This window comes from Cheilinus undulatus, linkage group 17 (genome assembly GCF_018320785.1).
Source record: "Cheilinus undulatus linkage group 17, ASM1832078v1, whole genome shotgun sequence".
Lineage (NCBI taxonomy): Eukaryota > Metazoa > Chordata > Actinopteri > Labriformes > Labridae > Cheilinus > Cheilinus undulatus.
The window spans coordinates 29,622,587-29,910,944 of record NC_054881.1 but is presented as its reverse complement, the minus strand read 5'-3'; the positions used below and the strand labels follow the sequence as shown (position 1 = coordinate 29,910,944).

The following is a 288,358-nucleotide window of genomic DNA, read 5'->3' as shown; positions in this document are numbered from 1 at the left end:
AATCGGATTTTAGTCTGGTTTTTGACTTGGCCATTCCAAAACCTTCTTATTATTTAAGCCATTCAGTGGTGGACTTCCTGGTGTGTTTCAGATCATTATCCTGCTGCAAAACACAAGGATGCTTGAGCTTGAGCCCATGAACTGATGGCGGGAAAATTTTCCTCAAGATTTTCTGGTAGAAATCAGAATTCACAGTTAACAGGAAGTCGTTCAGGTCCTGTAGCAGCAAAAAAGCCCCAGACCATCACACTACCATGTTGTTGTTGGTTTGATGCTCTTTAATGAAATGCTGTGTTTGTTTTACACAGATGTAATGTGTCACACACCTTCCAAAAAGTTTGAATTTTGTCTCCTCAGTCCAAGGAATATTTTCCTAAAAGTCTTAGGGATCATCAAGATGGTTTTTTTTTTGTAAAATGTGAGACGAGCCTGACTAACTGAGCCAATTGAGGCCTGTAGGTCTTTTGACATTGTTCTGGGTTCTCTTGTGAAATCCTGGATGAGTTTTTGATGCATTCTTTGAATAATTTTGGTTGGCTGGCCACTCATGGGAAGGTTTACCACTTTCCCAAGCTTTCTCCATTTGTGGATAATGGCTCTAACCATGGTTCGTTGGAGTCCCAAAGCCTTTGAAATGGCTTTGTAACCCTTTCCATAATGATAGATGTTTTTTTTCGCTACTTGAATTTCTTTCTATCACGGCATGATGTATTGCTTTCTGAGATCTTTTAGCCTACTTCACTTTGTCAGACAGGTTCTATTTATTATTTCTTGATTCAACAGGTCTAGCAGTAATCAGGCTTGGGTGTGGATGGTGAAATTAAACCGAACTTTCCAACAAATATGGTTAATCACAGTTGAGTTATGATTTGACAAGAGGGGACAATTAAATTTTGTTCCCCTTAATAAATGAGGTCTTTGAAAAACTGCATTTTGAATTTACTTAGATGGACAGGCTGATTGTCTGTCGAGGGAGCAGTGGTTGCTAATCTGTTAGCTTTTTCAAGTGTTCAAAGTTCAATCATCCATTCACAAACAGGGAAGCTGCAAAGAGGTTATTTACTGCTCCATATAAAAGGCAGTGGCATTATCAAATTTCAGATGCTGTCTGTGAAGCATGACTGCATCTTCACTTCTTCCCTTATGACCTAGGCAGACAGTATCTTCTCTGCAGGGGAGGCCAAAGGAGAGCTGTTATCAATAGAGGAACAGTTGGACATTGCAATGATAATCATATTGCCAATCTGAGGTGAGAGGTAATTTGGAAGGTTTGAGATAATGCAAAGTGTGGGCAGCCTCCAGCTACATAGTCATGGTCTTTGAACCTTTCCAACCATTTAGGCTTAGGAAATGATGAAATCGTTGTGATTTATCTCTTAAAGAAAGGATATCTCCACCAGATGAAAGAGAGGTTGCTACCTGGAGCGCCTTGGTAATCCCAACGGACTGGACAGAGCAGTTTAATTGAACATTTCAGACAATTCAGTCCAATTTCTGAGTTCTCACACTTGTAACTAACTTCAGTTCTTTGTACCACAGATTGAAACCTTGTACTCATTCAGTCTTTCAGCTTCTAAAATCCTCAGTGCAAGTGTAGCTATTTTCTTGCGATATGTTTCTATTTAAGTATTTATGCCTGAGATTGCTCTGTTTTAACAAAACCTTGGAGAACACAGCACAAGTTTGACTTTCCTTTTGTCTCTAATGCCTTGTTGGATTTTTTTGTCCCGGTTCTTGTTTGACTGAAACGCTTTATTTTAAGCACAGCGTGCTACTGACAAGCTGTCAAACTAAAACGGTGTGTTAAAATCTCTACAATTTTGGCCTATTTCATTGCTTCAGTCACAATTTTTGGGTTGTTTTAATAAAAGCAAAGAACAATTTATTATCCTGAGTTGAAAATAGATGTTTAAATTTATGGACTTGGTAGATGATTTTCTATATGTTTTACTATCTTCATTAAAAGGCATGCTGCTCATAAAAAATATTAAATTTTTCAATCCACTGCAGAACTACTAAAAGCACCACTACTTCGCCTTTTGTGCAGATGATATGGCAAAGTCATTTCAGTGTGTGCACATCTCCTTGCGGGCTTAATGAAGATCTCCCTGCCTCTTTAAATCCGTCTTCCAGGGGTCCACTCTCCCCTCTGTCTCATAATTAAGTCAGTATATGAGCCGTAAAGGCTGAACTCTCCTGAAATAAACCCTGAGATTTTTTTTTCACCATCTGCTCTTCTCCTTTCCTCTCCTCTCCTTCTCTACCGCAGCCTCCCACCATCACAGCTCTGGCCACCTCTGCTTAGATTCCCTCCCACATGTTTACAGGAGGGAGAACAGCATTCGCACTCAGGAAAATTTGTTGTTGTGCAGTGTGTACGTCTGGGGGCAGAGGGACTTTTTCTCAGTCTCATCTGTCAGGGTCGTTGTGTTTCTTTTTGTCATCATTAAAACCACATCCCTCCTAAAACACTTTCTCCCTCAGTCTTCAACATCTTTATCTGTTTCAATCACTTCAAAGCTCCACAGGACAGACAGAGAAAGCTGACAAAATGGGCTGTCCACTTAATAGTCAGTGTTCATTAATTAATCATATTGTTCATTTCTATCTACTGAGTGCATGCAAGTGAAGTAGAGACACTGTCAGGAGGATTAGGCAGACTTTTTATTAAATACTTAGACTTAAATATCTTTATACAGTAGCTGTCTTTATTCTTTTACCAGAGGGCAGATTCAAAACTTCTATTCAAATAAACTGTCAAAGAAATAATACTTCTCTTATAAATTGCAAATTGAGTCTTGACAACCACATACACATGCAGTAAATACTCATACTCTACTACAAGCACTCAACTAGTTTTACAGCATTGTGTGGCTAAGGCCAAAAGCTGGTTTACTTGACTGGTTTATGCTCAAAATTTCTCTCGGTGGCCTCAGTTAACGGTTTTGGCAAGAGTTTAATTAAAGTGCATTTGCAATAATGAGTGCCTTTAATGTCAGTGATGAGGGTAGATAACAGTAGTCCGTCTGTGTAAAAATGTATTTTAAAGTTTATTTGGGAGTAAAATGAGTCTTGGGTAGGCTAAGTCTTTTTGAATTACTTTCAAAAATGGTAGTCTTCCTCATACACAATTCCAGTGTTTCTGAATTCAGCTTGATCCGAGAATTCCTCAATGTATGTTTATTTTTTCTTTAATTTGATGCCTCAAGCATACTGGAACAAGCCTGAAACTTATATTTTAAAACTAAAATTGAGCTGTTGGTTATCAAAATCCAATAGCTTTGTGGAAGGAACAAAAGCAACCACTAAAACAAAACAACCTTAACAGTACTTTTTGTGCCTGTTTCAGGATTTACTTTTAATGGTCACATATTTTACCCTTTTAAGACAAGTTTATATCGGTCTCAGAGGTCCCAAAAACGTACCAGTGAAGTTTGTTGCTGATGAAACACTCCAGTATAGGATTTTTTCTGTCACAAAACTCTGTTTCAGCCCTGCTCAGAACAAGCTGTTTCTGTGTCTGTGGCTTTAAATGTTACTGACCTGTCTGACTCCGCCCCTCTCAGGAAATGGATGCGGCTTAATGGATGTGGTTCTCCTGATCCTCCTCTCAGCTGATCAGGAGGGGAGGGCAGACCTTTCTTCCAAGAGGGGAGCCAAACCTGGGGGCGGTGCTAACTCCCCACATGGCATCATGAGAGGAAAGTCTAAGAACGGCCTGTTTCAGCACACATTTTCTGAAAAGTGGAGGGGTGTTTCTGATTCTTTTGGGGCTTGTGGACAGGCCAGGGGCACATATTTTTGTAAGAAAGCCTGAAAAGGGATTTTTGCATAATATATCCTTTTTAATCACATGACATATTTAAGTAAAAAATGCAATCCTCATCATTTAAAGTATTCTTTACTTTTACAATCTACCACCCACTTTTACAATAAAAATGCAACATTTTAAATTATCAAACGACAACACCTTAAGAATATAATTTTGGATACAAACAAAAGATTTGATAATCTTTGTCACATAATTGCGCTACACTGTTAATGTCGCTGACTAAAATATAACTACCAATATTGTTTTATTACCTAATTTCCTTAAAGAAGGCACAACAAAGACTAGCTAGAGATAGATCTGTGATGATAAAAACTCAAACAAAAAGTAAGTCTAGTTTTAATTCAGGTAACTAAAATGAGACTTACATGTTCATGCTGGGCTGTTAGACATTTAAAATCTGTGATATTTCTCCACTGTGCATTTAATCCTCATAGTGATGAATGAGGGGCATTTAAGGTATGTCAGTGTTTGCGTTCATATATTTTAAACACTTTTCACAAGAGAATCATAGGCTGCTGCCAGTGTCAGTGTGTGAACTGAAAGCAGACAAACCAGGCACTATATACTTATATACAGTGCCTATTAAAAGTATTCACCCCTATGTATGACCCTTTTACTGATTTAATAAATCAATCATTGTCAATGGCTTTTTTGACAAAGAAAAAATACAAAAAAAAAAAAAAAAACCTTCTTTAAATCAAAGTGAAAGAAGATTTTCACAAAGTAATGCCAAGTAAATGAAAATGTGCAATGTGAAATAAGTGGTTGCATAAATATTCACCCCCTTTTAGTAGATTGACCCTTGGCTGCAATCACAGCTCTAAATCTGTGTAGATAGGTCTCAGTCAGGCTTGCACGTCTGTAAACTGCGATTTGACTCCAGTCTTCTTTGAGAAAATACTCAAGCTCTGTCAGGCCGCACAGGGATTAAGCATTAACAGCCCTTTTCCAGTCAAGGCACAAATTCCCTTTTGAAGTCGAGGTTTCAACTCAGCAACTCCAGAACATTCACCTTGTTGTCTTTAAACTATTTCTGCGTAGCTTTCACTCTATGTTTCAGGTCATTGTCTTGCTGGAAAATAAATCTCTCAATCCATAGTCCTCTTGCAGGCTAAATAAGATTGTCCTCCAGGATTTTACTATATTTTGCCACATTCATTTGTCCCTCTACCTTTACAAGCCTTCCAGGGCTGAGAAACATCCACACAGCATGATGCTGCCACCTCTGTGCTCCACAGTGGGGATGGTGTGTTTGAGCTGATGGGCAGTGTGTCACACATGGGTTTTGGTGCACTCTAGTTGTTCATTTTTTTTTAAAGGGTAAAATATCCAAGGGGGTGAATGCTTTCTATGCCCCTCCTATAGCTGAAAGTTCTCAAAATATTAGATTAACTTTGAAACTATCATTTTAAATTGGGCAAGTTGCATGCTGTGGCCTTAAACAAGGGTTGGAAATAGGATTAAATACAACTCCTTAGTGTACACCCCTTGTCTTGCTATGAAGCAGCAGTGGAAGGGGGATGACTGAATCTCAGGAGGTGATTAATATTGGAGGAGACTGGAGTGAGAATCTGTCTGTGAGCTGAGAAGAAAAATGGTGTGTGAATGTGTGACTCCGTGTGTGGTGCCTACAGTCCGTGATGGAGTCATGACACACTGCCTTATTTACTGTAAAAATGAATCTAGTTTTGTAATTTTGACCAATCTTAAGAGATTTGATCCTAACATGTGAGTCATTCTAAAAGAATACAACCTTCCACTGACACCACCTCTACCTCTCAGTTTTCTGGTCAATCTGTGAGAGCGACTGGTTAAAGATGAGTCCAGAGTCATCGGTCTCATATGATTGTCATTTATCATGAGCAACTGTGTGCCCACATGTTGACGATGGCCTCCAGCAGTTTTCTCACCGACAGCATGCCGTTCACACCAGCTTCTTCTATCTGTTGTTTACCAACACAGGAGCGTCAGTCCTACTAACTGAAAAAGAACTACTTAATTTCAGAGAGAGCAAATTGAGTTCACAAGCTGTCCCTCATAAGTATGTGTGACACATACCCTGATAACTGTGCAACAAAGACAGCAAAATTGTTATATTTTTTCATGAATGAATTTCAACAGAAAGCCACTAAATTGCAATCATACTGAAGTGAAAAATGCCAGTTTTTCAATGATTCTCTGACTCATACCTGGTTTAATATATCCAGTCTAGACAGAAGTGTGAACATAATTTTGATCAGGTATTCATTCAAACACAAAAGATTAAAAAGAGCATGTCCATCCTGCTTTAGAGGAGCACTGGCCGTTTTAATCGTGTTGAATCTTTAGTGTCGTGGTTCATGAAACCTCAGCGACATGCAATCCTCCCTCGGGTGCAGCTTTCAGTGAAGCATCTCACGTCAGTTGTGCCCAGGTGAAATATATCAATATCTGCGGCCTGATAGCCGTTTAAGCCAGTTCGATCTCTCAGCGTCAGAGAGCCAATCCCTCACCTTTATTCATCTGGCTGGCCTTCGTCTGCTCCTGTCTGACCCGGGCCATTAATTACCCTGCAGCTTGATCCAAACACTGGAGACAACACGGAGCAAGCATGCCACAATAATAAAAACTGATGAGGACTCTCTGGCTGTGCTTCTACGCTGGGTTCTCTCAGGCTATAAGCTGTCATGGATTTTATTTTTTGTCATACATCTGAGGTGAAGCCTCCCTAACATCCCTGCGCTGCTCAGCCCTGGCTTGTGTATGTTTTGTCAGGAGCAATAGGTTCATACTTCCTTGACGATGTTGCAGTGGATGAACCGTGGCATATTGTTTGTGAATGAAACACAAACAATGACAAAGCCTTTATCTCTCTTGCTGGAGGAATCCCAAGTAAAGGCTGTGTTCTTTCTGTCAGATGTATGTTGCTCAGGGTGGAAATACTAACATATAAAGTCATATTACACAAGCAAAGCTTACAGTAGGTACAAGCTGGAAGTAGCACTGTTGAGACCTACTTCTGTGAGGCAAAAGTTAGTGACAACAGACTAATAGAGCAGTCCTTGCTTTGTGTTTACTTGTTTGATTAAATAATTACATTTATTTTGTAATAATGATCCTGAAAGACATGATTTTTCTTATGCTAAGGGAATCTGAAAGGTGCTCTGATGATAGTCCACTTGTTCCATGATTTGGGGGTTTGAAAATATGATCATTCTAGTTTAAAGAGTCGATATTAACACCCTTGTGACATTCCCCCTCTTCTCCTCACTATGAATGTGGGGGTGCAAAGTGATTTCCCCCTGTGCCATCTTTGGAGGTAGCAACTGAGAGGTGTAACAGTGGTGAACATAAAATCAGCTGACCCAGTGGGGGAGTGCTGTGCACTCATTCTTTTCCACGAAACTGAAACGCAGTGAGAATTGACAGACTGGGTACCTTATATCTCACCATTGCGGTATCAGTATGGATGTCTTAAGGTGTAATGGTGGTAGACATGCACTGTGAAAACACCTTCTGTCTATAAAATCTAAAACCCACAGGAACTGTGTGCTACAATCTTTCAGTGCAATGGTTTTGTCCTGCCTGATGGGTGTGCCCTAGTGTACTCCTGAAACACTGAACAACCTAGAGATGCTCAGTCAAGAGTTTACAAGATCATGTGATCTAGAGAACATCATTCAACCAGCATGTGTCTTTGCCTGTCTGAGGTTTATGTTTTTTTTTTTTTGTTTTTTTTTTTTCTGAAAATTACTGAATTTTACTGCTAATTATCAACATAATGATACAGGGGGCCCAACCATAGGCACTCTTAGTCTTTTTCTCCATTATGCTGTATTCAGGCAGCTCACATAGGGAAAACAAGATGGCAGTTAGCATTCAAGCTAGTGGCAATAAACGATTGAAAATAGATTGAAAAAAAATGATAAGACGTTGCATATATAAGATCACCCAAGTTCAGAAGCTCATAAGAAAGCTTCTGTAAGAAACCTAAAGGCATGTATAGCATCGATGGGAGAGAACACAGCAGGCTTCAAGATGAAAAAGGAAGAGGCTACGATTTATAGTTCAAAAGGTCTATAACTTAAAAAAACTGCATCACTTATTTTTGTGTACAACAGCCACTGGAAGTGTTTTTAACAAATACATACAGGTAATAATAAATAGCATGCTGCCTCCAAACTTTGCTGCCACAGTGGGGTTTTTGTCTGGTTCATTTTTCTTCTTCTTCACTGCTTTAAAAATGGTAGCTCGTGCATGCAGAGTTTTCAAACAGCAATTTGATTTTGAGCAAGAATTGTTTTCTTCTTTATAATGATAATATTTAGAATTGCTAAACGAAGCAAAATAAAATTAAACAAAGCGGTATTGGATCGATGCATAAATGCTCATTCTTGATACCAATACCCACAATTTAAGTCGTATCAGATGGATTTCTAATACTGGTATCTGAATCAGAACAACTGTATTTGCTGTCTTTGCTTCCCATTTTAACGCAGTGTTAAGGTAGTCATGGGTTATATGATTGGCTGTCTGTAAATGGTGTTTTAATTTTTTAAATTGAAAACCAACTATCTCAAGCAGAGCAGGACTCAGTGGCGCTTCTGGCTTCTGCAGTCATTGAGCTCTGGAGCTAATTGTGGCCTGTGCAGACAGAACCTGTGGAAATTGCAGGTAGTACTCCATAGTTATGGACCTTCTTTAGACCTGTGTCCTGCAACAATCTTGTCTCTGAGCTCTGCAGGTAGATCCTTTGACCTCATGGCTCTGACATGCATTGTCAGCTGTGAGGCCTTTTACACATGGCCTTGAGCTTGTATAGCACTTTTCTAGTTGTCTGACTACTCAAAGTGCTTCTAAGCCACAGGTCACACCTACCCATTCATACCCCCTTTCACTCCAGGTTGCTATGGAGAATTACCATCAATATCAGCTAATCCCATTCTTATGCATCCATACCCATTTACGTGCCACTGACAAAGCAGTGGGAGCAAATTGGGGTTAAGTGCCCAAGGACACTGTAGGAGCTGGGGATCAAACCCACAACCATCTGATTGTGGGACTGTCTCTACCTTCTGAGCAACATTGGAGAGGTGTGCCTTTCTAAATCATGTCTGATCAATTGAATGTACCACAGGGGGACTCCAGTCAAGGTGTAGAAACATCTCAGTTAATATTGAAAAATGGAGGCACCTGAACTACATTTCAAGTGTTGTTGTAACAGGTTTAAATACTCATGTCAATGTTATATTTCTGTTTTTTTGTTTGTTTGTTTGTTTGTTTTTTTTAAATTATTATTATTTTTAATAAATTTGCACACATTTTTAAAATTCAATTTTTTACTTTGTCATGATGGGATAGTTACTGTAGATAAATTAGATTTTTTTCATCAGCATTTCTGCAACGTGAAAAAGAGTGAAGGGGTCTGAATACTTTCTGAATGCTCTGTACTTCAGAGCATTGTATCTCTCAGGTATGCAGAGCAAATTGGGAAATGGCTCATTACTCATATAAAATATATATATATATATATATATCTTTATGGCCTTGATAGTAACAATGTTCAGTTTTAATTTAGTAGTGCACTAATTTTTTAATGATCTGATTCTGACCAAATGTGTACTCTCTGGGTCAAAATGCCATTTTGTACACGTATTATGTGACATAGAGCCTGTTTAATCTAGTTATGTAAGGATTTGCTGAGTAACTGAAGGGACTGATATGGATAAATGAGAGAGCTAGAGATCAGTATCATTTCCAGCTCTGCAATTATTCCTTAAAGAAAAGCTCTGAATAATTGATCTTAACTGGGAATAGTTAGAGATATGAATAAAGCTTAGTGATGGCAGGAATGTTGAATTAAAGTTTGGGATCAGGCCTGTTAATTTTGAGTTTCCATAGATTATCATATAGTTTTATACACAGTATGTAGAATAAATAGACACTACTAAGATGGATGAGTTTTTTAACAGCCGGCAGGCTTTATGCTCTACTAAGTTTGTGCTGTAAAAATCCCCATAGTAAATTCCAGTAAACCATAATATGTACATTTCAGAGACCTAACTCCACGATGAAAGTCCCAGGTAAGGGTTTTTGTTATGTTGATGTGTACTGAAGAAATTATGAGTGCTGATCTACTAGGCATTTCTTGTTTGAATCTTTTCTTTTTTTACGCATAGACTTTTAATTTCTAACTTCTGTGATGCCTTTCTCATGCATGACTCAGAGACCTTTACATCATGGTTAAAAATCAGGTAGATTAAGGGTAAATTGTTATTTAATGGCAGATAATTCACATATTAATGATTAAAACACACATGTACAACAAGAACAGCTGATTAAAAAAGCTGAACCTAACTGAAATCTAATAGGTTATAGTGTGTCTATTTCTATCGCATACTGTGGATGTAAACCCACTTTTAAGTTATCAAGTTGGCACCCTTCTGGATAAAAATTGTAGGTGGCATGCATCTGGATGATTTATTTGCATAAAATGATATTTTATGCAACCATTAGAGGTTGTTGAGGAAACAGGCATAAACATGTGCATGAAATGTTCAGCTAATTAGTTCATGTCGTAGGTGAGACTACTTGAGCACAAATGCAGAGACAAACACACTGCTTTCCAGGTGAAGCAGCAAACTGAATAATTTACTATACATAGCATATTTTCACCTTTAAAAAGTTTTAGTTGTTAGATCGGTTAAAAAAGTGCACACTGCTAACTGTGTTTCATATTTAAAAATATCTGCAATCACTGAAGCAAAGATCAATGAAATGTGGAGCCTTTCACTTACTTAGCATTCTGTCAAAGAGCTCCAACATGACAGGATTTGATTTACAGTTCTGCAGAAAATACTGAAGGGAGGGAGCGCTGACAGCTCCCCCATAAATATGGATAGTGCTCTCAAACTGTAATCAAAGGTTTCACAAATCATTGATTTTTATTTTGCTGCTGTCAATGCATCCTGTACGGGGAATGTATATTTGCAGGACCTTTCATGGAGCTGAAGTCTACATGTTTCAAACAGGGCCCAGCTGAAATCTGCTCTGCTTTCTTGTCTGAGAAAAGAGAGGTTTTTCAGTTGCAAACAATACTGTAAATAGGCCAAGCAACAAAGTCTACCCTCTCTCCTCGTGAGCACATTCCTGGGTGTCTGAACTAGTTTAACCCTCCCATGAGTCAAGACTTTAGTTCAATGCTTTTCCTTCTCACGGAATAAGCTGTTATATCATCACCCAAACACACAGTTAAAGGCAAAGCATGGGCACAGATCCATATATATAAGCATTTTTCAGATACCAATGCATATTTGCACACATCCAAATTCACATTTACACCTTTTCACTAAGGTGAGGAAGCAGCCACCTGCTTTCTCCACCTCCTGCTTCCCAGTAGATCTCAGGTAGCAGCCAGCTCGGCGGTCCACAGCAGATGGAAGCTAAGGATTCTGCTGGCTCATTCTGACTGGGTTTGTGAAAGAACGATGGATCAGGAGCAAAATTATGGAGATATCTATGCAAGAGCAGTCAAAGAACTAGTTTATCTTCTTTTTCTTAATTTAAAAAGAGCTGATAATTTAAAGGATGTAGCCCTGAGCCAAGCATATCATAATCATATTTGGAACCAAAGCCATTCCACTCTGAATTACTTCCAGGCATCAGGAACTGAGCTTCTAAACAGCCTTCAGGAGGGTTGTTATCAGATTGTCGAACTTTTTAAACTTAAGTGAAACTTATTTTTCTGCCACTACAAAGAACAAAATATGGTTTTTGCTTCTTTAATTTTAAAAACTTGCCGTTCAGCAACCAACCCTTGAGTCCTGGAAGCTAGTTTTTGAGAAAGGTAATAAAAGCACCATGGCACAAAAGCAGTGTCAGCTAGTGACAAAGCAGCCGGCAGCTTCCTTTTTAAATCAAAAGCAGTAAACACGACAGAGAATGCACAAACTCTGGTATGATCCTTGAACATGGTTATAAAAGATGCATGAGTAAAGAGGAGAAAACAATAATTCACCTGACTGCAACCTCAGAGTTGTGCAGCACTTAAATGATGAGGGTTCTGAGCAGACATTGTGTTAAATATCTGCATGATAAGTGGATAGCTTTGTGCATAATAGCTAAAAGTGTTTGCAACTGTTTGATAAAAGTGTTCTTATCAAGCAAAGGTTAACCTCAAGTGTTTTTAAGTGGGGGCACATGGTCAATGGAAATTTAGAAATTAAACACAAGGATGTTTTTACACAAGTAAAATCAACATGGCTCCCTGAGTGCTTCATCAGGCCAAAGGCTACCGCTTAAAAAAACATTCTGAATATATGAATGGTAAACATTGCATATGCTTTCACCCCTGGCTTCTTCGATAACAAAGTATATGCCGGCATTTTCTGAAATAAACAAAGAGATGATGTAGGTGAAAAAAAAAGTTATTTAAATGTGTTTGCTTTTCACAAATGTGTGTGTAAATGCACAGTGTGGTATGGAAAAAAGAGCCAAATCCCCACTCGGGATGAAGAACTCAGAATGATCCATCTGCAGCCCTGGAGCAGCAGAAGCCACTGGCATGACAAAATCTTCAGGCATGCCCGAAGTGGCTCTGGTGTAATGAAAGTGACAATCTTTTAAAATTTATTGTAACAAAATGACACAAAAAGAAAATAAGGCTCAACTTCTTTTTACACCCTGAAAGTAATGACAAAAACTGCAAAAATACTGCAAAATGTCTTATATTTTCTACCTTTGTTATACTTATAATGCTTTCATTTATCGAGAGCCCCTATTTTTTGTCTTTGCATCCGTGAACTTTGGTATACTTTGCAAAATCAACATGTGTTGTGAATGCGATACTTCTTGAATGTGAACAACATGCATACTGAATATCCAAAATCCACATTTCAAATTAACTAAGTTGGAACAAACATATTTGATAACCTACTGACTCCACCAAAGCACAGAGGACCCTTCATATGCCTTCAGCAGTGGATGGAATTTCTCTGTAATTTTGTGAAGCAAAAGGTTCACATCCCTCAACTGCCTGACAGGACTTCTTTCTCTATGCGTTGCTGATGTCTGTGCAGCACCTCTGCTCCTAACCTGATCGGGAAGATGAGACACTCGACATCTTCTAGGTTTGAAAGGAGTGAGCACCTCAAATGAGTTGGCATGTGTTTTAACACTTGGCAAATTTAATGCCATAATAGGAAATATAGAAATCACATTCACTGTATCTTTTTTGCGTATAATTATAAACGAAGGGAATCCATCAAAACATCATGATATAAATTGCCAAGTATTTTAACAATTAGTGTTCAGCAAAAAGACATGAATTACTGATGATGAATTATATGCTAAGTCACTTTAAACAAATTAAATTAAATATTTATCCTTTCAAATCAATTATCTGCTATTTATCTCTCTTTTACACCATTTTTTTTACACATTCTATGTTTTAAATCATAAAACATATGAAGCTTCACAGATACATTTCTGGCAGAATAAATCAAAACCACATCTTAATTGCACTCTGACCCATTCAAATGGACTAATCACACTAAAACAAAAAGCATTCATGTAACAAAAGTAGGTGAAATATCCGTTAAGGCTTCATGGCACTGTCTGTGATGCTATACTGACCAGAATTGGCAATTAGCTTTGCGGTTAGCATTTCTTAACTTCCACATAAAGTGAGAAAGCATATAAACTATATTGCCAAAACTACTCTCTCACCCATCCAAATAATTGAAATCAGGTGTTCCAATCACTTCCATGTCCACAGGTGTATAAAATCAAGCACCTAGGCATGCAGACTGTTTCTACAAATATTTGTGAAAGAACGGGTCGCTCTCAGGAGCTCAGTGAATTCCAGCATGGTACTTTGACAGGATGCCACCTGTTCAGCAAGTCCAGTTGAGAAATTTCCTCCCTCCTAAATATTCCACAGTCAACTGACAGTGGTATTACAACAAAGTAGAAGCGATTGGGAACGACACTCAGCCTTGAAGTGGTAGACCATGTAAAATGACGGAGCGGAGGCTGAGGTGCATAGTGCGCAGAGATCGCAAACTTTCTGCAGTCAATCGCTACAGACCTCCAAACTTCATGTGGCCTTCAGATTAGCTCAAGAACAGTGTAATCAGTGTGATCAAACATATCAATGGATGGCCACATACCTTTGCTCAATCATTTATGTTGATAGACAAAGACTTAGGCTAATTGACTGCATCACCTTCATTGAAAGGTTCATATGTGTTATGTGGCTCTTCAAAGATTTTCTGGAAGGGGGTACAGGCAAAAATGGCTCTTTCAACCAAAAGTGTTCCTGACCCCTGCTATAGGCTATGTAATCTGTAAACCGCGGTTAGCATTCAGCCACCTCTTGTATCGTATATATGACAACAAAAATAAGATAAAAGCCATATTTCATGAAATAAATATCACTATTTATCTTGTACATGGTCAAATAAACCTGAGGTAAAACTTACTGGATGCTCTAATTTTTGGAAAATCTTTAAATAACCATGAAACTGTACCTACAGCAAATGCACACAATGAGTTGGATCACCTTGAATAACTTGCATGGGAATAATAAATGATGCTGTTTTTGAATACATCTCTGCTTAAAAAGTTGCTCATTTCTAAATTTCTGCAAGTCACTTAATTAAGCAGGGGTTATGGATGAAGTGTGGTCCTGCAGGTAAGGAGCGTTTGGACGGATAATGTTTTTGGACAGTGCATTTCCATCTCAAAAAGAAAAGTGCTGCCTCATGAGTCTAAGATAACTTTACTACGGTGCTGTGCATAAAAATTTTTGCTCCCCTCTTAGAGACTTCTGAGCATACAACATCTTCACTTCTTTGCTGAGCCATGATATGATTTTGAGGGGACAATAAATTCCTAGAGAAACCAAAAAGCTTTTCACCAGAACTTTATGAAAACATTTTCCCCATCAGAATAATGTTCGCTTTTAATGGCATCTACTTCACTTAATTTTCAATACCAGGAATTGGGCTGCTTGTAAATATTTATGGTACATACCAATACTCATCAGTGTGTATTTTATCACAACAGTGGACAATAATGTAATTCAACAGCACAAAGGGAAATCTATTTCAGACTTTGGCTTCAGGAAATATCTGAAGAACCAAATCGCTCATTTGTTTACAAGAAAAACACTGAATACCAACAAACAAAAAGATGTTTGCTTGTGCAGAGGATTGTTGATTGAATCCACCTTTCCTCCTTTATCTCCAAATGTTTCCAGATGTAAACAGTAAGTGACTAGAGATTTGAAAAATGGCTCAGTGATGCAACATAGGAGAATGTAATTCAGACCCTAAGTACATCTGATGACCTTTTGATAGTCTTGAAGTCTTTTTCCTGTTATCTAAAGGACCCTGGAAAGACTCATCACCCAATAATTATTTTCTGTCTGCTTTAGAATCCAAAGGTGTGATTATATTCTTCTCAGTCAGCCAGATTACAGCCTTGAATGCTGTTGGGAGACATCTTTAAGTCTCTCAGAGAGGACTGAGATCATGCCACGGCACACAAAAGGCCACTCTCTTCACACATCTGTGGAACATCAGGAGGACCGTGAACATGTCTCTTGTTTTTGTTGCCTGTCTCAGAGAACCAATTATTATTAACATGATATTTCTCTTTGAAACAAACTTGATATCAACTAAGGGAAATATCTGATGCATCAAGTTCATGAAACTTTACACATTTCGGAAACTCTTGTTTTTTGCAGTTTGAACATTAAATAATTAGTAGTGTCATGTTAAAATCACTTGGATTATAGAAATCATATTTAGTTTATCCAAAGTTATGCATGATCATGTTCCATCTTCTTTTCTATTTGGTTACATTTGTCACAAACTGGCTCACAGAAGATGACAAAAAAGGGGAGTCATACATAAAGTATCAAAGAAAGTTAGTCATAATTTTGCATGTCAGCTAGATCAGTCATGAATGCAATTACATGGATGCAGTGCAAACAAAACCAAACCAGCAGGTGGAGGCCTGGGAGGGAGAGAAGTTAGAGTGGAAGCTACCTAAAGAAGCTGGGACCTGGTAAAAGGTGCAAAGTTTGGGAATGTTAGCAGCATCTAACAGTAAGATTCTAGATTGTAATGCTCACTTCTGATGGTAACAGTGACATCCACTGGAATTTTAAAAAATGGTTTCTGTTATTTGGTTCCTTCTGTGGTACCGTAAAAACATGCCAAGTGCAATTTTATGAATTTAGACTATCCATCCATTTTCTATACCGCTTAACCCACTGGGGGTCGCGGAGGGGCTGGAGTCTATCCCAGCTGTCATTGGGCGAGAGGTGGGGTACACCCTGGACTGGTCGCCAGTCAACCGCAGGGCTGACATACAGACAACCAGGAACACTCATATTCACACCTACAGCCAATTTAGAGAGATCAGTTAACCTAATGAGCATGTTTTTGGTGGTGGTAGGAAGCCAGAGTACCCCGAGAGAACCCACGCATGCCCGGGGAGAACATGCAAACTCCACACAGAAAGGCCCTGACCGGGGAGAGAACCAGGAATCTTCTTGCTGTGAGGCAACGGTGCTAACAGCTGTGCCGCAGTGCAGCAAAAAAGGTGGAGACAGCGTGCATGCTGTCCCATGGTCCCTGTTGACATTCGTGTTGTTGTTTGAATCCTTGTGTGTGATCCTTGCTATTGCCATTAGATTTTGGCGCTCAAGCACCAGTGTGTTTATACAACACAGCATGTCTTGGCCCCAACCTGACCTCGAACCCGCAACCTTTGGGTTCGAAGGTGAGCACTTAAGCGATCTGCCACTGAAGTGGTGACTTTAGGCTGTTTAACACTAATTCGATTTAGCCTAATTATAAATGTTATGTTTGATTTTTTTCCCAGTTTATTCCGCGTAATGCTACTGGGCTATTACACTCTGCACCTTTAACTCAGGTGTACATAGTTACTGCTCAATTTACCGATGTCCTTCCTGACTTTGTCTACTGGTTGCTTAACAAGGAAACCAAACCAACCAAACCTAGACATGCACAGAGGGCAGGCTGCACACATTTGAGTCATGGATGATTTCTGTTTGATCTGATTAGAACACTCATTTCATTGATGCAATATCATGATTTAATCATTGGAATTAATCAGTAAAGAATAATTGTTCTGAAAATGACTTCACAACAAGCAAGCATGCTCCAGCCTTTATTTTCCAATCTAATATGATGCCATTGCTTGCTTAAGATTATCAATAGATGTGATCTATTTAAAAGACATATATATTGTGAATTGTGGTATCGCTGCCATTTTGAATATAAATGTTGTTCTGTCTTCAACACATGTGCTGTATATATCTTGACAGACAGCTGAAGTCTTTCCTAACTTCAAGACTCTGAAGACCTTGCCAGCTTGTCCACAGGTTTATTGGAGATGTAGAAAAGTATGAAAGTAAAACATACAAAAAGCACAAATCAGTTGTATGCTCCCTTTAATGTGTACTGTGTAACCCTTTGATCTTACTGTATTTGTTCTTATCATTGTGTACCCTTGATAGCTAAAAAACGTTGAGCTACAGAGAGGAAAGCATCTTAAACAAACATGACATCAAACTCACCAAATAAAACATTCCTCCTGCAAATACACATCTGAGGATAAAGAGTACGATCAAACAGATTATACTTACCCACCATGCTATCAAAGGCTTAAGACAAATGGCAGTGACATCAAAATACAAAAAGACTCCCACCTCCTTCCTCTGCTTTTGCAGCTCCAAGATTCGCTGTATGGCTTGACGATGTTGCATTGAGGCAAGGTCGGATTATACAACTTTAGACAGATGTGGCCCTATTACATTTGTTGCAGATCATCATTAACATTACTCAGGTAGTATGAACATCAAGAAGAAATGCTCTTGGAGTGTGAAATATTCAATGATGCATTCAAAAATGTCCTTCGAGCACAGTTTGACAGGACTTGCATGTCAGACTTTTTCTTGCATCTTCTTGTCTGTTTGACACCCTAACCTGACATCAACAACGTGTATCCTAAAGCTTAATAAGATAGCCTTTACTCTGGAGAACCTTCTGTTTACATACAGCAAAACTAGCATTGACACCAGTAGCAAGGCTAACTGGGCTAAACTGAATGGCATGTTATCACACTTTATACCTCATGTTGTATTTAATCGATGACCAGTCCATATTGTCCTCTTCTTGATAGGTAGCGACAAGTCAACATTGCTTCTTCTTTGGTATTTTCTTCTTCTGCTGCTATAATTGACACTGTTTGATCTGATAATCTATGAACTTGCATGACAGTCATGATGACACAATAGGATGATTTGTCAGGATCACATTTGTGCATGTGTTACATAGTTTGGCATGTTACCATCGTAAAAGACAAACATTTGTTATCAGAACAAACATGATGTTAGTCTGAGTACTAAAATATGTGAAGCATCTGGAATTACAAGTTCAGAGTGTATGAGTCTTTTTTATTCTAAAGAAATATTCATGAGTATAACTTTTCATTCTTCTTCTCTCATTGTCATTTTATTAGTGAGAACTTGGGCTATCACAGTTACACATTACTTGAATTTCATCTGAAATTACTCTACTTGTCTTCTCATCCTGTTCCACCTCCTCATAGTCTGCCACCTCTCGCACAAACACTTCCTCCTCAGACCCTGAGATAAGAATAGATAAAATAAAGTTAGATTGTACACCACTGGTGGAAATTTACCTTGGGCACTACAGATACATAGAGCAACATTGAAACAACCAGGCAGTCAATATGACAAACCAAGCATGTTCAAATAGTTGAGATAATTGACAGGTGATTGTTTTCATTCATCTTTGATATCAATTTTTGATGCACTCTGTATTGGTTTATATTTGTTTCATCACATCATTGTAGCAGCGAGTTTCAGTATTGTTTTGGGTAAACTGTGACAACCTGTTGCTGTTTTTAACTTATGCTTTCTATGACAACGATTATGCATCATAGGTGCATCGCAGGAATGAGCAGGAATTTGTTAAGGTTTTTCTGAAACGGGGATCGACACAGTTATTTGGTTTAAGCCACTAGCAATTTGGTTCATAGAATGACTAGGACTTGGTGTTCTGACAGCTGTGAAAAACTGTGATGAACCATGATTTCAACTTTTTAAAAAACAAGCTAACAAGCTCAAGACACCATCCTTAAGTCACTACCAGAGCACTTCTTCTTTCTGATACAGAAATAGTTGGTAACACATTATTTAGGTGGGCCCAAATACCTTGAAATTTTATAGTAATAAGTGGTAACTACCAAGGGTGGAAAGTAACAGTTACTCAAATAACTGTAACTGAGTAGTTCTTCTGTTTTACTTGTACTTTTTTTTTTTAATACATTTTGAAATCACTACTTTGACTTCGACTTATGTAAGTTTTAACCAGAGTGTGTACTTTTACTTGAGGACAATACTCTTGTACTTTTCCACCTCTGTTGACTACACAGTAACACATTGAGAGAGAAAGATTCCACTTCACATCCCAAAAACTGGAGTGGCGATATATCAGCGTTAAACACTTTAATGGAAATTTTTCTGCCACAGTGACATCATTTGACATCATTGATCCACTAATGTTAGTTCAACTATGAGTCAACAGATAAAGATCCAGCCACTGTGATTTCAAATCGGGGTTGATGTGTGAGCGAAGTTCCCCATCATGCTCCTGGGCAGAGTGTTTCAATGCTTTTTAGATGTGTTTAGTTTGGATGTTGCCTGTTGTACCGTGATCCCTGCTGGGGTTCTTCTGCCCATGTGTTTGGTGGATGGCTGTTCTTTTTGATGTAAGACACATTTGCACCATGAGTGAAGTTATCCAGTGAGTTAGAGTTCCCGGCTATGACTTTAGGTGTTCCTTAAGGACACATTATGCATTGACTTGCTATGAGGTTCTCTTCTTTGTTCTTGCCAGAGAACAAGACTTTTAAGAGTTACTGCAGAATTACTATCATATTGTAAAATATTCAACACTTTTTAAAGTATAGTTTAACTATGTGTATTGTGGACTGATATATTTTAAAGTGTTACAATAAAGATTGATTTTGGGTCTTTTTATCTTAATTGGAGGGATAGGACAGTGGACAGAGCTGGAAACATGGATAAAAGAGTATGGAATGACATGCAGTGAGGAACCACAGGCCGGATTCAAACCCTGGAAACCCATGTACATGGGGTGCGACCTAACTAAATTCTGACCAAAGTAACTGTACTTTTACTTGAGCACAAGGGTCACCTCTTTTACACCTTTTTCACATCTGTAATAAGTTGCCATGTTAACAAGTAATTACTTGGAAAAACAGTAACATTAATGAAGTATTTACCTAGTAATAATGTATTAATTATCAAGTAACTCTTTGTAATGTTGTGGCAGTTGTAATTGTGGTAATTAGTGTGGTATTTTACCCTAACTCCCAAACCCTAACCCCTCCCTAATCCTGACTAATTTTTTTTTTTTTTTTTTTGGGGGGGGGGCTTACTTTAATTAGGTGGGCCAAAATAATAAAAAAAAAAAAATAAAAAAAAAAATAAACAAACAAACAAACAAAAAAATTATAAAGAAACTTATACTGATGATTAGCATCTTTCAAGTCTAAGAAATATTTCGGTAAAACACCATCTTATTGCCAGAAAATTGCTATAGTATTATAAGGGTTAGGGTTCTAGGGCTAGGGTAAGGGTAAAATGCCACTGAATTACCAGAGAACTGACCCAATATTACAAGGAATTGCTTGATCATTAATATATTATTAACTAGGTAAATACTTCCTTAATATTACTGAGTTATTATTTGGTAAAATATCAACTTATTACCAGGTAATTTCCATCTTACTCTTGAGAATAAGATAATTACCAATTACTATTTTAAAATTGTTCATAGGTATTGCCTCAAGGAGATTCCAAAACAGCCTTTCTTTACAAATTTATGGAACCGTGTCTGACTAGTCTAGGAGAATGCCAGGTTTCCCATCTATAGGATAAGTGTGGAAGTACCTTTCACTGTTCTCACACCTCATCAACTGGATTAACTTTTTTGTGTTAGATTGCTTCTTTTCTTGCCTGTGAGTTGTGTAAGGTCTCACAAAAATATCACTTGAAAAATTATTTAAAACATATAAATAATTAATAAATCTATTTACCCCGTCACTAAAACAGAACTTTCTAGAAAGGACATACGCCCTGATTGTTTACTAGCTATTTTTCTCCCATCTCTGGACCTGAGCTCCTCCCTCCTGTAGAAAAATGGGCTGTGTAACAAGCGCTGGCATGGATGAAAAATGTAGTCACAGGTTTGAGGCAGGACCCGCGTCACTCTTTACATTAAAAAACAACTCAGCGCCAAGAGCTGACAGGGTTGAGCTGGGTTGTGTTGCTCAGGCGAAAGGATGAGTGGTTTCGCTGTAGACAGAGAGGGTGTCAGGCGAGCACAGACAGGTCATTTCCCATCCACGTAGGGGGCCAAAGCTGCAGATTCAGCAGTCCTGGATTCAGATGATGATGACAACTATGGATGCACTCGGTTGGTTCCTCCACAAGGCCATTCCTCCTCATCAGCCTCTCAGAGGGAGAGTTCAGCCGAGTCAGCAAAACACAGATAAAAATGTCGCTGTGTGGCCTATGTGCTCCTTCGTTCTTCTCTGTGGAGAAAAAGGAGTGTGTATATTTGAGAAAAACAGAGAGTGCAAAAGGATAAAATATACAGGAAGACAGAACAGAAAGGTTTGCTGAGAGTGCATGCGCACTCTGTCTTTTTCTCTCATAGCTTCTGTTGCTTATCAACATGGAAGAGCACATCCCAGATTCTGGTTCCTGACATTAAATTGCCATTCCAATCTTTTTCAACAATATTTTCTACAAATGCATGCTCACAGCATGCTGCAGTAATGGAATTCAAATGACAGGGTACCTTACATTTCTGCAGATGCACCAGGGAATTCAGAGGTCTCAACATGATCAGCGCCTCATTTTGTGAGTCAATTGAATTCACTTTACAAAAAAGAAAAAAAAAAAAAAAAGAGAGAGCTCTTTGCTATGAGTTATTTTATCATGCTGTCTCTCTGTCTGTGTAGTCACAGGATGTTTTAAACTTTTGATTCAACTGAGTTCTTACTAGGTCTGAAAACATCCAACAAAGAGGGAAAAACTGTGCATTTGATCAGCAGTTTAGGATTTACCCTGCTGATCAAAGATTTTAAGCTTAACTAGAGAACTACAACTTGGCCTGCATGACTTCATACATCACCCTGTCAAAATATTTCCCCTAGTCTGGCATTTCATTCATCCTCTAAGTTTTTGGGTTATGTAACCTTCCTATATGAGTTGGTTCTTCTTAGCTGTGGCTATGGCTGGCCACACACTAGACAACCTTAAGCCTAATCTTAAGGCAGATTGTACATACATTTCTCGGTCTGCCTACGTAGACTGCCTACTAGAGAATACTCACAACAAACAATGAGAGCTTCCAGACAGAAGTCAGGAACTGAATGTACTTTTGCAGCTCACACAGCTATACCTTCATCTCAGCCAGGATTTCACCCACACAGTGCCTATAAAAAGTATTCACCCCCTTGGATGTTTTGCTAATTCAGCAGAGGCCCAGACAATAGGTGTTAGTAGTCTCACAATTAGTGAAATAAGGATCACCTGAGTGCAGTGAATGTGTCTCAAGTAGGGCTGTTAAAAAAACGTGTTAAAAAAAATTACGCAATTGAATCATATGACTAAGTTTGAACACAACATGCTCCCGTTATCCTCCAGCGCAGATGTTTACGTGCCTGAAGGTGAAAAGGTGAGAGGAGGATCAGACACAGACAGCAGTGATGAGTGAGGAGACAGACCCAGGTCTGCTTAAAGGCAATTTTATTTTTTTAAAAAATGGCAAATGTTAGTTAAGATAAAAACCAAAATTGTGGGTACATGCTGCAGTGATGAACTGTCTTTACACCGAAGCACGAGTGTGAAGTACCACGAAAGCACATCTTTGCTAATGTTAGCAAAAATGCTAACAACAACACGGGATTAAACCACAGTCATCCCACTCGCTTCAGCTGCTTCAGGACTGTTTTCTTCTTCTTCAGCTGCTCAGATAAATGCAATCCAGTGTAGAAACTTGAGGTGGAATTGGCAAAATTAAAATTAATTAAAAAACTTATGAGCTGAAGACAGAAAATATGATGCTTTCAAGTAACCTCAGTAAATCAGACGACGCTATTCTATATATTACGATATGTTCGAATGTCACATAAAAATGGGAAAATTCAGTTTTTGATGAGAAACTTCGATAAATACAGTGTGAATATGTGTTTGTATTTGAGGGATATACAATAGATGTGACGGACTGAACCACTGCTTTTTAACTCAAGCACTACTCAGCTTAAGACCACTTGTTGTTTAAATATTTGCCCTTATTTTTTCTTTCCACCAAACTATAGAAAGTATCGATAAGGACTCATATCAGCACTTAAATGTGCTGTTCATAGAATCAAAATAATAAAAATAAAACACTTGACAATAACAACCTTTAAACATCTAAAAACATAAAGATATAATTAAACTATTTAAAAAATGCTGATTAATCATGATTAATCACAGCGTAGTGATGTGATTAACTTGATTACTTTTTTAATCAAGTAAAAGCACTAACCTCAAGTGACTGTAGTAAAAAGACACCTGTGCCTGGAAGGTCCAGTCACTGGTTAATCAGTATTCCTGGCTACCAGTACACCAAGAAGACAAAAGAATACTCCAAGCAACTCAGGGTATGGATACTAAAAAACATCTCTAAGGCACTGAATATCGCCCACAGTTCAGTTAGATTTCAGTTAGATCCATCATCAAAAAATGGAAAAAATGGAAGTAATTTGACACGGCCTACATCAGGTCATCCTCACAAACTGTGTAAGATGGAGACTAGTGAAAGTGGCCCCAAGACACTACTATGAAGGAGTTGCAAGCTTTGAGATGGGAGAGACAACAACTGTTGACTTTGAGTTTTTTGCCAGCTCAACATGGGCTTTCAGGTGGATGGTTGTCCTTCTGGAACTTTGTCCGATCACCACACAGGATCCCTGGAGCTCAGACAGAGTGACCAACAAGTTCTTGGTCACCACCAAAACTAAGGTCCTTCCATCCCAAATTATCAGTTTTGCTGCACGACCAGCTCTGTCCTGGTTGTGCCAGACTTCTTCCATTTGAGAATTATGTAGGCCTGGAACCTTGAGTGTAACAGATTTTTTTTGCAGCCCTCCCCAGATCTGTGCCTTGCAACAATCCCATCTCTGAGCCCTGCAGTCAGTTCCTTTGACCTCATGGTTTGTTTTTTGCTATGATATGCAGTCAGTCTTTATTGCTTTTTTTTTTTTTTTTTTTGCCAATTTTAAGCCATTTTGAAAGCTTTTCACCATTTTTGCCACTTTTGACCTTTTTTTTTTTTTTCCGCCACTTTTCATTCTGTATTGATAACATTTTTTTTTCCCTTTTTACCATTTTTGGCCATTTGTTCCAAGTTCTTTTTTTTTTTTTTTTTCTGCCAATTCCAACCTATTTTTGCAACTTTTCACCCTTGTTATCATTTATCTTGACTTTTTGACCCATTTTCACCATTTTTTTTTTTTTTTGGCTCGGATATGTATAGTCAGCTGTGAGGCCTTCTATAATGTGTGTCTTTCCATATTTGGTCCAATCAATATAGTTTACAGCAGGTGGACTCCAATCAAGGCGTGGAAACATCTCGGCAAAGGATGGGAGAAGTGGGAGGAACCTGAGCTAAATTTAAAGTGTTTTTGCAAAGGGTCTTAATACTTATGTCAGTTAAATATTTCAGGTTTTTTTTTTATATAAGTTTTCAGAAATTTCTAAAATTGTGTTTTCACTTGGCCATGGTGGGGAGTGTAGATTAATGATTTTCTCTGACTGTGGCATCAGGCTGCAACATAACAAAAATGAAAAAAGTGAAGGGGTCTGAATCCTTTCTGAATGAGCTGTATAAGTACACATTCCCCTGTACAAGTCATTGCCTTGGTGAACAACCCAGTCCAAAGAAGTCTGGACATGTCCGTGCCTGTTTCTCATGGCTAATAATTCAGTTAATATTTGAAAACATGATCTATGGTCACCCTTTCATGATGTTCAGGTTAGGCTTTGTGTAGAAACATGTAAGCATTGCAGAAATTGCTCGCATTTTCTTGGACTGTTTTCTGCTTTTACCTTCCTCTTTTATTATCCTAATATTTTCCTCTATTTTACTGATACATAAGTGGTCTGCTTCAAGGTTTGAGCATTGATTGGTTTCTCACAGTTATGTAAGCTTTTTTGTAATTAACTTGAAAATCCCCAGCTTTAAAGTTGCACGTTGAGTCTTCTCTGTTTTTCAACTTTCCTACAAGTTCAAATCTTAACGTTTTCTTCCACTTTATAAAACTGAACCACATATAAAGAGTGAGCTTTAACAAATTTACTTTTAGTTTATTAAATATTAAGAAGCTCCTGAGATGCAACTTTCAGAAAAATGAGATAAGTTTGAGAATTGTCTGCAATTTATAATCTATTTTTTAAAATTGACTTTTTAGCTCCTGAGGGAGTTTACAGCCTTTAAGCTGTTATTGTGAGATGTGAATAGACAGGATCAATAGACACACAGAGATGTCAGGGTGAGGGGGCTGTACGTGGACCCTTCAGCTGGGTGTTCAGACTGGCTTAATTAAGTCATCAGTCCCACTGTCAAGACTTAGTCTGTACTGAGACTGGCGTCGACCCTGCAACCTGAGCTACTGCCACCTCCTCATAAATAACAGATAAGTTTTCACTGGAAGGACAACTCTGAAAAGTCAAGAGGGAAAAAAAAAAATGCAACATAAAACAATAAAAAGGAGGGGGTTTAAAATTGCTATGGCAACTCACAGCTCAAACCCTGGCATGAAAGGAACAAAAAACACAGACTCAGAAACTGTATGACACAGCCAGGGGAAGTTAGCGTCGTGAATAATCTGGAGGAGCTTGCAGTCAGACTCCCTGCCAACAATAAAGGTACATTTATGTGCTGAAAATCAGGCAGAGCTAAGAGAGGCTGAGTGCATGTGAAACTAACTTTGCTTGCTAATGGCTGAACCTGTCAATCACACATCAAACATGGTGCGCTATTATCTTATATTTGGAAAACATTCAGTTTGTGACAAAGCAACTGTCAATACCAACAAGCATCTCCTGTTATAAATACAACAGAGTACTACAAAATCTGTTGCATTTCTTGGAGCTGTTTGCTAGCACCACGATCAGGTATTTCATTAAAACCACAGTGTTGAGCTTGTTTTGGAGTAATTAGACAATACTTAAACATAACCCAGGATTTACATTCTGATATGATTAATAAAGCTTATCTTTACTTTATTACCTTTTAGAGAATTATTTCAGAAAAACAGCAAAGTCATTTCATCAGATGCTTCTCTGCAGCCTACCTCCCTGTCTTTGTTTATCAAGACAATCACTCGGTAAGTTTAGATGCGGTTAGAAAAAGCTTAGACTAAATCTAAACTTTAAAATGCATTCAAGCATAAATAATACCAAAGTGGATTTCTTGAAGCTGGACTAACATACCTGGATAACGCAGAGAGATATTCATTTATTCACTTCAATTGGACCAGACTGCACTCCTGGGCAGTCCCTGCTGGTTTTTTCTTGGAAGCTGAACACCAAGCGAGTGTTGAAGGAGGACCATTACACTCTGCCTTCAAATATAACCAAATGATAGAAATAGGCCTGTGCACAGAATTGTCTGGGCCCCTGAAAAACTCATACCCTAGATGTGATTTATTGATAATGTCAGTGCATATATGTTAATTCAGTAGCATTGGTGCTAACAGACATCAATCATTTATTCGTGCTATTTTTAAACCTTTTTCCCCTACTTTTCCATCCTTTTGCCACTTCTTTTTGCCACTATTTAACCCCTTGTTGCCATTTTTCACTCATTTTTGACAAGTTTTGCCACTTTTTTGCTCATTGTTGCCCATTTGTGCCACTTTTCACCCCTTTTTGATAACTTTTAACCCAGTCTTGTCACTCCTCGCCCATTTTTGCCAGTTGTCACCCTTTTTTGCCCCTGCTGGCCATTTACTGCAACTTCTTTTTGCCAAGTTTAACTCATTTCTTTGCCACTCTTCTCCCCCTCTCACCACAGTTTTGACAATTTTACCACTTTTTTTGCCACTTTTGTCAGTTTTTTTCCCCACTTTTCATCCTTTTTGTAGCTCCTTGAAACTCACTTTTCCAGCCTTTTTTTTTTTTTTGCCATATTTGGCCTTTTATAGTTTTTTTTTTTTTTGTTTTGTTTTTTTTAGCAAATTCCAAGCCATTTTGACTTTCCAACCTTTCTGCCACTTTTCTGCCATTTTTTACCTACTCTTGATACATTTTTTTTTACCATTTGTGCCACTGTTTACCTTTTTTTTTTCAACTTTTTCACCTTTTTTGGGCTGCTTTTAAGACACTTTAGCTGCTTTTTATCCTTTATTTGCCAATTTCTGCCTTTTAATGCCATGTTTGCCCATTTATTGTAATTTCTTGAAGGCAATTTCAAGCCACTTTGGCCACTTTTTGCCCTTTTTGGCACCTTTTTGCTACTTTTCGACCAATTTCGCCACTCATTACCTTTTTGCTACTTTTAACTCTTTTTTTGCTGCTTCTCACTCTTTTTGCTAATTTTCTGTTTTGATTTTTGCTCGTTTCAATAAAATTTTGCAACTTTATTCACATTTTGACCCTTTTTCCACTTTTCTCCCGTTTTTGCCACATTAAACTCTTTTTTGCTGCTTTGTCTAGTTTTTTGCCAGGTTTGGTACTTTAATGAAAATATTTTTGCCAATTTTCAATCCATTTTAACCACTTTTCACCATTTTTGTCAGTTTTGGAAATTTTTTGCTACCTTCACCCTTTTTTGGTGCCAATTTTTTCCCTTTTTGCAACTTTTGGCCATTTGTTGCAACGTTCTTTTTTGCCAATTCCAGCCTATTTTTGCAACTTTTCACCCTTGTTGTTCCTTCTTTTAACTCCCTCGACCCATTTTCATCACTTCTGTGCTTATTTTGATCAATTTTGGCCACTTTACAACATTTCTTGCCCCCCCCCCCCATTTTGCTACTTTTGCTATTTTTTGGCCTTTTTTTTTTTTTTTTTTTTGCCCCTTTTACCATGATTTCAGTATTTTCCATTTAGGTTCTCTGTTTTTTCTACTTTATTTTCCAGCATCCTGACACTTGTGCACTTCCTGGCTTAGAAGTCTGCCATTACTTTCTCAGTTTTTTTCATAATTCATAATATACAGGTGTCATAGCCTAACTTTATAATTTACCATGGCTGTGCTGATGTCCATGGGCCCAGTATTGCTTGGACCCCAGAAATCTATCCCCTTATTTCCCCCTTATTGGTGGCCTTGGTTAAAATTTAAGCTCATCCAGTGTGCATGCATGTTGGCCTCCACCAGGGCTGCCCCTTATTACTGATTCTATTAATGATTTTCATGGACAGGGTTCTCTGTTGGGAGGAGGGCTTCCAGTTGGCTACCTCAAATTCCACCTCAGTTTTTTTTTGCAGATGATGTGGTTCTATTGGCATCTTCAGCCAGTGATCTCCAGCAGGCACTGGGGTGGTTTGAAGGTGAGTACTAGCGGCTGTGATGCAGGTCAGTACCTCAAAGTCCAAGGCCTTGGACTCCGAACAACTGTGGATTGCTATCTCCAGGTAGGAAGTGAATATTTTCCCCAAGTAAGGTAGTTCAAGCACCTCAGGGTCTTGTTCACAGGTGAGGGTAGAATGAGATTGACAAATGAATTGTTGCAGCATCAGCAGTGCTGCAGACAGTACTAGTTAGGAGTTAGGAGGGAGCTAAGCCCCAAGGCAAAGCTTTCAATTTCCAGATGATCTTCACTCCAACCCTCACCTATGGTCATGAACTCTGGGTAATAACTAAAAGAATGAGATCACGGTTACAGTTGATCAAAATAAAATTTCTCTGAAGGGTTGGTGGGCTCAGCCCTAGAGATATGAGGACGAGCTCAGACATGCAACAGGAGCTCAGGGTAGAGCCACTGCTAGTTCACATCGACAGATGTCAGTTGAAGTGGTTTGGGCGTCTGATCATAGTGCCCCCAGTCGCCTTCCTGTGGAGGTCTTTCAGGCACATTGAACTGGGAGGAGACCTTAGGGTAGACCCAGAATGTGCTGAAGGAGTTATAAAATATAGCCCATAAACACCTTGGAGTCCCTCAGGAGAAGCTGGAAAATTTAAACGCTTAATGGAGCAGAATATACTGGTTATCTCATTTCCTCCCTGTATTTTCTACTGGCTTGAGAGCAAGAATGGCACCACAAAATAGGACTCCACCAGTTAGAGGTGAATGATGTTGGCTCAGTATTGACTGAGACTGTCATGCACTCTGATGACTCATGTTAAATTGCTTTTTACTAAAAGGATTTGTAAAAGATGTGTCAGTCACAGAGCATTTTCCCTTCCTCTATTCCCGGTGGTGAGGCCTCTTTGGACAAGAACAGTCGAACCGTTATCTTTTCACTCTTGACTTATTGACAGGAAACTGGAAGAGGGCTAAATGGAGGTTAGCCAATTACAGCTATTAAGGTCAAGCACATAAATATACACTTCTCTGACATGGTGATAGGCAGTGTGAGGGCCAGGCTTTATTCCCGACAGGAATAACATTGAGATCAAAGCGACTCATACTCTTTACCGATCTTGTCTTATTTAAAAGACTGCAGCCTTCTGATGCCAGGAGACAGAGAGGAGCAGAGAAGTGGTAGAACAGTTGGCAGAACAAGAGTTAGGATGGAATAGCCAGGAGTAGGAAGCCTATCATTGCACATAGGTCCATGATGAGTCAGATTCACTGCAGGGTGCCGGAATGTTTCACATTTCCTCTGGAGCAATGTAGATTGTAAACTATGAAACTGACTTATTGATTTGGTTTTATCTAGTGTGAATTACTTTAGACATGTACTCAGAAAAAGAAATAGTAAAGTCAGTGAAACAGCAGTCATAACAAAAAAATAGGTCATGCATTGTACTTGAAAAATGTCCTAGAAGGAAATGATTTTGAATAATTTCTTTTTATTTATTGTATCTGTTGACAGGACAGTTGATAAAGTAGGAATTCAGGGAGTAGGAGTGGGAACTGGCATGCAGGAAAGAAGCTACAAGTCGAACTTGAGCGAGGCCAGTCGGGAGAATAGCGAAAACATCTTCTCCACCAAGAAAAGCTTATGGTGTAGCTCTTTGCTCTTGTTTAATAAAGAAATGTGGCACAATTCTAATCAAACGGCTGCTTTTCTACAGCTAACCCCTTCATGCCATAGCAGCTATTGTATACTAGCTTACAGTAGAACTCAACCTCCCCCATAACGACTGCAAACCCATGAAGAAGCAGGTCAGGGGAAGCATGATCACATATTTTCCAGCTCGTTTGCTCTTGTTTTCAAAGAGAAATGTAGTCAGATTCTGATAAAAATGCTGCTGTGGCTACATCCCCCATAACTCTTGCAAACTCATGCCAAAGCAGGTCGGCAGATGTGTGGAAAAAAAAAAAAAAAAAAGAAATATTGAAGAAATGTGGTGCAATTCTCATGTAACAAGCTAACTGCTACACATTTGCGGCCGCCATTGGTATCAGCTTTCAGTACAACTAAACCGCCCGTAGCTACTGCCTTGTTCTCCTCAAATGACGCTGATTGGTCCGACCGTCCGATGCCAAATCCGATGGTCCTAACCATATTCAGTGCAGTACAAATAGTGTGGATTGGAGCTTTTCAAGATGGATTTGCAAACCAATCCTCTCTGCAAGGTTACCATAGAAGGCCTCACAGTTGACAAGGCACAGATCTGGGAAATGCTAGAAATAAAATACCAAGCACCAAAAGTTTCAGGAGCACATTGGCTTACAAAATTTTCAAATGAAAATGTCGCATTGCCAGGACTCTTCCAAGAGCCGTTTGTCCAGCCAAACTGAAAAACTGGGATAGAAGGGCCTTAGTTAGAGAGGTAACAAAAAACCCAGCGGCCACTCTGACTGAGATCCTGTGTGGAGATGGAACAAAGTCTCAGATGGACAACCATCACTGCATCCTTTCTCTGATCTGTGCTTATGGCAGAGTGGCTTGACAGAAGCCTCTCCTCAGTGCAAAACACAAGATAGCCTGCTTGGAATTTGCCAGAAACTCCACATGAAAGCCAAGCAAGCTTTTTATGTGTTCTGTGCTGAGAAGAGGCTTCTGTCTCACCACTCTGCCATCATCAAAGATCAGTGATGGGCTACAGTGATGGTTGTTCCTCTGTGTTTATTTTTAATAAATTTGCAAAAAATTTTAAAATTCTGGTTTCTCTTTGTCATGAAGGGGGAATGAGTGTAGATAAAAGAGATTAAAATAGATTCTTTTGACCGTAGCATCAGGCTGCATCATAACAAAACTGAAAAAAAGTGAAAGGGGATCTGAATACTTTCTAAATGTACAACATTTAAATGTAACCTCTATTTTCTCTATTCAGGATTTCTCCAGCAACAAACACATGTAAGTCTTGTTATTTCAGATAAAGGTAAAAGGTAGACAGTCACCCTGAGGTGAATGGCCATATTCAGTAACATCTCTCACAAAAATCTCTGAAAACTTGAGGTAAAATTTGCTTTGGCATGGGGAATATATGCAGTTAGCTGAATATGTAAAGCATTATGGATATTTCTTTGTCCATTCAAAGTTCAGTGCACATTTAAAGTGGGTAAATAAAGGATTTACCATAAGTCAGAGCAGATGGTTTACCAGCCAATTCCTTCATTCAAGATAATTCATTCAAATGAATGTGTAAATATCTCCATTGTTTGTCAAAAATCTGCAGATTCAGCCTTTTCCATCTACTTGATGTTAGGCGTAGTCATCATATAGCCCGAGTTTTTTTGAGGTTCTTTAAAATGTGATTAGGAACAAGGAAGTTGATGAGCTGCGGATAAAAGTAAAGTGCTGATATGAAAAGTTCTCTCCGTCATGTTCTTTATTCTAAGAAAGATCAGAGAGTATGGTATACATAAAAGCATCAACTTTCATAGTCTCTAATCAAAGGTGTCAATGGATGACTTCTTTTTCTACACACAAAAAGTTACAGTAGTTTGAGAACAAACGTGGGAAACAAAAGAAAGGAGTTCATTGTTCCTTCTTTCCTATCTCCACGTTTCAGTGTTTTTTTTTTTGACACGATTTTCAGTTAAAAAAAGTAAATAACAAATGTCAGCTTAAACATGGGATTCAAATTCACCAGAGTTATTGCTGACAATCTAATTGAGCTAAGTTTAAAGTCCAACCAACACTACTAAATTACAAATTGACTTGGAGGAAGTTTATTGGAAGGACAGGAGAGTGGACAGAGTAAGAAACAGGGTTGAGAAGATAGGGGATGATGGGTGGTAGATGGCTGTGGGTGGGAGTCAAACCAAAGATCGCTTTCTCAAGGGTAACAGCCATGTGAAGCTCTTCTACACTAAATCACTGCCCCCTAGTAGACGTTATTGGAGATTCCCCTCCCATTGGACCCTTGGATTAAGCTTGAAATGACCTTGACCATGTGATGCCTGACTTGGATCCCTCATAGACAATGTTGTGTTTTCGTATTTACCACTGCAACATGAAGTGTATTTGCACAAGTGTACTGTGAGGCTTTCGTCTGAACCTGTGCAACACCACACTGAAACACCACAGAGAACATGCAACGGGCTATATGGCCAAACTGTACTGGGATGTGCATTTGCTCTAGCTTAGTTTGTTGAAATGCTTCGAAAGGCTATATTTCTGGCATTATCCAGCACTTTTCTACACAAATACATCTCACTGCAAAATAAGTAAATCCACATGCACCATTAGTGACAGCCACACGCAGTTTGACTGCAGTTAATGGGTTTTAAAATGTGGTATTTTTACAGCGGTCCTGAGGGCTAAAATGTAATTATTTCAACAGTGCAAAATAAATTTCAAAAACCACACAACATATTTCACAAAACACACAAAAAAACATTTCACAAAGCTAAAAACGCATTTCACAAAACACAAACACACTTCAATAAACACAATAATGTTTTACAAAATACGTGAAATGTTCATGCATGTTATGACATATTTTGGGGTTTCGTGAAATGTTTGTTGCATTTTTGAAATATTCATCCTGTTGGCTTTATGGGCTACTGTATATTTGCACATCATGGTAACATCCATAAACTTTGATTTATGAGTGATTATTTTAATAAAGCCACCTTTATGTGACCCGAAAAAGAACTCTGTTGAAACCAGTACTTTTTAGTAACATTAAAAAAATTGAACTTAATAATTTTTCACCATTTGCTACAATTTGATCTGTGCAGCCCAGCTGTTACTAGTCTGAACTTTGTTTTCCCCCATGGTGAGATGATATGTGATCAGCTCTGTTAAAATACTCTAATTTATATCTTAATATTTGTCCATGGCATGATCTATTTTTTACTCTTTGCTGGCTAAAGTTTTGGTTTCACTTTTCATCTCTGTAGTGTCGCTTGTTAACCAACTGCTGGCAGAATAAGTTGTTTCAATGTCTTCACTTTTTTGGAGCTCATTATTACAACAGCTGTGAGAGATCCAAAATACCCCTGCTTTTTAAAAATCAGAATCAAACAGAAAGCTGGTGCCAAAAAGGAAAGTTTTTGCCCACTTCTTCACATAATGTAAGAGAGACCACACTACAGGAACATTTGTCAAGGGCTGAAACTCAGTGTCATGTGGATGCAGTTTTTCCATTTTGAGTGGAGATAGCTGGGAGCTGTTGCACAGGAATGGGATGACAGTGTTTTTATCTGAATAAAATGCTCTGCTGCAATACAGACAGTAAAAGTGGTATCACATCTGTTCCTCTCCAATCAGATGCATCTCGAGAGGGAACATCACTGAGCTGCAAAACTATATGAGCATCTTAGTGCTGGAATCCTTAGTCTTCTTTTTTTATGAATCTGACCTAGCCATGTGCAGAAAGGCAAGTGTACGGTCCGTCGTTACCACAGCATACTTTAAATGACACTCCCTCCTCCTCTGCACCTGCAGTAACATTATATTTTCTGGTTGTCTGTTTACTGGTTGTCAGGCACACTGGGGGGCCCAGAAAGACATTGAGAAAAAAAAAAAAAGGTTTTCATTTCCTCGGCCACACTGTGCTGTACAGACCAGATGTTGGGATACAGCCCTGTGTGGGACTGCTAACACCTCACCTACGTTCCACCTGAATTTCTGACCATTAACACATGCTCCTGCAGTGCATGTCATCCCCTCTAGCCTGCATGTCCAACATGCACATCCAATCCCTCCTGATGTCTGACCATCGACATAAAGCATTATAAATGACATAAAAAAAATGTGCTCCAAGATATTGATCCCAAGGCCCTCTGCGCCATTTGTTCACACCCATTAGGCTCAGTACAGGGATCATTCTCACTACTTGTAATTACCCAAAAGTCAAATCTAGAATCTCCTGGACCAGTGTATATAAGACCTGCAGTGTGGCCAGACCTGACCTAGATCAGGTATGGGACAATATGGTGTTTTGGCACTTTGCTAACCTTGCAAAGCAGATGGATTTACCCGTTTCTGTGTTTCACACAGCTGAATCCATATTGCAAAGCTCCCATCTGAACCATTTGGGCCTGGTTAGAAAGTGACAGGACCAGTCAGCGTCAAGGAGCAGTACTTTCGGGCGCGGCAGAGTCGTGACGTATGCAAGCAATGAGAAGAGGCCAGTGCAATTCTGGCGGAAGACATTAGCGTGGATGCTGCTAGAGCGCCAGTTTTATCAGAACTTGACAACATTTCTTTGTTAAAAGAAGAACAAAGAACAACATTGAGTTGTTTTCTTTTTGAAAATGACAAAAGTCATGTACTGAAATCTCTACAGTGGCCATGGTTTGCGTTATGCAGCTCTCTATGGAGTTCACTCATCAGTAGCGGCTGCTAAGTTGCATGTTTTGTTGCCCTGACTGGCCATAAAGATGTGACGGACAGAACATTCGTCCAATTACCCTCTAAGTTTTTTTTTTCAAAGGCTCTGCCCTTTCCCAAACGCCATCTATGGAGGGTTTTCCAGATGGATGTGTGAAACAAATCAATCTAATGTGCCAGGTCAGCACTTTGCCACATCATTGATTATTTATCCTTGGTCTTAGTCTTTGCTTTCTGTCGTCACGTCATGCTATGCCGAACTAACCTGGCACGCCAGATGGACCGAGCAATTGCAAATGGCTTGATTACAACTAAACCCCACACATAGCTATCGCCTTGTTTGATATTGTACATTTAGAGTATATTCATGATTTCTGAAATAGACTGGTAATATCTTCCAATTTTCTATTTTAGATACAGAAGCTTTGAAGCTACATATCTCAAAACTGCCTGGATGCAAACAGAGCTGTATAATTCTAAGGGGGAAAGTTATCAAAGATTTGCAAATACTGCTTAAAGTACCACATTTGTTCTTTTACCTGTCAAGACAGTTTCACTACATATAAGCTGAAAGACACTGTTGTCATAAGAAGAAATGAAAGCAAATGACCCCCTATCTAAAGCAGATGGTCCATTTTTGGTGGATCTGTGTCACTGATAAATGTTATATTATAGGCAGATGGCAGCAGGCAAAGTTCTATCAAGCAGAAAATGATACACAGTATTTTAGATTGTGCTACAAACAGATGTTTTGCTCTGTTGTCACCAGCAATGACCTCCTCAGACACATTATCATTAGATGCCAGCTCCTCTGACTGTGGATGCCATCTTGAATTAGTGACGGCCTAGTGTGCAGAAGGCCTTCCTGTCTCCCTGTCATCTCTATGGAGACAGAGGAAGTGGATCTCGCCCACAGCTTGTGCCCACATTTCACATCTACTCAGCTTCACACCACACCATTCCTGTAGGCTGCTGCCGAGCACGATTCTGTACATGAAGCCAAGCAGACTTAATAAACATGATCAACTCTTCCATCCCTCTCCATTTAGGCCTTTAAAAGTCCTCAGATAGACTGAGTACAACAGCGGGGGCGGCAGTTTGGCTGAATATGACATTATAAATTGAGGCATAAGTGCAAGAAAGCACATTTGTAATTCAAATTTCAGTGTGTTACACCAAACATCTCTTTAAGCTGATACCTGGCATGCTGCAAACTGGGATGAGTTACAGGACACTGTAAAGCTGATTTGTTTCAGCTCTTACTATGTCCACTATGTAGCACTGCTAGCAAAAATCAATGAGGTAATGGACATGGCATAAAGCTGAATTTAAGTGCAATGGTTGTCAAGAGAGAGGGACGATTCTACAGTAATGCAAACATGGCATTTAAAGTTTATGCAAATAAATGCAAAGTAATCAAATGTAAATGCATGACAATTTAAAAAAAATACAGGAGAGAACAACACATAATCAAAGTAGGTTTTTGATTTCCATTTGATCTATTTAAATCTACACATTTCTTTCACACTATGTTGTATAGACAGGTGAAAATATGGAAAAGGTGAAAAGAAGCATTAAAAGCATGATAATAAGGTGGCCTGACGAGCTGCATTTTTCTCTGCAATCAGCAGAAAACACACAAAAAAGAATATTTTTATGACAGGACCTGTTAGATGCAAGTGAAAGGAATGGGAGATTGACTGATGAATGCAGTCAGGCTGTATTATATATTAATCATGACATTTAACTTCCCTCAGTTTTAGAAAGCTTTCTTTGCTGTCACTGTGAAGGAAGTTCTCCTCATTTCCAAAGGCGAGTTTACCCGCTTTGACATTTGAAGTCAGCTCAATAGAGAACTCCAGGTGGAAAAGACTTAATGGGGATGCAAGTGAGGGAAATATGAGCTGAGCTGGAATGGATAGTTTATTGGCTGCCATGGAGCTTGAATTTTAATAAAAGAAGTGGTATTTTTATTAGAATTTCTTTGAGCAGGTGGATTATTTGAATATTAGTGAATGTGAAAGAAACTGCAAACAGATGGGTGACCTAAGTTACGAATGAACTAGCAAAATGACAGCCAGGTACCAATCTGATCACAAATGCATCATCTACTTTTGGAGTTTTTAAATGTAGCCAGCTGTTATTCAGATTAAAAAAGCTAAAATAAAGAACTAAATTCGCATTATCCATTTTCACATCCATAGTCCTAGTTCATCAGTGTTGAATGAATTGTTGCACAGATCATTAGAATATCTTTAAAGAAAAAACACCCATTATGTCCTATTGAGGAGATTAAGGTCTGGGACAATGTAAAGTGACCATATGTTGCTTTAGGAGAATATAACCCTGACAGGTTAAGGGGAAGTTTTTACTTGTGGGCAAAATTGGGCACTTTTCTGGGGCCTCATGCCAAAAGGAGCCTTAAGTCATAGAAGATACATGGTCAAACTGTCATCTCTGACGATTTGACTAAGCCCTGAATGTAGGCCTGAATGTGAGATGTAAATATGCCGCCAAATTGTCAACTTCTCTGCCCCCTTTTTTACTTTCCTCCACTCATCTCACTCCCTCTGCTGCTCCCCTCATAAGTGACATGGCACAGAGTTCATTTCCATGCAGGGGGGAAAAAGAAAAAGATCACTCCATTCTGATTGTTCCAAAACAATGCAAAGGATAAGAAGACCCTGAAGTAACTTCTCCAAAAACATGTAGACTATCAAAGAATATTTACTACTCTCGTTATTACAGGCATATATGCTATTTGTTTTATTAGCAAGACATTATACTGTGATCATACTCAGTATGCTTTTTATGTGCTACATAAGCAGTAATGACAGAGAGACAGCCAGCCAGCCAGCGATGAAAAATGCAGAAGAGAAAATCATGAGCATGCAATTGGACATAGACAGAGAAGAGAGAGGGAGAGTGCAGCAAAGGAGAGGTAAACAGTGCCAACGCTACACTGCATTAACTGTAGGCAATCTGAAAAGTGGTAATATAAGAAGTACACTTGGCTAATTGTCCAACTCCAGTCATTAAAGGCTCAATAATAGCACTTATGCATTACAAGAACCAAGGGTTTCAAGTTATTGTCAACGTGAGCTAACGTGAGCTAAGCTAGTTGTTATGGCTCACATTAAACAGAGCATTTCTGCTAATGATGAAGTGAGACCAGGTAAATACGTATGTGGATTTGAAGGGTTTTCCCATCATGTCACATCAGGAGTCAGTATGTTAAACTTATTTAAAATAGTGCTTCTTCCATCTTTCAGTGTCTTTTCATCTCTTTTTCTCTCTCCTACAGTGAACAGATTGATATCAAACTGACCAAACTTATTTTCCATAGATTGATAGGATTATATGTTGTCCTTAATTCAGAGATGCTGCTAGTTGGCGTGCTCATAAAGGGCAATGCTACTCAGGCTCTCTGGTGGGCCCAGTCACCTGTACAGGTACTCATCCTGAAGTTGCATTCCAAGCTCTCCACAGTGTCTGGGACTTTGTATATCAGTGGCAGCCAGCAAAGTCTTGGCAGGATATCATGCTGATAGAGCCATGCTTTTATCTACATAACATAAAAGGCATTACATTTTTAGTCATACACATACATTAATCAAAAAAGTTTTTACCAGATCACTGCACTAGATAAAACTAAGCACAAAGGTAAAGTTTTAGAAACACATCCAGAGAGGGTGTCTGCACCAGTTTTAATGTGTAGTTTGTGTATTGAGGGGAGTCTCTTTGTACCTGAAAAATAGTGAGCCAGATTAACTGAAAAGAATGGTATTAAGGAAATCTAAAGACTTTTCTTAAAGTACTTTGTATGCCATGAAAGTCCTCCACATCAAAATATTCAGTTAAACTATGACACATCTCAGCTTCAAGGTCCTGTGGGAAATTTTGTTGTCAAGAGTGAAATTATGTCACAATCTAGCCTTGCATTACTCACCAAAGCACATTCGGTGTGCCCTTCAAAAAATACTTAGTGGAAATATTTCATTCCTCACAAAGCACTCCAAAAAAAAAAAAAAAAAAAAAAAAAGGGATAAACTGAAATATGTTACAGGAATGTTTTATTCTTTTTTTGCTGTAGCATCCTCACTCATAACTGCACTATGTAGATGAGGAGAACAACATACCTGCCTCAGTGACTGAGCACAACCACTTGACTTAAACAGCTGGAAACAAGGTGATGACAAATATGCTGGAAATTTGAATATGGAAATGCACCACAAACAAGTGGACCTTCCTGAAGCAAATGTTAAAAAATAGTCATGTGAATTTTGGTACTGGGTCATTCATGGACCAGGAAACACATTTTGAAGGAGTAGAGCCAGTTTAGGGGTTAAGTTGATTAAAAGACAGAACTTACAAGTAGTGATGAATAGAAAAACATTATGTAATGAACCAGCTTTTTTGAGAAGTTACTCCTGAGGCTGACTTCTTACTCTGCCAATAGTCTGCTCAATAGTTGAGTTCCTACACATTCCACCAGCATTTTTACTTGTGTGTATTTAGCAAGTGCTTGAGTAAGACATACTGAGAGAGGGAGCGGTGAAGTTGAAGAGTTGTGAAGTAACTTCACCTGTATCTAACATTGTATGGACTTCTGCTTGATGCAGCAGTCATCTTGAACATAGCCCTGGGTCTGAGTCAGGTCTAGAGTCTTTTAGGGGCCAGTCTTAAATCACATAAGTGTGTGACTTACAGTGCCTATTAATAGTATTCATCCCATTGGATGTTTTATACTTTTAATGATTTTATAAATCAATCATGGTCATTATAAAAATTACATAAAAAAAAAAAGAACTCTTTAATGTGAAAGTGAAATCAGACTTTTTACAAATTAATGCCAATTGAATAACTGTCATGTAAAATGAGAGACTGCAAAAATATTACACAAAGGTCCGGACAATTGGTGCTAGTAGTCTCACAGTAAGTGAAATTGGGATCACCTGAGTGCAGTGAATGTGTCTCAAGTGATTGGAGAATAAAGACACCTGCGTCTGTAAGGTCCAGTTATTTGTTAATCAGTATTCCTGGTTACCATTACACCATGAAGATAAAAGAACACTCCAAGCAACTCAGAGAAAAGGTTATTGAAAAGTATATGTCAGGGGGTGGATAAAATAAATTCAAAGGCACTGAACATCCCCCCAGAGTTCAGTTAAATCCATCATCAAGAAATGGAAGGCATATGACACATGTGTAAATCTGCCTAGATCAGGCTGTCCTCACAAACTGAGTGACCGTACAAGAAGGAAACTAGTGAGAGAGGCCACAAAGGCACCTACTGAAGTTACAAGCTTCAGCAGCTGAGATGGGAGAGACTCTGCCTAAATCAGCTGTTGCCTAGGTTGTTCACCAGTCAGACCTTTATGGGAGAATAGTAATTAAAAGCCACTGTTGAAAAAAACTCATATTAAATCCTGGCTAGAGTTCACCTAAATGCATGTGGGAGCCTCCTCGGTCAACAGACAGAAAGTTCTTTGGTCTGATGAGACCAAAATAGTGCTTTCAGCCATCAGACAAGACGGTATGTTTGGCACAATGTTTTGACATCAAACACAGCACATCACCACAAACACACCATCCCCACTGAGGAGCATAGTGGTGGAAGCATCATACTGTGGGGATGCTTCTCGGCTGCCAGCACTGCAAGGCTTGTAAAGGTAGAGGGTAAAATGAATGCAGCAAAATAACGGAAAATCCTGGAGGACAATCTTAGACAGTCTGCAAGAGAACTACAGCTTGGGAGAAGATTTATTTTCCAGCAGGACAATGGCCTGAAGCATACAGGGAAAGCTACACAGAAATGGTTCAAAGACAACAACATGAATGAGCCTACTCAAAGCAAGAAGACAGACTTTTTGCTGTGATTGCAGACAAAGATGCATCTACTAAACACTGACTTAGACGGGAGGAATATTTATGCAGTCACTTATTTTACATCACATATATCTTATTCAGTTGACATTACTTTGTAGCAATCTGTTTTTACTTTGACATCAAAGAGTGTTTTTTGCAGTCCTGCATTTTTGTCAAAAACAACCTAATTATATTGACAATGATTGATTTATAAAATCAATAATAGGGTATGACAATGTATGTTTAATCTCACACTGTGCATTATAAAATACAATTTTAAACCCACCACTGCTTATTATTTATCATTCTTCAGTGTTTGCATTTAGCAATATTTTTCAAAAAAGTAGGCTAATACACATCTTTTTAAAAATAATTTTGCTGTTACGATCAAATTTTGAAATAAAATCCAGAATTGTTTCAATTACAGATAAGATCTCTGGAGCATAACACAGAAGAGTGTATTACAGACGTGGCCTGTTTATTATTCATGATAAGCAGAGCAGTGAGGATGATGAGTGGTGACCTGACATCACTGTACACTGAACATGCAGAACTTTTTGGAGAGCATCAATCTGTCTGCAGACAGCTACAGTCTGCACGGCTCTGTATTTCATTGGCACACCATGTTCCACTAGAACAGATTATCAATTTAAGTTTCTGCTTCTTTTTCGTCTTTTAACTTTACATGATTGCATGCTGTGATCCATGCTGCCACTGGTCCGTCGCTGTGGGATGGAGCAGGTTGGCAGCTCCACATTTTAACAGCTTTTCTCCCTCATTATGTCAAAATCATACATTTAAAGAAACATCAATATAATATAAAGTATATAAACCACCTACAGTATAGTTAGAAGGCCCACATGTTTAAAAATTTGACCAAGGCTGGACATCTTTAATTCCCCTTGAGACCCAACCCCCTGGGCCCAATGGGTGGAGATTATATCCTGACAGGGTTACTGGTTATGGGCCACATTGGGCCAGTTTCAGGCCCTGTCCATGGAGTCACTTTGTCACCAAACAAAGTTAACAAACTGATGACTTACCTTTAAACTCACATGGATGTTTAAGTTTCACTGTGTGACCTTTCAGTATAAATATTAATCTAATTAAGCTTCAGAAATGACACAGTCTCAGTGTTGCCTTTCTGCTGCCGGTGATGCATAACTCTATAGACAATAAAACACAACCATGATTATATCATAATTACTTTAAATGTCATTGTAAATGTCAGAATAAATATCTTTTAAGTGTTTTACAACTGATTTGTCATGAAGCGCTCCTAAGGAAACATAAACAGTTAGAATAAAGCAGAATAAACTCCATATACAAAATGCTTTCGTTGATAAACTCATTTTATTAGAAATCTCATGGCCATGACAGGCAGAGGCAACTAGATCAGTTTTCTCAGCGCTCTGTCATATCTGTTTGTAATTATTCACTGTCACAACACATGCTATCTTCATTGTCATCTTCCCTGCCAGCCCGGGTGTCATCTTATCATCTGCGGCTTCTCTGAACTGTTCCCTCAGCCCAGCTTTTAGAGCGCAGCGGGGAGTGGATATCTCAGACTTGCCTTGTTAAACACAAAATAGAAGGCAGGTCACAGAAAGGCTGAGAGTCAGAGCCACTGTGTTTGTTCAACAAACACCATCAGTAAAATGAAAATCATGTTTGTGTAGAGAAAAGGCAAGACTGCATGTGTGGGGAAGGAAAAAAGAAGATTTGGTACCAGAAACCAGATAGATAGGTAGAATAGGGTAAAGGATGATGATGAAGGTACAGTGCTTGTAAAAGTTTTCACCCATTTGGATGTTTTATCCTTATACTGATTTTATAAATCAGTCATGATCAACATAATTTGGCGTTTTCTACAAAAACAAGAAAAGTCAAAGTGAAAACAGATTCATACAAAGCAATACCAATAAAACAAAAAAATATTTAAGGTGAAACAAATGACTGCATAAATATTCACCCCCTTTAAAGTGACTAACCTCATTTAACAGAGGTCCAGCCAAGACGTGCTAGTAGTCTCACAATTAGTGAAATGGGGATCACCTGAGTGCAGTGACTGTGTATCAGGTGACTTCAGTGTGAAGACACCTGTGTCTGGAAGGTCCAGTCACTGGTTAATAAGTATTCCTGGCTACCATTACACCATGAAGACAAAAGAACACTCCAGTTACCTCAGAGGAAAGGTTTTGCAAAGTATTAGTCAGGGGATAGATTAAAATGAATTCAAGGGTACTGAATATCCCCCAGAGTTCAATTAAATCCATCATCAAGAAATGGAAGGCATATGGCACATGCATGCCTAAATGTGCCTAGATCAGGACGTCCTCACAAACTGAGTGTCCGTGCAAGAAAGAGTCTTGTGAGAGAGGCCATCAAGACACCTATGACTTCTCTGATGGAGTTACAAGCTTCAGCAGCTGAGATGAGAGAGACTCTGCACTCAACAACTGTTGTCCATGTTCTTCAGCAGTCAGAGCTTTATGCAAGAATGGCAAGGAGAAAGCTACTGTTGCAGTAAACTCCAATTAAATCTGGACTAGAGTTCACCAAAAGGCATGTGGGAGACTTCATGGTCAAGTGGAATAATTTTTTTCGGTCTGATGAGACCAAAACAGTGCTTTTTGGCCATCAGGCAAGATGCGTCCCATGTTTGGCGGACATCAAACACTGCACACCACCACAAACACACCATCCTGACTGTGAATGGTGGTGGCAGCATCATGCTGTGAGGATGCTTCTCAGAAGCTGGTCATGGAAAGCTTGTAAATGTAGAAGGGTTAAACAAAGAAGCAAAACCCTATCCACACAGACTCAGTGCTGTGATTGCAGCCAAAGGTGCATCTACTAAGTACTAAGTCAAAGGGGGTGAATATTTACGCAATCACTAAGCTTATGTTACATGTTTTAATTTTATTGACATTGATTTGTAGAAACCGTTTTTCACATTGACATTAAAAAGTTTTTGTTTTTGTTTTCAAAAAAAGGCAAATTATATGGAACATGATTGGTTGATGAAAACTTTAATATGAAACCACAAAAAGTCTGTTACATTTGACTTCAACTGTTGATAAAGCAGCATCTCCTATTTCTTTGCTGATTTTCTCATTTACAGCACTTATGTTGTTTTACATGATCAGCTTATATGAGCCTTATATGAAACCCACTCTGCAGCTGCAGTTTAAGGTATAAAAATAACTATAGTGTTATAGTCAGTCTTTATGCTGAAGCCTCATTTGCTTTTATAACTAACAATGATGTATCAGTGTTACTGCCAGTGTTTGTATTAACCAGCTAAAAACTTATCACAGGCTTTTGATTAACTAATAAATGACTGTGATGGTATTGTTATAATTGTTAGTTATGAGGGTGAAAAAAATATCATCTAATGGAAAGCTACTTGTTTGGTTTAGCAGGAAACAGAAAGGGCAAAGGATGTGGTGATTACAATCCCCAACAGTAAAATTTTGCATCTAACAGGTTTCAGCTACACACCTTCTCCTTTTAATTCTCTGTCGCCGTCTGTGTTTGAGTTTGTGTGTGTGTGTGAGCACCTACACATCAATACGTGGACCAGACAGGAGTATGTCGTTATCCGTAGGGAAGCTAAGATGAGATAGCAGTAAAACATTCTGAGTGGGAGATGAATGATGCTGGCGTGCCACATCTATTCCCCTGGCTCCACTGATGACATCGGCCCCCGAGGCAAAGTCTTGACACTGGACATCTCTGAGTCATGGGGCAGAGGGCCACAAAGAGATGAGATCTCTCCATCCTCAGTGTCTCACACACTGACAACACACACTAACTCCAAGTCACACACATACTCATATCTCATGAGAGTAGGAAATATTGGGGCTAAGAAGCAAATTAGAAGTCTAATCCCTACAACTCATTGGTGTACATTGCAAATCCCTGTGTGCCATGGTTTTGATCCATCCCACAGAGTGCACCCCGTCTACTGGATCCACTTCTGAGGCAAAGTACAGTCCAGAGCTGCTAGATTTGTGATGTCACGGGATCATGTGGTTATCTAGAGAATAAGATCCAATCTACTTTTCCTTTCCAGGGTTTATTTGCTGTTCAGTCAGTGTTATGTTGAGATGGTGATAGGATATACTTTTAACAGAATATACATGCTGTTTTATTCTAAAATCGACTGGATCCTCAATGTTTGTGTAGGTTCTTATTCATCTAGGTCATGGTTATCAAAATCTTGGTCTAAAGGGACAAATGGTCTTGACTGGGGCCAGGGCCAGGAATATGGCCTCTGCTGACCATTCATACTGTATGATATAGGAGCTAAGCTAGCCTCTTGGCTCAGTACAAAACTCCTCTAGACTCGTGTTGCCCTTCATCTGGCTAGACAATCAAGGAGGGCAGCAGGACTGAGTCATTCATGTTATTGAACCCCCCCCCCCCATGCCATGTGGATCGGTTAGACTTTGGAAAAAATCAGTGTTTTGTGAAGTGTAAGGAACAAACTCAATGCATGTTAAAACTGTCTGACGATAACTGCAGTGCATAGGTCCATTTAGAGCTGTAAAGTACTTAATGTTCTCCTTTCCCATTCATTCCTTTTGGTTGTCCCTTACTTTCTGACCCCCAATGAACATTCGATCATGTGATTGCAAACAACCTAGGGGGATCTGGAGACAGGTGAAATATATGGTGCCACCTAAGTCACATGACACTACAATCTGTTGGGAATTGTGGATTGTGATAACTGAACAGTTTGTTTTTAGAAAAATGGTTAAAGTCAAACCATTCAAAATCTTGCATTGAAATTTCATTGTTAGTAAAAGTCAGAATTTATGTAAACAGACATGACACTGTTACCAGAGTACCACAACTGAGTTATCCAAATGCTTGTTTGAAATATAAGGTACATAATGCATGAGAAAACTACAATAAATTATTAGATCAGAGTTGGGCAACTAGTGTCCCAGGGGCCACATGTGGCTCTCCAGCTCATTAAATGCAACCCTGAATCTCAAATACCCTCCAAAATTATAAACCTTTAAAAAAACATTCAAAAAATGAAATGGCATGAAATTTTTCATTTGAATAAGATGTTTTAGGACTTTTTTCAATACCTTAAGGTTTATATTTGGATATAAATGAATACATACTTTTTATTTGATCTTTTATTTTTCTATTTAATTTGTTTATTTGAGTTTTGTTTGATTTATTTTATTTTTATTTCATTGAAATATTTGAAATAATTTAGTCTTAATTTCTTTATGTTCATATTTTCTATAATACGTTATATTTTCCAAAAAATCTGTAAGTGAAATAACACGTACTTACCATGTTCACTGCATTGAAAAGGTAGCTTGAAATTAATTCTGTGTTTATCTCATTCAATAAACTTTTTCTATTTGCACTCGAGTATTAAAACATAAATGTTGGTATAAAAATTGTAAGAAAAGCAACATATTCTTGCTTTCATTGAATTATCAGTAATCACATGAGCTAAACTGAGAATATCCAACAGTCTGTAACAATTTGGGCCTGTTGTATTGACGATAAAATTAATGCTGCCCAAAGTTGCCTTTCCTTGATTAGATGGTTGACATTAGAGCAGATATGTTGCCAATGAAATGCCAAAGATTTTCCATAACTCTCCATTTGAAGGTACATTTACAGTGCTTAACAAATTTATTAGACCACCCTTACCCTAACCAAAGTAAGGTTTGTGCCACAGCTGCCCTAAATTAACAGCATTGGTAATTACCAAAATCATTTTTTATGTTTCTGTAATGGTTAATACACCAATATGTAGAAGCTCTTTAACTCAAATGATATTTTTAATGATAAAATATAATTATTATTGTTACCCATGAGTTTTCAAATGTACTGATTTACAAAAAACTGAAAAAATAGTAAAGCACATTATTATTTCTTGATTAATATGTCAAATTATAGTTATTTACTTGCATTCCTGAAGAGAAAAATGAGTTTTAGTGGTTGAATGTTATGCATGATTAATTTCTGACTTCTCAGAGAAGCCCAGTGAGCCGGCTCAAATTTGGGTGAATTCAGTTTGAAATTCCTCATTCCTGTTCAAAATGGTAAAACATGGAGAGCTCAGTGAAAATGAAAGAGTCCGCATTAAAGCACTTCATGATGCTGGATGGTCTCTGAGACAAATATGACAGGTGGTAAAATAAATTTGTTAAGCACTGTATCTCAAGCACAGGACTCTACCCATCAATTCCAACAGGAATCAGGAAACCCCTACCCCTAGATGCAAACATGAAAATCTTAGGGGACGGGCTAAGTACCGGCGTCAAGGGGTTTACTGGGACTTTCGTCATACTTAAAGATCTCGTTGTTTGAATGAAGATAATTTCATTTGCCAAGTTGTGGCTGAGTAATTGCTGTGCACAGTGTAAACTGAGGTTTTTCAGAAAGGCCAATTAAGGCTTGTAAAGTTAAAACATCATGAGAGGTCTATTAAGAAACATAATGTCTGATTAGTGTTTGTTGGATAATTATCCTTCTAAATAAAGCCAACTGACTGTGTTACATGACCCCAGATAATGATGGCTAAAAAATATTAGTCATTTTGTTATAATTATTTGTTCATAAAACCTGAAAATAATTATTCAGTTAAAAAAGAGGGATATGCAAATATAAAAATACGCAAGCTCACAGACCATCACAGCTTTATATGTAGAAATACAATGTCATTGAAAAAAACTCAAATATTTCATCAAATCAGATTATTTAGTGAGTTTGAAACACAAAGAAAAGTTTTTCCCTATGACTTAACATCAACACAACCACAAGTCATAATACATTGTCATTCAGAAGAGAGTTGGGAGAAAAAAAGGTGACATGCAATGCAGCAAACAGCAGAACAGAAATGGTTAATAAAAGCGGTTACATGGCAAACCATATTTCCCAAATCCAGCTTTCCCCAGGATTTCTACACCTGTGCTTTTTTTTTATTGGATTTTGCCTCTTTTAATATTCAAAATAAACACTAATATATTCAGGCTGATACATCTTTTATTATCAAAACCAAAAATAAAACTCCCTGTCCATGCTGTTTCACAGAGAAAGACACAATATGTTTCTTGGTTTGGCTTCTGTTTGCTTTAAACATTCACAGTTCACAAAGCAAGATAGGAAAAAAAAAAAAAAAATCAAGCCTGTGTGTGAGCTGTTTCTCCATGCTTACCTCCATGTTTACCAGGATGTACCTTTTGTGATGTATGACTGTGATTTCAAAGTTGCCCGTTGTATGAAATTCAACCAGTGATTGATTTTCTCCAGCACAAGGAAGGAAGATTATTGGTTTGTTTTTCTTCTCCCTCTCTATGTTCACAGGGTTATTTTCATGTTGTAAATGGAGATATCGATTCACGCTCTTTTCTGTTTGTCTTCAGCCTGGTTCATCATCTGAGGAGAAAACATGAACAGAAAGTCGCTCAAGTTTCAATTCATATAACGGGGGAATGTGATCAAAGGCTCCAGCATGACATGAGTGTCCCCTCAGGGATGTTTGTGACATTATGATTGGATTTGAACCCCAGACTGATGATTCACTTTCCCCCCTTATTTCTCTACTGTCATCAGTGCATGCTTGTTTCATTCAGGTTCTGGTGGCTTAACTTATTTATTTTATTCATTGTTTTTAGGTTATACTTAGTACAAGATTGTTAAAAAAAAGTGCGTAGGTTGCCATCCCTTCCTGAACATGGAGAGATGAAAGACTGTTCAAAAACATAATAGTTAAAACTAATCCGATAATTTCTAGTACTCTGTCTGCTCCTCTTAACATGATGGTTCTTTTACTGGACAGGGTGATTTATTTGTGAATTCTCATATTTAGTGGTTCAGGGATGCCTGCTGAATGAAACTGAATGAAGCTGCTTAAATTTCTGTCTCTTATTGGCTTGTATCAAGCTTCCCTTTTAACGCAGCTCTCTGTGCCCTGGAACACTCCTACTTTCACTTTCTCAGAAAGTTGTGCTGTCCTTCTAATGTTTGTGTCTACCATGTGATTGGCCACTTTTGCAGTCTGACATGATCAATTTTTTTTATTAAACTTTAACAACACTCCACAGTAGCATCTAGCCTGGGGTTGCCAACCATTCCTTAAAATATGGAATCAGATCATATTTGACAGTTAAATGCGGTGTCCTGTATTTGAATAAATATGGGATGGGATTTGTTCCATATTTTCACCCCTCATGTCCTACTCTGTCACTGATTGGTTTATACTAGTTGCATTTGTCAGTTGGATTGGTCAGCTAAGAAATAGTGCCAATCAGATGTAGAGTAAAGCGGTGCTTCTCATTGCAAAATGCAGGAAGGGAGGACACCTGTCAGCTTCAAACACTCACATTTTTTTTTTTTTTTTTCAATTCATCTTTACAACGACAACAAGGCCAGAGTGGGACTCATTTTAAGCTCTGGAGTTTCATGGCTCTGACCAGCCCACTTTGGGCACCCAGTATGTGGTGAGCTAGACCAGGCCCGGGAAAGCTTGCCAGGTGCCTGTAAAAGCGCAGCTGCCTTTCCCATCCCTGCTCTCCTGAGCACGTCAAAATTAGACACACAGTCTTGCCAGCGATACCCAAAGACTCACAGAAGAGAAGTCATCACAAAGGGGTCCAGTTGGCGCCTCTGGCCATCAGCCAACGTCTAGGCCTTACAAGAGTATAGCAAGACTGTAAGACTCTGACTTTGACTGGCATGCTCAGATATTGGAACCCCCACACTGTCTTGCTCAGTGAACCTATTGCCCTATGTCCGAGTCCAAGTCTGTGGTTGATCTCAGCCTCACAGCCAGCGGATCGATGGATTTCCCTGCCAAGGGAGGTGAACTGCTCTACAACTTCCATGCTCTCACCATTGACAGACAAAGATTTGATGGCAGCATCCAAGGCATCCTCAAATACCTGGATCTTTGTTTTGGCCTGGGAGACGTGCATACCCAACGCTTCAGCCTCCTCTCTCAGCAAGTCAGGATATATACTGTACATAATAACGTTCAGCTATTAACAATTTTACAAAAGCATTAAAGGTTACATAAAGCATTCAGGCACAATAGTCAGTGGGTCTATGAAACAAAGGAGAAAAACTGAACAGAAAGTAAAACTCAAAAATTTTCATGCATTACACACGGTAAACAATAATGACTAAGACTTGTTATCCAATCTCTTTAGGACCAAGAAGTAGAAAAAAAAAACATTCTGTGACAAAAAGCTAAAATATTCACATTTTTACAAAAAAAAAAGTCCTGGCACTTTTTGGAATTAGCTTCTATGAAGTCGTTATTGAAAGCAGTTCTTGTCAGCAGTGACACAGAGGGATACATCACAGCCACTCTGTCTCTTTCTCTCCCTTATGAATCATTCAGGCTCTCTCATCCAGTTTCAAAGTGTTTGCACATGCGCTGTCATGGCGTGATGGTGGAACAGCGTGCCATTGGTTGTCACAGCCCGTTACAATCCATTGTGGGAAATTGCTATGGTGGCTAAGACTAAAGTTAGTAGCAGGGATCGATCAAAAATTGATTATAAAATGGATAAAAAGACTCCGGACAGTCATCCAAGTTCTAGGATCACTAGAAAACCTGCAAGAGCTATCCATGTAAGGCATGGATAGCATTATTGGAACCAGACTTTCAAAGAAAAAAAAAGGTAAGAGGCTACAGTTTAGGCTTCAAAAGTTATTTAGCTTTGAGACACACGTGTTTCTTCTTGTCATTTACGACAACGTTGGGCCCAGAGTTGATAAACTTAGACTGGTTTATATAATTTATGTTGTGTTACGTGTACATCGGGCTCTGCTTGCTTACCTGTGTCATCTCCAGCTGGTGCGTTTACATCGAGTTGCAAACTTTAAATAACAAAATAATTCTGCAAATTGGGCCAGCTCTGAGGCTTTAATTTTTAACTCTTACTTTTTCATCCTTTTTGCAGCCACTGTACCGCACCGTTGTGGTGAAGAAGGAGCTGAACTGAAAGGCAAAGCTTTCGATTTATCAGTCAATCCATGTCCCAACCCTCACCATGGCCATGAACTTTGGTTAATGACCAAAAGAATGAGATCATGGAAACAAGCAGTCGAAATGAGATTCCCCTGGAGGGTGGCTGGGCTCAGCCTTACGGATGAGGTTAGGATCTTGGACATCCAGATGGATCTCGAAGTAAAGCTGCAGCTCCTTCACATTGAAATGAGTCAGTTAAGGTGGCACCTGATCAGGATGCCTCCTGGGCATCTTCCTGTGGAGGTCTTCTGGGCATGTCCTACTGGGAGGAGATCCTGAGGCAGACCCAGGACTTTGCTGGATGGATTATATATTCCATCTGGCCTGGGAGTGCCACCGTGACCTGACCCTGGACAAGCGGGAGAAGATGGATGGATGGACTGATGGAAAACAACTCACACAATTATGATCCTGCCTGTGTCCATTCTAGCTAGTACAGACTTTCAATGCCCTTGCAGCCCTGAAAGCAGCCAGGCCCACCAGAGAAGTTCTCCTGGCTCTGCAGATAATCCTCTCCAGGACTGCATAGGTGTGTTGTAATAAAATAAAAACAAGCGTATTTGTAAAATTTGGGAATTATTGAATTTAGATTACTAAAAGTTGAATTTCCATGTTGAGAATTAAAGCATAAACCAGTTTTGAGAGTTTCATACAACGAAAAAAAAATCAGCATCTTAAAACATCAGGACTGATTTAATGAGAATGCTGATTTTATTTAATGCTGGACATTTTTAAATCTAAATACATGATGTTGGTTTCTAACTGCAGTGAAAATACTTCACTAAAATTAAAGTGATCAAAAGATTTCCAGTAAAGCACCATATAAGTTTTCCAGCCCCTACTGGAATGTCTCATGATACTTTTGCACAAACATTCCTCAAATACAGATTCAAACAGCAGACATGTCAAGGCCATCTAGGGACATCATGGCTTTTTTTTCTTTTTTATATGTCAGATCCTAACTCTCTAATTCCGAGAAAACACACACTAAAGTAAAACATCAATTTGATTTCAATCAGTCTGCAGGTCGTCTCTCCAAGGATGTAATACCAGCTGGACAAAGCTTGGAACTGACCCAGAAACCCAGTCTCATAAGTCGGCTGCGTGCCTTTTCACATTAGTAACCTTTTTGAAAGGTTTATCTCATTGTGCGTATGTAATCCTTTTCCCCACAGAAAGAACTTCTAAAAGGACACCACAGAGTTACACATCATCAAAAGTCATTATCCAAAGGTGATTAGTTATCTGATGTCTGGCCTATATTTTTTTTTTTTTAATTTTTTTTTTTTTCTGGAGGTTAGACTGTCCTCGTACCAAAAACCCTGTTTCATTGCCTTCTGTCCTGTTTTTATACACGGTACCATGTCTGTCAGTACTATCTGTTATTCTCTGTTCTCTTGCCCTCAGCGAGCTCATTCCACCCAGGCTGACTTTTGCCCTTTCTTTGATGCTTTCATCTCTTGCATGTCCTTTTTGTGCTTGTGCCATATCTGATCTTCTACATATGACCTCAGAATGAAAGACAAGCTGTGTGCTCGTGTTGACTTCCAAATGATGTCAGCGTAACATATCTGTGATGAATATATTTAATGGAGGCGAAGGCTTGTAATGTATTGTGACAGTCTTTTCTTGGACCACATCTTTTGATGCTTGGTAACGAATGGGATCAGGAGCTGTCCAGTTAATTTGACAGATCTTTTATAAAAGACCCTGTAAAGTGAAAATAGATCAGTATTTGTTGTATGATGGGTCACTGTGTTATGAACCCCCAGGTCAAATTTTAGACAAATAAAACATCTCTAAGTTTATAAGATTAAGCTTCAAATTCATGAAAAATGAACCAGTAAAATCTGCCTCATTTAAAGAACTGTGGGCCTGCCCGTTTTTGGGAATCTACTGAATAATGTTTTCCTTCAACTTTAGGTAAAACTGTGGCCTCAGCATCTACCAAAGATTGGATATGAATGACAAATTCATTCACTTCATCCCCAATTCACACACAAAATCAGAGACTGTTTTCAAGTCAATCTCTTTGCATTTTAATATCTTTGCAATTGCCAGCACAATAATTATTATTGTCATATTACGTTATTTCAGGTATACACCTCAGAAAAATATCAAGGTCCTGAACTCAGTGACCTCAATGGTAGGTACGGCCATAAACATAGAATACCTACTGAGATGTCAGTCGTGAAAACAAGTCAAACACTAGAAAAGCACTAGGAGAGTGCAGACCTCCACCATTAGCCCTATCTCCCAATAGTGAAGAATCCTTTCAAAAATTCCTGGGTCCATCCCCCTGTGGCCCCCACCACGGCATTCGCCGACTACTCCCTCCCAGTGGGGTGGACACGCGGTGAGGCAAAGCATTGGTTTCACTATGGGTAGACTGTCACAGCGGAATCATTGCCTGCCGATGCCAACAGATGCTCTGACAGTCTCACCCATGGTCTTGCTGGACGACTGGAAGTCGTGGCAGAGGGTGAATATTCCTCTATTCCTCCCAGCATTGTGAGTATTCTTGCTACAATTCGCTGTCTTTCTCTCTGTTATGCTCTGACTTGTCTCCTTGACCGGGTGTGCGTCTTTCAAACTCTATAAATTCCAAACCTTTGAATAGAAATACCCAAAAACTGCTGCTGGGAATTGAAGTTACTCATGTCTGCCATCTCCTGGTGTAAAGTGGTAACAAGGCAGACCTCTGCCATTAACCCTATCTCCCAATAGTACAGAATCCTTTAAAAAAATTCCTGGATCCAGACAGTCCAGATGCCATTTCTGACATTTCCTGAAAATTTCATCAAAATCTGTCCGCAACTTTTTGAGTTATGTTGCTAACAAACAAACAAACAAACAAACAAACAAACAAACAAACAAACAAACCCACCCGATCACATAACCTCCTTGGTGGAGGTAATAAGGTGCAGTGAATGAAAGTTAAAGAATAGATATCATAGAGCACAAACAAAAACACCATCCAGAAATTAAACAGCTTTACAATCTTTCAAAACAAACAAGGACCTTCTTTCTACATATATCTTTAATGTACTGTTTACATTTTCAGTTTTAACCTTGTAATATGTTTTTGTATGCATAGTGTTTCATAGCAGGGCAGAATATATTCCCATTAACAACAGCCAACAGCTGACTTCCTTCGACATGGCAAACCCTTCCATAGTAACAGTAGGCTCTTCCCATAGAAAACGTCACTGCGACCCTCAATGATCTTGACTAGTTATCATCAATTTATTAATAATTCACAAAATGAGGAAGAAAGTCTGCTTAGTGACAATGGCTTCACGGGCTACTCACAAAGACAGGTTCATTGAGTTTCGCAGCACAACTATACTCAACTTGGAAATGTCTCCAGGGGTCCCAACTTTATGTGGAGTTCCATATAATAGGGTGTGGAATATATAATGGGGCAGAAAGGCATAAATTTCCTGTCAATCAAAAAAGCAGCAAAAACATGAATGAGAGACAGGAAGAGAAGGGCAGCTGTAGCAGCTCTCTCTTTTTATTATGTTGAGTCTGTCATGCTGGTTCTGTTATGGTGATTGTCATAACTAGACATGTCCTATTACATCTATGAAATTTCCAGATTTCTATGAATTTTACATCTGTTGTAACTATTTGAGGCAATGTAAGTACTCAACGAAAAATAAGTTTTTTTTTTTGTTTTTTTTTTTTTTCTGATAATTGTACCGCATTTAGTGAATAAAAAAGGAATAATTTGCCCAAGTTAAACAGAGGTCAGAGTTTCCACTAGACTTCAAAATAACCAGCAGTCCTTAAGAATTTCGGCCAATTAGCATTTTCTTTGGATAGCCATATGGACTGGGGGCACATTTTTACTTCTGAATCTGACCCAAGACCGAGTCAGTAGAAACCAAGCATGACGGTAAACCAGAGTAATTGTCACCCTGTTATTAGAGCCTGGTCGACACATGACTAGACCATGGAAATGCATGTACTTTTGACAAACATAATGAAAACTGTGAACTTTTCCTTACACACATGCAGTCATTCAGCTGCACAATAAATGCCTACGTTAACACATAAACAACAGCAGCTTTGCATTAGCACTAATAGCTCTAAGTTAGCCCATTAGCACATTAGCTGCTACCATTGCTCAGCAGTTTACAACAACCAAATACCATCCTCCACCAAGAAAACACTATCAAATTATTAAAAAAAAAAAACAGTGCTCCATTAACTAGACACAGCATTACATTTTAAATGACAATTGAGTGTTACTGGCAACTCTCTCATATTAGTTAACATAAACTGATGATCTCAACTGTAACCACCACTAAAACAGAAAATCCAACCATCGTGGTTCATTTGGAGTGGTCCCAAATGAAGATAAGCGTCCATTGTTGATGGTTCAGTACAGTCCTCCTCTTATCGATAACTCTTCCCACACTACTCTGAGCATGAACACAAAGCTACGGGGAAGTGAGATGGTGCTCTCGCCGTTAGCCCAAATGAACTGCATCTTTCAGCATGACACGATTCTGTGATGAACACAGTTCCCCTTCGTCTGGGAATTTGTCAGTGGTAGATTCACTCATTCATGAATGTCAACTACAACTCTCTGCTCACAATGTACTTATTTGGTGATTGGTATATTTCAGCCGTTAATCTTTATATCTGCCAGAATCTGCTGTGAAACTGGCCGAAAAGCAGCAAATACCGGCTAACGGAAACTCTGAGATAGGTATTAGGCTACAGTTTTATTAAAAAAATCTTCTCACATAATCATATTTTTTTTGTTACTTGTAGTTGTTTTTTTTTTTATTTTAAGGCCAAATATTATGCAAAAGACACTTTTTTCAGGCTTTTGTAGCAAAAATATGTGCCCCTGACCTGCCTACAATCCTCCCAAGAATCAAAAACATCCCCTCTCCCTCTTGTCCACTTTTCAGAAAATGTATGCTGAAATGAGCCGTTCTCAGATTATCTCCTCATGATGTCATGTGGGGAGTTAGCCCCGCCCCTAGGATTGGTGTGTCGAGTGTTTTTGTTTTTTTTTCAGCAACAAACTTCACAGGCATGTTTTGGGGGCCTCTGAGACCAATATAAACTTGTTTTAAAGGGGTAAATTATGTGACCTTTATTAGGAGGTATTTATACCATGTTCATTTTCATGTGTCCCATACTGCAAGCAGAAGAGTGGGCAGTAAAAGGCTCATGTGCACTATTTTGGATTAACTTCACAAATCCATGTTTAACTTCCTTTTGGATAGAGTTTAGTTTATGTACGTGTCAAGAGCGTGTTAAATACAGTTACATAACGTACAGTAATGAAATTAAGCGCTTAGTTTCCTCCAGCAGCCATGCTTGTGCACTTGAATTGAAAGAGCGTGAGAAAAAAGAGAACATCTCAAAGGCACATCAGCTGTCTCTTTCAAGACGTGTTAAAAAAAGTGTTAAAAATGAGAAAGATGTCCAAAAAGCAGTGAACAATACCAGTGCTGGTATGTGTGGGGGAGAGCGGTTAGCCAAACAGACTGTAATGTCATGCTTCAGTAACGCTGCTATGGTCGGAGCAGGCAGCAGAGGGAAAAAGCAGCACTGGTGACATTATTTATTGAACCAGTGATGTCTGCAGCATTTTTTGAAATGCTCACCTCAAGAATGCATTGCACTTTGGCATGCCTCTGAACATCCCGAGCAGCTTATAGCTGTTCTTCCATCCTTGAATATGAAATAAACTCCAGGGACACTCATTTCCCTTCCTGAACCATGTAATTGCAGCATCTTAAGAATGCTGATTCCTCCAATTAGTAAAAAAAAAAAGGCCTTGACATCCACCCGTGCAACTTTTTAGTAATGTCAGAGACCTGGGGGGCTTTGAACCTTTTAACAAAACTTAAACTCCAGTTTTCTAATCATGCCCAGGTGTTTAAATCCATTTCAAGTTATCGTAAATTCCTACTGAGTACATGCCTGTATTATTGGATTTACTCAGTTAATTTGGGAACCTAAGGGAGCTATAAATACACAACTCACTGCTGTAACCCCCTTTCAGGAAATAAGATTTACTGTTGGTACCTTTTCCTTCACTGTTATTGTATATTTTACTAATGCACAGCAGAGTGTAATAGGCTTTTTGCCCAGGCTATGGCATAATCTTTATTACTGCAGCTACAGTTTGATGCAGCATGGAAACTATTAACTTTTGAACAGTGGATGAAAAGGGAAGGAATTTGCTCCTTTTATTCATCCATTTAGTCTTAAAATATGACATATGTTTGTCGAAAGAAGAAAAGTCATAACTGAGGAAAAGACTCTAGAAGCAATTTTGCCATTTGATAAAATAGAAACTATGTAGATTCAATTTTTTTTTTTTACCTGTATCTCCTTAGGGGAACCAGCTGAATGCAAACAGACCGATCTTCAGTTAGGTAGAAGTATAGATAGGCTACTAGGGTTTAAAAAGACTTCTGTAGAAGTTGAAGTATCAACTCAAGCTTTTTACTCAAGTAAAAGTATAAAAGTACTGGTTTCAAAACTACTTAAAGTATAAAAGTAATGTAAGGGGGAAAAAATGCCATTAATGACAAAAGCTTAGGCCGTGCCACAGGGGCCTATAACGCACCATCCCACCTCCCCCCCAAAAAAAACATTTTTCTAAAGGCCATAATGACTATAATATTATATTAAAACATTAATGTTAAAAAAATTGGGATGCACCTGTTTCAGCTGCATTTATTCCCATTGAAAATGAACGCATTTTAGTACAATGCAAATACAGTCAAGAATCATATATGTGTACTACCAACCTCCTCGCTGGTTCTTGGTTGGGACATTTTGCTCCAGTTCTCTTGAGTCTCTGCCATGGACATCTTCGTATTAGGTGACATATGTCTGCTATTTCCTTGCTGGAGTGTGACATGATTTGTGTCGTGTGCAGGTGCGGTGGATCGCGTACAAACCGATAAGGTGTCGGGATGGTATTAGGTTTATACTTCTCATCCAACCACAATCAAATTCATCCTATCTGAATGGTGCAATTTATCTGGATAGTTTTTTTGGGTTTTTTATTTGTTTTTTTTTTTTTTTTTTTTAAAGATGACAAGCCGGAATGAAAACAAGCTGAAATGAAATAGCAGTAACGAGGCTATTTTTAAAATGTAAGGAGTAGAAATTTCAGATAATTGTGTGAAAATGTAAGGAGTAGAAGTAAAAAGTAGGCTGAAAAATAATTACTCCAGTAAAGTATAGATACCCAAAATTTCTACTAAAGTAAAGTAACAAAGTATTTGTACTTAGTTACATAACACCTCTAGGAATAGGATACCCCTATGTAATCTAGACACTGGTGGTGGTGTTGATGAGGGATGCAGGATCAGATGGGGAGGAGATTTCTGAGAAGCTGAACTGAGACACCAAGGCGGAGGAGACGGAGATATGCTGGATGAGATAAGCAGAAGACCTTTGAGGATCTGGACTAGATGCTGATGAACTGATTAGAGGTGGCTGGGGTGGAGGAGGGTTGCAGCATCCACAATGAAATGACAGGCTGACTGTAAAAGAGAGGACAAAGGATTTAAAAAAATGATGGGTGCAAGATTTGACAAACAAGATTGTGGCAGAATCTGACTAGCTTAGTACAGTGAATGAACATAATCAGCTGATAACGAGAGTGGGAAGAGAGAAAGGAAGAAAAGATTGGGTATGAAACGGTCCTCCTGTTTGTACCACCACTGTACCAGTCCATTTACATTTTTGATTGATAAAACCCTAAGAAAAAAGGCCCACATATGAAATTATTAACAATACACATTTGTATATAGTATTTAAAGATCCTGTAAAGGGAAAATAAATCTGTGTTTAGGTCTGTAGTATGACAGGTCACTTGGTTATGAAGCCCTATTTCAAATTTCAGTCACATAAAACCCAAGTTTACAAAATTAAGCTTTAAAATCATGAAAAATGAGGCAGTGAAATCATGAAAAATGGTGTGGGCGCGTCCATTGTATGAGCTGAAGCCATGCCCACTCAGGAGAAATACAATCCTCTCAAATTAAAAAAAAAAAAAAAAAAAAGTTACAATCTGAATGGACGAAAGCACTCTCACCATTAGCCTGCCCTTTGACCTTGTGGACAGAATGCAGCTGCCTGGCTCTGTGCCAGAGAAGAGACAAAGTCAGTTTTCAGCTCAAATCTCTGTTATGATGCTTAAAATGATCCATAAGTGACTTTGGCTGATAGATTTGGCAAATTTACCTCACAATGAACAAAAGAACAGCATTTAACTGTTAACATTCAATAAAGGCAGTGACATCAGCCAAAGGACTGTACTGAGATTAACTGCTCTGTGATTTTATATTGTAGTGTTAGCGGGGCAGGATCATTCCCTACTGTGGGCTCATGAGCCCACATATTTGCCCTGCCCAAATGAAACCCAGCCAGGAAAGAGGTGAAAAACTTTTTAACAGTCTAAATCCAAAATTCAGTCACATGTAGATCTCAGTGTTTTCACATGTTTACTGCAACCATATTCCAACATATCTAGGGTGTTAAGACACACATTTTGGATTTTATTTTACAGGGTCTTAAATAGGCTAAGTGTCCCTGAGCCCAGGTTTGTTTGTACTTTACTTGCTGTTTGGGGGGATGGGGGATAATGCTTTTTTCTTCTAAAAATGCTTTTTTCTTTGAAAAAAAAGGAATCCTTGCAGACTGAAAGTTTTTACATTGGCTTAAAAGAAAAACAAGTTACCATAGATTGCGAAATAAAATAAAGTTGCTAATGGCCAATGTCAATGTAGACATATTTGATATCACAATTTCAGACTACTTCAGCTCATCTGCTAAGCTGTTGGCTTTTTTCCAATAACCTTAAATTAATGTTTATGACATTTGCATGTGTTCCAGCATAAAGTACAGTTTATTTTATTCTCTGAGTATACTTAAGTCTACATTAAAGTCTACACTTTTTCTATTTATGCTTAAGTCACATATGCAGCTAACACATGGTCCATCACAGCTGTGTTTAACTGATAAGGCACTTAAGGAACAACCCTGATGGTAGCAGTGAGACCAAAGACCAGTAAAATAGATTGACTGTATAAATCCCATGTGGAGCTTTCCATATCTTAATAGACCAGTAGGAGGGCAATGATTTACAGCACAACAAGCCAGGGTGCTAGCTTGGTGCTATGTGTGTGTGTATTTGGTGCATGTTTGTGTGTTTGGCAAGCTCAGGATTTTCCTGCACAGGACGCCACATTACTTTTCCTGAGTTAAGAAATACAGCTCCTGCACCGCACACATCTGCTCAGAGCCACAGAAGGAGTCTGTGAGAAACCAAATGAGGCTGTCTGCACCGCCACCACTCTCCACCCACTCACCATTTCCAACTTCCAACTGTCCACAAACTATTCACTTTTATACTCGAACCAAGTCCACAGCTGAGACTGAGAGGAAAGCCAAATGAAACTGACGCAGCAGTCGGTGGATCTGCTAAAGGCTGGTAATGTGATTTCAGCGAGAAAACAGAGATATTAATTTTTAAGCCATTTTGATCAAATATGTTTCATCTGCTCTCTTATGTTGCTGTCAGAAAAATGGCCTTAATCTTTTTGGCGATTAGAGGATAATCATGAGGAAATAAAAATAAAAGATAAAAATACATCTGGTGCACTTGTGTTTTACAAAGTGGATTGACAAGGTCACATCAGGTGATTAAGTGCAAAATGAGCCTATGAGTGCATGCAATCACTGGCCTCAGACTCTGTTTCTAATGCTTAAAGTAGGCCAGAGTCCAGTGTTGAGTCAACCAAGATCATACTGACCAAATTAGAGTTCAATAAGTCAGAATTCCTAGACCTTGTCTGATAATTTAACCCAACTTTAGTGTTGCTGCATTTTCTATGTACTAAAATACACATACAACACACATAACATGTCAAATCTACTCAATCACTGAAGTTCAACAGCATGCTGATAGCACCATTCAACTAAAAGCTCAGATTTGCCCAAAATGTTAATCACTTATTTGTTACAGAAAAGAAATTCTTTCAATATCTCTAATCAGATGCATATGATAAGGAGTGGCGTTCCCTCCTGGAAGGCAAAGGAAGCCAGGATTCCCCTTTTATTTTCAGACTGTGAATGTTGTTATAATACAACACATCCTTTGACACTGTAAGGGATAGTTTTTCCTGTTGGGGCTCCTATCTTGTATCGTCACTGTTGTTCATTCCACTATAAGTGAAATAGCGCCACTCTTAAAGGGACATTTTGATATTTTTGAAGTTGGGTTGTTTGAGGTACTTAGTGATAGTAGTGCCAATAGCCCCAAAAGATTTCAGTGAGTGTTGCCTCTGGACGCATTTGGGAAAGCTAGGCTGTGTAACGACACAGACAAGTTTGGCTGCTCTGCATAATTTTGTGAGTTTTAGGTAAAAGTGGGCCATGTTCTGCCCCACAAAGTAATGTTACCGTTCTTTTCCCTTGATTATAATGTAATGGCGCCATCTTATGGTACCCAGAAGCATCATTTTCTGCTCTCACATTCGTTACCTGTACTTCCTGTCTAAACCGGAAGTTGCAGGATTAAACCGTCTCGTAGTATGCGGCTGCACGGTTCAGCTTAAATTGTTTTCTGCATGCTAGAGCAATGTCTGGAGTATATACTGTGTTTACAATATGTATCTCGACTTACCTGCTATGATGTGTACATTTCAGTGAAGTTTATTTGATGCCAATTAAAGTGACATACAGCTAACAGATAGGCTAATGCTATAATATGCTAGCGCCACTTAGCTAATGGGCTAATGCTGTGTGTGATTTATATTTAGACATGCCTTATTTTATGAGGATACCCTGAGTAAAGGCATCAATCTTGTTGTGTTTTTTAGGAACTGTTTAGCTGGTTGGATAGTTAGCAATGGAAGCTAGCGAGGCCTTCAGAAACACAATAGTGACTCAAGTGCATGGTATATCAAACATTTTTGAAGAATTTCCTTTTTTCACCCAGAAAGCCACTGTGTTTGGCAATGCAAGCTTTGGCCCCAGCAGCGTGGTCCTCCAGGTATCTGAAGAGCTGTGGGCTTCATTAGAGGAAACAAGAAGTTACTAAGCAAAAACAACACTAACATAAGCAATTTTGACATGAGTGATGATGACATGCCATTTACCGTGGATACGAGGGGATACTTCTATGAGCTGGAGCACACAGGGGAAACCATGAGCCCTTGACCAAGAGAGCTACAGCAGTCATGAGTGGGACTTCATATCTTCAGGACATTTCTGACCGAGAGTAGCAGCTCACAGATGCCTGCAGCCTGCATCACTCCCCATGTAGAGTTCCCTGCCTTACTCAACACCTGTATTTTAATGACCTTCTTCAACTTTCTGAAGTTAAATTGGAGAAACTGACCTACACCAGAGGAGATGAATGGAAATTTGTCATCCAAGTAAGTTTATGGCTGTTGCTTTATTCCTCTAATCGTTGATGATTGGACAAGCTACAGTTGGCACGATGTGTTTCTTCTGAAAATACTGTGCCAGCTGTTGAAGTGAAAAAGTGTGCTGAAATAATTGGTTTGAGCCTAATTTGGTGTTTTAATCTCTGATGAAGCCTGTAGACACTACATAGCTGTTCAGACACACTGAGGAGGAGGAAGAGCAAACATGTTTTAACCCTGGTTTATATCCCACTCATTGAATCCATTCTCACCTTCAACATCTCATCCTGGTACAACTCCCTCACCATCGAACTTAAAACAAAACTCTCCCGCATAGTTAATCAGGCCAGCAAAACCATTGGTTCATCCCAATCTCCCCTTCCTGAACTATATAACTGCTCTGTGATCAGGAAAGCCACTCTGATCACAGAGGAACCCTCTCATCCCATTCACCATGCCTTCCAGTTATTGCCATCAGGCAAACGGTACAAAGTTCCCCTGCCTTTTCTGCCTTAATTCACTAAATTGCATGAAGCAGCTATATTTGTCTGTGGTGATACAGCCTAGCTTCTTCAACACATCTTGTTTGAAGGGGCAATGCTAACTGAAATCTCTGGAGGTTAATGCCTCTACTATTGCCAAGTACCTCGCACAACCCAACTTCAAAAATTCTGAAATATCCCTTTAATGTTGTGGTAAATGTGTGATGAAACTGTGGTGATCTTTTCACATCTTTTCACATCAGTTTCAAGCATGGAAATTATTTGAGTACGGCATGCCACTGATGATAAGTCCCAGAAAGGATAAGAAAGATGTGTAGGTTTGCCTTAAATTTTTATTTACTCTGTGTTTAAAGAAAATAATCGAGCTATAAAGCAATTTTCTGTGTTATTTTGTTTGGATAAGGTAAAGACAGGGAATTAAGAAATACTGAAAATATCCATGTATATAAAAGCATTAGATGAAGTGGTGTGCTTTTTTAATCTGGCTCCTGTAGGTTAGCTCCTGGTAAGCTCGCACTCATGTGGCTTTTACCCAAGAGAATGTGTTCTGATTTTGGGAGACCTTTGATCTGGGATTACACAGGGACTGCTGAGGAGAGAACTGGATTGTTTGGCCTGGGAGACCTCATAGTACAGCCTGGGGGGTCCAGGCCTCTGAATTTAGTGCTACTGCCGAATCTGCAAGAGAGACTTAAAAAAGGTTGAACTGGATGTACAAAAATGATTTTTATTTGCCTGATTTGAACTGCTTGAATCATCAGAGGCAGTCAGTCAATATTCTAAGCACTAGGTTTTGTAGAATATTTAAGTGTTTACTAAGGCAGACGTTGAAAAACGCATCTAAAGTAGAAGTGTTTTCTGCAGCTCCCACGGTTAGTTCAGACCAAACACAGAGAAAGTACTTACTTTGGTTTACTCCAGCTGAGGCTGTACTTTGGCTCACTACCCGAGTATGAAATCAACATAGATACATTACTGAGGAATAATAATAATAGCAGAATTATCAAGCAGACCATTGAAAAAGTTGGATTATAAGTTTGGCCTCTAAAAATAAATCAAATGTCACTTAAATTAGACTTTGCTTTAACTCCAGCAAATAGACAACTGTGCATCTTCAGTCTAAAATGTGCATTCAACAATGAACTTACCTGCTGTCACTGACATTTTGTGTAACTTTGAGCAATATCCAGCTGCAGTATCCAACCTGCAGCTGGATATTGCTCACCTTCCCATCTTCCTGTTCTTACAGTGATGTAAAATAAGTACATCACTGCATCTTTAAAAGTAGAAAACTCGCAGACAGTTCAGAGAACTAAGAAAGGAAAATGTAACATCCCTTTTTTACTCTTGCCCTAAGCTTTTCATCATTTATTTTTATCTGTTGCAAATTCCTTTCTTGCATGGTTAAGCTAATGTCATAACATTAAATCTAATGAAAGTCTTTTTTTTTTTTTTTTTAATTAAAATCTGTTTTTTTTTCCAAACAGTGTTTTTGCAAAGGGTCAAAATACTTCAATTAGGTCAATTATTATTCTTTTTATCCCCCCTGAGTTCAATTTCACTGGCCACACCCAGGCCTGATTACTGCCAGATTTGTTGAATCAAGAAATCACTTAAATAGAAGCTGTGAGACAAAGTGAAGTAGGCTACAAGATCTCAAAAAGAAACATATCATGCCACGATCCAGAGAAATTCAACAACAAATGAAAAAAAACAAAGTGACTGAAATCTATCAGTCTAGAAAAGGCTACAAAGCCATTTCCAAGGCTTTGAGACTCCAGCGAACCACGATCAGAGCCATCATCCACAAGTGGAGAAAACTGGGAACAGTGTGAACCTTCACAGGAGTGGTCGGCCGACCAAAATTACTCCAAGAGTGTAACGACGACTCATCCAGCAGGTCACAAAAGAACCCTGAACAACATCCAAAGACCTGCAGGCCTCACTGGCCTCAGTTAAGGTCAGAGTTCATGACTCAACCATAAGAAAGACACTGGGCAAAAACGGCATCCATGAGAGAGTTCCAGGGCCAAAACCATTGCTGACAAAAAAGAATACAAAATTAATAATAATAATAATAATAATAATGATAATAATAAATGACTATTATTATGATTATTATGATTATGATTATTGATGTGTTAAAATCTGCAGATACCCTGACATTATCACTTTTTAGTTTCCTTTAAGGGATTTTGAAAAAAGAAAGAAAAAACATTGGCTCAGCCCATTCCTACACAGCCTGGGGCTTGACAACTCACTGTATTTCAGGAGTATGTCATCTCCCCTCAAACCAAAGACATTATACGAAAAAACAGCACAATATGTGTGTCATGCAATTTGCCCGGGGTCCATAGACTTAGAGGCGAGATCCTGCTGGGATCACCTTACATCATTGCACTCACCGTCCTCTTCAGAGGAAAATCTTTCTAATGTAAATAAAGACATAGATTTTTAATCAAAAGCTCGATCTTTCTAATTTTCTTTAAATTAGCCTGAAATGGAGCTTCAGTGGATTTCCTTTTACCTAAGTGTTCCTTTCCTCTTCCTCTCCTCTTTTTTCCCCATCAAAAAGCTTTGAATCAATTTCATGCCCTACAAATGCTGTTTACCCTCTTGGGTGTGAAACATCTGCTGCTCGCTTCCACTGGCTTCTTGAGCTTTTCTTGCACTCCCTCTCCCTCTCTCTCTGGCTTTTTTTCAAAGACTTTATGGAGGCTTGTCGCGGTTAAGGCCTGGTTTGGAAATGGTCGATTACTCATAATGTGGCCTCAAGAATGCCCAGGTGCAGGTTTTTCATTACCTGTACTCACTGATGAGGGACACTGAAATTCATAAAAAGTATATTTGTGCAGTTCTTTGTCTTCACACATTACTCAGTGCTTCTTATTCTTTTACTTGGAGTTTTGACTAAAATCATGACTGAAGCCCAAAGAGCTTCACAGGCAATAAAAATTTCCCACCATCTGGACGAGTGTTATGAAAGACTTTTAAAATATAAGTTGTATTATGAACATCCAATAATAGCCACAGGAATTTCTCTCTGTCTCTCACCCTGCTTCTTTTTTCTTTTTGTTAAGATTTGCTTTTCTGGGGGCTGTCGGATTTGGAGTGATTTTAAAAAGCCTGTAATTACTGATGCACCCTGGGGTTTCAATACAGTGCAAACTAACATCTGAAAAGCAGCTGCTTATAACAGAGTGCAATCTAAAGGAGGAGATTTAGGCATCTAAGCAGATGTGTTTGATGTCCAGTAATTTACTTTGACATGGAAAGACTTGTATTATTTGTGTCCTAGCTTGAAGATTTGTTGGTACGATGTGTACATCATAAAGGAATTTAACATGAAATCCTTATCCGTTTCTTACAATCATTTTTCAGAAAGAGTCTGTTGAAGACATTTGAAGAGAGCTCATTTTCTTAGCTCAAATAACATATTAGACAGCTTCAAAATCAAGACACTTCTATTCACTTTGTTGTTTTCTCACAAATGCTGCTCTTTTCCTGTGGAAAAATGACCTTCTCCTCTCCCAGCAAGTCGCTCCTCTGAGTTTTCTATTACCTCAGCTGGAGATTACAAGGTTCCAAATCCCCCAAGATAAATATTCCCACAGTTATCACAGCTCCTCCATACAGAGACTAGGAAACTGGGTTTGTATGACAGCTATTTATCCTAAAGGTCAAAGTATAAAGTCATTTGATGTATTTGTGTTGTATTACAGTGTTAATAGAAACCCCTGCAGCTTAAAAGATGCAGATGTGATGCATTTATAGACTTCAGGTTAGGGCTGCATTAAATGTTGTACAAGTAGTACAGGATATATGGAGCCTATAAAAGTTTTCACCCCAATGGATGTTTGACCGTTTTATCGATATTATAAATCAATCATCGTAGATACAATTTGGCTTTTTTTTTTTTTTTTTACTTTTTTAAAAATTACTTTTATAGAAATAATATTTCTACAAAGTAATGTCAATTAAAAAATTGTCATGTAAAAGAAGTGACTACCTGAATATTCCCTCCTTTAAAATGACTAACCTAATTAAACAGAGGTTCAGCCAACTGGTGCTAGTAGTCTCAAAGTTAGTGAAATGGGAATTACCTGAGAGCAGTGAATGTGTCTTAAGTGATTGTAGTATAAAGGCACCTGTGTCTGGAAGGTTCAGTCACTGGTTAATCAGTATTCCTTGCTACCATTACACCATCAAGACAAATGAACACTCCATGTAAGTCACAGAAAAAAGTTACTGAAAAGTATTAGTCAGCAGATTGATACAAAAAAAGATTCCTAAACACTGAACCTCCCTTGGAGATCAGTTTAATCCATCATCAAGAAAGGGAAGGAATGTGGCACATGTGTAGATCTGCCTAGATCAGGCCATCCTCGCAAACTGAGTGACAGTTCAAGATGGAGACTATTGAGAGAGGCCACCAAGGCACCTATGACTAATCTGACGGAGTTACAAGCTTCAGCAACTGAGACTGGAGGAACTCAACAATAACTGTTGCATGGATTCTTCACAAGTCAAAGCTGTATGGGAGAGCGGCAAAAGAGAAAGCCACTGTTGATGATAACTCACTTTAAATCTGGGCAAGCGTTCACCAAACGCATGCGGGAGACTCCGTGGACAAGTGGAAGAAAGTTTTGGTCTGTTGAGATCAAATGATGCTTTTTAGCCATCAGACAAGATGCAATGTTCAGTGGAAACCAAACACTGCATATCACCACAAACACACCATCTCCACTGTAAAGCATGGTGGTTGCAGCATCATGCTGTGGGGATGCTTCTCTGGAACACTCACAGTGGACCAGTAGTAAGCAGGAATTCAAAAAGCCTCCATCTAAAGCCTGGCTAAGTGGTGAACACTCATGTGTGGTCTGTCTCCACAAAACAGTCCAGTTTGGTTCACTACAGATTTGCCATGGTTTAGCACAGTGATTCTTAACCATGGGGCTGCGGCCCATATGTGCCTGCTAGTGGGCTGCCAAAAAACATCCTTTTTTTCACCTGTGGGCCGTGAGGGCCGCGAGGAGTAAGTATTGGCCACAAGACGCTTTGTTGTAATACACCTCCCCTCCACTTGGTGGCAGTAATGCGTCAGTCAGTTGACTAATAAGCTCAAACAAGCAGAAGAAGACAGCCGTGAGTCTGGAGCAGAAGTTATGAATAAGTTTGTTAATAATGAATGAGTTGTCTATAATGAGGTATAATTTCACATATTACCTGATATGAGGCATAAGGCTGTAGAGACAGGCACGGTTTTCTGTTATTGTCTTAAATACTCATACATACATACATACATACTGGAAAGTTTGGGCCCTGAAGTCATAAAGGTTTAGAACCCCTGGTTTCGCACATAAAACTCTGATCTTACCTGTGTTTCCTGAGTTGATGTCCATCCAGCCTTGCTCATTGTGATGGGAAATCTGTATCTTTTAGAGATTATTTGGCTCAGCTCAGTAAAGCTGGTCGTTCGGCTTCAAAACAGCTCTTCATTCAGTACCAGTCTGGCTTTTAAATGTGGATAAAGAGAAAGGATGGAGGAAAGGAAACTGGTACTCAAACTGGATCTAGCTATAGTGGCTTACATTTAAGAGCCGTTTCATAGCACAGGCTCTTTTGTGAAGTGCTCATCATCACTCGCTCTGTGCAGAGATAGGAAAAAGTGAGCTCCCAGAGGAGAAAGCTCCCAAGCACAGAGAAGTGTTTCTCTTTTATACTTGGGGAGGAGGATCCTCCATCACTTCCTGACAACGAGGAGTCCTGTGAACTACGACACTTCCTGCATAACACTATCTCTTACAGTGCATTTGTGTTTTAGCCTTAGAAATATTTTACAATGGCATGTGTGATCATTTTATTTTGCAGAGAAGAGTTAAAATGTATTTTTTTGTTTATTGTGTCTTTTCTACAGAGTGCCACTGCCGTATTTATGGTGAGCATTTCTGTCAGCTATTTAGTTAAAATAGGCCAACACTACAATAGTACTGAGCTCGTACTGGAGTGTTATGGACTCTTTGTGTTACTGCTGAAAGCAGATCAAGTTTTCCTGATTGAAATTTCAGAGAGTGGTTTCTACAGTGGGACACGTGCAATATTTTTTCATGTATAGAACTTTGTTTACTTTTGGAATAACCCTCCATATTTGAAATATACATTAAAAATAACCCACAAAATCGTATTCAATTTGAAGTTGTGTGTGATTCATCCCTGGCTTTATATATATGCCTGTGGTATATACATCTAGGTTTTTACTGAAGACATATTTTGTATGCTTCAGATCTTATCTCCTAATCTTATTTAACCAGCCATCATCAGTCTGAAATGCAAGTCATTATCAGCAGGCCACTTGAGGTCAGCTGCAGAGCAAGTCAGTCCTCATTAGGCTCCGTATAAGATACTTAATTTGACAGAAAAATACAACATATAACATGGTAAGAGAAAAAACAGGGGTTGGTGTCTGTGACTAATTTCTATATTTATACACAGTTCTGAGCAGAAGCAAATGTGTGACTTTTTTAGCGGGGGGGGGGGGTGTTAATTGTTCTTATGTGCATGGCAACATTATATACAGTATGTTAACCAAACAGTAAGTAACAGTATGTTATTTAAATGTTTGCAGACTGAAAGTTGTTGTATTTGTTAGTTTGTTAGATTTATTTTGGGGCTTTTATTTCTTTATTATAGAGATGAGACAGCGGCTGGTGTTAGAAACAGTGATGAGTGAGTAGGGAATGAAAAGAAATGACCTAAAGGCCAAAAATAACACATAGCAATACTGAACAACACACATGCCCAAAGAAAAAACAGTTGTGGTAGTTTCAGTTATCCCAAAGGATTAGGCAACTTAACAATATGATTCGGATGAAAAATAGACACCAACAACCCTTCTAAATCATCCCTCAGCCCACGTATTTAATCCCAAAAGATGTATTTGATAAAAAAAAATGCTCACATAATGCTCACTGTAATCCCAGTGATCACAGCTGTAGTGTGAAATTCAGGCAATGATGCTCTTATCCAGAAGATTAAGGTCAGACTATAGGCGTTAAAATGCCTACACGCTGAAGTTGGTATTCAAAAAGTGATACATTTATCTAATGCAAATAATATTACTGAAGATAGCTGTATACATAAAATCCTTTGATAAGTGTGACTTGTGATCTCTGCACTTTTCTGATAAGAAACATTCTCCTCTGAACATTTATCTTTGTATGTCAAATGGTCGAGAAAAACATGGGTTTAATCCTGTCCCAATTTTACATTTCCAGAGCAGTATTATACCCTTATGTGTTACTGATATAAACTGGCTCATTACAGAATGCTTACTGTTATGTGCTGTGAGTGTTGTGTTGCTACATCTAAGGTGGGCTGTTTCTGTTAACCCTTGCCTGTGCCATAAACGGGTCACTACTCTTGGGAGGTGATTATTCTCCAGCCTGGTTAATGGTGCTTACTGACAGCACTTAATGAAAATTAATGACCAGCTTTAGGAAGCCATGCACACAAATAGGGCAGCAAGTGTATTTTGCTTGAAGATCTCATATTCAGGCCCTGAGCACAGCTTGAATCTAGATAGATAGATAGACAGATAAATAAAGATAGATGGGAGCACGAGGAGTTTTTGAAATCTTTGAGAGTGTTTGTACTCCTTGCCAACGTGTCCCTATGCAGAATATTGTTAAAAAATAAATCAAAATGCCCTGCTGTAATATCCCAAATTTATTTGATGAAATGAACTCCTGGATGTATTTCTGTCTAATAATAACAAATTTCAGATCCTGGCCAACCCTCTGATGAACTACCTTGGCAGTATTCTTGCTTCATCATCCTCTCATTGGTCGGCCCAGCTGGCTGCAGAGAGAAAGCATCACCAGCTAGAGGAGATCAGCCTCAGCTCTAAGCCTGTGAGAATCCCATTAATGAGTATTAATGGATGTCTTGGAATGCCGTGATCCCCACAACATGCACGAGATCTACAGCCTCTTAATCTGACTCAGGCTTAAAGATTAGGTTTTACTGGATTTACAGGTGGATACATTTTACTTACTGTGTTTGGGACATAACCTTATTACCCTCATCATGCAAAGGCAAACAGTAGATTAGACTGAGTGGGACTGAGTCTTTCACTTTCTAGAACAAGTTAAAAGAAACAATGTTTGACTTTAATGACAAGAATTAGGAGTGTTTACATCATGTGATGGCATAAACTATTCTATGGTAAATGTACTTGAGCTTGAATAGCACTTTTCTAGTCATCCCTTTCACTCCATTCACTTACGATGGCAGGGGCTACTATGGGGAATTGGCTATCGGCATTAGCTAATTCAATTCATAGGGTTCCATACTCATTTGCACACCACTGACAAAGCAGTGGGACCAGGTTGGGGTTAGATATCTAAGTGCTCAAGGACACATTAACATGTGACTGTAGGAGCTGGGGATCAAACCCACAACTTCCTGATTCCAGGGCGTCCAGCTCTACCTACTGAGCCACAGTCACCACATTTTAAAACATAAATACTGTATTTCTATGTATTAGCAAAAGTTAAGTTTGTCGTATTATCAGTTTTTCAAGACACAGAAAATTGCCCATTTTCAATACTTAATTTTATCTTGACCATATTTGTAACTGCATGGTTAAAATTCAGTTAAATTTAGAGATATAACAGTATCAAAATCTCATGGTATAAAAATACCTCGGTAACAAGTCTATGGTATGGTATTTATCATGGTATCAAAGCTGCCATCCAAAAACAATAAATAAAGACTTAGAAAAATAGTAAAATCAGCATTTATTAAACAATAAGTGCACTCTTAATATTACAAAATGGTAAAAAAAGTGTCATAGGTATTTTTTTTTAAGGTTGTAAAATATATTCCTATACTTTGGCTCCAGTGTTTACTAACCAATCCAACTTTAAATGTCAGATTGTGAATGCTTCCTTAAGAATGTTTTGGCCTGGCCCGATTCTGCCCTTTTAAACTTTGATATACAGTGTTTTACACTGTGAAATATTAAGGAATGTGCAGGAGTGCATGTACCAAATGACTCACTGAAGTCCACTGACTGCAGGTTAACCCAGTAGCATTTGCACTTTGTTGTTAATCCACAGCACTGCACAGTTAAGATGACCTGTCCACGTATGTGTCTAATAATTGTATAAAGTGAAATGGGAAGTCAAATTTGTATTAGTTTCTTATTTTCCGTTACTGTGAGAGAAGGAAGATGCCATGGTGAGTGAACCAGACACGCCACCTACACTGTTTCATATAATATCCATCATCATATCATATCCATTGCCTTCGCTATATTTCACATTCAACAGAGGACAGGAATTGACAGAACTGGCTGGGCCCCTGAAAAACCCAGAGAATGGACCCTCCCAACTCATGATTCATTGATGATATCAATGCATGTGTGATGGATCAGTAGCATTTGTCCAGGCAAACAGTGCCCTTATTTTGGGGCTGGAGAGTGTGAAGCTTTTATCAGGTTCTGAAGTTGAAAATATTTATTTGGCTACTCTTTAACCCCATTCCTAATATTTCTGTTTTTGCTACTTCTGTTCCTCACTTTTGATCAGTTTTGCTTTTCACCCTTTTTTGTGTTAACCTATTTTCAGTACTTTTTTGCCCATTTTTGACACTGTTAACCATTTTTTGCTGCCATACACCTGTTTTGTGATTGTATTGCCACTTTTTGTCACTTCTTCTTGCCAGTTATAACCAATTTTTGCTGGGGGTGGGCGTGCCTGTTTTCACAATTATTTAATTATTTTTACATTTAAGTAGTTATTGAGACTAATTTATTTTTCTTGTTTTAACCTTTTCTTCTTAGGTGCTCTGAAAGGTGCCTATAAATAAAATGCATTATTATTATTATTATTATTATTATTATTATTATTATTTTATTTTATTTTATTTTATTTTATTTTAATTTTTTTTTAAAGGGGTTCAATCTTGAAAAACGCTTTACTGTACTACAGCAATATTTTTTATTATTTTGTATTTTTTTGTAAGAGTGGTTATTCACCTTGACCAAATAAAATTAGAAATAAAATATGGTTTTCACAGCTTAACTTTAAATTGGGTCATGATTTTGCTGTCCTCTATAGGCCCCTGTTTGGCAGAGCTGTTTGATCCGCTTTAAACGAACTCTGGTCCTTTTTCCCGGACAGTTCAATTTGTTTGGAGTGGTGTGAAAGCTCACACAAACTCTGGTGCAGACTAAACAAGCAGACTCTGGCCCGCTTAAAAACGGGGGTCTTGGTTTGCTTCCAAAGGAACCCTGGAGCAGTTCGTTTGAGGTGTGAAAGCACAGTGGACCAACTTGTGAACCAAAGGCATGAAGTGGCATAAGGCATAATGATTTACGGATTTATATATGAGATTTAATACACTCATGTATACATGTCGCTACCTCCCTTGGTGTCTGTGTAGCAATAGCAACACGTCGTAGTCTCTCGCTCTTGTTGGCTTGCCTTTATCTCTGGTGCTGATTTATTTGTCTCATGTAAAGATCGACATGCTGGACAGCTTGCTGCCTCGCTGGCAGCTCATAATGCCCCAATGCAAAAGCAGAAAACCATAAGACAGCGTAAATTGGTGGTTTCTGTGTTTATGTGGAAAAAAAACGACCAGTGGAATGCGATGGATTTCTGGTTTCGTCTTCTTCTACGTCTCCTTTTCTTCCTCACTGTTCTTTGTCAAGCACCATAAAATAAGGTATTTTTTTGTTTGTTTTTTGCCAATGGAAATGTGAAAGCGAACCAGACCAAGGAAAGTGCAACAATGTTGCAATTTGAGTTCTGAACCGAACCAGGTCCCCTTGACTATCAGGTGTGAAAACGACCTCATACCCCCTTGGAAGGCCTTGAATGGGAAACCTCCCATACAAATTGCCTGGGACAGGCTGAACTTTTCAAAATATTTTCTGAAGGTGATTGGACAAACATTCTGTCTGTCCCATTCATTTTGGACCAGTCAGAGTGACAAGACAAAACGAAGTACAAGGTGTGTGCTGCTCCGGTCAGTAATGTGGGCTCGGCATGCAGGCACTGTATTGTTTTTTTTTACTTTAAAACAATACCAACTGAAGCTTTTTTGACCAAGAAATGCTAATTTGGTTGATTATCAGTCTGGGCTGGAAATCTGTACCTTGTCTTTATGAAATTTAATATAAACTAAATTTCTTTTGAATGTATCCTGAACTTGCCGTCTCACCAAAGTGTCCAAAAGAACAAATCAAGTAATAGCACTCTCACTAACTTCACTTCTGTTATTATTGTCATGATTTTTTGTGCCTTTTAAAGGTTTCTCATGAGGTTCATCACTGGCTTGATCAGAGTTTGACAAAACTAGGACTCTCAAGTCTGTTTTCCTGCTATTTCTGTATAAAAATTTCTCAGTGATCGCCCCAAGAGGGGCATAACATGACTTTTTAGTGTTCATTTTCCAGTGTCATGCACACCGGATTAGATTTCTCTGACAGAAGGAATGACTCATCTCACAAACATCTTCCTACAGGTTTAAAACAATATTCAGAGCAGGGTGTTGGATATTGGGCCAAACATATTAGTAACAGTTCGCTCAGGGGCGAAGAAGAAGAAAAATAACATTTTCTTGACTTCATTTTTCAAATTTATTCTTCACAGCACATGGTTGTTAGTGTAGCATGACTCAAAATAAGTTCACTGCAAGCACACTCTTACCTAAACAGCTGTTGTGTTGCTCTTGCATCCTGATTGATTTTTGTGTTGTGCATTTAAACACTGCATAAGTAGTTTAATGAATCTACCAAACATGCATTTCATTAAGCGTCCCCCAAAAGTTCACCTTGTTTTGCAGAGTCAGAGGAGCCTCTGTGAATATGCAGAATGAGTGAATTTGAAGATTAAATGCAGAAAAAATGAGACATTGTGCAGGACAATGACTTCATTTCATTTACAGTAGATGACTGTATTAGGGCATACAGTACATATACATGAACGCATGCTGTACAGAGAGTGTCTTGCACATAGTATGTAAGCCTGCTCGTTTACATTAAAATGTATGTGTCTGGGTTGTGTTCATCTGCCTTCACATGTGTGTATTCTTACAGGTTACAATATCTTTGAGAGATAACAGATTTTCTGTCTGGTTTCTTCGTGTGCTATTCCACAGGGGCCCAGTCGAGATATTAGCAGTCAATACTAGCACGCAGCATCTGAAACCATCGCAATTTATGGGCCTTGTTTCTGCTGATACAGCCTGGCTGTCAAAATCATCAGTGTGTGCACACAAACAGCAGTCCTACTGGAGGCACGGAATCGCATACAGAGCAGACACAACACACACACAGCCTGAGAACGAGAGGGGGGAAGAATTGAATCTCTGGCTCTGTGTCTCTGCCTTTCAGCCTCTCTTTTTCTTTTTCTCTGGCTGTTTATCTTCCCCTGCCTCTCCCACCCTTCAATACTTCATGCTATTCAGAGATTATCTTGTTGTCCTCCATTTCCACAGTGGCAAACCCCATCAAGCTGGGATTTGTGTGGAAAGCTGTCATTCAAAACCCTTCAGCCGTGTTTCGACAAATAATTTATAGCATTAAGGGGGATAGCCGAGATTATGTGCACACTGAATTGTAGCAGAAAAGCATACATATTCTCTAATAGAAGATAATTTAATTGGGGATATTATAAGAATAATGATAGTATATGAGGAGAGTTTTAGAGTCCTTAATCCTGGATTCCTCTGCTGAAATGAGAAACCTGTAATAGTAGCATCTCATGCCAGAGCAATGGATTACTACCTTCACCATAGGTTTATGAGACTTTATTTTTCATTATGCCATTTAAATCATTATAAGAGCTATAAAAAGAACACAAACAAATAAAAAACGCAACCATATAAATGCATTCAATATATATAATATATTTCAAAAAGGTAAAGGTATTTAAACAACAATAATAAAAAGCATTATTTTACAATATATTATATTAATATATAATATCTATTTAAATTTTGATTTTAAATTATATTCTTATATTATACTACATTTTATTATATTCTACTACACAAAATTATATTATATTATATTTTATTATATTATGTTATATTATATTATATTTGACAAAATATAAAAAAATAACAATCTATTTTTAATATAATCACAAAAAAGTTTAAATGACACATTTAAGCTCTTAAACCAAATGCCTTAATTACAACAAGCGGTGTTGAGTAATTGCAAAAACAAACTAGAAAAGCACTCGGAGAGTGCAGACCTCTGCCATTAGCCCTATCTCCCAATAGTACAGAATCCATAAAAAAATTCCTGGATCCAGACGGTGATCCGGATCACTCCCAAAATCTACTCAGTTCTTCCTTTTGCCATTTCTGACATTTCCTGAAAATTTAATTAAAATCCATCCATAACTTTTTGAGTTATGTTGCTATCAAACAAACTAGCTAACAAACTAACAAACCCTGCTGATCATAACCTCCTTGGGGGAGCTAATAAATACAGAATGAAAAATTAAATTTTATTTGAGGGTAATGATGTCAGAGCATGCTCATAAATGACACAGCATGGACTTGAACAAGCGTCTCTGTTAACAGTAATAATTATGAATTAATAAAAAATATTGTGTGAGGGTTTTTAATTCTAGTACAACAGAATAAAGATAAAGATTAATGATGCTTCATAAAGTGTGTCATGTTCATTTTTTTTCTTCTTTTTTTTTTCTTTTTTATTTAATCTGAACAACTAACTGATTGGTCGGTGTGTGGGTGTCATTTCAGTCCATGATGTTTTTCTTTGGTTGATTACAACCCTAAAATTCAGGTCTTTTCCTCAAAATTAAGATTGATTTCTCTCCTTTTCCTGGATAGTAAAACTGGCTTACCCCTGATTTGCTAAGATGTTGGAGGTTTGATGACCGTGGTTCATCTCAAGGTTGTACAATGGGAAAGCCTCCTTACAAGCAACTCTTTATTTCCAGTTTAACCTCTTGAGACCTGAGCTTTTGTTTGGAATGCATTATTAGTTTCTCCCACTTCTCTGAGATAAGTAGGACCAGAGACTTTTAGAAACTCAGCCTTTTTCCATGGACAGGATATTGTTTTTCTCTTACCAGAAGGTCCTGTTTCAGAAAATACAGCCCTGGATCAGTTTATGAACATATTAGGCCTGTTAATATTAACATGTTAATGCTCGTGATTAACCTGGATAGCTTAACACGTTAGAAAAATAGTAACGCAATTTAATCATATGACTAAGTTTGACCACAACTTCCTCCTGTAGTCCTCCTGCGCGGATGTTTATGTTCCTGGGGTGGAAATGTTAAAGGTGGGTCAGCCAGCAGTGATGAGTGAGAAGACAGACCCAGGTCTGCTTCACGGCAAATTTCAGTTTAAAAAGCTGCCTCAAGGAAGTCTGGATTAAACAAAAGTTGCATGTACATACTACGGTGATGAACTGTCTTTACACCGAAGCACGAGTCTGAAGTACCACCTCTGGGCAAAACGGGATTTGTCCCCAAAATGACATCTAAGCTAACTGATGCAATCGCTAATGGGTCACCAGAGACTGCAGACCATAAACATTGCTGACGACAAGGGGCTTCAAGACATCATCCGGGTCACCTCGGATGACCCGTACCACAGAACACTGACGAGAACTACTGTCACAATAATCCGTGAACTGTCTGACAGCTAAAAAGGCAACTAATGTGGATCAGCTGACCCAAGCTACATTTATTACACTGACGAGAGACCACTGGACAACAGTCAGCAAACACAGCTACCTCTGGGTAACAGCACACCTGATCATTCACTTTACAGCACAAGTTATTTTGAACCTGATGTGTTTGTCTGCTGGGCTCATTTGCAGTTTATAAATATTAATGCTCAGTGAAATAAGACACTGAATTATAAACCACAAAGAAGTTTAAAAACTCTAGTTTGTTTAAAATTTCTTCATTTAACATCATTCTTGTGCTAATTTATCTCAAGCAAAAATGAAAGTAAACGATAGTATTTTAAATGTTAATTTATAGATGATAATAATAATAATAATAATAATAATAATAATAAATACATTTTTTTGGAAAAAGCACTTTCAAAGTGCTGTACGTAAAGTTATAATATATATCATTATATATAATAAAAAATAAAAACTTGATAATAAGAATGTTTAAAAATCAAAAAATTACTAAAACTAAAGAAATGCTGGGATTAATCATGATTAATCACCACATGATTAACTTGATTATTTTTCAACAATTAACAGCACTAGAACATATGTTTCAGCTGAGTGCTCGCTGGTCTGTTGTTTTAACTAAATTCCTGAAAATTTTCAAGGGAAAACCTGAAAATTTCAAAGTGAACTCCCCTTGAACTGTCATAAAATACCTAAATATATACAAAAACATCCCCCAAAATTCCTTGAAAATGATGGAATATCCCTTTAAACATCCAAATTCCCTGAATTTTCCATGAAAATTCTTGAAAATTTTAAAGGACACAACTCCAGAATTCCCAATCTAATTGGCAAAAATTAATAAACATTAGTATATTTCCCAACTTATCATGAAATAAATTATTTCAATGCAAATTCCTCCCAAAATTAAGATTAAATTAAATTTTCATGGCAATATTTCCCATATTGCCATGAAATTGCCTGGAATTTTCAAAAGAAGTTCGAGCAACCATCCTCAGTAATTCCCATGGATATGCAAAAAAGTTTCAAAGCAAATTTCACCCAAAACGTCTAATGAAACTTTCATATATATATATATATATATATATATATATATATATATATATATATATATAATTGTCATAAAAATGCTTGAAATCTTCCAAGTAAATTTCCCCTAATTTCCATGAAAATTCCAGAATATTTAATTGCAAATTCTCCTCACATCTTAATCAAACTGCTTAAACTTCAAAATGTCTTTCCGAACAATTGTCTAAGAAGAGTCCTATAGCAGAAATGATCACTATGCTGAATAAAAGCCAATTATCTAAACCAAATTTGGTTTCCAGCTTCTATTTCAAGCCAATCCAACCACTGTGTCTCAGTAAACACACTTAACATCTAAGTTTCCATTTTTAGTGTTCAATTATTTCAATTTGTCACGCTAGATATGCCAAAAACCCTGCAGAGATAGATGAAAGAGGAGTATGAGGTATGTTAAGCGATCAAGGGCTGATAAGTCAAACTGATAAACCCCCACACTGGTTCCTCTGGTGGCACGCTCAAACATACCTGTTTGTATCAAGCTATACCGTCAATAGCATGCAGTGATTTGATCTGTGCCTCAGGGCCCTCTGATAATTACCCGGCGAGAGCATCAATGAGGATTTATTGGTCTTTGCTCCACAGTGCACAAAAGAGCCTGCCTTTAATCTTTGTGGGGTGAGAGCCTTCGACTTGTTAGCATTGAGTGAGAAGCCCCCGTCGTTTCTTTATCCTTGACTGATCATTAGTGGAAATTAGCGTGAGCAGGGACAGTGTGTGGGGATGCATTGGGAAGACAAATGGTGGAAGAGAACCGTGCTGGGAAAGAGGATGGTCACTCTTTATAACAAATGAGCCACATATGACAATGAGAGGCCAAGAAAGAAGGTAGTGAGTATTTAAGGAAGTATTTTATTACTGCTGAATGGGCAATCTCATCAGTGGAAATTTGAAAAGGATTTTTATTTCCAAAGGGGATCTTTATGTTGACTGTGGCTGTGTTTGTTTTTGTCTTTGGCTACAACATAAAGCATTAGGCATCCTATTTAAGCTTTAAAAATCTTACCTAAGGAACATTTAAACTAGTATAATAAGAGATGCTTTCAAGCATGAACACTAGGAGTGAATTTCAGGTATCTGATCTTTTCTTTTCCATGTGACAGTCCTTAACTGGCTTGTAAAATGTTAGCATTGTTGTCATCATTTTTGAGACTTCATATCAATACCAAAGGCCCAATATTTCAAATCAGTCTGACTGCAGACCATACATGATGGCTACTCTCACAGACTGTACACCTGAGATGGCGTCTGTTTCAGACCAGTACAATGTTTTAGCTATATTTTTTCTAAATTCATTCATTCATTCATGAAATCACCACATAACAAACATTACAGACTAGGAAATATTTCATAAATTCAACAGAAAAAAAGATTAGCAGTCTAATCCACATTTAAATAATGTGTAGGCCTATTTTAGAAGTAGCTACATGAGTGGTGGCTTGCTTAAGCTACGTTAGCTTTAGCTAAAGCTAACATAGCTATGCTAGATATGTAATTAAGATTCCTATAAAATCAAATGTATCTAATGTTAGTTTTAGCAAATGTAGCCATGTAGAGAATACACACGTAGTCGCTTTGAGAGCTTAGCTTTAGCTATGTTAGCTAAATTTTGCTAATGCAGCTAACAGAGCTATGGCTACATTAAAGTGTTTTCATGAAGGACAAGCTTTTTCCTGTAAACAAACTGTTTATTCAGCTTTATTATGTTTTGTAATTTGGTTTTGAAGGTCAGGTATTTAACTTTTAACTGTGGTACCCCTAGTCTTTCCTTAAATGGAAGTTTAATTTGATTTTATTTTGAAAGTTTTAGCATGTATTTCTGTTCTGAAAGAGACAGCGTCTCAGATGAAAGGTCTGTGACAGTGCCATACAGTCTGCAGCCAGACCCCTCTCCAATATTTTGTCGTGTTTGTATGGAAGCATGTTTTATCCGAAATGCTTGAACCACTTGTGACTGGTTATTTTATTCAGAGTGGTCCTTCTGTGCTTAATCAAAGTTATTTCAAAGTCTATCCTTGTCTTTCATTAAAATGTCACGTGCATATGGGAGCAAATTACATCCCTCCAATAGAAAGGAATCATATATTTATGATAGCATCAGTTCTTGTCTCTTATTTGACATGCTCAAGCATGCAGACTGACTCAGAATGAGAAGTATCGACTTAAAGTCCAATGTCATTTGCTTTCATGTCAGGATGTAGCAGGATATAAAAGAAGGTTACTGAATAAAAATGTGACTGCTGGCTTTAATGGAGATCTTGCAACGCTTCAAAAGCGCATGTTACATGTATACCGATTATAAGACAAGCATCAGATAAAACATACTCAAATAAAACAGCAATAAAAAGAGCAATTTTATTCATTTGTTTTATTCAAAGGGAGCACATAGAACATCAACAAAATATGAAACATGAAAATAATGAAGATGGAACCACAACAACCTTGGCAGAGCAAGAGCAAGTGGACACGACAGTATACCTTTATTTTTAGATTTGTAATTACACATACTGATAAAAGGTAGGAAGAGAGCTAGCTGCATGTGATTTTCTTTTAGATGGTAATATCTGGCTGACACTATTGTGCCTCCTTTCCATTGGTCTCTAAAAGAAATAAACGTGTCAGGTTTGAAGTAAAGGTTTTATTTCAGCCTTGGATAAAGGTTGAAGAATCCTCCAAGGAATGAAGTAAGTCAAAACAGCGTCCTCCAAAAAAAATGCTAAAAACTGCTTGTTCGTGTGCACATCTGTGTTGTGTATTCCCACTCATCCAAATCTAGGTCACAGAAGCCAGTGTGTTATACCCTTGGCCTAAACATATGAACTCTGAGGTCCAAGGAAGGTGACTCCCACAGTGTGTAATTAAACAGCAAACTGCCTCACTAAACATGGATGCTGCCCTACTGGGCACCTCCCCTCCCTGGCATCTGTGCCTGACACCAGGCCGACTTCCTTCGCCCATTTTTCACTGCGCCCCCTCACTCTGACAAAGCAGTCAACAGACTGGGGAGAGAGGAGGCACTGAACCATCCGCCAGCATAAAGGAAAGTTTGTTTCACCTGAAGTAAGACATCTCAAAGTGCCTCATTATGGAGTGTCTGGTATAACGCTGAGGTACCAGCTAATAGATAGCAGCAAAGAGCACACTTTGAAGATGAGGTTTATGCATTCTTTGGGGAAAATGTCATGAAATGTCAGACAACAGCTGTGAAAAGGGGAAGTGATATGCTCTCAGTTGTCTTAGCTCTTTTACCTTATATTATCTAAGCTAAATGCCAAGTTACAGTTGACTTTGGGATTTTGAGTTAATTTGGAGCATGGCTGCATATATTTTCTTCTATTGGATGTCTCAAGAAGCCTGTTTTGTTTGTATTGTTTGTATTTTCTTTAGCTATTATGGGATTTTTTCAAAAAGCACTCCAGGTTTCTGTAACTATTTGACTTAATTTTCCTCATAATGATAAAATCAAAAACTGCTGCTTTTGTTAACGATTTATTTACCTCGGTAAAAATGGTATTTGTCACAAAGCCAGATCCAAAGGTGCTGCAAGGGCTACAAACATACAGTGCACATTTAAAGACTAGAAAAAGGCCATATTACCCAACTCTAAAATCAAACACTCTCTAAGTAATGAAACCTTATATTTGTGTGGGTTTGAAAATGATTCTGTGCATTGGTGTTTAACCACGGTCACCCGTATGAAATAGCCTGAGACCATCTGCGATTTATGATTCGCTCCCAGCCTCTGGCAAGCCAGGCTGAATAATTTACATTGTGCTGAGGTCTACGTGCCCAGAATGTCTGATGCCAAAAATAGAGGAATGAGGGGAGAGAGTGGGAAGAGGGGGACCGAGTCAGACGAGCAACCGCTACTGTTAGGATTTGCCACAAAGTGGGTGTGTCGAGGGGGAAGGGAGCGGGTGTAGCATGCTGCGTAATTGGCCGAACATGCTGAGTCACATGGAAATGCTCGACTGTGCCTTGCTAATCTGTGTGTCACCATGACACTATAAACACTATGTGCGAGGAATCTCTTCCCCTTTTTCTCAGCACTAGAAAGAAATGCTCACACTGAGTCTGTGATCCACAAGTCAACAATAAGGTAGGGGGAAGAGTAAGAAGCTGGGTTTTTCTCTTGAATTGTCACATACTATTCATTCAGCTCGGATGGAAGTCAGACTTGAGAAACATCAAACACACAAATCTAAGAATTGTACGTAGGCTTTAGAATAACAAATGGAGTTGAAAGAGAGGTAGAGAGAGTGTGTGCTGGATTTTAGAGGGTATCATAAACGTGTGTATTTCTTTCTTTTTGTGTGTGCATTTGTTTACAAAAAGTCTGCTTTTTCTCCCCTTACACCTCCTGCATATCACCTCTATGGCTTTGACTCTCACAGGTGAATGCACTTTAACAAAAAGGCAGCCCCACAGCTCCCAGACCTCCCAGAGGCCCCTGAAAACTGCATGATGGGGAGAAAGCAAAAACACAACAATGAGCCTGTTTTTCATGGATGTATCATAGGCTCATTTAGCAAAGGTCGTAAGTGAAAGAGTCATTAACATTGCTGGAATATAGAAATAATGAGATACAATATGATAATGGCTCGATGATATTGCCTCCACAGAAATACCATTCGTCACTAACAACATTAAATGTGTCCTTGACGATGCATTTCCCGTGTCTTTGAACACAAAAGTAAGCAGCCAAACAGCGATTGCATTCAGTGATAATCTTCAACTAGTGCCAATCAGCCAGTCTAATCACATTGGGGATTTAATGAAAGTGGAGGACCAGGCAGCACAAAGTTAAACTGAAGCAGATAAGAAACTCCAGTGGCCTGTAATTGGACCTCATTGATCTGCTGGGTTTATAGATCCTAATCATCGTACATTATGTAAATTCCTCCGTCTTGCAAGAGCATCTGCAGACATCCCTAGTGTCTTTACTTTTGACCCTTCATGCATGTGGAAGGTTTTCTGTATAAAGGAAACTAGTGATGATAGACACAATGTTAAATTCTTTTCTCTTTTGTTTGTGGCAACAGGGTGTTATTTTTTATTTAGCCTTATGTGAGCAGGAAAACCTCACTGAAATTAGAAATCTGTTTTTAAGAGTGTCCTGGCCAAGACAGGCAGCTACACGACTTACAAAATAACAGACAATTAAAAAGTGAAATATTTGTCAAAATTCAACAGCAATCATAAACCCCCCATAGATCTGGTAGAACATCTTAACTTAGCACAAAAAATAAGGACATTTGTGTTTGGTAGACTGTTTATTGTTGTAACAAATGCATCTCATACTGTTGGAAAGCCTGATTATTTCCCTTTTAAATGATATTATATTTGTAAAGAACATGCATTTGTGGGATGGGCAGCAGAGCTGAATATATGGGTTGCACTCATGAGAAAACTGAAAATCTTCTCTGCCAGTGCCAAACAGCTTAATCTGCTGTTGCTACTGACTCCTGTTTGGAAACTCAAAGAAGACCAGATTCATGGTAGGATCAAAGTGTGGAGAAGACTATGCTGATTGCTGCACGGATGGAGTTGGTGGAGGCAGTGTGATGGTGTGGTGCGGCACAGTGTTAATTTTGTCGACTAAAACTGTGACTTAAAATGGTCGTCAACAGCCTTTTTTTCCATGACAAAAACTAGACTAAGATGAACAAAAATAGATCTTTGATGACTAAAACTGACAAAAAGTAAGTTTAGTTTTCGTCAAGATAACTAAAGCTAGACTAAAATGTAATGTAGTTTTTGTCTGACATTCAAAACCCATAATATTTCTCCACTTTGGATAAATCTGTCAAAAAACAATGCAGCTGTATCTCTTCTGCCTCTCAGCAGTAGAAAGCAGGGACCCCAGGTTTAGCTGCATACATAGAACACACTGCAATGATTTGGTACCAGATTTAGGCAAGAAAATAAATCCTTGAACTAAAAGTAAAGACTAAAATTTGAGGACTTTTTATGGACTAAAACTAGACTAAAACTGAAAAGGGTAGAAATGACTAAAATGTGACTAAAACTAAAAGACATTTCATCTAAAGACTTAGACTAAAATTTAAAAAAAAAAAAAACTGTCAAAATTAACACTGGTGCAGCATCACCCTCACTGGAAAAACAAGGCTTATCATTTTTGGAGGCAGTCTCACTGCAGAGAGATATCCAGATAACATTATGCAGCCAGTGGCAATCCCATATCTCCACAGTCTGTGACTGAACTCTGTCCTCCAACATAACAATGCTTGGCCCCATAGAGCAGGGTTTATCAGAGACTACCTCCAGAATTTGAGAGGATGCAATGGCCTGCCAGCAGTCCTGACCTCAACCCCACTGAACACATTTAGGATCAGCTTGGGTGTGCTGTTCGTGCCAGAGTGACCAACACAACCACACTGGCTGACTTGTGACAAATACTGGTTGAAGAATAGGATGCCCTTCCACAGCAGTATGTCTGGTCACACACTGGTGACCAGCCTGACCAGCTACTGAGACTCATGTTTGTTAAATGAACAAATTGTTAAAATACTGATATGTTTCTATAGACTGAAGTCACCCAATCCAGTAAACAACACCAAACAAGAGTCAACGGCAGAGTAATCTGTTTGGCATTGGCAGAGATTTGGCAAATTTTTCATGGGCACAACCCGCGTAGTCAGCTCTGCTGCTCATCCTACACATGCATGTTCCTTACAAATGTAGCACCATTTAAAGGGAAATAGGCTCTCCAATTGTAAAGATTCTTTGCCAAGAAGGATTGTTACAACAAAGAAATCATCTACCAAACACAAATGTCCTTACTTTTTGAAAGGGAGCATTCAGGATGAGCTCCGAGATGAGACGTTAAGTGCAAAACATCTCCACAGAATTTGCTAACATTGTCCAAATAGACTTAAGAAATTGTTTTGAAATACAAAATTCTAATTCAAAACATGCAATCGAAACATGATTACTCCTTAACTGACCAATCACAAAGCCCCAAAGAAGAAATAGATTTAGTTGAAAAAGATATGATTAGCTAATGTTACAAAACTGAAGTTGGCCGTGATGATTGTGACGATTACTCAACCAGCAGAAACATTACGTGGTTACGTTGTTATACTTGATGAAGGAGCTATAATGTATGAGGTTACATATTCTTGACTCTGCAGAAAACCTGGCAACCCTATGTTCCATTGCCTGAGAACAAATGTGGACATCCTTGTTGAGCTTTTTTACATTGAGTTTACATTTACATTGTGTGATCTGTCACATGGCTTAATCCAGATGAGACTCTCTGCTGTGTGTTTGTGTGAGGTTTAAGAAGCAGGATGAAGTACTTTTCGTTCTCTAGCCTCTCGGGATACCTTGCATCAGTGTTGCCCTCTTCCATCATTAGACCATTTTTCTTAGTTATAAATGTATAAATGTCAATAAAACTGCAGGAAAATCAAATTTTCTAATGTTTTTCTATGAAGGCCTATGAACCAGATGTCTGAGTAAATTGTGAAGCTGCAAGAAATGTGATTGGCTTGTGCTGTTGGAGGATTAGGGGTTGGCAATAGACCAGTGAAGTGATTAATCAATTAAACTGTCTGACAGCTGTGGTTCTTTTTCTTTTACAAAGAGATTCCTATTTGAATCATTGTATCTGCTTCTCCACTTTGTACTCGTTGAAGCCCTTCTGACTCTGAATGGTGCATTGAAACAGCAACAAACCAGTTCCACTGATGTAGAACTTTTAATTAGCTCGTATGAGTTCTGAAAATTCCCTGCGTTCAACGAATGTTCCACAGATACAAATCTTAAGAATTGCTGTCGATTATCCCCTGGACTAAACTAGAAACTCTCCGCCTGCCCATGTTCTACCCATGTGAGCTTATGTCCACAGAGACCCCATGGGCAGTTGACAGATGGTAAGGCACTGCCATACACAGATGCCCACCTCTTATCTCTCACATCTTTGCCAAGACAAAACACATGAAACAGGAATGAAATCAGAGCAGTAGGGGAAAACAAGCTGGGGAGAACACTGATGAAGAAAGGCCCTCACTCACACTAAGAGGATAAAGTGTGTCTAATCAGCTAAATTTCATATCTTAAGTGCTGTCATGTTTGGCACAGACGCTGACAATTCTGTGTTGATTTAGGGAGATTTGTTGTGATCTTCTTTTACGCAGATGGATTCAAATTTTATCAAAGTGGGCTAAGAACTAACTTTGTGTCTGATTAAAGAAAACCAGACTTTACCATTAACAGGCTACATCCAGCTTTGAGGTTCTTCTTAAAAAAATAATGTTTTTCATTCCCTTTTTACATAAAGTTTGTGCACGGAGAGGCAAGGAGATTAAGTTTGAACTTGTGTTTTTCCTCAAGTTCATTATGATTACTGGTTTACAATGACTATAAAAAGTATTCACCCCTTGGTCATCTGATGACCCTGATGGGGGCTACAAATTGAACCATGTTGGCCTGGTAAAGTTGTTCTCTAAACTTACAAGTGTTGCTGGAGATTTCTGTTTCTGCCAAGACCTTCTTCAGTTGGTGAGTTGGTGAGGTTTTGCCTGAATGTCCTCCTTCAGCTCTAAAATAAAAGGATCTCATAATGTTTTGAGTGTCTTTGAAAGGTAAATAGGATGTGGATATACTGGATAAACATTTATAAAAATCAGTGGAGTGTGTTAAACTTACATGCAAACATTATGACAGCACTCTTAGTACCAGGTTATCACAGTCTGGCACAATTGTTAAAGGCACAAATGAAACATCATGACTCCCATGTGTCAGCATCGTAGCCCATCTAATTAAAAGCCATGTGGGTCTTAAACAATTCATCTAATCAAATGCTAAAGGACGGTAAATAAAGGTAAACAAGGTATGGGATTTAGATTAGTGTATAGCTTTAGCATAGTGACATAAATGCATGACTAAATAACAGAGGTGTGGACTTGATCACACGACTTGGACTCGAGTCAGACTTGAGTCAGAATTTTGATGACTTTGGACTCAACAATATCATCAAAGACTTGCTACTCAACTTGGACTTTGACAACAATGACTCGGGACTTGACTCGGACTCTAGTCCGATGACTTGAAAATACTTGAGATTTTCAGTGAGTGTGTTGAGTAAAATGTGCCCCCATTCAAAGTATTCAGCTAACACAGTGATACTCAACCCATGGCTCTCGAGCCGCATGTGGCTCTTCAGTGACCAGTTGCGGTTCACTTTAAAAAATCCTCCCAAAATCTTCTATAAATATAAGTCCACACAAAGAAGACAGACTTTAAAGCATAACTTTAAGTTAACAGTCACAGAACTACAGTAAATGTCAAAATATTAAATATACAGTAAATACCCAAACAGACACCCATGATTCCTCAGCTCTTTTTTTTTTTTTTTTGGTTTATTCACTAGGAGCCAGTCATTGTGCTCACATAACTTGAGGTCTTATAACTTAACACATAAGACATAACTTGAGGTTAAGAGCTGGTTATAACACCTTAAACCTAATGTTGACCAGTCAAACATGTTCACTGACAAACACACACAAACCCTATGTATCCACTCACACACCTATACATATACACACTCACCACACAGACACACACACACACTCACATTAGATGAGTTAAAATGACTGTACTCAGTGGTTCATTTGTTTTTGCACCACTTAGCACTGGTTATATCCTAAATGCTATGTCATCACTCTTTTTCTGTGTGATTAAGTTCTGTCACACTGGTCTTTTATTTTGTTTTAAAAAATTAAACAATTCAAAATGCATTCATTGTAGTTGTCAAATTTAATAGATTGTTACATTGTTAAAATGGCATTTTATTTGGTAAACAGTGCTTATGACTTGTAAGGACTCAAAAATTTCAAACCTATGACTTCGGACTTGACTCGACTTGTCTTTACTTGAGACTTGACTTGGACTTGCACGTCTATACTTGAGACTTGACTTGAGACTTTAAATTAAAGACTTGAGACTTACTTGAGACTTGCAAAACAAGGACTTTCTCCCACCTCTGCTAAATAAATAAATTAATGAATGGATTAATAAATAAGGGCTGCATGGCAGTGCAGGGGTTAGCGCTGTTGCCTCACAGCAAGAAAGCCCCTGGTTCATTTCCCAATCAGAACCTCTCTGTGCGGAACTTGCATGTTCTTACTGTGCATGCGTGGGTTCTCTCCAGGTTCTCCGGCTTCCTCCCACTATCAAAAGACATGCTCATTAGGTAAACTGGTGACTCTAAATTGGCTGTGGTTGTGAATGTGAGTGTGCCTGGAAGTTCTCCTCCTACTCCTCAGGGAGTACGTGGAGGTAGAGCAACAGCCCAGTCTGCCAGGGGTGAGTGCTAGCCACAGCTTCCCCCATCCTCCTTCTAAACTTCCTCTTGTCTTCTGTTTTCTTTTGTGTTGTCTAGCTAGAGTTCCATTAGGTGGTCCAGTTTGATTGAGCACAGTTTGGTATGTTTCAACATGCTAAACTCCTGTATAAACACGCTAAAATAGTTTGAGTTTATACAAACACCCATACCCTCGCTTGGTGGGTGGACTGTCAGGGATGGTCATACGATATGATTTCGAATGCAGAAGAAGTAGACATTTAACAACTGATCTAAAGTTCTTATTAACAAAACTTTTACACAACTTAAGTTTCACATCCATCACAGATGACTCGGGCTAACTTGATTTGTGGCCACATATCGATATCCATGATCCAGGAAACAGTATGGATTTCTGTTGAGTCTAAATATCCCTGATATCCCTGCAGAAGTTTGCCTTTTTCTCTCATTTTCACCCACTCTGCACAGAGCAGACTTCTGTGTTTTGTTTTGCCCAGCAGAGCAGTACATCCTTTGGGATGGATAGATCAGCTTGGTACCCCTATGGAGGGTGCCAAAAAAGTGTGCAGTATGGGTCAGTTTTTTGGGACCCTTTCCAACTTTTGATACATGGACACACGAAAACATGCGGACTGTTCCGTACCAAACTCAATGGGCCACTTAGTGGAAATGACCTGTTTAGTACTTTTGCATGTTTAATGTTGGCACCAGGAACACTTGTTTTGTCTGTGGTGGCATTTAGTGGCGATTGTTAGGGTAGGTAGTACCTGCATTGTTACCACCTGCATGCACAGAGCATGGATCTGCTGAAGGCAGCGATACTCTTTGGGCTTTGATAGATACACTATATTGCCAAAAGTATTCGCTCACCTGCTTGACTTACATATTAACTTAAGTGATATCCCATTCTTAATCCATAGGGTTTAATATGTTGGTCCACCCTTTGCAGTTATAACAGCTTCAACGTTTCTGGGAAGGCTTTCCACAAGGTTTAGGAGTGTGTTTCATTCATCCCAAAGGAGTTCTATCGGGTTGAGGTCAGGACTCTGTGCAGGTCAGTCAAGTTCATCCACACCAAACTCCCTCATCCATGTCTTATGGACCTTGCTTTGTGCATTGGTGCACAGTCATGTTGGAACAGGAAGGGGCCATCCCCAAACTGTTCCCACAAAGTTGGGAGCATGGAATTGTCCAAAATCTCTTGGTATGCTGAAGCATTAAGAGTTCCTTTCACTGGAACTAAGGGGCCAAGCCCAGCTCCTGAAAAACAAGCCCACACCATAATCCCCCCTCCACCAAACTTTACACTTGGCACAGTGCCGTCAGACAAGTACCGTTCTCCTGGCAACCGCCAAACCCAGACTCAGCCATCAGATTGTCAGATGGTGAAGTGTGAATCATTACTCCAGAGAACGCATCTCCACTGCTCTAGAGTCCATTGGCAGCATGCTTTACACAACTGTATCCGAAGCTTTGCATTGCACTTGGTGATGTATGGCTTGGATGCAGCTGCTCAGCAATGGAAATGCATTCCATGAAGCTCTCTACCCACTGTTCTTGAGCTAATCTGAAGGCCACATTAAGTTTGGGGTTCTGTGGCAATTGACTCTGCAGAAAGTTGGCAACCTCTTCGCACTATGCGCCTCAGCATCTGCTGACCCTCCGTCATTTTACATGGCCTACCACTTCGTGGTTGAGTTGCTGTAGTTCCCAATCGCTTCCACTTTGTTATAATACCACTGACAGCTGACCGTGGAATATTTAGGAGCGAGGAAATTTCACAACTGGACTTGTATGGTGGCATCCACGCTGGAATTCACTGAGCTCCTGAGAGCGACCCATTCTTCCACAAATGTTCGTAGAAACAGTCTGCATACCTAGGTGCTTGATTTTATACACCTGTGGCCATGGAAGTGATTGGAAAACCTGATTTCAATTATTTGGAAGGGTGAGTGAATACTTTGGGCAATATAGTGTATCCGGTAGCGTAAGTAAGATAAAGGATGTCTTTTTTGTTTGTATGCTGGACAGTGAGAGCTAGCATGACGAGTGTAGCTCTGAGATACTACAGGAGAGTTTACTCTTTGGCCTCCCTGGGATGTCATGGTACTTACTGGAGAAACACCTGTGGAGGAAGGTTCCCATTTGACAAAAGAGACAAGACATGACCATCTTGTCTCTTGCTACCCTTTAGTCCACAAAGTTAGGGAGCTTGTGAAGGGCCATGTGGTAGGATAGGTAGCATGGTGTTCTAACTAACTGGAGCTTGCATGTAAGAGTGGCGACACTTTGACAACAAAGGGTCTTGTTGTAGGTTATGTAAGTTATCAGTGGAGCATTGAGGCGTGATTGAGATTAAGGGTCTCCTTGCTTGGTGCTTATCCTCTCATTTTTCAAATAATTTCCCCTGCGCCACCTAATACCCAACACTGCAGACTTGCTGGGGCTGGTAATGCTGCAGTAAGCTTGTGAAGCACACATGAATGGAAAATGAGAGATAATAAAGTTGTTGGCTGTTTATAAAAAAAAAAAAATCAATTCAAATCATTTTCTTTTTATCATATGACATTTCATATGAGCACAAATGTGAACTGAACGTACTTTTAAAAAATCAATGATACCTGGATTTAATTTAAGACGCTGTGGCACACAATAGTGGCATGACTAGTTATTAGCATATGATGGACTAAGACATAGTGAATTTTTAAAGAATTAACCACTTTGTTTAGACTTTTTGTGACAAACTGATCAACCTTTTCATGCATGCAACATCACACAATCTATCTCACTCAGCCCTGCCCACAAACCTGGATGGCAAAAGGAAAAGGATCCCAGTGCTAAATAAATCTAAATGCCTCTTTCAGCCCACTCTTCACAAATGTCTCCATTTGTGAGCAACCCTGAGATGATTCACTTCATTTGACAATGTTGCCGACATTCGTGCTGAGTAAGCAAATTGTGTTGTTACGTTCTGTCATTTTGGTTTAGGACCAGGCAATATATGAGGTTTTTCAAATATAAATATACCTATTTTCAAACAAGATAAAGTATAAGAGACATTATCGATTATATAAATATAGTTAAAATAATACTGTTTCATCTTCTTCTCTTGTCACTGCCTATCCTGTCACCCTGCCCTTCCCCTCTTCCTCTGAACAAAATCAAAACTTAAAAACACACCCCTCCCCATGCTCATTCACAATAACAGTACCTGTATGCAGTGAGCAAGACAACATGGATGCAGAGAGGGACGGAAGCAGCACAGGCAAAGAGGAGCTAGTCGGTAAAAGAAAAGCTCTCAGTTTAAAGTTTGAAATGAGGTGCAGAACATTTTTTTCTGCAGAGAGTTATGAAAGCATGTTGCAACAAAAGGTTCAAGCATGATGAATCTCTTCCACCATTTACAACAGGGGCAAAAAGTGCAGTATGAAAAGTGTGTAAAACTCCATGCAGCAACCCAGAACCTGAAGCCTCTGCAATTGTTGCTGTAAGCGTCATTAAGCAGTGCAGTGCCATATATATATATATAAACAGTAAAAAGTTGGGTGACATTATCACAGCTGTAGCCAACCATATTGCTAAAGACACAGTCCCTGTCAACTGTGGAGCAGCACTAGGGTTGCCACCTTTTGTGCAGGACGCCCCACAATCCTCGGGGCCACAGCCATCACAGGCCAGAGGAATGGGGTGCCTGTTCCATGACTACTATTACTACTCTGAGTTTTGTCATGTAGGCCAACATTTACTTTTTGGAGTGTTTTTAAAATTGCAAATTTCAATAAGGTAATTTTACAGCATATGTTACTAAGTAAAATTATAAAAACTAAATTTTGTGAAATGGTGGTCCAAACTTCCCATCACTTATGTGACAGCTATTTGACCTCTGCCACCACCAGCCAGTCAGTAGAACATCAAGAAAGACCTCTAAATACATTCAAATTTGCTGTTACACTGGGCTTATATTTAAAGATGTGCTGTCAACCTGGTTGGAGACTCATGTTTGTTTTGAAAGATAATATTTCATATTTTAACCCCACCCCTCTAATATAAAAACTAATTATGTATTACTCCTTTAAATACGCTGTAAATGAATTAGTTTTTAAGTTTACTGGAGTAGATTTACAGACCAAGTAATTATGGACTGTTCCAAGCAATCTGATTGACTGAGGATGTAGACAGTAAGGCACAATGAATCAGCAGCATTAGGAGAGCAGAGTTAGGCAGATACCACAATTTGGCCAGTAAAGGACATTGGCTATTATGCTATGAGGCTAACAATAGGAGCGTGACAATACACTTTGTTGTGGATTGGGAGTTGAAAGGTTCTTGTCTCCATGTCCACAAACAAAAATACATTTACATCCGTGTACACACATACTTACAAACTGATACCTGCACACTGTATTCACATTCATACATGCTCTTCTGCAAATTTATATGCAATGCTTAACAAATTTATCAGACCACCTGTCATATTTGTCTCAAAGATCATCCAGCATCATGAAGTGCTTTAATGCGGACTCTTTCATTTTCACTGAGCTCTCCAAGTTTTACCATTTTGAACAGGAATGAGGGATTTCAAACTGAATTCACCCTAATTTGAGCCAGCTCACTGGGCTTCTCTGAGAGGTCAGAAATTAATCAAGCATAACATTCAACCACTAAAACTAATTGTTCTTTTTCATTTTTTTGTGAATCAGTAAATTTTAAAATTCATGGATAACAATAATAATTATATTTTAGCATTAAAAATATCATCTGAGTTAAAGAGCTTCTACATATTGGTGTATTAACCATTGCAGAAACATAAAACATGATTTTGGTAATTACCAATGCTGTTAATTTAGGGCAGCTGTGGCATAAACCTTACTTTGGTTAGGGTTAGGGTGGTCTAATAAATTTGTTAAGTACTGTATATGCATGCATCCATACATAAAGCTTCACATTCAAATTATTATTTTTCTACCATTACCTCCACCAAGGAGGTTATGTGATCAGCAGGGTTTGTTAGTTTGTTAGCAACATAACTCAAAAAGTTATGGACGGATTTTGATGAAATTTTCAGGAAATGGCATAAGGACTTACTGATTAGATTTTGGGAGTGATAGGGAGATAGGGCTAATGGCAGAGGTCTGTGAAGTCCGAGTGCTTTTCTACTTTATTTTGTGTTTCAGTTTACATACCTGCTCCTGGTTTATGTGGATTTGACTGAAAATTGACTGCTTGTGTTATTTTCTTACAGAATAGATATATATCGAAAACCACATGATTCACCATATAATTCAAAAGGTGTAACAACTAAAATTATTGCAAAAAAATAATTTCAATCATGATGACTCCTGAGTATTCATAACAAGCCCATCTGCTTCTTGTGAGTCTGTATTTATGTCAGGCAAAATCTAGCCTCTCACAACAGTGCACAGGGAATATGATGACTTTCATATTGCAGCATTTATGAATGAGTTTTATTTTCATTAATTTATCAAGGATTTGTGTGTAAACTTACACTAGCATGAACAGCTAGAACATTTTCTTGTGACTGCTTCACACAATACTTCACTGTCACACTGAAACTGTGTAAACACCCTCCTTTCAATACAAACCCAGATGATTCTTTGTTGAAGGCTAAAAATCATAAATTCCTACAGTTTCATGAAGCAGACACTTTGAGAGGGATGTATTGTATAGGTACAACACAATGATGAATCTAGAGAGGAGAAAACAACGTACCAAACAGCTTCAAGCCTGATCAGACACAGATGCTGACAAGCAGTACACACAGCTATTGCACCGTGTGAGTAAAAGCTTAATCGCTTTCTTTTTTCTTCTTTTTTTGGCAAACATGACTAAGAAAGATGAAAATATCTAAAAAAGAAATCTGCTTTTTTGACAAAAAGTGAAGGTGAGGCACTGTAAGACATATATAAGCCAAACCAAGGAGGATAATTCATTATTTATATTCTATTGTATGTTCTTAAAATTTGCTTTGATAGAGAAATGGGACTTTTATTGAAACGTTCACATAAATAGCAAAGATTGTGGCGTGCAGACACAGCGATAAAACATTAAAAACAACTTCTGCAGTCTTCTCACGCCGTACTGAAAATGCTACTCCCCTCCTCTGAAATCGATACAAATCGTCTGCAGTAGCTTGTTTGTTTTACGTGCCTCAGGCACTTTACATACGTCTGCTATCATGCCCATCCAAGCCCGAACACCTCAGCCTCAACCTGAGCTACAGTGTGTGAGACACAACCCAACAGATTGAAGCCCAGTGGGTGGTGAAGGTTAATGGAAGCAACCTGCAAAATAGAGATTTACAGCTACCGCATCTGCTGTGGCAACCTTGGCACATTCTTTTTACTCAAAACAACTTTTTCTTCTTGGTAGACAGAAAAACAAAGCACAGGCACAAAGGGGAGCATAAAAAATGCTTTACTTTCACATGGCACAGTGATGGCTGTATAAGCTGTCCCTGGATAGCTGCTTTGTGATTCACATTCATAGGTGAACTCTAGAAACTCGGTGTCAGGTTGAAAATTGCCTTGAGGCAGGTTACGATGATTCTGCCAGGCTTAAGATCAGAGGAAATGGAAAAAGAAAAGAACACTGGAGAGAACAAGTCCCAGTCTAATGTGAACATGGAAAGGACAGAGCAGAGCTGTCTCACATTTGAGGGATCCTGAAATCATCTTCTGTTGTCAGCATCACTTGGATAGAACACATGCACATGTTAAGGCCATTATGTAACCCCTCCATGTCAGTCTACAAACAATCAAAAGCCTGGTTATTGATTTATCCATCAATTTTGAAAAGCTGTTGTTTTTTAACACCAGCTGTGTCACTGTTTTTCTTCCAAAACCCTAACATGAATGGATATTGAACCTTCTAATATCCTTTTTGTATTTCTTAAATTGGTGCTTTGTCAGTGACAGTGACTGAGTTATAACAGATTCCTACTTGGATCCCTGCAGCTTTTACTTAAAAGCTTATGAACTGCTTCCAGGCAATAAAAACACCCTATATTTACAGCTACTGAGTCATACATTTCAACATTTATTAGATATATTTCTCTAGCCTTTATCCTGTTCTAACCATTAAGGGTGATTTCACATTTGGGATCCAGACCTGCATCCGAGCCCAAAGTCCAGAGCACTTGGACGTGGCAAATGGAGATATAAACTGAGATACCAGGGTTGTAAAGGGAATTATAAATGTCCCCTCAAAAACTGTTGTATCTGTGCAGCATGGGTCCATTTCATCCTCATCCTCTCAGTAGATTTACAAGTAGAAGAAGGACCATTGTTAGCATCTCAATAATAATAATGCATCCATAGATGGACTCCATTTTCAACACAGACCATAAACACATGTTGACCCTGGAGGACGCCTTGGTTTTGTCTTCTCCATTCTTCTTCTTGGCTAATTTTCAAACCTTCTTTGTGCATTCTGCCACCTGCTATATTGGACTGTATACATATGCTTGTCAACTTTGTCAAGGAATAACTTTACTAATGTGAAAGCAGGCCAGTGGGGGTGAGGGAGCAGTCATTCCCCAGCTTGGGAAAAAACACAATAACTGTATCAGAATCAGCATGAATAGTTTGTGTGCGGGGTGTGAGGAATCTGCAGAGATGTGTCCTGCCTGTTTTCTGGCCCTGGACCTGTATAAGTCCCGGATGGAGGGCAGGTCTGCCCCAGTGATTTTCTCTGCAGTCCTTATTGTCCATTGCAGTCTGTTCCTGTCCAGTTTGGAGGCAGACCCAAACCAGACAGTGATTGAGGTGCAGAGAACAGACTGAATGATGGTGGTGTAGAAGGTGATCAGCAGCTCCTGGGGCAGGTTGAACTTCCTGAGCTGCCGCAGGAAGAACAACCTCTGCTGGGCCTTTCTCCTGATGCAGTCTATATGGGGGGCCCACTTCAGGTCTCCGGAGATGGTGGTTCCCAGGAACCTGTAGTTTTCCACAGTGGACACAGTGTTTTTGAGGATGATGAGGGGGGGTGGTGTGGGGGGGTGTCTCCTAAAGTCCAATGTCATTTCCACAGTCTTGAGCGGGTTCAGCTCCAGGCAGTTCTGACTGCACCAGAGAACCAGCCGATCTACTTCCTGCCTGTATGCTGACTCGTCACCATCGCAGATGAGACCAATGACTGTGATGTCATGATCAAACTTCAGGAGTTTCAAAGATGGGTCCCCTGAGGTGCAGTCACTGGTGTAGAGGGAGAAGAGCAGTGGGGAGAGGACACATCCCTGGGGGGTGCTAGTGCTGGAGGTCCAGGTGCTGGATGTGATGCTGCCCAGCTTCACCTGCTGCCTCCTGTCAGTCAGGAAGCTGGTGATCCACTGACAGGTGGAAGCTGGGACAGGGAGCTGGGACAACTTGTGGTGGAGGAGCTCAGGGATGATGGTGTTGAACGCTAAGCTGAACTCCACAAGCAGGATCCTTGCATACGTCCCTGGTGAGTCGAGGTAATGTGGGATGTAGTGCTGTCCCATGTTTACTGCATTATCCACTGACCTGTTTGCTTGATGGGCAAACTGCAGGAGGGTCCAGCAGGGGGCCTGTAATGTCCTTCATATGGCTCAACACCAGTCTCTCAAAGGATTTCAGGACTGGAGACGTCAGGGCGACGGGCCTGTAGTCATTGAATCCAGTGATGGAGGGTTTCTTGGGAACCGGGATGATGGTGGAGCGTTTGTATAACTATATGAAATCATAACTATATGAAAACATACTAAATGGTTTCAGTATCCAAGGCCCCGGGTCCGGACTTTGTGCCAACACTGGAATAGATACTTATCAAAATCCAAAATAGCAATATTTCATGCCAATCTGCCAGGATTTCCATGCACAGCCAGCATAAGGGTTATCAGAGAATATCTGACAAAGAGAAAGTATCCGTTGCAGGCCAAAATGCCTTGTTGATGGCTGAAGTCAGAGGAGAATGACTAGACTGGTTTGAGCTAACAGAATAGCATTGTTAACTTAATAACAACTGGTCATGTATGCAGAAAGGCATCCCTGAATGTAAAAACATAAAAGCATGAAGATGATGGGCTATAGCAGGAGAAGACCCAACCAGGTGTCACTCCTGTCAGCTAAGTATACAAAACTTAGGCTACAATTTTCACATTCACCAAAACTAGACAGTAGATGAGTGGGACTTGTCAACATATGTCATTTGAATGGTTGGGTCAGAATCTGGCATAAATGTTATAAAAGCCTGCCATATCACCAACAACCATTGCATGTTCAAAGTCATTTTAATCACATTTTTCCCCCATTGTGACGCTCATTATAAACTGCAGCAGATCATCTGAACCAGGTCACATGCCTTAATGCATTAATTGCTGCCATATCATTGGCTGATAAGGTATTTGCACTGTAACTGGTCAAACTCCTTATGAAATGTTTTCATAAGGTCACCACAGAGATGGTAGGATTTAAAAAAACAAGATATTTGGTTTAAAAATGTTAATAGGTGGCAGGTTGGTTTACAGATTTCATCCATTTCTAGTGTTTCAGTTACATAATTTTGACTACTTTCATTATGAAAGTAGTGTGTAAATCTGCCTAGATTGGGCCATCCTCACAAACTGAGAAACCATGCAAGAAGGAGCCTAGTGAAAGAGGCCACCAAGACCCTGACTACTCTGAAGGAGTTACAAGCTTCAGCAGCTGAGATGAGAGACTGCATACAACACCTGCCAAAGCTTTATGGGAGAGTGGCAAAGAGAGCCACTGTTGAAGAAAACTCATATTAGATTTCAACTAAAGTTTGCCAAAAAGGTATGCAGGAGACTCTATGGTCAAGTGGAAGAGGGTTCTTTGGTCTGATGAGACCAAAATGGTGCTTTATGGCCATCAGACAAGATGCTGTGTTTGATGGACACCAAATGCACATCACCACAAACACACCATCCCCACTGTGAAGCACAGTGGTGGCAACACAATGGAGGTGCTTCTTGGCAGCTGACCCTGAGTAAAATGACTGGGCAAAATATAGGAAAATCCTGGAGAACAATCCTGTTCAATCTCCAAAAGAACTACGGCTTGGGCGAAGATTTATTTTCCAGCAACACAATCACCTGAAGCATACAATAAAGCTACACAGCAATGGTGTTAAAGACAACAAGGTGGCTGAGTCAAAGACCATATCTAAATCCAAAAGAGAATTTGTAGCTGGACTTGAAGAGGGCTGTTCACACTGAATCCCAGTTGTCCTGACAGAGCTTGAGCAGATTTGAAAAGAAGAATGGAGTAAATTTGCAGTACCCGGATGTGCAAGCTTGATTGAGACCTATCCATACAGACTCAGAGCTTTGACTGCAGCCAAAGGTGCATCTGCTAAATACTGACTTTATTAAGCTGACATTACTTTAAAGAAATCTCTCTTCACCTTGACCTTAAAAAAGTTGTTTTTGTTGTTTTTGGCCAAAAAGTCTAATTATTTTGACCATGGTTGTTGTATAAAATCAATTAAAGGGTAAAACATCCAAGAAAGTGAATACTTTTTAAAGGCATTGAACATGTAAAGCCAGTGAAGTTTATGTTTGCAAGAATTGGCATTTATGCACAATCTCCATTTCAAACTGCATGTAGGAATCACAATGTGCATATGTGCATACCATTCAAAAATGTAATATGAATAGACTACAGAATATACCTTGTTTTTAAAAGCATGCCTGGGATGCTTTTTTTCCCATTTGTTCTATTCATAGGTTCTCGGAGCTTAAAAGAAGTGCTGTTGGAATCAGTAAAGGCCTCAACACTTGTGACCTGAAACATTGTTCTGAATATGAATGTTGCTGGGCAACGAGCACAGTTCCATCCAGGGAAGAGTGTTCTGGTAAATACTACCTCTAAAACTACATTTGGTTCCAAGAGGACACAATTACTCATGACAGTGACCGGCTGGCTGTGAATTGTCAAAACAAAGAAACAGTATTTCATGTGAGAGCAGAGCACAAGAGGAATTTTTCCTGGGCAAGACCTCTAACTTCTTTATTCTTTCTTTCTTCTTCTACTTTTATTTTCTCTTATAAATGCTGAATTCTACCATCCGGGGAGACACTTAAACCAACAAGCGAAGGCAATTCAATGGTGAAGTAGAAAGGTGAGGGTAAGCTTGACAGTTATATTTCTTTGGGAGAGAAATCACCGCTGTAGGCTGTGGGCTGGCACTGTCTGTATCTCCATAACTTCACAGCGTATTAATTGTTTCAGCGCCGTCAGCAGAATGGCCTCTGCTCGTTGAACCAAATCCAGAAGTAAAGTCATCAGCCAAATTGCATGGGAACGAATACTGAGGCTGAGCCACAGTCTGAGATGGCATGGAGAATGTCTGTCTGGCTCCATTTTGAGAGGTGAACTGAAGGTAACCAGCACTAAATTCTCTGAAGGTTGCTGTCACTTCATGTTCTGTGGGCTGATGTTGTGGCAAACTGCTCATTAATCAGGACAGAATTACTGTCAAAAGAGGCGAAAGAGTTGCCAAAGGTGCAGCTGTTGCAAACATTAAGTTGACGGATATTTGAACCAAGCCTGATTTACTACACTGATAAAAATCCTTGAATACAATAAAGTATGAAATGGGCAAATGGGGAATTGACAGCAAAACCAGATGGTTCAAATGAGTGCAGGAAAGATTGTAATTCAAATGTTGCCACCTCTCTACCTACCTACCAGTTAACAGCAAGGCTTTAATGAATGTAAGCAAAAGTGGTATTCAGATCATTTACTGGCATAAAATTATATTATAAAAAGCATTCAAAAATGCACTTAAATGTAAGTCTTTGCATAAGTTGGAGACAGTAGAAATACTCAGCGTGAGTGCTGAAGCATGAAACATTGAATCATCACTTCAGTAAGTAGCATTTAAACTCTGTGGTTTAGCAGGCTAAAAGTTTAAACAGCTGTTTCAGACATGAATATTAAATCTGCTCCATAAAATGTTTTACTAAATAATTTCTTAATTCTAAAGGAGCTTTTTAAGGATTATAAGGATGTAAGCTTAAAGCCAGTTATCTTAATGGATGAAAGAAAGAAGCAACATATATTAGTAACCCGGTGCAGATGCAACCCACATTAAAAATTCAGCTCCCTATTCCCCCCTAAATACAGCAAAGCTTTCAAACGCAGCTGGGGTGATGCACAGGGAAGCTGCCGTCGATTAAGTACCATTGCATTTCCAACAGGGTTAGAGAGTTATGTTAAATATAATACTCTTTATGACTTCTGGTCCAGTCGTTTCTCATAACCTGTTTACTCAGACAGTAGGAATCATTCTCAGGGCACATCCAGGAAGCAACCCACTCGTATTCATTCCTTCAAATGCACCATTTCAGCACCATGGACAGCGTCCTGCAGCAGCTTGGATTGCTTCTCAGTGTGTGGGTAAAAACTGCATTTACAATGGAGCTCATCTCACTCACAGCTCTGTGCGTATGCGCAACAGCAGCTTGTGGAGACCCTTACAACATTAAGCTCTCTGTGGCCTCAAATATAAGCACAATAACACTAAGTCAGACCCAATCCTTTGACTCACCCTTGGGGTAAAAGTTTGCTTAACCTCAAATAACCTTAAAGATCGTCCAAAATGGCTCATGAAACGTCCTCACTCTGAATGTTTCAGACTAAAATGGTCATCAAAAGGTTGCTTTTGCACACTGTAGCAAATATATTTTTTTCAGGATATGTCATAATAATGAATAACCATTTTAGAAAAGCTCCATATGCTACATTAAAATGGAAGGCATTTAACAGAAGAAGCACAGTTCCCTTTAGATGGTAGGCTCGCTTGTAATGTTTGCTTTGGGTGCCACTTTGACAAGATTAATCTGTGTTTCTTCCGTGACAAGAGTGCTTTTAATCGGTTCATCCTAACATTCTACTCACGCTGCACCCTTTGGACAGGCTCATGGGGTCGCAGTCTCACCAGAAGAGGGCATTCCGATTCTGCCTGACAAAGTTGCCTTGACAAGCAGACGTGATTAACAACAGCGTCATGCTGCATTCCCAGCCGAGCAACAACGAGAACCAAAGGATCGTTTGGAGAAAAAGGTGCATATTTGGATATTTGACGACTGAGCGGGACTCGCTGACAGCGTTTCAGGAAGACTTGTGGATAACCGAGCGTTACTTTCCCGTGTGCGCCATGCGCGGATCACACTGAGCATCCTTGAGAGAAGAGACGCCGGGGTTTACTTGAGAGAGGAATTTTTTTAAGGCTGCGTGACTGCTTTGGAAAATTACGTCCCTTTCCGTTCGTTTTTTGTCACTACATCCACGCGTATTCGTGAAGTTTGGCGACAAGATTTTCGAGGGATCTCCATGAGCGTGCAGGACTGACATGAATTACTTGGACGTGGCTCCGTTATTGTCTGCGCTCACTGCAGTACTCTTTTTGGCTGTAACTTGAAAAAAGGAGAACGATTTCTTCGGAGGGAGGACATGGACAAGGAGCTCTAAAACAGGATTTTTACCCTTCAAATCTGGAGGTGCTGGAAGTAAATGACATTCACCCTGTTTCAGTTCTATGGTCATAGATGCAGAACTAAACCGGATTGCATATCCAGGTCCAGGTGCGCTTTGGAGTCGGCGGCTGCGCGGAGACACTGGGCTAGTGGATTAGGACGGTACCTGTGTGTGGAACGCGCGTCATGCGGACTCGGATGTCGCGCACTAGAAGCCATTAAAACCTGTAGGCTGGAGCTGACAGATAAGCGGATATGGGTAAGTTCTGATTATGTTACCATTTCTTTTCATTACGGGTTTCAAAAATATATTTCACTTGTCCACCCTTCTATTAAAACATCCCAAAAATGCCTTTTCTCTTCCGGGCAGAGCAGTGATTGAATGAGATGTTTGCATCAAAAATGGTCGTCTTTTCAAATTCACCGTAGCAGAATACAAGCAGGGTTTTAGTGTCTTTTGTTAAGTGGCTCGGGATGCTTGAGGAATGTGGCTGAAGCCTGTGCTGTTGCCTGTTAGACGCAGAGCTGCAACGTGCTTTTTTCTACATTTGCTGACAGAATGACTTATTAGGCGCTGGTGATACTTGTTTTGTGATTCGCGTCGGTTTAAAATGTTTGCTTCAGAGTAAAATTCATCCCTGGCTTGATTGGGGACTCATTCGCCCCCCCCCCCGACTACTTACACTGACTGACTCATTGGCATGGACTGAAATGCTAATCACGGTAGATGTTGGAAGCCAGTCAACTTTATAAAGCGTGGCCCTGCATAACCATTGATTTTTCTTAATCTGTACGCATGAAGCCCATTGTCCAGTTTCAGCTCAGTGCAAACGCCTCCCCAAACTCTTGCGGGTTGAAAGGCATCAGTCGTGCAGGTTTTGCTTAGTGGTCTGGTTCTCATTCAAGTCTTTTTTCTGCACCTGCTATCAAGAGGGACTCTCCGAATCGAGCATAAAACGTGTGCACCAATCCATCAATACCCTCTGGATCTGCGTGTGTGCGTTCGTGCGTGGTTATGTGCACGTGCGTAGTCGATCCTCCTCACCTTCACTGTTGCATGACAACGTTTCCGTGTCTGGGTGCGTGCATATGTTTTCATCTGCACCCCAGAATTGATGATTAACCACTTTTCCTCGTTGTGTTCCCCTTAAAACTAGGGCTGGGCAGCATTTCTAGTTTTAACGGGGAAACTCAGTCTCATTATATCTTTATAATTTGTGTTAAATTAACGTGTGCTTCGTCTGGAATCATCTGCTCAGTGGTGAGTGCAATGTTAATATTTTGGAGAAACAGAAATTCTCAGGCCTAAAGCTCATTAACAATGCAGTAAGAACTGCTAACTGTGCTAACTAACCTCATGATAATTTATCTGACATATTTGGTCTAAATGGGGAATTATCATTGAATTATTTTCATCTTTAAAGAAGCAGTTACATTGTAAAAAAAGAAAAATCAAATGAAATTGGTAATCATTTGATACCAACAACAAAATAGAAGTCCTACATGATCAATATTTGGGTGATTCATTGTTTTCAGTAATCAAATATTGCAGGCCAACTCCTGCTCACTGTTGAAGTCGGCCTCGTTGTTGGTGATGAGTGGGGGCTTCCCTTTATCCTTGTCAGTTCCACCCTCTTTTCAAAACTTTTAAAACGCTGCCAATATCTTTGTGCAGCTAAGACAGCGCTCCATCTCTGCACAATTCATGAAGTTTCTTTGCTTTTTGATGCCACTTATTGTTGAAATAATTTAGATTTTAGCATTTGAATACACACAATAATAAAGCATGGCTTAATTTTGCATTAGTATTGTTTAAACTAGAATAAAATACTGAGCATTATTGCTCTGTGTTTGCTTAATGCCAACTTAAAAGCAAAGTTATCTCAAGCCACTTTACAAAGAGGGTAGGTCTAGACCGTATTCTCTGTTGTGGCCTATTATAATAAACTGGTGTTAATCATTAATATTATAATTAAGGCTGTCTCTGCTATAATAAAGACCAGTGTTAATCACCATGAGCACAGCACTAGCTGTATTTGTCCCTGTTACAGTGGTGACTTAAACCTTCCCTAACATTAGGGCAGGACTGTTGAGCAGACCAGCCTCATGTTGACGGCTCTCTGCTGAAGCTGCATCAGGGTTGAAGGGGACTAGAAAAGGGGGGTAGGAGAGGGACAAGAGAAACAACAATTTGGGGAATCGCAGGAGTCCAGTTCCCTTCCCAAGATGTCAGCAAGGTGTTGCCACCACATAGGGAACTGTGACCATGTCAGAGGAAATGATGTCACAGAAAAGACCTCTAATTATTACAGCTGTTAGGTGTCATGGTTAGTATCTCGAACTAAAATAAGATACATTATGACATTTTTTTCTGAGGAGGAATGTGGTAACATGTTAAATAGTATGACCCAAGAAAAAAGAGGGGTCATTTCAGCACATTACAGCTTTACGAAAATGCATATGAATTCACATTTGAGGCACTTAGATCAATTGATCAATCTATCTATTTGTGTATATTTTCAACAAGGAACTTGTTTTTGTGATTACTTTTGAATATACCTTAGGAAGGTAAAATATGAATATTTGTCATTTTTCCGTGCTTACACCGCTTGGCATTTTCAGCTTCTTGTAGTCTTTTTGTACAAAATGTGAAAATTTTGTTTTGAAGAGGGCTGGATGATTTGGGGAAATAATCTCATTGTGATTTTGTGATTAAAAAGCAGTATATCATTCTGTTTTATAACAAACATAATTTATGCTGGATTAAACTAAGGCTAAACATTTCTGAATAAATGTTTTGGGATTATTGTGATTCATTGCAAATTGAACTATGAACTGTTATATTAAAGGGAATGATGATTTTGTCCGTCTTATTTTTGATAAGACAAAAAAAAAAACAAAAACAAAAGTAGGATTTTTTGCAAACTATTCTAGAAAAAATTTAAACTTGAAAGCTTGCATGATGTGTAGAGCTAAATATCTCTGTCTCAAAAAATAGTAAAAAAAATATTGCATCTTCTGCAACTTGAAAATTGCAGCAGGACATACTGCGATTTAATCTAGATTTCAATATATTTCCCAGCCCTAGTTTTCAATCACGTGAACCTAACTAAAATACAAAATTCACATATAAACAAACCAAATGCTTATTTTAATACATGTTTTGGGGACTTTTCTATTTTTCTCATCCTGCCAACCCTTATTTGTCACTGACCTGTTGGCCTCTAGGTATAATATTTTTCAAAAAGAGGATTTAGGTGTCTAGGACTTTTGTTTTTGTCACTGTGAAAGGGCACCAATATGTTTTTTTTTTTTTTTTTTTTTTTTTTTTAGAATGAAATCAAAATTTGTAATTCTGGTGCCATGACAACCATTTTTTTACAAACTGTTGAAGAGGATTTTTGGTCCATGTTGTCCAGCCCTAGTTACTCACACTCTTCCTACTCTGCTACACCCCCACCCTGCTCTGCCCTCTCTTGGTATTTAACACTGAACTGTTTTCTCCAAAGCAATCGGCGTTTAGTCTCATTCTCTGTCTTTCCCATTCTGTACGTCTAATATTATTGTGTTAGGTAGCCTAATCTTCTCAACCATTCTTAACAGGTGTACAGATGGCCAAGTTCACTGGTGGTGCTGTGCCATTAATTGTGAGGCCGGATGATATATCGACCCACAGTGGGTTACTGCACCACATCAATATAAGCTACAACGGCACACAAAGCCATACAGTACAGGCTGCAGGAGCTCAGACACAATTTATGTGTACTGCAAAGCCACCATGTATGGTTAATCAAAGAAGTCTGCTTTATGGGCCTGCTTCCTAATTTAATTTCAGAGCATGGCAGAAAAGCCTGCATACTTTAGGTGCAGCTTTTTTGTGAGGGAGAGTCACACACACATCCAGGTGCATGTGATGCACGTCTGTGTCCAGGTGCACCAATCAGCCAAAAAATTGCAACTTTCCTCAACCATATAGCTTCATGCTGTTGCTCACAATTATTTGATGATTACATGGCGCTGTAGTCTCAGTTATCCACCAGTGTAGCTCACTGTGATGCTCTTCATTAGCAGCATGCAATACACTTATGTTTCATGGACCATATCATTAGAGATCTGCTTTGCAGGATGATAACAGTAGGATAGGGGTGGTAAAAAAAAGCCACAGCCAGTGATGCAGTTGCAAATGTGTAAAAAAAGAAAAAAAAAAGAACTAATGGAATTCACACACACACTTTTGTGGTCAGAATAGTCATGTGGCTACATGATAAAGGAAATGCAATATTTGAAAAAAAAAAAAAAAAGAAACCAGTGCAAAACGAGCCATATTAACTCACTTACAAGCCCACACCAGCTCTATATAGGTAACAGGTGACCTTTTGCTGGACCTATAGTGTCTGAAAAGCACACTGTTGAAATGTCAGGGAAGGCAGATGATTATGGTGAATAAAGAGGTTTTCTGAGGGCAATATCGAAGCTTTGGTTATTTATATATGCCTGTGTATTAATAAGTTTTGCAGCATCCATTTCCCACAGCATTATCCTGTTCAGGTTTCTGAAGGATGGTTTCATCATGCAGAGCTCACAGTGGACTAGTTTGCAGGTTTTGCACAGAGGAAATAATAATAATAAAAAGAAAGACAGTTCAGCCCTTGTCAATTCTTAAACTTCGCAATCTAACAAAGATTTATTCTTTGTGAAAATTCTGAAGGTTTTCATAGTGATTCCACCAGGAATTGGAATAAAGAATTTCCAGAACACATAGAGCCTCATTGTATTTCAGCCTGGTTAGTAGCGACAATGGCCGTCAGAATGGCTGAATTGCAAAATTTGTAATGCTGCTGTGCAAGACAATAAAGCCTCTTTAACACTGAGAACTAAAAAACATCAAGCTTTTGTGATTTAAGATAAACAGACCCCCCAAAAAATCTGATCTTAACTCTAACTGCAATCCTGAATTAAAGTGCAAGTTATCAAAGATGCATTTAAATGGTTGGGATTGGCCAATTTATCTTTACTTCCTGGAAAGGTCTAGACAGGAGCTCTCTCAAACTTACAATTGGATTTCCTTTTACTGCACAAAGTCCTGGCATTTTTTGCCAGGGTTGCCAACAAACAACACATTCAATCTTGCAATGAAGCCATTTTGCAATGAAGCAACTTTGCAATGAAGCCACTTTGGCTCAGCTTCCACAGCATTATTGGTTGATGTGGTAAACAAAACACAGCTCAACATTTACAGTCACATTTTATAAAGCCAGAATCCGATGGGATAAAATACTCTTGCAATTGACAAATAATGACAGGCAGCAGAAATTCCGCCCACTGGTTACTCTCCCCTTATTTTCTTATTTACCCTGCCTTCTACCAACAGAATTGCATACTGAACAATTTCAGCTTCACAACTTCATAAGTTGTATGAATACGTTGTGATCTCACAGGAGCAATGATGAAATGTACTGTAATGAACTCAGGGCCAGAGACTTAATTCCCTGCATAACGGTGAAGGTTGAATGCTTGAACCGTTATTCACTAACACTCCACCTGCGGGGGACCCTTTCTACCAAGGGAAATCAGGAATTAGTTGGGGGTGCAACAAAACAGTCAATATATGTATATATGTATGTGTCTTTGTGTGCACATAGCCTCTTGTTCTACCTAATCAGTGCTGCAAATACAAGACGGCCACATCAGGACACAATGTTTTCCAACCACTGTTGAAATGGGTCTAAGTTGGCAGGCCTTGCTATCATCTCAAAGATAATTGGAGACTAATAGGATGGCTGAGGCTGGTCTGGGGACGTCCTTCCCTGTGAGTTCGGCTGCTGTCCAGCCTCTATGTGCAGTCAAGGCTGTGGCTGCTAGCAGTTTTGTCAATGACAGGCAGCAAATAGCAATGAGCCACTTGTGTGCACTCAAAGTGCACCAGTTAGCGAGTCCATTTGCCAAGTTATTAAGCTACATTTGGTTTTATTTTAGGTCAGCAGTAAAGTGCACTTACTCTCTCTATGTGTTAGGGTTGAGAGGCAGAAATAGTGATCTTCCCTGCTGAGGACAGCAAGGCTGTCTGCTATGTAACTAAACATTACTTACATTCCTTTACACAAACTTTAGCCATGTTTTACCCATCCATATTAAATTTAGAAACAAAAGTGCAGCATGACAACAAAAAATGAGTGCATGTGTCTTTATATTACCATACCCAGCATGAAAAAGAAGGGAAAAAGTGCTCATCCTTAAAGTTAGAGCTCCAGGAAAACAAGAAAGTGAGACCTTTGAGAGCTAAAAGGAAAATCATGAAAGGAAGTGAAGAGGCTAAGAGATGGTTTTGACCAGATGCATAAAAATAGACTTCTCATTATAAAACATCCCAATGGCTGCAGGGTTCAAGGACATGCATAACTAGTGTATTTTCAATTGGATGAAGGAGAAAACGAAGGCATTGTTCATTTAAGTAGATACAGTGTAAGAATAGTAATAGTGAGGGGTACATCAGGTAAGGAGAAATAGCGACGCAAACCTCATGAGTGACACCTCAGAGGGTGACTTGTGCTCCTTTGTGAATAAGATTAGAGGAGAAGTGAGGAAGGAGATGGCTTACAGAGGCATTAGCGCACCGAGTGCTCATTAAACCACATACAGTGTCAGGAAGGGGAGAGAGGTGTCTTGTGAGGCAAGCTCAATCTGAAAGAGATGGTGGAGTCACTTCTAATAAAGCAAGCCTATTATGTACGTGAAAAATTAAAGCAATGGGGGGTTGTGCCTAGATCCTCTTGGGATTTCTACCAGTCAAAGATGACATTAAGAAAACATGTTGATGTTGAACAACCCACTCACCTGTCTGTGTGTCAAAAAGTTTGGTCTATTAGACTAACTCAAACAAACAGGGAACATTCCACATGGGCTTTGTTTCCGTATCAGTATTCATCCGTCATCTCTGCCTTATTTGTATGACTTTGAGGCACATTGTTGTTAGCAATTTTGCAGTACACAGGAAAACAACACTTTGTGATTCCCAGCATTTTCTCTTCAACATGTTACATAAAAAAAAAAAAAAAAAAAAAAATCACAATCATTGGATCGTAGATGAAGAAACATGATTGATGATTCACTATGGAAATCAATAGCTAGAACATGTTATCTGTGTTGTATGGTTCCCCTCATCTGTAAAGAATGATGAAAGACTCCTGTTAAAACAAACAGCTAGTATATTCCTCTAATTCACACTCATAGACACACACAACATATCCATATGGGCTAAGCAGATGCTTGGCAAAGAGTGGAATGGCTATGTTAGATAGCATATGTCATATGATGCCTTTCAGACATTCTATGTCAGGGAATTATTTCTGACAAATTCTGTAGTGTTTTAGAAAATACTAGAAAAGTGAAATATTTCCTCAGCCTCATGGCAAAAATCCCTGAGATCCCATGTTTTATCTGAATTTTATCATCAGAACTGTGTAACATGAAATTGATTCAAGTGAACTGGTGGATTCAGCATGGCGCCTGCCAAGACATCATACATTTTGCACGCTAATTAAAGTATGGACTACTTAAATCCTGACATATTCATCGTATCTCCTCCTGATAATGGCAATAAAGCCCATTCTTAATTATATTGCCTTGAGAAACACACATAAGTAGTGAATCCCCCATACCACCTCCTCAAGGGGAAATCAATGTATCTTAATGACAGATCATTAGTGGCTCTGTAAAGGGGAACGATTTTAATGGAAACAACTCTGTCTCACCTCAGAACAAGGAGTGATATAGGAAGCTGCCGACCACTTTTCCTTTCTTCAGTTAGAAAATGGACAACTTACAGCCAAATCATAAGACATGTATATCAGACAGTACATAAGCAGCATTTCACCACAGACATGACCTGCCAGTTTTTCATGTGAGTGAGTAATCTCTGCTGAAATTATGTAATACTATAGGGTTTATGGTGTTCTTTTTTAAGTGTGAACATGTGGAAAGCAAAAGCAATGATTTATGCTAAACCAGTCCTGCTTGGATTTAGTAAAATATGAAATGGCTGAAGTCTAAATTGAAATGCCTCTGGGATCGTATACACAACCATCAGCTCTTGAATGTTAATTTGCTCTGTACAGACTGCCTTTTTATGACTTATCAGCCTCTACTATTGGTGCAATGAAGGCTTATGGGATGACTGAATACAAATACAGATAGAGATATGATTGAGCATATTGAAAGTTGTTTTTTCAGCTTGTATTGTCAGTGTGAATTCATTGTAAACAGGCAGCATAAATTACATCAATCTAAACAACTGAGAGCATGTAATTCTGAATAATGAGTTTGAACAACACTTTACATCTCAGTGCATTAAACGACAACTACAACTACAAAAATGTTCACTTTACCCCATTTAGTTTTATCTTTATCAGTGCTGGTATGTAAAATAAAGACAAATTACAGAGGAAAGGTGAGACAATATGTGTTCATTTTTACAATGTACATATAGTGGGGCTGTGTGTCAACTGTTTCGCCAAAAGCACTGGTGCTACAGCGGTCTATAGTCTTGCAGCACAGAAGAAAAAACGTGTAGCACAATGTATGAAATGTAGTTTAGATCTCTAAAACCAACTAATGACCTACCATAATGCTTTGACCTACCAAAATGCTTAGTAAGTGAATATGAATTTAGCACAAAATGTACGGAAGTTTGTGTTTGGTTGATTATTTCTTTGTTGTAACAGTGCTTCTTGGCAATAAATCTTATCCTGTTGGGAAGCCTGTTTATTTCCCTTTTAAACGGTGTCACATTTGTAATTTGTAAAGGAACATGCACTTGTGGGATAAGCAGCAGAGTTGAGTATGTGGGATGCGCCCTTGAAAAATGTGCCAAATCTTCTCTGCCAATGCCAGACAGCTTATTCTGCCATTAACTCTTGTTTGGTGGATTGCATGATTGAAGTCTGAAGAAACAAGACATACTGGCAATTTAACAATTTATCCATTTAACAAACAGGAATGTGTGAAAGAACCATACACAGCCATAACAGCCTGTCACCTCCTCCTCATGCTGGTCACCAGCCTGGTCACACACTGCTTTGGGATGGTATCCCATTCTTCAACCAGCATTTGCAACAAGTCAGCCAGTGTGGTTGTGTTGGTCACTATGGTAAGTGCAGCACGCCCAAGCTGATCCCAATAGTGTTTAGTGGGGTCGAGGTCAGGACAGCTGGCAGGTCATTCCATCCTCTCCATTGCTGCTGGTTGTAGAATCTCACCTCGGTGTGTCTCTGTATTGAAATTGCCTTGAATTATGATGAGCCTTGTTTTTTTTTTTTCCAGTGAGGGAGACGCTGCATCACACCATCACACTGCCTCCACCAAAAGATGTTACTGAATCGGTACAGCAATCAGCATAGTGTCCTCTGCGTCATCTCCACACTGCCATAGGCAGTATCTGGACTCATACCTGAGGTTACCAGAGGTTTAAAACAAGCGTCAGTAACAACTGTAAACCGTTTGGCATTGAAATAGAAGATTTGGCAACTTTTCTACTGGTGCACCCCACCAACTCAGCTCTGCTGCTCATCCCACAAATGCATGCTCCTTGCAAATGTGGCACCATTTAAAAGTGAAATATACAGACTTTTCAGCAGTCCAAGATTTATTGCCAAGAAGCATTGTTACAACAAAGAAATAATCAACCAAACACAAATTCCCTTATTTTTTGTGCTAAGTTTACTCCAAAAAAACAGCCTAAATCACTGCTTCCCTTCATTGGCTGACCAAGTTAACTGCCAATCATTGATAATTGTTCAGGATTTTGTGGTTGCCTGTTAAATTCCAGACAAGCCCTCTTGGCTCTGCCCCTAGTCAGGATGAGAATGACATTCTGTGAAGCAGAGAAGGGAGACGCTGACGGCCCATCTTTACATTCAGACTCAAAACAAGCAAACTGCAACAAGCTGACAAACTTCATAGTAGTGTAAGTGCTTAAAGATGAATTAACCTAGAGACAGAGCACATAGCAGAATTCAGGTCTGAAAACCATTTATATATTTGTATCATTTGATAGTGGTTTCTGCTAAAAATAATTTGTAAATATTGGCATGCCAGTTATTTGTTAATATCAACTATCCTGCAGCCCTAGCCAATTCTATGACGTACCATAAAGCACAAACTTAATGTTCTAACGTGGGTCAAATTAGATTTCATGTCATGAATTCTTTCACAGGGCCAATTAAAAATGGACCACAGGATAGAGTTGACCCACGGGCCATAGTTTGGAACCCTTGCTAATAACTATTGGTAGAGGGAAACGGGAAAATATTTTAAAAAGATTACAAGATCTTCCAGTGTGGTGGTGTTTTGTAACTGTCTCTACCTCATCCCTCCTCTCCATCTTACACTGCTGTCTGTCTGTTTCATACTAGATGAGTATACTAAATACAGATGTGTATTGACTCGTTAGCCAAACAGCAGGACCTACATTATCAATGAAGAGAAATATGTAATATTTTTTAAATAATTCTTTCCTGTCATTTGACCTGTGATGGGAGTGGTCAAGTGAGCCACAGAGAGAGAGGCAAAGGAAGTGATAAAGCAGAGGACGGGGAATTATGCTGATACTTGTATGTAACATCATTTGGCCTACAGGCCTCCTTAAAAGCACTCAGGTCGTGAGGCAGTGCTCCTCTTAACTGTGAAGTATACAGAGTTATACAGAGTTACTAATGGCCAGTAAACCTCAAAACTGCTTTAATTAGATCATGTTTAGCAGCAAGTCATAAATTTAACCTTCAAGTTGTGAACAAGACACAGTGTTCTCAGATTATATTACTGTCACTTTCACTTGGAACAAATTGGTGTCAGGGAAGCTGACAAACACATGCCGTCTGCTCTGCAAATATTAAAGATGTGAAAAATAAGTAAAGCAATCCCATTTCCTTTTACCTCTCTATCTACCTCACATGGTTTTAAGCCATCTGTGGAAGTGATTCACATATTGCACATGTGTCATGTGCTGTTTCTAAAACTTTTTCATACTTGAATCCAATCAACTGAAAGACAGACTTTGGTTAATTATAAATCAACTTTATGGGTTTGATACAAGAAGAATTACAATAAGCATCCCTACAACAGAAAACCTTCCCATTCTAAAACTGTTTGCAGATACTAGAGTTTTGAAGAACCCAGGTCTGAGGTTTCATTACTGATAAGGTAATCTGAGTTGGCAATTTGAGGCCCCAAGCAAAGAGCAAGATAGATTCTTCCCTTCTTGGTTAAACTGAACCATGGACAGTGAACTAAAAGCAGCTTTTCAGGTTACAGACAAAGAATTGTTGGTCATATCCAAATCCAAAATACCTAAATACCCAACATTACTTCACTCCTAAAGCTGGGCGTATACTGTGCGAATTTCATCTGATTCAGCCAGGAATTTTGAGTCCCACGACTCACTTGGGAGTTCTGCCGACTTTCAGTTGGGTCAGGCGTTATTCATCATGCTTGGAATACAACGGCCAACGACGACCTGAACACAGCCCGATCAGCAGCTCCTGACTGGTCAGATGGATCTGACGTGTGATATTTTGGTTGTACTTCTCCCGACACTCCCACAGTGAGAGCAGAAACACGAGCAGAATAACAAACTTCGGGGTGTTTTTCCCTTTGTAAATTTTTAGAAAACATACTAAATCATCATGACAACAGCAGGAATGACTTTCTGATGCCCTCCACCCCCCCCACACATTCCTGCTATAATAAAGGAAATAAACGAGCAGGATATACTCCTACCTGCAGACCTGTAGCTGACATGTATGGTGATACTGTTTGTGTGTGGGATGGAAGAGATAGTGGGAGAAAGAGTATATGACTGTAAACACTTAATCCTCAGTGTGTGTCCTTTAAAAAGGAAACTCCCTGGATTTCTGTCACAGTCCGTCTTGACTTCACTCGTACAGTGTGACCACTCAGGTCAGGAATGACCATCGGACCATACAGTGTGAGCACATAAATCTTGTGCAATGGTCATGTGTCATGATCGATTCAGTTGCACAGTATGAGTTGACATTCTGCCATAGAGTCAGCTTGAAATCCCACAGTGTATGCCAGGCTTTAGAGCAACACAACTCAAACTCAGCAAGTCTAATTATTTTAACATGTCTTGAAGCCAGGTGTAGGAATGAGTTAAATTATCATGCCATTTTACAAAGGGTTCACCAATTATTGGCCTTATTGAGGCCAATTCGGTATTGGCATTTTATAGAGCTATAGAATCAATGAATCCCCAAGTATGCTATCTTGATTCCACTGCAAAAATAAGTCTCCCCCTCTGGCTTTTTCCAATATCCACAGATTCACAAAATGTCCTGTATACAACACAATTTGATTGGCCAGATGTCTCAAGAGTACCAGCCAATCAACACTGTAGCCTGGGTGCCACTGAAACAGGGATGGATGGATTCGAGTCCTGTTTTCTTGCTGCCACTGTGTTGCTCTGTGGCATTTCTTATGATAATAGAGTGAGGGCTAAATTGTTTACTGTCCTTCAGTTTTTTTAATCATGCAATTTTACATTTGCAAGATTTTATATATATATATATTGTACATCTTAAAAATCATATCGGTTATCAGTCTTTTGAACTACCAATTATTGGTATAGGTATCATCCTTGATTAAACAATGTATGTCGCCCTTAAATTTTATCAGTCATTCATTTCAACTATCATAGCTATATACCTCTTATTTGATGTAATCTTATAGTGATCATATCGTAAGGCCCCTTGGAGCATGAGGCCCCTGGCAACTACAGATAACTGCCGAAACTGGTGATCTTTACCTTTTGTTTGAGTGTATATCAATTCTGGGTGTGTGCAAATGTATTTTTTCCTTCTCATTGTTGGAGACAGTCAGCTACAGATGTTTATGAGCATTATATTTAAATAACAATAAAGAAGGGATCATTTTCCACTCATGTCTATGTCTTCTCTCTCCCTCCTTTTTCCTACAGGCTCTGCTCTGCGGCGTCGCTGGCTAGTGGTCCAACTCCTGATGCAGGTTTGGCTGGCGGCAAATCCATCATTGAGTGAGCGCCCATGCCCCAAGAGCTGTCGCTGTGATGGGAAAATTGTCTACTGTGAGTCTAGCGCCTTTCGCGATGTCCCCAAGAATCTCTCAGGAGGCTGTGAAGGCTTGTCCTTACGCTACAACAGCCTCGCTAGTCTACGAGCAGGCCAGTTTGTTGGTCTCAACCATCTCATCTGGCTCTACTTGGACCACAACTACATTGCCTCTGTGGATGGGATGGCATTTCAGGGCGTCCGCAGGCTCAAAGAGCTGATCCTGAGTTCAAACAAGATCACCTCGCTCCACAACACCACATTCCACCCTGTCCCTAATTTAAGAAATCTGGACTTGTCGTACAACAAACTGCAAGCGTTGCAGCCTGGACAGTTCCAGGGTCTTAGGAAACTTCTCAGCCTTCACATACGCTCAAACTCACTAAAGACCATCCCAATGCGCCTGTTCCAAGATTGTAGAAATCTTGAATTCCTGGATCTGGGTTACAACCGCTTGCGCAGTATCACTCGGAATGCATTTTCAGGCCTAGTCAAGCTCACTGAGCTGCATCTGGAGCATAATCAGTTCTCAAAGATTAATTTCTCTCACTTTCCCCGCCTGTACAATCTGCGTTCACTTTACCTGCAGTGGAATCGCATTCGTTCAATGAGCCAGGGTCTGACTTGGACCTGGGCCTCTATCCAGAAACTGGATCTGTCTGGGAACGATCTTACAGAAGTGGATGCAGTAGTATACCAGTGCTTACCCAACTTGCAGACCCTCAATCTCGACTCCAACAAGCTGACCAACGTCTCCCAAGAGGTGGTTGATGCCTGGATCTCCTTGACTACAATAAGCTTAGCTGGGAATGTATGGGATTGTGGCCCTGCTATCTGCCCTCTGGTTGGCTGGCTGAGAAACTTCAGAGGAGCAAAGGAAACCACCATGATCTGTGCCTCCCCCAAGAAAGCCCAAGGGGAGAAAGTTCTGGATGCTGTTGAAGCTTTTGGTGTGTGTCAATCAAATGCAGCGACAACACTCACTGTGAGCATTCCTCCAACCCCATCAAGTGTCCCTATCCCGGAACGTAACCCAGCCATTCTGTCTGTACCTACTGGGTCTGGAAAAAGAGGAGAGGGATCCATCAGAGACCCCACATCAGCCGTTACCCCTCCTGTGGCACTACCCCCAGAACAAGACTTGGAGCCTGTGTCCTTCCATAAGATTGTAGCTGGAAGTGTTGCCCTTTTTCTATCTGTTGCAATGATCCTGTTGGTGATCTACGTGTCTTGGAAGCGCTACCCGAGCAGTGTCAAGCAGCTGCAGGAGCATTCGGCAGCAGCTCGCAAACGCCGCAAGAAAGCAAGAGAGACCGAACGCACCCTAAGCTCTCCGCTGCAGGAGTACTATGTGGACTACAAGCCCACCAATTCCGAGGCCATGGATGTGCTTGTCAATGGAACCGGACCATGCACCTATACAATCTCAGGCTCCCGAGAATGCGAGGTATGACCCACACCACCGCCACTTCTTCTAAACAAAACTCTGTCCACAGCAAGAGGACCAGAGGTAATTATTTACACTGCTTTGATAGATGATAAGACTTCTCCTCTGAATATATAGTCTTACACAGCAGGTTTGGTGAATACTGTGTACCCATGGATTACTATTAAATCAAGAAGAGGTGGTTTCAGCATCATTTTCTGTATAACAAGATCTCTCTTGTTTTCAGATGGATGTTTGAATATTCGCTTAAACCCCGATCTCTGCTGAGATGCAAATGTTTGTTTTGCACAGAATGTACAGAAATGCAGATAAATGAGTCTGATTACATTTCCTTTTCTTCGTAATCTTGAGCTTAAGCTTTGCTGTTTATGATAAGACGTTCGTGCTTGTTTAGGTATTCTGCTTTTTTTTGCTTGCATAATACAGGATTGAGCTTTGTGTTCTGGCTCTATGCTGTTCACTTTTTGATGAGCAGTATTGTGTGGGAAGAATAGCTGAATGGTGGCAAGGCTCACTTTTGGACACTGGATGTGATTGCTAATAGGGACTTGTCACTGAATAGCGCTTCCTCTCAGCTGATTTTTTCACACTTTTTTTTATTAATAAAGCTATAACCCAAGCTATTTTTTAGGAAATACTTATTCCTCCTCCTCCTAACAGAATTTCTTTTCCCCTCCTCTGCACACTGTACTGCTGAAGACTCAATTCTTTCCTCACTGGCTTAATTGATTGGTCACATATAAACCAAAACCATGCTGTCTCTGGACATCCAAACATTTACGTACACACATTTTTGTGAAACGCACACCCACCTGGAAATAAGTCGTTTGATTGTTCTGAAAGGAATGCTATGAAATGTTTCAAACATAAGCAAGGGAATTCTTCAAAACAGCATTCACAGGTTACAGCAATGTGGGACTAACACATTTCTCCTCTGCTTACAGCTGTTATACTCCTGTGAACATGGCACACGCCATCCTTGGTTAGAACTTTTATTCCGCGGCTGAGTCTTTGCATCTTTTCCAAGGAAAGCTTCTGTATTTCCCTTTCTTTCAATCACTGACTGTGCTAAAGCAACGGGCTAAGAAAGAGCTTAGCACATGTTGATGATCAGGTAGCCCACCTGTAACGCTGTAATCCAAAAGGCATAAGACACATTTTGGATAAGATCTCTTTATATTTTCACATTACCAGCCCACTCTCTCCATGTCTAGGTCCTGGATCTTTTCAGCGTTTCTGCAGTTTAAATTTCTGGTAGGTTTTCTCTGGAGGAATGACTGTAAATGCAGAGGTTTAAACAGTGAGGAGGAGGTGTAGGAGGGCTCGATCCTCCACATTTTTTCTCCCATTTCTGTTACTGACCGTCTGGCTTTCCAGCAGGCAGGTCACCCAATGTAATGCTGGCAGGTTGCTCTCACTGGTGTGATTGCAGAGATACAACTAAACAATGCTGCCATTTTGTTCCTGTATTCTGTATGCATCTCCATAAAAGTGCCTTTTATCAGCTTACAGCAGCACATTATGTTCAGTGTTACTTTATTTCAATGTAAAGCTCCATTGAAAGTGATGCTGGGTGGATATGGTGGGAAAATAAAGGACGCTGCAGTCCTCATTCGTCAGAAGCTGTTTTTTTCATTCTGTGCTTTGCTAACATCTTTTATGAGATCACTCTCATTTGCACATGACCTCTGCTTCAAAACAGCATACCATGCTGTCATCACGCCAACATAATATGTGCAATTCCATCTCATCCAAACATGTGCATTGTATGATATCAACCAAGCAACATGCATGGAGTGTAGTGGCTGCATTTGATGGATGTACCCATTTTATAATCCAGTTCTAGACATCATTTATTTATTTAAATGATTTATTACTTTATTCTATACAGCCCCCTAGAATAAAATAATAATAATAAAAAAATCCCTACTGTGTTAATATTTCTTTTAGAGGATTCCATAAGCCTGTACAGGTGTTCATGTTCTTGTGGCTGCCCTGTATAATTTGAATAATTAGCTAGTTAACTGGCAAAGCACACAGCAGGAGACAGCTGCCCACAGGAAGGAGGTAGGAAGAGGGTCATTGTTGGCATTTCTGAAAAAACAAAAACACCTATTATAGCCGGCAAGATGAACTCCATTGTCCACATGGAGCATTAACTGATGTTGACTGTAAGGTAGCTTCCGCTTTGTTCTTTTTGACAGATTGTAAATCCAGAAAAATCAGAGTGGAACATGCACATCAGTGGATAGGCTCAGGTCTGATTTTTTTGTTTGCCCGTTCACACTGCAGCTGACTTCCAAAAGATCAGATACGTGTCTGATTTAGAACCACATATGAAAGTGGCCTGAATCTGATTTGAACTGGTCAGATTCAATGTGACTTGCACTGTTCACACTGTCAGAAAAAAATCAGATACGAGTCACATGTGAGTAAAAAAAATCAGATTCAGGTCACGTTCAACTGCAGTGTGAACGTAGCCTAGATGACAAGGACACCAAGGAGCTTCCATACAAGACTTTACTAGCAATTAAATTAAAGTGACGTTTCACGCCCATATGCTCTTCTTCAGAGTCTGGACATTTTTTTTTTTTTTTTGTCCAAAAGGTTAATGTTTTAGTTTAATGTTTCATTTTCAATGATTTTTTCTGTGTTGCTGGACCTGGAATGTTTTTTTTTTTTTTTTTTTTTTTTTTTTTTTTGTCCAAAAGGAAGGTAGTTTTCTTGCTAAAATTTGACATTTCAAATCCATTATTTTAAAGGACATATAGTTTAATTTTTTCCCTATAACTACCCTAATAAGCCATTCGTAGACTAAAAGGTCAACTGTGAAAACTATCAAAGATATATGTAAAAATGTATTTTCCCCATTTTTTATATTAATTATTTTTCCCAACTCCAGTCCTGTCCAAAATTATAATATATGTAAGAAAATGAGTTATTTTCTGAAAAAAAAAAGTTAGGTGGCTGGGGGATTTTTTTCTAAGCATAGTCCTGGATATGTCACTTACAAAACCTGCTTTAAAAACATAACAGATTAATATTTTTCACCCTTTTTGAATTGTATCTTTAAGTGAACCTGTTTCACACCAAATATTCAGTTACTTTCAGAATTTTAACCTTTTAAATGCCAGTTTGAATACATGATGTCAATGTTTCATATGAAAATCACAGACAAAAAATGATTAGTTTTTTAGTGTCCAATTTAAAACTTTACTGTTATAAGCCATTTTGTGGGAAAAAAAATATTCCATCTACTCCCATTGTAATTGTTTTTTGAACTTTCTGCCATTACAGAATAAACCATAAATTCTGTAATGTCAGTGGTTCATTTTAAAGAAAAATAGAGAAATGGATAATTTGTAGTGTATACACCACTAGATGGCCAAACATTCCCCAGCCACCTGACATGTATATATTATTTTCATAAAAAAAACAACGGTGAATTCTTGTAAATAAAATTGACATTTAAAGGGTTAAAACCCCCAAAGTATAAAAACATTTGGTAGTTTTAGAAAGGACTTGACTTGATGAAAAAAATTAATTTTAAAAAATTAGAAAAATGTTTTTTTCTATAACTTTTAATCAACGTTTTTCACAGTGAACATTTTTGTCCACAAATTGCTTGTTAAGGTAGTGCTTATTAATGATACTGGAGGGTTCAGTGTACATGGCCATACATATGGGAGCATTTTTTTGTTTTTTTAGTTTACACATATTGTGGAAGACAAACCTGTCATGTAGGTGCAGATCTGACAGAGTTTTAAAATTCAATTTGTGAGATGCAAAGTATACAGTAGATTGCAGCTGCAGCACATACATTCGTTCAAATTACTGACCAAATTAAGGAAAAATCCAGTAATTAAATGTGTCTAATTCCTGTCACATAAGCCTCCTTTTTTATCTCCACTGTCTCCTCCATTTTGTTTCTTGAGACATCCTTTGAAAACTCATACTCTCTATCCTTATCTGTGCCATCTGTCCCATCTTAAAACACTGTGGAGGGAAGACAGCAACTATCATTCAGCAGCCCAGAAAGTCCTGAGTTCATCTCAGAATGTACTCCGATCTTGTTTCTACATTTTGTTGCTCTCATGTGGACATAAATCACCCAACAGCACCCAGCAGTACCTGCTGCTCTCTCCCCACCTTATGGCACCGCTGCCTCTCCTAGGGCTCCGGGCTATAGCAGCTCAGGTCTGTTCATCTCTTCTGAGAGGGAATTGCTTATTCCTCCTGTGTCACTCTTAACATTTCTTTCATTCCAATTCTGTACCATCTCTATAACTCACCCTGGACCTCTTCACATGATTGTCCTTTATCAGCCCCCTGGGCCACCTGCCATTGATGAAGGTTTGACAGCCTTTTTAGTGGATTGCCTGAAGATGGAGCAATCCGTGTTGTACTACGTCACTTCAACCGTCCCACTGAGAGGGTCTATCCGTGTCTGAATTTATAACCTTTGTTTGTTTGCTTGTTTGTTTTTGATTTCTTCTATCTGTACTACATATGTAGGCTCTGGATAATCTGTCCTCTAGCCTGGGCCGCTAATGGCCTCTGACACCTCATCATGTATCAGAACTCAGACAGGATTTCACTGTTTTTACAATCCAGAAAAAGCCAGCTGCAACACTTTCCCCCACATAATTCTGGCATTTTGTTCCTCCACTCCTGTTTCACTTTTCTACGAGGTGTTTATCAACCAAAAAGGGTGTTGGAAAATGTTGACATTGTGCAGCTGGCTGTTGATAAAAATGCATGTTTGAAATTAAGCATTTGGCTTACATAGATTTTACCCAGAGCTGAATTATTTTTTTGTAGAATGAAAATTAAGATATTTTTGGCCCACATCATCCAGCCCTAGATGTACATCAACAGTAATAAATAAATGAATAAATTTGGGCTGTTAACATTAATGCTCATGATTAATCTGGAAACCTAGATGCATTTAAAAAAAAAAAGAAAAAAAAAGAAAATTAATCATAGGACCAAGTTTTACCACAGCTTCCTCCCGTAGTCCTCCAGAGCAGATGTTTACGTGCCTGGGGATGAAGAGTCTAAAGTGATCCAAGAGGGTCTGGCTGCAGCCCTCGAGCAAACCTATACGCTGGGGCGTTCGGCTGGAGACCTCTATGGTGGGGCAAAACCTCTTCGCTGGGGCGTGACGTCATTGCCCAAGCCTATGCTTGGGCTTGCAGCATGTTAGCTGTTGGTAGCATGACTACAAAGCTGTGCTTATGACACATTAGCAAAGCCCCATACACTGGGGCATACGGGGCTATATCTGGGCATGCAGCAACACAACCCGACCCCTACGCTAGGGCTTCGCCCCAGTGTAGTGGTCTACGCTGGACCGTGCAGTAGCAGACGCCGACCCATACGCCCCAGTGTATGGGTCTACGCTATTAAACTCCGACTGGTTCGGTTTAGGCGTTTAAATCCGACTAGTTAGGTTTAGGCATTAAAATCCGACTGGTTAGAGTTAGGGTCAGCCTGTCGGCAAGCGGATAGAGCTGAAATTTCGTCGCGGGTAATATACGTCACGCCCCGGCAAAGAGGTCCGCCGGCTCAGGCAATACACGTCACGTCCCAGCAGAGAGGTCCGCTGGCCTCGGGCAATATTCGTCCCGCCCCAGCGGAGAGGTCCGCCAGCTCGGGCAATATACATCACGCCCCAGCGGAGAGGTTTCGCCCCAGCGTAGAGGTCTCCAACCGAACGCCCCAGCATAGAGGTTTGCCCGAGGGCTGCTGCCAGATGCCTCTCAAGTGATCAGTGATGAGTGAGGGGACAGACCCTGGTCGACTTAATGGCAAATTTCGATTGAAAAAGCTGGAAGTTTAGATAAAACCAAAGTTATGTGTTAGCAATGATGCTAACATTAACATCAATCAAACTGTGGTCGTCAAGCTACACTGACAAAGTGCTGCAGACCTGGATTTACTAGCAAAATGACAACAACTAAGCTCACTAATGCAACCATAAATGGGTCAAGACTGCAGAATATCAACATCATTGGAGATGATGGGCTTCAAGGCAAGCAGTTTCTATACACCTTGCAGCAGAAGCTAGTTTGTACTTTATGTATTTGTTTGCTAATTAAGTTTGCATTCATGGATTTTTTTGCCCAGAGAATTAAGATATTATAGTTTACAAACCATTACAACTAAGCTGAGATAAAGCTGAAAGACTGTAGTTTACCTTAGAGTTTCCGCTAGACTTTTTGTCCCCTAATTTTTATTATTTTACTTCATTAAGAGCAGCAAAATGCATAAATCTGAAATCATGTGATACATCGATACATACAAGTCTGTGCTAAACAGGACTTAGGACATGTTTTTTTTTTTTTTTTTTTTTCCCAAACCTGACCCAAAACTGATACAGTAGAAACCAAGCTGACAGCAAACCCGAGTAATTATTACCCTGTCATTACAGACTGGTAGACACGTACACATGATTAGACCCTGGAAATTACTGCATTTCCAGGCCCAATGCCCAATGCAGTCGATGGGCATAAAAAGTGGTGATAAAGATGTTGTTTGAGTCCTAACCTCGGCACTTTGTCACTATAATATTCCAGTTTTCTGTTCCATTGTACTGTATATGCTTTCCCCTACTCTTAAGAAAGGCTGTCAGACAAACATAATTAAAATGAGGAATTACTTTATTCAGGATTTATATGTATTATTCATTTTCTTGTTTTGTTTAGGAAACAAAAACTTAACGATAACAATAAAAAACAATAAAATAAAGTGTTTTTAGACTCTTGCATCAAGACTCTTTATGCTGATAAGTTGAAAGCCTACATTAATTTTGTTCCTGCATTGCTTTGTGTACAGTATCAAAGATGAACAAAAATTATAATTTGACTCAAAAATTTTAAGTCAATGTACTGTCTTATGACTTTGTGACTGACTTTCTTGGGAATATACGTCTGCCTCAAACTGAAACTTAAACTACAGTGGGGAATAAAAGCAGGACTGCTATGTGCCCTTTTGAGTGCACTTCTTTTTTATTATGAGCCGCTGACCTTTTGCAATGCATAGTCCTCTATCAAATGTCAAAATGTATAGAAATGTTGTTGAATAACTTTTATTTTGTTATTTTTTTAAGAAAACCTTAAAATGAACATTTATTCTGCATGTACTTCTTCTGACAGTTGGTCTTATAAAGCAGCTTCTGCAGTTTCTCTCATCTGTGCCAAAACAACTCATTACACTGCAGACAGAAACTACCAGTTGACTTTACAGTTAATAAGTGCAAGAATCATAAGGTTTGTTAATGATTTTGTGACTTTTTTTAAACTTTTTTTTCTCTACTGCTGCTTCTTCATTACTAGATAGGAGGGAAGGTGCCTATTTTAGAGAACAGTTAGCTTTATGTACAGTTTTGTCAACTCTTAACCTACGTAGTACAGTGTTTTGAATGCATTGACATGAATGTAAGAGGAGCTGTCAGTAGCAAAGGCTTTGGAAGCTTTAAGAAAAACGTTCAATTATTTACATGCCCTGCTTCACTGTACACTTCAAACTGTTTCTCCAAGTGTGCAGCGATTTCCCTCTTTTGCTGCTCCTTTCCCTGTTTCTGAATGCCAAGGTCATTGTGTCATTGTGTGTTAATTGCTCAGAAAAAAATAAATAAATAAATCAACACAAACACTTGGAGGCTAGCCAAGGGCAAGTAAGCTATCTGTAATTCAGTGGGGAGGCTGGACTTCTTGATGCTTGTGTCTTCAGTCGACAATTAGCCGTGTGGGAGACTTCAAACATGCACTGCGCGTGAGAGAACATCTCTCTCATCCGCTAATCCTGTCTGTTTCACACTCTGGTTCCATGCTGCTGCTTCCTGCACCACCGTTTGATCCATGCTTAATGAGGGTGTTAGATCACCAATATAGCAATTACATTACCTGGAAAAGAGGGAAGACTCTTTTCTTCCCCCCCTTGGTTTCCACAATACAACCCCAGTGCATCATTAATGCTAAGCTTCCTGATGCACTGCCTCTGTTATCTGTTCTGGTGATACTGATCTTAAAATCTTTTACAATTCAAAGCGGATGTACTCACTTTGTTCCTGTACCTGCCCAGCAATTATTATGATTTTCCTTCTACTGGTATTTTCACTTACAAAGCAATTTCTCAAAGCTTTGCATGATTTGTTTTACACTGCTCTCTTGCCCATAGTGTTAACTACTTGCCCCGCTATGATCGTGTATTAACCCCCTTGTGGGTGAAATACTAAAACAGCATATTTCAAGCATCTATGAGTCTAAACAAAACATAACAACAAACCTTTGATTTTTTAAGTTGTTGTAATAAAAGAAACCCAGATAAGTGACTGCTGAGAGACTAATACCATATTAGAGCTGCAGCTTGCTCGCCCCCAGAGTGATCTGTGTTCAGCTGTAGTCATACTTGTGAAACAGCATTTATTTATTGCAGCAGTTGTCAGAAATATCCCTAAACTTGCACTTATTTCACAACTACATTCCAAGCATAATACTACATAATGTAAACCCTCCATGTTAGAAAAAGTGAGCAGCATTCCCCTCATATACAGGGCCTATAAAAAGTAGTCGGCCCCTTGCATGCTTTACCCTTTTATTAATTTTTATGAATTAACCATGGCCAATATAATTTGGCTGTTTTGACAGTTGGAGTGCAGTGAATGTGTCTCAAGTGATTGTAGTATAAAGGTATCTGTTCCTCAAAGGTCCAGTCACAGCTTGATCAGTATTCCTGGCTACCATTACACCGTGAAGACAAAGGAACACTCCAAACAACTCAGAGAAAAGGTTAATGATAAATCCAAGTCAGGGGATGAATACAAAAAAAGAATCCAAGGCAAAGAACATCCCCAGGAGTTCAATCAAATCCAGCATCAAGAAATGGAACACGTGTAAATCTGCCTAGATAAGACTGCCCCCACAAAATGAGTGACTGTGTAAAAAGGGGACTAGTGAAAGAGGCCACCAAGACTCATATGAAGGAGAAACAAACTTCAGCAGTTGAGCTAGAAAACTCTGCAAACAACAAGTGTTGTTCTGTAACCTTGCAAAGCAGATGGATCCGCCCATGGATGGTAAAGCACCAGTTTTATCAGAAATTGACGACATTTCTTAGTTAAAAGAAGAACAAAGAACAGCAGTGAGTTGTTTTCTTTTCAAAAACGACAAGATTCGTGTACTGACATGTCTATAATCACCATGGTTCGCGGTTCTGATTGCAGTGTTTTCTCCTTCAGTAACGGCGCAGCTTGGTAGTGGCTACGTCATGTGTTTTGTTGCTCTGATTGCCCCGGAAAGATGTAAAAGACAGAAAGTTCATCCAATCACCATTCAAGTTTTTTTTCAAAGGCTCTACCCTTTCCCAATCGCATCTATGAGTGGTTTTCCAGATGGATGTGTGAAACAAATCCATCTTATGTGTCAGGTTAGTTGTTCTGGTTTTCGCCACTCAAAGCTTTATGGGAGAGTAGAAAAGAGAAAAATTATTAAATATCAACTAGAGTTTGCCAAAAAGGCATGTAGGAGACTCCATTGTCAGTGGAAGAACTTTAATTTGTCTGATGAGACTGGAATGGTGCTTTTCGGCCATCAGACAAGACGCTATGTTTTTGGGAGACCAAACACTGCACATTACCACAGTGAAGCATGGTGGTGGCAGCATCATGCTTTGGGGATGCTTCCAGCAAGCCCCGCAAGCCTTGTAAAGGTGGAGGGTTAAATGAACACGGCAAATATGGGAAAATTCTTGAGGCATTCTTATTCAGTCTGCAAGAGAACTACGGCTCAGGAGGAGGATTATTTTCCAGCAAGACAATGATCCTAAACATACGGCAAAAGCTACACAGAAATGGTTTAAAGACAACAAGGTGAATGTTCTGGAGTGGCTGAGTCAAAGCCCAGACCTCAATCCAATAGAGAATGTGATGGCTGGACTTAAAAAGGACTGTTCATGCCCAATCCCTATCTGACAGAGCTTGAGTAGTTTTACAAAGAAGAATGGAGTAAAATTGCAGTGGTCAGATGTTCAAGCCTGATTGAGACCTATCCACACAGACTCACAAAGGTGCATCCACTAAATACTGACTGGAGGGGGGTTAACATCTATGCAGTCACTTATTTTACACTACATTGTTATTTAACTGACATTACTTTGTAGAGATCTGTTTTCACTTTGACATTAAAGATTTTTTTTTGGTCAAAAAAGGCAAATTATATTGACCATGATTGATTTATAAAATCATTAAAAAGTTTAAAAGGACATGAAAACTGGTCATAGGCACTGTAGTTCCATCATATAATGCATTTTTTCTGTAATATGTAAGTTCTGACAGACTTGGCATAATCATTATTTTAAATGAGTCATTGATCTCAAAACAGAAAAGAATAAATTGGCTTGTTGCAAGTCAGTTTAGCATATGGTCTGAATCCTTTTATGAGTAAATAAACAGAAGGCACTCTTACATGTTACAACTTGGCTACTTTTGAAAATGTATTTATTTGACAAAGAAAAGGAATAGTGCTACAAAGCGAATGTGAGGCGACTGAAAGGGCTGTTGAGTCCTACCCAAATCAATTGTCAATTACAAACAAAGATAACTAGCATAGACACCAGGAAGACCAAAATTTTGTTTAAATTTGTGAAATGAAAGAAAATAAATCCTAACCAGCAGAACTGGGCTAACTTAGCTAATCCAGACCACAATGAAATATACCCCTAAATCTTGTGTTACTAATAAAGCATTTTTCCTAACATGAGTCAATATGTGTTTCCAAACTATTACCTCCCCATTCACAGTGCCTTCAAGCACAACTAACAGAGCACAGTTTCTAACAGGGAGCTCTCTACAAAGCACAGGAACGAGCTAAACAAGCTCACACAAGCAGCTTCTGAATGAATGTGCTGGCCAGAGTTTTAAAGCAGAGTTGGCGGCTGCTCTCCTACGGTTGAGGGTTTTATAGTAGGTTTGCACCCATCAGGCTTCTCCAAGGCAGCACAGATCTAGTGTATATTTACATCCTGTTCAGTGGTGGCTGGTCAATAGGGGCTGCTAGGGCGCCCCCCCATTACTCTCCACAAAGAGAGGACAGATCTTAAGATCATTGAATAGATTTTTTAAACATTTGCTTTAAATATCAATAAATTTATATGAATATAGATGAACTCTGTTATGCACTGTATAAATATGATTTATTAAGGGATTAAAATGTGTGATGTGCAATAAATCAGTGGATCACAAACATTTTATGCGTTTGCTTTACTTCCCGTTCACACATTTCCACCCCGGGCTCCTGCACCCACAGCCTTCCATAGACCAGTGGTTCTCAACCTTTCTGAGTCGCAACCCCCAATTCAACATGCACTGTTGTCTGAGCCCCCCCCCCCCCCCCCCGCACTGTGCTGAAACAAAAAAAAGGGGACCGGCATACATTCATGGTGAAATAGTCAGAAGTGCTGGTTCAGTTCAAATGTTTGACATATGATCATTCCTACCAAAATTGTGTCATAGAAAGACAAAGAGTATGAACTACAGAGCCATTTATTTTACTCCACCCCTCAGTGTGGCTAGGACTCATAACGCTTCCCCATTTATCCCCCTTATAGGCAGCCTTGCTGAGGAGCTAATTCATGGTAGGGGTAGTCAGTTTGGGTCTACTGGGATGTCTCTCTCATTAGATAGCACTAAGAGTCTACCCCACATCTGTTTCTGACCTGGGTCTTGAACAGCTTTGGTTTGGAGAGTGTTATTGGCGATGTGGCATACTGTATTTTAAGGAACTTGGTTAGAGTAGGGAAGGATCCTTTATCACATTTTGTCCACAGTAGGGCACCCTGGAGGGTACATCATCATGCTTTATGTACCATAGGAGCATCTACAGGGAACATTCTCAGCATTTTCTTTAAACATTTGGGCATCAGATGCCCCCATCTGAGTCTACCAGTGCTGCTTTTAGAACACAATGTGTGCTCTTCACTCCAATCAAAACAGCTCTCACTTTTATTTACGTGAGGAGCAGAGGTAGTCCTAGCACCTGCTCTGGTCGGTTTGGAAGCAAAAGAGCTGCAGAAGGAGACAGAAAGGCAGGTGGCCATTGAATAAGGTAAAACAACCTCAGGGAAATGGAAACACTCTGGTTCTGAGGTTTTGAGCTGGAACTTTGCAAAACAACGTAGTAATCATGATGCAGATATCTATCATAAACAACATGATAATGTTTTTTTTGCAATAATCTGGCAGTCCTGTTGTCTGGAGAATCCACCATTTGCCATTATAGAGTAGTTAACTTCAATGTGAAGGAGGTGTGGCTTTGGCAAAAACAATGTCATAACACAATGCTATAGACATTTTTTTAATGACTGGTTTTAGGCATCTTGTTTGGCAGCTGTGTGAACAAAGAGAAATATTGTTCAACATTAGTGTTGCTTAAGCTCAACAACATGCCTACATTAAAAAGTGAGGACATTTTATGAAACTCTTACTAAATGAGGAGGTTGTTCGTTGGCCGGTATCTGAATGGTCTGTTAAGTACCTGTTATAGGCACATTTTCATGCAAATGTCTGTTCAAAGAAGAAGTCAAAGTCAACCAGCCCCCCCTATTATAGGCATTTTCATCTCTTTTTTTTTTAATCTCTGGAATGCTCACCATTGAATGGAGCACTTCTGCTCAAGACTTGTTCACTCTTAGCAGAAAATGATGTGCCGTTTAATGAATTGACAATGAGTGTAGTATAATTAGCCTGTCATCCTTGCATAACGCTGCTGTCAGAAGGAAATATTTCTGCCTTGCAAAATCAATTTTATATTTCTCTTTAATAGGTTTCATGGGGCCTAGTGTCAAGAAACTTACTTACTGCATCTTTCAAGGAATGAAACTCTCATTTCATTACTTCTAGAAAGAGTTGGTGTCCGTTTCTGTAGCTCGCCCTAATTAACCAAGAGTTGTAATTAAGAGGAGCGCTGCACAAAAACAGAGGGGAGAGGCTTAGTCTTAGTCAGTTCTCTGTGGGTGGACAGGGCATTAACCGTCAGGAAAACCACAGATCTTTGTCTCCATAGGATTCCTGTTCATTCTGTTCCTCTCTGAAGAACAAAGTGCATGAACTTTCCACTGACATTTATGTCTCTTGCAATTGTGCTTTCCAGTCTTTCTATTACATCCATCTGTATTCCGTGGAAAAAGAGCAACCTGGGATGATTAGAAAAACTTTATTTTGTGTTGCAAAATACAGCATTTGTGTGTCTAACAGCCGAAGGCAGGCTCCACACTAGATGGTTTTTAAATCTTAATCCTGTGGTTTCATTTTTAAGCACTGCACTAATAAGCCATTCATAGATAAAAATGTCCTCTGTGAAAAATATTCATTAAAATTTAAATGAAAATATTGTTTCCCCAATTTTTTGATTAATTCTTTTCAGCAACTTTAGTCCTGTCCTGGTTTTAACCCTTTAAATGCCAGTTTGACTGCAAGAAGTCATTTTTGTTTTTTATGAAAACAGAAAATTAGTTATTTTTGAAAAAATAATATCAGGTGGCTGCAGGAATTTTTTTCAAGCATTGTCCTGGAAATGTCAAAGCTTAGCTACACAATTGATTTTTAGGCATTACTGGTTTTTGTGTACTATATTCCCTCATTACATCACATGTCCACTCATGCAACTGATGTAAAATTTTTACAAATATTTTTTTCCTTTTTTTTTTCAGCTTACATTTATCAGTAAGTATCAAATCTGATCATAACTAGAAAAATGTTCAATTATTTCAGAGTTCTGACCCTTTAAATGCCCATTTGCACGCATGGCTTCACTGTTTGATATGAAAATGACAAACAACAAATGAGTTATTTTCTAAACATGATGGCGGGCTGGGGTATTGTTTCTTTCTTTTTTTTTTTATTTTTATTTCTCTGCCAAAGCTGAATAAAACCATGAATTCTGTAAAGTCAGTGGCTCATTTTGAAGAAATGTGTCATTTTGCATAGTGTCTAAACTTAGATACCATTTTTTTTTTCATTATTAACATAGGCATGAAATATATTTCATTTCTTAGTGGCAAAGGCTATAAAAGATACTATGGTAGAGATATTTTTAAATTAAAAAAGAAAAAAAACTGAAATTGTAAATCAGCATCAAATTTATGCAATGATCAGTTCTGTGAATTGCAATCAACAAAGTCATTGCCTACCACTGGGAAACCACCATCTTCTGTCATGGGTCCTAATTTGTTTGTAATAATTATGAAGAAAGATAGAGCCTGAAAACTAAATGGAACTACTCTTTTAGCTCTTTTAGCAAAATATGTCAGAAGGAAAGTGTGTCCATGTGTGTGGCGGTGGGTCAACTTTGCAAAACAGATGTATACGACAATTTCTGACAGGACCAATCAGTGACGAGGGGCAGTACTTTTGGGCGTGGTGGAGTCGTGATATAAGCCAGCAGCAACAAGAGGCCAGTGCAGATGTGGCAGAAGACATTAGCGTGGAGGCTGCTAAAGCGTAAGATTTATCAGAACTTTTATTTGTAAAAGAAGAACAAAGAACAGTAGTGAGTTGTTTTCTTTTAAAAAATGACAAAAGTCGTGTACTGACATGTCTACAGTTGCCATGGTTCATGTTATGCAGTTCTCTATAGCTTGACTCCTCGGTAGTGGCTACGTCACATGTTTTGTTCCTCTGATTGTCCTGTAAAGATGTGACGGACAGAATGTCCATCCAATCACCCTCAGAGGATTTTTTCAAAGCCTCTGCCCTTTCCCAAACACTGTCTATGAGTTGTCTACCAGATGGATGTGTGAAACACATCCATCTGGCGTGTCAGATTAGCGGTGGGTGGATTTACAGTACATTCGTTTTTGCTTGAAAAGTTCTGCAATTCATGAAACTGCTCAAGGACACTCTTCTAGGAACAGTCAGATAATTATATCGAGTCCAGAAGCTGGACTGCTGTTTGGAGCAGTAATCAGGTGCAACTAGCACAAATTAGGCTACATGCCTTATTTTTGGGGAGGGGCTCAAATCCGGCCTAAAATTGTCATGTAATTAGCCAGCCCAACCATGACATCATCTTAGGACCTTTTGCAATGCTCTGTGCACCGTATTGGTTCGACCCTGGGGTGTTTTCACTTAACTGATTGCACCTCTTGTCAGCAGTGTGTGGGCGTGTCCACACTGTGAATGACTGACATCTCCCAGATTCTCCTGGAGAATCACACACTTCAAGGGTCTGAAGGTTGGAGTTATCTTAAACGAAGTTGAATAAAGTAGTTAGACCCACTGGCTTCATTTAAATAAAATTCAGGAGGTTCTAGCTGATGAAGATGTCAATTTATTCGCCAGTCTTAAAAAGGAGACTTGAATTGAACTGCATTGATTGTGGATGCATTAAGCCATGGTATTAAGTCTAAGGAAATGCTTCCCCCCTTCCTCTCAGCTCAGGAGATGTTTGTGCTGTTATTGGTACTGACAGCATTTAAGTCATCCTGTTCAGCAGATTCAAGATTGACTGGCACTTTGAGTTGAAGTTGACTAAGACAGGTAGGCGAGTGAACCTGGCAGAGAAGCACGTCGAACAGGATGGAGAGTCCGACAGGCGGACAGGAGAAGCAGTTAGAAAGCCAGAGAAATCAGGCAGTCATCCAGGCTCGACAGAAAGATTGGCAGGCGTCGGTCCACAAAGACACACAGGCCTTTGTCCGTGGACAGCTGTCCATCCTCTGATGGGTGATGGCTCAAAGCTTTTTTGAAGTAAGATAATAAGTCTGAGGCAAGGCCCAGAAAAGATTGGCATGTTTTCCTCAGTGGTCAGATTAAAACGGCTGTGAACCGAGGATTTGGTGTGGGTGCATGTGGGTGTGTGTATGTCTTCTAAGAATTACCAGGCATTTCTGATCATATTTGTGTCAGGCTTGTTTGGGTAATTATGTAACTTCACATCACAGCTGGGATTAAAATACTTCTATTGTATTAACATGACTTTCTTTGTAAATAACACTAAGGAACATAATCCATGGTACAGATTAAAGCATTGTTCCTTTTCAGCCATGCTGATGTTAGAAATTCTGTCACTGTAAGTTTAAAGCTTTTCTTGTCCTCTCATTTTCTAACAGGACAGGGCTGCACGGCGGTGCAGGGGTTAGCGCTGTTGGCTCACAGCAAGAAGGTCCCTGGTTTACTCCCCAGTCAGGGCCTTTCTGTGCAGAGTTTGCATGTTCTCCCCATGAACGTGTGGGTTTTCTCCGGGTACTTCGGCTTCCTCCCACCACCAAAAACATACTCATTAGGTTGATTGGTGACTCTAAAATTGCCTGTAGGTGTGAGTATGCCTGGTTGTCTGTCTCTATATGTCAGCCCTGTGTTTGACTGACGACCAGCAGAGTTGTCAAAAGTATTAACATTCATTACGCAGGTAGAAGTACAGATACAAGGGTTTAAAAATAATTCTGTTGAAGTTGAAGTATCAATTCAAGCTTTTTGCTCAAGTAAAAGTATAAAAAAAAGTACTGGTTTCAAAACTACTTAAAGTGTAAAAGTAAAAGTAATGTAAAGGGGAAAAAATTCCATTAATGACAAAAGCTTAGGCCGCACCACAGGGGCCAATTCCATTCTATCATTCCAGTCCATTCTACCATTCCATTCCATTCTACGTTTTATTCCATTCCACCATTCCATTCTATTCTACCATTCCATTCCATTCTACTTTCCATTCCATTCTACCATTCCATTCCATTCTACCATTCCATTGCATTCCAGATTGCGCAATATATCTGGATAGTTTTTTGGGTTTTTTACTTGTGTTTTTTTGAACGATGTCAAGCCAGAATAAAAATAAGCTGAAATGAAATAGTAGTAACAAGACTATTTTTAAAATGTAAGGAGTAGAAAGTACAGGTAATTGCATGAAAATCTAAGGAGTAGAAGTAAAAAGTTGGCTGAAAAATAATTACTCCAGTAAAGTATAGATACCCAAAATTTCTACTCAAGTAAGGTAACGAAGTATTTGTACTTAGTTACTTGACACCTCTGGTGACCAGTCCAGGGTGTGCCCCGCCTCTCGCCTAATGACAGCTGGGATAGGCTCCAGCCCCACCATGACCGATAAGTGGTATAAAAAATGGATGGATGGATGGATGCAATTTAGTAGCATATATATTGTTTTTGTGACAATGAATTAGCTATAAAACTATTAATAACACATTACTACCAGGGAAGTTGCAAAATCTTTTTATTTTATTTTATTTAATTTCATTTATTCTATCTTGGCATTTGGGGTCATAGGGAAAGGCCATAAACTATAAACTATGTTTATCCATCCACAAAGTGAGTTGTTTTTTGTTTTTTTGGTTTTTTGGTTTTTTTTGTCAGACGTTGCACTGTTGTTCAGTTGTGAAACAGTGACCTCAAACCTGACCTCATCGTTATGGTCAAAGTTAAAGGTAATTTGGCCTCTTTTTATCCTTTGCTTGTGAACACAATATCTATAGAAGGCTTTAGGGATTTCACTCTAATTGCAGGAATAGCAACTCTGACTCATGGATAAACTTCATGCATTTTGAAGGTACAAGGTCAAAGGTCAGTCAAATCTTGTGAACACAGCAATTTAAAATGCATTAAGAGATTTTTGTCAAATTTGGCCCAAACTTACACTTGTACTTGAAGGTATGCGGATTTAATGCCTGAACTTGACCCCTATACTCTAATTAATTAGTGCACTAATATATATATATATATATTATTATTATTATTATTATTATTGTCCCTTTCAACACACTTTGGTTAAGGCTGCATTAGCATCTCTCTGTAGCCACAGTGATGTAATATCCGTCCATTGTTTCTTATTAATGTTTCATTTCAACAAACAAACAAACAAACAAACAAAAAAATCACAGACAGCTCAGTGGACAGGTCCAAAGTCATTTGCACCCTTTTAATGATCTCTTATTAAATTTTGGATCCATAAGTTCCTTTTTCCTTGGTTAAGTCTATGTTTAATTGTGGAGGCATTCGTAGCGCCGTCAAGATAGCACAGCAGAGGGCTGCATTGGGATTTGGTCCCGCCGGGTCTCGCGGGACCCAACACAAATGTCGTGGGAGCGGGCGGTTTGAACTTTGCTGCGGGCAGGAGCGGGCGGAAAAAAAAAAAAAAAACACTGCGGGATCAGGATGTAGCCTAGGGACAGGATGATGGAGTCAACAAATGATGTAGAAAAGAAGCTCAAACAAGGTCTTTACAACAGAAAAAGAAAACAAGGCAAGTCTGACAAGTTTTGTTTCTGCAGACAAGCTCTGATGGAACATCAGATTAATATCTACTACTGAATACTAAATGGTGAGACAAATACGGTTTCATAAATAATTATTTCAACTGAAAAAATGGGTTTTTGTGTTGTGAACATTAAGGTTTATGCTTAGAGTGGCTAAATGAGCTGTCCCTGGTGCTGAAATGCAGCAGATTTGACTGACAGCTGCCGCTCAGAGAGAGAGTGAGTGAGAGAGATGCTCTCCGTCGATGGGCGATTGTACATGCTTTTCTGCAGCTGATTCTTTTTCTTAATCATTTAGATTAATAGGTTGTTTGCACTGACATGATCTTCTTGGCCCATTTTTGCACAAGGCACTGTTTTTCGTTTTTGATGTGTTTTTGTTTTTGATGTGACACTTTTGTTTCCCCTTTTCTGCCAGAACAACACCCGGTCTGAATCTCTATTAATGGCCTATAAAATGATGTGTTTTATCCTGATGGGAGAAGACACAAAATCAATGCATCTCTATTACTGTGCGTGCATGAATTGTCAGGGTTTTGCGGGTGTGGGCAGGAGTGAACATACAGATTGCGGGTGCGGGCGGAGGTGGTCAGAAATTCCGCAGAAATTTTAGTGAACAATTGACAGGGATAGTTAGATTAAAAATAGGTTATTTAACATGTAGACAAACATCTGAACTGATAAAAAAGTTAGCTTAACTTAGCTTGTTTGGCCGTTCATATGCCCTTATATTAAAAAATACCCGCTGCTTTCCTAGTTGGCTAACTTCTGCAATTATTTTTTGATATGCAATAATAACCCTGTTTTTTCTCTGTAATTCCAAAATTTACCTCTCCCCAATGGCTTCATATAGTTTATCAGCTTTATGTCCATCCGTAAAAAAAAAAAAAGTGCAGCACAATATTGTGGTGTATCCATATTTTCTTACACCCCTACCTTCTACTGTATTTTCACTGTTTGTAAACCATTGACCTTTGACAGACAGAACTGCCAGGCAGTATTTGTTTTTTCCTTTATGTCTTGAGCTATTGGTTGGATTTTAAGTATTTCAAAATATCCAAATAAACACGCATGATTTAGCACCTTTTGTTCCATACACCATACAAACAAATCACATTACACAGCGTTTAAATCAAAGGGAATATTTAATATGTGAGGCTAAACCTCCTGACATTTCTACACATTGCGCCAGTCCAACAAGCATCACAACAGAGCTGCAAAAGCAATCAGACATCACATTTCTGATGCTACTGTGATGTTCTGCCAGTCTTTTATGGTGTATATTGAAAAGAACTCACATGAAGGGCTGTGGGTGAGTGAAATATATTGATGCTGAAAATCTAATGAAATTTCCTATGCCTTTCAAGTTTGATCCCTCTTCAGCGTGTAGGTGTCGGAGCAGGCTGACTGCATGTGCTGCATCCACTCATGCCTGCATACAAAGTAACCTTCATCTCCCTAGCTAGAATATTCTCAGAGGCTTCACTCTGTTGTGTCTCCTCTTCCTTTTTAAGCCCTTTCCTCCGCTGTGTCAAGCACATATTATTTTTAGTTAATTACCTGTCTCTGTCAACCTCCAGCATCCCACTCTGTGGCCTCACTGCATCAGCCTGGTTGCAGGTTGTCTGCTACTGCAGGAAAAACGTACACCTTCTATGATTGATGACTTCTATTCTCAAACTGCTTCACCTTAGTATTCCAGCAAGAAACATAATATATACTTGTTCTAAGAATAAGCCTCACTCTTCCAACACAGCCAGAGTGACAACTGTGACTTTTTTAGAGAAGAGAAAGGAAGTGACTTTAGGACACTAGCCACTCAAATCACATAATATACCTTAGTTATATCTGCCCTTGGTTTCCACACTCCATGTGAGAAACATCATACACTAAGAGCCCATCTTAAACCATAAAATATGATGGTCCTTCTTATCGACTGAATTAGGAAGGTAATAAAAGCAAAGTATTGACAAAAGTGACAATGGATACGCTGAGGATTGATCATGTCATGCAGTTAGTGAGGCTACTTAAAGTCCCCTTTCTGTATTCATTACCCATCTCCTGAAATGTTAAAAAGATCACGATAATGATCATCATAAAAGGTAAAATGAAAAAGAGGGCAAAACCCACCTGAGCCCTATTCCTTTTATTAATCACGACACGTTCACACTGCAAAACCTTTGACATACAGAAGTTTACATTAATACAACTGAAAATTATAATGTAAAAAAGTAGATACAAGTTTTTGTCCTGGGTTTTTCTTTCTTAATTATCGGTTTATTTATAAACCTATTTGGGACAGAGTCCCCCCAAATGCAGAACACACAATATTATTTGAAAAGTTTGTCAAAATACCAACAGAAGAATTCATTGAGTTAAATCTGACAGATGTGAACCTGGGACAATCAGACAACTGTGAGACTAACTGCACAATCATGCATATCTGATTAGGATTACATCTTTTAGTGTCCATGTAAACAGAGAAGTTAAAATCTCCAATTAGAATAAATTCAATCGGATTGTGAATAGCAGCGAGTGCCTCCTGTGGCTAACATGCTCACTGTGGATAAGCGCCTACTAAAACACTGCTTCTAAACTACCAAACTGTCACCGCAGATGAGGTTATTAAAAACTATTTAATTTGTTTTAGAAATGTTGTCTAACTCCACATCTTCTGCCTTTATCCCTTTTCTCATACATTGAGAGCATTGCAAGTCCACAATATGGCCTGAGAGGGACATACATTACATCCTCTTTCTGCTGCAGAATCAATGTTCTCGTATGAATTGTCAACAGATTTATGAAAGTGCACTCAAATTATTTAGACTGATTATCTTCAGCATGTTTTGTCTTTCCTTTAACGGTTACAGCTTGAAACTGTTGCAGCTTCTTGATTGTAAGGACTGGCTGCATTAATAAATGTTTAATAATAATTATACAGTTGTAGCAATGATTGCACTTAATTAAACTATGATAATTTCCTACATTTTCTTCAGCTCGGGTCATGTATAAAGAGAATCCAGGAGAAACTATGGCTAGATTGCCTTTTCATCTGCAGTGTGTCTGATATTTCATTCATTCATCTTATCTGATATTCAGCCTTTGAGATATGATCCCCACTGCTATTTTGCCACTGATTATAACCATTAGCACCAAGTCTGTCTGGAAATGAATGGGGTCACTACCCTCAGCATTAAAACATTCATCAGGGGATGTGATTTACTGGCTGCTCTCACCATGAGGGAGAATGTGCTCTTTGTAAGGCGGTCATTTAAAATGGGATGTGCATCACAATCAATGCAAATAGAAAATTTTAATCAGCTCAGCCATTGTCCTTCAACTCCATTCAGATCTGTTGGACTGCTCAGTTCTGCAGCATGCATGCCTGTTTTTAGAATGCAGCCTCTTTACTGTGACATAACCAAGCCCTTTCGTGTCTAAAGAAAGATTGAACAGGATGCTATTTTCAGATTGCAGAAGTATCCCTGAAATATCAGTGTTTTTGACCAGAGGTAATTGAAATTCTGTAGTCTTATATTCTTCCAACTAGATGACCTGCTCACAAATAAAACCCTTAGGCTGATTCTTTTTCTTCTTTTTGACTCAACCCTGTTGTTTAATCATGGCAGATGGAGATGCTTTATTTCTGTTTTCTCTTTACTTATAAGAATCTGTGCAGTTGACACCAGGCTAACCAGATTTAGGTCAGCAAATTGATGCTTTAGCAGCATGTCGGCAATAGCTGATGAAAGTAGCATGATCATCCTTTGCATTAGTGCTTGGGTAAGATTGAAGTTGTGGTTGCTAATCTGGTTATTCCTTCAACTTTGAATTAAACTATCTGCAAAAATCTAAAAATTCACAGAGCAATGCAGGAAATTGTGACAAATATCAGAAAGGTACAATAAGTTGTACTCCCAGTTTTCTGTGGGCCTTACTCCACATCTCAGAGTGTTTTTGCCAGGGAACATTTAACACTGTCTCCCGAATTTATCTAGTCAGCTGCAAGGGAAAGTCTGTTACAGATAGGGAACAGCAAAGCAATGGAAAATTACAAGTTGAGCCACAAGATAGGAGTAGACAAAAGGACCGAAGAAAGAAAAATGGGTAGGTGGACCTGGAGTGTTGTAGGATTTAAGGACAGAAAGAAATTGATAGTTAGAGAGCACAGATAGACTGAAGGGTAAAGCACACACACATATGCAGTTCCTCTCACTGACCTGAGAGGCAAAGCCTGTTTGATTTAGTGCCAATCAGAGTTTTTAATGTCTGTGCAGCGTATCATAATTTATTAGGATTATCATAAACTTGTGCTGGGAGAAGGTGCAGGGGCACTTGTGCCTCCCTCTCGGAATGAATTACTAGCTGCAAGCCGGAGTGTCAATCAGGCTAGAAATGGCAACACCAGCTTTTTCACTCTTTGTTTTTTTCTCATACCTTTCTGCGCAGCCCACCAAAGGCAGGACCCACTATAAATATTCATCCCATCATATTCCACTAGTTCAGGCCAGGGAGATGAGGTGAAGGAGAGCTAAAGACGGGCTTGAATAATATTTAGGGTGGACATCAACTGCAAAGGTAGGACTTTTGGGGGAAGTTTGTGATTTCTTTAATGTAATATTTATGCATTTAATTGACTTGAAAGAAACTTTTGATAACATTTTAATAATACAGACCACATTAAGAAACTATCATAAGGATAACTGTATTTATGTATCTTAAAATGCACTTCAATACAATTAATAGCTGACCAACTGTCCCATGTAAAACTTTACCTGAGTGATTTTAATCTGACTATAGCCTTGTGCAGGACTCATTTCTTGATCCCAATCCTGCTTGCTCCCACTGGATTTCTGACCTTTACTGCCAACTCCTGCATAGCATGCCCTCCATTCCCACCCACATCCCGCAGGTGCATTAATCCTGCCCCCACCCCACACAGATTCATGTTGAATAACACATTTAATTAAAGGCAATATTGATATGTTCACTTAAGCACCACCCTGATTAAGTTTTCTCTTTGAATGAAAGAAACCCTGAGAAAACAACCACATCCTTGTCAACAGTGCCACACATGGATTAAAATAAGGCAGCAGGAACTCTCAGACTGATTAAACTCCCAGTTATGGGTTAGTAATAGCAGTTTCAAAGTATTAGTTACAGACCATTTTTACATATCCTTTATTTTAAAATCATACAGAGGTGAAATTGTTTTCTGATCTCTGGAAAGTTGGTGTGTCATAAAAATGGCAGCGCACTTCCATTAATTCTTGCAGACAGAAGGCTAATCTTTACTGTATTTATGTATTAACTTTCATGGAGTTGTTTTTTCCCCAAGTAACTGCATAATGGCTCAGTGGCTCTGCACACCAGCGCCCATGTGCAGTGATAAGCCAACAACACAATAAAGGGAGCATTAAAGCGCCCTTTATTCACAAAGTTTAAGTGCACATACTTTTTTTGCAGAGCTTTAACAAAGCATCGCATGGTCCATGTGGAGACAGACCAATATTCAAACATGTTTTCACAACCGGGATTCTAACAGCAGCAGGACACATCGTCTGTCTTATCTTGTTTAATATGAGCATGGAGAAGTGCTTTAAAGAGAGCTTACTTTAATCAGGGATTGTGGAGCAGATGTATCATCTCATCCAAATATGTTCCCTTATGGGCATGTTTCAACCAAGTCTAGTTGTTTTTGAGCTCTGTCATTTACCCTTATGAGCTTGTAGCAATGGACCACATTCAACTCATTCCAAGCCCCAACATCCCATCTACCTATCATCCGACTTTTGAGGTAAATGGAGCACAGCAGAAGTCCCCGAGTGATGGCTTGGTGCAACATTTTGGGATTATTTAGGATTTTTTTCAAGGCACCAGTTTCAAACCAGTACACCCAAGAAGTTTTCTGAAAGGTATTGGGGACACTGAAGCAGCAGTGTGGCATGCAAATCGAGACAGACAGTCAGTTAGTTATTGTAGTAAAATTCCAGTATTGATTTGAGTATTGTCTGGCTAAGCCCCTCACTCAAATCATTTGTATTTAGCTTTCTGAAAGTCAAACATAAAAGACTAAAGAGACTATTCTGCAGAATGCAGAGCCACCTACACAGACACACAGTGCTGCATGCATACATTATACATCTACCTGCAACCAACCAGTGTAATATATAAACATATAAGCCCCCAGCTCAGTAGAAGAGCAGCTCACAATCCACGTTAAAGCCAATGAAATTGCCTCACTGTCTCTGGAAAGCTACATCAATACATACATACATATATATATATATATATATATATATATATATAGATAGATAGATAGATAGATAGATATAGATATAGATAGATAGATAGATAGATAGATAGATATGCATATATATATATATATAAATATAGGTGTGTGTGTGTATTTCATTGCTGTTTTTTTAATTCAGACCTTTCAGTTGTTGCCATTTTAAGAAGGGAACCTTTTTTGAAGGACTTTTCAAGTTTAATTGTTGACAGTTGAAGGGGTAGAAACATCATTTTATTGAAGCCAACTATGATCTGCAAACATCTCATCATTGGAGAAAATAGAGCCACCCAGAGCTGCTAAGGTCTCATTATTTCTCCCATTACTTGTTACAATAGTTGAAAGGTTGCTTGCGAAATTTTTGCCCACTACTGCAATAAAAGTGAGACTACTAAAGCACTGATTTAGACAGCGAGTAAACTTGACATTTGTATCTGTTTCAGGGACGGTTTAGATTTGAATGATCTGATGAAGATCTCTCAACTGATCTCTCTTCTCCTCCTAAGCCCTCTCATTTTATTCTGACCAGGCTCTGGTCAGAGGAAAGCAGTGAAAGCATTGCCTTGAATATGTTGTTGAATCTTTGTTGTTTCTGTCCAAGACTAATATGAACCCTTACTGACCTACTTTGGCCTCCTTATCATGAAGGACTTGAATTAATTCACTCAGGGCAACAAATGAGGGAGTGGGAAGTGTAAATAAGGTGAAGGATCAACTTGAGAGACCTGGATCAGACCACTTGCCTTTTTCCTTTGCACTCTTTTATACATGTTTAACAACTTCACCACTTGTTTTTTCAGATATAGATGCAAAACTTTTTTTTTTTTTTTTGTCAGCAATAGTTGAAAACCAACCATTACAGACTTATTAGCTGGCATCAGCTGTTTTGTCTGATAAGATAAAAGCCTTTTTCCCTGTATAAAAAAAAAACATTGGATTGCCAATGTAAGCATTATTAATCAATGTGCCTTGTTCTGGCAGGCCTAATCTTCTTGTGCAAGGTTATGTCTGTCCTTTTCAGGTGTTAACTGTAATTTACCAAGTGTACAGCATAGCTTTAAATCCCAGGGTGGCCTGCATTGACAGTGGAAGCACACATTCCAATGAATGGATGGAAAATGAGTGGAACAATAGATGGGCTGGCTTTGGGGAGTCTGTTCAGGGCCTGTACTGGCATGAAGCTCAGTGGGAGTATGAGAGGCAGGCAGACTGGAAGCCTAATTAATCCAGCCTTCCTTAATTAGTCTCTCCCGTCCATGACGCACTCGCCAATCTTCTGATGCTCCCTTTCCCTCCTCTGCTCTTTCTGCCTTTTTGTAATGTTTTCCCTCATTTTCCTCCCTGTATTTTTTTGTCTTTTTCTCCCTTTCTCCCCTGCTCTGTCCGGTTTGCCATCTTTCCAGGCCTGACCGAATGCTGACAATATGTTCCGAGGTGATAAACAAGCACATGCTGCTACTGAGGGCAGCTTAGGCAAAGCTAGTGTTGTGTGTGCTGTAGTCTGTGCTGCCACTAGAGGACGAGACAAAGGCCCAGCTGTAGGCTGTGACGACTGCCTGCCCCACATTGTCTTCAGAGATATACCGTGTGTCTCACAATGCAGGTGGTCACTGTGCAGCTGGATGGCACGATGCCCCAGAGCGCTGCACCTCTTGCGTGTGGATCAGGGCACTAATCTGCAAACACTGGCACATGAAAACACTAAACGCTTCCCTCCAGCATGGCGGGACAACAGGCCATGGCAACAGCTGTAACCAGGGCCAAGGCTGCTTTGCTCAAAGATGCTGACTTTAATGACACCGCAAGATGCCGAGGCCCGGCCCACTCGCTCTGTGCCCAGAATAATGAGGCAGTTATTCCACCAGTGGCCATGACCATTGAAAATGACTGCACCGTGAATACTGATCAAGACTAACTGTTGACATTCGCATGCACCATGCTGGCTTTATAATGAGCTCCATGATTAACTCATCAGGGTTTGCTTGCTTTTCTGGTGGGAAAAGGTTATATACTCCACTTCAAATGTAGAGATATTGCATCAAAGCAAGCTATACCCAATTTATTTTTGTGTTAACCAGGAAAAATATAAATAAAACATGCCTCCTAGCATTTATTTGCAGTAGAAATTATGTTGATTTAAAGTAGGTTTTAGGCTGTGTTAACATTATTTAATCAAAATTCAATCAGGTACTATTGTCAGAAACTGTGTAGACTGATAACACCCCACAGTGTTTAGTTTAACTCACATTTTTAGGATTACTGCACATCTTTTTCTTCAGTAAAATGTCTGGCTTCTCCTCATCTCTGTTACAGCATCAAATGACCAGCACTTTCTGGTAAGCAACAAATAATCTGAAAGGCAGACAAAGGAAGCACCTGGATCTTGATCAGTCAGCTGTCACTTGATTTTTTTCATGTGAAAATTACCCTAATAACATTTAAAGGAGTAAGTAGGGCAAGTGGAGTGAAAATATATTAGGAAATAAGACCATAATGGCACTTAAAGATGCTGGATGAAGGATTTTGTTCATTTTAAAATACCAAGAATGTCTCTTTATGCTTGTTTACATCATTTAAGTTACATATGCATATTTTCATTACAATAAAATTTCAACAAGGGAATAAATTATCTCATTTAACTATGTAAGACAGGGAATAATCTTATTTTGAGAAACTTAGCAACTATTGCCTTAGGCAATGACAAGATACATTTATTCTAAATTGACCAATATGATATTTTATTATAAAAACTCAAAACCACTCTGTGTGACATTTCAATTTTCCTTACTTTTAAGAGACATTGATTTGCAAATCACATCATACCAATACCTATTAAAAGGTATTCACCCTCTCTGATGTTTTAACTTTTTATTGATTTTATAAATCAATCACAGTCAATATAGATGGGTTTAAAAAAATTAATCTGTTTAATTTTGAAGTGAAAACACATTTCTACAAGATGTGTCAATTAGAAATATAAGAAATGTGAATTAAGTGATTGAATAAGTATTCACCCCTTCAAGTCAGTATTTAATAGATGCACCTTTGGCTGCAATCACAGCACATAGTCTGTGTGGTTAGGTCTCAATCAGCCTTGCAAATCTGAACACAGCAATTTTCCATTCTTTTTAGCAAAATTGCTCAAGCTCTGACAGGTTGCATGGGGATAAGGCGTGAACAGCTCTTTTCCATCCAGGCCACAAATTCTTTACTGGACTGAGGTCAGGGCTCAGACTCAGCCAATCCAGAACATTCACCTTGTTGTTTTTAAACCATTCATGTGCAGCTTTCACTGTATGCTTTGGGTCCCTGTCTTGTTTGAAAATAAATCTCTCCCAAGCTGTAGTTCTCTTACAGACTGAAAAAGATTTCTTTCAGGTTTTTTTCCTGCATTTGTCGCATTCATTTTACCATCTGTCTTTACAAGCCTTCCAGGGCCGGCTCCTTAGAAGCATCCCCACAGCATGATGCTGCCACCAGTTTGCTTCACAGTGGGGATGATGTGTTTGTGGTGATGTGCAGTGTTTGTTGTCCGCCTAACATAGCGTCTTGTCTGATGACCAAAAAGCATCATTTTCAATAAACTTTTCTCTGAGTTGTCTGGGGTATTCTTTGTCTTCATGGTGTAATGGTAGCCATGAATTCTGATTAACCAGTGACTGGACCTTCCAGACTCAAGTTTCTTTATACTACAATCACTTGAGACACATTCACTGCACTCAGGGGATCTGTATTTAACAAACTGTGAGACAGACCTCTGTAGAATTAGGTCAGTCACTTTTAAAGGAATGAATATGCAGCAACTTATTTTGCCTTACATGTTTTTGTTTGGCATTACTTTGTCGAAATCTGTTTTTACTTTGACATTAAAGAGGTTTTTTTTTCTTTTTCTTTTTTTCAAAAATGCCAAAATATATGGACCATGATTGATTTATAAATTCAATAAATGGGAAAACATTCAAGGGGATGAATACTTTATATAGTTACTGTATATTTACAATTGTGCTTATGATGCAGACAGACCCGCAACAGCAAGTCTATCAAGAATTTGCTCACCCTAACGCCATCAGGTTTATGTAAAACACTGATGATAAACATGATGGATTAGATGGGGATAATTACCTGAAACAGATATGCCTTTTACCCAGTGGACCATGATTTGCTAAATATCTTTAGAGATAATTTTTCATCTTTCCCTCCTTTTCTCTTCTGACAAGATGGCCTACTTGTATATGAAGGTCATCTTTTATCTCTGCGGTGTTTCAACCAAACAGTTGGCTTTTTCTTCTTTTATCAAAACTATATTTCTTTGCCTCCCACTTCTGACCTCTTATTTCCAGTGGGGCAGGACACAGTCTGAAAAAGAAACTGGTGGAGGGTCGAGGTGAAGTTGTTTTTTACACTCCAGAAGGCAAAATCCTTTTTTTCTCTCCCTTTCTCCCCTATAATAATGCTTCAAATGTCAGACCTTTGTCGTGATTGCCTTCACCATATTACATGAGGCCTTGGTGGCATTTCACTTTGAACTTGTTTTGAGATGAGATAAAAATCCAAGCAAATATTTCTGATGTGTTTCTTTGAGGTTTTAGGTGAGAACTAAAGGTCTAGGACTGAATAGTTTCAGCTGTATGCTTTGGCCTAAGTTAGAGTATATCACACAGTTTCTCCTCCGGAATCCTGTGGATGCATTGAGCCCGTTAAGAAAGAACGTGTCCGATACACAAGTCAAGGTTGTTAGCTCTCAGTGGTTTCAGTGAAACAGCTTGGTGAGTCTGTGTTCAACCTCTTTACCCCTGCATATAATCCCCAGTTACTCCCAGGCAGCGTAGGTCTGAGATCTTGGAGCTTTTAAGGTTCTGCACTCTAACTGGTGTACATAGTGACTCACTGTAGTCTGCAGACTTAGCCATCACACTCCCTAAGCACCAAGCATAAATCTGTTTAGCCTGCTCCAGTTAAATGTTTATTTCACCCACATTTCTTGTTTCTTTGGTGCTGTGATTCAGCAGCTTTGCATCCTGTCTTTGAGGATATAAGAATATTTGTGGTTCTTTTCTTTTTTTTTTTTTTTTTTTTTTTTTTTTTTTTTTTTTTCTGCTAGCCTGTTCATTGCAGCCCATTTTCTGAGTGGGTTTTCGGTTGTCTCTGTGCCTTAATTTTCTATAGCCGCCTTTTTTCCCAGGGCTTTCTCGGCATCATTTGCATGGCCTACTTTCTGAATGGGGTTTGGTTAATACCCACAAGTAGACTCTTGAGCAATAAACACTTCCCTTGCTGTGACAACTACTGGGCTTTCCGAATGAACCGATCCACTTAAGGCTTGATCTCTGTAATGCCTGTTATGCAATCCTTATAGGATCTTGACCAAGCAATCACACACCTCTGCAAGGTCAAATGAGTTCTCTTCTTTCTAAAATAGAGACACTTAATGCCATAATTATATTCAGTCAGTTCTTTTTTGCAGTAATGCATAACCTGTCCTCTATAATTGCCATAATGTGACTCATGTACCTCTGCAAATGCTTCTAAATTTTGTGTTTCACCCTTGCCACTGAAAAGATGCTAGATTGAGGAGTCAAAGAGTGTGTGATTCCCAAAGCTAGTCTTCTGCAACAGTAAAGATTCCACAGATATAGATAGATGCTTTGCTCTCACTTTCTGTGGAAAATGTGTTTCCATAGTTCTGACAGAGCCTAGCATAAAGTACAAAAGTACACTATACACCCCCACAATGTAAATGTAGACATCCATCTAACTTTATTGTACTCACAGCCACAATTATGCATGCACACCTTTCCACACAGGACTTCCTATAGGGAAAGATCAGGAGGCAACCATGTAGGCACCACATGACTCACACAGCATAGGTTTTTATTAAAATATTCCACAGGGAAAAAGTGGAAAAAATGGAAAGCACTGTAAGGCATCTGCTTCTACTTAATGTTATTGATCCTACTGACAGGTTTTCAGCGGAGATCACTCTGAATTGTGATGCGCAGTTTGTCCGAACTCCTTCATGTCACAGAACAGTCACTTCCAAAAAGTGTGGTTTGATTATTTTTACCTGTCACAGTCGCTTTCGAATGAGTTTTAGAAGTGCAACAGCTGAATGTAGTCAAGAGCCGACAGCTGCGCCTCTTTCACTTGAGAGGAAGCTGTGTTCCTGCTTGCATACCCTAGATTTGTTTTCCTCTGTGCTTATTATAGAGTTAGAATTCCTCAAAACATGTTCAAATATTTGGATGTGGGATGATTGGCATTTTACCTGGTGACATAGAATTTAAATATATATTCCTTTCAAAATCTTTTTTTTTTTTTTTTTTTTTTATTTGTGTTCATGAGCAAGCCACCGTATGCCAGGCCAACAGGAACATGCACGCAGTATACATAATTATTCAGTTGATATAAGAAAAGGCCAGCAAAAACTTAAAAAACATAATGGATCACCTATTTATCAATTGAACTTTTTTTCTGAGTAATAATTAACTAAGTATTCAGAGTAAAACATATTTCACAGCAGGATTTACTTTATATTTTTGTGATACTGGACTTATTCTTTTTTATTTTAAAAGCCCCACTGTACGTAATGGTTGGATTACTTTGATTGGTGCATTAATCTGAGTACTTTTCAATACGTGGTTTAAGCAATGCTGAAGTAACAGTCTTAATTTTTGGAAAAAGCATTCAAATTATTAGGAGAAACTTGTAAACACTCATGAAGGGGAACAGATCCAAAAGTAGGCTCACGGAGTGAATTAAAACGAATTGCATTTACATCTGGGTCAATCGTTGATCGTCTTTCTTTCCTGGTTGTCATGTCTAACAGAGCTAACTGTGTGTTTGGCTCAATGTCAGTTTCTTTAGACAGAAAGTTAGTGGTGCAGACATGAGGTAATACCACCTTGTATCATTTATTCTTTTTTTTTTTTTTTTTTTTTTTTTTTAAATTTGAGATGAAACGCTGTTAGTAACTGAAAATGCTTACTCCTGATTGGTCTTCACAGTCACGTGACACGGAAAACAGAGCAGAAGTGGACTCCCTGCACATCAGGCAGGGAACACTGACTAAAAACAAGTGGAAGAGGAGCATGGTGTTATTTTCTTAATTAAAGTTCTCATTCAAAATCAAGTTTTAAAAGACTCAATACCAAATGAGTACTTTGTAAATATCGATATATCTATACTTAGGTATTGATATGCTCACCACTACTGCAAGACCAAACAGTTGGAGGTTGTATAAGCATTTCTTTTGTAATTTTTCTCAAAGCATTTGACAATCATCCCCAAGTCTTAGATTTCCCAGAATGCCTTTGAGCTTTAGACATTTTTGCACCATGAGTGACGTTGCTTACTCAGTCAGAGAGGTCCCACCTTTCAGGCCCAACCACAGCATACAGTGAATATCATGATCATGATGAAGAGGATTTCCTGGCTCTGCGATTGACATTTGATGCCACTTTGTCTACCTTTAGTGATACGCAAGACTAAAGGATGTGATGGAAATGAGGGAAAACTGCAGCAGATAACATGTAGCTTTAGGAAAAAGTACCTAAGCAAAGAAGGCTCCTGTTTCCCGGTCAGGGCCTTTCTCTGTGGAGTGTGCATGTTCTCTCTGTGCATGCATGGGTTCTCTCTGGGTACTCCAGCTTCCCCCCACCACCAAAGATATGCTGGATAGGTTAATTGGTGACTTTAAATTGACCGTAGGTGTGAGTGTGAGCGTGCCTTTATTGCTCTCTCTCTCTCTCTCTCTCTCTCTCTCTCTCTCTCTCTCTCTCTCTCTCTCTATATATATATATATATATATATAGCCACCAGTCTGCAATTGACTGGTGACCAGTCCTGGGTGTACCCAGCCTCTTGCTCAGTGACAGCTGGGATAGGCTCCAGCCAAGGAAAAGCAGTGTAGAAAATGGATGGATGGATGTTGTTTTGAGTTGGGTTTAGAATTTAGAACTTTAGAAGTTTTAAGTGTTGGGACGTTTCCACAGCCTGCCTTAGTAAAAAAATATTAAGTTAACCCAACATAAATGCACAAGTGAACTCGAATTGATATAAACTTATAGGGGATTGTAGTGAAAATTATATTTTTTAACTTGATTTTATTCAAAAATGTAAAAAAAAAGTAAAAGAAAAAAAAAAAAAAAGATAACATCCATGAAAATTTTCATCTGTCAACTTGTCAGTCATTTCCCACATTCTGCCCGGATACTGCAGTATTCCACCTCAAAACCTTTCCTACAGAGATAGATCCATATGGAAGTGTCAAATGCATATCTTCATAGCAGATGATCAATGGCATTCACTCATTTGCATGCATTTCCTCAGTATTTTGGGGGAGGAAAAGTTGGGGGGAAAAAATATCTCAGAAAGCTAATCTCCCGCTGCATTTGCAAGGCTTTCTGGGACACGAGAACCCCGGGAGGAAGCTGTCTGTGCACTATAAACAACTTCTCAGAGTTTGTGTTGGGGTTTCTTTGAGAGAAAAGGAGATAGACATGGAGGTTTGTCTTTATAAGATGGGAGCTGCAAATAAAAAGATAGGAAATGGATGAGAGATAGAGACAGAAGGAGAGAGAGAGAGGAAGAGGAGGGAAGGGTTCATATATAATGGCTGGCTGGTAGAGAATGAGAATTGGCTGTTTTTCATTTCACCTGTCGGTGTAAAGGAAGCGCCTGTCACAACGAGGGCAATGTCACCAGGACAGACAATGTTACCATGACAACCAGGAATTTCTCCCATCTTTCTGATTTGTGTTGAGCTTTTGCATGGGATACGGTCTTTAAGCAGGGATGTGCTTCCCTTACACTGGCATAAATGAGAGGTGCACTTCTTCTGTCCGTGCTGTGGGAACAGTGTTGTATCTTTTTTCATTGTCACGCTGCTCTTCAGATCTTTTTCTCTGCGCTGCTGTTTAATTCCTCTCATATCAAGCTGTGCCTTTTGATCATCACACTGCTTGTTCAACATCAAACACAGACGGTGAGAGTTAAATTATAGACTGTTGTGCTGCGGTGCCACTAATGTCTTACATCTGTGTTTAACATCCCGGTTGAAGTCAAAACAGTGAGGTAGTCATTCTTAAATTTGCAGACACTGCAAGCATTCCAAGTCTGTTTTATTTCTAAGAGCAGGAAAAGAGACGCTGGAGAATCTGATTTCTTTTTTCTGACAGAACAAAGAGTGAGTGTACAGGTGAAGATCCCGTGGCTGTCTATAGAGATAAGAACAACCCATCAGCTTTAGCACGCTTCCTGTGCTGTCAAAGAAATCCCAGGGATGAAATGTATCAGGCCTCCTGAAAAAGTGGTGCTGCATACTGACACTCAGTATTAATTCAGTTCATCCTAGAGAAACGTGTTAAAGAATAAGGGGGAACTTTTAAAATCTCTGCCCACAGTTGTTAAATGACTAACTCACACTTAACGAGAACACATTTTACCTACTGTTTCACCATTTGAATGTCCCAATTTATGTTGAATAGAAAAACTCATAGACAGGCCGGTGGACAATTCAAAAGTGACATGTGCCATGCAATATCAAACATTTCTCTTTTAACCACTCCAGCTATTCAGCTATTTCTTAACAAGTTTATTTTTTCCATCTTCAAAAATCTTGTAAATTAATTCTTGACCATAACTGGATACTTACACAGAAAAAGCAATTAATCAACGACTCCTTAAAAGTGCAACTGCTGTTGGTGCAGATGGCCAAGTGCATAAAATGCGCCCCATGTACACGGGAGGTTTGGGTTCAAGTCTGACCTGTGCCCCCTTTATATCCCCCCCACACTCTCATCTGTGTTTCCAACTCTTTCCACTGTCCTCCTCTGTAAAAAAAGGCATCAAATGCCCAAAAATATAACTTTTTTAAAAAGCACAATTCCTAACAAATGAGTCATTTGTACATGCACTACTGTTTTTTTCATGTATACCTGTATTTCACTACAACCTGCCATTTGTAGAAATGATTTCACAATGGCCAATCCACGGACACAAAATCTGTGAGACACTAATCAAACATGCTTTTCAAGAAATAAATATATAGAGGACAAGTGACGTAATCAGCTGCCTATCAGCCTTATTTCGGTATAGCCTGCGTGGGACATTATACAGAAACTAATTGTTGCCATGATTCCACAAGCTGGACTTCTCAATATTTGCTCTTTAGTGTTGTAGTACTTAAGAACGGTCTTGGTCCTGAGATCATTCTCAAAACCAGTTTGAATGTCTTGATCTTGTCTCAGTCTCGGACTGGCAAGACTCGGGATTTTCCATCTAGACCAGTAGAGACCAGCACTAATCTGCTATTCATTGACTTCATTAATGTGATAATAAGGAGAAGCACTTGCTAAAACAACAAATAGCTACACCAGCAAAATACTGGCCATCAGTCCATCTTATTTCTATTTGAACACTTACTTGAGGCCTTGTTCACCTGACAAATCTAGATAAACATCTCATTTTATGATATTTAAAATAATTCCAGACTTGTCAGTGGCTTTAAATACATTCAAGGATTATTGTTTTTACAAGGAGTTAGTTGAACAAATTTGTTAAGATTTGAGATTTTTGCATGATGTGCTTTGAAAGAGTTGCCGGCAACTTGTTGTTATCTGTCAAATTTATCAAAAAGAAAACTAAAGGTAAATAGAGAATACTCTTTAACTGTTCAACCTTGTCGTGTTTATTTATTTATTTTTTTTAATTGATTTTTATGGTCTTGGTCTAGTCTCAGTCTCAGCTTGTCTCAGTCAGCTAGTCTTGACCCCCAAAAGTCCTGGTCTTGTCTTGGTCTCGGTGCACTCTGGTTTTGGGCAAGTCTTGATCTTGGACGGTGTGGTCTTGAGTAAGACACTATCACTTTGGCTTAGGTCACAGTTCAGTTCATACTGACCGCCATGTTTGTGCGCTACAGAAACACACAACATCCAGCTGGTTACATTTTACGTTCTGCTCATCCTCATTGGCTATAACCTGTGTTCTGTATGAGGAAACGATCTGGAATTGTATGACAAACATGTCTGAATTGAAATAGAGGGTTTCACAATCGACCAGAAGCTGGAAAAAGCCACACTGACACCACACACTTAAAAATATTTTGGACCAAGTCATGCTGTATCAAGCCGCAAATTTGGGACACATTCTGCAGATCATTGTGGGGGCAAATCTGGCCTGCGTATGGTCCTCAACCCACTGAGACTGAAGTGTTATATGACAAGAAGAGATACAGGTTATAAAGAGTTAAATAACTTTTGAACTATTAACGATAACCCCAACATTTTCCCTCTGGAAGTCTTCTATTGTGCCATTCTATTGATGCTATCCATGACTTCTAGTAAGCCAGTGATCTTGGGTGACTTTCCAGGGCATTTAAAGATTAAACCCACACCAGTAACTCAGATGTTGAACATCTTTTAGTATCCATTCTTGATATGGCATTACCCATCATATTGTTTTGTCACACTGGCTGTGGCAGCCAATGGCAGGATGTTCTGTCATCTTGTCATGTTTTGCCAAACTGCACATGTCTAACGGGGCATTTCATGCAGGAGACAGTGTGGATAGCTCATGGAGGAGAGAAAGGGAGACAAAGAGTCTGTGATGTCACCTTCTGTGTCACTGCTTTGAATAATGGCACAAATAAAGCTAGCACAAAGAAGCGCAAGGTGTTTTTTGTCAAAATGTGAATATTTTAAAGATTTTTCTGTCACATAATTATTTTTTCCCTTTTTTTGGTACCCAAGAGATGGGAGAACACATTTGTGCAAAAAAGTCTTAGTCATTATTACTGTGGAACACATTCTTTTTAATTTCCGTTTAGTTTTTTTCTTTTGTCTTCATTGACCCCTAACTTCAAAAAATCAGTTACAGTGCTGCAGCACACAAATTCTTAAAGCCTGATTTGTCCTGAAAAAGGGGTCTTTGCAGCTTGACTGTGCACCACAGGATTTATGTTTTACAAGCTTTTTAACACATCAAGTCCAGGTGAGACACAATGGTAAAAAAGCATAGGGCTCAGAGGGTTAAATGTTTTTAGTAGATTAGGAGTATGCTTTATCTTTCCTAAAGAAATTGGTCATTACTGATAAAAGAAAGAAATAAAGCTAAGCAGCAAATTTCCCAAACAATCAGCTGATACAAACTAAACCCATTTGCATGTTCAGAGACAGAATAAAAATATTTATAATTTCAATGAAACAACCCTTGAAGTGTAGTCAGCATTCCTGCAAGTCCTTTTATTAGAGAAGCATCAAGCTGCAAGCGATGGCACGGATTCAGATAGCATCTCCCATAAAACACCATACAAAGTGTTTTGTGGCTCGTATTGTTGAGGCTTTGTTGGCTCGTGCACAATCAGACCTGATGTACAAAGAAGAGAGGAGTTCTAGCCACTTTTCCATTGTCACACAGTGCGAAAATGATGAGGCCAATCTGCTCCATGCGGGGAGAAGCAGTCCCCCTGTAGGCTTACTGATTTTAAGGCATCACGTTTATGTTATGTTCCACCATCTCTCATTTTGGGAGCTGCGGGGGGGTCTTTTTCCTTTTTTTGACCACAGATTCTAGTTCTCCATCCTCCCCTGGCATTGAGTCACTTGTGAAGGTACTGAGAAGCGTACAGAAGCAGGCACAGCTTTTAAGATGTATTTACTTTGGCTTATAATCGAGGTCCATTTCACTTTTAGTGAAACAGATTATTTAGTGCTATATCTTTATATTGCTATGGGTTTCAGAAACATTTCTTGGGTATCACATATTTATTTTCAATCGTGAATAAAATTTCTAAATGTCACTGAGGCCATCACAGTGAAGTGAATGGCATGAGTCCAGTGATAAATAACATTGCATAGTTCTACCTAGAGTGCAGTCATTGTGAGATGTAGCTGGTTAGACCAGACGGGGATGTGATGCTGAGCACTTACTGCTTATGCTACATATTGATTCCCATTAGAGCCACCAGTATTAATAGTCTGTGATCAAAATCTCAACCACAGAGCTTTATTAACATTCAGAAAGAGTAGATATTTTATAATTATGCAAATCTCAGGCTTCTTTTAAGGCCCCAAAAATCTAGTCCCACTAGATTGAATTATTCATACTGAGACGTCAGCATGCTTTACCGTAAAACAGAGAAAAAGACTGTGTGACGTTGCAAGACTTCTGTTGGTAAAACTGTTTTTTTTTTTTTTTTTCAGGGCTGAAATCAGGCCAAAGCATTACTCAGTGATCTCTTTAATCAATGCATGCATGTTTGTATAAATGCAGCATCACTGATTCATCTGATCAATATCCACTCTGATCTTTTCCCCAATCTCCCATGATTACATGCTCTGATCTTTAATATGTTCACATAGTCCATGTTCTTTAAAGGCTGTCTGGGTTAAGCTAGAGGTTGTAAACACTTTACCGTATGAGCAACAATATGAATGGAAGGAAAACTGTATCCCAGCTAGTATAAATTTCAGGCTTGGCTAAATCAGCGTCAGCTAGGGCTGGGCAATTAATTGTAAATTAGATTAAATCTCAATATGCCCTGCTGCAATTCTCAAATCACAGCAGGTGCAACAACAACAACAACAGCAACATTTCTTTAACCTGCAATTTGTGTCAAAATACCAGTTTAAAAGTTTTTTTGCAGCAGAAATATTATATATTGCATATCATGCAAGTGCCCTATTTTTAGAGTAATCCACAAAGAAATTCCTACTTCATTTTTGTATGTGTTTTATTTTTATTAAATTTGAGAATGACATAAACAAATCATTCCCTTTATTTCAGCAATTCACATCCAATTTATTATATCAGTCAAAATCATCATAATTCAATATTTTTTTTTCAAAAGTATAGCAGTATAGAAAGACGTATTGCTTGTGTTTGCTGGGAAATACATAAGATGAGGAACTTAAGAAATAATTGCATATTAAATCACAATAGCAATACCAATAGCAACCAAAATGCAGTGCATTTGTCCATTTTCAGGTTTAAAGAAGAAAATCTTCTGACAGGTCTACTCACCGACTGCTGCTGCAACACTGTTATCCCATACTCCGCTCAAAAAAGTGGTGGTAAGCCTGAACTAAACCTACAGAGACAGACCTACAGTGCATTCAGATAGCATTCAAACTGCCTTCACTTTTTTTCATTTTTCTTATTTTGCAGTCTGATGCTATTAAAAAAAAAAAAAAAAAAAAAAAAAAGGATTTTAGAAATTTTTATAAATATATTAAAAAAATGTTTCTAAACCTCAACTAGAGTCTACGAAATGGTAATTTAAATTAACTTGGAAAGGCACACTCTTTATAGAAGGCCTTATAGCTCACAGTGCATATCAGAGCAAAAACCAAAATATGAGCTTAAGTACCTGCCAGCTGAGCTAAGAGAGAGGATTGTTGCAAGGTACAGATCTGGGGGAGGCAACAATAAACTTCTGCACTGAAAGTTCCCAAGAGCACAGTGGCCTCCATATTTTTCATATGGAAGACATTTGGCACAACCAGGAACCTTCGAATAGGTGGTCACCCAGCCAAACTTAGCGTTAGGGGAAGAATGGCCAGCCATCACTCCAGCGAAACACCTTTGGCTTTCATTCTGAGTTTTTGCAAATTCTAAGTGGCCTTTAGTGTGTTTTGCACTAAGACATCATAGCTAATTATTTAAATTCTACATTTTGTATAAAAATATGAATGGCAACTGCGTTCTACAAGCTAAACCCTTCACTGCAACCATTTCTTTCTTTTTTTTTTATTTTTTTTTCTACTGGCTTTTCTGATGCTAAATGATGTATGTGGTGCCTTCTGTAATCACTGAAGAGATTGAAAGTCACCACCAACTTTTTCCTCAACTGTTAACTTCACTACGAGGAGCCCACAGCCTAAATTCCCAGCTCCACTCATCAGAGACGTTGCTGTGATACTTGAGGATTGTTTTGATTGAAGTGGATAATGCAAAGTCTTCTACATGACCATATTAATTGTGTTACACTGATGTCGCTTTTTGGTAGGTCTCTGTTGAATGGTTATGATATAATGGCTGAAAGTCAAATCTGAAAAGCAGCATTGGCTGAATGATGTGGCTGATTTTGAATTTTTGGGGCAGATGCACCTCATCTGAGACTTTGGGGTTAAGTTTAACTAGTCATTCTATTTAAAAATAGTCTTCTAATGTTGAAATTGGCATTGAATTTAGTAGGATGAAGTTTGTTAGCTCACTAAACAAGGTAGTGTGCTGTTATATTTTAATAGTAAAACCACTACTGATAGTGCTGTTACTTAATTTTACAGTTTGACTTAGTAAGTTAGTTTAATACGCGGAAACTGATATGGAAGCGGCTTACCTGGTTCCCACACTTTTCCCAACCATCTACTCAATATTTTAATTCCTCCTTATAAGCTTAAGAGGCCTACAGAAGGTGAGCATGAGCATAAATATCTTGTCACCAGGTCTTCATACTTGATATGGTCAGAATGATTGCATAATGTCTGTGTTATGTTCATTTCCTTAATGCTGGCATGCCAATATGTCCAACAGCTCAATGGTAAGTGAAGGCTCATGGCTGTCATAAGAAATGAATGAATGCTGTGTTTAAATCTCCCCTCCCACAAGACTAGCTGTGCTCGTTTTAATCAGACTCTAGCTGAGATGTCAGATCAAGGGGTCAGAGTTGAAACAAAACTCTTAATGACTCCCAACAGAGACAACATTAGGCTATGGTCTCTCATTGCAGCATGATGCAAATACGCTGGAAGTGTACATTGATTTTCCCATCATGTCAGGACTATTCAGCAGTGCCAAACGCTTTCCCAGTCTCTCCCAATTAGCTCTCTGCCTGGGGAACACTGTCGATCCCCATCTGCCCATCTGCCTGTCAGCGGCTTCATCCCACTGAAGGAGAGAGATGGCAAAAGGGGAAGTAGGGAAGGAAATGAGCAAGGGTGCGAGAAAGCGATGGATAATTCTGTGTTTGGCGGCTACATGCGAGAAGGCTTGGCAGTTTCGTCCAAAGCCAAAGCCAGTAGGGGTGGTTTGGAAGCGGAAGGACTCCCTGAGAGAGATACTGTTGTTTGGATGATAGAGTGAGGCACAATGCCCACTCACTCTCTCTGTCGCCATTTATCAATGAAAACACAGGACTTGTTCTCCATACAGCTGCTGCCAAGGAGGAATGCAGATTTCTCATTTCTCTCGGTTTAATACATCTTGGTTTTTGTACATCTTCTGTCTCCCCTGGGATGAAGCTATCACCACACTGCCCTCAAGGTGAGGGTATCTGGTCCAGATAATGGCCTGTCTAAGAGGACTTCAGCTGTTTTCCTCACTCTCCCAAAAGGCCTTGGTGCTTGAAGTCAGCAGAGGCAGATGGACGTTTGGTATGAGTGCTGCCTCATCAGTCTCCTCTGGCTTCTTCTTCTCCTCCTCCTGAGAAATGGAAGATAGTTTCCCTCTGAACAAAATGAGTGACAGAATTTATCCTACAGTCATTCCACACACACCGCAACTCTTTGCTGTAGCTTCAGCCTCCAAAAACTGGCAGCTGACAATTTAGGGTGCACATGAAAATATTTCTGCAGAATAAATAACTTGGTTAGTTAATAGTCCGTCCTGGTTAATTTGATGTCTGATGCTGAATAGTGCTAAAAACTAGAAAGACCTTGGCAATCATTTTTACTGTTTTCACATTTCTAATACATTTAACTGCTGAATAAAAAGTTACAGTGCTGCTGACCCCTACTCTTTCTGTACCAGCATGTTAATTCAAAATATATTTTTAACTAATTGCACCAAAAAGGCAGAAAATGATCATTTCTACCTAGAAAGACTGCAGGTAGTCACTTTGATTGCACTGATTTTGCTGCACCTGAAATAATACTTTTTTTTTTTTTTTTTTTTCTGCAGGGGCAGCTACATCTTGATTGCTTGGCAGTGTTCATTGTTTCTCAAAAAGTTATCTGCCAATCAGACCAATTTTAGATGTTTTGTAGTTGGATAAAACCAGGCTGAGGAGGTGTAAGGTTGCTTTTAGTCAGGATAAATGTGTCGCTCTGTGGTGCTGATCAAGGGCTGATTGGAAGAACAATTTTAGGTGAAACATACAAAAAAAAAAAAAAAAAAAAAACTCCTCTATCAAGCTGTTGTAGAGATAGACAAATAAAAAAACTGTCTTTTCTTAGAATATTTTTTCTTGAAAAATAGAAATGGATAAATAACATCTTAAATTACAAAGCCCATTATTTAAGTATAGAGAAGTCTGACTATAAACATGCAAAACAAGCATTGACAAACAGCAAATTGGTTTGATAAAACAAAAGTAACAGAAGAGTAAAAAAATGCATAACTATTATAACATCAAGAATGACATTATAAATAATAAATGTAAGCTCTTTCATGTAAATTTCTTTTGCTTTGTTCCTTTAGCCTAGCTTGTAACATTTTTCCCAGGTGAAGCTTTGATGTAGCTATCACACAAATTAAGTCAATTGTACTTGACAGTCAGTATGTATTTTAACTGGATTTGATCAGGTAATGTTTAAAAGCAGGGTGAAGGAAACCATTTGACTGTTGTTTCAAGAAAGCTAACTTAAACAGGTAACATCTGAGGGCTGGGCTGCCAATGTGCTGATTCATACCACTGTCCTGTAGTTGGCAGTAATCAGGATTAAAGCAACATTCAACCAAGCAGAGAAAGAAGGAGAAATTTAAAGACCCTGTACAGTAAAAATAAATCAGTATTTAGGTTTGTCGTATGATAGATCACTGTGTTATGAACCCCCAGGTCAAATTTCAGTCACATAAAGCATGTCAAAGTTTATAAAATTAAGCTTCAAATCATGAAAAATGAGGCAGAATGGTGTGGGTGTGTCTGTTGAATGAGCTGAAGCCACACCCACTAAGGACACAGATAGTCTGATTAACCTCCTCACTCACGGTGTCATGCTTGGAAAAATATTTTCCCCTAAAAACATGAACCAATAAACAAAACATGCAGAACTATAACTTGAACATAACATGAACATCATAGAACGGTACAAGAGTACAGGACTGAATTCCTTTGCACAAAATGAAGCAGAAGTCCCTGCTCCAGGTGACTGCTTCCTTCCACAATATTGTAGTGTTAGAGGGGCAGGGTCATTCTCTACTGTGGGCTCATGACATCATGAACCCACATATTGGCCCTGCCTATATGCCTAAATCCAGAATGCAGTCTCATGTAGATCTCAGAGTTTTCACATGTTTAAAGCAACCAGATTCCAACACTTCTAGAGTTTTAAGACAAAAATTTTGGATTTCACTTTAGAGGGTCTTTAATTCTGAGCTGTTTGAGCATGTGCTCAAGCTAATTATATTTTTGTAATTTTAATTAAATTGCTTGACGATCATCCCTTAATTTGCAGAGTTTTCCCAGAATGCCTTGGGGCATTAGACACTTTTGCACCATGAGTGAAGTTGCACACTCAGTGTGGAACTCTTATTCATTGTCAGTTGAAGTCAAAGAAGTGGATTATTCCGAGTGAAATGAAAGTTTGAAGTTTAAATATATAAAAGGTGGAAGTGAAAATTAAAATGGATGAGAAAAGCAATGTTGGGGAAGTTACTGAAAAATACTGACTAGTTACTGTTAGCCAAAAGTAACTGAGCTACCGCATTGTAAAAGTAACTCAAGCATTTTTTTTTTGCTTCAGTCCTCATTGTACACAACACATCAATTTGTGTTGTTATGGCAGTGTGAGAGGAAATGACTCAAATATTACATAACATTGTAGCCATTATCATTATGTTGGAAAGTGGCGAAACAATAAAACACAGTAGAAATGTTTCTCAACTTTTGACACTGTTAAAGCATGTGTACACTATTTAAGAAGTCTAAAATAGCTGTACTCAATTGACAGTGTACAAATTAAATCACAGCTGCCTCTAAATGTCTCCCTGCATGACAGTCCTATCTCTTGTCTTATCTGTTTTTTCTCATTATTTCTGTGAAGGCAGCGGACTCTACAGCTTATATCAGAAGTACTGTATGTCTTCAACAACATGCCTTGCTATCCTTCTGATTAGTGTTTCCTTAGTGACACACAGCTGGCAGTGATTTAAAATCCAGCCTTGGTTGTTGCATGGAGTGGCGCCTGCTTGGTCTGTCAAGCTAACATGAGCTGCACCTGGGTTACCGTTGTTTGTAGCGTCCGGCTCTCTGGACACTAGTTTAGCTGAAACGTGTTGTTTAACCCGGTACTTTTTCCTGATCTTTTTCATCCTTTATCCGGAGGAGGGGAAATTACAACTTGTATTTCCAAGGCAGAGAGTTGATGCTTGAGTGCTCAGCCATGATGTGTATGCGTTTCAGTGCCTGTGTCTGTTTGTGTGTCACTGCAGCGCCTCCATTCTTTCTCCCAGGATGCTGCTGTTTTCTGATGTTTATCATGTAGTTGTCGGCTGTAAAAGTAACGAGTAATGAGTGATTTAAATTCTCTGTAATTGTAACAGCGTTTATGATTTTAAAAAGAAACACGGTACACTACTAGTTACCATAAAAAGTAAGAGTTATGTTACTCCCAACACTGGAGAAAAGTAGGTAAACCTAACATAAATTAGTAAAGTTGAGTTGATAGGACTTGAAATGGCAAAATACCTGCTACTTAACAAAACAGTTTTTTTCAGTGAGTATTACTTAAACTCTAGTGCGCTACACCAAAGAAGTTTTGGAATGGAACACTCAAAATCTAGTTAACTGAAATCAAAAAGTTTGTACTTAGTTTTCTGAAAACAATCAGTCTCCATTAGGGCTGGGAAATTAATTGCAAATTAGATTAAATATGCAATATGCCCTGCTGCAATTTACAAATCACAGAAGCTGCAATATCTATTTTACTTGAAATTTGAAAAAAATTGCAGTGTAATACATTAATATTTTGCAGTAACAGAGATTAAATACACATAATGCAAGCATTTATGTGCCATTTTTTTTAAGTTTACAGAAATCCTTTTCATGTTGTATGTATGTTTTTCTTAATAAAAACAAGTGGCATAAAAATTATGATCCCCTTCAGTAAAATGGCTTTTAGCATTAATTTCATTTGTATGGAGAACCTGTTGTTTTCCATTGGCTATTATGGGTTCCATCCTTACTTATGACAAAGGCTTTTTCAATGCACATTTAAAAGAGAATCATGCTGTTGTGGCAGCTTTGTTGTCCTGACTGTCTTCACTCATTGGTATTCCTCTTCTCTCCTTGTCCTGATGGGGGGTGTAATTATTGAAGCCACAGGAAGGCGGCTGGATCGTGTAGTTTGTAGAGAGCCTGCTGGGAGCTGCCCACTAGTGGGAAGGAGGAGGAATACATGCTTATGTAGCTTCATCAACCAGTGTGCAAAAGTCCAATTAAATCTACAACTTATTGAAAAAAAATGCACATACACGCACTGATGTTGAGACAAGATCGGACACTATCATCCCTGCATACAACAGCCACTGACAAACACTCATATATATGCGTACTCACACAGCAGGACATGTGGACACACAACGAGGAGATGTAGCTGTCCGCCCCTGCACACAAACAGATAAAGTCGCGGTCAGCCCAAGCTGCGGGCCGATAAATTCCCCCCACATCCCTTTATGGGCTATGCTTTTTTATTTTGCTGCTGGGGTTTTATCTGGGGGCAGCAGTCGCTGAATCCGCATATACTGGCCGGCACAGCCAGGACTTCGCCTACAGTGCATTACTTCTCACATGAGGAATGAGTTTTTTGATGAAACGCCCCACCATTCTCAGGCCTGATGGAACAGCACTATGGGTTTACCCACAGTGATCTAATCCACAGCTGGGCCAAGACACGGGCTGATATACTAGTGCAGGGAGACAGAAGAGAGATTGAAGGAGCTGAATAGAAGAGATGTGGAGTAAGAGCGGGGGATTGAACCAGAATGAAAGGGATATACTCTGCAAGGAGAAACAGCGTGAGAGGATCCTCCATTTGAGAGCCCATATTTGGACTGTGTATGTGTGTATGTGTATCTCACCCATTTTGCTGGCAGATAAACAACGCCTTCCATGACTGAAGGCATGCTGGTGGGGTAACATGGTGTGTTTGAGGGGGTAGAATGAGAGAATAAACATCAATAACAACAGCCACAGTGAGCAACAACAAGAACGGCAGTGGCGGCACTGTTGTAGAGAGCTCACAGCGGCAGCCCTAGAGGAGTAAAGGCTGCATTCAGCAGCATGGGTATGACTCATTGGTGGGCTATAATGACCACAGATGGCCATTAGCAAGGTGTGAGGTGAACAGCGTAGGCTGCAGGCCTGTAGCGCCACAGAGGTGCACACTGCTCAGTTATGACAGGCTCAAACTTGATGTTCATCTAACGAGCCCCCTGGTAAAGTGTGCTTGTATACGGAGCATTTCCCCCCATTCTCCTGCCGGGAGAATTCCAACAACATGGTCACTACAGCAGATTTGAATTGACCTGGAACATCTAAACTACGCTTGTTTTCAGTTTGGCTTTTGCTTTACACCGTCACAAAGTCTTACTTTTAAATCAAAACGCCTTTGATTGACAAACTAACTAAATTAGCTCTTTTTTTAAGGTCCAAAGTAATTCTCTACTCTTTACTGTCCATATAACCTCAAACTTGATCGCACTGTTTCATTTCACAAGTTTGAACTTCACATAACAGGCGTGAGCAGGGATTAATAAAGAGAAAAAGAAAGGTTAAGAATGTTGTTGGCCTCAACAATAGCATAACTCTCACAAACTGGGATGCAGCCCAACACTGTGAATATGGGTCGTCTGCCTGCCACACACTGAGTAACACTATGTAATTTTTATAGCACATATTGTATGAAGTCAGGGGACACAACATGCCAAAAATGAAAGATGCTGTGAAAGAAGGCACAGCCAGCATCATGTCCAGATTCTTCTCATGTATTGTCAAGGTTACACTGACACCTTTTTTTTTTTTTTTTTCTGAATTTACTGATTTCATGCAGTGGAACCTACAAGAGAACTGTGCAATATCATATGGCAGTGCTTCACTTACCCTCATTTTTTTTCTTGTGTTGGCTAAACTTTATATTAAGGAGTTACACAGTGGATTATTATAGACTTTCTAAAAGGCCTATGGACTTATTCATTGATTACCGTATTAACTTTGAAAACTGTCATCTAAATACTTGCCTTAAGTATGGAATGAATACATCTCTGAAAAGTGCTAAATTTTGGCAATTTGGTCTTAAAAAGTAAGTATAGCCGTGCATGTGCTTACATCTGTATATACTGAAGGTCATTTTATATTTATTAATTCAATAGATGTTAGAGGAAAAATGTATCTAAGAAGAAGCACTGCACTGTGTACACTAAATCTTCAGTCAGCACAGAACAGAAAAAGGTCTGTGGGTTTGAGACAATATGCTTAGATCCAATTAACACATTATCATGTTTTTTTAATTGTGTGCTGTTTTTTGTCATGTTAGGCACACCATATGTAAGCTGCAGCTATAATACTCACCTTTTTGGTGAAATTAGCATAAATGTTAGCTTTAACTGTGTTACATAAAAAGAGAAAGACACTCAACTGGAACTCCTGAAAAGTGCAAATTCTGTTGCATTATCTAGGGGTCATTTCACTTCAGGGTCATTTTGTACATGCCCTCCTGCCTGCCTGTTAATTTATAACAATGGTTAACACTCTACTTCACAGGTTAAGTACTCTGATGTGCACTTTGGCTCGTTGGGGTGGGTATGATTTATCCTTGTTTTTGTTTTGTTTTGTCTTCCTGATTCCCAACCCATGGAAGCCAAGCATTCATTTGGTTGGTTACTTTATAATAGGATTTGGCCGGCCCAATTTAATTATGTTTACACCCCTTTTAACTCTGCTCCTGCTCAGAAAGTTAAAGTGTTGGTATATGTACATATAAGAGGAGACAAAGGCATCAGGGTACAGTGTGTTGGATTTAACTAAATGTTAGGGGCTGGTCCAAGCCAAAAAAATACCAGGGCTAGTTTTTCTTTGTAGTCCTGTGCTGGATGTAAACCACATTGGTGTAACAGAGCAGCTACAGTTTAAATAGAAGTCAAGATCATAAGGAACATAAATTTATTTAATTTCAGAATTAAAACACTGGTTGAATACTTCACATTTTCAACATCATAAGAAAATGTTTTGTGATGAAAATTAAAATTTACAAATATTAAAAATTGTGGTTACACACGATTGAGGAGAAAATTCAGAGATTAATCCGGATAATCTTTGGATAGCCCCACTAGATAGCTATACTCTTTATTAAATGTACCTTTAAAAAACAGTCATCATTGAAGGTAATCACTGATGTCAGAGCTGTTGAGTTGCCAGAAATGGAAGTTCAAACCAGGCAACACTTTGGTATGAGATGTTTAACAATGTCCTTTACAAAGTAATCCTGATGGAACTAGACAAGCATTTCCATTTTGATTTCTTTTTGAATTTCCTGTGATCTTATGCCAAGGCGCCTAAATAGTCCATGGGCGTTGAAATTTCTGATTTTTCAGCATGCTAAAAAGAGCGTTTCATAACTTTTTCCATTAGTGTCTAACATGAGTAAGCCTGGTCTGAACCTTGTACAGGATCAAACACTTTTCATCCGCTGCATCCTTTTTCCTAAAGCTCAAAACTTCTTCAAAGGCATGAATTGCAAAGCAAGACACTTTCCAACTCTTCATACTTTGAATTTTTCTGGTCTGTCCTTTCTAGTTAGTCAAAACAAGAGTCTGATCCCTGAGAGACTGCTAATAGGTTCTGGACGTCCTTCGTGGTCCTTTATGGTGCATCAGGCTGGTGATGGAGCAGCTTTGCTCTGCTCAGCAGGTATCTGTCTCCAACTTCTCCTCTCAGAGGGAGCTGGACACCAGGCAGACAGAAGCCCAGAAGCCTGTGGCAAGACTGGAGAAAACGGATCACATAAAAAAACAACACAAGCTGTCTGTAAATGAGCATAGGAGCAGACAGCGGGGAGTGGTGCCGGTGCAGAATGGTGGCGGCTGGGTGAGGCATGGAGCCAACAGGCCTTAGACCAGACGCTCCGATTCAACATATCCAATCATTCACACTGCCTTGAGCCACAGCAGGGGTATTATGGGATTCTTTGGGATTTTTTTTTTCTTCATTGATGCTCTCTGTGACTGACAGCTATCTACATTGATTGACACTCAGGGAATTAGCAGCCTGCTGAGAGGGGGGGGCGCCAGGCTAATTGACTGTCTTCCAGCTGGTTGATGGCTGACTTCTGAAGAAAAGCCAGGCCTGCATGCCACCACCATTTTTTTTCCTCTGCAGATAGCCTAGAAATGAGAAATGCTGCTGGAATGTTCTGGCAGAGATGAGCTTGGCTAGTCAATACTCACTTCGTCTTTTCCATAAACATGTGGATGTGAATGTTTTGAGTTTCCACCACTACCACCATGAGTGCGGGGGAGTCCTCTTTGGTGTTATAAATATAGTTTCCCTACTCCAAAGGCAGAATTAGAATCAGATCAAGCCAAGGGGGTCTACTAAATAAACCATTTCTCTGGTTGAATTATTGAAGAAACAGAGATGTATACCTGCAGCAAGACAGCAGGGCCTGATGGTGTCTTTTGAACACAGCAGCAGAATCAGTCATGTATTAAATGATATGTTCCAAATATTTGCTCCAGTTTACAACATTGTTTGGAACATTGGATCTGTAATATTTATTGACATGAAAATGCAAAAATGCATACTAAAAATGAAGGCAGAAATCTCCGAGATCACTGCAAAAATTAGATGTCTTCCATTTCCTTTCCACCTTAAGTCACCTCAAATTTGACAAAAAAAAAAAAAAAAAAAAAAAAAAAATCTTCTCCCAAGCACTAGTTCTCTTGCAGACAAAACAAGATTGTTCTCTGGGATTTTCCTGCATTTCACCACATTTTTACCCTCTACCTTCATGCATTCCAGGGCTGGCTGCTGCAGTACATCCCCACAGCATGATGCTGCCACCACCATGCTTCACAGTAGGGTGGTGTGTTTGGAGTGATGTGCAGTGTTTGGTGTTTGTCTGATGGACAAAAAACCTCCATTTTGGTCTCATCAGACCAAAGAACTTTCTTCTTCTTGATGATGGAGTCTCCCACATACAATTTGGCAAACTCTAGTCGAGATTCAATGTGTTTTCTTCAACAGTGACTTTCTCTGTGCCACTCCCCCATGAAGGTTTAACTGGGGAAGAACCTAAACAGCAGTGGTTTGCAGAGTCTCTCCCATCTCAGCGGCTGAAGCTTGTAACTCCTTCAGAGTAGTCTTGGTGGCCTCTCTCACTAGTCTTCTTGCATGGTCACTCAGTTTGTCAGGATGGCTTGCTCTTGGCAGATTTACACATGTGCCATTTCCTTCCATTTCTTGATGATGGATTCAACTGAACTCTGGGGAAAGTTAAGTGCCTTGGAATTTTTTTTCGGTTTCTATCCCCTGCCTTGTACATTTACATAACCTTTTCTCTGAGTTGCTTGGAGTGTTCTTTTGTCTTATGGGTGTAATGGTAGCCAGGAAAACTGATTAACTGATGACTGGACTTTCCAGACACGTGTCTTTATACTACAATCAGTTGAGACACATTCACTGCACTCAGGTGATCCTCATTTCACAAATTGTGTGACTACTAGCAACAATTGTCTGGACCTTCATTTATTTGGGTCAGTTACTTTAAAGGGAGTGAGTATTCATGCATTCACCTATTTTAGCAACATACTTTTGTTTACTTGACATTATTTCATAGAATTATGTTTTCACGTTGACAATAAAGACTGTTTTTTGTAATTTTTGTCAAAAAGCCAAATCATCTTGACCATGATTAATTTATAAAATTAATCAAAGCATCAAACATCCAATGAGGTGAATACTTTTTATTGGAGGATGTATTGCACTGGAATATTGATTTCCTAAAATAATCTTAAAATGTGCCTAAAATTAAGCCACTGTCCTCCAAGTCCATCTCTAGGATTTTTTGCTAATGGTAACTGTTAAGGCAACAACATTACCATTTGTTTTAAAAATAACTTTTCTTGTTTTCTGTTTCCAATGCAGAACTCTAACCCAAGCTTCCTGAACAGCAGGACGATACCAAGAGCACCATTTCAATCTGTTTTAAAATTCCCTTGGAGCGATGCTGATAAACAGTATCTGATCCACAGCTAATATCCATTTTAATTTGCAGCAGATACACAACGTCTGCACATAGGTCGTCCTATTGATTTAATGTAAGCCACGTCAATGGGAAAAACGACACTCGTTGAACTCGAACACTGAGGGTTGCAATTGAAATTGGTTACTCGAGAAGAAATAGACTCATGTAAGACTTCTGTACACTCAAATTATGGAATCTTTAAGATGAATTAACACATTTCATTAAACTTTTCCCATGGAAGATGAAGTGTGAAGGTAAAGATCTGATGAACCGTAAAAGTATCCTAGTCAGCTATTTTGAAAGCCACTCGTCATTGTAACTACCACATTTTAAAGCAGGCGGAGCCTTGATAATGCATTGAAAAACGCTTCTCTGAAAAGAGGAAGTGGCAAGTGTGGAATTTGGATGGGCCATCCAATTTTCTGCATCAGTAGATGTCTGTGGGTGCTGAATATGGGTACAGAGGGCCTTGCTTTGGTGGGAACACATCGAGACTTCGGTGTTGAATTTGTCATAGCCTGGCGGCCTGGGTGGATGGATGGACAGACAGCTGGATAGACAAGTAGATATTTTGATACATAGACAGAAGCCCTGAGTAACAGTCAGAAAGCAGTGCGATTATACAATTGTACGCTGTATGCGCGGTGTTGCACCACAGCTCTGGCTCAGGCCTCAGTATTGACAAGCTGTCCACATCTCACTGTAATTTAGAGACCTCACCCAAGAGAGGGAGTCTGAGTTATAACATTTCTCTCTTCTCACCCTGGCCTTCCCTCTTGCACCTTCGTCTTTCCTCCAACCTTTTTCCAACATCTCTACTTGTCTTTTTCCAGTAAGATATGTGCAGCTGTTGCTCTACAGACCATGGTAATCTTGTTTTCAACAGTTTGCCAACAGGAGTGCATCTGGCTGAGGTTGAATAAAGTGCCAAGAAGATTTTATTGTAAACAAACTGAAAATAGTACTAGACAAAAAGAGATAGATATTGATAAATCCAGTGGAATACAATCCAATTCTTCCAATGACATCACCAGATATTTACAGAATTGCATTGGAGATAAAACGGATTGTTAGTTTTCGGTTTCACTGGGTTATTATCGGAAATATAAATGTACAGTATGACAGGAATGTATGGAAATTGATGGTGTGCTTACTGATTTCTCAAAGATGTAAGCAATGATTGGTTTGGTTTCAGTCTAATTTGTTGCACATCCAAGAATGCTAGTGGAATGCTAGGCTCCTATTGGAAATTAGAGTTACCTTAGCCCTTTTTGCCCTTCAACGGCTCGTTCCACTGCATGCCCACCACATCATATGTTTTATCACGCTGAATGAATGAGATGGACCGATTATCCAAGATTTTTTTCAAAGCTTCTGCCCTTCCCAAATGGAAATATCCCATCAGTGTATAAATTAATCAATATATCTGATGCACCAGGTTCATTTTAGTGATCTTTTGTGTATTACACCCTCAGCTTCCTGTTCTTAACTTACACCTGGTGTGGTCTTCTGCTGCTGTTGTTGCCCATCTGCTTCAAGGTTCAACATGTAATGCTCTCTGGAAAGCTCTACTGCATACTTACATTGTAACAAGTGGTTATCTGAGTAATCATTGCCTTGCTATCAGCTTTGAATCAGTCTGGTGAGTTTCCTCTGACCTCTGCCATTACACGTAGTATTTTCACTCAGAGAACTGGCCATCACTGGATATTTTCCCTTTTCCAGACCGTTTCTGTTTACCCTTGAGATGGCTATGCATGAAAATCTCAGTAAATAGGCGGTTTATGAAATGCTCAGACCAATCCGTCTGGCAGTAACAACCAAAGCACATCCTAAACCAACTTAAATCACTTTTCTTCCCTCTCTGATGCTTGGTTTGATTGTCTTTGACTATGTCTGCATGTCTAAATGCACTGCCTGCTGCCATGTGATTGGCTGATAAGAGAACAACATATGTGTTTTATACAATATGCTGTTTTGGCTTATTTCTCAGGTTCTTAACTCCCAAAAAACAGTCACAGTTAAAATTCAGTTACACTGTTACAATTGGCCACTCTCCAAGTAAACCAACAGTTACAACTTTTGGCAGCTCTGGAACAGACTGCTTTGATCCCAGCAACAGCTGACGGGTTTTCTAAACCACAAACAAATGAACACATATTATTTTTGAAAGACATAATTTATCTGCTTCTGAGAAAAAAGAGGGGAAAAGTTTCTGTTTAATTTGCAAGATTAAAAGTATCATTCATGCAACAACTTTCACTAAAATTTAATTTTCTTTTCGTCAAATAATTTTCCATCATGGTGACATTTATTAGATGGATGATACCATATCTAATTTTGATAAGTTGATTTGACTGGAGCAATCTACTATTCTTCTGGTGCAAATGATTCTGCAAAGTTAATTTCTTCCAGTAAAAAGCATCCACTGTGGCTTAAATCTTCTTTATAAAATGTACCCTGTCACCCTGAGATGTTCATCAGGAGTCCCACAACAACAGCAGTTAGGAGTTGGTTTCTTTACACATGACTGAAAAACAATTACAGTTAATGGAAATGGACATTCCCTTGGACATTCAAAAAGCAGTCTACAAAATCTCTCATTTTCTTCCCGAAAATTACAATGTAATTTAATACCAGTTTACACAGATGCCTGTAATCAGCTTAATAAGAATTCTCACAGTTTTTATAGAACTCAAAGTAGGCAAGGTAAGAAGTCAGCTCCAGTGAGATACCACATGCCTCATCACTGCTGACATTTCCATCTGACGGCAAGAAATTAAGACCGGCCACTTTAGATGCTAATTTAACGGCTTAGCACATGATTTCCCTTTCTCGGTGAAGCTTTACTCCCACCATAAAGCTGTCGCACTGCCTTCACATGCTGCTTCCCTGCAAGCCAAGTTACAGAGGGACACACTGGTCCTCTTCCCCCACTGAGAAGGACTACAACCTTCATTATGTTTAGTTTTAATCACTTAATCCGTACTTTAATACAGGAGTAAACAAATAAAAACACATCTAAGTAAATGAACAGTTGGGGTTGTTCTGTAATAGCTCGTAAATCTTTCAGAGTTCGTAATGAGCTCCTTTCTCCTCTGGGCTCAGCAGCAAGAAATCAGCACTTCACACACGAGTGAGAGCGGCATGCAGGCAGACTCCCACTCTAAATGTGTACCAGAGACTTGGGGGAAGATTGGATTGTTTGTTTCAGGAAGTTGTGATAATGCATGTGAGGAACTTGCATCCTCTTTTGATGAGCAATGTACATCTCAAGATAGAAGCAGAAAAGCGTAGCTGTGTGTAGCATATTGGCTGTGTTGTGTTTTGTTTACACCGATGCAAGGCACATTGTTTTCACCAGGAATTCTGGGAAACATGCAGGGAAATCATGTTACTGAATCAGATAGATATTCTGTCTGTGTGCTGTGAAAAGCATGTGCTTACAAATCCAAGCAATAGATACCTAACAGTAAGAAGAGATGACCAACCCTTATGTCTGTATCTAGGCAACAAGAAAACCACACTGTATTCCTCTCTCTTTCTTTCCTGCTCTGTCTTTAACTCTTTGTGTTTTCTTTCCTTATCAACTTGAGGCATATAGAATATTTTAGCTCCTACATCCATGCTGATCAGGTCAGACTTTACCCCAGGATGCAAAACTCTGCAGCTGGATTTCTTGATGCATCATCCACTGAGCAGTGATTGTGTTTTATGGCTCTCCTTGAGGAGTGATGAAATGTTTACTAGTGGGTGAGGAGCAAACAGAGCGGGAGGGTCTGAGGTGGGGGGGGGTAGTTGTGTGGGAGGACTGGCTCACTACGACCACAGGAGGGATGGGGATGGAGGAGGAGGAGGAGGAGGAGGAGGAGGAGGAGATATAGGTGGAGTTTTATGTCATCCAAGTGCAACCCCCACAGAGATAAATCACATGCGGGTGTAAAGTTAGTTAGAACAGTGTATTTTCCACTTTGTATATGTGTATAGGTGTGAATACTGAGTGTGACACTTCAAGTTTCTATGGTACATGTCCACTTTGTCTTTCTTCCACGTCATTGGACTCTTTTTCTATCTCTTTCACTTCTTTTCCCTTCCCACCAGTCTTCAATTTGCAGTAATTTCCAAGCATCAGACTTACATAACCTTCATTTACCCAGTGATGTCTGGCATTCAGCTCTGATGCTTTGAAATGGAGTTGCCACAGAAACAGTGCTTGATTTTTTTTTTTTTTTTTTCCCTGCAGAAGAGACAAAAAAAAAAAGCAGCTATGAGAAATTATTGTTTTAAAGCCACTGGGACGGTTGCTCAGTTATTTTTTGGATTAATTATCATTTATTTGCCATTAAGTTTTACAGTATGATATGCTTTTGTCTCAAACATGAATGTTATTTGCTTTTTAATCATTATTACATTGCTTTCAGATTAGTCATATTACAGTAGTTACAATGCCTATAAAAAGTTCTCACCTCCTTAGATGTTTTATCCTTTTATTGATTTTATAAATCAATCATGGTCAGTATACTTTGGCTTTTTTTTTTTTTTTTTACAAAAAAATATAACATAAAACCTTTTATCCAAACCCCTTCTTCAGCCAGTGAACACTTGTGGCATGGACATCGAGGTGGTGACATCATATAAATATTTAGGTGTACACCTGGATAATAGGTTGGACTGGTCTAAAAACGTAGACTTCATCTACAAAAAGGGGCAGAGCTGCCTCTTTTGCCTGAGAAGACTCCGATCAATAGACATCTGCAGTAAGGTGCTACAGATGTTTTATCAGTCTGTGGTGGCAAGTGTTCTGTTTTATGCTACAGTCTGCTGGGGAGGCAGTGTAAAACACAAGGATGCAAGGCGTCTGAACAAACTGGTGAAAAAAGCCGGCTCTGTGGTTGGAATCAAGTTGAACTCATTGGAGGATGAGGTGGAGAGATGCACAATGAAGAAGGTGGAGGCCATTCTGAGGAGCATGGATCATCCACTTCATATCTCCCTAAATGACCAAAGAAACAATGGTGGTGGACGGCTTCTATCCCTGCGCTGCAGGACAGAAAGATTTAGAAAATATTTCATTCCATCAGCAATTAGACTTTATGATTCTACCATAAACAGATGAGAGAGACTCCAGACAATTGAATTTCCCTGCGGGGATAAATTAAGTTATTGTATTGTATTTAGAAGTCAAAGTGAAAAGAGATTTCTACAAAGTATTGTCAATTAAACAAAACCATTTAAGTTAAATAAGTGACTGCATATTCACTCCTTTTAAAATGACTGACCTTATTCAACAGAGTCACAAATTGTGAAATGGGGATCACCTGTGTGCAGTGAATGTATCTCAAGTGATTGTAGAACAAGGACAACTGTGTCTGGAAAGTCCAGTCACTGGTTAATCAGTATTCCTGGCTACCATTACACCATGAAGACAAAAAAACACTTAAAGCAACTCAGAGAAAAGGTTACTGAAAAGTATAACTCAAAAACATTTCAAAGAGAGTGAACAAACCTGGATTAGCTGAGTCAAAGCCCAGGCCTCAATGCAATAAAACATTTGTGGCTCGACTTGAAAAGGGCTATTCACGCCCGATCCCTGTGCAGCCTGACCGAGCTTGAGCTGTTATGCAAAGAGGAATGGAGTAAAATTGCAGTGAGATGTGTGACCCTGACTGAGAGCTATCCACACAGACTCAGTGCTGTGACTGCAGCCAAAGGTGCATCCACTAAATACTGACTTGAAGGGGGTGAATATTTATGCAGTTACTTATTTTACCTCACGTATTTTTCTTAATTCCCATTAGAAATAGAAATCTGTTTTCACTACAACATTGAGGTAAATTATGTGAATTTTCTCTGTCAGAAAAGCTAAATTGTATCGACCATGATTGATTAATTAAATCAGTTAAAACACCCAAGGGGGTGAATGCTTTTCATAGGAACCCTATACACATTTCAGTAGATAGTTTATCACATTACTTCACATTTTTCACTCTGTATTCATAAAAGTGCCTTCATAGGTGTCATCCTTTTACCATCTTTTTGATATTTCAGCTTATATAAAATAGAGGATTTATTTGTACAAGAACTCCTGATGCATCATGTATTCTGTAACTCTGTGTTTATCTTGCCACTAAAGCTTTTCAGCGATCAATTTGATGCATTGCTCAAGTCGCTATGCTGAGAGATTAAAGAGTTCATTTGTCTTTCTTTTCTTGCCACTGCAATCCCCTAGCGTGCATGTTACACTAATAAGTGACAATATACTGTCACTTAAAAAAAAAAAATAGACACCTTGAGAATAATATAACAAAGCCCACAAATCTCATGCAGAGGTCTATTTAAAGAACTGGTCTGTGTTGTAAACACAGCTATCACAGCTGGTTTCCCACAGGTGTAGAACACAAAACCCTTATCCACCAGATTCTGGTACAAAGAATGTTTAAAGACTTCCCAGTGTCTGTCATGACTTTCCTTCACACCTTTAATAAAATTACTAGGCCTGTCCACATTAGCATGCTATTCACAATGAGATTAAGGTCCTTTGCTCATTACATTTTTAAATCACATTAATTGTGTGCTATTATGGGCTTTTATGCACACCGTAGTTAAGGTGGGCAGCTGAATTCTACACACAGCAGAATCCCTTTGTCTCCACAGTGATGGAAAATGAACACACCCTCTCAGACAGATCAGTGGACACATGAAAAGTAATTTAATATAAAAAACGATTTGTTTTGTATGATTCCGTGAAGATATTTTCACTATTTTTTTAATCTACAGCAAGCTCCTATTTTCCCCATGGTTAAGCTAATGCTGTAACTTTAATCTACTAGAAGTTCCTAACATTCTTTCAAAATAAAACTTTTTTCAAACGGAAAGTAAAGAACTCTTTGTATTTGAAACAGTTCAAATTGTTAACTTTTCTTCAGAGATTAATGTAGCTGAATTGTTAAACTTAACAGGATTGCTTTCGTGGAGAAAGCAAATAAATTAGAACACCAGATTTTTGAATTTATAGTGAGGTCTGTTGGACCTCAGCGAGGCATTTCATTCATGCACTCCAAGCTGTCTCCAAGCTCTAAAGCTGACGTCAGACGACATCATTTTTTGTCTGTTACGATGGTCACTGTGTTAGCTTAGTCAAACAGGTTTGTGCTGTGGCTTGACTGAGAGACATGGCAGACTACAAGACTACATGGTGCAGGTGCAGCTTAAGACCCTACTCATGTCTTAACTTATTGTCCTTACAGCAAAAAAGTGCATCTGGTGAAGTCCCAGAGTGTCTATGCTTTAAGGAATTCCAGAAGCTTTAACAGGTTTAAAGCATGGCTGCAGAACTAACCTGCTGCTGCACTACTTGAAATAATGACTTAACATACAAACAAGAATCCAGAAGTTTTCAGGGAATGATTCATGTTCATTTGGCAAAAAAGCAATAAAATAAATAAAAAACTAATAATTATAATAATATTAATAACACTGAGGAAGAGTTTTTACTCCTTTCTTTCACATTAGTATCTTGCAATTGCTAAAAGATGCACAATAGATGATAGTTGGAGATAAATATCCAAGATTGACCTGAGGACTGGAAAATAATGTCTCATAACACTAAACTTAGAACTACTAGACAGTTTATTTTGAGCTTCATACTTCCTCTATCTCTGTTTCTTTGCTGCCTATCTTTTGCCTTATAATGAATAAAAGACCAATGGTGCTATAAGTATAAGAACACATGTCTTAGATGTTTACATTACATGCCTTTGTTGTCCTCTTCATCCTGAGAAAAACAGTGATGCAGCACAGACGGTTAAAGAGAGGAGGGGGGGTGAAACACTGACTCTGGCTGATAGTTCCACAAGATGGATGTGGCTCACTGGTGACAATTCATGCTGACACCCCCAATGACATAGCCATACTTTATAGGGATAGTCAGACTAGTACCTGCAGCACAGCCTCTCAGGATGAGGCTTGATATCCTCTGCAGTGTAAAAATCACTTGTGCCACATTCCAGTGATTCTGAGCAGCGATAGTACAGAAAAGTGCTTCATGTTGAGGTAAAGTGAGGTGGTTTCTAAAAATGTCTTATACCCAGCCAGGGCCAGCCCATGTTTTTGATTCCCTTTTTTGTTGGAGGAGTAGTGTGCCTGGTGGGCAGACTTGCAGGGAAGAATTACTAGGCCAGTTGTTAATTATAACTACGCTGCATTGCACAAGCTCACACTCGGGCACCTCTGTGCTTGAGGCTTATGTGTGTGCAAGGGCAAGAGTGGAGTGTAAGTGTTTTTACGCGTATATATATATATATATGTATATATATATATATATATATATATATATACATATACACTCATTTTATGCTGGTTTGCACCTCATGTTTGGTAACCATATCTTAATACACAGAAACATGCATCTTGCATATTTGCTTGAAACTAGCATAAGCATCAGCACCCCTGTGCTTGTGAAAACAAAAAAAAATCAGGAGACAAAACAAAGAAATCAAAAGATGCACGCACTAAGGCATTGAGAGACATAGAGAAAAGAGCCAAACAGTTTCCTGTCAGATCTTACCTTTTGTAAATCCATCCCATGACCTTATTTTTTTTTTCCTTTCAAAAACATCCTTTCAAAGAAGAGAAACCTGCAGGGAAGAAAGCAAAACATAAACACCTCGTCTACTTTCCTGTTTTTTTGGTCCTTTATTTGTTTTTCAACCATACTCTGTGGTGAATCTGGACTTATTAGAGGGCATGAGAAGAACTGAGTAAGGTAGATAAGCTAAGACTCCCCTTTAAGCACCTCTCCATCCGTTAAGATGGAGATTATAGTTTCAAAGCTAATTGTTTTTGCCACTGCTTCTTTTGGATTCATTTTCATGGAGAGCAGGAAATCGAGAGGCTCTGTGGCTCTTTTCTTTTCAATTTCCTTTCTAATACATTCTCCCTCTTTCATCCCTTGTCCTAATATAACAGCAAATTAAAATTCATTGAATTTCAACCTGTTCATTAGGCTCTGAAGGTGAGCTCTCTGTGACAGGATGTGGTGCTTAAGAGGTACTTGTCTTGCTTCATGTAAGTGAATGACAAATAGAGATGGAGCTTTAAAGGAAAGCAGGGCACTTGTGAAAGAGCTGAAATATGCCTATCATTAACTGACGGATTTTGATTTATTGTGTGGGAGCAGTGCCATTGTCCATGTTTTCTACACTCAGAACTATACGGCACAACAAAGACTAAAGGCAGTTAACATGAAACCTTTTCAGTATGGTTGTTCAACATGAGTCTGGTTCTGTTTCTGATTTTGGCCTGTTAGCAGAAGTGTTTCTTTTCCTTGCCACTGTAACTGTAAAATGCTACAAAGAGATGTGCTCATGGTGGGTTAAAGTTTGGTCTCCAGAAATACCATGGTCCGGACCTTTTTTTGTTAAGTGTCCTGTCATAGCATTAGTAATAAACCTGCACAATGAATATTGTTTTGATTGAGTGTTATTGGAAGTTACCCAAATAGATGCAGTACTTTTATTTTTTTTAAATATAGGGAGTTAAATTTGAACTGTACAGTAAGTCACCTTTCTTCAGTCAGCATGATGTGAAACAAAATGTGATGCACAATTCCATTGTTTGGTATTGAGATAACCTGATGCATTTGTGACACTAAGTTAATTAAAGGCTAGCTTATAGTTCTCTTGATTTTCATCTGACTGCATTGTAATGGTGTAAATGCATGGGTATTATTCCCAGGGCTTCACTAAGATTTAAAATTAGGGATGCACAGTATTTGATTATTGCAGATATCCAATATGTACAGTGCTTAACAAATTTATTAGACCACCCCAACCCTAACCAAAGTAAGGTTTATGCCACAGCTGCCCTAAATTAACAGCATTGGTAATTACCAAAATCATTTTTTAATGTGTTTGCAATGGTTGATACACCAATATGTAGAAGCTCTTTAACCCAAATAATATTTTTAATGCTAAAATATAATTATTATTGTTATCCATGAATTTTTAAATTTACTGATTTACAAAAAAACTGAAAAAAATAGTAAAGCACATTATTATTTCTTGATTAATATGTCAAATTATAGTTATTTACTTGCATTCCTTAAGAGAAAAATTAGTTTTAGTGGTTGAATGTTATGCTTTTTTTAAATTTCTGACTTCTCAGAGAAGTCCAGTGAGCCAGCTCAAATTTGGGTGAGTCCAGTTTGAAATCCCTCATTTCTGTTCAAAATGGTAAAACGTGGAGAGCTCACTGAAAATGAAAGAATCCGCATTAAAGCACTTCATGATGCTGGATGGTCTTTAAGACAAATAGGACAGGTGGTCCAATAAATTTGATAAGCACTGTACATATTTCTAAACTCAGTGTAGCTGTTACTGATGTATGCATGAGGACTGTTGAGCAGTTACATAAGACACGGAATGGCAAAACATTCTTCTCCAATAACTCCAGCAACTACTCTCCCAATTTCCCAGGCATTTTACAGACTATTGATAAAGGAACAGGGGATGTTACACAATGATAAACACGAGATGCCATCAAATTCAAAATGAGCTCATATTTTTCATCAAATAGTAAAAATGTCTCAGTTTCAAGATCTGTTGATTTTGTTCTATTGTGAATAAAATATGGGTTTATTAGATTTGACAAACATGACATTCTGTTTTGAGTTACATTTTACACAGTGCCCCAACATTTTTAGAACTGGGGTTGTATGTATGTATACTGTATGCATTTATGCAGAAATGTATGTATTACTTTATATTTGTCCATTTTATACACCTTACTAAATCCATATTGCTGCATAGTGTTGTAATGGCACAAAATTGTCAGTACATTATGACTATACTATCAACATTTCTGCTGTTTAGCAGCAGATCTGCTCAGTCATTTTTCAAACCTTGTTCACCTTTGCCAAAGGTTTACCTATCATCTTATCTATTGATTGCTTATTAAAACAACTTCCCATATCTATTTTTATGAATTATTATTCTGTATTGTATTGTAAATGTTTATATTGCTATTTTTATTTCTAAATATTTTTCAACCCTTATTTAACCTGGTAGTAGTGTTGTCACAATACCAAAATTTCAGCTTTGATACTGATACCTAGTTTAGCATTGTGATACTCGATGCTGAAACGACACTTGAAACTTGAAGTGATACTAGTTAGATACTCCATACCTGATGAATCAGACATAGGATGTTTACAAGGGATGGTCACATTTTGGAAATAAAAGTTTATTAACAACCTAAAGTGAAAAAATACATTTAAATATTTTTTTAGTTATTTAATATCAACTCATTCTTTATCAAAATCAATTATTTGATCATCTTTATCAATTTGTTCTTATACAGTGTGTTATGAAGAACTTTCAAACCAAGTTTAGATATCTTTAATGCCTAATTACATGCACTTAAAGGCTAGTAGATAATCTGATGTTAAATATTTTTTTAATTAGATGATTCTATTTTTAAAAAATGATTTGATTAGTTTTAACACAATAAATAGCATGTTTCACAGTACTCATATTATTTCATAAATTAAATAGATTCCATAAATCTATGATCAGGACATTTACAGTAAAACATGCTCCAGTGACCAAATCACATTTGGTTTACGTATTTATCAATGGCTTTATGCTCACTTTGGGCACTAAAAAGTTTATAGAAGGAGTCTAAGTTTTTTTTTTTTTTTTTTTCCTTTTTAACTATTTAATCAGATGTTATATGACATGTAACATAATTTAATTGCCCTATTGTAATCCTTTTTAGCAGTTTCAAAAGAACCTAAATGAGGCATTTAATAAATTTAGCATCATATATTTGTTGTTTTGTAAATCATGTTTTCCTGTATGCCTGTCAGGCCTTTAATAATGCAAGGTGGGGTTAAGGCGATGTGCTACAGATTTTACTTATGCTACTATAATCATATAACATAGTCTTCCTACCAGCAGGCTAGTCAGCTAGCTTGTGTGCACACAGAGGTATTAAGGTGGATGACTCGATGTTCTTGTTGTTAGCAGCAGGCCTCTATGGAGGGACGTTTTGGGCTCATCTGTTGAAGACCTCTACATTGGGTGACTGTGACTGCTGGGCAACAAGTGATGTACTAACCCTTGTTGGGTTTTTGCCTTAGTTTGTGGTGTGTTATTTTTAATTTCATCCCCCTTACCCTAACCCTAACTTGAGGGTTGCGATGCCTAACCCTAACCCTCTTGGATTTTTCTCAGGGTCTATTTAAAATTATTCCCCTCTGTAAATTTTCTATTTCAATTCTGCCATTGTGAAAAATAACCACTTACCGTATCCTCTGACTGCGACAGTGGAAAATATATGTCATTCAATAGGTCATTCTGGTTCCGGCTGGGGTAATGTAAGCCACTTCCCACCTTCATGGTGGAGGTTGCCCAATTGTAGTGGTATGCAGCCATGTTCTTGCTTGAAGCTCGGACTGTATAAAAAGGAATTGTTGAATGGAGCCAGCTGATAGCTGCCCCCTTCATGGTTGACATTGTTCTGGCCTACATTGCTCACGCTGCCATCTGGTGGATGGACATAAAACTTTTCAATTCACTTGAATCAGAGCCATATTTGACCAACAAGTGATACCAAATACCAGAAAATGTGTAACTGTGCAATACTGCCAGGTAGTCCTTTAAGGTTAGGATCTCTTCTTCGACGAGGACCTGGCCAAGACAGTACACCAGTGACAACAAGGTGAACATCAAAATACAACATAAACATAAGGGAAAAATAAAGGAATAAACCTGCCAAATGAATCAGTCACACTTTTAATTAAACTATAGTAGGAAATGTGTATATAATTAACCGTGCAGATCCATTTAGGATGCAATGGCCATATGCACATACACACATTGTGAGATGCAGAAGAGGTCAATGACTTTGAGCAGATGACAACTCAGTAGCAGTTGGAGTTGTGGGTATGTAAAAAATGCTCTTGGCAGCTGTGGAGGTTTCATGTGCAGAACAAACAATGGGTCAGTAACCCTGACGTACTGAAAGAGACGGCCTGAGAGCAAATAGTCACAGAGTCCACAGGGAAAACTAAATACCAGGCTGAGAAAACCTTCTCCACCAGATAAAAAATGAATCATGAAACAGTTTGTGTAGAGAGCTAAGGGCGGTCATGTCTAGTTTCACTCACATATGTCCTTCATAAATGATTATATATCTAGCCCCTAACCCTCACAGCCTACAACTCCTTTTGTCTTTACACAAAGAAAAGTAAAGATGAGTGTTCCTTCTACTGAAAACTTCCTGTCTTTTTTAAATCAACTACAGAATATAAAAGGATGTTTCATACAGAAAAATGCAACATAGGTTGCATTTTAAACTGTTTTTGTCAATACAACACAAATCTAATGCACTCGTTTCTAATATATATTTACAATCCTCATGCCATAATAACTAAAAACTTTACAGATCATTTGCTCTCTCAAATTTTGCATCTGATAACTGTTTGCTAAGGAACAGGCATTGACAAAGGAAGAAATAAGGAAAAGACAAAGGGAGAGTATAGAATCAAGAGAGTTCATCAGGTCTCGGTTCGCTGTGAAGTGAGAGTAGTGGGAGCCGTCTTTCTGTGAAGGTTGAGTGCGTGTGAATGTGTGCGTGTTGAGGTTGGAGGGTGATGAGAAAAATCAAGGACAGGCGCCTGTGCCTTCCCTAACTCTGTTAGGCCAGACTGGCATTTTAATAAGGCCTTCTGAATACCACTGCTTCATCCCTCGGGGAAGCCGAACACACACTTTCACACATCTTTGGCGACATGCGCGCGCATTATACAGAATGAGTCTAAGGCACAAATCATAGCGTAGGTGTGTATGCATGCTAATGTACACAGAGCAATTCAAGGAATTGAGAACCTCCATGCCCACATATTATTAAGATATACGGGGTTACTGTGTGCGTGTTCCAGATATTAAATCATATCAAAAGTAAATCTATAAATGGTAAATTAAGTGGCTGGCAGAGATAGCCACCAGGGAAACCCTTACCCACATTGTAATGTCATTACTGTCCATACAAGAGGAGCAAGGGTGGGCTGTGTGAATACAAGAGAGCCTCTACATTTCGACATGTCAGGCACAAAATCCTCTGACAAGAAGGGGTGGGAGGGAAAAAGGAGGTTGCAGCAGCAATGAAACTCAACACAGGGCTTATATTAGTAACCCAGCATAGCATGATGTGTCACTTCCAGAGGTGGCGCATCCGGGAAAGGCGACCGATCTAAGAGGAGTAATGCAGATAGATGAATGCTGCTTCATATTGACCGATGCAGATGAAAGCAGAGTCATACATAATGTTCACACATACTGCGCCCTGCTCCAGGATCGATGGGAAGTGTGGAAGCAATAGAGAAGCAAGCTCGCTGTGATACACTCATTGGATTGCCGCTGTCACACTCTTAGGCCCAACATGGGTCGAAATGTATGTAACAAGTCTCTGCATGACAACCTGGTTCAGTTAGTACTTTCTGTCCTTGTGTCTTCTTGGACTGCTTTAATCAAAATGAATCAAATGACATCATCTGCATATGGGAAACTCAGATTTCTATAATTCATTCATTTGGTCCAAATGAAAGCATGAGTGCCGGGTCGGTATGACGGCTTGACTGGAGCAGCTTGCAAATGCATTTGGGCCCAAACTAATATGTTGACCTTTTAAGCTGACAAGTGTGTAATGTGATTGCATGCACACAGCTTCGTTTCTATTTTTCTTGAGTCTTCTTTTCACACAGTGGGGAGAGCAGCCTGTGAGAGGGATCAGAGTGGTTGTGATACTCCTCGCCCTTTTAGGCAAAGAAAGGATGAAACAGAGCAACGTTCTGATTGAAGATAAATCCAGGCTGATTAGCTTTGCTGGGCTCCTTATGTTGTTTCTCTTCATATTACTTCACTTCTGGTTGCCTTTTCAGCCCAAATGTCAAGTCTGTCAGAAATCACTGACAAGCTTTCATAATAATTTTCTGTATTGAGGTTCACTTTTAACTAGAGCGGATTTCTAGGCACTCAGACCTGTGCTTGTAACACCAGACACTTATTTTCAACTACAAATGTAAGTGTGTTTATGTTGATATGCATGCAAGCCTTGACATGCATGAAACACTGGGTTACCATATGCATAACTTCAATTTAATTATTAGTACCCCCTTAAGTTAGAAGGGAAAAATATTGGATTTCTCCTCTGCATCATGATTTATTCATTTCCCTCCCCCCACCGAGAGCCTGTTTTTTAACATGCATGCAATTATTGCTTTCATATGTTCCCAGTATATACACCTATGCATAACCCCAACATGTATAGGTTCTGGATCGTCCCTTTACATTATTGGAATTGCCCAATGGGCATTGACAGCAAGGGTTTAATGAATTAAAGTGGACATAGCTGACTCAGTTCAATCGATAACTGGTCCCCTGTGGAGCCCTGGGCTCTATGCGCCAGCAACAGCAGAGAAGGGGGTGATGGAAAGACAGAGATAGAGTGACAAAGAGAACAAGGGAGAAAAATGAAAGAGAGGAAGCAGAGAAGAGCAAGTAAAGGATAAAGATAGGAGGGGCCAACCCTTTAGATAAGAAGAGATGATGATGTGAAGGGAGAACACCAGGGATGGGGCTGAATACAAAAACGAAAGGAGGCGATGAATGAGGTCCAGCTGATGAAAGGGTTAAGTGTTTTGCAGTTCCTCACCCTAATGGCTCTTGGGGCTTCTTGTCAAGAGGGCTAGTTTGTACTAAGTCCCTCAAGATCCTTGAGCACACTTTATTACTTTTTTTTTCCTTCTGTCTTCCCAACAGTGGTGTGTTTGTACTTTAGAGCATAAACAAACTGGGACGTTATAACACATGTGGCCTCATTCAGTCCAGTCCTCATAGATACCACATTTATCTTGCTCTTCATAGTAGTGCTGAAATTGTAATTGTTGTAGCCCTTGGAGCAAAAAAGCACTTTAAACTTGTTTGCTTTGTTAAAACATGCAAACAAGAAAAAGTGACTTTTAGTTTTGCATAAGAAATAGATAAAAATAAAGTAGGCCTTGGGAAGAATTATACAACATACAATGTGACAGTTTTACAAGGCAGAATAATCTCACTCTTCAGGGTCCAAAATGGTTTATGCCAGGAATCAGAAACACACAATTAAATGGATTCTGGCTAATTTTTTTTCTCCATCTTGTCAACATTTTTTTTTTTTTTTTTTTTTTTTTTTGCAATATTGCAATAAAATGGTAGCTTCAAAGTTAATGATAATGGGTCATACACTAGACTTTGAAATGACAGTAGGGTTTAAGATTTAAAGGCAGATGTGCAGTAGGCTTCTTGCTGTCTGTACAATATAATATGTGATAGGCTGGAGATATACCTGCTGTTTCACCTGTGTTCATGTCTGCAACATGAGCGCTCTTGTTAAAATACTTTAATTTACACAGCACATCTCAATTGAGGATACCTCTGCAGGGTACACAAAAGAGCTCAGGCTGTTTAACAACCTGAGGTGTAGGATGTAAACTACAAAGATGATAACCCTCAAAGAGGTTCTAATATTTATTCTTATCAGAGCTAATATAATATGAAATATAATATTAAAATCCATAATCAATGTAACACACCATCTGAACTTGGTTTCTTCAACATTTTCTGATGTGACATTTTCTGGTCAATAGCTGGTTTAATTAGAGACCATGTTAACGATTGACTTCCAGCTGACTGCGTTCATAGATGTCATCATTACAGCAGCCGATGAAAACAGCAAGAGTCCTTAGACTGACTCTTTGTTTAGTTTTTTCCAATTTTGTTATGCACTAGCCCTACCAGGTGTTTGCACACTGCATCTCATGTCTGCATTGTGTTGATTTTTGAGGGTGCGCACATGTGTGGCAGCCGTGATGGGTCCATGTCAGCATAGTTCACAGCAAATATAGCGCCATTTGGAAAGTGGTTTTAAGATTTGGTCATACAAAAGTAATCTGAAGCGACTCTATTCTCAGCATGTAATGTGGAAACATAAGTTAAATGATAGTGGCAGTAATCTTCCATCACAACAGGTTACTTCTTAAAGTAATTTCCCCCAGCACAGCTTGTTAGAGTCTTCCATTACAATTTTAAATGTTGCACAGGGGCACTGATAGTGACAAGATGTGTTGGCCAACATGTTATCATTGAGGCTCATGTTTCACAGCCATGTCGAATGTCAGTCCAATATTCCTCTTTTACCTCGGTGTAGTCTCTGTTAAATCCTCATTTTATTCCTGAAAGCAGCTGCTGGGAACAATGTTGATGGTTGTGATGGGACTGAACTGTACAGTTAATGTGCCATAAAACCAAAACAGTATGCTAGAGAGGCTGAAACCTCAGAGGAGCAAACAGAGTTGAGCCACAGTAAAAGTATTAATATGGATTGTTTAACCCCGTGGTTACCAACCTGGGGTCAGAGACCCCCTTGGGGGGGGGGGGCGCCAGAGATTTCAGGGGGTTGCAAGAGTCTGTCCGCTCTGAGGTTGTTTAATTAGGGTCATTTAAACGATCTAAAATCATGATAAAACACATGAATGGTTCATACAGAAGTCTTTTGGTAATAACACTTGTGATATTACCCCAGAATAGATATAGTATGATTCTTTATGATTTATTTGAATCAAGAACTGAGAGGCAGTTGTATTTGTGTTGGTGTCCAAAGAAATAATCAGCACAAAATGTTACTTTCCACCTCCTTCCAACCAAATCTTGCAGCATAAAACCATTTCCATCCGGTCTGGGATAACTGCCTCTATCTTCTTTTCTTAGCATATCCACCCCTTTCAATCACAGCATATTCTATTATTTTTGTTTTAGCTCACCCCCGCCCGTATTCTTTTTTTGTATTTTTCTGCCCTGACAGGAAACGGTTTCGGTTGTCATGTCACACTTGTGACTGACTGTGTGATGGATGGTATTCTGGTTAGAGCTCTGCTCTGTTTAAGGCACACAGCGGGGCAGAAGCTCCCCACCACCTCCCGCTCTACCTGTCATGCACTGCATCCCGCTCACGTCACCCTATATTACTTAGGATTTTTCTCTTCCTACCACTACTTTACAGAGCAACCTTGCTGTGGCTCTCCATCCATTTGCTGGTACCTCTCTCTCCTCTGGCAATATTTGTCTTTCTGCTGTGTATCTCTCTGCTGCAGACAGTCCATCATTGTCTTATACTTTGTCGCGTTATACTTTCTACATTTGCATTTTTGCAGTCCTTTCAGTATAAGGTTATATCCTGTAATAACAAAGAATCCTGCAGTAAACCTATTAGCTGTCTCGTTTTAAGTCCGAGTCTGTTCAAACTTCTGTGCTGTTCAAAATTCTCCTCACAGCACTGTTTTTCAAAAAGACAGTGTAAACTTATGGTACCCTTTTTCTCACATTCAGTTTTCATAAGGCTTTCATTCTGACATGTTTTTGTTCTCCAAATTATTTATTCGTGTATCTCATCCGCCTAGTAAAACTGTGCTACTGTACAAAGTGTTAAAATTTAGGCATGCTAACAAGCGGTGGGGCAAACAATGCCTTTTAAGGCATTGCCCTGGTAATGGGCCCTTGACTGATTGACAGGCCCATTCTCTGCTCCTCCTGAGTGACAAGTCTGCAGTCGCCGCTGTAACGCAGGAAATGAGAGTGGAATTACAATACCAACCATGTCACCTCCTCAGGGGACAGGAGAAAGGAAAATACAATCACAGTCCCCATCAAACACACACACACACACACAACCACACACACACAAAGTGGCAATCTCCACTTAGCTTCACTCCGGTGGAGAGAAACACACATCCTTACCACACACACACAAATTTCTGCAGTGTTTTCGCATGGCTATTATTCTGTCTTGTACTTGAGCTTAAAATGACATCCATCCTACTTATTTATGCAATGACAATGAGGGAGAGGCAGCATGACTGTTGACCGGCAGGATTTGGATAACAAGCAACAAACTTGACCAAATCATTCCACAGATATATTTTTGTCATTATTTCTGTTAAATTTGTGAATCACCCTCTGACGTCAGCGTTTCACACTTTCTTCCAGAAAAGCAAAATCTGTAACGCCGTTATTATTTCAACTGCTTTATTGGCATTTCTGTTGAAAATGTTGAGCAGCCTTATGATGAGGATAAATCACTTCACTGTCCTTTTAAAATCTATATAAAATGGCAATGCAGTGCACCTTGTGTTTTGCAGATGGCAATAGCTTTAGTGTAAGCAGTGTTTCCTAACCTGGGTGGTCAACTCAGGTGTATTATCTGACCTTTTTTTTCTTTCTAAACTTCATTAGATTGCTCTCCACCATCAGCAAACAAGTGAACAAGCTCTCCTTATTCTCCCCTAAACAATAGCATGAGGTAACCTATAGGTGCAGGTGTAACAGGGAAGCAGGGATAAAGAGAGGAGTCTGCTGTTAGGTCTCTTATGTTAATATGTAGAGGTTTGATGTCTTAAATATGAACCCTTCAAGTCACAATTTCAAGCATTATCTGCAACTGGTGCTGCAGTTGTTCTGCACCTTTCTTAACTTAGTGTTAGATTAATGTGTTCACTTTTTTTTTTAATGTGTTGAATTTACCAAAATTTGTGTAAGAAAGCTGTCAGTTTTTGTACGTATCTGCATGTGAGTCAGTGAGAGTTAAGCTTAGTTTATGAGCGCTGCAAATGGTACAGAGAGTAAAAATTTAGTCAGTTTAGTTGATCTGGTGCATGCTACAGGCCAGTATACTCTATCTAGTCACAGTATCTGTCTCGATAATGTTAAATAATAAAGAATAATTGTAATTGTATTGCTAAAATGTAAGGAAGAAGATTTTGATTCCGTGTTTTACTTGTAAAATCTCTTTCATTTTGTGTCTAAGTGGTTTTCATTATCGGTACTTACATAAATATGGATCATTAAATGATGCATTACAATCAATTCAACAGGATTATGTGTGCTTGTAATCCGAAAACGCACATATTCCTTGTTTACTTGTATTCTTGTACCTGCGGACCTGCCTCTGGCAATATGGCGATGACCTACAGATCAACCTACAGCCAGCCAGTCAGTGAAGCATATATGTATATTATGCCTCTGGCTCTACCAGCCACTGGATGGCAAAAGAGTTAAAGTCACAGTCATTGATGCTTGGCTTCTAAAAAAGAAACTCATTGTTCCAGACCAGACAGCCAATGAGAGCCCAAGGGGCCAAGCATGCAAAGAAAGCCTTTGTGACAGGGAGAAAGCAGCCCCTTCCAGGCTCATAAAATGGAAAGATTGCTAAGAACCATATTGAGTACAGAATTAACGTTATCCAAGATAACACTCGCCATCAGCCAACCAGGTGAGGACGGCACAGAAGGCAGACTTGATGAGCAGTGATGAACAGAAAACTAAGTTGTCGGGTCACGAGGGCTTGTACCTTTTTAAAAAAAAGGGACACCAGACAAAAAGTTTGGGGAACACTGTTTTGTAGTAAAGACTGCGACATGATTTATGGAGTCCCAGGGATTGACTTAAATGTCTTTAAAAGGCTTGCAACACTGGACAACTGTAGGTCTGCTTTTGGCTCTGGTTTGCCCCCATTCACTCCTCCATCACTGGGGTATGGCCTGTTTTAGAGATTTAAAGCTTGTCACAACCTATTATCTGTTCAATAATCCTCATGCCTGGGGTTTCAACACAATTATTTCACTGTTCCTGATCGATTCAGAGCCTTGAACATAAACACAAATGCACTGTCTTCTCAGTAAAGATTCTTCCCCCATATTCTTGGCTCATTTCTTTGTTAACAATAGAGCGTATGCCAGGACAGCCAGCTGACGCTATCAATCGTCCCCTATTGTTCTTCCAAAGTCACGTTTGGTCATGCTTTATGTTGGATATCATGTCAGTAGAATCCCGCTGTGAGATCAGTGTTTTCTTGAGGTCTCATCTCATAATAACGGGTTGAAACTGGCCCATGGTAAAGGTCTCCTATGTTTTTAAAATCTGGTAAGGTTTTGAAAATTGTCCAGTGTGTAGCCATCCAATGTTCTCCATAGAATAGAAGTTAGCACAAAGTGCAGAGCTATGCAGGAGAGTCCAGGTATGCTGTCTATTTACACAGCATGAGAAAATGCAATCTCCCATCAGAAGATCACTCATCTGTCAGTCAATTCTTAACAATATAATCCTTGTAAGCAGGGAGGGAAAAACGATACGGATGATGACCAAAGCTTCAACCACTGAGTGAATCCACAGGAGCAGATGTGCAACCTTTCACAGAGTCATGCTGTGATTTCACAATGTGAACTTCTCCCTTGGAGTCATTACCAGGTCTGGTTAATACAGTGTTTGGGAAGATTAAATTCTAAGCAGAGACATTTCCTATTAAAAGCTTTCTATTATGGCTGCTCTTACATGGAGACAGCCACCGGCCCGGAGTCTGTTTGTGCTGCATTTACTGTCATTCCCTTGTCGCTCTGTCTTTACTGCCTGTGGTGAGAGCGGGGGTGTTTATGAGTTTATAAAGGCTCATGATGCATCATCATGCTTTTATAAATTCAGGCATGGAAACTCAAGTCCATTCCCTATTGCTCCCAACCATCAACACCCCTGCCCCCCCATTCCCTAACCATCCCAGCACACTCGTATAACCTTGTTAAACCCTCTAAACCGAGCCGCTCGAGGGCTGTAACATGCCACCGCGATGTCTGACAGGGGATTCATTTCCGTCATCGTTAAAGGAGGGGAAAACGGTTCACATCAGCTGTATATAATTTGCAGTCTTCAAGCTCAGGCTCTTACAAGCAGGCAAAATGGCTATGGTTGGGATGCTACTTGAAGATGTAGCCTTGGGGGCAGAAATAGAGACAATAGGTGGCCTGGTTAGTGCTAGAAAACAACACTGAGGACTTTTTTGAAGTGAGAAGCTGTGTCAAGGCAAAAGGTTTAGGGCTAAAAGTGCACAAAGAGAGCCAGCGGTGGAGGCACAAAGACAGATTCATGTCTTTAGTGTAAGGCAGCAGCTGGATGGGTGCACAGCTGCCATAATGAACCCTATTGAAGGTGAGCAAGAGCCAGGTGGCCAGCCTTTCAGGGGTGGACAAAAGGCAATCAGTACTGTGCCCCCCATTGTTTGTGTGAGTATGTGCGTATAATGCACACACTCCTGTGTGAGTGAGAGGAGGATCAGTCACAGAATAGAATTGTGTATGGCATTGAGAATTGCTTTCAGGGGAGCTGAAGTGTGCTGCTGTAGATGGACTGGTATTATAGTCTCAGCAGACATCTATTGGAAAATCCCTTCAGAATTCGTTGTGGTTAGAATAAAGTCCTGGTGTCAAGCATAAGGTGGTTCAATAATTCTGCGCTGCAAATTGATAGTTTTGAGTGTATTGCACCTCAGTGTCATGGGCTTCTGAAATTGTTTTTCGTGAACTATAGGTTTCCAATCCTCAAGTTAATGATACTTGTATTTTATTCCTCCAACCGCAGCCATCTGTACTCTTGAGTTTCGAACCAGCCTCATGAGTGCGCCTGTTTGAATGAATAATGGCTGCCGCAATATTGTGCTGTTAAGGAGCGTCATATGGGGAAAGAAATGATGATTGTTTCCTTCCAAGAGATGTTCTCTCCAGACACAGCATGGGGCCCACTCCATAGATAAACCACCAGATGTTCCAGTGCAGTAGATTCAGCTATAAATCTTCTTAACTGCAGCTCAACCCTCGAATGACAGAACGAGTATATGGTCAAATCACTGTTTGTGACAGCACCCCACAATTTCTGCTCTCTTAACAACCGCCATTGATGGTTTTCCTCTACAAATCCCCACCCCTCAGTTCAACTGCTCTTCCTTGCAATATACACGGGCTTCAGCTCCTGTGGTACGTGGCTATATTTCAAACTGCACTTTTTGCTGGTGCTAATGCATTTAGTATCAGTGGCTAATTAAAACTGCAAGTCCGCTTTGGTAAAACATCTGTTCCGCTCTTAATAAGCAGGGCTGTCTTGAAGTGATTGCGTTAAGTGTCATTAAGTACTGATCAAACGTTGTTCCTCGGTCAGTGGTAGTAAACACTGCTGAATGCTGAGTTGTGCATGCCTTGAATTCAAAAACATGCCATACCAACTGCAGTAAATCTTCTTCTTTTAAATGTATTTGTTAATATTCTGTATGCATCCTTGTATCCCTGCATGTGTGTGCATGGTGGTAGCCTTGCTTCTGTAAAAGATGATCACTCTGTTACATTAAATTGGATTCATTTTTTCTGTTTTTTTGTTAACATTTGCATCTGAGGGTTGCTAGCATACATTTGTTCTTATATTCATTACCAAGTACGGGATAGAATCAGCTTTTATCTAGGTATCAATCTATCTCTATTCATCTATTTTGTAACTGTGAACATAATAATGATTAATTATGTTATTCATCGTGGTTATTTATAAACAGACGTCTCTACTTCTCTCCCAGACAGTGCAGCAGGTTGGCAGAAACTGTCTAACAAGTAAAACCAAAACAGATTTTTAATTGTTTAAGTTGATCAATATTCCAATTTTGTGCACAGTAAGCATCATTTCTGGTAGAGATGTGAATCTTTAAGTGTTTCAAAATTATATTCAATTCCAGTTCTGGGGGTCAAGATTTGATTCAGAATCGATTTTCAATTCAAACTGATCCCTGATTCACAACCCATTCCCTGTTTCTTAGACAGAGGTGATTATTTCAGCCTCTGCTCCAGTCTGTTGTGCAGAAAGGAGCTGTATGTTGATAACATGTGCTCAAAATAATGCTTCTTAATCATATGTGTAGTGTTTTTTTATTATCATTATTATTATTTAATTGCAATTTTAGCAAAGAAAACTAATTTGTGCTTTTTTTTTACAAGAAAAAAAGGTGTTGGCTGAAACAGGAAAGGTTTTTAACAGAAACTCAGTGGGAAAAAAACAATCATAAATCTAAAGCTTTTACTGTTGATGATGCTGTAGGGGACCAGGTGTTATGTTTTGACAAGTGGCCTTGTTATCTGATGATGTTTCAGCTGAGAGTGTCAACGGTTGCTCTAGTTACAACATTGTAAAAAGAGTGAACATGTTCTGTTATGTCTAAGATATGCTTAGGCGATATGAATTAATTGAAAAGCCAAACACACTCTTTCAGTTATCAATGTCCTTTTTTTTTTTTTCTTTTTAACCCAGATGCATTCGTATAGTCATCACTTACCATGGTCACCCATTAAACCATAACACCGGTCACTGACGTGAAACCAGATTATAGATTCTGTTGTTTTTATCGTCTATGCAGTCAGCACCTGTTGGCTGATATTTACTGCATGTGAACATGTCTGTATGATGTGAATTTAGGCATATGAACTTTTCCTGAAGCAGGCTACATTACTTTAGTTTAGCACAGTAAACAAATATGTTGGGCAAGGCTCCTTCATACCTGGGATTGCACAATCTGCAGTGAGTCTTAAAACACTAACTCAGGACTAACTCAGGGCTCCACAGACAGTGCAGGCAGTACATAAGTGTGTCAGGCACAGCATGGCACTGTAAACATTACCAAAACTAAGAGGTAGTGCTGCTAACACTAACAGCACAACTTAGGAGCCATAAACCTCCAGCAGCATCAGTGTTTAAGACAGCATACCAAGAAAAATACTTGCAGGGAGTCTGCAGTCAAAATAACATCGAATTTATTTAATTTATTGATGGGCCACAGTTGGCCCCTGAACCATAGTTTGAATAATCCTTAGATAAACTTATAATACTCAGGGTAACAGGAAATTATTTCCAACATTATAAGACATTAATTAAAAATGTAAGAGCTTGAGAACATCTATAAATAAACTGGGTCCTGGCTAATGTTTATACTGTAAACAAAGAAACCCCATATTTTTTAAAGAGTGTTGGTAATAAGAAGAAGCTTACAATAAAGTTAAATTGTAAAAAGTAAACTTGATACCTAAACTTAACTTTACTCTCATGATACATGGCAGTACATGCAGTGTGATGCTGCATTGTTCAACTCGCTCTGTCATTTTACCACAGTACACTCACTGGGATGGTCAGTTCTTGTTGAGTTGCAGAGCGAGAACAGGGAGAGAGAGCGAGAGATAAAGGGGATGAGAAAAGAGAATTATGCTAACTGATACTTGTATTATCATATAGTCTACAGGCCTTCATAAAACGTTGAGTTGGTCTCTAGTCTGAAGCCTTTGACAGGTGAGTTTATGTTAAGCCTGAAAAGCTGCTGTGTGCCTGACTGGACACACCTAAGTCTCTCTATGACTCTGGTGTGATGAGGTGAAATAACTCGTGTTTTTGTAGCACGTGCAACACTAGCTATGTTTACATAGACCAATTCTAATTGGAACTAATGCCTGCTCAGAATAAAAATGCTTCATATATACAGTTCTATCTGAAGAAAGCTTCTGATCCAGCTCATTCAAGGAAATTTCATTCAATTTCATTCAGATAGTCGTTCGGATCAGTATCTATGAAATCACTTGATCTGGTCGTCTCTCCCTGTCTGGGGTAATTTTTGTCTGCACATGACTGCCCCACGTGACATGACGTCTTTCAGCTTTGTTATTTTGGGAACGGACAAGAAACATGGTGAGAATAAAACAAAACTGCTCTAGTGCTGAGACAACTTTTACCTCAATCTTAATATAAGACACAAGAGAGTATCAATCCAATGTTTTCACACAGAGAGGTATTGAAAAACATAGCAACAGCGCTTTGTTTACAACAAAGGCGCATGAAGAAGCAGTTCTTCTTCTATGGCAAGTTTTCTGTTGATTTGACCGATGAGATGATATTGTGCATGTTGGAGTGTTTTGTTTTTGTTTTTTTTCTTCAGATCAGCATGAGCCACGCAACTGAATCGGATCACATCTTTTAGCATCCATGTGAACAAAGACATTTAATTCTCTGATCAAAATAATTTAATCAGACTGTGAAAAAAATCACTAATGTTACCTCAGCTATTATGTAAAAGCCTGTGTTGACTTATGTGGTGTTTGCAGGTGTTTCAGGCAGCCACTTAGACAGGCTTGTTTTGTTAAGTGGGGGTGCATGTCAGCATTTCAGTGAAATTAAGTCAATGTCCTTGATAGTCTGCGTTTACTCCCACAATTCCATCTGTGGTTCTGTTAACACGGAAATCACAGGGCCTCAAGTATGATCTGACATAGGCTTGAACTCTCACCATTTTAAATGTGCACCGAAATACTACACTGACACAAAAAATAGGCTTTTGTAACCACTTACCAAATCAAACCTTAAGAATGAGGCGCCTTTCCTTATTTACACTGTGTTGAGATGACTTACCCTTTATCACTTAAGGGAACAACAAATACTTCCTAACTGGGGCATGCATTTACATAGAGACAAAAGAGATTCAGAGAGAAAGAGCGAGAAAAAGTTAAAAGAGGGAAAGAAACCCCGCACAATAATTTGGAAGTCAGAACAGGGAGAAAAATCCTCAAAAGGGAAGGGAATACAGTAGAGGAGACTTCAGAGAGACTGATGACAGGTTTTCCAAGTAGGTCAAACAAAGAAAACTGTGACATCCCTCTGACCCTATTGTTGGTTATGAAGGGGTAACTTAGCTAACGACTGGAATTCTCTGGCATAGATGGTTTTATGCTTTGTAGAAATGCCCTCATATTTCCTAACATCATCTCTTCTATTCTTGTTCAAACAATGTGGAAGCTCAGTTTTCCTCACCTCCAGTATCTGCACAGAAAAATATGTATATTTTACAATATCAGAGTGGTTATATATTATTCATGAAGTTAGCCTTGCTGTATGGAGGCGGCCAGAGAGTTCATATTTCATATACAATACACTCTAGGTATCAGCTTTCTTCCATCTTTTATTTAATAGTTTGAATCTAAACATATCTTATGGGCAGTTGAACATACTTTGTTAAACAATAAAAAAAAGATCAGTGTGAATCATGTCAAAGTTTACAGACTCTGCAAAGTTTATCGCCCTTTTGATGGTCTTTTTTTATTAAAACTTAATGAGTTTGATGCTCAGGGAAAATCTCCAAGGCTTCAGTGTTTCTAAAGATCCATCCTTTCTTTCTTTCTTGTTGTACTCCTTTGTCTTTTTCTCTCTTCCTCCGCCATGTCTGAGTCGCTCCTCTGTGAATAGCTCTAGTCTTTTCTGGGCTTCCCTCTATGCAAGTGCTGTGTCGCTTGTCCCAATATAATGTCTAAAAGGCAACATTCCAAGTCTTTTTGTGTAAAGCATTGGTGTGCATTGCTGAACTAATGGCTTTTAAGATGTCAAAGGGAAATGTAGCACACAAAAAATAAAACTCCTTGCCCTGTGTGGGTTTTCATCTAAAATTGGTTCCTGTATACAGTGCACTCGGACGGCTGCCATCCATCCATTCTGCTAGGAGCCCTTCTTCTCCCTCGCTCTCAGAGAATGCTTAGCAGCAGGAGACTGCACGACAACTCAAGTGGATGCATATTAAATCTGTTAATGTTCACCCCGCTTTGTGAACTTAAAAGCGTGGCACACAAAAGATGCTTTTTTTGTCTAGTTGACAGTGCTTTTGCAGTGAGCTTCTTCATTTTGTTCTTGGATGTGACTCTCTCAAGTGTGCAAAAAAAAAAAAAAGTGGGATTCTGCCCATTAAACTGTGGCACTGGAATGAATCTGATCCAGTTATTTTTAACCTGACTTGTAAAAACAGTGTCCGGCAGGCCTTCAGGTGAGGAAGGAAATCTCACATTTGCTACGCTACAAAAGAAATCTATCAGATTATACGATGCTTCTTTGCTCAAGCAATTTTTTAGCTAGGAAATAAAGGGCTGTGAGAGTTTTATCAGCACTGCAATGCTCCCTCTGAAGGCTTCCTCTCAGGAAATGGAGGAGGATGTGAGGGGTTGTGCACCGTCAGTTATCAGATATACTGTAGTTGCTCTGGGATATTACTTGCTGATAGATTTGGAATAAGACATCTGCCAAAATGCTTGGAGAGTCACTCCTCGCATAGGTGATTTGCAGACACTATTTGATTCCAAGATTGGAAGTGCTAGAAGTCCCAATTGTTCCAGTCCTTATATCGGTAACATAGTGAAATTGCACATAGCCATTCTCATCCCACCCTAATTCACCAAGCCATGTGGGTTAAAAGGATGTGTAACCAATGGAGGAGGACAAGTCTACTATATCCACAACACTAACAGTGACACATCTGACAGGTGCTAAAATCAGACATAAGGGCTTGTAAAAACCGGACAAGAAGCTGAGAAGCTGCTTATTCTGAGTGAAAACACAGAGGAGCTGCAGTCTCAGGCTAAACCCCAGCAGCATCATGATGTTCCATTTGTCTTCATGGATATGACAGTCCGTAATTATTTCCAGGGGAGGCTGAATGATTTGTATTTCAGTCAATGAGCTATGGGCCTTTTCTTCATCTGCTGTTAATGATTTAACTAAGTGCCTCTCATGTGCTTTATCTGCATATGAGTTCTGTTAACCATGTTTTGAAGCCCAGCATATTCTCACTGATAGCTATATGATTCTTTGGCTTCAGTTTAAATATCATTATCATTAGTGTATAAGGTAATTGCAATGCTACCGTTGCTGTTGCTGTAATTGGCTTTATCATGTGGTCCAATGACTTTTTTAAGAGATGTCCTTCAGTCGACAATATGCTAATGAAATTCTGTTTGAAACTCAACCTGCACGCTTTGAAGCTGCACTCTTTGCTCCATTTCTTGTTCTTTGTTTTGTTTGTTTGCCTTGTACATTGGCGAAATCTATCCTGAAGCCCGTTTTATTTTCCCGTTCTCTTCCCCTCCTTTTTTCCCAAGACACTGCTGCTGTAAATAGATTTACCTTTCCCCATAGCAAAGTCCTTTCGGCATGTGTTTTCTCTCCACAATCCAGCCTTTCATCCTCGACTATCTGACTACCCGACTTTCTTCTTAACTTCAGACTTAACAGAGCGGCTGGATTCAAGATGTCATATTCATAAAAGCCTCCCTCTACCATCTCGAAGCTGCTGTTAAGTTGGTCTCCGTATATATATTTCTATGCAGTTATGCAGCCAGAAGTGTTCTCTGCTGCTCTTCAGCTCTTGTTTGAAGCAGCTGTGGATCAGTGGGTGAGTTGGTCATCTTTCAATCAAAGCTGGTGACTCACTCCCAGCTCCTGCAGTCCACATGGCCCAGTACTGGGCAAAACAATGAACCCCAAATCCCTCTTGAGAGCAGAACTAGCAGCTTATGCATATGTATGAATGGAATGAATACTGATGGGAACTGCATCCTTTGTCATGTGTTTGTGAATGTTTGTAATGTTAAACCACTTAAAGTGGTCAGGTGACTAGCATTGTACATAAATACAGTCCATTTAACATTTACTTGATGTCTTGTGTGACGGTCCCCTGGAGATGCTCAGGGTAATGTAAGTAAATGGGACTGCGCTCTAACTGTAATATACAATCCTACAATGTCTTTTTAGCATTGGGCACAGTGTCTCTCTAAATGCCCCAGTTCACCATAGGGAATATAGATAAGAGATGCTGATTGCACAATTATAGCTGATCAACACTATTATCTCAATTACTGTATTATGCAGTAATAATTTTCATGATATAGCAACTGGTGTTTAAAATCACACCGACATTATTTACAGAATTTGATATGTTATTTATAAATGTGTTTAAAACAGAAATAACAAAGTATTCAAAAAATACACTGAAGTAAAGATAAAAAAAAAAACAATGACTACAGTCTCCAGAGTGTACACTGCTAACAGGCAGGAGGTACAGTGCCTAAAAAAATACTTACCTCCTTGAATGTTTCACCTTTTAATTGATTTTATTAATCAATCATGGTCAGTATAATTTGGCTTTTATGACCAAAAAAATGCTTTAATGTCAATGTGCAAACAGATTTCTTCAGAGTTATGTCAATTAAATAAAAATGTGATGGTAAAATAAGTGGCTGCATAAATATTCAGCCCCTTTAAGTCAGTATTTAGTAGATGCACCTTTGGCTGCAGTCACAACACTGAGTCTGTGCGGATAAGCCTCATTCAGGCTTGAACATCTGGACACTTCAATTTTACTCCACTCTTCTTTGCAAAACTGCTCAAGCTCCCTCAGGTTGCACAGGGATTGGGCATGAACAGCCCTGTTCAAGTCAAGTAACAACTTTTCTATTGGGTTGAAGTCTGGGCTTTGACCCTGCCACTCCAGAAGATTCACCTTGTTGTCTTTAAACCATTTCTGTGTAGCTTTCACTGTGTTCTTGGGTCATTGTCTTGCTGAAAATAAATATTTTCCAAGCTGTAGTTCTCTTAAAAACTAAATAAGATCACCCTCCAGGATTTACCTATATGTTGATGACATTACTTTGTAGAAATCTGTTTTCGCTTTAACATTAAAGAGCTGTTTTTTGTAATTTTGTTTTTGTTTTAAATGCTAAATTATATTGACCATGATGATTTATAAAATTAAGAAACGGGTAAAACATCAAAGGAGTGAATACAGTTTATAGACACTATAGCAACATTAAGCAATCACTGACTGAAGATCTTGAGGACCACTTTGTCTATCATTGACTACATGCAGCACAGTAGCACCGGTACCCTTGATTTGAGTGACATTTTTAAGTGTTTCATTAAATAACGTGGTGCTATTTTAACACTCATCTGGTATGTATTGCCTTTTATTCGGTGTGTAGTAATGGGTAGTGATCAGTGGTGTACCTGTGTCTGCAGAAGTGTTTATATTCTTCATTTATGTCCCACATTTTTTAGCCACCTGCAAGCAAAGAATAAATGGCTTGTGTTTTAGACTGCTCTGTCATGATTTTTAAACCTGAGAATAAGCCCTTTGTTTTTGCACACTGACACTCAACTTCTTCTGCTGGACTTTAGCTCATAAGGATCATAATGAAATGATCATGAGAGAAGAGAGCTGAATGAAAGTAGTGCTGCGATGTCCATTACTGTGATATTTTTGCCCAGTCAACATATTAGGGCAATTATGAACAGTAGCAAATTAGAGGCAGAGGAGCATGGATCATACCTAAGTCATCCTAGAAAAAAGGCAGCATACCACTAAATGATGAGTTTCATGGGGATTAAGAAGTGGTTACGCTCTATGGAGGAAGAAACTGTATATACAACACATGCACTACATGACTGGTGATCTTGCAGATGCTGCAAAAATTGTGACATTATTACATTAGAAGAATTTATTTTATTTTCATCTTTAAAGACAGAAAATCCATCCTCCTGATTGCCTCTCTGGTCATATAGCTTTGCTGCTGTGTCTTTTTGTCACAGTTAAGCTATTTTAACAAAGCTTGTCTTTTGACATACATAAAGCCACTGCACCACGGCTGCTACGTCTTTTTCATTCTGTGCAAGTTGTGCCAAAGATATAGTTCTGATTCTTTTTTTGAACTTTATAACAGAAACACTCTGTGTACCAGGCTTATTTATGATGAGTTTTTAAACTGCTTTTAATTTGGGCACTAGTTGAATGCAGCATACCAAGTTCATCAGTTGGTCTGACTCCCACCTGAGTGCAGAATGTCCCCACCCGGATCTGAGACAAGTTCTGTTACCTGCAATCTTCTGGAGCTTGCCATACTGAATGAGAATGCTACTTTTGATATACAAGGACATTAAGGGGGAAGTAATGCAGCAGGTGGATGCACCCAATAACCTGTGGCATTGGTATAAAGGCAGAATATCTGATATTTTGTGAACATTACAATGACTGTGTCCTTTGTGCATCATGTTCTGCCTCCTCTTAAACAGGGAACACTTAATGCTGTGAGGGACAAGAGTGACTAAGAACTTTGGAAAACTTCAGGGCAGACTGTCCTAAAATCTTCCCAGACTTTTCCAGGATATACTGTGCATGTGAAACAATTTTAGAGATACACTATGTTCCCAAAAGTATTCACTCCCCTACCTGGACTCGCATATGAATTTAAGTGACATCCCATTGTTAATCCATAGGGCTTAATTTGATGTCGGTCCTCCCTTTGCAGCTATAACAGCTTCAACTCTTCTGCAAAGGCTTTCCACAAGTTTAGGAGTGTGTTTATGGCAATTTTTGACCATTCTTCCAGAAGTGCATTTGTGAGGTCACACACTGATGTTGGACGAGAAGGCCTGGCTCTCAATCTCCGTTCTAATTCATCCCAAAGGTGTTCTAACGGGTTGAGGTCAGGACTCCATGCAGGCCAGTCAAGTTCATCCATACCAGACTCTCTCATCCATGTCTTTGTGGACCTTGCTTTGTGCATTGGTGCACAGTCATGTTGGAACAGGAAGGAGCCATCCCCAAACTGTTCCCACAAAGTTGGGAGCATGGAATTGTCTAAAATCTCTTGGTATGCTGAAGCATTCAGAGTTCCTTTCACTGGAACTAAGGGGCCAAGCCCAGCTCCTGAAAAACAACCCCACACCATAATCCCCCCTCCACCAAACTTTACACTTGGCACAGTGCAGTCAGACAAGTACCGTTCTCCTGGCAACTGCCAAACCCAGACTTGTCCATCAGATTGCCAGATGGAGAAGCGCGATTTGTCACTCCAGAGAACACATCTCCACTGCTCTAGAGTCCAGTGGTGGTGTGCTTTACACCACTGCATCCCACGCTTTGCATTGCACTTGGTGATGTATGGCTTGGATGCATCTGCTCGGCCATGGAAACCCCTTCCATGAAGCTCTCTATGCACTGTTCTTGAGCTAATCTGAAGGCCACATGAAGTTTGGAGGTCTGTATCGATTGATTCTGCAAGAAAGTTGGCAACCTCTGCGCACTATGCGCCTCAGCATTCACTGACCCTGCTCCATCATTTTACGTGGCCTACCACTTCGTGGCTGAGTTGCTGTTGTTCCCAATCACTTCCACTTTGTTATATCACTGACAGTTCACTGAAGAATATTTAGGAGCAAGGAAATTTCACGACTGAAGTTGTTGAACAGGTGGCATCCTATCACAGTACCACGCTGGAATTCACAGAGCTCCTGAGAGCGACCTATTCTTTCACAAATGTTTGTAGAAACAGTCTGCACGCCTAAGTGTTTGATTTTATACACCTGTGGCCTTGGAAGTGATTGGAACACTTGATTTCAATTATTTGGATGGGTGAGTGAATACTTTTGGCACTATAGTGTATGTTTGCCAGGCCTTACTGCCACATGAACTCTGTTTGCATAAAAACTCCAGATAAATTTCGAAAATCGGAAATTATGTCCAGGATAATTTCAGGACATAAAACGTGAAGAAATGTGCCTTTCACACATGCACATCACAATAGAAGATTATTTTGCTGGAAGCACTCTTAACATTCAAAATACTCAATTGGTTGGGCTGAAACAATAAGGTAGCATGTGCAAAGAGAAGTAGAGGAGGACAAGTCCTCTATTGTAGTTATTGTGAACTTGGGTGACTGGGATAATATCACTGCTGCATGCATTAGTGTGTCTGTAATACAAACATGTCAATGGAAAATAACACAAATACAACAAGGGTGAGCAGTAAAGAGTATACAGCAAACAAACTCAGGGTCATGAATGACATCATCAATACAGCCCACTTGATTGCGCTGAACCTTCCAGACTGTTACCTGCTGTTCTCATACATCGACCTCACATAGACAGTTTATGTAGAGGCTTGCAGGATGAAATCTATACAAAATAAGGATAAACAGGTATGGCTGTTTTTGGTCAAATATACCTGGAGATGTTCATGATACATTTAAATAGTAAATCCATTTAAACCATAATGAATGGATTTCAAGACTAAAATGAAATGTTTTTAAAATAACATTTTACTATTTTATGTAAAAAATTTATTTTATTTATTAGTTAGCATTTTAACTCGTGAAAATATATATAAATGTCTATTAATGACTTTTTACATATTTTAGACTTTCTACACATGGATTAATAAAAAGAATAAAATAAGGATTTTATTGCACAAGTAATTAAAAATCACATCTTGTTTCAAATAAGTCCAAAATTCAAATTAACTTATTCAAACTAAGAGTTATCAAACCTTCTTGGTGTTCTCAGATCCTCAGACTTTCAATGACTGAAAGCTTCCTGATCCTCATAACCTGTCTAACCCTTAATGATGTGTTATTTAGACAAAGCGGGAGGCAGATATGTATTTTGAGTTCCATCAATGGGAGATTACAGATTTTATACCCCATGCAACAACCCCATGCATAGAATCCACCTAGTGTAAGGCTGAATCCCAATGCTCCCCTTAACCCTCAATCTTACCCTCAACTCAACCCTCAGTCTTAACTCACCCCTCGAAACCAACTGTAAGGTCCATCTTGTGACTTAGAAATGGGACACCCCTTAATAGCAGTTACAATTTCAGACTGTAGAGGGCAGTAAAGTGCCAAAACTGTGTTGTCTGTCAATTCAGAGGAAGAGATAAAGAAGAAGGAGATGGCACAGTTACCAGCTTGCGATCATAAAAATAAGTAAATGTTACGCTACAAAAAGGCAAAAAATCAATAAAATAACATTAAACTAAGATATTGGAGTGGTTTTCGTAATTTTTAGATCTCTATTAACAAAGAAATACTTATATTTGTAGTTTGATTTCTTCCCCACATTCACCGCCATCTTTCTTTCCTACAGGAACATCTCAAAATTGAGGGAGATAAAGCCCTCAAACTCACCCCTCAACTCAACCCTCGGGAGAATTGGGACAGCCCTCGCACTTCGCGGGAATGCGCATTTTAAAACTGAGGGTTAAGACTGAGGGTTAAGGGGAGAATTGGGATTCAGCCTAAGAGCAGTTGGATTTCTTCGTCCCCACTGTAGTCTTTTCTTTGACCCTTTGATATTTTTCATTGAGGTCACGAAAAAACTGAATGTGAAAGGATTTGAGAGGTCATGTTTTGGGCTTTTGATGGACCCAAGGGCTGTACAGGCAGTCTATGATCCATCAGCATGCTGAGGCTGGTCAGGAACAACTTGTTCTTCAGAAGGACGGTGATCCTGTGGAAAGGAGAGTAAAGTCTACAAACAGGTACCGCAGGGGGTCCAGATGGTCTGTGATATTTCAGAGGTGTGAAAGCACATAGAACTCAAATGACTCCAACACCTCAGAGGTCAGGGTAACAGGTCTGTAGCCAATAGGTCTTTTTTTATTTGGGGTGGGGTGGTGGAAGGGAGGGTTGGGGAGATTTTGAGGCAGACTGGCACATTTCCCATCTCCAGTGAGGTGTTAAAAAATGTCTGTGAACACTAGGGACAGCTTATCAGCTCAGTGCTCTGGGGTGGATGGAGATACAAGTGTGGCCCAGCTGCTTTGAAGGTGTCGCTCATAGTTCACCATCTTGAACTTCATTAATGAGCAGCAGTAACATATAAAAAAAAAAATACAACGATATGTCCATAAGTAAATTCTTCATATGGAATTATGTGAAAACACTGCTTGAAAATGTATTAGCAGACTATGCCATCAATTGTGTGGAGCTAAGCCGACAGTGTTACCTTCCTATTCATAACATTTAAATCTGCCTGCCATATGACAGCGAACAATGTGGGAGTGGTTTCCTAAATCCTCAGTAATCCATCTTCTCAGTGATTACAGCCAGAACTGGCTCTTAACTGCTTGTGACAGCCAACATGAAACACTGAGACAGATGTCATAAGTTATTGTCGTTGGCAGTCAAGAGGCATTATGCATCTTTAATGATGACTTTCATCAAGCTTCACAAAGCCCCGTCGATTTTAAACGAGGATGCTGTGTGGCTGGCTGTGCAATGTCTCCCCGGCCTGAATAGCCATCCGGGAGCATGAGTTGCGACTAGAAGAGCATCTCTCCCAAAAGACTTACTGGAGAATGGCCTCGAGCCACCTTGAACTATACCACTGCTCCTCAAATAACTCAGAATGGAGGTCATTTGGCAGAGTGAAGTAACTGTAAGCACAATGCATGTACTCAGGCTGCAGCAATAGCCGCAGGAGGCTAAGAATAAATGAGGCCTAGGATATTATATTTTAATATCCCCCTCTTTCTCCTCTCTGTGCAAACAAGCTAAACATGCTTCCTCAATCCATCTCTCCATTTTTCTTTCTCGTGGAGCAGTTAACATTGATATGGCAGAAGTCCACAGATTGCGTCTTCTACTCGCATCCCTCAGCTCATTAACGTTCAGACAGCGTAGTTCCTTTTGCAGCCTCACCGGTCTCCCACCCCCACTGACATGTCCCTGACTCTTGCTCAGCGCTTATTTTCAACCCCATTTCCCACACCTAAGTCCCTCTCCATAGGACTTGCATGTCCCACTGTCTCACATTACCCTCACTTACCCTAGCTCCATTATGTGCAGCATCACAAAAATCCACTCATCTACAAATGTTTCCCTTTCTTTACACATGGTTACCGGCAGGCCACAGAGACATAATCCTCTCCCCAACTCATCAGGCTCCTTATGACTGCAGATGCTCCTGCCAAGCCACCCGGAGAAAACGAGGGCAATGACAGGTTTAGGTCTTGGTAGGAGGAGACACCGAGGTGGGGAGGCAAATTCTCTTTGAGGATGATCTGCTTCTGAACTCGGCCAAAAATTATAATTTGCCAACGACCAACAAAGTGTAATGTGCAGCTCTAATGAATGGGAATAGTGAATGAGGGACTGACACATACAAACACAGACTGTCTGAATAATTCCATTAGAAAACAGTCAATGTTCATTTGGGCTGTAATTAGGGCCCCTCTCTCAGAGACATGCTGGCCTGATTGATAGTCAAAATGGAGGAGATTGTGTTTACTTTTTCATCCTATCTTGTTAGAAATTCTCCCGACTTCTCATGTCTCATGTTCTCTCTTTCATCCCACCTCCAACCCCCTACCGATCTCATGAATTAACCAACGCATTGGCTGGAGGTTGATTCTTGGAAACAGGAAACACAATTATTGTAAACTCTTGTTAAACCCCTCTGAAGGGTGAAAAGGGGCAATCAAAGAAGCGTTTTTTTTCAGCAAAGCTGTGCCTTTAAGTGCATGGATGTTTACTTATAAACCCCAGATGTATTAGGAAAGAAAAAAAATATATAAAAAATGAGGTGAGCTAGAATGATCAACATGGTGATTGATACAAAACTGCATGTTAGTAGGAAAAATAGACAAGAAAGACTCAGGGCGTTGATATTGACGTCACTGAGAAAGTGTTTCTTTATCAAGGTTGTTGGTGCTTATGTTAAATGCAATATTGTTATTACTTTTATCTATTCAGTAAGGCAGACAGCTGCAGGTCTTGGCAATAGAGGGAGAGATCAGCTGACAATTAGCGGTAAACAGTGCACACTATGCGCATCAATCATGCATGAATTTAATGTATTTTAATGTAAATAAGGACTATGAAGTTGCATTAAAATGGAGAATATTTTTTAAAAAGATTTACTCCACCAAAAATCTACTCCATATCTTCACATTCTTGGACTGCAGTATTATACACAGAAATTTTGCTTCTGGATTACTGCATGCTAAAATGATATGCAATTATTATTATTATTATTATTATTTATTTATTTATTTATTTTTTAAATATATGAAAAAGTGGACAAAATTCTCGCAGAGTCCAGATTCAAACAGAAAGTTTTCTAGAAATTAAATTTGAAAATATTCCCAATTTTCAGAGGCCACTTTGACGGTAAATAAAATGTTCAGAGTGCATGAAACATCACAAAAATTGAGCTTATTTTTATGATAAAAGAATCCCTGGGGGGAAACTCCAGACCATCTGTAGAGGTTTAAGCTGTGCCTTTATTGGCCCAATGATTTGGTATTTTTATCTATGCACATTGTAGAAAGTTAGGATCATAAAATCAGGTCTCTGCTAAAAACTACTAAAAGTATTTCAGCATGCACCATGTAAAGAAAATTATCTTCTTCTGCACACTTCTACAAAGCTTTCTATGCTAACAGAGAATATTTTAACTTTTCTCCAATGCACCAAATCATATTTGGACTTGTGTCTCAGATCATCAAAGACATTTTGATATTAGACAGCGATAACCCGAGGAAATCTTAAATATACATTTTAAATGAGGATTTTGTTTATTAAGGGTAAAAGCCAACTAAACCTTTGTGAAAAAAAGTCATTTCAAAATACTTTTTCATTTTACTGTAAGAGCGGCATGTATATTTGCTAATACTTCACAGGAAAGCAGACAAACTAATGACTAGTTAACCAGGGAATGAATGTGTGACTTCTTGATATTTAACCCAGCAGGTTTCAAAGTTTGATGTGAGCCTCCACTGGAGAGCACTGAGGAAACTTCAGGCAAGGCATGACACGAAAAAACAAACAAAAAAATAATTAAAAAAAAAAAACAGAAAAAGTAATCTGCATTGCTAACTACAATGATGAATGGGGCATAATGATTTTTATTGACATAGAGTCAGTCACCACTGGAGTGAGCAGAAAAAAAAAGAGAATGACCACGGCTGCGTAAAGTTTGTTTATCATGGATGACTCTTGATGATGTCCCAAGCCAGGAGGTGTAATTCACAAAGAGGTCCAATGATAGCATGAGGTCATCGGGGGTGAGGAGAAACCAATTACATTTACTCAAATTACTGTCGTTTTTGATGTAAGACACATTTGCACCATGCATGAAGTTATCCACTGGGTTAGAGTTCCAGCCTGTGACTTTAGGTGCTTATACAGGACGTATACTGCGTATCCTTTAACAGCAAGCATTGCCTTGCTATGAGGTTGGCTGTCTGTTTCTTCTTGCCAGAGGAGACTCACCTTACCACAGATGATCAACAGCTACTGCAGTTCTGTCATACTGTAAAAAACATTTTCATAAGTGTTTTTAATGATATGTAGTGTGGAACAATATAGACACATTAAAGTGCTATACTTAACTGTATATGATTACATTAACATCCACTTTATTGAACAAAGTGGATGTTAATGTAATAATTCTGATTGGGACTACACCTGATAAGTGGAAAAAATATTAATTTATATGATTCTTAAAACATTTTTTTTTCCTGCAGGGACCTGCAAGGATCCTAAGTGTGAGTTTTTAATATAAACCTGTATTGCTCACAAAATAATAATGCAAAAAAAATCAATGTTATTATAAATAATTAAGATATACAAGACTCTAATAAATTCACCCCAAACATTCCACTCTGCAATTCATATTTGGAAATTGTTATGTGGTTTTCTTGTTATAATAGTGGCTGTCAGTTAAAAAAAAGAAAAGAAAAAAAAATAGCTGAAAAATGTAAAAAAGATTTTTTTTTTTTTAATTTAAATGAAAACTTTATAGTTCTGATACGGGGTGAAGCTGATTAATGATTTAAGCTTTGAAAGTGGAAAAAAATAATTGTTTATATGACTTTTTAGCACTTTTTATGTAGGGACCCATTTGGGTCCATTGGTATGAAAATGTAAAAAATAGTAATTCAAAAATAAATAAAAACTTTATGGGTTTTATTAGGGCTGAAGCTGATAAAAAAGATTGAAGCTTTGGATTTGGAAAATATTTTAATTTGTGTGATTTTTATTGCTTTTTTTTCGGAGGGTCCAGTTTGGGTCCCCAGGGTCCTAAGTGCAAGTGGGGGGCCCCGGAGGGTTAAAGTAAACTTAAAATCAAATACTTTTTATTTTTACTTTTACTTGAGTAGAATTAGAGACCGATACTTTTACTTTTACTTTAGTAAATTTGAACCAGAGTTTCTGTACTTTTACTTGAGTACAATAATCTTGTGCTTTTTCCACCTCTTGATGACATGAGAACTCAGGAATCACATTTAGACAACGTACCTGAGTTTGGTGACCAAGGAAGTTTTTTGACAAAAAGCTTCTCAATTTGCAGTCAGAGAACAATGCAACTGAGACACTGAGAACTGTAAAATACCATGACAACTGAACCATTACATGAGATGCAGTTAATATATTAACTTAAGTTTGGGAGCAGGGCCACACCAAAACCACACCCTCAATCACCTGACTAGCCTAATTAAACGTAGCCAACCTACGCCACGCTGCCTGTCTGAGAGTCTACAACCCACCCTCCCTCCCTTCTCTAACTCAACAATCTCCTCCTTCATCTATTCGCTTCACCCAAGACTCATCTAATTCCAGTTACAGTCTGGGTTGAGATCAGCTCGGGCAGAACGACGCCTGAGACGGAACCCCCATCCTGAGTCTCCCTCTGCCGAGCCTCCATGCATCTCCCAGACTAAACTAAAACTACTTACCAACATCCCTCATCTTCATCTCAACAGACAACAGTCTCGCTGCACATTCTTATCAATCTGGATTAAACCTTTAAATGCATTCCGTTGTGGTTTGGTCCTTGCTAGTGAATGATATTTTGCAAAGTAAAGACAGGAAACATAGGTAAAACATTATTCCACCCTGTTGCCAATATATGTGCTCAGTAATGATGGGAGAAGCTGCTGCTGCCAGGCTGAATGCCATCCCATTGTCTGACAACACCATCCAGCAGTACATCACAGACATGGCCTCTGGTGTGAAGCAACAGGTATGTGACTGTGTTAATGAACACCCATTCTTCTCTATTTAGTCCCAACACTGCATCATTTCAGAGACAAACTAAATGTTTTCTGTTGTGTTTTCATTTGTGCTTGGGAGAAAAATGTTTGCTTTTCCATGGCTCATTGTATAATGTTTTATCCACTAGAGGAGAAGGATGGCATCATGGTGTCATCATAATCCTTGAAATCCTTAGCCCTCGGGCAGCACATGGCACTTGCTGTGTAACAGCACTTTGGCTGAGGGGGAGTGTGCCTCAGTGCAATGTTTTTGTGCAGCTAACATACTGAACATACACTCTGCTTCAGAGCACCAAATGGCGGGTGTTATTGCCTTCACTTGGATGCTGTTCTTTTCTTCAGTTTTTCTATTTTTCATATATTTAGTCAATTCAAAGGTTCAGATGAATAATACATAACGCAATAGCTTGACAAATGAAGATGCATCATCATCATCAGTTGAGATAAAAATGCATTAATTGTGACTGGATACCCTGAGGTATACTGCATGAAGTAAATATGAAAAATTCATCTTAATTTTTATCTTTAACAGCTTCAACATTAAAGAGCAATATGCATCAATCCAGATTAACTAGGACACTGCACTCACTAGAGTACAGATACATTTGTCTGGGGATAAATAGAAGGGAAAAATCTCCTCTACATCCTTCACCCCTCCCAAAATAGATGTTGAATCTCACTCACCCTGTTTTTCTAAGTCAAAATGGTAAAAAAATAAAAAAATGAAAAAAAAAAAAAAAAGAAGAAAAAAGAAAGAAAGATAATGAGGAACTGAACGTTTCCATTATCTATTATCCATTATCAGTGGTACCATTAAAACAAGCATTGCCCATTTTAGTTTAGGAAAATATAACATAAATGTAATTTTTATGCAACAACTCGTGCTTAATGCATCACATTTATAGTCCTTTACTGCTGTTTTAAATGACTGAATGAGGAATAAATGTTCTCCCAGAGTAAGGTACTGTTGTGTGAATTTTATTAAATCTCCTCTAGAATAATTTTGACTGGCTGATGTAATACTGATGCTTCATCACTGATACCTGCAGGTCTTTTATGAATTATTACCATATTCTGTCAAAAATTTGATTATAATTCTGCAATACAGAACAGTAGATGGAAAAAGAAGTGTTCAGTGGTGCTTATTTATTTCGAATATCGCAGTTGAAAAGCAGTCAGTGACCAAAATACAACACAATGAGGCACTTCAAAACTTGGGAATCATTGCAATCACAAGGGGCCATTAACAAAGGTGGAAAAACTACAAAACTAATGTACTGAAGTAGAATTGAAAGTACAAGTCTATAAATCTACTCGAGTAAAAGTTAGAAGAATTTAGTTCAGAGTTTACTTAAAGTACTGACTAGCTACTGGGGAGTTGTATAGTAGGATGATTTTTCCTTGTTTGTAAGAACAACAAGAGATTAGATATCGAACCAGGTTGGTCAGGCGAAATAGCATCTCTAAAATAAAGTAAAATATACAGCAAAATTGTGTTAATTCGGCTCATATAAAGAGAAATGTAATTGTTTAAACACCACAGGTGGGGATTGAAACTCAGTGGATAACTTCACTCATGGTGCAAATGTGTCTTACATCAAAAACAACAATCCACAAACAGGACAGGGATCACTTTACAACAGGCAACATCCAAAGACAACTAAACACACCAAAAAACTCTGCCCAAGGGCATGATGGGGATCTCTGCCCACACATCTCCTAGGATTTAAAATCGCAGATGCTGGAGCTTAAATCAATTGGCTCGACAGAGTTGAACTTACACTGGGGGATCAACACTGTCAAATAAAACCAACACTGACAAACGGTTAGCTCAGGATGGAGGTAAAATTCACTTTGGGAGTTAAAATCAACTTTGAAATGTTTAACCCTTGGACATCAACACTCCAGTTTTTGCCACTTTGGGATGTGATGTGAAATCAGTCTCTCTCCATGTGTTACTGTGTGAGGTGGAAAAAGTAGAAGAGTATTGTACTCAGTGTAAAAGTGACTCTGGCTACTCAAACTTAAAGGTACTGATTTCAAAATGTAGTCAAAAGAGTACAAGCACCCTGAAAAAAAAAACTCTTAATTACAGAAATCTTAATAAATGTAATTAGTTATTTTCCCCCTTAAGCCATTAAGCATTCAAGCATTTATATGCATATTAACTTGGTCTAGTGGTATGTTAGAAAACACACAATTTACCACAAAAACAGCTGATAAAACAAAGTTCTTCTCTTTCAGTACGTTCTCTTTCTGTCCTGTTCTCACAATTCCTAATAATGCTTCTATATTTGTCAGTACTTTGCAAGCTTTTCATCCTTGTAGATCCAGATTACATTCAGAAGAGCGCTCCAAACAACCGGCTGTTCTAAGCTGTCATTTCAAGGCACTGCTTGAATGTATCCATCAGAACTTGCTTCTTGCTGCTTGATTTCCGAACAAAATGCCTTGTTATTCATGCAAGGAAAGTGGAACAAAAAACACATAAGTATATAAAGGATATATATATAAAATTCTATGCAATCTTTGGTCATACCTGAACCACAGAGACTTAAGATCATTTCCTGGAACCCTACTGATTCCCTCCTCAAGCAAATCAAAAATGGAGAAAATAAGGTACCCTTTGCTTTTCTTTGAGTATCCCACCATCGGGCCAGTGCATTTTGTAAGTGCCAACGACAGCAGTTTAGTTTTCTTTATTGTCCGCTCAGGAGGCCGACTGATGAAAAACGCAGCCTGCATGATCCAAAAGCAGCAGCACACTCACCCTGGCAGCCATGTGCACAATTGGAGTGTGCTGGCAGCGCCTGCAGTAATGACTTAATATCAGTCCTCCCACGGTGGTGCAGATGAGAGCACAGGTGTGCAGATTGTCCCCTGTCACATGGCACTGCAGGGCCCACACGCACCATTCTCCATTAGTTAACCCACCACAGGGCCATTATTGTATATGCTGACATTAGTACAGACATACATCTAAATCTCTATATATCATTTTTTCTGATTGCTGAATCATACCCCTGCCTGTTCATATCACACATGTGCAGCATGATGCTTTATTGTGTGTAACGTCTCAAAAATCTGACCATCTGGAGAAGGCATGCACATCTATCTCTGTGCTTTTCTTTATCTTTCTCTTGCGCTTGCTTTCACACTCCCTCCTTCTGTCACTTTCTCTCTCCTTTCTGTCTTTTTCTCTCTCACGCCTACGCTCTCACTTGTGCCTACATAACCGCATTGTCTTGCACAAACACAGTAGGGGAGAAGAGAGGCGATGACTAGTGATGGGAATGTGCTTTGGCTTGAGTCTCATCTGAAGCTGCCCCAGCTGCCCCAAAATGAGGCAGACAGACCCAGCTGCTATCACAGCGCTGCATGCATGTCTCTGTCAACAGGTCAGACTGCTCCATGGCTGCATTTGGGTTCACACTTAATGGAGAAGCTTTAGTGCTTTAATAACCAGACCAAATATAATCTAACTCCACTCTGCACTGTCCTGAATCATTTAGCCTGAAACTCAATTCAACCTAACTTAGTTAGATTTGACATAATCGCCAAAGTCAGTTATTATGTCAGTTTTACATGCCAGTTTGTTTTTATAATTTTCTTTTTTTGTCATATGAAAAAAAGCATGCCTGTTTTATTGATTTATTTGTGTTTTTATTATTTTTAATTTCATTTTTTATTGTGAAAAGATGTTTTCCAGCCATGAGCTACACTGTAGGAGGCTTCTATTTTTTTTCTCTTTTTTTTTTTTTTCATTTTCTTTTTTAGTCTCAAACCCAGCAGTTGTTTGGTGTACACCAGTGAGCCAAACTGCCTTGATGTGTTTTTTTTTCTGACCATCAGCTAGGAACAACATGCTATAACAGCTCCCAGGAGCTGCAGAGCAAAAGGACAATTGGTGTGTGTATATATATATATATATATATATATAAATTATTTATCAATTTTTTTAGGTACTTTTATCTTAAATCATTTTAATGCTTCCAAAATCACAAATTCAAGTGTTTTAGTGATTATTGGTCAATCCTGTTGTAATATGTAAGATGTGCTTACTTTAAAACATTAAAAGTAGTGTCTTTTATATGCATGTAACACACACAATCACAAAGATTTATTCCATTCTATTCTATTCTATTCTATTCGATTCTATTCTATTCTATTCGAAAACCCCAAATAATAATAATGAAAATTAAAACCATATTTATTTCAAGAACATTTGAATGCCCTCTGAATAGTGATGTCAAATGGTTACATTGCTCTTCCTCTCACATTTTTTTTTTCCTAAAATGTGTCTTAATTTTCCACAAGGGAAGTTTAAGTTATAATAGGACAATAAGGAAGAGGATACTTTTACAGTACATATAAAAAGGATTCGCCCCGTTGATAGTTTAACCTTTTTATTGATTTGATATCTCTTCAAACTGCTCAAGCTCTGTCAGGTTGCATAGGGATTGGGTGTAAACGGCCCTTTTCAAGTACATTCACGAGTTCTCTGTTGGATTGAGTGTTGGGCTTTGACTCAGCTACTCCAGAACATTCACCTTGTTGTCTTTAAACCATTCCTGTAGCCTTGGCTGTATACCTAGGGTCATTGTCTTGCCGGAAAATAAATCTCGCAAACCGTAGTCATCTTGCAGGTTGAATAAGATTGTCTTCCAGGATGTTCTCCTTTTTTTACTGCATTTATTTTACCCTCTACTTTTACAAGCCTTCCAGGGCTGGCTGCCAAGAAGCATCCCCACAGCATGATGCTGCCACCACTGTGCTTCACAGAGGGGATGGTGTGTTTGTGGTGATGTGTAGTGTTTGGTGTCCGCCAAGCTCAGGGTCTTGTCTGATGGCCTAAAGGCACATTTTGGTCTCATCAGACCAAAGAACATTCTTCCACTTGACATTGGAGTTTCCTACATGCCTTTTAGGAGTTTTTCTCCAACAGTGGATTTCTCTTTGCCACTCCCCCATAAAACTTTGACTGGTGAAGAACCCAGGCAATGGTTGTTGTATGCAGAGTCTCTCCCATCTCAGCTGCTGAAGCTTTTAACTCCTTCAGAGTAGTCATAGGTGTCTTGGTGGCCTCTCTCACTAGTTTCCTTCTTGCATGGTCACTCAGTTTGTGAGCCTGATCTAGGCACCAGGGGATGTTCAGTCCCTATCTCCTGTTTTATACTTTTCAGTAACCTTTTCTCTAAACTTTTTAGAGTGTTTTTTTTTTTTTTTTTTTTTTTTTTTTAATGTCTTCGTGGTGTAATGTTATCCAGGAATACTGATTAACCAGTGAGTGGGCCTTCCAGACAAAGGTGTCTTTATGCTACTATCACTTGAGACACATTCATTGCACTCAGGTGATCCTCATTTAACTTATTGTGAGACATTTAGCACCAACTGGTTGGACCTCTATTGAATTAGGTCAGTCAATTTAAAGAGGTTGAATATTTATGCAGTCACTTATTTACTTTGAAGGCCATTTTTTTAGGCAGAAGAACACACATTTTTGTGTTTCTATGGTTCAGTGCAGGTTACAGGCCTATTGGCCGAAATATTTTCCAATGCCCACATTGTTTTTGTTAAAATACTTAACAGCAATAATAATTGTAAAGAAAACACCTAATCATCCCATATAATGTTGATGAAAATGAGCATAATACACCACCAAATTGTCTTTGTATTGTATTTACCAGTGTTATTTGATAGCATTTTTTCAAATCGAGTGTGGGAGACAAATTTTCCATCTGCTGAGGCATTGTCCATGGAGCTGACAGGTGCACTGATGAATAATCATATTGCACCGAGAGCTCATACATACGGGTTTTTCCCTTTTCGGAGGGTTCACCCTACTTTAAGAAAATGTCAAAATCTAATGCCTGACTCTGTCTGAGATAAATTAGATGCAAGTTTTAATCTAGTAAAGAGAATATGTTTTGCAGGGTTCCACATCTGTAGCATGTGTTTTGTGTGTGTTGCCACAGCTGGGTCCTAATGATGTGCATCAGCAGATAATTCTAGTTCAGTAAAAAATGAACGGTTATTATCATCAATTTCATCTCTTTTTCTTTCTTTTTATTTTTTTTCTTTCTTTGTAACATCACTAAACTCAAAGATATAACTGCTCAGCTCTGGGTTCATGGTTAACATCATTTTTATGAAAGAATTAGGGACTAAATTAACCTCTGTTTGTTTGAAAATAGAATCCGTATCTTTAGAAGCATCTTTCTGTTGCTTTAGTGTGGAACCATCCACAAAGCAAACTTCTGTGACAGACTGATGATAACTTATAGCTCCCTAATAAACAACTTGTAGAGAATTTAAAAGTAAGCTCTATTTCACAACAACAGATTAAATAAACATGAGTGATACAGAGCTGCTCCACAGTATTTTGATGCTCAATACAATATTATGCCATTAGAAATGTCTGGATGATAACAGCCTCAGAGGACCAAAAGGTCAGCTTTAATGAATTTTTCATGGACATAAATGCTTAATTTCAGTCTTTGATTTTCTTTAATAATCTCACTAAAAGATTTATGCGGAGCTGTTGAGGTTTTAGGACGTATTTGATGTATTTTCCACCGTCAGGAGGATTTTTTAAGCAGCAATTTTAGCACATAATATGCAATGGCTCCACTAAGGACATGAACATGTTCAATGAAGTGGATGTACAGTTCATATACAGCTTTTTAACAAAGGAAGAAACTCTATGACTCAGATGGAAAATGGCCGATTTTTTTTAGATTATATAGCACCACTGCTTGTATTATTTTTAGATGTATTTGTGCATTTGAAATGGGGACAAGCATGTACTGTATTAAAGTAAAGATTCTCTTATTTTTCCAAGTCATATTTTATGCAATGCTGAGAATCAGGTGGGAACATCTGAGCGTTTCCCAATGACATAGAGGTCTACTTGACCTGCCATTGGCAGTCACTGTGAGCAGCAAGAACAAGTGCATAGACCTCTCTGAATGTATGCATCATCATATGTGAGTGTAACTTTGTGGTCTGTTTATTATGCTGGCAGCTGTGCATGAGGTCGCTGCATCGCTTCCAGTGCCCCTAGCAACCGTCTACCCTTTGGCCCTCAACTGACCTCGGCATCATTATCACTAAGTAAAATGGATAGTCACAAGAACAGGCAAGGGTTGAGCAGGGAGGGAGGGACTTAGAAGTAGAGCGGCCCCAGCCAGTGACAGTGGAATTCTTATCCAGTGTGACTAACTATGGGCTGATGGTACAGTCACACTTATTGCATCCAAGTCGCACAGAGATGGGATGTCATGTTCAACCCAACTCTGTTGTTCACTTGCTTTATTATATTGAGAAGTCTTTTAAATGTAAGCTTAACTTTACAAGGCCTGTTCACCAACCAGTAACACACTGTTTTTGTTTAATGGATGAACTTCAAATATTAAAGAAAAAAAAGGCTTTAAAAAGTGGAAACACCACTCACGTCATGAAGCCTGTAAGCTTCACTGCATCTGTGAAATAACAGCAGTAGTCTATTGCATAGTTAATACATGTTCCAAGTGCAGTTTTTTTTTCTTTCTTTTTTTTTTATTGAAAAGACTTTAAAAAGCATATAAGCAATGGTGGTGGGCGAAGCCTGGTTCTTTATCACTGCCTGGCTTGAACGCTAAATTAAAGTCATATGGTATCAAAAGAGCCCATTGAATAAGATAAGATAAGATAAGATAAGATAAGATAAGATAAGATAAGATAAGAAAGAAGATATACTTTATTGTCCCCAAGGGGAAATTTGCCTTGGGCAGTAGTGCAACGTACACAGCTCAAACATACACTGATGTGCATACATCAAGATTTAAGAATATAAGTACAGAGGCTGAAAATACTATATAGAGTGCCTAACAGCATCAAAACATCATAAGAGTTAACTCAGTAATTACTAACAATTCCAACTTCCATACTTTAAAAATGCACCAAATATGCACACAATTAAAGGACATTACACATTACCAGTTAGACTACCTACCACACAGAGGGCTCACATGCAAGCAGGTGCCAGATAAGTAAAGCACTTGTGAATACACAAGACTGGTGGTGAGAATGTTAATTTTGTCGACTGAAACTATGACTAAAAATGTTTATCGACAGCCATTTTTCTATGAGAAAGACTAGACTAAGACTAGCCAAAATAGATCTCTGTTGATTAAAACTGACAAAAAGTAAGTTTAGTTTTCATCAAAATGACTAAAACTAGACTAAAATGTTATTTAAATTTTGTGAGCCATTCAAAATCCATGATATTTCTTCACTGTGGGTAAATCTGTCAAAATACAGTGCATCCGTATCTATTCTGCCACTTCACTGTAGAAAGCAGGGGTCCCAAGTTTGGTGCTGGCATAGAACAAACTACCATGATCTGGCAAGAGAATAAATGCTTGGACTAAAAGTAAAGACTAAAAGGTAAGGACTTTTTATGGACTTAAACTAAAGTAAGATGTTTTTAGTGGTCGTTGACTATGACTAGACTTGAACTACAAAGGGTTGTAATGACTAAAATGTGACTAAAACTTAAAGGCATTTTATCTAGAGACTAAGACTGAGACTAAAAGGAAAAATTCACTGTAAATACACATCATCCTTTTTAAGTGACTAATTGATTTTTTTTTTTTTTTTATTTCATTTTTTAGTATGGAAAGATGTTTTTCAGCCATGAGCTACACCGTAGGAGGCTTCTATTTTTTTCTCTTTTTTTTTTCTTTTTTAGTCTTAAACCCAGCAATTGTTAAGTGTCCAACAGCGAGCCAAACTGCCTTGATGTGTTTTCTTCCGACCATCAGTGAGGAAAACATGCTGTAACTGAACAAAGACATAGTAAAGTTTCACTCTAAAATACTGTAATGAGGCTTTTTTTGTTGTATGATGGGTAATTATTTGTTATATTACTGTACGACTATGAATATCACCAGGCTTTTACAGTAAATTTTTACAGTAACAGCTGTAAAGAGGCTTTCACAATGCTTGGTAATTATTTAGAGTTTTACAGTAAGCTGCTATGAATTCAAATGTACAGAAAACTGCTGTGAATGTTGTGATAAAAGAAAATTACTGTATTTTTAATCTTTATTTCTGTTAAACAGTGTACTACTGTGAATTTACCTCAATTATTAAGCAGTTATTTATTGCGAAAGTACAGAAACATTTTTAAGCGTGTAACTGTAAACATTAACACTGTGTGTGGCCAAATGAAATTATAGCAGTAATGACGGCAACAGAACACTCATTAAACATGTTTTATAGCACGTTCAGGCCATTTTGACTTGATTGGTGACCCCTTTGTGAGGTACATTTTTTTAAATGTATGCATATGCATGACCATTTTAGATTAGGTTTTGCTGTTAAGGGATAAAAATGGATTTGTGCTATTTGGCCAATCCTTTTAATAGGATCAGCATTTGAATGCAAGGTGGTAGAGAAACCCACCCACCACCACCTGAACAGTCGAACTTGCAAGCCTCTACTACATTTGGTTTCTGAGATAAAACATAAAGGAAAGGACCAGTCACACATAGCATAGGCTAATTAAAGAGCATACTGTGTCTTAAAATAGTTATTGAATCATCATGATGCAACTGGGATTGGTATCAAAGTTCAAGAGAACCCTCTGCTGCCACTGGATAAATATATAGCATCCATGATTGAACAGTGGGAAATTTTTAAGACAGAGTGATGCAAAATATTACTGCATGAAAAACTCACATGATGATAATATGCATGTAAAATATTGTTGTTTCTCAATCAGAGGTATTTTTTTCTCACGTCATATGACCAAAAATTCAGATTTTCTCCTTTATTGATAGTTTCGATTAGGACAGCACATTATGGTCAGAAACTCAGAATGGGTTTATGTTGATGGAAGTGATTGTATTGTTAATCTTGTGTTCTACTTTTGCCATGTCTGTTTCTACTGGAAGATGTAAATCTGGAGGAGAGAGTTGGCCTTAGACAATAGTGGTTCATGTGAATAGTGTGGCAATTGATGGCAATCAAGGCTGGATGATAACACACCAACTATAGTTTTTTCATCAACAATACATCTTTGTCAAATCTTTTCATTTATCAGTTATTCTACCACCATGGAACAGAGACTGTCTGTATTATGTCGGTATGTTAAAGCTCTGTTCAGGTTCAGGTTCAGGTTACCGTCACGTGACACTATCATTACCTGTGCACCTTTGATGATTTGTAATGATTGTTGTTTTTTTATCCATTTTGAGTCAACAATGTCTGTAATTTGTAAAGAAAAAAATGTGGGGCAAATTACCCACCATATTTCAGCACACAGACATCCAAACATCCTCTAATAATAGTAATCCAGTCCAAACCAGCATCTTAGTAATTTGGGGTGGTAATGTTGTTTGTTGACTGCCTGTGCATTTTTTTCCTGCAACTATTTTGGTCAAATAAATAAATAACGGAGGCTGCACTGTGTGAGATGTTGACAATTATATGTGATTTTAATTAATTCTTCCTCCAGTTTTTTTTTTTTTTTTTCCCAGTGTGTTTACAAATGACTTTGATTGGCTTATTTACTAACTTTGAGCTGTGCTATCCACCTCTGCTCTCAGTGCTTCTCCCACCCTGAATACATCAGCTCCTCTAAACCTGAGACTGGTCTTAGCTGTATATTTCATAGCACCGCTTGCTTTTCATCCGCTCTGTCTTCCTCTGTCTGATCACCTGCAGATGCACACCAACAGGTGACAGATGCTACCTCAGCATGTTAGCTTGGTGGAGAGTAAGGGGAGATCACTCACTCATTTATTGATCATCGACAGCAGGCGACAGATTAATATACACTACATGCAGAAAGAATTCGGACCCCATTTTTTATTCATTTATTTATTTATTTTTTTATGTTACAGCCTGTTGCTTCAGTAAAAAAAAACAAAAAACATTTTTTTTGGTCATGAATCCACACTCAGTACCCCAACATGACAAAGCAAAAACAGATTTTTTTTTTTTTCTAATTAATTAAAAATTAAATATTGGAAATATCACATTGACAGTATCGCTCAGGTGCTACCCATTTCTCCAAATCTTTGCTGAGAGGTTTCCAACCCTTGATTGTAGTCTGCCTGTGGTAAACTAAATTGATTGGACATGATTTGAAAGGCACATATCTCTCTATAGAATGCCTCACAGCTGACAATGCATATCAGAGCAAAAACCAAGCCACGAGGAACTACCTGCAGAGCTCAGAAACAGAATTGGTGCTTGGACCTCATTTCAAGTGTTTTGCAAACTCCAAGTGGGCTTTCATGTGTTTTGCAATGAGGAGAGACTTCCATCTAGCCACTCTACCATAAGTCCAGACCGATGGAGGGCTGCAGTGATGTGTTGTCCTTCTGGAACTTTGTCCCATCTCCACACGGGATCTCTGGAGCTCAGTCAGACTGACTATCGGGTTCCTGGTCACCTCTCATTTAGAGGCCCTTTTCCCCCGATTGCGTTTGCCGGGGGAACCAGCTCTTGCAGGAGTCCTGGTTGTGCCAAACTTCTTCCATTTGAGAACTATGGAGGCAACTGGGCTCTTGGGAACCTTCAGTGCTGCAGAACTTTTTTTGTAGCCTTCATATTGTGTAGAAGTTGTATAGAGTATTGTTGCTGACCATGCCCATTACCACAAAGTACCCATCCTCTGATGGCTACTTCCAGCAGGGTAATGCACCAAATGAATCTGGGCAAAAGTAAATTAACTTAATTTAATCTTCAATATCAACAATAAAAATCTAAGTTTTTAGCTTGACATAAGTAAATCTAATTTTGTTGTCAGTTTCTTTTGTTTAAAATACAAGACAGTGTGAATTTTTTCCTAAACAAGAATAATTTAGGCAATGTAAGCCAATCTTCCAAAGTTTATCCACGTAACTAAGCTTGACTTTGTTACCTTTACTCAGTTTCATTCTGTGTTTCAAAACTACAAAATACTACATTATCCATGAATAAATGCCCCCTGTGATGCATTGTGGGTATTTCAAATGAGTGATAAATGGCTTTTGTAACAATCAGGAATAGATGAACTTCTGACTGAAGACATGGCAGTGATGATAGATCAGATTGGTGGGAAACAAATCTGGGGATATGTAGGCAGAATTTTCCCATGATGCCCTGGGACAAGTGTTTATATGTGTTTAGATATGTTTGAATGTGGTCAGGTGAATTTAGATGTTGAATGTTGTACAGAGATCACTGCTGGGATTCCTTTGTTCATCTCTCTGATTGATTTTTGTTGATTTTGATGGTCAACACTTTTGCACCATGAGTGGAAAGAGTAATTCCTAAAAATGAGTTTGACTGCCAGACTCACATTCAAAGTAAAAAAAAAAAAAAAAATTACCAGTCTCTGTAAATTTCATTGATTAGGGAAAAACAAGAAGGTGTGGAAAAAATGTGGATTCTTCCTTTGTAAGCATTATTACAGGTATTACTAATGAATTCCACTGGTTGGAGGAAATTATACATTACACTATTCATGTTATTGTGTTCGACTGCATTGAAAGCATGGGTCATTTTTCAATCTGAGTTTAATTGAAACTAAATGTATTTTAAAGAAAAAAAATAGTTGAACAAAGATGAGTCTTGTTGAATCTACTTGAAAATGTAAGTAAATTTCACTTTGATTTTTTTGTTCTTGAACTAAAACAGAGTAGTAGTTTTTACAAAGATTAATTTGGCTAATCTACAAAAAAAATGGATGCAAAAAGTTGCATAGGTTTTTCTAAGTAGATCAGGCTGAATATTTTTTACCAGTTAGGCAATGTCACCTGCAAAACATGAGGTTGGCTACAATGCCTCTTTGAAATTTAAAAACAGTAAAGCACAGCACCTTATTTATTGCTGCTGTCATGTAGCACCTCAGTGTCTTCTGTCAGAATGTCAGTTAATCAGAGAATGTGTCAGACTTTGCTTATCCAGTGCAAATGTGCCACATTAAACAGTGATGTCAGAGGGTAACTCCTAATTTGCCAGAGGTCCCCAGGTTAATCCCATGCGAATAGTGCTTTAGTGGGTTTGCTTTTTCTAATCATCATCTAAGCTTTCAGCGTTTACTTCTCCCAGGCCTTCTTTTCATCATGCAGAAGAATAATGACAGGTCCACATATACAAAAGCACTGGTTCCCAGGAACCCGTGGTTGGCGCTGAAGATCTCAGGAGGGGTGAAAGGTTTTGTATACTCTGGGGGTGTCAAAATTAGATTTTCTCATATTCATGATAATATACTCAGTGGATAATTGGATAGTTAATATGAAGATCCATTATAAGAACAAGTGTCTGGAAGCCTTTTCTGCTGGGACTCTATCATTGTATCAAAACTGATGTTAATTTTAAACAGTAATGTATCATTTTTGTGAGCGGCCCTGGGAGAGGGCAGCTTATCTTGGATTTGAGTGTTTGTATGCGTGGGGAGATAGGCTCAGAGGAATAAAGGTTGAGAACCACTGCACTATAGCATCACAGGAGTGCCGGGCCACTAATGAACAGTCCTGTTCTTTGAGCTTTTGCAAACTAGTTTGAGTGAACCCTAAGAGCTGACTCATTTATTGTTTCCATTCATTTAATTTCCCTTGTGTGAGAGTGTGTACCTGCATGTCTCGTTGTGTGCAGCTAGATGTGAGTGTCTCACCGAGTGCTGCTTTCGCCTTTGAGATGTGATGTTGCCAAAGAGGTTTTCAGACCAAGTGAAATTGTTTTATCCCTCTATGAGAGTAATGAGAAAGAAGGTGGATAAGCTTGAAACTTAAAGAAAAAAGAGCACTATTTTTAAACAAGGCTTTATTTGGATTTATTTCATGTGTAGGAGTCACTGGTTGAAAATGTAATTTGCAAAATTAATTCTGGGAAAAGCTCATAGACTTTAACTTATTGGCATGCATCAAACTTAAATAGTTTAATGAAATTTATGTTTATTATTTAATCCTGTTAGCAGTCCCATCTCCATAATTAATCATGTTCAAATACTAACTACTAATTTGGCTAACCTCCTGACATGATCAGTGCTTCACACTTTGATAAGTGTATGATTCATATCATCAGGCTGAGAACAGTGTGGGTGTCGAGATAGAGATAGGCTTGAAATATTAAAGACTGCAAAGAGTTTGTCAAGTTTCACTGTGAGAAATAAGAGTGAGGGATCAATAAAACTTTGGCGCCTTTTGATCAGACTAAATTGCTTTTGAAATGCCTTTTGCCTTTTGCCTTGCTCCAGAAAACAAGTAAAATAAAAAGGGTAGTGTTTTTATTGTAAATGCTGTTCATATATGAGAGATAGCTGTTTCATGGTAATCCATAAATAGCACATTCAGTATGAGACTACAGAAATGGTAGCTTATATTCTTTTCACATATAGGAGTTTAAACACACAGGAAAAATAAGAAACCCAAGGCAGGCTGCCTAACAATTGGCACATAGATTTTGGGCCTGTTTAGCACCATAAGGTCTGTAGTATGATGTGAACAACTAGATTGTAATAATGTTAAACAGCAAGGTAGTCTTCTAAATGTAAATGGTAGTTATAAGAAGTCTTAATGTTAAGTATTATTTGCATTTATTTCTATGTTGCGTAACTATGTTCACAGGCATGCCAAAACTGCATTAAAGTCCCTGTGAAGTCACTAAAAAGTGGCCTTAATCCAAAAATCAGTCACATATATTCCAGTGTTTTCAATTTTTTACAGCAACCTTATTCCAACATCTAGTATGTTCAGACACAAAGTTTGGATGTCAGCTAACAGGGACTTTAAGTATTCAGTTTTGACATATTATTTGGTTTTCACCTCATATCCTAATTCAGGATTCATTAAAAATACTGCATAACAACACAAACCTGCAGGTTGGGATGTATGGCAGGCAGAGGGTGTACGGTCATGGTCCATAGCTAATCCATAACCCCTCCAGCAATGCCGCTGGGATCCAATTAATTTAAATTTTTTGCTAAGTGAATATAGGAAGAAATTAATTATCAAGTTGGAGAACAGATATCTGCCCATAACAGGGAGTCAGACGTCTCACTCTGCCTGCCCAGCCAACCCTGTCCCCAAGATATTACATATATATTTCTAATTTGAAACAGCAAATAGGTCTTAAGGGAAATGTAATGGTGTCCAGATTACTTTTTAAATTAACTTATAGGATGAGTTGCAAAATACTGATACGAAATGTGCCTGAGAATTGCTTACCTACATCATTTAAGTCCTTTACATTCTAACCATAGCATCTTAGCTAATTTTGTGGTTATTTTTGGGAACTCAGCACTTGGATTAGGTAAATGTATGAGGCAGTCTTGGTAAAAGTCCAGAGAAGGAAAAATATACATATCATTACTGTAGACAGTTGAAGCAGGGTACATTTTCCCTGTTATTACTGAAACCATTGGAGCAGACCTGCTCAAATCCTTACCAGAGTTTCTACCCTCAAAACACGCAGCCATATCTGTTTTAAATCCAGGCATCCTGATACAGAACCTCTAACCCTGCTGGGATTGGAAGATATTTTTTCTTGGCAAGTGAAAGTGAAAAGGACAGGTTTTTACCAAGCTTTGTAGCAATAATATACTATACTTAAACATGGCTAGACTCATTGAAATTAGTTATTTGACTGCTGAGATGGGCTTTAAAGCATGATGACAGCCATGCCCCTAGTTATACATAACTCATTTCCTTCATAAAATCAGAATGGATGAATTGTTAAAAAAATTCGCCTCCTCTATGATGACAGTTAAGACATGATCTCTTCAAAAAAAATTCATCTTTTTGAACTAGATTGTGAGATTGGGCATTATTAAATTGGCATGAATCTGACCTCTGGGGCCTTACAGTCGGCCTCAAGTGGACACTCACAAAACAAAGCAATTGATGTTGCTTTCTCCAAGTTGACATACACTCAGTGTGTGGTGTACTTACTCATTTACATTTTTCCAAGCCAAATCTGTGCCATAATTTCTATAGTCTTAGTAATAGGTTAATTTCCTTTAGTTGTCGGTGCAAGCTGTTTCTAGATCTGGGGGACCAATATACCAGCTGCACAGCTAATGCTATTGAAGCAGATGGAATTTTTTGCTTTCCCTCATCAGGCTCATCAAACACACAATCCAACAACTCCAAAATGCTCTCGTGGACAAGTTGTAACCTACACATTCACCACGCTATGCCTATTACTAAGACTATAGGAATTATGGCAATGGGCGAATTTGCCAAAATGTTGAAGTATCCCTTTAAATAAACTTAGCTCAAAAAGTAATGAAATCTGCTTTCAGTTGGTTATTTCTTTGTTATAACAATGCTTCTTGGCAATCAATCTTATACCCTTGGAATGCCAATTTCCCTTTTAAACAGTGCCACATTTGTAAGGAACATGTATTTGTAGGCTGAGCAGCAGAGCTGAGTATGTGGGTTGTGCCAATGAGAAATTTGCCAGATCTTCTATGCCAATAACAAATAGCTTATTTTGGCTTTGACTCTTGTTTGCTGTTTTTTGCAAGATTCAGTGATTGAAGTCTGGAGTAACATAACATATTGATGACTTAACAATCTATTCATCTAACAAACAAGAGCCTCAGTAGCATGTGGAGGAACCATACCACAACAGCCTGGCACCCCCTCCTTATGCTGGTCACCAGCCTGGTCACACACTGCCGTGGGATGGCATCCCATTTTTCAACCAGCATTTATAGCATCTCAGCGAATGTGGTTGTTTTGGTATGAACAGCATGTCCAAGCTGATGCCACAAGTGTTAAGTGGGGTTTGGCAGGAATGCTGGCAGGCCATTCCATCCTCTCCACTCCCAAATTCTGGAGGTAGTCTCTGATAAACCCCGCTTTGTGGGGACACAAAGTCATCTTGGAGGATAGAGTTTGGTCACAGATGGTGGAGATACGGGGCTGACACTGGTTGCATAATCTCATCTCGATATCTCTCTGCATTGAGATTGCCTCCAATGAAGACAAGCTTTGTTTTTTCAACATGGGAGATGCCGCCCCACACCATCATACTACCTCCACCAAAAGATGTTACTTTATTTGTAAAAAGCATTCATTTTGACCCCCTGGACAGATGAAATGTGTCCATGGCAAAAATGTTATTGCAGTGTCTCCTCCAGTCCCACAGGTGTGAACTGACAGGCTATTAGAATGTTGCAGAGCGGTCCATCGTAAAAAGCTGGGAGTTTCATCTCATAAAGTCACAAAGTGTTGGTCTGAACTGGGATTACGCCATTAGCTACTGTGTTTGAAACCATACGCACACATTCCTGTACATGGATTTGATCATATGATTGACATAGCCCATATTTTAATAGTCTGCAAGCCACTGTACCAGCCTAATTAGCCTTTCTCACAACTGTACCACAGAGGGATTTGTAAGAACCCATGGGACATCAAAGAACAGCGTCGTCTACTCATCCTCATATCCTCTGTCTCTTTAACATCCCCTCTTATAAAAACACTGGTCTGGCTTAATTGACTTGGCCCCATCCAGAGTAGCTCTTCCATTACTGAAACCTAAGCTGCTTGTGAGTGTCATATTGGAAGCCAGCAAGGCCTTGGGAGAAAATATTCAGTGACAGCTTCTCTCCCTTGAGCCCTTATTGTTCTTCCAACAGTACCACTGACTGAGGATGGAACATTTGGGTGATTAAAGGGATTTGGTGGTGTGCTGTGTCATGTTCCTGTAATCTCTCAGATGATGGATTAGAGGTCTGCCCTGTCATTCTTGCCTAATCTGGCCCTAGTGACATCTATTTGTGACTTTCAGATGTTGTTACCCCCTTGCTGCCTTCCCAGAGGCGTATGCTGCCCTGGAGGAGCAGCAGTCATAATTTGACCCAGTCAGCCAGATTCCTGAATACAATAGCATCACACGAGCTGCTTATACTCTGTGAATGCCTGGCACTTATCTCTCTGCATTCCTAAACTAAAGCCATAATAGAGCAATTGTCAAATATTCTCTCTCATATTTGATCCATTTATCACTTTCCTGAGAGATCAGAAAAGGGGTGCTGGTGAAAGATAGGGTGAGATAATTACTATTCAGAATTTTCCAACCCAAGGGAGTGTCCCACTTTCCATCTGAGATAATACACATCCATACCTGACACCAATGATTTGGCTGGATTGTCTCTCAGGATTTTGAATGTGATAAAGTGGAATGATATTGAAATTAATAAGGTGAAATAGACAGATGTGTGCCTTGGCCTTTGCCTTTTAAGTGGCTGTCATCGCCCTCTGGAAGGCTTCATATGGAGAAAGGAGAGAGAGTGTGGTAAAGAGAGAAATAGAAAAGGGACATAGGGGATGAGGCAGGAGAATAGCTTTCCACTTCTGCCGCCCCTAACAATAGCCCTGTCATCTCCCTCCAAAGAGCAGATGCCCAGGTTCCCGGTGGCATCTCCAGAGAGAATGTCAGGGGAGAAATAAATCTCCCAGCCAATTTATGTGAGGAAGGTGAACTTTTTACTAGCTTTCCATAGTAAAGGCGTGGAAAGAAAATCACTGACAGCTCCAAGTGGAGAATTTCTTTCTTCTTCCCTAGTTGACATGGCATTTTTATTCATTGGACCTCCAGAATGCACTCTTGTGCAACGTGGGGGTGAAAGAGAGTCAAAAACAGTCCATGTGAAACTCCCCAGACAGCAGAATTGCAAAAAAGTGAGGAATGTTGATTTTTACAGAGGAGCATGAAGCCCCGCTGATCAGTTGGCTCCCATTTTATTAGTGGCGAGCTGTAAATACTCATGTGAGTGGCAGACCTAGCACATTGAATTACCTATTTGCTGAACGCTCGTGCCCCCAAACACACCTTTTTCTCTATTACACGGGATCACAGCACATGCAATGTTGCATTTACCCCAAGCAAGCAAAGTAACATGAAAATCCAAAGGCTAACTGAAGCACATCATATTAAGTCTAAATGGTATGTTCAGATGGTCTGCTTTTTTACTGTATTTATTTAATTATATCGCCTTCCAGTAAACATGGAGCCATCCTATTACACTGTGTGAGCCTGAAATACTAGATGATATTAGTTTGGTTTCCTGTAGAAATACATACATCCAACTGCTGTTGCCTGCATGTTTTATCAGCACACTGTGGAAAGCCTTAAGGATTCATCGCACGTGCGGCATATTGATGTATCATTTCATGCCAAACAAAGCAGTAAATACCCTTGAAAAGAAGAGTGGAGGGAACCACGAATCCTGCACGTGTAATTGAAGAGGTAAAAGCAAAGGTTACAGAAATTCAGTATGAATTTACATAACAGAGCCACCTTAGAAATATAATGCAGTTAAGGTTGCCCTGTTGTTTGACGTTGCAATAGGATGCATCCAAATAAGATTTTGTTTTGCTAGTGCCCTTTGAGGAGAAGCATTGCAATCAAACAGTTATAGTCATAATGTCTTTAGGCATAAGAACCTGGGAATAGATCATTTAATAGGATTAGGGATTATTTAGGAATCATTTGGTTCTTTAAATATTATCATTAATAGGGAGGGACTGCAGTGGCTGCTAAAGTAAGTTAACTAGTAAACATTGAAATTCTCTTTACAGTGTAAATAGGTGGGTTAAAGTCTTCTTTACCTCAACATGATCTTCATTTTGGGGCTCAGGTTTCTTTTTAGAGAATGAAAAATAAAAAGATGGGATACTCTACAAGGCATGGCAACCTGTGATTGTGAAATTGTTACCATGTGTCAGCCATATAACCTGCTTTATAAAAAGTATTCACTCTGTTGGAGGTTTTACCCCTTTATCGATTTTATAAATCAGTCTTATTCAATTGAAGTTGATGTTTCTGACCCCCATAAAAGTCAATCACCTAATTCAAAAGAGGTCTAGCTAATAGCTGCTAGTAGTCTCACAATTAGTGAAATGGGTGGTTTAAAGACACCTGTGTCTGGAAGGTCCATTCACTGGTTAAACAGTATTCCTGGCTGCCATTACACCATGAAGACAAAATAACACTCCAAGCAACTCAGAGTAAAGGTTATTGAAAGGTATACGTCAGGGAATGGATACAAAAAAAAATCCAGGGCACTGAACATCCACCATTAAATCCGTTATCAAACTAGAATGGCCGTCTGAGGCGGCAGACCCACACCGAAGCAGCGCAACCGAGGAAGTCACGCTCCCATTGATTACTATGGTGTTCAAAATTCGACGTCCGAGAAAAACCGAACGGGTGCGCGGATCATCACCAAAATCTAATGGATTCTTCCCTGCCACTATCCCAACATTCCCTGACAGTTTGGTGAAGATCCGACTTTCCGGTGTCGAGTTATCTTGTACACATACAAACAAAGAAAGAAAGATACGGAAACCTTTACATAACACCCTGCCGACTTCATCGGCATGGGTAAAAATGGAAGGAATATGGCATATATGTAAATCTGCATAGATCAGGCCATCCTGCAGGGAGACTAGTGAGAGAGGCCACCAAGACACCTATGACTACTCTGAAGGAGTTACAAGCTTCATCAGCTGAGATGGGAGAGATTCTGCATACAACAACTGTTGACTGAGTTTTCCACCAGTCAAAGCTTTATAGGAGAGGGGCAATACTGAGTGGGAGACTCGGACCAACTTCAGTCTGATGGGACCAAAGTGGTGCTTTTTGCCCATCAGACAAGACGATGGACATCAAACACTGGCCATCAGCACAAACACCCCATCCCAACTGTGAAGCATGGTGGTGGCAGCATCATGCTGTGGGGATGCTTCACAGTGGGTGGCCCTTGAAGGCTTGTGAAGGTAGAGGGAAAAATGAATGCGGCAAAGTATATTGATTTATGAAATTAATTAAAGGGTAAAACATCCAAGTGGGTGAAGATGTTTTAGGTACTATTTTTGGTGATGTGCATCAATATGCTGACCTCTGGCTGAAAGATAGAATTATATATAAAAAAAAAACTAAATTAAAAGTGGTGAAGCAAAAATACAACACAGTTGTTTGAAAAATAATCATTTGTATTTCAATGGCTATATGTCTCTTTATACCACTATGGTCCACATCAAAGTGGGCCTTCAACTTTAAGACCAGCATTTAATTTCATTTCATTACTGAAATTCAATGAAGAGTCTGAACAGTTCTATTATTTACTGTAGCACATGTTACCCCTAAGATGAAGTTGTGAGTTTATTAAGAGGAATAGTCCATCTGAAACATCAGATTATGTTTGTAAAGTATATACCAAAGTATATCAGTTTTTAAGGTGTATGTCTTATGTATATCATATGATGGCATTACATTTAAAGGGGACATATTTTACCCTTTTAAGACAAGTTTATATTGGTCTCAGAGGTCCCCAGAACATGCCTGTGAAGTTTGTTGCTGAAAAACTACTCCAGTATAGGATTTTTGTATGTCTAAAAACCACTTTGTTTCAGGCCTGCTTAGACCGAGCTGTTTATGTGTCTTTGGCTTTAAATGTTACTGAGCTGTCTGACTACGCCCCTCTCAGGAAATGGATGTTGCATGATGGATGTGTCTCTCCTGATCCTCTTCTCAACTGCCAGCTGCGAGGAGCATCGGGAGAGGAGGGGGAACTTTCTTCCAAGCAGGGAGGGCCAATCAAACCTGGGGGCTGTGCTAACTCCCCCCATGACATCATGAGGGAAAAATCTGAAAGGTGGAGAAACTCGGGGTGAGTTAGGGTACTTGAGGGAATTGTGAACAGGCCAGGGGAACATTTTTGTTAGAAAAGCCCAAACAAGTGATTTTTGCATAATATATCCCCTTTAAATTAAAATCTCTCCATACTGTGAGTAAAGTGTGTTGAATAAAATTGCAGTAGATTACAGATTTGAGCCTTTAGAATAGGTATAAAAAAGAGAATACATCAGCATTGTAAGAATAATGATGCCAAGGACAACTTATAAGTGTTATTCACTGATATATGCAGCTTTCAATGACAACTTACATGAATAAAATAACAAAGCTAATGTCAAAGATGGGCTCTGTTGAAGCTTGCTATTTCTTTATTCCTGAAAGGAATCCAGGACTTATGATTGTTTGAGGTCCTGTAAGGGAGAAAAAATCCACTCCTCTCAGACACCCTGTGCTCTTTTTTGTGAATGGAGCCTATGTGAGTGTTGTCTGAGTGGTGGTATTTAAGTGTCTGTGTTTCCTGTGGTATAAGCCAGGCTGACAGCCTTGTATTGTACCAGAGGGGCTCACACTGCCGAGGTCAGCCACTACTTTTGCTTGTTCAGTGATGACGAGATTTTGCACTTAAGAGTATAACTCTTAGGTCTCATCGGACTGTGCAGTGCAGCCATTTTGACAAGTCACTACATGACTATGTAGATTTAGTGAGAAATGTTAATTGGAAAAAAATGCTCCACCACATCCCACAGTGATGACTCAGTGGCAGTCAGAGATACTAAAATAACTCTGGGGAAAAATAGCTGTTTTGCCTACTTTCATGGGAAAGCATTTATTTTTCATCGACTAAATGTGTGCCTTCTAAAGATTCCTGCACACACACAAACAAGAAACAAGAAAATTCAATAATCTTTATGACACTTGCAAGGTTCAAGTGCAAAGCTGGTGCGGAGGAGGTCTTATTCACATCCATCTCCTTCCATCTGTCCTGCATGGTGGAGTCTCCTGGCCCCAAGGGGGGGCTGCCCACTAGTGTGGTACACACTTGGTGCAGGGATCTGCAGTGCCGGCTGGTTACCGGGCAGGGTTCAAATCTATTTTTGTCTGTTGCGCTGTGTTAGGGATGGGTCCTCCTCGACAGGGTGTCACCTATACTATAAGGAGTGTAACAGTAGCTGCCATGCACTACCAGAAAAGTCCAATCTTTCGCTGTTTTAATGAGCCCAGCCCATAAACAGACATATCACCCGCACTGTCTCTGCACAAGGAGGGACATTAGTATGTGCATAAAACATAAGGTGGTAGAGGGATGTACAAATGGTATGCTGTCTCTCCATCCAAGGTGGTTTATTATGTGCATATCATCCCTTCTTTGTTGCTATATATCCAAGGTGTAGTATTCAAAAACATGTGAACTTCTTCTTATTACTCCCCTTCCACTTGTGAGACAGTGTAAAAGTGGTAATAGGTCTTTGTTCTGTCTGTTGATATCATACTTAGACTGAGCCAGAGTTTGTTTGGGTGCCTTAATGTGGCTTTTACTCTGCATATGTGGATGACAAGCTCATTCCCTGTCTATATTTGCCATTTTCTCTTTGAAATTTCCAGTGTTGAACCAAGGTATACCTTGTCACTTTCCAGTGAACACAGGAGGAACATTATCGACCAAGAACATGAGGCATAGTGCAGAAAAAGAGCCGTTTTTCTATGCTAAGTGTTGCTTTCTCAACAAGCAAGTAACAAAATGGATTGTTTGTAGCTGGTTTCAAGAAATGGTTTCAAGAAATGGACTCATTTTAGTCTCTTTCATACATGCACTGCACTCCTGAAATCTTCCAAACATTAAGTTGGAGAGATACATAATGTATGTGAATGAAACTGGCCAAACCTGTTCACCATACTCTATGCTGACTTGATCCATGATCAGCAGAGTTTTACTGACTTGTACACTATACAGCTCAGTTGCCAATATTTTGTTTTCTGCCAGTGCTTTATGTGGGCTGGTATGCACGCAGTACACTTGTGGGATCAGTTTGGGTGGGCTACAGTGACCAACACAACCACATTGGCTGGCTTGCAACAAATCTTGGTAAAAGAATGGGATGCCATCTCACAGTAATGTGTGACCAGGCTGGTGACCAGCATGAGGAGGTGTCAGGTGGTTGTGGCTGAGCATGGTTCTTCCACATGTTACTGATGCTGCTGTTTATTAAAGGAATAAATTGTTAAATTGCTAGTATGTCTTCTTGTTCCAGACTTCAATCATCCAGGCCACGAAACAACACCAAACAAGAGTCAATGGCAGAATAAGCTTTTTGTCATTGACAGAGATGATCTATCAGATTTTTCATGGGTTTAACCCACATACTCAGCTCTGCTGCTCATCCCACAAATATATGTTCATTGTGGCACCATTTAAAAGTGAAATAAACAGGCTTTCCAATGTTCCAAGATTTATTGCAAAGAAGCATTTTAACAATAAATAAATAATCTACCAAACACAAATTTTCTTACTTTTTTCCTTGCACAAAAATGTAGTTTGCTTTGTGTTAAAAATATAAGCTGACACAGATGTTTGGGTTTGATTTATAAGGGTTCATTGCTTCTGACATTCTTTTTTTCCTTCTTTTTTTTTGATGTTACTTAGTTGTTTGAAATAATATTGATCAATTAATTTGTTATATAGGTAATAAATGCATATTCTCTATATTTAGAATAGAAGCAATGCAGTATACATGGCATAAGTTGTGATGGTTAATCTAATAGAGAAAAATCTGTGTCCACTTTAGTTTTTGTTATTTGCAACATGTTTTTAGTAAATTCAGTGTAAGTCAAGCTTTTTTCACCACTAAATTTGCAACAATTATACTAATGGTTGCTGAAATCTAGCTTGAGCTTCATAATTTGCATCAAAATGTTGAAAGAGCATGCAAATGTTCCAATACTGAGAGAGAAAGCAAAACACATATTATCTATGATAAATACAGACAGCTCATTTTGCAATAATGATTAAAACGCATTTCATTATGCAGCCCTTGTTCCATTTCATGTCCATGGTGTTGGTTTTGACTGAGGTTAGCATTTTGCATGAATAGTCAACTTCTTTCACACAAAACTCACTGAGTACTGAGGGGAAAACTGTGTTCAAACAAAAAAGGGCTTCCTTAAACTGTCTCCACATAGTTAAAAGCTATTGTCATTTTGTTCTACAACAGTTGAATGTCTCTTTACTGAAACTGAGAAGCCTCGCTCAAACCATGAAAAACAGCATGAGACCAAGAGCAAATAAAACTATATTGACCTCATACTTTTGACTGCATCTTGTATGTGTTTGTCTGTGCCCATGCTTATTCTCTCTGACTTTGCCTTTCCTCTCCTGTGTTTGCACGTTGCTGAAACAATGGAATTCACAGTCAATATCCATTGAACTCCTAGGGAATAATATAGACTAAGCACATTAGACATAGCAAATTTGCTGTACACTGCATGTCCAATTCTGCTTTCTTCAGTACACTATTTTAATACTGGTATTATGCTTGTCTCAATGTCCCTATGGTACAGGGCAATTACTCTTTTTCAAAGGAAATTGTTTAGTGTGAAATGCAAACCATGTTGGGACACTGTTTGGGTAAAGCGATTATAAGGTATTGCTTTATAGCTGGTGAAATATGTGTGCCTCTTTGTATCAGCCGCTGAATGAGTGTGTGGATCCATGTGTACGTGTGCATGTCCACTCTGGGACCAAGCTCTCCTCTGGACATGCCAGGGGGCGGCGAGGTGATGGGATACACGGCTGCTGTCGGCCATCCTTCTGAGATAATGTTATAAAGGGGGGGGACAAGGGGAGGGGGGGTGATGGGACAGCTGGCAGCTTCGTTTCCTGTCGGCGCAAATTTTCTACTACATCAATAATGAGTGCCACAGCCCAGCCATGAGCTCCATGGCTCAGCAGGCGATTCGTTGTATTCTCATGTGTCCTCTCATTCTCTCTCCATCCTACTTGTCTCTGTTTTTCTTCCATTTCTCCCTGCTTTTTTTGTGTGTTACCTTTCCCAATTTATCTTTATTATAGTGCCGCCCTTTCCATCCTCATTTGTTTGTGCTACTCTGCATATCACTCACTCCCGCTTACACAAATGTGTTTTTACCCATTTTTATTCATTCATATGATGCCTTTATATATCATTCAAGCTTAAAAGAAACTCAAAGCATTGGCACAGTTCTTTCATAAGATGGGAGGTCGAGACAGCTTAGGGTACAAAAAAACAAAACAAAAAACTCAATGTTTATGGACAAGCTCAGAATAAAACACAGGACACTGCTCTAGTTTTGTTTGTATGCTAAACAGTTTCTTTTGCCATCCAAACAGGAGAGTGCTAATTCCTAATTACTACCGATACTTCAGAGCGATTAACAAAATTATCCACATGTCGGATCTTAATCGTGTTTGTTCTTGGCATGCTTGTCTAAACTGCAATTTTCTTTAATTTCGAAAACAATTTAACTTGATTTTCTTATGAAATTTGCTCTGCATAATAAACTATTGATGAAACCCTCTGTTGTTTTTCTGGTGCTGGCTTGAGTTTCTCTCTCACTGCATATAAAAAAATAGCTATGGAAATGACAGGGAAGTAAAGTCTAGTGGGGGGCGTGCAAATGTGGCTGCTGACATGCTGACATCAGTTACCAATAGATGGCCTATTGTGTGACAATTAAATGTAGCTCAGGTTTCATGATGGTATATCAAAGCTCAATTGCATGTCATGGAAGCTGTCAATCAAAGTGTAGGAACAAAACAGCAGCAAATCAGAGTGGAGTGACTGGAAATGTTTGAGACCATGTATGAAGCCTTAACAGGAGGAAACAAAAAAAAAACACATGAATTACACATGACTATGAAAATCACATCTGTAATCTTCTGCAGGAAAAAAAAGGTCTGTGTAACCTTTCAGCTTAAAGCCCTGTGATTAAATATGAACTCTGACACACTGAGACATGAACAAGATAACAGTCAGATCCTTCATTATGCACCAATCAGCAGAGGGAAGCCTCACCTCGCAGCTTCTGACCTGAATGTAAATGCAGCCTATTATGTGGCTAAAAATGCAGCATTCCAATTTAATGTCCATCAACTATTCAGAACCTTGTCATTACAGACCTTGAACATGACTTTGCTTCTTACCATCTACTGTGAGTTTCAGCTACCTAACCTAAGAGCATTTCAGAATGAGTGGAGGATGGCGAGGCGATGTCAGTGCCATCACCAGTGTAACTTCTGCCACAAAATGGAAATTCTTCCAATCTAAGGAGGGGCTCCTTGCATTCGCATCCCTTCCAGAACATTTTTAATCCAGCAGCAAAAGTGTAGTGTTTGCTTAGAGCTTTGACACCAAAAATCCACATTGCTAAACACATGATGATATGACTATTTATTGCTTTTGTTTCCGGTCAGCCTGTTGACTAGTCACAATATGCCAGCTTCTTCTTCTTTAATTCTTTTCTTTGCGGTAGCGACCAATCAGGGCCAGCCAAAAATCAACAAGAGACAAGATAGTAAGCTGCCATTTTTAAATGGTAAGAAAAAAATAGTCCTCTATGGCCCAAATCATGAAAGAAGACATCTATACTACTAAAGTGGGATTTCTGTTCTTTTTACCCCTTTTGAATACCACATGTGCCCAAAATGTAAATTGGTTTAGCCAAGATAGATGACATTGATTGTTTCTGTTGTGTATTTGTTAGCATGTTGTATTTCTTCTCTTGATAAATAAGACCTGTAAGAACTAGAGATAGATGTGAAAAGGCTTGGTCGTTGTTGATCTGGGTGTGATTTCTATAAAGTTCTATGAGATTTAATTTAATTTCCTTTTCTCGGTCTTTTTGGTCATTAAACCTTTGCTACATTTATCTGACATCCTCACAGCACACATAGTCTGATAGTCCAGGAAAATAGATGTCTATAACTTTTTTGTGCTTAAAGCGTTGAGATTTAACCTGCATTTCTGCATAAAAAACACAGGCAGAGCAAAAATAGCAAAAACTGGCTTGGGCTTCCATGGGTTAAAACCACCATTCACAGTGAAGGGTCAATAGGCGTAACTCCACCAACTTGTGTTAGTGCAATATCATGCAGTACAGCATGTGCTTTTTTTCTCTTCAGTTTTGATATCTGTAAAAACAGCAACACTTAGCGGGTGTGCTCACTCTGCAGAGCATTTCTTTAAGCTTGTCTGGGGCTGTGTGGTGAATTGGACTGAATTCCTGCAGTGATTCATTTTATTACAGTTTAAACAACTGTTTTAAGGTTTAAGGTCACAGTAAAAGTCCAAAGTTTTTGTTTTGCTCCAGTGAATTTATTGTGAACGCCTACATGATGAGATGTGGTATTGATGGTATGTCAGTCGTAGCTTAACACATCTAAGCAGGAGAGAGATTTAACGTAAAACTACAGATGGGGTTACAAAGAATTGAACACAGATAGACTCTTAAAATCATTTTTCTGTAATCTGTGCCCAGACATGAGTTCAGTTTGCTATCATAAAAGTAAAAAGAAGGAAAGAGGGGGTTAAGCAGGGTTGTAAACCACCAGTGTGAACATGATATGATATCGATCCTGTGTTTTAGTGTGCAGTGCCATTTTTAATGTTGCAAATGTTGCCTTTAATAAAAACTAAGCTAGTTTGAAAATTCAGGATAACACACAGCTGGGTGGACACTGTCAACAGGCTTGAGGGAGGAATTTTAAAATAAAATAATAGCTTAAAGGTGGCATTTAACTTTCTGTCAATCTGATATGATAACTGATCAACGATTTGACGTATTGATATACACTGAAGGAGTGTTACACCCCTAGTTAATGGCACTTCAATATGCATTTGAATGCATCATCCCTGTAAATTTTTATTTTTAATTTTATGTCATGAAATTATACAATTTCTGAAAAAAGCGGCTCTGATCAGAATCAGTCAGAAAAAAATAATACATTTATCCCAAAGTATATTGCCAACTATTAGTTCTTTAACCAAGCTTAATAAATCCGATTTAACTGCACAACATAAGGAACACATCACAGGGAAATGGTAAAAATCTCTTAAGACACTGTAAGACATTTCTGTGAAAGCATGGTTATTTCAACAAAATAATAAAATTATTCTTTGTTTTTAGTTATACCTGTGGCACTCCTCCTGACAATGCAGTGTCAGTCATCCTCTAGCAGCTTGTTCAAGACTAAAACATCTCATCAGTATCCTAAAACCTCTGTGGATGAGACATATTTTAATGCCAATTTTTTTAAATTTAAATAAATTATACTTCTGGGTTTTTTTTTGCTATCAGAATAATTAAGGCAGTCAGCAATAAGGTGTTAAAATTATGGTTAATCGCTGAGTTTTGATAGTTAATTGTGATTATTCATACATTATTGCATCATGATTAATGCTTGAATGCTGACAGATTCCCAGGGCGTGGCCTGGTGGTCAGGGGCAGGCTGGGTTCAAGTCTAGCCTGTGGCTCTTTCACTGCATATCGTTTCCCCTTGTTTCTGGTTCTATTCGCAGTCTGATCTCTCCAATAAAGGCAAAAAAGCATCAAATAAATCTTCAGAAAAAACAAAGATTCCTTCTGTTCTTCTTTTCTTTTGGTGTATTGAGTCCACCATGCATTGTCATGAAAACAGTCCCTTGCTGCTCATGTTAAAGCAATTCAACAGTCTTTTAGTCTCTTTTTTTAAGTGGTTTCACTCTTAATGGCCATTTTGATTCAATTAATTATTGCTGCCTCATATTCTTGTCTTCTCTTCAAAGGCTTTAATTTGCAACGTGTTTCTGTAAAGCACTTTGTTGCTTAGCTTTAAAAAGCACTTTATTTAAACACATCATAATTACAGTTTGCTAGTCCATTATCACCACTTTGGTTTAGTTGTCCAGGACTACATAATGACCTGACACGGGTTTGTGTTTGTCTGTTTGTTTGTTTGTTTGTTTGTTTTTTTTGGTAATCCTCAATAAATAACTGACCAAACTCCCATTTCTAGAACAACTTCATCATTCTGCCAATATATATATATATAGATATATAGATATATATCTATATATCTATATATATGACAGCCTCTTTATCTCTCCTTCCTGTCTGTGTTAGTGTGTACACTCACACACAGCTATCTCACCTGCATGCAGAGATGTGCTGCAGGACTACATCCATAAATGCTTAATTCATCTACTGATTTTCAGCCATCTCTGTTTAAATGTTTACTCTCATCACAGCTGATTTAAAACTGTGAAAAAGAGTTCAATGCCGCGTTCTTTTGTGACGAAATTTTGTGACGTCACAAATAAGAAGCTTCCTACACACGTGGGTAATAAAAACTTATTTATGAATAACAAAGTTACTTTTTACAGTGACAAAACACCAGTGAAGAAGCAGAGAGCCTGTGCAGACTGAGAGCAGAGATAGGCCTACAGCCAGTGTGTGTGTTGGAGGTTAAGGAGGATGTCAAGAGTCTGTGGAGAATCAGATATAGTAGATTGTAACTGAACTTTTAATAATGTGAAAAAAGAAGTTAAATATGGACAACAATTTATCATATCATATCATGGTTGCATTTTCATCAATGCATCTTACTTGCATTCTGCTGTTTGCTGTGTTACTGGCTTTGCTGTTATCGTTGTTGCAGATTTGATGGGGATTTCAGAAATGTTCGCACACAGTGTGGGGCAGAAGGAGGATGAGTGAGCCAGAACCTGCTGGAACCAACACGTAGAATTATCTGGAGTCAAACATCTGGTGGGTTAGTCTACAGTTAGGCTGCCAACATGCGTTACTGATGTTCTCCTTTCATTTTCCTTTCACTGCATATTGGGTAGGGGGCAGTCATGTGGCCAACTGCTGATATGAGATTCTTCACTGACCACAGCTACAATTGGAGGTCTTTTTTTCACTTTTTGCATAAATCAGTCTTACAGGTAACAATGCAGAAGTTGGGTTACTGTTGGTATCTGATGAGTTTTAGTATACATAGCTGGTGCTTTCCCTGAATACTGTGACAAAGGATTGATGAAATTACTGAGAATGTGTGGCATAAATACAAGAGGTAACTGATGCACACTTCTCAAGGGGGCACAATTTCTCTAATTAAGTTTGTTGTTTTGTTAGCTTAATGCTAACAAATATAAAAAACAAGTCTGCAGGGCTACATTAGTGTAATTGGTGCAAAGCCAGTGGCCTTTGGGGTACAGTTATTTTTCCAAAATGATCAGTAAGTCAATGAGATATGCCATAACACCTGGCAATCATTTAAACCACAGACGTCAATGAAGGAAGATGCTGCAGTTATTGAGTTAGTGCATGTTTTTGTGGTTGCTGCTCTAGGTTCCATCAAAGTTTCTAGCTCTCATCTTGATTGCAGAGATGGTCTTGCCTTGCTAGATCCATTTTACGGTTGTAAAGATATTATTTGCTTTTTTAGTCATGAAATTAATATCTTCTTAGGTGCCTCAGTGCTCCTTAAAAAGGAACATATGAACCATACAAAAACTTGTATGAAGATACAATGAGAGCTCCTGCTTATAATGGTATATAGTAGTCTACCCAGTGTTTTGTATGAAATAACAAGTTATAGGAAACTGTCAAGTTGGCAACCAAAGTCTTTGAAGTCTCTCTAATATACCAGTCTACTACTTTGTATCAGTTTACAGCTAAACTGCCTCCCTGAGTAAAACACAAAGCAAAATCATTCTGCTAATGCAAGACCTGAAGTCTCATTTGAAATTTAGCAAACCTTTGCTGTAGAAGCACAGCACAGAGAAATTTGAACATTTACATGACTTACTATGCATGAATAGGGTAATAATGACAGCTTCTCCAGGGTGCCACATTCTGGATTTCAAACAGCATTTCACAGCAACAAATGAGACAAATCATCACAGTAAGACGGCAGTGGAAACCCTCTTAATAATTTGCATATTTTTCTAAGACAGTCAACATGAGCATATTTCTTTTTGTGATTTATTTTGCTAGGATATGATGTTTCCAGCGTGACTGCCTTTGAAGCGAAGAAAAAGTATTAAGTGGAAGTTGATCTCTCATGTTTGGTACAATGTGTGACTAAGGGATTTTTACAGGTTGGAATATAATCTGCTGTTTTAGTGACTGCGGGGAATTAATTGAATTGACTTTACATCAGGGACTTGCAAAAATGTTATGCATCTTGAGAAATCACCATGGTAACGGTCATTTTAATTCCCAAGACATGGCTGCACAATCAGACCACTTAGCAAGCCAGTCAGAGTTAGGTGATTCTCTGCTCTCCCTCTTCATTTAATTCAGTTACAACTAGGCTGTCATTTAACTCCCGAAGAGTGACAGGGCTTTAAAGGTAAGAAAGAAACTGCAATTACCCTGCGAGAGATGCAGTAAAAAGCCAAGAACCATCAGGCTGCTTTCATGTCTCCACTAACGCACAGGAAGCAAGGAATGGCTCCATGTTACACATCAGTGAGATGAAGAAAGTGTCCCCCATCTTTTGATCCATGTGCCTTGTTCTCTATATAGCACAATGTACTGTTTTCAAGGCTTTTAGATGTTATAACATTCTTGTTACACCATAAGTATATCATGTTCATCTCTGCACAGCACTGCACATTTAATGCAGTCAGTGTCTGACTCCGGTAAGGAGTTTGTTCCATTACTAGTATATATCCATGCAAGGGAAGAATTTCACACTCAAATTTTAAGGCAGAATTTTAACTTGACCTTTACAAAAAAAAATCACTGGATATTTTAAGCTTTGCTTCAGCTGCCGTAGCAGGATAATTGATGGTGTTTACTCCCAGTGCCAAATTCACACATCTCTTGTCAAAAACAGTGCAACAGCTCTGGTCTAAGCTCAGAGTAGCTGAACAATTTGAGAATATCTAATGAGGAAAAGAAACCAAAAAAAGAGGCCTACTTGCATTAGCCAGTAACACTTTAATTGGTAGAAAAAGCTATTATGTTTAATTCATGTAGAACATTTATGAAGCTAACTTATGCTAACTTAAGATCAACCTAATAAAAAAAAAAAAAAAAAAAAAAAAAAAAAACAGAACTGAGGCAGTCCTAAAACCTCCAGGCAAACAGCTCCATGGTGCTGTCTTGCAAGTATATCAGCTGTGCCTATAATTATGCAAACCCTTATTAACACCAAAACAGACAAGTTATTAAAAAAAAAAAAATCATCCCTGTCCAGTGTGTGTCCATAAAAAATTGGAACCAGGCTGTAAATATGTTATTTTCTGATTAAAATGTCTTTTACCATGGGCTGTGCATGAAGCTTCCATTGTTTCTGCAGCCAGCCTCAAGTGGACACTCAAGGAACTACAGTTTTTCTGCACGTCCACATTTTTGCACTTCCAGTTCAATAGAGGGTTGCTTTCAGCTTGTGTTGACTTCCAGAAGGTATTTGACTCGTTGAGTCTAGATGCCAGCTGGAGGATTCTGGAGCTCCGTGGGATCCCATGGTTGCTTATCCAGCTGATGTCTGCCCTATATTCTGGCGCAGAGAGGGCTGTGAAGTGCAGTGGTTCCGCCTCTGACTTCTTTCCAGTTGATTCTTGGGTGAGTCAAGGGTGCGTCTTAGCCCGTACGCTCTTCAGTACCTGAATGGAGTAGATAATGGGGTGGGTAACAGGTGCAGCAAACTGTGGAGTATCATTTGGTGATGTCCAGACCACTGATCTGATCTGGACTTTGCTGATGATGCTTTAATCCTTGCAGAGACTGTATGTCCTTGTGGGGACTTTTAACTTGCTGGGTGAGAAGGCTGAAGCGTCTCCTAGGCCAAAAACAAAGATCCAAGCATTTGGGGATACCTTGGGTGCTGCCATCAGATCTTTGTCTGTGAATGGTGAGTGCATGGGATGGATGTTCTTGGGTTTCAAATGCACGGGCCATCAAATAGCCTGGATGGATCTAGCACCATGTAGTTCCTAAAGCACCTTCTCTTTTTGCATTCTTCATACGGGATGGAAATAAAGTAACACTGATTCAGCATGTCGATCAAAGGCTCGTAGTTGTACGCGAAACACCGCCCACAATAAAGAGGTGTCTCCTTCTCCTTAGTGTCAGACTTTGGGATGATCTTGGTGTCCAGGGTGTAATTAGCCCCATGAGATTTCTCAAACTTCACCAGGTTCTCCAACTGTGCGTAGATCGTATTAATTATGGTGTCCATGTCCAGAGCAGTGATAACATTGTACTGCTCAAAGCCATCATCACCAACTTCAATCTGATTGTGGGGCTTGCAGAAGTCTTCCTGATGGACCACACACATTGGGCAGGTTTTTGATAAGTCTGCTGGTGAGTACTGTTTTCCCTCCATTGGTTATGCCACCAATGCTGCTTATGTACTTCGTGCTCACAGAGCAGTTCACCTACCTTGGCAGCTTAATCTATTGATCCAATGAGATTAACCACAGACTCGAACACACACGGGGCAGTGGGCAATGCCAACAGGACTCCTTTAAAGCAACTTTTCCTCTGAGTATATTTGGGTATCATTGGCAAGACCCCTTGAGAGATAGGGCATTGGCCAAGCGCAGGCCTGGAGGATGGACATTAGTAAGCCAGAGCAGTACAGGACCAAGGTTGATGTGATGAGGTGCTGAATCGGCATATGCTCCCATAGCCAACCTGACATGGGTTTCATTTGTGGACCATGGATGTACCTACTTGATTATTTCACATCTCTGCTTATCCTGGCCTGCTGGGGGCTGATAGCTTTTATAATCAAATATCTGTCTGCTTTCTTTGTTTCTTTGGAGTGGAATCTGTATCTTGACCCTATCTTGAGTTACACCCACCCTGCTGCAGCAGTTTCAGCAGTAAAAACAACTGTAAAGAATGATCTTTTTGTTTAGGGCCTTGTTTGCATTGATAGGCAATAATGAAGCATCAGCACATTGTTTTGCCTGTTTTCATAACGAAGCACAATCCCTTTAAGGGAGCTTTAAGTTTGAAAATGATTGTCGCCACAAAACAACTCCTAGACCTTGTCAGTCAACTTCTCTTGAAACAGACCCAACAATGCCAAAGTCACCAAATGACTTTAAGTCAGTTCCACAGGTTTTTTCCCCTGTGGAAGAGCATGTATAGTGGGATTCAGTATTTCTCAACTAAAGGAAGTGCATGTCATCACTACCAATCTGTGACTATGCCATTAGCCTTTATAAATTGGGGTGAAATAGACATAAATATGTAAAGGTATTAAAAGAAAATTAAATTAGACCCAAACTGTTCCGAACTACTGCAACACAAAAACGATACCAAACTGTTCTGACAAGGACATCCAAACGCTCTATTAAAGTCTGACAGAAACTCAATAGAGTATAAATGTAAGGTATTAGCATTCCAGTAGAGTGCGATAAGCTTTACAACAGCTCTGGCAGTGGAAATGAATTTCTGTATTTCTGTAATATTCATAAACATTTGAATTTGTCTGTAATGCTGCTGCAGAGAGATACTTGGCCCTACCAAGGACAAGCTAAATCCCTTAGGTCTTCATTTCTTAGTTTTAAATTTCTCTCACCTTTCACCGTCTGTGGTCTATTATGAGCACTGCTCGTGTAGATTTGCCCTGCAGAATAATATGGAGGATGTTTAATTTAGAAGTCAGAGCATGGCAGGCCTGTTAGGATAAATCTGTCAGCTCTAAATTCTGTTGAGGTCCATGCAAGAATACAAATTGAGTTTGCTTGTGTACATGCTTGAAATTTTAGTTGGAATTTTGTATAATTATTGGAAAGTAGTTAAGAATATAACATGTTGTGAATTACAAAAAGAAATGTAGTGCTTCAAATGGTCCTGAAGGGCCAATCTTTTGTAATGGTAGCCTACAGTATTTGAATCTATGTCAAGAATGCACAATAAAAGGCCTAAATGTGTGTGTGTTTAAAGCTGAATGAGGGATTGATTGTCAAATTTGCAAAAACAGCAGAAATCAGTGAGTTGTTCACTGGCAAGCTGACTGCCACCATCAGCCAGATGGACTCAGTGGTGCTGGTTTGGGCTCAGACTTTCTTGGCTGGGAGCATAGTGGTAATATGCCTACAAGCTACAGCTCAACTTTTTCTATTGTTTCCAGGCACAAAAGATATTTTTTCAAGACATAACATCTACCAAAGTGTGTTTACTGGAGTCACTGTGATATCTGACATTTCTTAACAGTATGTCTGCCGTTGTCTGCGGTCTGCCAGCTCATTAGTCAGCTAGTCACAGGAGGACAGGCCTGTCATGTCTGTCTCAATGTATCTCTGAGCTGAGAAAATTGATATGACAACGGTTTACCTCAAGATGAGATTTCTAACATATTGTCAATGTGAGACTTCTTTTACTCTAAAGGTGTGAGGATATCTATCGGTGCTGAGAGTATGAAGTTCACCTCAAAAAAAGAAAAGTCATCCACCTACAGGTATACTCTTGGATAACCTGTTGAGCTGCAAAATCCACTATTATAATCTTTATGATAGCTGTTTGGGGCCAACCATTGTACCATAGTCTTGCCCACCTCAGTCAAATTTATGAATAATGTGGAAGTTAGAATCTTATTAGGTGTACTTATATTTTCTAATCATTTATCATTTCTATTATTTAGGTTTTATTTTATGAAGACCTGTGCAATGTAAGTGATCTGCCCAATATATTCATATGGTAGTATATGCATTTGTGATTACACGGGGATGGTGCTTGTTTCTTTACCACAAAGGCAGAAAAATCTGTGTAGTAAATGGAGTCAGAGATGAATTTCCCAAAGAGGACAATGTAGTTGTGTTGTATTGCATCGAATCATGTAGTTTCATAATTATATCTTATCAGTTCCTATCATATTGTATTGTATTGTTTTTGTATCTATCATATAGCATCTCATCGTTTTGTATGTCATTATACCCTTTCATATAACATTGTATCCCATTGTATCATATCACTTGTTTCATATCATGTTGTATCTTTTCCGTTCGCATCATATGGCATCAGAATGAATCCTATTGTATCGCATTGTATTTTATTTTATGGCAATACATTGTTTCATTTCATTTAGCATTGTGTGGTGTAGTTTGATATTGCATCATATCTTACTGTTTTGTATAGTACAGGTTAAAGGTGCAGTGTGTAAAACTGAATATCAACATCTAGAAGTGGGTTCTAGATTGCATTTCTCTGCTGGAAACTGTGGCAACCAGTTGAATTTAATGTGTATCTGTAATGTGAATACAATACAATACCATAACTTTATTTTATCCTTTTTTCCTCTATGTTACCATGGAAACATGTAAAAATCCAAGATAGTGGCATCCATGGAGGGTACCCTCCCTATGTATGAATTAAAGATTTATTCTGAGTCGTTTTTTTTTTTTTTTTTTTTTTTTTTTCAAAATAGCTATTTTTGAATTTAGATGACTAAACACTTATTTAGTTAGACCGTCTTAGAAATGTTTTGCTTCATTTTACAAAGTTTGTTCAGCTAAATGCTACTAGGCTAAACATTACACACTGCACCTTTAAGATATGTAATATCTTATCATTTTGTATCACATCCTATTGTATGTAGCATCTAATTGTATTGTAACACGTGGTTTCGTATCATGCCCTGTTGTATCATATTGTGTAGTTTTGTGTGATATCATAAAGCATTTCATTGTTTTATATCTCATCGTATGCTTTCCAAAGTGGGGGTTGGGACCCCCGGGGGGGGTCGCAGGACACTTTTGCTTTAAAAAAAACAACATTTTTTTTTTTTTTAATGGTTTAAAGTTTAAAAAATCCTTAAATGAGTTCATTTTAAAATAAGGCCATAGTTATTAAATGAAATTTGTGCTTAAATGTATATGTCATTTGCTCAAAAACTCCCTAAAACATACATTTTTGCATGATGTTTTGTGCAAAATTGTACCCTTTAAACCATCTCCAGGTGTGGTGGGGGTTCCCATTCTCTGGTGCTGTTATTTTTTGGGTCACAGGCTGAAAGTTTGGGAACCTTCGTGCTATCGTACTGGGGCTATCGTATCATTTCGTATCATATCAAATCGTATCTGTTTGGTTTGCATTGTGCAGTATTGTATGGTATAGTATTGTATCTTATCATATCTTATTGTATCACACCATATTTTATCATATGGTGTAACATAGTATTAGAGGAATATTCAGTCTGTAATGTTAAACTTACAGTCAGCACTCTGCTTTAGCTGAAAAATATTATTTTTTTCCGCAAATACCCTAGTTTCAGGCATTACACTAACTTTGAAAAATTGTTATTCTTGTCACTGGCTATTCTCTTTTGTGTCTCATAAAGAAACCTAAAAACAGACTTTAAAATGATGTTGACTGAATTGAATTTAAAAAATGAAAATTAGATTCCATCTTGATATCTTGCCCTCTGTCAAACAAATTGACCTTCAGTGTCCTGTGTCTGCCATACATGTCATTACTTACTATGACAAATCTCTCAAGAGGATTGCCCTGTAATGTAGCTGCAGAAAGTTTGTAGATTTTTATCAAACATTTAGCATAGCAAATGATCTTCTATCAGCAGCGATGGGTTTAACTTTTTTCTCAGCTGCAAAAAAATTGGGGACAGGCATTAAATGATAAATGGAGTGCACATGGATTGGTATGGAAGCGCATTATCTTGTGAATAAAGACATCCTCTGTTGTTCTAAATTAATGAGAGACGTTGCAGAATTATGGGAAATGTTTGATGAGGAACAAAAAGAAATCTGCGCTTTTTATAATTTTATCTAATATCTACCTATATTGTTAATCCAGGAAAAAAAGGCTTTTCCATAATCTATAGGTCAACTTTATCAATGATTTAAAACTGAGGATCTTGTTTTCTCATTATCGGAGATATCCATCTTTAAAAAAAATGAAAAAAACAAGGGCTTTTTCCTTCTTTATAAGTACAAAAAATTTTGGCTATGGGGCAAACTGAGTCAGATGTTGAGGAATAATTTAACCAATGGTTCAACTTACTTTCGCATTCAACAGTGATGTATGATCTGTCCCACTGAATGATGTGCTGAGGATGAAAACCACGAAAGACTGCAAGGAGGGAGCAAGTGGCAACCTCAGCTGTTTAAAAATGAGGCCAGTGCTTAAGTGCAAAAAGCTATAGTTCCTTGAGTGTCCACTTGAGTCTGGCTGCAAAGTCCCTGGAGGTCACATAAAAATACTTGTATGTTATATGTGACTAACCTGAGAGAGAGGTGGGCTGTTGAGCTGAACAATAGAAGGTCAAGATGTGGCAGCTGCCACTGATGGGCTTCAAATACCTCCTCAGTAACCAAATGGGTGTTGTGTTTATTGTCAGCGGCAGGGAGAAACAACTGATATTTCCTTCCAACCTTGATAGATTGAATGTGGAATAGTTGTTGTCACTCAGCTGTGGTGTTGAAGCACAAACTGTTCTCTTGTTCTTACAAGTTTAAAACTTATGCTGTTCAACAAAACTGCAAATTAAAACTTTAGCTATTTGAGGAAATTACTTTTTCTGTCAAACACTTGCATTTTTTTTCATTTGTTTATTTTTGATGTGTGACTGAATGGTGACTGGATCATCACCATTTTATTCTTTTTTTTTGCTCATCACAACTTTACTGGTGATCCTTCTAACTGAATAGGAGAGAAATATTTCACATAAATATTTGGTAAATGGAGATAAACGAGTATCAAACTGAACTTGGTTGGTTGGTTTTGTGTAGTTTAAGAAAGATTGTGACCAATACCAACAAGCATGTCTTTAGAGTATGAAAAACCATCAGTGTCAGTCTAACTTTATCTGAGTGTGTACAATTTTCACAAGTGCTTAGTTAAATTAACTCTTGAAGTGTTAGTTTTCAACACTCACATTGTTGTTATTTGACAAATCAAAGTTTCCTCTTGACAAAATATTGTGATATTTCCTTTAACTTTGGGTGTTGATTCAAGGTTAATTTAATCACTGAAACAGTGCAATGCACTCTACTTACTACAGATTGCAACCTCACATTAAACTTTTGTGCCAGAGTCAAGTTTTTTTTTTTTTTTTTTTTTTTGTCAAGGATGGAGATAGATGCAGAACTAAAAACTGCCCTGAGCTGAAAGACAATCCTCTGTCCTTAATGATATCCCTGCCACAGGTGGGAAGTGACTTACTCAGTGGATAACTTCACTCATGGTGCAAAAGTGTTTAACATCAAAAACAACAATAATCCACTATAAACCACAGCCAAGGAATCCCAGCATTGATCACTGCAACAGGCAACATCTAAACACATCTAAGCACATATAGATACATCTAAAACAATCTAAATACCCTACCCAAGGGCATGCTGGGAAAATGCCCCCCCCCCCCCCCCCCAGATTTGAAATGGCAGTGGTCAGAGCTTTGATCAACTGACTCTCTACAGAGTTGTAATAGCACAGAATGCATTAACACTGTCAACTAACTTCAACACTGAGGGCCATTTTACTCAGAATGGAGTTACAGTTACATTCCGATAGTTAAGATAAGCTCTAAAATGTTTAATATTGAGATTTAAATAGTCTACTACCTGTCCAGCAGGGATTTAAGCCTCACAGCAAGGAGCACACTAACTCAGATCAAAGTCCAACTCGCATGTTAGGTGACATCAGAAACTGAGAGTAGATGTTTCGATTGTGTCTCATTTTCCCTAGCCTGGAGAACCACATAAGCAAATACTAGCTCATCTTATCCCAGTCTCCCCTGCAGATGAGGGGGAAAGAGAAATAAGTAAGAGCAGGAGAGCAACCCAGGAGGCAAGAGACAGTGACAAGGAGCGTGACGGTGCATGGAAACATATCGCTGTAGGCTTGAACAGACTGCTGGTCAAAGTGCACCAGACTGGGGCATTTGGCTGTTAAAAAATCCTGTCAGGTTTGGATCCCTCCTGGACCACCCTATTCTGGTTGTGTAACCTCACCTGTTAACAGAAGAGCTCTGAAATCCTGCAGTGCAGCTGCCTAAAGGTGGTACAAGAGTCATTTTATGGTTTGGAACTGTGAGTGCAACTGTTATATTAAAAAATGATGCGCATCTAAGAACACTATCACTCAGACTGAGTTCTGATAGGACATTTTTCATTCACTGATAACAGCAGAGCTGAGTTTTTCTGTTTCCGTTGACACTTCATATTGTGCAGCGGTGTGACATCTATCTATCAGATTATTTTTCATACACGCTTTTTCTTATTAGTAGTCATGGAAGAGCAGGTACTTGCCCTAGCATGCATGGGGAAAAAATGCATCAGATACTGAAAAATACTTGTTAAAAAGAGAAGACACAATGACTGTTGCAAGTATACTGATATTTTTATATGACATAATTGCAACAGTCATTGTGGTTCCTGTGATTTTATTGGTTTTGTGCAAGCATTCATGTTGCTAAAAAGTGCAAATATGGTTATTTGCTTTCATAACAGGCCTCAGTAGTGTCTGTAAATGGAACATGTGTTTCTGTATGACTATGAAAACTGCAATTACATGATGTGTGTGCGCCTACATGTTTGTGTACAGTGCATTTATGTGTGGGCAGGTTTTGTGTTTGTGGAGAGTGGCATCTATTTGTTGAAGAGTTTGTGAGTGTATGTTGTGGGGGAGAGTGGGTTGGCGGATAGTGGGGGGGTTGTAATTCCACTAAAGGCAATTTGAATATTGTTGCTTCTTTACAATAGCAATCAGCCAGAGCCACCTGATGAAATATTTATCAAGGATTTGAGCATTCAGGCAGTTTTAATTACCATTTGCTAAACAGGCGTCTCACAAGGTTTACTATGGTACCATGAGTCCTGTCATTCAGTGTTTGCTTGTCTCTGCTTATGGCATCATGTTGTGCGGTGTGTTTTGTTTGCACGCAGAGGAAAATAGTAAACAAACATGGGCAACTTATTTGTTTGGCTGCTATTAAACATTCAGTGGGGTCTCTATTCCAAAAGCTTGATTTTCCTTATTTTCTCATTGCTTTTGGTAAAAGTGATCACTAGGATGTTAAACCTTTTTATTAATGTTATAAATAAATCACAGTCAATAAAATTTGGCCTTTTCGACAAACCGTCACCTGAGTTAAGACATCTGTGTCTGGAAGGTCAATTAACTGGTTAATCAGTATCCCTGGCTACCATTGCGTCACATAGACAAAAGAACACTACAAGCAACTAAGAGAAAAGGTTACTGAAAAGTAAAAGTCAGGAGATTAATAAAAACATTTTTCCAAAGCACTGAACATTCAGCACCGTGGTGGCAGCATCATTCTGTAGGGATGCTTCTTGGCAGCCTGGCCTGGAAGGCTGGTTAAGGTAGAGGGTTTAACTTAAATGTTTTTGTTGTTGTTTTGTTTTGGGGGTTAAAATCAACTCTGAAATGTTTAACACTAAAAATTCAACACTCGCGTTTTTGGTTTGTGGGTTCACCACAATGCTAGCAATCAATCAATAAACTCAAGAAACTGAAGAAAGAAATCCAGGATGGCAATAAAAACTTAAGCAAAAGTGGAGCTGGGCATGGTGATGCATGTCCATCATGTCCTCTCACTTTGGTTCCGCTCACAATGGTGTGAACACGGGCTGTTCACCAGAAAGCACCAAGGTTCTGAGACTCCAGAACAGAACCAGAACCAGTACCATGTCTGTCTGAAAACACCCAGAGTTATCTCAGAGTAAAGCTGGTTGTCATGGATTCATCTATGTCATCAAATCTTATGATTGCTGGATCCATCCATTCAGTCATTTTGGATGATGTCCTGCTTTCTAGGGTCATAGGGAGGTTGGAGCTTCTCCCAGCTGTCTGAGGGTGAGTGGCGGGGTATGGCCTGGACTGGTTGCCAGTCAATCACAGGGCTGACAAATAGAAATGAACATGCAGTTATGCAAACCACAGCACCATGGTACAATCCTTCAAATCAGGATCATCTTAGATGATTCACAAAAAGCAGGAAGGAGGGCTGGATGTAGGAGACAAAAGTATTGCCTTGCTTAGCCACAAACAAGCTTAATAAAATTAGTGTTTTGACTATCCACTGAATAAGACCTCTGGTCAAAACAATCTGATGTTATGAAGAATTGTGTGCAGTTGAGTACAATTCCTTCTTCAATCCTTCTTTTTCAGTCTAGAAAACATAAAAACAGGCTGGTCACTGTGATAAACCAGACTGCGACATGCTATGCTGCTATTGCCCAAATATAAAATTAGAATTAAGAAGTGTTTTACTTTAGCAACTCAGTTTGATATTTCTTTCAAGCCAGGATCTCAAGAAATCAACTATCATTTGTCATTACTGCAGGATCATTGAGAAAATACAATATGTGGAATCATGTCTTCTTTATTCTTAGAACTGAAAGGTTATTAGAGCTTTTATTTGAAGGATTCTACAAAATGGCAAAGAGGGAAAAAAAAAAATTCATCGTTGAGCTGTACAGGTTAAGATGCCATGCATCTGAAATATTGAATGGGCTTACTCATCTGTCAGGCTCATGATACTTTTATTGGTTTAACAAAAATAATGGTTGATGTCTACATTGCTGTATTTCCCAAAGATCTAACAGGCTCTACTGTAAATACTCCCTTCATTTATGAAAACTGACTCATAATTTCAGGCTAATGTGAATGTAAAATAAAGACTGGCTCAAGAACAAAGAGCCATTTGAATTCTCTCTGATAAACCTGACCCAGTTTGAATATGTTTGCATCTTACACCATTAATCCTCAGAGCTGACATACAGAATACGTCTCGTAAGTCTCATATGTAAAAGGTGGGCAAAAACAAAATGTTCTTTAAAAAATGGACTTGTACAGAACAGTTAAACTTACTTATTAAAATTCTTTGTTGAAGAATTGTTGGGGAGTTGGGGTTTTAAACGGAAGGGGAAACAACATAAAGTGACTGAACTGGATCCAATATTCTAATCAGATAACATGCATTGACTTTCACTGCAATGCAGTGAGGATGGAGAATGGATGGAGAAATCATACAGATAGGTTAAAACTATGACAGAAACATGCACACACAAGGTATAGTGCTCTTGTTTAAATCATCATGTAAATGAAGGGGGGCTTTGACATGCAGAGGACTACTTTTCTTGTCAGATGTAAAAGTGATCACAGAGGCTATTTGCAAAATTGCCTTTGAATTTAACACGACTACATTTAGTTCCATTTGTACATCTCCTCATTGAAATTCAGACTAGAGATGTTCCAGCCTCAAAGGATCTGTCTGGTCAAGGTTTGTCAGAGAAGAGGTTCTCTCCTGAGAGATATGCTGTGCCATGACTGTATGCAAAACTATCCCCTCAGGGACTGCCTGTAACGACCTGGATTTTCTCGCGATTACTTAAGCCCTGTGGCTAATTACCTTTTCAGATGAAAACATACGCCTCCTCATTAATTCAACTCTTGGCAATCTATCATAATTACTGCCAAATAAGTTGTTGTTATTGCTTTCATTTAAATTAGTGGCTGTGATTCTGCTTTCAAAGAATTTTCATGCACATCTGTGCACACAGTCAAGTCAAAGAAATCGGCAAAACACAAAATAAAAACTTTTAGCTGTTGCTCCTGTATTATTAATGTGAGCTTTTAAGAGAACAACTTCCAGTGACTCAACTTGAAATGTCAACCACACTGTAAGCCTGGATGAGTTGAATTTACTTAAAAAATTTAAGGAAACCGGTTGCCCTAAAAAAATGCAAGTAAAGTATAATTAAAAACGTGAGTGAATATAACTTAAGGTTTTAAGTACAACAAACTAAATGCCAAGTTGATTTAACTTTAAATCTCTTGCAAAGTCAATTGCTCCCAGTTGTTTGGGTTATCTATTCTTCTGTAATAACAAATCAACTCTATGTGAGTGTTAATTCAACTCCCATAGTATTAAATTTAACACCTAAGCTGAATTTACTTAGTTCTCCTATAGTGATACATCATAGCATTTACGTGTTTCTTTTCCAAGCATGAAAGTGTTGTTAACACCATAGTAATTGCCTAAGTGTATTTCTTATGAAATTTAACAGTTATCACAAAATTGGGATTCATGGTAAGTGATAGACACTTACACTTTGCTCACACATGCAGGCCTTGTTTCTCTACAGGTTAAGTTAATTTTGTGGCCACAGGCAGGAAGTCACTTACTCAGTAAACAATTTCACACATGGTGGAAAGTTTAAAAACTTTAAAATCTTGACCAATCCACCAGAAACATGAACAAAGGACTCCAAGCAATGGTTACTGTACAATAGGCATCATCTAAACATATCCAAACACAATTCAAAACATCTCAAAGACATATAAACACTCTGCATGAGGGCGTCATGGGAAAATTATTCAAATTTTGAAACAAGAGTGGGCGGGGCTTAAATCAATTGACCCTGCAGAGTTGATGAGATCAACACTGTCAAACAACTCCAACACTGAAGACCACAACGCAAAGGAGATGAAGAGGCGTGGCTATGACTAAAACTTAGTATTTTAAAGGAATTTAACTTAAATTTATTCACACATTCAACTATGACTACAAATTAGTAGAATATACTTAGCATTTCATAGTAATTTCAATGAAACAAATAATTTATGTACATTGTAATTAAATCATTTAATTAGATATGAAGTCTGGGTTTACAGTGCAAGTAGACTGTCAGAAAAGATCCCCTTAACAAGTTTTAATTCTTTTTTAAAAGACATAAACTTTGTCCGTGCTAATCCCTTTAGCAGTCACACATAAGCTTGGCATTGCATCATTTCAATCATTTACATCCCTTCAGCGGTATATTTTTGTATCAGATATATGGAAGCTTATCAGTCTCAACTCTGCTGTAATGGATTTGCAATTGTTTGCTCAGATAAGGCTTCAAACTCCTTTTTTTTGTCCAAAAAGTATTACCACATTGATAGCCATAATTGTCTAAAGAGGTAATTCATTTTTACAGTCTGTACAGTCACATAAAGAACAGCATCGTTATCATCACATAAAGGGACAATGAATGCATACGCTTATGTCACATAAATGCATAAGAGCTAGGTTTGTTTTAGATGTGGTAGATGGCTAGTGGTGGATGTGTCAGTGAGTGAAGAAGGCGAAAAGCTCTTGCTAATGTGATCCCCCCTCTGTTTTAGAGTCCTGCAAGAGTGATTGTAGTTGTTGGCTATATATCCAAGGTATATGACGGCTCTTTGGTTAAGGTCTGGATGGTTAGGTGTAGGGGAGTTGAGGGTCAGGATGGTTAGGTTTTTGGGAGCTGATGATGTGGATAGTAAGATGTAGAGGAGAGAAGGGTCTGGATTGTTACGTGTAGGAGAGTGGAAGGTCACTCTAGTCTATCAGAGCATTTCCATAGCTGGTGCTCTAGATCGGCAGCGGTGTGTGCCTGGAGCGGCACTTCGCTCCGCTTCGTTTCAGATACGCTGCAGGTCTATTTCAGTGCCAGCAGCTGCCAAACCTCGTAAATTCACTGTCGTTCAGAAAGCACCAACCATGGAAGTCACAAGCGTAGAACATCCGGTTCTTTCAAAATGAAACACAATGCACGGACACCTGTAAATCATCACTTTATCAACATTACATCTCATCCTGCAGCAGGAGCAAAGGGTCACCGAGAGGTCAGTGGGTCACAGAGCTACAGTGGTGCCATTGACAAGGAAAAGTTAACCTTTGGGGATATTTAGCCAAAGAATTTTGCATAAAATCACAGATCCTTTAAGCAAACATTAACCTCTTAACTTCCTAATGTACTCACTCAATGGAGGAAGCAATAATTTCTTGGACTTATACTGGAAAAGATGATAAGTTAACCCCAAAAGGTGGTGAGAGTAGATATGGATAGGTGTTGGAGAGTAGAGGGTCATGATGGGTAGGTGTTGGAGAGTAGGGGGTCAGGATGGGTAGGTGTTGGAGAGTAGGGGGTCAGGATGGTTAGATGTTGGAGAGTAGGGGGTTAGGATGGTTAGGTTTTTGAGAGTAGTGGGTCAGGATGGTTAGGTTTTTGAGAGTAGCGGGTCAGGATGGTTAGGTTTTGGAGAATAGAAGGTCAGAATGGTTAGGTTTTTGAGAGTAGCGGGTCAGGATGGTTAGGTGTTTGGGAGTGGACGATCAGGATGATTAGGTTTAGGGGAGAGGAGGGTCAGGATGGCTGGCTATAGGGGATTGGATTGTGAGAATAGTTAGATTGAGGTAAGAAGAGGGCCAGGATGGATAGGTGTTGGAGAGAAGAGGGTAATGATGGTGAGGTATATGGGAGTGGATGGCGTGGAGTAGAGGGTCAGGATGTTTAGTTCTAGGGTAATAAATGGCTGGGTGTGTAATCCTGATGAGGGATGCAGGAGTTGACAGTTTATTGTCATTGAATTTCATAAGCTAACAGTCTGAGTACCTGGTGTTATGCCTTTTTCTTAGTAATGAAATTGACCAAGAACTGGATGCTGGATAAAAGCAGCAGGTTGCCCAGCAATAAAGACAAAAAATGCATTACACGTTTTATTTTGAAGCTGAGGTTGTTGAGCTGAGGAGCTGAAATTGTGGAGAACTATTCTAAAACAGTCAGGAGAAGAAACTTGTTTTTCTGATCTTTTCAAAACTTTAAAGCTGTCAGACAAGGGTAAAATATTTGTGGAAGGCAAATGAAGCCAGTGATTAACCAAGAAAGCCACATGCTGCTCCGAGATCTTTAGTGTTGTTTATTTGCATCAGTTAAAAGCTAGCTTTGTGTAGGGGCCATCTGTGTCCAAATCCTGTTGAGACGGCCCACAGTGATTCAGGATGAGAAGCGGATAGGGAAAAGGCCCTCATATCAGTTCTGGCTGCTACCCAGCTCCCTTTGACATGTCTTATTAGTCAGGTCTTTAAAAGCCTCGGCCTGCCTTCCTAGGCACACTCCTCCCCAATATCCCTGATTAAAGTGCGACTGAAGCTCCCAGTGTAGAGCCAAGTTGGCCACACAGCGTTTATGTTGGGTCATGCTCATTACTCAGACACACTGCCAGTTCCTCCACGGCTGGAAGCAGCACATAATGGGAGGCATCGCTAGCCAAGAGATTTGGGAACTTTGAATTCAATATGGGACGTCTTAAAAGAAACTAGGAATTGTTCTCCTTTGACACAACCCGTCATTCTGGCTTACTAATATGCAAATGTGCACTTGGCAATCGTTGCAGGAGATTTACTGTATGAGCAGAGCTAGAGGGAATTGAAATTTGTTTGTTAAGCTTTGAAATAACACAAGTGTGCCCTGACTGTTGTCATTTGCATGTAGATCTCAGAGATATGAAGGACATGGATGCTTTAGCTCTACGTGGTGCCTGCTTAGGTCTTAAAATATTTAACTTGACTTGGTTTTACTGGGTCATGTGTGGTTAAAGTTTGAATTAAATCATTTTAAAAGGATTAATTAATCATGATTACTCTTGAAATAGACCCTAGGGTGGATATGTATTTTATAAAAGAGAAGTGTGTTTTACATTTTTATGCTAATCAATATATATACTGCAAAAGTTTAAAGAAATCTATAAATGATTAACAAGAATCCTGTATAGAAGCGTGCATTTCAAGGAAAATGATCACTATCTTAAGACAACTGTTATGTCACTGGTAAATATTTGAAGACAATGTGATGATTCTATGAAAGGGATGGGGATGATTGTTACCCTGTTGTAGCCTGCTTGATACTAATTACATGACCCAACCTTGGAAATGACTGTGGAAAGAAATTTGTGTATTTGTCTTAATGCAAGTTGTTTAAACAAGCAATAAACATTTTCAGCTTTTCTTTACACACATGTAATCAGCTGCACAAATTGGCCTACAGTTAACACAATCAACAACTGCTCTTACCTTCACATTAGCACTGTTAACTCTAAGTTAGCCTGTTAGCACCTTAGCTGCTACCATAACTCAGCTGCTTACAACAGCCAGATATCATCCTTCTCTGAAGAAAACAACAAATCATCCCAACAATTAACTACCCAGTGCTCTGTTAACAGGACAGCACATTGAAACTCTGCACAAAAATTGAGTCTTACCATCATTTGTCCCATATTTGTCATCACAAACTGATGATCTCAACTGTAACCACAGCTAAAATAGTAAAATTCAACCATCGTGGTTTATCTTGAGTATTCCAAAGGAAAGACAAAAGCATCCACTGTGGCTAGCTCAGTACAGTCCTCCTCTCATTGATGGCTCATCCCACACTGCTGCTGATTAGCCAGGCTGTCCCGAGTATGAACAACAAGCTTTGCGGAAGTGAGATGGTCCTCTTGCCATCAGCTCTAATGATCCATGCCTTTCTGCTCAGCCCAGCGGCGTCTTTTTCCAGGCCACAACATCGATGTTTATGCTGCTCAGCTATTCTTTGTTTTGGCTTCTTTATTACATTCAGTGAGAAAATTCAAAATTCCACACCACTGATATCCCTGCATAGTTTTTAGGAGTTCTTCAGTCCCTGAGAGATGTGTTTTGTTTGATGTCATCCACATTGATGAATATTCACTTCCTGGATTCGGCACGCACTGCCTCCATAGATAATGAGGAAATGGGTCGTAATAAAATTATTTTTAGTTTATATTACTTTGAGTTTATAGTAAATTATTCTTGCAATATATTGGTAACGCAATATACACTGTAATATGCAATTATTCACTATTTACTTTTTTGGTAATTGGCATATTTTTCACCTGGACATTTTGGCTGTTAAGATTTTTATCTGCCGGACATCCATCTGTGAAAGCAGGCGAAAGACCGGCAGATGTGGGCTAAAGGAAACTCTGGGTTGTACTGATCTTAGATAACTAAAAGTCAAATATTCAGTAACAAATGGTTTTTATAAAAACATTTTGAGAATTTTGGGCTCAAATGGTTAAGTCAGATGCCTCATGTTTAAAAATGATACAAAAGTGGGATTCTCTCTTACCCATGTGTTTGTTTTGTCTGCAGGTATTGACTGTACTATAATTGTTGGCGGGACAAACAAACTGATTGAACGCCTCACCTTAGACAGGAAACAATATGTCCCTTGCCATTATATCTTTATCATTAAAAATAGCACTGATAGCAGCAGTTAGTTGCAGCACTAATCTGCAGTGGCAGAAGTGAGACAGGGTTAGAACAGTGAGCACATACTGTACACTGCATGCTTTCTGTCTCATTTCCATTCTTCCCCAGATTTTCAGCCTCCACTCTCATTAGATGTGGAAATTGTGTGTTGTGCTGGATATGTGTGTGGAAGTAAACCAGGCTGAAGAACGTGTTGAGCATTGAGTAACATTTCACGGCCCATTTGCTGTGGTCTGGAGAAGCTCCTTTACTGTACATACCGTAGAGTGGGAGGAGGCAGTGATGAGCTGATGGTGGGCATTCACTGGTGCGTGAAGGGGTCCTCCATCCTACTTTCTCCTTTACCTGTCTTTCTCCACTTTTCTCTTCTACTTTTACTCACTCAAACCTGGCTTTGTAAGTAGAGCCCTGTATGCATTTGTCAGGTTGTCTATCTGAGTATGTGCATTGTGCTGGAGACCTGTAATCAAGAGTCACTGCACATAAAGTGGCCTCAGGCCATTAAGGAATTAGTGGGAGGCTAACGGCTTGTTTAGTGAATCAATTAGTCTAAAATTTCAACATGTGGGCTCATTTTCACACAAAGCTCTACCAGGGAAAGTCAAGGTTGTACTCCTGCCCCTAAATTTAAGTAACCCTTTATAAAAAATAGTTCAGGGAGGCATCTTTAATTTAAAAAGCTGGTCTTAAACAGCTGCTTTCTGTCTTAAAAGTGTATTTTTGTCTAACTATTGGATGATGTGGAATGCAGGTTTTCCATCCCTTCATGCAGCCCTCAATTACGTTAATCACCATGGATGTTAATTCATGGACAGATGCGGGCAACTAGACACACACAGAAGTCCATTATACACACTTACTCATGCATCTGGGAAGCCTCCCTGAGGGATGTGCTGTCAGAAGACAAACTGACGGTGTTTAGTTTCACACCCTCACAGACACGTCCATGCACACTGCTCTGCTGAAAACCTGACTGGGCTTGGAGTCATTGAAGCCCGCCTTGCAACATCTGTGCCGACTGCCCCCGCATACTAGAGCAGCATACAATTGAAAGACAGCACTCACCCACACAGGGGAAACACAGTCATGCACAAATACATATACATGCAAAATGTATATGTTCATCTGTCTCATGCATGCGTGCACACAGAGTCAGTGTCTCACACAGTTTAGCTGTTTCAATTAAAGGAGGGCTTTTGACCTAATTTGTAGGTTTATGATTTCACACTAAAAAAAGAAAAAAAACACAGGAGAATAAAAGACGTCTGTTTACAACCCCCTGTGGACCTGTTCATGCATGTTCCATATGCAAACGTTTAGACATGGTGGTATAGTGCTTGGTATTTTTTTTTTTTTTTTCAAATAATTTTTCCACCTGTTTAAGTTAAGTGCAGCCAGTTGGGAGGGGTAACAATGTGATGTTACCCACATTTTGCAGAGCGACACACTTTTCCTTACTGGGCGAGCTACATCTGTGAATGAGAATTGCTCTCAGATCCATTTCTGAGAATATACATGCTAATTTGAAAAAAATATATATAGCTAGAGAGGATAAATGCATGCTATTTCACCACTCAGAACCAACCTGCTTCATCACCAACAGAATGTATAGTTAGACAATATAATTACAATATATGGGAACATACTATGAAAAATGTTATCCTTTCTTTTGGACATTAATTCCCACAAAAAAAGACAACACCCTATACACCAAAGTTGCATGTATACTGAATTAAGCAGGACCATTTTACATACAGTGTATATCAACTTCTTCACTGAAAAAATTCTGGATGTCTGGAGTCAACATTCACTGGCTGGAGAGAGTATTTACCCTTTTATTGATTTTATAGATAAATTATCGTCAATGTAATTTTGCTTTCGTGACAAACAGAATTACAAAAAAAAAAATCCCCTGGACTCTACATTTTTACTTCATTCTTCTTTGCAAAGATTGGACTGAGATCTGGGCCTTGACTCAGCCACACCAGAACATTCACCTTGTTGTCTTCAGACTTCTGTGTATCTTCTGCTGCATGCTTTGGGTCATTGTCTTGCTGGGAAATAAGTCTTCTACCAAGCTGTAGTACCTTGCAGATTGAATAAGAGTGTCCTCCAGGATTTTCCTTTATTTGCCACATTCATTTTACCCTCTACCTTCACAAGCCTTCCAGGGCAAACTACAAAGAAGCATCCTGACAGCATGATGCTGCTATCACAGTGCTTGACAGTGGGGATGGTGTGTTTGTGGTGATGTGTAGTGTTTTGTTTCTTCCATAACATAGCGTCTTGTCTGATGGCCAAAAAGCACCATTTTGGTCTCATCAGACTAAAGAACTTTCTTCTACTTGACTATAGAGTCTCCCACATTCCTTTTTAAAGCTTGACTGGCGAAGAACCCAGGCAACAGCTGTTGTACTCAGAGTTTCTCCTATCTCAGCTGCTGGAGCTTGTGGCTTCTAGGTGTCTTGGTGGCCCGATTTAGACAGATTTTCACATGTCTCATATTCTTTCCTTTTCTTGATAATAGATTCGACTGAAGTCCTGGGGATATTCAGTACCTTGGAACATTTTTTCTATCCATCCAATGACTTACACTTTTCAGTAACCTTTTCTCTGAGTTGCTTGGAGTGTTCTTTTGTCTTTATGGTGTAATGGTAACCAAGAGTACTGATTGACCATTGTCTTGACCTTCCAGACACAGGTGTCCCATATAACAATCACTTGAGACACTAGCATCAATTAGTTGGACCTCTGTTGAATTAGGTCAGTCACTTTATAGAGAGTTAATATTTATGCAATCACTTATTTTACATTAAATATTTCTATCTAATTGACATTACTTTGTAGAAATCTGTTTTTACTTTTACATTAAATACATTTTGGTAATTTTTGGTAAAAAAAAAAATAAATAAAAAAAATAAATTATATTGACCATGATTGATTTCTACATTCAATAAACATACAAAAGGTTGAATAGTTTTCATAGGCACTGTATAACTCTGGGTTTGACTTTAATATTGGAGCCAGTATAACAGTCATACCTCTAAATGCCATAGTTTTTCATACTACTTCTTTTATTCCTAAAGCAGAACATATTGGTATCTGTAGAGCTGTGTATTGGGTGATTAAAGTCAAACTCGCTAACTATGCTTTTCCATAATTAACACCTTTTAATTGCAATCTGTAAATCTTTCTGATTAATTCTACACTATACAAGAAGGGTATTATCAACAGTGATTACATACTTGCATCTTCATTAGGAGATATGCAAGTGAAGGAGAACAATATCACAATGACAAGGGAAATAATGTGGAAGTGGGTGGCAAAAATATGAAAGACATAAACGCTGAAGCTCTCAGGAAGGTGAGATTTATTCTCAGTGGTGGTAAGTACTTTGTACAACAACACAGCACTGTGAGACATTAGTTATAGCGAAGCTGTTTCAGCAGCATAAACACTGGACCTTTACATCAAATATGCATCACAGCCTGCTTTAAATATACATGGACCAAAATGAATGGCTTCTTCTAAAAAGACCACAGGGAGAAAGACCAGACAAAGACAGGAGTAATTTAACAGTTATTTCCAGTAACTTGGCCATGACTCATTTCAGTAAATGCCTCCAAAAATGAAGTGAGTCTGCTGAATGGTTTAAACTTAACAATGCAGCATGAATGACAAAACAACATTATTCAATAATGTATCAAAATTAACAAGAAAGCTGCTTTAAGTTTTTGGGAATGTGGAGTTATTTATCCTTAGAGGGCAACATAAAAGAACCTACCCATTCTAAATTACAGCATAACTCACAATTCCCATTGTAATTCATGGATTTGCAGACATGAAAACTTAATGAGAAAAGCCTCAGCAACATTTTAGTACGAGTCCATTGCAGCGCCTTTTCACTTTGTTATGCTTCCGTGTGCCACAATACAGTGACTTGAGAGGATCAAATTGTTTGGCTGGGAGTGCAACAGACTTTTGAGTCGCAATACTCCTAAAGCCCAGGGAGGCATTAGCATTGTCTGCCGGTGGCACAGTTACTGCCTCCTTAGCCGCTCATGAAAGCATGAATGCAAAAAGAAACACAACTTCTGAAGGGCACTGGGATACTGTAAAAAATGAACTTATGGGATTTGGGGCTTTTAAAGGGATTTCTCTAACAAATTAGAGGTGATGTGAGGAAGAAGCATAGAAACTGTGTAACCCCAGATGGAGGCAGGCTATATCTGCTGCTTTGTGCTCTAGTTTTTACAGTCTCTGATTATCAGGAAGACAGGATTTCTCTGCATAGTGGTACACACAGAAATGGAGAGATAATATCACAGGACGGGTTTGTAAGCCATATCAAAGTAAAACCTTTCACCGACAAAATATCACACATCCAAAAAGTAAGTGTCCCTCAGATCAGAGCAAGTGGATGCAAAACTTGAAAGATGACACTCTTCCTGTTGGCTTAATCTCCTTGGGCAGGCTGTATAAAAGCTTGGGAGCCAAACTGGCCCAGAGGTCACCTTGGTGTCTTCAGGCATTCAGAGATAAAGATCCAGGAGGAGGCAGGATGCCAGTCATTGTCATCTGAAGCAAATGCAGGTACTTGTGGCACAGATCCAAAGAAGAATCCAGCAGTGCAGCCGGGGCAGTTAGAACATTTTTCCTCTGCATATTTATTCTAATGTGTAGGAGCTGCATTAGACTGGCTTACAAAAATGAGTGCAGCAACTCGACATGACAGAACACACATGGCTGAAACAGGAGCCGCTTTTGTTGTGAGTCTTTCGTTTCCATATACTCTACGTCTTAACTTGTTTGTTAGTGAACTTTTATTCCACACCAGAGTGATGGCTGCCAATCCTATAATGTAACTGTAACCAGTGATGGATGAAAAAGACAAAAGCTTCACGCACCCACATCCTCTTTAATCGCAGACTTCTTACATGTCTTCATCTCAAAAAGAGGATTATTGGCAGTGCTTTCATCTCCCTCAAACTGCTATGAATAATTCATAATGACTGAGACCATTGTTCTGCCTTTTGCATGTCCTGGTGCTTATCCTGCTACCTGGCTCTTCGTGACGTGACCTCTCACTGCCCTTTCCTCTTCCTTTCTTTTTCTGTGCTCCACCTTGTGGAAAGCTTTGCTCTTTCACTTTGTTTTAAATCATGTAAAGTGAACACACTCAACAGATTTCACATCAAAAGCATTCAGATCAGTGGATTTAAACCAATTTTCGAGCACCGGTAAATGCAAAGTTGGACACGTTATTCTTTTCATTCAATATGCTGGCCATCCATTCAGAGATGAAGAGTATGTAAATGATATGTTCAGTGGTTAATACACCTGAAAGCTACAGATTTCAGGAAGAGGAAAGGCTGCATCGTATCTCTATGTCTGAATGGAGGGAGCTCCCTCTGGTAATAGGTTCCACAGCTATGTATTTTAAAAACTCAACCAAGAGTACCATTCTTCTGAAATGCATGCAAAAAACATCATTTAGACCGCCACCATGCTTTATTCTGATATAAACTGTTGCAATAAGGACAGGCTATGAAATTATGATTGATAGCTTGTCATTGTCAGGCTTGGAATATTACAATTAAGATTTTTCTACTTTTGGATGATGATCTCATTGCCCAAAACTGTTCAGCATAAAGCCACAGGATAAACTTGGATAAATAGAATGTTGCACTGTGTTGTCAATACGTAAAAACCTTTTTACTTTGGTTTCAGGTTATTTGAAATGGGTAGATTGGACAACCTAGTGTTGGGGATAACAATGCAATCCCTAAGAATACACAGAATTAAGCTTTTTTTAAAGTTACTTTATCATAAAAGTAACTGTAAAAGGAAAAAAGACCACATGGCTTTTGCAAATCTTCTGTTTCCTCCCTACTTCTTAGTACAATATTGCCCTATACCAGCTGTAATAGTGTGCACAAACAGCTAGCTAAGTCAGTTAGCAAGATGGCAGTGAGGACAGTATTTATTTTGTGGATAAATCCCCTTTATTATGAGTCTTTAGAGGAAAAAGGCAAGAAAAAACCCAGGATACAAAAAAGGTTTAACAGTCCATTGATAGTAAAAGTTGTCAAATATGGGTAGCCAGCAATGGTCCATTTGCAACTCTTTCAGCCCTTTACAATAGATAAGCACCGTGTCCAGCCCATGATCCTTTTTGAGCATTTCCAGAGAGACAGTCTTCATAACTGATGGTGTACGTCATCAGAGTTCACTTTCAAAGCATCTCAGTTATGCTTTGCTTCATCATGTTTCCAGTTGGCATGGAGCCATCCTTATATCATCTTCCCTGTTAGAGCTATTTCTGCCTTTCTAAGTTGGGTCCAGGCTGCTGTGTGTCCTTTTATCTCTCTTTAGAGAAACATGTCTTTGCATGAAATAGGCCATGCAAAGATCGAAGCTTAAAAGTTAGTTTAAGTTTGCAAAAACCAAAACTCTCATCCTAAAATTCATGTTGTATTGCTTTTATTGAAACAGCTGTGTTTGATACTTCATGCCTCTACCCTTTATCAGATTGTGCATTTGAAGATGATTCTGTTAGGGTGCCTATAAAAAGTATTCACCCCTTTTGATGTTTTATCCTTTTGTTGATTTTATAAATCAATCACTGTCAAAATAATGTGACTTTTCTGATGATCAAAAATGACAAAAAACCTCTTTAATGACAAAGTGAAAAGTGAAAATTTCTAGAAAGTAATATCAATTTAATAAAAATGATTACGGTAAAAACAAGTGACTGGATAAATATTCACCTTCTTCAAGTCAGAATTTAGTAGATGCACCTTTAGCTCCAATCAAAACACTGAGTCTGTATGGATAAGTCTCAGTCAGGCTTGCACATCTGGACACTGCTAAAGCTCTATCAGGTTGCATGGAGATAGACTGATTAAGATTGTCCTCCAGGATCTTCCTATATTTTGCACTATTCATTTTACCCTCGAGGTGGACTGCCAAGAAGCATCCCCACAGCATGATGCTGCCACCACCGTACTTCACAGTGAGGATGGTGTGTTTGAAGTGATGTGCAGTGTTCGGTGTCCGCCAAACATGGCGTCTTATCTGATTTTGGTCTCATCAGACCAAAGAACTTTCTTCCACTTGACCATGGAGTCTCCCATATGCCCGTTGGTGAACTTTAATATGAGTTTTCTTCAACAGTGGCTTTCTCTTTGCCACTCTCCCATAAAGTTTACACTGGTGAAGAACCAGGGTAACAGTTGTTGTATGCAGAGTCTCTCCTAGCTCTGCTGAAGCCTACAACTCCTTTGGAGTAGTCAGTGGTGTAGTGATGGCCTTGTTTAATGGTCTCCATCTTGCACGGTCACTCAGTTTGAGAGGAAGGACTGATCTAGGCAGATTTGCACATGTGCCTTATTCCTTCCATTTCTCGATGATGGATTTAGCTGAACTGCGGGGGATGTTCAGTGTCTTAGAAATTATTTCTTAGAATATCCATCTCCTGACTTATGCTTTTCACTAACCTTTTCTCTGAGTTATTGTTCTTTTGTCTTCGCGGTGTAATGATAGCCCAGAATACTAATTAACCAGTTAGTAGGTCTTCCAGACACAGGTGTCTTTATACTACCATCACTTAAGGCACATTTACTGCACAGAGGCAATTGTGAGAGTGCTAGCACCAATTAGTTGACCTCTGCTGAATTAGATCAGTCACTTCAGAGGGGGTGAATATTTATACAGCTACTTATTTTCATAAAATATTGTTATCTAATTAGCATTACTGTACAAATCTGTTTCAGTTTGACATTAAGTAGATCTTTTTGTATTTGTATTTAGGGGGAAAAAAGCCAAATTATATTGACTTTGAATGATTTATAAAATCAATCAAAGAATATGACATCCAAGGGGATTAATACTTTTTATAGGCACTGTGTGGTCTGTTAACAAGGCTGTAGAATGATGGTGGAGTTGACCCCTTCAGGCAGATGTCCAGTCAGCTACCTTCACCCTAACAATGTAATTGGCATGAGTAATAGATGGTTTGAATTCTGGTAACACAAATGCACCCCAAAAGTACTCTGAGATACCACTGCTCTTAGTATGCAGTAAAAAGTGGGGGCCTGTGTCCATTGATTGGGTTTTTTTTCACTACTTCTACTAAAAGAAATAATAATGATAAAGGAGTAACTTTGTTGTTTTAGAAGCATTCATTCCCTCCCAAAGCACGTACTTTCAAAAACATTTGGAAAATAAATTGAGGTGTCAGTTTTATATTTTTGCTAGTCTGACCAGATGTTATCTCTTTACATATTTGGCTGTCTCTTCTGTCAACGCTCTATCCACTGTGATGAATAAATGAGTCGCTGATGCTGTGAGGCCAAAAGAGTGGCTGTAAGCATTCCTAATGAGCTAGCTGTACCTTGAAACCGGTGGCTGGATGGCTGGTGAATATCAAAAGCTCCTTTTGTTCAGAATATCTGACATAAAGAGCATTTGGGGTCAATGATTTTGTCCAAAAAGCAAAGTCAGGATGTCTAATATCCATACTCTTTCAACACTATCTGTTCTTTTAAGAGCTGCACTGAATGTTAAAGAATACAGGTGGAAGGTCAATCTGGTTTTGAGTGCCTTTTTTTGTTGTGTTTTTCCCCTATTTTGCTCTTCTCTGTCCCCTATTTGATTAAAAACATCTCTAGACAGGCATCCTCGTACAAATATGCAACGCACACTCTATCTCTACCCGAGGTCAGATTTATGCCCTGACAATTTGATAGAATTCATTGCAATGGTTAGGACTTAATGTCCGTTAATTAATTCATTGGACCTGTGCAGGGAGCTGTGAGCAGAGCTGAGGTGAGGAGATGGCGGTGAGGTGGTGGCGGCGGCTGCATCAGGGCTGGTGAAGGGTTTAAACTGAAAGGGGAATGAGGGAAGTAATCCACTGAGTGCCTTTAATGTAATGAGTCAGCCACGCTTAATGGAGTCCATTTGAGGAGGAAGGAGGTATAGAAAAAGTAGGGTGGTGGGTCTGGAGGTGTGTAAATGTATCTAGAAGAAAGGCTTGCTTGGCACACTGATGGATAGTTTTTAAAATTGTGAGCCCTGTTTCTTATATTATGCACAGTTAAACTGACAAACATCCTCTCTTCTCATTAATTATATAAAAACATGACTACAACTTCCTGCATGGTGGAAGTGTGTTACATTTAAGCTTGAGGCTACAAGCGACACTCTTTTATCTAAAACAGAGCTGGTGTTAATGCTTTCAGAGTGGCTTTATCTTCGCCCCATGGTTCACGATAATTCCTGAACTGCCAAGCTGTGTTAGCCCAGACTGTTTCCATTTGACTTTGAAATCAGAGCTTGCTCACACACATTCATGTGCATGCAGCCACACACACGCAAACATTTACAAACTCACACTATTTCCCCTTCCCAGCCTGCATATATCTGCATTTCATTAACACAGTCGGTGCTTTTTTAAAAATCCCTGCCCTAAATTCTCATGTTCCCTCAAAAATAATTTTTGCAATCAGTGACATTATGTGATAAGTTTAATGAATGCAAAAGGATATTAGTGGGAGGTTTTTTGGGGATTGCTGATATTGTTTTTGCTGTTCAAACTATACTAAGATTATCTGCACGTATCAGGAAAACTAGCCTTTAAAACAACTGCCGGCTTAATATTGAAATCAGTGCTCAAGTTTTATATGCTGCTAAAGCTTTTCCAGAGGATTGTGAGGTAAAAGTCGGTAGTTCTGTGAGTTTAAATCAAGCCTACAGAAGTTTTAGTTTGACAGAATCAGATGCCCTTTTTTAGTTTGTCTGTCTTGTTAAAGCTGAGGTAGCACAAACCATGGACTTTTTCTTCTCCAAGTCGTCCAGGTTTAAACAGTCAACAGTCTGGAGATCTCTGTGCTTACATTGCTCCTGGACTTCATCGTAGACTAGCTGGCTGTTGCCTTCTGTTTTACCAAAGAGTTTCATCACAGACTTGTTTTTCATTTTCAAAAAACTTGAAAAAAGTGTTAAATATCAGCTGCTTAGTCCAAACTTAGAGGAGTCTGGAGAGTCTTTTTTCATGGATATTAAAGCCACTTATTTCAAAGCTATCCTAAATTATAATGTTTACTTAAAATACAAACACATCTACAGTTATTAAACATCTGTTAGAGTAGTGACGATCAACTACCTTCCTGAGGACCACAAGGCCCCCCACATCCTCCCACCCAGCCCTCAGAACATTATCAAATTCAGAAATATTCAGGGGAAAAAATGTGGACAGATATCAGGCATTTAAAAAAAAAATCCCTACAGCTATCAAAAAGCTCCAATAAAAATTGAGATTGAAAATATGCCCAGATTCATTAGATATTTGGTCCATTTTACATAAATCTACCTGTCAGCCATTACATCACAGTTAATTCTTGATTAAAACTGTGGTTTTCTTTCAAACTCAAGTATTTTGTCTGAGAATCAAAACTAAAGACCTGTGTCTTGCATGGTTTTGTCACCAATCAGGACACGGCACATTAGCAGTACAAAACAGCCCCAGAAAAATCCAGCATAAATATATCAATCGCCTCCTTGTGGCTGACCATGGTAAATGGACTGATCTCATTTTTAGATGCTACAAAATAAAATAAAGATGTTTTTTTTTAAATATTAGACCATTGTAATATATAAGTCTGGCCCCCAAAGCGTCCATCTAGGAAAAAACTAAAATCATTTTAATATCATTATTGTTCTCAAAGTCTTCTCATTATTGTAAAACAAACATTACAAAGATTGTTTATTTTTGTCAGTTTGGCTACAAGAACGATACTCAGGATCCATCAGCAGTATCCATTTGTTTATCATCATCTCTGTTTTTTCTATGAATCAATCATTACCCTGTGTGCTAACCTACTTTTAACCAGCCTAAAGATTCAGAACTTCAGAGAAAACAGCCGGACTTTAAATATCCTGGCTTCACCTGTGGTTTTCATTTACTCATTTGAATGTAATTCACACTTTACATTTACACAAAATACTGTAGCCTAAGTATTTTTCTAGGGTTAGCTTGAGGGTTTGGATACCAAAAGTTAAAGGTCGAACACTTGACCTTCAAAACCTGATTAAAGCATAGCTTACATAGCTCTGTTAGCTGTGTGAGCTAAAGCTAAGCTCACAAAGCAGTTAGGAAAGCAACATTTCTGCTTTGTCTGTGTAGCTAAACTAGCTTTACTACATTTGCTAGAGCTAACTTAGCCATTGATAACAGAGTTATGTAACTAACTATAACTGCCAGACTTTATTCCAAAAAAAAAAAAAAAAAAAAAAAAAACTGGAAATATTTACTTTCTTAGATATACGATGTCTCAGATAAATGGTCTGTGAAAGTAACTTTCATGATGCAGCCAGACCCCTCTCAGATGGACACAGCCAAAGACTCCAACTAAAGGACAAAGAAGAAGACAGTATTGAACCTTTTTTTAAAGTTCCTTCTTTTTAATCAAAGTAAAAAAGCCACATGTCCTTTACCTTTGATTATAAAGGGGAAAAAGACCTGTAGAAATCTGCAAAGTTTCTTTCTCCATCCTGCTCGTTGGCCATAGGTTGTCATACCAGCATAGAGCTTTTTAAGATGTACATAAAAATGGCTGCTTAACTTACAAACAGGTGCAAAAACAACTGACTAAACAATAAAACAAAGAGACATGTATAGATAGATATAATTAACTAAAAGTATCTACCCTAACTGAAGCTTTAAATTTGTGATTTTGAGCTTGTTTACCCCAAGAAAGACTAAAAAAAATATGGAAATTACTTCAACATCTGTTTTTTTCCCCATAGGACACTTGAAGAGAAAAAGGAAAGATGGGGAGAGAGTGAGGAAAGATACACCAAACATGCAAATAGTGCTTTGAGGACTCTAGCCTCAGCATATGGGTGCCTAATCTACCAACTGATCTCCAGTGCACATGAATTCAATAACTGTGAATCAAATCCAAAACATTGTGTGATAATGCAGTAATCTTGTCAGAAAAAAAGACTGGGCTTTTTTTTTTTTTTTTTTTTGAAAAGGACACAAAAATATTTCCATTCTTTACATTTTATGCTTGAGACATACAACCAGGTGTATCAGGATGTTTACCTGTTGCCATAAAGCCGACTTCAGCACTCACTGCTCAGACAATGGGAATGTGAGTCGTCATTCACTGTCTCCTGAGGGAGCTACACTCACATTCTCATTCATGACATTTGAACTGTTCAGGTCACTGCTCTCCAAATGTATGAGCATGTTCATGTATTGCTCATGTTCAGGAATAAACATGGTTTATTATGATGATGGGTTAGCTCTGAAATAGGCTGTTTTGGCCGATCCGTCTGGTTTTATAACTTGCATAGCTCTAATCATGGATCAAAACCAAGACTTTCCTAACACTTGAGATAAAAGTGAAATATCAGCCTGTTAAGCCTGCCCCCCACCCCCTCACTCCACTTAAGATTCACTGCACAAATTTGAGTTTTCTCACCTGTATAAGCTCACAAATCAGAAAGTGAAGTTTAATATTTTTTCCAAGATCCAAAGATGACTTGTTCTGAAATGTCTGTTGACAACCACTTATTAAGGCCCTATTTCTTTGCTGAAGACTTTTAACACCAATGCCTGTCTATTATAAAGTCAGGCAGTTGTTTTCAAGTAAGACATTGTGCTTTGGAGCTTTTTGGATTCCCTTTCATAGTGCTCTGGAGAAGCAAAAATGAAATTTAGTTTAATAATAGGGGAATGACAGCGCAAACCTTTGAGATTTATGCCTCAAAATCTTGGCAGTTGAAAGCAAAACTACAGCAGAGAGCAGCAGATCAAATAAGTCTCCTGGTAAACTGGCTTAGTCTTTTTTTTATTTAAGTAGGTGGATCTTTTAAAAAGCATTTCTACAAGCAGCTGTCCACTAAGGTCTTGTTCACAAGATCTAGTTATTATCACAAGTTGAGGTTGGAAATAAAATGTCAAGGATGTGCATGAAAGCGGTGCAGTCGTGACACTTGCTCTGCTTCCAACGCCTCCTCAAGAGTCAGGGTTTGTATTATTCATGTCTTCCGTGTTGGTGTCATATCTGCAGCTCCTGCTGTTGTTGTGCGCTCCTCGACGCCTGTGTGTTCAGATCTGATGATCTGTCGCTCTGCCAGGCAGCTGTGTTTAATCCAGGTCAGCTGCCATCTTACCCTGCTGCTTTCACAGCCTGTTAGAAATCTTTTAATTGGCCTTTTTTTAAAACCGTAAAAATGTGTGATTTTAAGTGAGGGAGACAGAGTGTCACTGAAGTCTCATCTGTTTTTTTTTTTCTTTTTTTTTTGGCACAGATTTAAGGTTCAGGGAGGGTGCATGAGACCAGACATAGAGCCAGATGTGACGAGGGCTTCTGGCTTTGAAAGAAGTGACACGGCTCTAGAGGGAGGCCTATTTGCTTCAGCTCTCATTGGAAAGCTTGAACAAAAAAGCTACTTTGGTTTTGTCATATGCAGTGGGGTTTGTGTGTCATTCATACTGGCATGCCTATATAAAAATGCAAATGCACACCCCTTTCTTCTTCTGACTGTCAGAGTGAGCATTATAGTACAAGATGTGGGCAGGAAGACTCCTGATTGCTTCACACCTGTAAAAATACAGCTTCAGATGCTTCACACAAAACATTTTGGTGGGTCTTTGCAGCAGTTGTGTTTTAGGTAGCTGGAGGCTCAGGTGGCGACCATGTGAGGGTGATTACAGAAGGCTAGCATGTAGCTGCCAAACTCACTGTGCTGAAGGCTGGGAGTCACACAGGCACAATGAAATGTTCTGAAACAAATGAACTGCATGGTAACAACTAAACATAATTTGAAAGTGTGTGATGTGTAATTAAAAAGTAAACTGTTGTGTCTGCTGTAGCTGTGCACATCTCATGCTTGTTGTTTTCCACTGAAAAAATGAATTACTATTTTTAATCTTCAAAGGTCAGTTCACATAAAATAGTAAAAATATCTGGAATTACACTCTGGCGATGAATGGACTACTGACCTTTTGCATTTGATGCCACAATGTCTGACCCATGAACCCCAGCCCAGATGGCAGAGGGTACGTGTTGCTAACTGGATGCTAGAGCAAAATTACCTCCATGGATTATCTACTGTTATACAGCTGAGTTTGCTAAAAGCTTTAAATATCAGTATTAAATATCTGGGTAACACTTTATTTGAAGGGGTATAAAATGACACTGTCATAATCATGACAGGACACCTGTCATTTACATGAAGGAGGCTTTATGAATGCTGTCATTAAGTGTCAGTCAGTCAATTGATTCACATTTAATGAAATAAATTAAGAGAATCTTGACTTCTATACACACCACTTCACCACTGGACATTGCTCTCTGTCTGGTTGCCCTGCAGCTTTTTTCTTACCTGGAGAGCCACATCAGTAAAAAACGTAATCTTACCCACTACCCCCTATTGTTTCTATTGTTTATGCTAGGCTAAGACAGCTGGCTATGGCTTTACCTTACTGTACACAGAAGCAAAAAGGGATCAAAGAACTGTGAATTAAAGGTGACTGAATGGCACTTAATGACAACATTCATTAACGTTCATAAAGCCTCCTTCACATGAGTGCCGGGTGTCATGTCAGCCTTATGCATGCCCCTTCAAACAATGTTACCAATGCATATATACAATACAATACAATACAAGAACTTTATAAAATCATATATATATATATATATATATATATATATATATATATATATATATATATAATAGTAATATTATAATTAGAATTATAATATATATAATAATAATAATTATATATATATATATATATATATGAGTATTGAAGAAAGCTTTGTCTTGTATTTTTTTATTGAATACATACCTCATGAGCATATTTTGACTTTTAAGTGAAAAGCAAAACAACTTAGTGTTCATGGACAGATAAGTAGGCATAAAGATGTCTGTATGTTTAAAGATGCCTGCCTGCATACAGAAATTATTTGGGGTGCACCAAGTACATTATCACATAATCATCAACTGAAATGCATGTCAACACCGATACTCTTGCCATCCACTTAAATGACTGACATCATGGTAGAGGGACTGCAAGATGCAAAAAGAGCAAAAAAAAATATATATATATATTTATGATATTTGGTCAATTTTAGAACACTGGTTTTGGCTGTAGAGTCGTTTCACTTTGGCTTTTAAAACAGAGTTTGTCAATAGTTTCAAAAGCACTAACAATGTTTGTAATTCACTAGCTAATAGGGGTAAAAGCAGTACTTTTTTCCCAAAATGTCAAAAAAAAAAAAAAAAATTCTAAGGTATAAAAATAAATACATAAAAAAGATTTTTAAAAAGTAATAAATAAATAAATGCAATTTGGGTCTAACTATGACTTAACACTTAGAAGTCAACAGGCTATTTTTACAATTTTGTTAATTCTTTTCTTTGATAATGACAACCACTCAGAAAATGTTTACCATGCTCATGTTTGGTATTTTATTTTTTATATTACTATCTTTAACTTTAACTCAATGTATTAGATACAGAAGCTCCACGAAACACACACACACACACACACACCCACACACACACACACACACAACAAAACTAATTTTAACTTTTTTTAATGACTGAATTAAAAAAAGAATACATATGAATATATATCTGAAGTTGTCATTTTAAGTTAGAATTTTAGAAAATGTAAACTTGCATATAATAGTATTAGAATTACATATATCAAGCTAAAAATGAATATTTTTTATACAGAAGAGTATCTATAGCTGTATTTTTGTCCACTGATCAATGCCAACATTTAAATTATTTTTTGTACGTAAGTATAAGGAGAACAGTACTGCATCTTCTGCATCCCAAGACTCTAAGGGAGGCAGAGGGATTCTCCCAAACAATGCAAATTAAACATAAAAAGCTGTATAAGTAAGAAAAATCAAACTAAACGCATAGAATTACAGTTATATACATAGGCATTGTTCCATTTTCAACTGTTGATAGTATTAATATAAGGAGGTTTTTTTCTCCTTTGAAAAAAATGAAATAGAATGCTAATTATTTTAAAAGTATTCTCTTTGCTGCAAGAGAGCTGAAAAATTACACGTTCTACACAAAGTGATTGCAATGCAAAATGTGGCTTTGTTTGCATGCTATCATTTGACAAGATTAACAAATAATGATGTCACAACCATGTGATCATGGACTCCTAAGGCTTCATCAATTTCCCTTTTTCAGAAATTATTTTGTTGCACAACTTTTTTCAGTCAGTCACAAATTTTATGCAACTCATCAGTGGCCTTGTTTTACTGAAAGAAGCTCCATTGAAATGTTGTGAAACATAAATTAACTCTAATGTGTTTACTGTCTTTAGTTTATTTGAAGTCACAGTTTTGCTGAGATATTGAGAAGCTAACATTTTTTTTCCCTTTCTTTTTTCTCCCTCTTGTTTTCCCTCAACTCTTCAACATTCCTGTCCATTTGTCCTCTCCCCCCTGACCTAATCCTCTCCATTACATTCTCCTTCTGTCTTTTCCACTATGCTCTCTGTCCATCTTTACAGGTCCCCCACCAGTTGGGCGCGCTGACCTTCTACCGCTATGAACAGCCCATCGTAGATTACTGCCAGGCACATCAGCCCCTGCGGCTCAACATGGGCTATGAAGGGCCTCCACAGGGCCTGGAGGGACTAGAGGACCTGGGGCCGTGTGATAGGGGCACTATACAGACTGTGGCACTGCCCGCTGTGCCCTCTGCTGCCAGCATAGGTGCCCCTGTGCCAGGGCCTCGCTCTCCGCCGCCACCACCCCTCAGACCACCGTCTGAGGGTCCCAGCGGTGGTCCTTACCCTACTATCGAGCGCACAGGCACACTGAAATTTGGACGCTAGCGAGCTGAGCCTGGATGTTCCAAGTCGGGCAAGGGCCTCTTATTCACCATGACTTTGAAATGAGGGGGCAGGCGAGCCGGCTATTCATTGGGGCCTTGTTTTCAGAACATGAGTCTGAGAACAAAAAGACAAAATACTTCAATTCTGCCTGGAAGGATCTGCTATCTGGAACAGACAGTCCCACTAAGACACAGTACAGTGGGAGACATCCACTTCAGATGATTATTTTTCCCAATGCACCGCATCACAAAAACTCCTTACTAATGAATCATGGGAAGAAATTAAGCATATGACAAAAAGGTTTTATCTTATTTCCTAATCAGTTTTTGCTATATCCTATGACATGAACATGGGGCACGTGTTCACAGCAAAAATATCAGGAGTGGAAGGGAAAGTGCAATAATCACTATCTTGATGACAAACAATGACATGAGATTGAGCAACATGAAGAGCAAGGGGCATCATACTGTGATTATTATCTAAATATCTATTCAGTTGTTTTTATCAATCAGTATTTCAGAAAAGATGACAGAATCTATCTCTTTTTTTGCTCCATATTTTCAGATGTGGGATCTGGATTCCATTAATGTGCATGTCAAACCAAAGAGTTTACTTATATATTTTTTTTTCTTTAAATGCACATAAGCTGCTCTAGTTGAGGGCATTCTTAAAATGCCTGAAAGTCCTGTAAACTAACCTCTCCAATCTCACACACACAGCCAAATCCCCTTGAGGATCCAGATGAACTTGTCTTATCTTCATAGATTAGCAAAGTAATCATGAGATACATGCAAGTAACGTCGGGAAGCAGAATTTTGAAGATATTTTTCATGATTATGTAATTTAACAGATCCACCCAGCATCAGCTCAAATGGTGTTCATCAGCTTAAACAAAAACCATAGGGACACTTTAAAGGAGACACTATAGGATGGGTTTCATTTATTTCCTAAACATGCAGAGGCCCTTTCAACTGAAGAATAGCAGCTCTTTGTATACGATTATATCCCAGCTGAATGATCCACTATGCTTTAAAGAGGTTCACATGAGGAATTAATGTGGTAAAACATAAGAATGCAAAGTATTGTACATAGTCCTAAAAAGGTCCAGTTGACTGATGGTCCGACCACTGCCCCAGTTAATTGGAAACGTTGTTGAATCAGTGTCAGACTTCTTTTCACATTGGACAACTGGGAATGCACCATGGATTGGGAAAGATGTGGCAATGTACTCCCTTCCCCCACAGAGAACGACAGTGCCTGGTGGTGGCAAGTCGAACCAGCACGTTGGCTTTTCTTTGACCTGCGCATGAACCCACACGCTGTACTGGGAATACTGCTGACTCCTCTTTATTTGTCCAGAAAGTGTTTCTGCAGTGCAGGACTTTATTGCACTGGGTAACCCCGTGGCCACCATGTCAAGCACCACTTCTTACTGACTTATGGAGCAGAAGAGGACCTCAGACGAGGCCGTGGTGGCCTGTCAAGTATCACCTTCAGCTTAATCCAAGCAGAGCTCCTGGGTCAGTTTGGAACATGTCAGTGGTCATACTCCTGGGAGTTGTGGAAACCATGCCCGGTCCTCCAGTAGGACGAGGACAAATAAAACTGTAATGGGCCCAAATTTGCTACAAAAGTGGGTGTATGCTCAAAAAAAGACAAAGATAGGGAATCTTTGTTACATTTGTTTAGTATTTTGTTGTTTTGGCTTGGGGCATAAGAGACGTTTGTTCAAAGATGATGTCAAGAAATTCTATGAGACTAATCCATGGACAGAATCAAATAGAACTTATTTATGATGTATATAGTGAATCTTTAAGGAAGAAAAAGTATGAACTTTACTTCTTCTGAAACACAAACTGCTTGTGAACAGAAGAGGAGCCTTACACACTTTCCAGTGGGAATCTGTTACCCTAATGACTCGGTGATGAGGTTCCTACTGTAACGCTCCTGTTGTTTCAATGATAAATATTTTTCTATCTGCTCCCGATACTATTCTACCATTTAACACAAACTACTCAGTTTCCCCCCTAGAAATCCAATCATTCTACCTACATGGAGAAGGGAAGATTGGGAGCCCCATTGTTAGAGCGTCAAACTTCATAAACATCCGTAGTTTCAGTTCTGACTGAAGGGCATCTTGCAGGAGGTGGCCAAATATGTCGTCATCCCGCCCCACTCCTCTTGTTCAAGAGTTTCAACCCTACCTACCATTTCTAGGTCCACTCGAGGAGAAGCTTTTCTTTATACCAAGAGTTTAACTTGTGAAGGATGTTCTTTTTGATGTGCCATTATTTTGTTAAGTGTTTTACCAAAAAGACAACCCCAAAATAACAAATGACCCAAAAGTCTCCATGGTTTCACGACGAAGAAGGGTTCAGTCCCCTTCATGTACAGAACAATGCATAAAAAGCAGTTGATTCGCTCAGTACGGTTGCTTAATAGTGCTGGTGGAGTTTACTTTGTAATAGCAGCTGTGCCAATGTCTTTATAATGGGAGTTCTCTCAATTCTATCCATGTATTGTCTTGCCTTGCTCTATATCACCCCTGCTAACTCCTTGGCCTGAATTTCATGTCTGCCTCTTGGTGACTCGGGTGAACCTGTTTAATGATGTTCTATTTCTGTCTGCATGCTGATATTTTGGGAAACTATGCCCAGTTAGGGAGAAGCGCTGAACCAGAGACAAACAGTTAAAGGTTATTTCCTGTCTGGAGTGCCCTAGAACCAGCAGCACGTGTCATGGACACTGTTCTCAAGCCTACTTGTTTTCGCAACCCATCCTGACCCTGCCTAAACTAAAGCAGACTTCCCTGACACTATATATGCTTTTACATGAAGTAAGAGACGTGTTGGGCACTCCAGGGACACTTTCCCTTTTATAGGCTCCTGCAAAAACCTGGTACCCCATATGCAGTAATTACCTCACTTTTCTAAGGAGTAATAATGGTTCAGTTCAGTCTTAACCCAATGATCAAAGCTTTTTGCCCTTCATGTGTAATTAGAAAGTGCAAATAAAATCTCTAAAAGTTCACAATCAAATCAATTGCTAATCAGTAAATGATACATCATGACTATGTTCCTGATAAAATTGGACATGTTTAGCGGAATGTTCAAATCCTGCTGCCAGTAATTGTTTAGTCTTTTGTCCATTTCTTTTGCCATCAGAGAGCTGCAAGCACAGGTACTGCATGCTAATGATGCTTGTTTGAGCTAAACTCCAGGACCGTCTGCACTAGCACCGCAATGCCGACAGGCTTTATTTTCTCTTCTGCTTTGTTTGTTTATGCTTTCGTTCACCCAGAGCTCCCCAACCCCCCTACAGTCTTTGAGTCCAGGCTCAAGTCCCCACTGGGAACATTTCTCTTATTTTCCTCGTCTCTTTTTGGCTTCGGGTGGGGTGAATGAAGGTCTGAAGAATTGCAGAGAAAACTTTCATATTTCAGTATTAATGCACAGAGGAAAAGCTAAATGCAAATCTCCGAGGGGGGAGAGGGAAAGGAGAGAAGACAGAAGGGGGAGCCAGAGACGCTGTACAATTGGGAGGATATAGAGGGACAAATGGATAAACGCAAGGACATTTTTTTTATGTTACAAAGGAAGCTTTCTGATGTTTTTACATATCAGCTGTAGATCTAAAAAGACACCAGCATATTCTCACTCCAAAGTGGTCAAATACAAAGGCTTGGTTAGTGGTCGAACATGTATAATTATGAGACTTAAGTAACCCTTTACTGCATTGCTTGTGCATTATTATTGTTCATTAAAATGGACATGTCTCCATGGTCTTCTTCCAGATCGTCTCTGCGACGGGCTCAAAAAAATGCATAATGATGTAATCTGGAGCCGAGACATGCATACAAGGGAGCCAAAGTAGAACTGGCTTACCACAAAACACATCAATGAAAGGTCAAAGATCCCTTAGGTTGTTCAAGAACACAGCAGAACAGACTCTTGCATCAGTTTCAAGAAGAAGCCGGTGGTTATCAATCATTTTATGACTGTTTTTCTTACATTTCTCCGCTACTCTGCTAAAACCGTTGAGAATTCTGCAAGGAGATGCATTTGGCAATGAAGCTGTTGATCATGACATCATGGCCTTTGCACATTTTTCACTATATCTTCAGATCCATAATCTGAAAAAAAAAAAAAAAAAAAAAAAAGTCATGCACTCTAACCTTGCACACTGAGTCCATTGCGTTTTACCCGTTTTCTACATTAAAATGTATAGAATGTAGCAAATTGTTTCATACTGCAACAAAAATAAGCAAAGAGGATAAGCCTCTGGCTGTCACTCATTGAGCTTCACAAGGCTGTGCCAAGTTGGAGAGATGGAGAGCAACTTTTTAATTCAGTTTTTGTTAGGTGACTGTGAGAACAAACTGGTGTCCTTATCTGTTATTTTTCCATGGTTGAAATCTACATATACACTGCCATATCCCATATCCTGCCATGGTGTTTAAAGTGAGGTTTGGGTGCCAGAGAGGGGAGAGAGAGAGAGTGGAAGGATCAGGCAGGAGAGAGCAAAAAGGAAGCAGCAGGCACTGTTTTCAATAGTCACTCACTTATCTGACTTGGACTGATCAAAAATTAGCGTACAACTGAAACGGCTCCAATAAAAATAATGACAAACAAAAACATTGGTGTCGTTGGGCAAACATGATTGGAACAACATGGGATTGATTTTCGTTCTTCATGTACGAAAAATTCGGATGAAAAAACAGACTCAGTGTGCAAAAGCCTTCAGATACCACCTGGGTATTGCTGCTCACAGGAGCAGTATGTCAATGTGGGCACTATTCGTAGAAGGGTCACTGCAGCTCATAGGAAGTATGATGGCACGAGGTCTATCTATGATTTAAATGTAACTCACTAAAATATGAGATGATTTTCTGATGGATTATTTTGTAACAATATGTAGTTTATGAGACATATTTTATTAAATTAAAACTGCATTTTCTCTTTACATGCTCTCTCATGTGTCTCCAGCCATCTTGTGGCCATTCTAACCTCCAACTTCCACATACAAATGCTGCGCACTGTGGCGCAAATCCCTCTCTGATCAATCTGAGTCGCTCCACTGCTTGCGCAGTGTCCATCTTCCAGTGCATCCAAGAAGCGCCACTCTGCTCTGCTAGAGATATGCACCAGGTCTATTTTCAGCCCCTGCCATTTCCAAAATGTATCAATTCACGTAGACCAGATCAAGCCAAACAGCAGAAAAACGTGCAAAGTACCCAGTCAAATTCAAGATGCAACACAATGAATGACTTCCAGATCATAAATCATCACTGCATCAACATTATGTCTCATCCTGTGGCATAGACAAAAGGTCATTGGAAGTCAGTGCATCACAGAGCTACTATGGCACCATTGATGAAGAAAGTTATTTTTTGAGATGCAAAACCACAGAATTTGACACATCAGAACACCACATCCTTTGTAATTTTAACCATTTAACCCCATAATGTACTCACCCATGGTGGAAGCCAAGAAAGAATGGAATCATATGGAAATGAATGGAAAATCAACTCCAATAGGGCAAAATAATCTGCTGTTGACATACTATACAGGCATGAATTCTGAATTCTCCCATGATCTTATGCCCTCTTGTCTGGCTTGCATTGGAACGTGGCACAGCCTCTGTATGTGGAAATTGGAATATGGACACTGGATGTGTGGTTTGTTGCATGATAGGCTTCTGTGTTATGAACCACCAGGCCAAAATTCAGTCAAGAAAAATGTCTCTAAATATATCAAATTAAGCTTCAAAAAGAGGCAGTGACATCTGCTCCATGATGGAGTGGGTGTGTCAGCTGAATTTGTCCACGTCACGCCCACTCATGAGAAATGCTATAACCTGAATGGAGGAATCATCTGGCTCCTATGTTACAACTATTTTTTAAGCAACTAGAAAAAACATCACATTTATGTCATGACAGGTACACAGTTAAAAATTCCCAGTTTCATTTTCTGGTTCTGCGTTTAACATTTCAGGTATTCCTAATATCTCATTTTCTAAATTATGTGAAGTTATGTCTCCCTAATTCATAAACCATCTTTGTTAAGTTGCTGCTTAAACACTCAATTTCCAGATGTTGCTCTTCAAAATAAAGTCTTCAATGGGGATTGGAGGCTTTAATTGTGAAACAATTAGAACATGTTTTATATCAGATTCTTTACCCACCTTTAGCATCACTAACAGATAGGGGGATTGAATTGTTGCTCCTTTGAGAGAGACAAAGCCACAGTCTGTTTCTTTTATCATCCAGGACTGAACACAAATGAAATACAAATTAAAACATGCCTCCGACGGGTAAGATGTTTGTTCCTGCTGCAGTTTGATCAAAGGAAAAATAGACAAGCACTCCAGCAACCCAACCATATGGTGAATTATGGCCAGAGAGCAGCCACCTGGCTCCATGCCAGAGATTGGAAAATTTACCCCACAATGAACAAATACACAGAATTTAGCTACCTGTTAATTTTCCCGTGATTTTAGATCATTGTAGCATTTGGGGAGCGGTGTGATTAAGATAGCACCTTGTGATGTCATGGGGCACTATATAATGCCGTGCCCAAATTAAACCTATAGAAAGAGGTGAACAACTTTTTAATGGTCTTAATCTGAAATCCAGTCACAAATAGATCCTAGCATTTTCACATGTTTACAGCAACCTTATTCCAACATTTCTAGTGTGTTAAAACATAAATATCACTTTACAGGGACTTTAAGAAGTCTGAGCTTTCCGCATAGGCACCCTGTTTCTAGCCTAGAGAATCTTGAGAATAGAAGGCTTCTTTTTACAGTGAGCCATTTGTGACTCAGCCAGAATAGTCAGGGAAAATCGTAAATAGAAAGCCGTATTTACCTTGTTTTAGCACACTGGTACAATCTGTCACAGGAAAGATAAACACAGTATGATTACACTTAGGTTTGTGAAGCCCGCTTTAGCATTAGTGCGTAGAAACTCCCTTCGATTGTGCAAGATGAATCAAGTCACTTGTGTGGAGAATTACAGAGGGAAAACTCATGAAGAAAGAGAGGGCTGTGCAGCTATCATGCAACATGAAAAGGCTGTTAGACTGAAACGTATTGCAGGCTGAGATGGTGCCCATCTATGTTGACTGATGTTACAAGTTAGGCTGCGACATCTGCTTATTTACAGTATCTGTGAGCTATTCTATTTACATAAGTACATACTTAAATGCAAACAAAGTACAGTCATGACCTTATCCTTCCCAAATTATGACAAGTTATGACGTGTCAATGACTGTTGCATGTCCAGAAGTCATAAAATCTACCAACATTTATTGGGAACTTTTTTTTGATGTAACCTAATGTTGCTTATTTATTGCTAGTAGAAGTCTAACAGGACACTGCATATGGCTTAGGTGACCATGTTCATCAATATTAAAGGGGTACCATAACTGCTGTTATTTGAGGCTTAAGGGGCAAAGATCAAGCTGACATATTTGATAAGTTGAGAGTGAGAATGTGTTAAAATTGAGCATATAAGTATTTCTGGAGCGATGCATAATGGCAAATGTGGCAAAGGCTAGACAGAAATAGACTTAACTTCTCAGAACTGTACTTATAATGCATGCTTCAAAACAAAGATAAACAGACAGAATCACACATTTTAAACAAGGTACATGAATTGAAACTGAAGTCTACATTATTTTTATAAATAATTTCTCCTATAATAGCAAAACAATCATGTATAAATAATCAAACACAATAAAATCCCCTACAAACACAGGCCACATATGCTTTGATAAATGATAATAAAGAACTACAGGTTTGACGCTCCCATTCATTCCCATTCACCCAAGGCCATCTGTGATGGTTCAGTAGGTTCTAATCCATTACCTGATAAATAGATTTGAAAAATTAATTCCGAGCCAGGCATTGAGTTGCAGCTTTTCTTTCTGTGCCATACATCTGTGTCTTAACCGCAGGCAGTGCTGGGGCATACCAATACAGCACACAGTCATGATGCCAGAGTCAGCACTTACACACACAAAATAGGAGGGCTACGCAAGAAAAAAAGAGAAAAAAGGAAAAAAAAAAAAAAAAAAAAAGAAATGCTAATGCTCCCCATCTGCCATTTAAGATCCCCAATTTGAGTTTCTATTTTTGTTAGTGTGTCATAAGTGTGTGTGCAGACTCCAAAATGGTAAGAATTAATAACTTTGTCACGCTATAATGCTTAAAGAGGGACTGGAGGCATTGCTAGTGAGTTAGCTACCCTGCATGTACCCAGATGGCCTGTGTGTATGTGTAGGTGAGTTGGTGTGTGTGTGTGTGTGTGTGTGTGTAACTATAGCAGCACCTACTCCTCTACCTCCTCTGAACCAACGTCACCATTACTGATGTTCAGGCCAACCCGGTCCCCATTGATTGTTATTGTTCCATGCTGTTTCACATTAGCAGGAAGTCTTTAACCTCTGACCGGCATTGTCCTGACTCTGTTTTTCTGCCATTGCTCATGTCAGAGGGGACACAGAAAGGGAAGGCATGATCATTAACCTCTGTCAGGGAAACACACTTTTTCGTTTGTCTGACAAAGCCCGTTTACGCCCCTAATTGGATTTAATGTGAGCACTGAAGAAAGGAGCGTTCTTATTTAAATGGCTCGTATTCTGCTTTAGTGGGCTGTAGATGGCAGCAAGAGAGAAAGCAGAGAGAAACTGACAGAAAGCAATATCAGATTTACTCATTGTTCCCTTGCAGGCTCAAATCAAATTGCTGCCTCTTAAATGCTCTCTACATAAACCAGGGGATCCCTGCTGTCTCCTTCTCATTCATTTCCTGCAGAAAGAATTGATTTCTGTAGGGTGTAAATATGCGCTGCATTGTTTTCTTTGGTAGTTGGTTTGTTGTATTTTTTTTTTCTTATTTGGATTTTGGTTATTTTTACTGTATTCAGACCTAAAGCATTTTTGTGGAGACCTGGTCCAAGCGCAAAAATATGGCTCTTCTTTGAGTATATTATTGTCAGAAAATGTTTTGTAAAAATTTTGATGATGATATCAGAAATAAACATCTAAAGATGGGATTTGTGAAGTCTTGTGTCCTTGAAGATTCTGTATTTTTTCTAGGTTATGGGGAGATTTGGTTTATTTTAACCTGTTGAGTAAAATCACTGTTACTAGAGTCATGTCTGGATGTATATTACACACATGAAAGAAATAATTGTCAGATGAATGTTATTAATGCTTTGCATTGAGTTTTGTTTTGTTTTTTTTTTAATCACAAATATGATGGGTTTGAGATGGCATTGAGATTTGAAGCTAATGAAGGCTAAAAGTTGCACATCTTTCAAAACATTTGTTTGAACTTGTACAAAGTACCATAGAGGTGAACTAGTTTAAGTAGTGAACGGTTAAACCATAATATTAGCCATTTAAAAAAAATCTTCACACCATAGGTTATGTGGGGTAGAAGTTCTCAACTGGTCTAAACTTAGGACTTGCCACCATCTCCTTAATGACCCAAATTTAAATAAATAAATAAATAAATATGAATAATATTGCAGTTTGGACCTTAGATTAGGGGAAAAACCAACAACCAACTTATGATAAACAAAATGAGGACAAAACCAACATTATACAAGCCCTGGAAGGAAATGCATGCATACATCACACATGATATTGGGGAAAACAATTTTGATGTCCCCAATAAAACAAACAAAAAAACATGAATGTTAAGATTTTGAGAAAATAATCAAAATGTATTTGACGTTATGGCAGGAAGGACTAACATAAATGGATGTCTGTCCACTGAAGGCTTCAGAATGTCACAGACTTTTGACACATTTGTTTGTGCAGGCATACAACAGCGCCATTGAAGAGGAAAAGTTCACTTTTGAGGACATTTAGCCAAAGAATTTAACATAAAACCACAGGTCCTCTAAGCAAACATTAACCTTTTAACTTCCTAATGTACTCACCCAATGGCGGAAGCAATAATATCATGGACTATACCGAAATGGATGATGAATTAAACCCAAAAGGTTAAATTGACCACTGTTGACATATTCCTGAGTGAACTCACATTTCTACCGTTATCTCTGCCTGCTGATAAGGGTTGCTGCGGCGCAGCACTCTCAAGAAGCTTCTGGTGGGCGAGGTTACTCGCCTTCAGTCGGAGCAAACCCGCAGCGTTTTGGTGCGTGGCACAGTCATCCTATGTGGAAATTGCGGGTCAGTTGTCACGCCCAACCTGATGATGTATTAAAATGCTCTAGTCCTACTTAGCTGCCCTTTAGCAACTGCCTTTATTAAGATGTGAAAAGAGATAAAATTCAAAAGTGGGGAACTTTACAGATGCATTTTATTTTGTAGAAAAAACCCGTTAAAATCTCTTGAGCTTGTGTTCACCTATTTTCAGGCATTTAACCAAAATCTCAAGTCAAAAATCCCACACACTTCCAGACGAGGGAACCAGAAGTGCTAAAATGCTGGCTCACTCATGCATTTTAGGACTCATTCTTGCACCACTCTTTTGTGTACTATTTTACCAGGTAAGTACCTTACCTAGAACACTTACTATATACTGTATCTGCAACTGAACTCTCGTCAACATTAGATCTATAAAGGGAATAGTAATAAAGTTAATCACAATGCCAATGTCAGGTTCGGCATTCAATTCCCACCTTGGCAGTCATATGCCAGTGTCCTTGGGCAAATACCAAACTCCAGTCTGCTACCCCTACAGTGACAGTAGTGTGTGAGTGAGTATGAATTGGATTAGTTAATACTGATGGACTCCTTACATAGCATCCTCTGCCATTATTCATTGTATGTAAACTCCTCAGTTAGACCATATAGACTAAGCATTCTGAACATGCTTCCCAGTGTTCATGCCAGGCTTTGACCCAGAAATCAGTCACAATAAATGCCTAGCATAGTAGAAATCACATTGCGGTCTGCCTTTGGTTACCACCATTAGCTAGAGAGACAGCTCAGTTAAGTAGAAGGTTCAGCTACCTAAAAGGGGGCATATAACCACCTATAGTGCAGATGGACTTGCCTCCATCAATAAATCAGGTCTCTTCCTATACTAGTGTCCTGGCTTGGCTTAGCTGTGCATGTTCACATTCTGTGTGTGAATGTGGTGTGAATGCTAGCGTGACCAGTGGTGTAAAAAGCACTTTGAGTACTAAAACAGGTCTATTGAAGCTCACATCCATTCATAATTTTCCTTTTACCATTTAGACAGGCTCCTATAAGGTGAAAGCTCCCCTCGTGCAGCTTAATTAAATATAACAATGGAGCAGGGTTCTCATGCAAAAATCAGAAAAGGCTGCAGGCCTGCTGAGTCATGCACCCGTCCTCAGCTGTGCGCTGTAAAAGCATTGGCTGACCCTTCTCATTCTGTAAAAATCATTGTCTGCTTCATAATAACAAGGGTTGCATGGATGGGACAAGCAGATACAAGCTGTCAAGCAAAACAATGATTGACTGATCATTCAATGGCAGTGGATGTTTCATGCAGTTGACCTTTATGCTGATCTTTAGGAATCAATGATGAGTTCTTAGCTAAAGGTTACTCAGGAAAACACTATTTCCATTACAGACTGAAAGTGATTTTTTTTCCCCAAATATTATTTCACAGCAAAACTATTTTTTTTCCAACTGTGTGTTACCCTCCAGACTTCAACTTTACTAACTTTGTTATGATAGCTGTTTGTGATCTACCCTCTAACTATTTACAGGCAAAATGAGCTAATCTTATTGGTTCATTTTTTTAATGAAATTTTGAGCACTGTGCTTTCTGCAGAGCTGTAGCCCTAGCTGTTTTGTATAAGACTGTTAAATCGCTTTCTTAAATTTTAGAGCTGCCTGGCTGTCTTCTCAATTTTTCACTCTAATTTAATGGTTTCCTTAGCAAACTGTGCCACAACTGTGTCTTGGAAGATGCATTTCAGTCATAGTAAAATGACAGTAACACAAAACCAAATTCTGCCGGGTCAGACTGGATCTAACAAGTTGAAAACATTCAGAATCATTGAAGAATCCAAGCAAATCCACAGTAATGAGTGTTGTCTGGACTCTGTGCCACCTGCAGGACTGAAAATCAAAGAGTCCAAAGAGAGGGAACAAAGCCACACTCAGCAGGCTTTGACAGCCTGTTGTTAGTCTGACTGGGGTTTCCTGAAAATAGCACCATGATCCACAAAGAGCATGGTAAGAACAAGAAATGTGGATCACATTGTGTTCTGTGATCACAGTGTGTGACAGTCCTCCTACATGAGAGGAGACTGGCATCCACTATAGCTGAAGTTACTGAGAATTCCACACAAAATGCTGATGGTTTTGAATCCTGCCAACATGCAGAAACATTGCTTTAGGCTCAAAAATGATCCGTGCAGTGAAACATCATCTAAGCATCATCTTTGCTCTATGCTGTTTAGAAATGTGAACAGCATATAAAATGAATTTTTGAAACTCAAACAATACTCTGACAGTTTTCTTTCACAACACAGTGTCACTGAACTGAGTTTAACAGTCTTATTGGAGTTAAAGCCTGTGTATAGTTTTGGAAGGTTGCCACCTGGATATTAAAAGAATCTGCAGGAAAATAAGAAGCAAAAGGATGTAATAATTCTCACATTGTGCCTACGGGACAGGAAAAAAAACAGTCAAATGTAAATTAAAGTGCACTTAGGCTTTTCTGTGTGTGCAGATGGGCACCCCACCTGGGTCACACATTCATCATGGCTCTACAGCCCTCCTGAGCCAGTTAAGACCATGCTGTAGACTTAAAGCAAGCCAGAGAGCTGAAGGAAACCCAACAAACTTTATGGCTACAGTCTGGTTAAAAAAAAAATAAAAATAATTTTAAACATAAAAAATGGCTGTTTACAAACCTTTGTTTGGGAGATGGGGCTTCAACTCTAAGTGACCCTTAACTACAAAGCCAGTTCATTTCATGTAAATGTTGACTATATTGTAAGGCTGTCAATAAATTAAACTCACAGATTTCATAGTTAACTCATGATCAATCACAGACATCGTTTTCTGTCAGAAAGCTTTCAGTGTTGCTCTCAGCTCTAACTGTGATGAAAAAATGTGCTGGTCTGGCTAAGGCTTAGCTAATGTTCCACTGGCAGAGCTAATCGCTCCACGAGCAGCCAGCATACACAAGCATTCACACAAGAAGTTACCGTTTCCCCCTCAACTATGTCATAGTCATGCCAAGGCAGGCCAGCAGAAGAGTGAAAACATCTTTCCCAACATGAAAAGCTTTTAGGGTTATTTTTATTCTTTGTCATACAGAAATATGGCCCAGTTCCAGTGAAACAGAAACTAAAGCTATATCTGAGGAATTTAGAGCAGTGTGGAGTGTATGTATGGCTCTAGTTAACACAGTGGCGGCAGTCATTACCGACAGCATTCAGTCCAAGCAAACGCAACTCTGTTATGGTAGGGCTTTGGAAGTAGGGTCACTCAGTCAGTTACTTACTTGGTCAGTCAGTCAGTCAGTCAGTCAGTCAGTGTACAGACAGAGTCATATGTAGGGCTGACCTCAGCGGTCAGCCAAAAAGAGTTATTTATACATATATATATATATATATATATATATATATATATATATATATATATATATATATAGATAGATAGATAGATAGTGCTTAACCAATTTATTAGACCACCACCCA

At 38.9% G+C, this 288,358-nt stretch overlaps 1 protein-coding gene across 1 annotated transcript; it reads left to right on the top strand.

The window, feature by feature from the left end:
• The first annotated feature begins 102,090 nt into the window (after positions 1–102,090).
• LOC121525323 (leucine-rich repeat transmembrane neuronal protein 4) lies at positions 102,091–278,722 on the top strand. Its single transcript, XM_041811234.1, has 3 exons — positions 102,091–102,521; positions 115,251–116,806; positions 274,366–278,722. The coding sequence occupies exons 1-3, from the start codon at positions 102,518–102,520 to the stop codon at positions 274,690–274,692; spliced, it is 1,887 nt and encodes a 628-aa protein (XP_041667168.1). The 5' UTR covers positions 102,091–102,517; the 3' UTR covers positions 274,693–278,722.
• The last annotated feature ends 9,636 nt before the right edge of the window (positions 278,723–288,358 follow it).

Bases quoted from the DNA above. Each gene is read 5' to 3' on its own strand.
- LOC121525323 (XM_041811234.1), top strand. The intron at 116,807-274,365 runs GTATGACCCACA...CCATCTTTACAG, and splicing joins CAGGCTCCCGAGAATGCGAG to GTCCCCCACCAGTTGGGCGC.